At 43.5% G+C, this 245,465-nt stretch overlaps 2 protein-coding genes and 1 long non-coding RNA gene across 13 annotated transcripts; 2 read left to right on the top strand and 1 right to left on the bottom strand.

Annotated features, from left to right (window-relative positions):
• The first annotated feature begins 59,527 nt into the window (after positions 1 to 59,527).
• Positions 59,528 to 224,396, top strand: ZNF827 (zinc finger protein 827). 10 transcript variants are annotated; one of them, XM_053252226.1, is made up of 15 exons: positions 59,528 to 60,103; positions 97,818 to 98,828; positions 110,960 to 111,132; positions 114,236 to 114,704; positions 121,597 to 121,830; positions 159,126 to 159,365; positions 160,335 to 160,392; positions 164,168 to 164,271; positions 203,660 to 203,797; positions 208,575 to 208,746; positions 213,518 to 213,684; positions 215,695 to 215,886; positions 215,985 to 216,162; positions 219,055 to 219,107; positions 219,635 to 219,838. In XM_053252226.1, the coding sequence occupies exons 1-15, from the start codon at positions 60,061 to 60,063 to the stop codon at positions 219,688 to 219,690; spliced, it is 3,288 nt and encodes a 1,095-aa protein (XP_053108201.1). In that variant the 5' UTR covers positions 59,528 to 60,060; the 3' UTR covers positions 219,691 to 219,838. The 10 variants fall into 10 exon arrangements, with proteins under 10 accessions (XP_053108201.1, XP_053108202.1, XP_053108203.1 ...); XM_053252223.1 differs by lacking the exon at positions 219,055 to 219,107 and adding an exon at positions 218,955 to 218,993 and having other exon boundaries at positions 59,533 to 60,103; positions 219,635 to 224,396; XM_053252227.1 differs by lacking the exon at positions 219,055 to 219,107 and having other exon boundaries at positions 219,536 to 219,768.
• LOC128326099 (uncharacterized) lies at positions 80,418 to 85,682 on the top strand. Its single transcript, XR_008307849.1, has 4 exons — positions 80,418 to 80,433; positions 84,446 to 84,652; positions 85,092 to 85,185; positions 85,300 to 85,682. It is a non-coding gene; the product is annotated as an uncharacterized LOC128326099 (long non-coding RNA).
• Positions 221,624 to 241,992, bottom strand: C5H4orf51 (chromosome 5 C4orf51 homolog). 2 transcript variants are annotated; one of them, XM_053252235.1, is made up of 6 exons: positions 241,114 to 241,992; positions 235,498 to 235,571; positions 231,401 to 231,480; positions 227,729 to 227,813; positions 227,532 to 227,635; positions 221,624 to 226,966 (listed from the first exon to the last, which is right to left on the bottom strand). In XM_053252235.1, the coding sequence occupies exons 1-6, from the start codon at positions 241,350 to 241,352 to the stop codon at positions 226,925 to 226,927; spliced, it is 624 nt and encodes a 207-aa protein (XP_053108210.1). In that variant the 5' UTR covers positions 241,353 to 241,992; the 3' UTR covers positions 221,624 to 226,924. The 2 variants fall into 2 exon arrangements, with proteins under 2 accessions (XP_053108210.1, XP_053108209.1); XM_053252234.1 differs by having other exon boundaries at positions 221,624 to 226,969; positions 241,114 to 241,980.
• Positions 241,993 to 245,465: the final 3,473 nt, after the last annotated feature.

Genomic DNA, 245,465 nt, shown 5'->3' with positions numbered 1-245,465 from the left:
GAGCAAGTGGTGGTGTAGTGCACACAGGGTGCCAAACACCCCCATGGGTTACTAACCCATGGGGTGCTGGGTTATGTTGTTTCTGAGGTGTTCTGAGTATAGATTCTCTGGTAGCATATGAGATTTTCAATGACAAACCATGAATCCACTCTCATATGCTACCATAGAATCTGAATCTACACTCAAACATCTCAGAAACAACAGAACCCAGTACTCCATGGGTTAGCAACCCATGGGGGTGGTTGGCACCCTATGTGCTCTACATCACCACTCACTCTGGGCCACCCTGGTGCCCCCCAAGTGCAGTTATGGGGCAGGAATTATGGAGGTCCATCATTCCCTATGGGGAAGAACTTTACAGACGCGCAAACTCCATTACATCTTTAAAAATCAGCCCTCTGCCCAATTCCTTTGAAATAATTCTGGCAGCTTCCTTGCCCCCACTGGGCACTACCACCCACCCTACTCTGCTTTGGGCCACCCCCCCCCCCCCAACATGAAACTATGCTTTTGCTGAAACCTCCATTCTTCCCTATGGGAAAAATCCTATACTTCAAAAATTCACCAAAAATCAGCCCTTTGCCCAATTCCTCTGAAATTTGGGTGGTAGTTTCCACCAATTGGGCACTACCACCCCCACCCACTAGTTTCCCCCCGGGGCCATTTATCAAAATCCAAAACGTTTTGGATTCGGATTTTGCAATTTCGAACAAAGAACAAAATTGGGGTGTTTCAGATTGGCTGATTTCGAACAAAGAACAAAACGGGGGTGTTTCGGATTCGGGCCAAAAACAAAACAGAAAAACAAACAAAATGCACAACCATAATACATACTTGTGATCATGTATAGAGTGGTTTGTGCATATGTAGCTACAGCTGCATTTTTGTGATCTAAGTGGAGTGTCTATTACTGCCGCCCCCCCCCCCCCACATATACTGTATAAACACCCAGGAAACAGAAAAAATAAAAGTTGCATGTGAAGTAAGACCCATGTTAGAGCAGGCACTCTGGTCTCTGTTGCGAAGGTTTGTTTTTTCACCATGCTCAGCCGCAGGCTCAAGTAACACCTGCATGCCAGGGCTGCAGTGCAACATTTTGTTGCAGATCTATTCTTGTGCCTTTAAATACCAGTTGCAGGGGAGGGGACATGCCTTCCCCTCGCGGGCGTCCCAGAGGCATTTGGTGGGCCACTGTGCAAAGCAGAATGCAGAATGTTGGATACCTTTCTTGAACTATATTGACAAGTCTAAAATAACACACAATAAACCAGAACATCTGAAATCCATCCTCATTTATTAAAAAGCCAAACAAATAGACTCACTGATATACAAAGATAACATGCATCAGTTGACATAGTGATGCCTGTTCTTGTTTGACCACTTTGTTCTTTTGTATTGTGAAAATACCAAAATGCAAAGTATTAGAAAGGCCTTGAGCCTGATCTAAGAAGGCTCTTCTTATATTCTTAGGAATTAAAATGATATATTTCTGGACTATGCATTCTTCACTTGGCCTTCCCTAAAGGCACTTCTAGGGTACACCACTAGGATGCTGATAACGAAGTGATAGAAGCAGCTAGCCTGTCACATCTCCTTCTGGGCATCTACAATTGATTTCAAATGATGAATAAATGTCTTCTGTAATGCTAGTACTGCTTCTACTCTATGGAACTATTAAGAAGATTGTTTAGGAGGGCAGCGAAGAGAAGGCTGTGAAACCTTAACTTCCCTGTCCACAGACAATCATAAGAACATAAGAACAGCTCTGCTGGATCAGGCCCAAGCCCCATCTAGTCCAGCATCCTGTTTCACACAGTGGCCCACCAGATGCCTCTGGAAGGCTACAGGCAGGAGTTGAGGGCATGCCCTCTCTCCTGCTGTTACTCCCCTGCAACTGGTACTCAGAGGCATCCTGCCTTTGAGGCTGGAGGTGGCCTATAGCCCTCCGACTAGTAGCCGTTGATAGACCTCTCCTCCATGATCCCTCGAACGTTGCTGGGAGCACGGACTGCTCTCCCAGATGAGCAGTGGTGCTCCTGGCAGCACGAAGCTCTGGAGGCTGGGTCGATGCATCCTGGTCTCTGAGTATCTCACAATGCATTGTGCGCTGAGAGTGTTGCGTTAGGGTATTCCCCCGTCAGACAGGCGTTCTAGATGCCCATCTCTCTGTCTTCCCAGGTTGCTCACAGCCCAAGAAGACACATGATCCCGGCAGCCGGATTAAGGGAGCCCTTGCTCCCTTAACTTCGGTTAAATGCCAGGCTTAAAAGTAAGGCTTGGCGGGCCGGGGCGGCAGGATCCATGTGGATCCTGGCTCTCCACACAAGCAGCTTAGTCTTGGTCAGGCTACTTGTGAGAACAGCCTCTATTAGAGTTCTGTTGCAAAGCATTACTTAGAATCCCCTCACACTGCCCCGGTGTGAAATCTACTGCCCCAGTAGTGTTGGCTGAATTTCAGATCTCCTTCTTAATCACATCTTAATCAGGAGAAAAAAGTGTTTTGAACTTGCCTGTAAGGGACAGTGTGATTGGCAGAAAGTACAGCGTAAGCCTGTCTTCCGCTTAATCTTTGTTGTTGAATTCAGCAAAAATCTAGACTGATCAATGCCACCCAAACATAACTATCAATAGGAGGAATGCATGACAGAAAAGAAGTACTCTTTTATATCACAAAGTGGGCCTTGTTAACACACACACTTTGTTTTTGGATGCTGGGCAAACAGGCCAATGCACAAAGCAATAGCCATTTTTAAATGTCTGTTTTTAATGTAATTGCTTGGAGTATTAAGCCCTGTTTAGTGTATATTTGGTTAATTTAAAACATTGACTTGAATATTTGCTTGCATAGCACTGTTCTGTAATTCAGCAAACTATACGTCTAAATAGGCTGTTTTGGCCTGAGACCTTCCTTCATTTCCCTCTGAGAGACGTGCTTTGTTCTGATCCATATCAATACCCAATTTCCAGTGGCATGCATGATGGCAATAATACATTGCTTCTTTTATACAAGGCAATAAATGACCTTCATCATGGAATGTTTGCTTAAAAGGCAGCATGGCTGACTGTAATAGGCAAAGAGCTAAGTTCTAGAAACATCCTCAGATACAAAGCTGCTGGTATCATTCAGTGCCCCATGACCCACATTCATAGACATCTGAAATACATAGAAATCTAATGGTCCTCCTGTGTTACCTCCACAACTTTCTGGATTAAAATGTCCAAAGCTTAGTTGTGTGTCACAGTTTTGGCTCTGAGTACCTTGCCAAGCAGTCCCAATACTATTTTCTTTCATCAAAACATGTTTCAGTAACCCATTTATCTAACTAGCTAGGGAAACATTTAAAAATATTTGCCTAATAGCTAGACATTTGGATGTCAGAAAAAGTTAAATTGGTATAGAGGCTGCATATGAGAAATAAACCTTGATCACCAAGGCAAATAAAGGAGGCGATCCTATAGTACTTTGAATTGAAAGTCTTGGCTGAGGTCTTTCCAAATTATAGTATGCACTTGGGGAAAGGGGGAAATTTGATTTTTCTGCTTCCAATTTCATCACCTGTAAAATGAAGTTGATCATGCGTTTATTTTACTCTTTTTACAGATGGAAAAGCTGGAAACTAAGAAGTCGTGCTGGGTTTTCAAAGGTGAGCCTCAGACATCTCTTTGCTGGAAATGTAATCTACTTAACTTTGCCTCACCCAACTGCTTCCTTTATTTTCAGGGCAATTAGGTAAGACAGCAGCAAACGAATATGCACCTATAGAAAATCCACTTTATTTTGTACTAAACATCACCGCTTAATGGAGAACCCTGCATTGTTTGAACACAACAGCCATTTTAAGCAACAGTAAAGGGTACAATAAAAGATGACCTGCCAGGACTCCCAAGTTCTGTGGGTGGATGTGCTCCTGTGGTGCTAGTGTCTTCCGTGTCAGGAATGTCTTGTGTGTGTGTCCCCAATGAGTTAAATTGTGCATGGTAGTGGAGCTCTCACGGGGTACTAGGATTGCACCAATTTCTTTACGGTTCCTAGGATTTTAATTCTAAGATTCTAACCATTTTTGTTATTTTTTAATAACAGCTAGTGTTTATTGAAATAGCCTAATGTTGAAAAGAACATACAGTATAATCAATAATTGCAGAAAACAACTTAAGCTGAAAAAATGCAGCCACCTTCTTCTTCTAATCTGGATAATGAAGAAGAAAGGAACAAAGACAGGCTTGGTTTTTGAGTAATTAGAGCTCTGCAAAAACTATTTGACTCAGCCCTCAAACACAATGGCAAGTAAACTGTCCTGGTTCAAGTTCACTTAGTGCTGTTGAATCAGCAGTAGGATTTCCTTTGATATGTTTTATTGCCATGAACTTTTCATCAATTATGGATGTGAACTTTTTCACTCTGCCTGGTTGTTTGTAAATATTCTGAAGCTGATGCTCTCTTGTTCATATAAAGCTTGAGCCTTGCTCAGTAAGGATGAAAAAATGGAACAAGTTGCAGGAAATTCTCTCATCCACCAGCCAGGATTGACTTGTTACCCCATGCTGCTTTTAATCACTCATTTTCATCATTCTGATGACTCTTATTCGTAGGCCAACATTTTGCTCCACCTGAGCCAGATCCATCCTCAAGACATCAACTTTCCCACATCTCTGCTTATCTAATCACTTTGCCATTAAAATTTGCCCACTATTTTTCCCCCGGGGGGTGGGGGGTGGGGAGGAAGCAAAAAGGGAGGTAGGAGAATTTTAAGAGGAAAAGAATAGTAGGATTTGTGTTAACATCAGAGTTGAATTGGACCTTCAAAAATGGGGGGGGGAGGATGTAAGGGATTAAATATTGATTTGATTGATTGATTGATTGATTGATTGATAAAATATTTAACAAAACAATGTAAAGGGTCAAATATTTATTTATAAATAGACAGATTGAAATGTGACAATAAATTCGGGAAGGGGTGGTATTAGAAGAGGGAAAGATAAGTGTAAACATGCCACAGTCTATTTGCAAGAGATTTAAAGTTAGATTATATTACAACAAATTACATTAGAATAAATACATATCACAAGAACGTTCTACTCATGGCTGACATCCTCACTGAGCATGCACAGAGTGGGTAGAAGTGTGGAAAGCTTCCTGAGCAATGTGGAGCATTGTGGAGAGCTTCCTGAGCAATGTGATTTTGCAAGGGGAAGCCATTTTTGCCAACTACTCCTCCCCCCCCAGTATTATATTATTATTATTATTATTATTACATTTATATCCCACTCTTCCTCCAAGGAGCCCAGAGCGATGTACTACATACTTGAGTTTCTCTTTCACAACAACCCTGTGAAGTAGGTTAGGCTGAGAGAGAAGTGACTGGCCCAGAGTCACCCAGCAACTATCATGGCTGAATGGGGATTTGAACTCGGGTCTCCCCGGTTCTAGTCCAGCACTGTAACCACTACACCACGCTGGCTCTCCCTACCCTACACCAACCAAAAATATGTCCCTTAGGGTCACACAACCCATCAGGCATATATCTTTGGGTGGCACAGGGCATTCCTGAGGTAAGGCAAGATCAGTGAAAATAGCCCCCCCCCCGCTTGAGGGACACTTCTACCCATTCTGTGCATGTGCGGTTAATGAGGATGTCAGCCAATGATAAAAATGAGGTCAAGGAAACCCACTGAGCTGCAGTTTCAAAGAGTCATAGAGCTGGAGGGGTCTTGCAGGCCCAACTCCCTGTTTGGTGCAAGAAATCCATAGCTAGAGTATTCCCAAGAGATGGCTGACCAGGCTCTGCTTGAACACTTCCAGCAAAGGAGAGCCTACTGCCCCCTAGGTAATGGATTCCATTATTGAACAGCTCTTGCTATCCCATTAAGCTTTTATCACCATGAGTTCATGTTATTTACAAGTAGCAACTCAGTACTTAAGAAATTATTTCACTGTTACTACTCATCATAATCACTCATATACAGTTTTCAACCATTTAAAGCATTTCACAAACATTACCTCAGTCCAACCTTTCTGCCTTTGTATGCTACAATCCTTTCCAAAATAGGATTTTCTTTTCCTTTGCAATAACTCGATTAAACTAAATGTCATGCACAATTTTTTTTTAAAAAAAATTAAGAGCAAATGTCTCTGGTCTTCTTCAGCAAGCAGCTCCTTATGCCTCCACTCAGCAATTTCTTCAATATAGGCTTTGCAAAAAAAAAGATATTCTTCAGGTTCAGCAACCAGCTCTGGAGGGAAAAAGCTTAGTCAGAACCAGTAGTCATGCAGACACTGCAACTCGCAGAAAATGGGACAAAAGGGCGGCGGCGGGTGTTGTGTTGCCATCATTTAAAGTTAAACTGGAAGCATTGTGTATAGGCAAAGAGCTTGGGGCAGGGGGAATGGCAAGAGGACTACTTCAGTCACAATTCTCACGTGTCTCTTAAGGTGAGAGGCAAAGCCCTGCCTCATGGTGTGAAGATATGAACGTATGAAGCTGCCTTATATGGAACCCATCTAGCTCAGTATTGTCTACAACAGGCTCTCCGGGGTTTGAAATGGGTCTTTCCCCACCCTCCCTTCCTAGAGATGCCAAGGACTGAATCTGGGACCTTCTGCATGCAGAGAATCAGGGCTGGCCCAAGACACCCATCAGCCTGAGGTGGCATGGTAAGGTGTCACCCCCACCCCCTTGCACAGCGCCTTGTCATTCCAAATTAGCCTCCAACCCAATAGCACACATGCACCCCCTCACCCAGCAGCACTGGCAGCTCAAGGCCTCTGGTTGTCTGAGGTCCCCCCATGTGCACCCCTTTCCTCTCCTTTTTAAAAGCAGAGGATGCCCCAATAATCTGCTGCCTGGTCATAGGCGTAACTATAGGGGGGCAGGGGGGGCACGTGCCCCGGGCGCCATCTTTTCTGGTCACATGGGGGGCGCCGGCATGACAAAAAAATTTTTTAAAAATTTTTTTTAATTTTTTTTTGTTAATACAAATGTTTCCTGCTCAGTGCAGCAGTGCTACAGCAGTCAAGGGAGTGTGTCGGCGCCCCCTCCCCCACGATCGGTCCCTTCCGCGCCGCCCGCGCCCCCCCCATTGCTTTGCTGGCACCTGGCGGCCAGTCAGTGGCCTGGCTTGGCGGCGGCAGCGGGCGCTTGTGAGGAAAAACCTAAGTATAATGTAGTATGTTGGGGGGGGGCGCGGGGGCGCCATTTCAGTGCTTGCCCCAGGCACCGTTTTCCCTAGTTACGCCTCTGTGCCTGGTGCCCCAATAATCTGATGCCTGAGGCAACTGCCTTACTTCACCTCAAAGAAGGGCCTCCCCTGCCCAGCAGCACACCAGCCATATCAACACCGCTCCTCCTCCATACTCTCTTTCTTACCCAGCAATGCACGTGCTGCCACCTCACCGTCTTCCTTCTGCTCCCACTGTTTTTACAAGAGGGAAGGGAGCAGAAGAGGACACTCTAGCCTACACACTCTTCCACACGTCCTCTTTTAAAAATAGAACGAGGAGGTTGTGCAGTGCCACTGACAGTATGCCACTGGGGAAGGGAAAACACTGGGGAGAGGTCAGTCACAGGTCAGTGGGTGTGGGATGCCTGCCGCTCATCCACCACTTGAGCCAACCACTCCACCTCCATTGGTCTCATGGGTGGGCCAGCTGTGCAAAGCATTCCCGCTTCCTCTGATCTGCAGCCCATCTCTAGAATGTAGGAGTTTGAGAGAGATGATGAAAAAAGAACAAAATGAAAGGTTTAGCTAAGGCTACTGCAGTTCAGCAGTCTGGCACATGAGGCAGCTGTATAAAGCATCTATGACTCACAGCTTCAATCCAGGCAGTTCCTGACATAAGCCACCTTGAAAATATTTAATTGGAAAATATTTTCTATTTGGGAAATATTCTTTAAGGAACTCAAAAAATGTCTGATGTTTGTGTTTTTTAAACACCTTATCTCCGCAGAAGGGATATTAGCTTAATGTATTTTTGCTGTATGAAATTTCTTAATTATAATAACTAGATTGATAGAAAGGGATCTCATTCAGTGGATCCCTCTGCTAGAATTTTACATAGCTTCCAGGTTTCCTCCATAATTAGCACAATGAACTTGTTCTTTATATTAAAAAAATAAAACCAGTGTGTTTTTTAATGGCAATATTCTGTATAACATATTTTAACCACTCATTTCTAAATGATATGGTCTTGATCTGCCTCTCTGGATTAGGTAGAAGGGGAAGAAAAGATTATTTATTATCAATTCATGAAATAATTTCTTCAGTTTATTAATAGCTGTATTCATTACTTTCTGGTGAAAATTTCCTAAGTAATAATGATATTGGCATTATTGCTTGTTAAAGAGCAGCCTTGAAAGTATGGCAGTTTTCCTGCTATCATTAAATCTAGTGAGCTCACCTTTAAAATGTCTATATTTCTGGCTTCATTTCCCCCTTTGGGTATTCTTCCAGTAACGTTTTACTCCTTTTATCTTTTTTTAAAAGCTGCTTAAGTACCAAAATAGGACATGCACTAGTCAAAGTAAGTGATTTCAAAAAGCAGGAACAGAAGTAGAAGAATCAAGGAAACACAGAGACAAATGAGACGTTCTTCATGAAAAAGCTGAAGCCCCACACTCAAAAGTCCACAATATACTGGCAACACTTTAAATTCCACTGAAATCAATAGGATTGACTTGATTCAAAGCATATTTCAGATTTGGGGCCTGAATTGTTAACCCACTGCAACAAACAATAGAAAGATTCATTTGAAAGCATTGCACATATTAATATCCACCCTATTTCTCATGAATTGTTGACGACTTTCGTTACAGTTTTTGCAGCTAAAATATGTGATCAAACAGAACATCTACTGTATACTGAGACCAGAAAGTCTGTGCACCTAATATCTTGCACTTGTTCCAACCTAGAGCCTAAAACAGAGATACTAGGGAATTAAACACATGATAGTTTCACTAGATTTTCCTGTGGGGCCAAGTTGAAATTATTTTTACTATAGAAATTGTCCAGAGAGTATGCTATTCTGCCTTTTTAATTCTTTAAAACAATGGCTTCTTTAAACAATGGAGGCCTTTTAAAATAATTAATTCAAGCTGCAGAGCCATAATATTTGATAACTGTATTGTCTGACACTTTGCTATAAAGTTCCAGTCTGACGGATAGGGGAACAGGACATATTTTGAGGGGAGAACCCTTGGAGTCATCCCTGTCTATTGAGAGACAGAGACTTTGTCTGTGAAGTAATCGGGATTATGTTAAGGCAGGGAAAGAACCATGAATGTTATCTGGGCTGAGCATGGATGCCTTTAAAAGGCAGGTATCCCTAATGAGCACTGATAGTAAACTACCAGTACCATGTAACCCATGTAACCACTGGTGGACATTGCCCTTTCGTTTCATAATGGAATCCCCATTTCAAAAACCCTTTCATTTAAAAAAACAGAACCCCCATGTTTTTCTCAAATGTCTTTCCGGGAGTGTTAGCACCACACATGTGTTAAATAGCAGCAGTCGTTCATAGCAGGATTTCATCACTATATCATTATTAAAGCCATCATTACAGCAGCAATAGTTCTTAGTTATGCTTGTAGCCACGCTTGTATATTGACAAATTTTATTTCTGCCTGGCTTATATAAATATACAGAAGCACTGGAGAGCTGCTTGGACTGCAGATGTAATAGATGTATTTAACTGGCCCATCAATGGGACAGGTTTTATTTATTTTCGTTTTCCTATTGTAATGAAGATATAAATCAGGAGCAAGCTGGAGCAACCCAGATGGGGTGTAGGCCCCTCAGTGGGGTGGGGGGCAAGAGCTGAAGGTGCTCTAGTGCTAGCAATGTCTATACTGAGCCTGGTGGGTTCCAGCAATCGCATGGACACATGGCTAACAAACAACAGGTGATTTAATAGGGTAGATACAATAGCGGAAGGTTGCAGCCACCTAGGGAGTGGCACATAATAATGGGTTTCAAAATGCAATGAGCACAGCTGACCTTGTACAGAGAGGGAAGGATGGAGCATCGTGTCCAAATACTTAGTCCATCGGATAGACAAGACCGGGGTTTTTTTGTCTATAATGCACCTACAATTTTCTAGTTGCTGCATGTAGATGAAAGCCTGCAGGCTGACAATCTAATAGACACAATTCAAAAGGGAAAAAGGATGAGATGGGAGAACTGGTCTTGTGGTAGCAAGCATGAAATGTTAGCTCGGCTAAGCAAGGTCTGCCCTGGTTTGCATTTGGATGGGTGATGACTCAATGTGAACGCTGTCTACTGTTAGATAGTTCCCTTAGGGGATGGGGTCATAGCTCAGTGGTGGAGCAGCTGCTTGCATTCAGAAGGTCCCAGGTTTATCCCCGGTAACTCCAGGTAGGACTAGGAGAGACTCCTGCCTGAAACCTTGGAGAGCTGCTGACAGTCTGTGTAGACAATACTGAGAGAGATGGACCAATGGTTGACTCAGTATAAGGCAGCTTCCTGTGAGAACTAGCCAATTCATGTACCCAAGCACTGAAGCTACATAGTGAACAAGTGAAATGACCACTGTGGGCATAATTCTGGGATGGGAGGAGCAGGCCCAGAGACAGCATCAGTGGTCGTCACCATCAGGCAGCTGCCACAGCCAGAAAGGCACTGATATCCACTGGTACCTGTTCTTGCCGCCCCTACCCACCAACCAGGAGGATTGCACCCAGCTACCATTTTGCTGATGGGCATCATTTTCCACCACAATTTCATTTCATGTATATACCATCCATCCCAGATTGGCACAGGATGGTTCACATCCATTAAAGTTTACCATAAAAGAGCCAGCGTGGTGTGGTGGTTAGAGTGCTGGACTAGGACCAGGGAGACCCAAGTTCAAATCCCCATTCAGCCATAAAACTAGCTGGGTGACTCTGGGCCAGTCACTTCTCTCTCAGCCTAACCTACTTCACAGGGTTGTTGTGAAAGAGAAACTCAAGTATGTAGTACACCGCTCTGGGCTCCTTGGAGGAAGAGCGGGATATAAATGTAATAATAATAATAATAATAACAACAACAACCCCCAGTGAGGCACTACCTTGATGTGGTTGTGGGGCTTGTGTGCTCTGAGGAAGGTGAGAGCTATGCCAGAGGTCCAACCATACTGGACAGGTCTCACCAGAGGAGCCAGACAAAGAGTGCCTCTCCCATCAACAATATGGTGAGACGTAACTTTAATAAATCTATACCGGATCGGTCGTCACCCGGGTCAACAAGGAACGCGCCAGGTGCTATAGTCCCTGGACATCTGGTGGCAAGTGGGCTACAGGACTCAGGATCTTCAGTTGAGCAACCAGGGCTGGAGACAGCAAAGCTACTGGAAGAAACGTCACTTAACCGAAAAAAATATACAAAAAATGCCAACAAGGAAATAATGATCTGCTATTACAAGTCTAGTCAGAAGAGGTTATTTAAAAAGAATGTACCAAATTTGGAAAGAGAAGCATCCAGATACAGAAATAACAGAACAAAGGCTAGCAGACCAGAGAAGATTCATAATAAGAAATAAAGTATTCACAGGAGTTCAGCTGGAAGAACTGCAAAGAGCAACACAGGCTCAAGATATGGAAGAAGAATTACCACCAACTGAAGCAGTTGCTCAGGCGCAGGTGGAGGAGGTGTTGGAAATAGAGGATACCACCGTTGCTGAACTGTTTCAAAATCAAAACCAGGCAACCTCCCCTTTGCCTTCACCTCAAAAACCCAAATGCCATTTAACAGAAAAGCAACAAGAACTAAAGCAAAAAATAACTGAGCACATGAACCAAACATCCACCAGGGTTTGACTTGTCGCTCTAAAAACAGTTGCCAAAAAACAACTTGCTCAGGCATTAAAAGATGTCAATGCTGCACTTGCAGAAATAACAACCAATAATTTGCAAGAAACAAACCAACTAGTGTACAGTGCAGCAACAATAACAACACAAGAGCTCGGATATAAGATCAGTGGACCTGTCAAAAAAGAAAGCAGTACATCATCTAAATGGAAGATTAGATTAGAAAAAAAAATCTCCAGGCTTAGATCAGATGCTAGTAAATTGAAAGATATGAAAGACAAGAAGCTGAAGAATGAAAACACCAAACAGTATCTGATCCAAAAATACCACCTAGATTCAAGGAAAATTAGAGAAGTCCTGGAAATAATAAAGCAGCAAATAACAGCAGTGTCAAAGAAGATTAGCAGATATGAAGCCAGAATTACACAACACAGGCAGAATCTCCAATTCCAGTCGAATCAGAAACGTTTCTACCAAAGCATAGAAGGAGAAACTGCAAAAAACGTAGAAACACCAAATAAAGAAGAAACAGTGCAATTCTGGCGGAAATTATGGGACAATCCAATAGATTATAATTTTAAAAGCAGGCTGGATGAAAGAGGTCAAAAAATGTAACCAACAAATGCAAGATCTAATAATAACACCAGAATTAATAAGTGAAAGAGCAAAGAAAATTAAAAATTGGACTGTGCCAGGCGACGATGAACTGCATGGCTTCTGGCTTAAACACCTAACAAGCCTTCATAAACAACTATCAAAACAGTTCAATCACATTATGAAAGGCAGTGATATTGAACAATGGCTAACAACTGGGAAAACTCATCTCATTATGAAAGACCCAGCAAAAGGTGCAGTTCCAAGTAATTATAGACCGATAACCTGCCTGCCAACCATGTTCAAATTATTAACTGGAATAATAGCCGATGAAGTGATGCAACACTTATTAACTAACAAACAGCTTCCAGTTGAACAGAAAGGAAATTGCCCGAACACCAAAGGCACAAAAGACCAGCTGCTGATTGACAAAATGACTTTAGAAAACTGCAAGAGAAGAAAAACAAATCTAAGTGTTGCATGGATTGACTACAAGAAAGCCTTCGATTCATTGCCTCACACATGGATACTAAAATGTTTAGAAACAACTGGTGTCAGCAAAAACATTCAGATGTTTATTAAAAAAGCAATGAGCATGTGGAGTACACAGTTAACAATCAATGGCAAGGCACTTGGACAGGTTAGCATTAGAAGAGGCATTTTCCAAGGGGACTCACTATCCCCTCTATTGTTTGTAATCGCCATGACCCCACTTTCACAAATATTAAACAAAACAAGCCTCAGATACCAAACATCTAAAACATCCAGTAAAATCAACCATCTGCTGTACATGGATGATCTGAAGTTGTATGGAAAGTCCCAGTCAGAAATCGAATCACTGCTAAACACTGTCCGTATATTCAGTAGCGATATAGCAATGGAGTTTGGACTAGACAAGTGTGCTGCATTAATAATGAACAGAGGGAAAATAACAAAAACAGAAGGAATAGAACTGCCCAATGGAAGCAACATCAAGAACCTGGAAGAGAAAGAACCTTACAAATACTTGGGCATTCTCCAGACTGATAACATCTCACACACTGAAGTTAAAAGAAAAATTGGAAGTGAATACATCAGGAGAGTCAGAAAAATCCTCAAGTCCAAACTCAATGGTGGGAACACCATACAAGCCATAAACACCTGGGCTATACCGGTTATCAGATATACTGCAGGAATAATAGACTGGACCCAGGCAGAGCTAGAGACGCTAGATCGTAAGACCAGGAAAATCATGACCATCAATCATGCTCTGCACCCCCGCAGTGATGTAGATAGGCTCTACCTCCCTCGCAGCTCAGGTGGAAGAGGAATGCTGCAAGTCCATCAAACAGTAGAGAAAAGAGGCCTTGAAGAATATATAAGGGACAGTGAAGAAGATGCACTTCAAATGGTCAAGAACGCGAAACTATTCAACACCAATGAAACAAAACAGGCCTACAAGAAAGAACAAGTCAAGAACCGAGCAGAAAAATGGAGAAATAAGCCCCTGCATGGTCAATATTTGCACAATATAAGTGGAAAATCAGACATCACCAAGACCTGGCAATGGCTTAAGAATGGCAACTTGAAGAAAGAAACAGAGGGTTTAATACTGGCTGCACAAGAACAGGCACTAAGAACAAATGCAATAAGAGCAAAAGTCAAAAAATCCACAACAAACAGCAAGTGCCGCCTTTGTAAAGAAGCAGATGAAACAGTGGACCACCTAATCAGCTGTTGTAAAAAGATCGCACAGACTGACTACAAACAAAGGCATCACAAGGTAGCAGGGATGATACACTGGAACATCTGCAAAAAATACAAGCTACCTGTAGCCAAGAATTGGTGGGACCATCACATCGAAAAAGTTGAAGAAAATGAAGATGTAAAAATATTATGGGACTTCCGACTACAAACAGACAAACATCTGCCACACAATACACCAGATATCACTGTAGTCGAGAAGAAAGAAAAACAAGTCAAAATAATCGACATAGCAATACCAGGGGATAGCAGAATAGAAGAAAAAGAAATAGAAAAATTCACCAAATACAAAGATCTACAAATTGAAATTGAAAGGCTGTGGCAGAAGAAGACCAAAATAATCCCAGTGGTAATTGGCGCCCTGGGTGCAGTTCCAAAAGACCTTGAAGAGCACCTCAACACCATAGGGGCCACAGAAATCACCATCAGCCAATTACAAAAAGCAAATTTACTGGGAACAGCCTATATTCTGCAACGATATCTATAACCATTGACAATAAAATTCTGGCCTCCCAGGTCCTTGGGAAGGACTTGATGTCTCGATAAAACAAACCAGTCAATAACACCTGTCTGACTGTGTAAATAAGAAATAATAATAAAAATAAAAATAAAACAAAAAATAAGAACAGTTAAAATGTTAGAATAAAACTCATTTTTAAAACCATTTAAAAACCACCAAATATGATTAAAATGGGGTTTTTTTTTACATCAGTGTCCTTGATGAAGCGCTCTTCTGGGATGCTGTAGGATGAAAATATGCCTGCCAGTGGTGGTGGGGCACAATTTCCCCCACAATGTCCTGCAACAGAGTAGCATTTAGGTGGAAATGGAGGCTGATAAAGGCAGAGCTGTTGCTATTGCCTGTAGTTGTGGCAAACAGCTACCTAAGCAAGCCCTTTACAAACCTAGGATCCTGGGATGGCTGAATTTTATTATTATAGAGATCATCGCAAAATATAGGCTGTTCCCAGTAAAGTCGCTTTTTGTAATTGGCTGGTGGTGATTTCTGTGGCCCCTGTGGTGTTGAGGTTCTCTTCAAGGTGTTTTGGGATTGCACCTAGTGCGCCAATTACTACTGGGATTATTTATTTATTATTTTCTTATTATTTCTTGTTTACACAGTCAGACAGGTGTTATTGACTGGTTTGTTTTATCCAGACATCGAGTCCTTCCCAAGGACCTGGGATGGCTGAATTTTATTGTCAGTTGTTATAGATATCGTAGCAGAATATAGGCTGTTCCCAGTAAAGCTGCTTTTTGTAATTGGCTGATGGTGATTTCTGTATTATTATTATTATTATTATTTCTTGTTTACACAGTCAGACAGGTGTTATTGACTGGTTTGTTTTATCGAGACATCGAGTCCTTCCCAAGGACCTGGGATGGCTGAATTTTGTTGTCAGTTGTTATAGATATCGTCGCAGAATATAGGCTGTTCCCAGTAAAGCTGCTTTTTGTAATTGGCTGATGGTGATTTCTGTGGCCCCTATGGTGTTGAGGTGCTCTTCAAGGTCTTTTGGAACTGCATCCAGGGCGCCAATTACCACTGGGATTATTTTGGTCTTCTTCTGCCACAGCCTTTCAATTTCAATTTGTAGATCTTTGTATTTGGTGAATTTTTCTATTTCTTTTTCTTCTATTCTGCTATCCCCTGGTATTGCTATGTCGATTATTTTGACTTGTTTTTCTTTCTTCTCGACTACAGTGATATCTGGTGTATTGTGTGGCAGATGTTTGTCTGTTTGTAGTCGGAAGTCCCATAATATTTTTACATCTTCATTTTCTTCAACTTTTTCGATGTGATGGTCCCACCAATTCTTGGCTACAGGTAGCTTGTATTTTTTGCAGATGTTCCAGTGTATCATCCCTGCTACTTTGTCATGCCTTTGTTTGTAGTCAGTCTGTGCGATCTTTTTACAACAGCTGATTAGGTGGTCCACTGTTTCATCTGCTTCTTTACAGAGGCGGCACTTGCTGTTTGTTGTTGACTTTTCGACTTTTGCTCTTATTGCATTTGTTCTTAGTGCCTGTTATTATTATTATTATACAGCTTGGGACACTCACTTTCCTGTACTGGGGTATGACAAGTATCCTCAGCAGAAGAGTGAACTTATTGGTAGGACCTCTAGAACTATTTGTGTTATTAACCCATAGAGAAATGGTCAGACACAATTATTCAGTTAATGATACATAAACTTACTTTGTTATGCTTATCACTGACCAAGATTAATGCAGTTGCTTTCAGCTAGCTGAGGTGACCACAAGGTCCTTGGAGAATTAGCATAGAGCTCCCTCCACAGAACTGACAGCCCTCCCACTCTTTCTTCACCATTCTTATACCCATTTTCTCACATGGAAAGCCTTAGAACACATTACCCTTGACCTTTACTTGTTTACTGGAATATTGATTGGCTAGAACCCTTATTCCTTAACCTTTAGTATCACCTGATATGTTTTTGCCTGCTAAACGTATCAGTTGTGGGGTTTTGCTTTCTGTACCCATGCAGAGAACATCTTTTGATGTAGGTGAGCATAGCTTATGTGGTGAGCTTAATATTTCCTGAGCACCTGACTTGTTTCCATCAATGGAACAACTTTAGCTGAAAGATGCCTGCCTAACCTTTTTTACTGAAAGTAAAAAGGGTGAACTCATGGAAATTGACCTTTTTCAGTGGAACCAAGAAATATTTTATAGAAAGCTGAAATCATAGGTCAGAGGTTATGCTGCCCTTCTTGTAGCCTAATTGCTTTGCTCAAGCCAAGCCAAGCCAATATCTCACCCATACTCTGCCAATACCCATCCAAAAATTTACCCCTACCAACAAGTTGTACACAAGCCAAGAACTGGAATAGTTCTTCCAAAATTTGAGAATTCATTGAATTCTGAGGCCTAATCTGCAGTTTAAAATAATTTTCTCTTTATAACACCTCAGCCACTAGTACTAAATAATACCATATCTAGTAGAAATAAATTAGCATTAAATGTAAAAAAAACCCTCACTGGCATTCCTTTAACTGCAAGTTTTTTTAAAAAATACAGTGATACTCCATTAGCATTCAATTTGTTGATAGAATCGCAATGACTCTGAAGTTAAAAGAATGCCAATTCATTCATTATTTCAAAGTAATTTTTATCACTTTACACTATAATATGCAGATTGCTCTCACCCAGGGCCAGAGAGTTCATTTAAGCCATACATCTGACTATAGGTTAGATCTGTGTATCGGTTTTTTACAACAGCAGTTCCTGCAGGGACAAGTGATTATCACATATGCAATATCCACAAACACAGTAATGACAGAAAGCATTTGGCATGCATATTCTGTCCCTGTATTATTCTCCTTGATACCTACACTTGTGTAGGTTCGCTCTTTCATATCCTTTCTCTATTATATAATAGACCAGAGATCACATACATGTTTCTCTGCTTTGAATAATGCATCTCTATGAAGTCTTAGTATATTAACTGTTGGAAAATTTGTTTCTGTCATTTTAATATTTTATCAGTTTTGTCCTAAGCAGATGACCTTAACTGGTTGCAGTTCATTTCATTTCTTTTCAGCTTAAATATTTTAAAAGTTCCAAAGTACAAATTTCAATCATACAGTGTGTAAGAAAAATGCCCAACTTGAGCTTTCGGTTATTTAATTGCAATTGTCAAGCTGTGTTTAAATTACTTCTTTTCTTTTTTCTTCCCCCCACACAATTTTTATTCTTTTGCCACATACTTTTCAGCCATATTGCTCATTCTCTAGAATCTCGCTAATGTATTCACTTAACTAACATTAGTGGCATTCCTTGACACAGAGGAAATCCCAACAGGGGTTACTAGGAGCCCAGGGGTACTGGAAGGGCCTTTCTAACTCCCCACATCTCAGCCATGGTACACTATTTGTTCCCCACTGGAGGATCACTGGCTTGAAGCTGACTCATCCTTAGCAATGTGTCTGCTGCAGAAGGAGGCTGATGACCCTCCCCCTTTACTTCTGATTTGCAGGTTACATGCTGAAGCTCAGCATATCCTGCTGCTCAGCCTGACAGGTTTCAGAAAATTAGCACTGCATACTCCTGTTGAAATTAATAGGACAAGGAAATTTGTGAGTAACTTGGTCTGGATGTAAGCCAGTGTCTGGAGTAGCCTGTCTCATAACTATAACATTTAAATTTGTGTGTGTGCACGCACACACAGATTGAAGCCCATTTCAGGAACAAATGGGTTGCAATCTTTATTTAGATTGTGTGATACATACTACCTATTAGGAACAGTTAGAGTTAAATAGACCATTAATTATGCAAGAACAGAACAGTCACCTAAACTAGTACACTTAGGAAGAACAAAGGCATTCAACAGTTCATTGGATGGCTGATGGTATCGAGGGATCCTACATAATCAGGGCCATGGACCCCACCACCCACAGCCAAAATTTCTTCCAGAGTCTTGAAGAGATTTTCCCACATTCAACATTTGCCTAAGCTTTAATACAATTACAAATAAATTTAACAGTTAGAACACATGGTTGTTCCTTTTTAGTTCAAAATTTCCTCCTCCCCAGGAGCCAATGGGCACTGAAGGATGTGGTGACAGGCATGTTTGCTTCATTTACACCAAGAACTCCCTAAAAGGAACATGTAAAGGACAGAGAAGAGACAACATAACCAAACACTTGGGAACACGAGCTGTGGTGTCACAAGGGCAGGAAGCAAAGACTTATTTGTACTGGTATTTAGAAAAGGTTTCCATATAAAAACATTTTCACCTACCATCTTCTTCATGGAACTCTATGGGCAGGGGATTCTACTATGAAACTTCTGCCGGTGGGTGAAAATCTTTTTATACAGTAAAGCTTTCCCAGCTACTGATAATGGATAGGAACTGATGTTATTTAAGTCTAGAACTGCTGCTGCTTTAGTTGTATTGATAGTATGTGTTATAAGTTTCCTAATGTAATTCAGTTACATGGTCAGACTATAGAGGGAGAGTGCAGAGGAGGAGTGCAACAAGATAACACGGTCATTAAAAATTGGGTTGTATTTATTGCTTTTTTTGAAATGACAAATATGGGGAATGATGCAAATTCATATAGCTTGTTTTCTATACTATGTGTACAGCTATATTAAAAAAAATTAAATCATTGGAAACTCTTCCAGTCTGCTGCCTGATGCTTTGACTATTTTGCTTGGCTTTATGCAGAGAAATAGCATAATCTGTTCTTTCCCTATGCAACCAGCACTATTTCTTAAACCAGTATTTTTAGTATGTCCTCCCTTATTCACCTACTTTGCAAAGTAAACCATTCCATAACCATTTCAGTCTCAGAATAAATATTTGTGCTATCAGTGTTTTCAAATATGGTTGAAATAATCCTTTTGGTGTTTGCACACTGCTCAGAAATGATGCTCAACAGTACCTGGAAATATCTCTTGTGATTTGGGAATAGAGACTACTTTGCTCTGTGTCTCCCTTCATTTAATTACTTGATTGTTTTATAGTCTTCCCCTCCCTAATGCTTAGGATATGTAACAATGTTGGAATAAAAAAAACCTATTTGAATAATGAAAATTAAATGAACCTTCACCCCTCCCTCCCAAAATTCCCGATTTCCAAAAGCCAACTGAAATAACCTCCTGCAGAGGTTTGGAAGACAATGGGGCTATTCTCATGATCAGCAAAAATCGGGCTAGGAGAGCCTGGTGGCTTACAAGCAGCTAGCCCACTTTTGAAGCCCTCCCCAAAGCCCGGGTTTGCGGAGCAAGTGCTCCACAAACCCGGGTTTCTAGATTGTGAGTAGCTGTGGCACGGCTCCACACTGTGGCTATTCATGAGGAGACCCCCGGGGGGAGGCGAAAAGCCGCCTCCTGGCTCAGGGGGTTTTGCCAGCATGCCCTGCGTGCTCACGCCCCTGCTCCCCCCAGCCCCCGCTGGCTCCGTCACGGAGCTGGTAATCATGTGGGCGGCCGATCCGGCCGCCCAGGGCTCCCTCTGCAATCGTCTGTGGAGAGAGTGGGCTTAGCCTGCTCAGCCTGCTCTCCCCACTCACCCCACCAAACCAGGTATCACTGATTGTGAGACCCGGCTCAATGATTGTCCAGAAGACGTATATTCCACAGCTGAGCGGCAAACATTGTGCAGCTTTACATGATCCACCAAAAGTCAGTAAGATGTCTGGCAGCAAATGCGCTCCTGTGCAGCGTGTTGTCCAAACCCACCCAAGTCCAGTTGGCAAGTGGCCAACCCAGCTTAGACTTCAATCCAAGTTTCTTAACAAAAGGCTGAAGTTCACTTGACAAGGTCAGTAACAGGCTGGCCAGTTGCCAACTGAACTTGGGTGGGTTTGGTGACATGCTGCGTGGGAGTGCATGCCCCACTTCTCCTAGACTTCTTACCAACTTTCAGTGGGTCACGTGAAGCTGCCCATGGTCTGAGATCTCTCAGCATACCTGTTTAATTTCAACAAAAGAATTGCACAAGGTGTCTGGACCTAAGCAACAGTTTTAGTTTTTATTCAAGTCTGACCTCAACCATGAGTACACTGTATGTTCTTGAGCAAGCTGTTATCTTAGTCTCAGTTTTCTGTTTCTAACATGGAGAACAGTGAAATACTTGATAGGGTTGCTAAGAGCATTATAAAATATATGGGCCTTTCCAGTGAAAAATTGTGTGTTGTCATAATAGATGATGATGTGGTGCTCATTATCAGCCTTCATTCACCCACACTGAGACCTGGTGTAGTGAAGTGGCCAAAGTAGCAACAGTGTGCTGGAAGCCTCCAGTTCAAACTCACCAGATAACTTTAGGCAAGTTGCTACCAGACTGTTGTAAAGATTAGTGTGCATTAATCTGTCAACAAATTAAGAAGTCTTAGCCAATGAATTGCATGAGTTTTAATCAGTGAATATTCAATTTGATATAAATAAAATAATTATGAAGAAAAGGGGCAACCTCCCTTTGCTTCATTTGCTCTTTATCATCATCTTAGAAGAGGCATTCTCTCCTGTGTGAGAAAATAAGAATACTTCTTCTAAGGCAGCACCTACCATCCACAATGTTCGTTAACATTAAAAATACAAGAATTGTCCCACTAATTGGGGGTACCTTTATGATTGATTCAAAGGTAAACTGCCTAGAGCTACTTAGACGGGGCAATATAAAAATATATTAAGTAAAGGTTTGTAATGGGAATAATATAACCAACTAATCAACTAATTGTTGCAGCCCTAGTGAGAACTTAACATAACATATGTGAAGTGCTTTAAATGCTTTTAAAGTACTATAGAAATGTTAGGTATTATCATTAGCAGACGGTTATCATAATCATTACCAGGCAGTTTTGGATTATGTAGATTATCTAGACCCATTTCACACTGGCTTTCGTGTGGGTTATGGGGTCGAGACTGCCTTGGTCGGTCTGATGGATGATCTCCAACTGGCTATTGATGGAGTGTGACTCTGCTGGTCTGTTTGGATCTCTCTGTGGTATTTGATACCATCGACTATGGTATCCTTCTGGACTGCCTGGGGGAGGTGGAATTGGGTGGAGCTGTCTTACAGTGGTTCCACTCTTACCTCTCTGGCAGATTCCAGATGGTGTGACTTGGAGACTGTTGTTCCTCTAAGCGAGAACTGAAGTGTGGAGTCCCCCAAGGCTCCATACTGTCTCCAGTGCTTTTTAACATCTACATGAAACCACTGGGAGAGATCGTCAGGAGGCTTGGTGCTGGGTGTTACCAATATGCTGATGACACCCAGATATACATATCCTTTTCCATGCCAACCTCATGAGGAAATGGCATATCTTCCCTAAATGCCTGCCTGGAGGCAGTAATGGGCTGGATGAGGGATAACAAACTGAAGTTGAATCCAAATAAGGCTGACTGTGGGGGGACAGGACCCAAGAGATGGTTTAGATATGCCTGTTCTGGATGGGGTTACACTCCCCCTGAAAGATCAGATACATAACTTGGGAGTGCTCCTGGACCTAAAGTTCTCCCTGGTTTCTCAGGTGGAGGTGGTGGCCAGGAGTGCTTTTCATCAGCTTTGGTTCATACGTCAGCTACATCCATTTCTAGAGGTGAATTACCTTAAAACAGTGGTACATTTGCTGGTAACCTCCAGGCTTGACTACTGTAATGCACTCTATGTGGGGCTGCCTTTGTATATAGTCTGGAAGCTACAATTGGTACAGAAAGCAGCAGCCAGATTGGTCTCTGAACAAAACGAAGGGATCACATAACACTAGTTCTAAAAGAACTGCACTGGATGCCAATATGTTTCTGGATGAAATACAAAGTTCTTGTTATTTCTTATAAAGCCCTTAATGGTTTGGGTCCAGGCTATTTGAGAGAGTGCCTCTTTTGTCATAACCCCCACTGCCTGTTACGATCTTCTGGAGAGGTCCGGTTATGGTTGCCACTGGCTCGTTTGGTGGCACCCCAGTACCGGGCTTTTACTGTGGCTGCCCCAGGGCTTTGGAATAAGCTTCCTGCTGAAATAAGAGTATCTCCTTCTTGGTTTTCATGAGGAACCTCAATACCTTCTGTTCTCTTAGGCTTTTAATTAGAATTATTTTTAATAATTTTATTAATTTTAAAAAAACTTGTTTTAATAATTGTATTCTATTGTTTTTATTGTCATGTATTTTAATTCGTGACTTTGAAATATTTTAAATTTTGTACACTGCCTAGAGATATACATATCAGGCAGTATGAAAATTAGATAGATAGACAAATAAACAAAGGAGTATTGCAAGAGGATACTGAGGAGGCAAAAGTTTACTTCCCCATCCTGCTTTGGAGTACCTAGCCAATAATTTATTTATTTATTAAACCCAAGGATAAAGCACTTTTTCTGGGTCTGGTGTGTGGGATTTTTCAGATATCTGTTCTACCCTTGACCTTAAATTGTCTCAAGAGTTATCTTTCCACACGCCTTAGTGCATAAAGTCATGATTGCTCTGGACACCTGCTAGCCATTGATTAATAGAGCTGGAAAAGAATTTTATTCAGGCAGGCCTGAAATGACTTTGGACTTCAGGGAGAAGAAAGATTGCCTTCTCAGAGCAGCCCTGCTGCTGGGCAAACAGGCACCTTTCAAGCTACTCAGCATAGCTTCCTCCAGTGGCTGTTGCTGGTGTCTTCTTTACCTTTCCTTTTAGATAGTTACCTCTTAGTCTTTGACCATTGCCTTGTTCCTTCTGCTGTGTGAACCACTTTGACCAAAAAATTGTTGAAAAATAGGCTATAAAAAATAAGAGTAATAACAGCCACCATCTACAGACCTTTAGATTTTCTCCAGTAGTGGGAAGTCTTTTTCTAATATTAAATATCTCTGGAACTGGTCCCAACACAGCAGGTAGTAAAATGGGGCACTCCAGGCCCAAGATTGCTTTCTATAAGAATCAGGTTAGGGATATGCCAACAAACTTGTGAGGTCTCTCATGGTAGACTGATGGCGGTGATGAAGGGGACCATTGCGAGCCCTGAGAAACTATTTACCCATAGGTCAGCACATGTACAGGCATTATACATTTAGAATTATCATTGCTGCTTCATGAACTATACCCAAAACACATATCTTGGGATTTTAATAAATAGTATAGCTAGTCTCCTTTGGTGGTTCATGTGGACAAAGAGAGAGCGCTGATGGTTATCAATTCAAATCCCAGCCTTCAGCTGGAAGTCCATGTACACAGCACAGTTAACTGGGAACAATGGCATCTGTGTATACACAGCCATGGATCATTACAGCAGGACAAGTCAATTAGCCTTCTGTGACACTCCCTCCTGAGTCTGTGAAGTAATTTTTGAATACTTTAGGGACTATTGTCAAAAGGACAGCACAGGGAGAACAACAACAGGCAACAATAACCAATTTATAAACACTTGCGTGTTCACAGATATTTGAATTTTCTAAATCTATGTGGTGTCTTGCTGAGGGAAACAGGGCTTTACAAAAAGTATAACAATTAACCTTTACTGATCACACGCCATGAAAAAGCAATTGAAGGTAGTCCAAGGCTGCATGTCTCATTTGGTCTGTCCGCTGATGCCTGCAGCAGGACACATTATGTACAAGTGCAGAGGGCAAGTGCATGGAGGCCTGTGGGGAAAGCCCTGTTACTGAAAAGGTCTTGATCTTTCCAAAGTGTGACAAATAAGTTGTTTCGAATTAGTATGTGGAGCACTGCAATTAGTCAGATACTAAGAAAACATCACCCTTTCATTTCATGGTAACCTTATTTTTACTTACAACGTATGATAAAACGTTTAAAAAGCAACACACTTTTTGGAAGAGGTTTTAACTATCAAAAGTTGCATTGTTGTTCTATATACCTATATTGTGCCCATAATAATATTGCTTATGCTATTATGGGTAGCAGGGGCGTAGCTAGGGGAGAGGGGGGCCCGTTTGCTCCTCTCCCTGGCGTCTCCTCAGAGTGAGGGAGATAATGAAGGAAACAGGGAGGGGTGGAGCTGGGGGACCCTCAGGAGCTGGAGGGCCTGGGTTCTTTGAATCCATCTGCTCCATTATAGCTACACCCTGATGGGTAGCTGTTTATCAGGGGCATATCCATAATTGGGTGGATGTGTTCAAAGAACATGAGCTGCTCACCGATGGCCCCTCACCTGTCTGCCGCCCCTCACCCCAATTACCTGCTGCTGCCGCCAGTAGCCTCCTGTGTACCCCAACACTACCAGTCACCCACCCATGTTGCTGCCTCCCTCCTCCCTCCCTGTGCCAGCAAAGAGCTTGCAAGCATGGTACCAGGGAAGCCCTTCACTTACTTGCTTGCTCACCCCCCCTTGTTGTCACAAAGCCTGACATGGTTCCAGGGCCAGGTGAGCCCTTCACCCACTCTCCCTCCATCCTTCCCTTGTCGACATAAAGTTTACAAATTTTGGTGGTGCCTGTTGTGCTACAGAAGGAGGAGGAGGGATCACTGTTCATTTATGGAGCACAGGACCCGCCAGAGACCTTATTATGCCACTGTTGTTTCTGCTGGGCCAAAAATAAGTTTTTTTTAAAAAGGAAAGGAAAGGTTGTGCTGTCGAGTCGGTGGGAGGAAATCCTGACCTGAAGGTGCTGAATGAACTGATTCAGTCTGAGCCAGCATGGTGTAGTGGTTAGAGTGCTGGACTAGGACCGGGGAAACCCGAATTCAAATCCCCATTCAGCCATGATACTAGCTGGTGACTCTGGGCCAGTCACTTCTCTCTCAGTCCAGCCTACTTCACAGGGTTGTTGTGAAGACTCAACAACCCTGTGTTGTATGTAGTACACCACTCTGGGCTCCTTGGAGGAAGAGTGGGATACAAATGAAATAAATAAATAAATAAATAAATAAATAAATAAATAAATAAATAAATAAATAAATATTCAATATTGCCCGACATGTTTTGAGCAGTAAATTCACTTCTTCAGATGCAATTAAAAACATTTTGTAACATATTATGTAATCATTTCTTATGAATACACATACGCATATATAAATTAAAACTTCCACAATTTAAAAAAAAACCCTACATATATGTATATGAAAACTAAGTTATAAGTAATATGACATAATGGGGTAATTCACGTGACTGATATTTTTGGGCTGTGGAGGGCAGGGAGGCAGGAGCTTACCTGTCTTCCCCCTCCGCAGTCTGGTACCTGACCAGGACTCTGCTGCTCATGCACCCACAAGAGCAGCAAGTGATGTGGCAAAGGAGAAGTGGAGAGAAGGATGCTTGGCCTTGAGGAAGCCCACAATGCACAGCATGAGCAGCGCAGTTCATTGAGGAACTTCCTCCTGCTGGGCTGCTCTTTCCAACGCGCTCTATGGATGTTTGGGCTGCCAACAGTCCATGCATCCACACAACTGGGCAGTGAGGGAGGAGGGTGCATGTGCGCTGTCCTCCCTCCCTCAGCCGTCCTACCCAGCTGAGGATTGCTGGGATTGGGACTGATCCTAACAATTCTCACAACTAGCTCTTCCCAGGTAGGGCTGTGCTAACCCAAGTAGAGCTGATTATGAGAACAACTTCAGTGTGTTGCTTAAAACAATAATACAAAGTAATAAATAGTCCATACCCTTTGTCTATAAAAAGTAATAACAGTTTTGGTAGCTAAAACCATTCTTCAAAATCCCACAAAACAAACATTTTTTTCAAATATTAAACAGTGAGGTGAGTCTCATGATCAGGGAATGGGTTTGCGGGGAGAGTGGGCTTAGCCCGCTCTCCCCGCAGACGAGGAGGAAAGCAGCCCTGGGTGGCTGGATTGGCCGCTCACACAACTGCCAGCTCCATCATGGAGCTGGTGGGGGCTGCGGGGATTTGGGGGTGCACAGTCCCAAGAAGTTTCAGGATGCCCCGCACAAGTGCACAAGGCATCCTGGAGAGACCCCCCCAAGGCCAGAACGCCTGTTTCAGCCTCCTGGCAGGGGTCTCCTTGTGTGTTGCCGTGGCACGGAGCCGCACCGCAGCAACACACGATAGAAAAGATGGGGTTAGCGGAGCGCTCGCTAACCTTGTCTAAGGGGAGGGGGAATTAGGAGGGTTTGCTGCCAGGAGCCGCAGGGCTCCCGTGGCAGCAGACGATCGGGCAAAAGTGGGCTAGGCTCCCTTCGCCCGCTTTTGCCCGATCGTGAGAATCCCCTCCATATGTTACTAAATCTAAAATATTATTTGAAGTCAATATATCCTAGAACAGGATAAGCATTTCACATGAATTATCTACTTGCAGTCCTTACAACAATCCTGCAAGGTGGGTTAGCACTACTTTTAGATGAGGGAGATAAGGCATTACTATCAGACAAGGGGGATAAGGATGAGAGGGGGTGGCTTGCCTAAGGCTACCTGGTGAGTTCATGGTAGAGTGAGATGTGAACCTACAACTTGGACCAAAGGAGAGCTGCTCTTGTGGTAACAAGCCTGACTTGTCCCATTAGCTAAGCAGGGTCTTCCCTGGTTGCATTAGAATGGGAGACCACATGTGAGCACTGTAGCCACAATGTATGTAGATGTGGATGTAGCCACAGTGGCTGTAGATGTGGATGTAGCCGCTCTGGGAAGAGCAGAAGGTTTCAAGTTCCCTCCCTGGCTTCTCCAAGATAGGGCTGAGAGAGATTCCAGCCTGCAACCTTGGAGAAGCCGCTGCCAGTCTGTGTAGACAATACTGATCTAGATGGACCAACGGTCTGATTCAGTATATGGCAGCTTCCTGTGTTCCTAACTTCCTGATTTGTAGCTCAGTTTCAGCTACTACGCAATACCAGCTCTATATTTACATTCCTTCCATTGCATATACCAGTCTAGCTCTTTGGGGCTTGGATTCTTTCAGTGCTACAGCCTTGATACTGTCTCAGTACACCTTTATATGCATGTGTTTCACACAGTTCAGTATCTTCACTGGAATTCTGAAAGAAACCATATTCTAGGGGGAAAGATGCCTCGTTTCATAGAGAATTTATGGCACCTGATACAATTGAGCTGAAATCTAGTAAAGTCCTGTTTCATTCCTCACATGGGCTATGATACAGTTTGAATCTAGCCCAATTAAATATGCAGCCATGGCCACCGAACTATAGAACAACAATCTGACAAGGGAGGTATTGAATCACAATCTTGGGGTTAAAGGCTATATCCAATGCTTAACTATCAATGCTGGCTTTGGAATAATTATATTGAACTCATGTGTTGCAGGGCAGCAGAGACAACACCTCCACCCTTGAGGGTCTGCCCTACAGTAATGATTTTATGACTACATCTTAGATGCTATAGAGTTGTTGTGGCCTGTAAGTTCATCAAACGACCATGGCAGCAGGCCCCTGAACACTTATTTGCTTTGTGCATCGTGCATTTAAAAATTCTTCAAGTATACATTTACATATGCTTTGCCCTCTAGCACAAACTTCAGTTAAGAGAAAACCTATTTCAGTAATGGCTCGGGGGAAACCACTACAGTCGTAGTTTCAACCAAGGATTGAAAGGACTCCATATGATCAGGAAGACAACCCAGATTAAAAGCTATTCCTAAAGAGGAATCAAATAAATGATCTCTTTGGGCCAGGCTAAGGTCGCTTTATATGGTAACCAAAAATTATTATTTCAAAATGATCTATTGTCCCACTTCGAATGTATATTTTTAAATGGAATGGTCATGAAAACAAGTTATATTTGAATCACTTCGTAAAATCAAGCAACTTGAACAAGTGTGGATAAATTCTAGTTCAACTGGGTTTTAGAACCGCATTATTAAGCCTGGAAGTTCCTGAAGATCATGCTAAGACTGACATGCCTGCACTAGCTTTCTTACCACATTTCATTTTTCTCCCACTGTGCATCCATACATACCTGCTGGCATGAAATATTATTTGTGTGTTTCCCAAGATTTCCTTCCCCAAACTTCAGACCTTGATTTTTCCTTTAATAAATGAATTGCACCTATAGATCTATCAGGGGTGTAGCAAGGTTGGAATGGGTCCTGGGACAAAAAATAAATATGGGCCCCTGCCCCGCTCCCCACCTGCCTGCTGTCTTCTTTGGAGAGGCAAGAGGGGGAAACAAAGAGCAAGTTGTTGCTCAGCTGGAGACAGCTTGCTCTTGTCCCTCTCCTTCAGGAGCCCAGGGATGTTTCTCCCCTTCCTGTTCAGTCCGTTTGTTTGTTTGTTTAGATTTATATGCCACCCTACTCCTATAGGACAGGGCAGATTACAAGCAGAAACATACACAGCAACACAATTCCATAAAATATATCTTACATAACCTCATAAACCACAACCCCATACAGTACTCATTCCACATAACATAACAACCATGGATTACAAGGTCACTCTTCGACCAGCTATCTCAGCGACCAAACACCCAGCGGAACATTTCAGTCTTACATGCCTTACAGAAAGCCAACAGTTATAGCTATGCCCCAGTCCCTGGCATGGGATCCACACTTTCCAACTGGTTTTATGCAGTGTGCTGAAAATGGGGAGTAGGGAAATGCTGACAGAGTGTCCGAAGTAACTTAATCCTTCATTAGGGAAGGGGAAAGGGTGCAGCTTAGGACAAAGGAAGCTTAGAGGTCGTTCACACAATCAAAAGCTGCATTCTACCCAGGTTTGGGAGCTCTGTGTGTGCTCCCAAATTCCGGTTGTGTGGAAGCAAGGTAGAAAGAAAACCTGGGTAACTTTTCCTCCTACTAGCCAACCCCGCACAGAGCATCTGTGCGCTCTTTGGGGCCGGCGGTTACCTCTTCTGAGGGGTATACTCGTGGGTCAAATGGGCCGTAACCCAGAATTTGGCTTTTAAAAAGCCAAATCTGGCAACAGGCCCAGCCACCTCTCCTCCCCACAGCCACTTCTGCCCCTCCCACTTTCTCCCCCGCCCAGGGCCTTGCCTCTGCAGCTGGGCTGGGCCTGCTGCTGCCTCTGGCCTCTGCGGCCAGGCCTGCCGCTGCTGCAGCGACCAATCCTCCTGGGTGCGCCTCAGCCAATTAGACCCATCCACTGCCCAGCCAATCAGCTGGGTGCTGGGACGCACATTCCAAGGCACACCCAGGAGAATTAATAGAATAGATTATGCTTCCACACAATCACTTCTACCCAGATTTTCACAACCAGAAATTGGGAGCACACACAGCTCCCAAACCCGGGTAGAACACAGTTTTTGATTGTGTGAATGACCTCTTAGTCTTCTTTAATGATGCATGATTTGGGACTGGAGGAAAAAGAGTTGGAGTTCACAACTTGCAGCAAGGACAGTGCATAGGATGGATAATTGTAGGTGCAAACACAGCCTAATCCAACCCCATAGATGAAAGCAGGTTCCTTGAGAAACAAAAAATACTATCAGATCTGTCCTTAAAATAGATTATATGATTCCCTTATAATTTGTTTTGAAACACAGTTACAAAATAATAAGCAACTCCTCTTATATATTACTTGCTCCCAGTGGGTGAAGTTAAAATAAATATTATCTGGGTCTTGAATCTGAATGATGCTGTTCAAGAAAAGCGACTGCAGTGAGCAAAGAAAGAAGAAAACCATGGATTTGCTTAAATATACATTCATTATACAGTCAATCATTCTGGGTTACCTTCATCATCATCATGACTTAATAATGGATTCAATCAACACTGAATACAACCAATATGGGGGGTACAGACATGAGGCATATGATTTCATGATTCATCTCTTCAATCATGTTTTTCAGTTAATATACTTAGTATGTAAGAACTTTTTTTAAAAAATGAAGTCTTTCATTTTGTATTCAGAAAGCTCAAGAAAGATACTGACTAAGTCTGAGACCCTAAGGTTGTTTCTTTCCATGGACCTGCAGAACCCTAACTTCCAAATAAAGCTGATACACATTAAAGGACTCCTGGTTTAAATAATAAAAATAAAGACAGAGAGAAAACACTGTGTGTGTATAATAAGATTGATATCAGCAGAATTATATATGCCATTTTGTACCACCAGAATGTGTCTGGAAGCAGGAAGGGAGATAAATATTTGGGTGTCTCATCGCAATTGAAGGAGATTTGGAAGATCTGTCTCATCCTTTAATTTTATGCACACATCTACTCATACACATGTGTGATTAATTAGTTATGGAAAGACTTCAATCATCCAGTTATATTAGGTTGCAGTCCTCATTCGTTGTTACTTGTACATTAAGAAATAAATAAATCTGAGCCATGATCAGATTGTATGACCTCCAGAGCCGCAACCGAAATGGAAATTTATACTAGAACAGCATGATTGCACCTTTGTGCCAAGCAGTTGTGTGTATTTGTGTCTATTTGTATCTGGTCTTGGCTTCCTCCAGAGAATGCCATATTCTTAGAGACATCCAGCCAGTTCACAAGATCATTAATGGAGTAGGACAATCACCCTAACCAGCTTTTGGAGCTGGAGCTGTATGTGCTCCCGATATTTGCTCGTGTGCTAGCAAAATCATGGGTAGGAGGAGAGGGGAGTGATAGTCTGTGAGACAAGAGCTAGGCAGGACAGCGCCATCCTGTTCTACCCAGCACCTCTATGCAGTACTTTAACAAGGTAGGACGAAAAGCCATCCTAACCTGCTCCTGTCTCACAGATGATTACTGCTTTCTCCTCCTATCTAGGTTTTTGCTAACACACAGTACTTGTCCTACCCCATTAACAGTCATGTGAACTGGCTTACCTTCCTACTACTCTGTTCTGATAATGCAGTACACTACACCGTAGTGGGTCTAATACACCAGAATAGGTCTCATCTGTGGGTCTCCAGATGGGACTACAAATCCCATCATCATCATCAGCCACAATGGCCTTTAGTAATCACTAATATATCTGTTGCTGAAATACTATACTGGAGCTTTCGCAGATGGCAACTTTACTTTGCTTCACCTCCCCAGCGTGGGTGTGCATTCACATATCAGCCAGATTTACTCCAAAGTCCTTCTGATCTATCAGAGAGCACTCCATACACGATTCAGGTTTTCCCAGTGTATTGGAGCTTAGCCCGATTTATGTCCGGGATTTTAAGAAATCTACTTTTTGTGTCGGTTTTGGGGGGTTGGCTAAGATTTGTTCTAGGATGCTCTTCATCCACGTTCAAGCCCTCTATCTGGAAATGCTCCTGGTGTCATCCATTCTCAGAGCAAAAAACTGGCAAATGACAAACTGCTCAAGAGGCGGTACCATTCTGTAAAGAAAGTCTCCATGGAAGTAGGCAGTGCTGCAACTGAATAAAGGCAAGCACAGCATACCTGAAACTACAAAAATACCTAGATTACATTAGTCTTCTTAGTGCTATAGTTCTAGCCTTGAAAACCTCTACTTTGTACAGCTCTTAAAAACCTTTATAAACATACTAAGAGCAACTACCATTAACCTCAGGGTCACTGTGAAACTGACTGTATACCATTGCATTATTTTTACTTTATAGCAGGACAATTCTTACTTACTTGCAACCATTTGGAATCAAGTAACATTGACCTCTTTATGGTCTGAAGAGCACATTGTATCTCATTATAATAATCTCAGCTCTATTCTTTACTCAACATTAATTATTTTACATTCTCAGACATTTTGTATTGCATGACAGCAGAACTCTAGCCTGTTATTATATGTGGGTCATTTTACCCCTAACCTTCTTATTCTCTACTATGAGGCATTTCTTTTTTATCATTCAGAACAAAGTCAGTCTAGTTTACATGCTCCCGGCCCCGCCCCATGAAGGATACTAATTAAAGATTTCTAAACTCCTTCAAGTCATCGTCATAGCACAGTAAACTGATGACATGTGTTTTGATTGTCTCAGTTCTAAGCATCATACCTGAAGGAAAGATTCTGATTAGGAAGATTCAGAGTTCAAGTTCAAAATCATCTTTGCTCAGTCCTAACTAGATTTGCTACCAAATGTAAACAAAAGCAGGATTTGAAGTATCCTATTCCAGCAAACCATTTGTGGAAGTTTCAAGAGAAGTTAGAAGAATTCCAATTAGCAACATTATATCTGGGCAGTTTTGCGTATCTCTAATCCTAACGATCTGTCTTTCACGCCCACATTCTAAGGATGCTCTATCATATATGGTAACAAATCATGGCAAAATAACTAGGGGCGTAGCTAGGAGAGAGGGGGCCATGTTCACCCCTCTCTCTGGCACCCCCACCCCAGAGTGAGAGAAATAATGAAGAAAATAGAGAGTGGTGGAGCTGGGGCCCTGGGTTCTTTGAACCCTTTCGCTCAGTTATAGCTACACCCCTGACAACAACACCGGCCACTAAAAAAAACAAAAACAAAAAACCTTTATATGTCCCTTCCTTCCTGTCCCAGAGCTTTCCATCCAAGCCAGCATTTCCATACTGCAAGTATGATCAAGGGCATATCTACTGCTAATCAAGGGCATATCTACAACTGAACAAGGGGAGGACAAATGCCTCTGGGCTCCTGAGGGAGGGCCCTCTGCCAGCAGTGACAGCTTGCTCTCCACTGTCCCCTTTGTGCTTCTCAGAGGGCAGGGATCCATCCTCACTTTTTGTCCCAGAGGCTGAGCCCACTCCACCCTTCCCTTGCTGCTGAAGAGCTGCTGATTTATTTATTGTTCAATTTTATACGGCCTTTCATAAAGCATCTCAAGGGGGTTTACAAAAGTTAAAGTACAATAAAATACTGTAAAAGTTGCATCTAAAATCTTAAAATCAATTAAACATTAAAACCATAAAACACCAAGGAACAATTAAAAAAAACAACACAAGAAAGCTGAGAAACCTGGGAAGTAAAAGCCTGAGTAAATAAAAAAGTATTTTGTTATTTTTTAAAAGCAGGCACAGCTGTCACAGAGTGAATGTTCACTGAGAGAGCATTCCAGCATCTGGGGGTAACGACAGAGAAGGCCCTGTCCCATGTGCACGACAATCTAGCCTCTCTCAATGTTTGCACACAGAGCAAAGGCCTCCCCTGACCATCTTGTTGGGCAAGCAGAAACCCTTAAAAACAGGTGGTCCTTCAGGTATCTAGGGCCCAAACCGTGATCTTGAGCAGAGGTTTTGACAGACCCTGTACCTTATCAGAGCCAGCCCTATCAAACTATCTCCACATTTGTGCAACAACAGCAACAAAAAGAGGGGCAGAGCCAAAGATCTCTTTCTTTTTTAAAACTGAAAGAGAAGTGAAATTTCATTTTTGGGGCTCACAAAATGAAAATAGATTATAATGCCTACTTATTTTGACATTAGTCTTCCTCAGAGACAAAAGAGTCTCGCATTATCTTGTTCCAATGACAACAATGGTCCATCTATCTGACAGAACGTTCCCTAACTGAATGGCTGTGGCTGTTATCATTAGAATAAGGCAGTTCAAGACTTCTTTGCCCCTGAGAAAGACTAATGTTGAAACAAGTTGGGCATATTGTACAGCTTAACAACATTTCATTTTCTGAGCACTGATCTGAGGATTTGCTTCTCTTTGGGGTCTTTTCACATTTGTACCACCTACAAGTGACATGGAGAGAAGCAGTTTAGCTTTGGGCATTCTCTCTCTCTCTCTCATACACACACACACACACACACTCCTCCCTGCAGACCGCTTGCAGGAGCATGGGCCCCAGATGGCAATAAACTGTGCTATGTAAGAAGTATATGTGTCTAAGTGAGAACTTACTCACCCTCTATGCACTTCTACAAGCTTTCATCATCTTTCCCAGTGGGACATCACAGTGTGCTCAGACACCAAACACAGACCTCACACAATTTTCACAGCTCCACCTGCTGGTCAGCTTTTGCTTTCTGAGAATAATATTACCCTTTTCAATAATACTTTTCCGGTGAATGGGGGGAAAGATTTTTGCGGAGGGAAGGGACATATTCTGGTAGTGCAGCTTACTAATGAGGTTTGTTGGTGGCAAGACTAATGTTCAAAATAAAATGTATGCAGGGCTACTAGGACTAGTAATGATCAAAATAGTCAAAATAAGACAGCAGAATAATTACTAGATTACATCTTTGGTTTGTTTGACGTTAATGCAACTTGTGATTGGCTGCTGACTTCTCTTTCTAAGACGGCAAACATAAGAAGAACATAGGAAGCTGCCTTATACTGATTCAGACCATTGGTCCATCTAGCTCTCTATTATGTACACTGACTTTCTCAGTTTTTCTCAGACCTACCTAGAGATGCCAGGGATTGAACCTAGGACATTTTGCATGCAAGTCAGATACTCTACCACTGAGGTACAGCCCCATCCCCCCAAATGGTAGAGCAAGGATTTGTTAGTGTTTCACCTCTCTTGTATTTCACTGCCCCCAGCCTATTAACCTATTCACAAGCTTCTTGCACCCCATTGGGAATAGCTGAATTAAGGATCCTTCATATAAATTATGGTATAAACTATCATTTTTTCAGAATTCTAGGGCAGGTTCAGAATTTAGTGTAAATGGGGAGTCGTGGGTATAATAATACTTATTCATTCATTCAAAATATTTATACCACACACCTCCAGTACACTACTGCTCGGGGTGGCTCACAACAATAAAATAGATACAACAGACAATAAAAGTAATATAATTAACCAAATTAAAGAAACAAGTTAAAAATCAGGTTAAAAACCACAACTAGAAGTTTCAAATTAAAAGTTATTTTAAAAGCTAAAAACTGAAAATTATAAAAACTAAAAACTAAAGAACCTACCAGATATAGCCAAAGATGGAGCATTAAAAAGCCTCTTTAAAAAGATGTTTTAAAAGGTTTTTTTTAAAAAACAAAAAACACTGAGGGAGGGAGCATGGCGAAGCTCTTCAGGGAGGGTTTCCAAAGCTGAGGGGCCACAACCGAAAGGCCCTGTCTCTAGTCCCCATCAACCGGATCTCTGTTAGTGGCGGGGCCATGAGCAGGGCCTGAGACAATGAACAGAAGGCCTTGGCAGGTTCATATGGGTTAATGCAGTCCGACAGGTACCCCAGCCATAAGCCGTGTAGAGCTTTAAAGGTCAAGACCAGCACCTTGAATCTAGCCTGGAAGTGGAACATATGAACATAGGAAGCTGCCATATACTGAATTAGACCATTGGTCTATATAGCTCAGTATTGTCTTCACAGACTGGCAGCGGCTTCTCCAAGGTTGCAGGTAGGAATCTCTCTCAGCCCTATCTTGGAGAAGCCAGGGAGGGAACTTGAAACCTTCTGCTCTTCCCAGAGCGGCTCCATCCCCCGAGGGGAATATCTTATGGTGCTCACACTTCTAGTCTCCCTTTCATATGCAACCAGGGTGGACCCTGCTTAGCTAAGGGACAAGTCATGCTTGCTACCACAAGACCAGCTCTCCGGTAACCAATGAAGCTGTCGCAGGATCAGTGTGATACTCATGAAGTGACTTGCCCCACGAGCATCCTTGCAGCAGCATTCTGGACCAGCTAAAGCTTCTGAACAGTCTTCAAGGGCAGCCCCCCGTAGAGCACATCGCGGTAGCCCAGTCTGGATGTTACCAAAGCATGAGTGACTGAGGTCAGGTCCGAATTCTCCAAGTTGGGTCGCATCTGGTGTACCACCTGTAGCTGGTAAAAGGTGCTTCTGCACACCAACACCACCTGCGCCTCCAAGGACAACATCGGGTCCAAAAGCACCCCCAAGCTGCGGACTTTGTCTTTCAGAGGGAGTGTGACCCCATCCAAGACCAGATTTACCTCATCACTCAAATGATCAATTCTACCAACCCAGAGCACTTTGATATTATCTGGATTAAGTTTCAGCTTGTTTGCCTCCATCCAGTCGAGAACAGCCTCCAAGCCCTGGTTCAGGGCATCCACTGCCTACCTGGTGTCTGCTGACTTAAATGATAGGTAGAGCTAGGTATCATCAGCATATTGATAGCACCGCAGCCCACATCCATGGATAACCTCTCCCAGTGGTTTCATGTAAATGTTAAACAGCATGGGGGACAGAATAGATCCCTGTGGCACCACCCAGCACTACCTTTTGAGTACGATCCTCCAGGTAGGAGCAGAACCACTGTATAACTGTGCCCCCAAGTCCCAGCCCAGAGAGACGTCCCAGAAAGATACCATGGCTGATGGTATTGAAAGCTGCTGAGAGGTCCAGGAGGATCAACAGAGTCACGCTCCCTCTGTCTAACTCCCGGCATAAGTCATCACCAGGGCGACCAAGGCAGTTTCCATCCCATATCCAGGTCAGAAGCCAGACTGGAAAGGATCTAAGTAATCAGATTCATCCAGGACTTCCTGGAGAAATACTAGGCAGTTGGCCATTTCTAGGCTCAGCTCGCCAGCCGCAAGTATGTTTTTTCCTGTCTATGTGCCAGTTTTTGAACACAGTGGTCCTCAAAATGGCTTCCAATCAAAACAAAAATATCAAAAACCATTAAAAACGATTGAAGTAAATAATAATAAAAAAGCAAACTACAATGAACTAGTAGGAGATAATATAAACTCAGAAGCATAGCGTTCAAACGGACAGGTGAAATTCAAAGAAAGAAAAAGACTGCCAATAAGATAGGTTTGATGAGGTTCCTTCAAGATGGGAATTCCCCAGGAGAGGGGCCATCCAGGGCCAATGTCACAGGCCGGCATCATTGAACAGCTGCTGCAGCCTAGCCACCCATGGCTTTCACAAATGCCCACTGCTGATCCCCAATACAACCTTTGTGCCCCTAGGCTTCATGTGGTGGTGGTGGAACAAGAGTGCTTGGTACTCTCACCCCAAGTATGGGAGTACCCATGGAGGGCAGTGTACTGAAGGCCCTCTGAAACTGGTGATACCCATGGCTCATGACAGAGAAAACATATTTTCCCTAGCAGATGGAAATCTAATCTGTACTTCTGGCGGAGCCTCTGATTTCAACTCTTGGGGAGGTGGGGGTTGTATGGAAGAAGGCATTCCCTCATATATGCTAGACCCAGGCCATCAAATACACCTTGGTCTATCTAGACTATATGGCATCTGTGGCAGACCGATGTGATTAAGCAAGTGCAGTACTGGCTCACTTCCCTTGGCAACGTACTACATCTGTACTTCGGAAGACTGATGGCCAAACTACAGGTGACGTTTAAAATATAATTACCCTTAACAGGTTTAGTTTTTCTTTAGTCACTAGCAGCTGGATTGGCACCTCCAGGGGTCAGGACTATGGCAGGGAGCAGGGACTTTAATCCAGCCTCCTACCATGATCCCAGTCTGCAGGGCCCCTGACTCAGCTGCTATTTGCTGGGGGAGGGAGCTCTCCCTGGTGCAGAAGGAGCCTTTCCCCCTGTGGCAAATAGCAGCCAAATCAGAATCACCGTGGGGAGTTGAGTTACTGCACACACCATTACAGCCTCAGGCCATGGGGTCCCAATCCAGCTGAGGTGATTGGGGTGCTTGAAACATCACATATAGTTTGTGAGGTGGCCCTACTTGTTTGGTTTTATACTCTGTTTTTGAAGACAAATTTCCCCTTTCATATAGAACAAAATGAAGGGGCAGGGAGTGGGGTTCTTGTTATATATTTAGATTCAGTCAACAAATAAAAGTTCCACCCAGGACATGGCAATGAACATGGCCACATGGCATGACTGTTTCATTCGACTAACCAAAGAAAACTTATTTTTATAGCATTCAGGGCTTTATCTGGGCCAGGGCTCAGCTATGGAACCTGTTTTTAATGCCAGGAGTTGGCTCTGGAACATGTGAAGCAATTACAAACAAGGACTGCCCTGAGGATGTACAGAATGCGTTCCCCGCCCTACTGAGGAAGTAACCACAATAAGCCCACGTATCTAGAAAATTAGATATTTCCAGGCAGGCTCACATCCCAGCATCTCTCCACTTTAGAAATTAAACATTGATTGTCTAGTTTGTTGCTTATAATTAATCATACTCTGTTATGGATCTGCGCAATAATTAGTTTTTAAAAAAAAAAGTCCAGTGCTTTCTGGAGGGTTGATGTTCTGAGAAATGCAAGTTTTAAGGGAGAATTCTTTTCTTGAGACTACCCTACCAGAAGCCTCAGTCTAGGAAAATGTGTGAGCTGCTTCATCTTGGCTGCATTGCCAAGGTCTGATTTGGGAGCCATGAGTTTTTCCACACAGCTCAGACTCAGCACTTTAGCGAGACGACTCTCTGGATTAAAGACATAAACCCATGCAAGGCACCCTCCGCCCCCTCAGAACCAGCCACAGACCATTCTAAACTTGATACACTGACTTGAAGAAGCATGCCAAGGAGAGAATAGTGACACAGACGCATGGCCAGAACTGTCCGAGGAACACTGCCAACACCCCCTCAGCTGACCACTCTTAAAGGGAAAACACATGCGTCTTACTCATGCCTGCCAGCACTCTGCTAACAGTCATTTATGGGCTTTGGCTCCTGATGGGAGAAAAGCTAAAGAAATCTTACCTAACGAGCAAGCAAAAGGCATGCTGTACAAGAAAGAAAGAAAGAAAGAAAAAGAAAGAAAGAATCTCTATCCTCGATGAACAAGAGTAGACTAAAGAACCACCTTTCAGAACTGAATTCATAATCCATGAACTACTTTGTAAATTCGAGCCCAGTTGGGTTCAGTAGTCAGAAAGTAAAATTGTGGCAGGGCGGGGCAGGGAGAAAGACAGTAAATATATTCTGGCTTTCTTAAACCAAAATATGAATCTCTCCAGACTCTGTGTAAGAGATACAGTGCTGTATTTGTACATTTTCCACTTAAATGTACTTAACTTAAACCACCAGCTTTAGTAATATATGGTAAATATTTTGTTGCTGTTTTGCCTAATGAGGCACACTTACTTAGAAGTAAGTCTCATTGGATAAAATGGGACTTGTATCTGACTCAGCATACATAGGAGCAGGGTGTTGCTGGCATTTGCTAGTCACAAACAAGAAAACCAGCCCGAAAATAACAAAAATATGTTGTGATAGACATTTATACTTCTCTCCATCCATCAGCGTCCTCCATCGCCCTGCCCACTCCCTTAGAAAGGATATATGGAGAGTGTGGTGGTATGTTGTGGGGGGGAAAGTTAGCCTCAGCCAGCCTGCTTAATTGGCTCCAGGTGGCTGATGAGGCAAACCAGGAAAGTTAGGCAGCTGGGCAAGAATGTGCCACAAATAAGAATTGGCTGTAGTGGTGCAGCAAAAGGGAAGTGAAGTCTATTTCCAGTTTTTCTTAGGAGAAAGATGGAAACAACCGTCTATTGGTTTCCTGCTTTGGGTATTGTGGGATATGATGCAATTGTTGCAGGCTAATGGTGACAGTGTTGCCAACCTTTCAACCAGCCACTGTAGCTATGCCTTTAACAGCAGCCTGTTGTATAGTCAGATAACGCTGATCTCGGAGCTTCTGCTTAAGAAGCTGCTGTTAAAGGCACAGGCCAGGCTGTTATTTTTAATCAGCTGATGCCACAAATTATGATAAAGTTGGATTTTATAACAAAGGTGGCCAATTGCCTGGCCTCCATCTGTGCTTTTATCAGAGGTCTGATATACAGAAATAAGCAGACAATGTTTTTCATGGCTTGGAGCTAAGCAGGATCACCTGTTAATTGCTACAGAGCATACAGGTGAAACTCGGAAAATTAGAATATCATGCAAAAGTCCATTAATTTCAGTAATGCAAATTAAAAGGTGAAACTGATATATGAGACAGACGCATTACATGCAAAGCGAGATAAGTCAAGCCTTAATTTGTTATAATTGTGATGATCATGGCGTACAGCTCATGAAACCCCCAAATCCACAATCTCAGAAAATTAGAATATTACATGGAACCAAGAAGACAAGGATTGAAGAATAGAACAATATCAGACCTCTGCAAAGTATAAGCATGCATATGTATTCAGTACTTGGTTTGGGCCCCTTTTGCAGCAATTACTGCCTCAATGCGGCGTGGCATGGATGCTATCAGCCTGTGGCACTGATGAGGTATTATGGAAGACCAGGATGCTTCATTAGCGGCCTTCAGCAATTCTGCATTGTTTGGTCTCATGTCTCTCATCCTTCTCTTGGCAATGCCCCATAGATTCTCTATGGGGTCAGGTCAGGCGAGTTTGCTGGCCAATCAAGCACAGTACACTGTATACTTTTCAGAGGTCCGATATTGTTCTATTCTTCAATCCTTGTCTTCTTGGTTCCATGTAATATTCTAATTTTCTGAGATTGTGGATTTGGGGTTTTCATGAGCTGTACGCCATGATCATCACAATTATAACAAATTAAGGCTTGACTTATCTCGCTTTGCATGTAATGCGTCTGTCTCATATATCAGTTTCACCTTTTAATTTGCATTACTGAAATTAATGGACTTTTGCACGATATTCTAATTTTCCAAGTTTCACCTGTAGAAGGAGAGCTACAGGTGCCGAGTTAAAAATGGGTAACTCCATATAACTCAAGCTTTATTTTTATCTATAATTGTAGATTTTTACCTGAAGCTTATTACTGGAAGTGCCCCATACTGTGTTAAAGTCTAGTTCAGTTAGTTTACCTATGTGTAAGTACTGTTCAGAAGTTCAAAAAACTGCAGGTACTGTACCCAAGACACCCAGTGTTCTTAATCACATGGAGGATATTTCCCTAAGGACAGCACTTGTTTCTGCAGAAGAGTCCAGGGTGTGGTTTAAGAGCACACAGGGCAGGGCTTGCCAGCAAGTTCCTACGGACATTGTCCCTAGGTATGATGCCCATGTTTTAATCCCTGAACAGGGCTATTCTGTAAGTTTTTTTCTGTTCCTTCTCTTATGAAGGAATGGATAAGATGGCTCCCTCATCCCTCACCCTTTCTTCCTTCTCACAATGTCTTTCATGTGCCAAGAATTATGACAACCACCAGTGAATCTTGTGAATGTTGGTGGGGGAAAAAAAAAAGATAAACCAAATTAATCTGCCCAGGACTCAAGCAAAAAAATATTTTTTAAAAAACAACACCCTCAACTGTACACAGTGGCTTTGTCCCAGACTCTGGAGCCTCATGGTCAGGGCTCCATAGCATATGGCTGGACTAGCCATGCCCCTACCTCTGCCACTCCTTGTGACTGGCTGGCTTGGCACTGAGGCTCAGCCCACCTCCCCCTCAGCCTGACTGATAGGATCAGCAGCCAGCAAACAGCTGTTGCTGAGCATCAGCCAGTATTTCCCTGGCAGCTGAGCCTGTCAGTCAGGCTGAGAGAGGGGTGGGCTGAGCTCAAGCACATAGTCAGGCACTAATAAGGAGAAGAGAAGGAAGGATGCTGCCTGATACTCTTCCCTTCCTCACCTGGAGAAGATTAGTCTCACTTGAAACCAAGACGAGTTGTGCAATCCGAAGTCTAGAGTGCTAGTGAGTTGGGGAGGTGGGAGGAGCAGAGCAAAGAGCAAATTGTTGCTCAGTTCATTGCCTCTCTCCCTTGGCGGCCCAGGGACAAATATCCCATCATGTCCCATTGAAGCTACACCCCTGAATACCATGAGCTGAGGCATTGAGTAATGACCAATATTTCTAGTTACCTTTTTTCCCCAGCCAGTCCCTGAAGCAGTAGCTTTAGCAGTGTCTTGATATGTCTATGAAGTAATAATGTTTATCTCCATGCCATACAAAATTCATTAGCTAATGCAACTATGGAGGCTTGTTGGAAAAATGACAACCTTATGCACACTTCATTCTATATTTCCAGTGACAGTAAACTTTAAGGCAAGAACTTTGAACTGAATGGTGTCAAAAATTCATGATTACCAATCCTAGGTCTTATCAGCAACCAGATGATAAAATAGATCTCTTGCTTTTTGTTTTCTGGAAAATGTTATGAACATGTTTAAATGAGTAGAGCCCAAGATTCTGATCATCTCAGAAGCTGGGTTTTTAATCATACAATATATGATGAACATGTTTCTTGGATTTGCAGCTCTGTCTTGCCCAGATGTTTTGTCAGCCTACTTCTGAAAGAATAGAACTTTGCATTTTCTTTTGTTTTTTGTTTTAAGGTTCCTGCCTTTTAACCAGTTTCTGGCCCATAACAGCAGTATACTTTGCACTGTATGACTACTTATATTTTTAATAGCCTCTGGTGAGGAACTTGTCATAGACATTTTGAAAGTCCCAATAAATTACGTTCAGTTCTCTTTCTATTGACCACTTTGGTCATATTTTCAATTTGTAGCAGAGTGAATTTCCCTTTACAGAAACTTTCCCAGTTTTCTGTTTTATCTTCCTGGACACACATGTGCTTTATTTTCTTCTCTTTTCTCTGCTATCTATTGTGCAATATAAAGTAGACACAAAGACACCACTGCGGAACTAGGAAGATCTGGTCCCTGCTCTAGGACGTCTATGAAAGGCAGAGTACAGAGGATTAAGGGATGAAAAATTGGTTGAAATCAACAAATGAAAGCTAGACCTACTCTCACCAAAATGTAGACCCTGACCCAACCATGATAAACCTGGTTCAACTGATTACATTTAGATAGATTCTATGCTATTGTTTATACCCTGTTGACCATCACTAACATATAGAGCCCAAGCTTTGGTGAGAGTAGGAATTTAACACAGGATCTCCCTATCCATCTTAAGTCCTTTTCATGTGCCATCTCTACCATAATGTCACACAGAGTTGACCAGAGGATTTATGGGGCCTGGGGCAAGTGTGATGTTGGGGGAGCCCCTCTAAAAGGATTCATTCATGTGTGTACAAAGTTGGAGGGCCATATTGAGAATTCTTGAATAGAATGTCCATACAGGTTAGAATGCTCACATGTAGCTCTCTTCTTGTGGATGCAATTCAGTTGCTACTTCTGCTATGCTTTCTTTTAAACTCAGAAAGAAATTTATATTTCTAAAATGTAGCATTGGTTTTAGTTCAACCTAACTGATATAACTTCTTGGTATGTTGTATTTCTTCTTTTATGTTATGACCTGTGATCACAACAATCAACTTATTACTTACCTACTCACACATGTAGCTCCTCCTTGCCAGGTTTATCATGGTTGGGTCAGGGTCTACATTTTGCAGTTCAATGTCATCTTACACTCTGATAAATCATTTCCTTTTTTAAAAATGGAAACTTTAAACAAAATACCAAGAATTCTGTTGAATAATGTGATGGGGTGGAGCAGAGTTTAATGATATGTACAGGAACTGAGGCAGAGAGTCCTTAATTTGCAGGGGCCTGGGTCAGATTCCTCTCACCCCACCCCTGGGCAGCCATGATGACACATGGAATGGGGGTTAGGGTAGACAAGGGAGATCTGGGTTTAAATCTCAACTAACACATAAAGCTTGGGTTTAACACATAAAGCTTGACTAACTTATCCCACAAGATTCTTATTGTGGTAAGAAAAGGCTGTGTTATGAGATGGAAGGCATAGCTGCTTTTTAAAAGGAAATGACCACCACCAGTGGTAACCTCTCATTTCTGTTAGTTTCTCCTCAGCTTTCTGTTAGGCATTATGCTGTAGTCTCCATACACTTAAACTTGGGTATTTGAATCCACAGCAGGGGTGTCCATAAAATCACATGCTCAGGCTGTGATAACCACTTTGGCCTTAGTAACATAACACAACACCATTCCAGCCACATTTCTGTGTGAATCAAAATGCTACATGTATAGTTCTGTTTGCTCAAAAGGCTGCTTTTTTAAGCCTACTTTCCTTAAGGAAAATAAGCTTATGAGATCACCTGGCATTCTCTGTGTGTGCCTGCATGTGTATCCCCTGCTATCAACTTTGCAATACCTGGACCAATATGAACCAAATTTTGTACAGCTGTAGGGACACCTCAGTGGTGCAGTTTGTAATGATGTCATCCACCCCAATTCAAGATTTTGGACATGTGGTGCAAGTGGGTTAACTTGTGAATTGCCTAACCGATTTGAACCAAATTTGCTACAGGTGTAAGGACACATAGGGACGCCTCAATGGTATAGTTTGTGATGATGTAATCCTCCCCAATTCAATATGGCAGACGTGTGAACATTTAAGGCTGAAGTGGGCTAACTTATGAGGATGGTAATTATCAGTTAAGATAATAGTGAAAGCAAAGTAGGCAGATTAGATCTTAACATAACAACTTGTGTTTGTTTTTGGTTTTTTTAAATCACAATCCAGGTCTATGTTTGCATACCAGAACTCCAGACTCTGCAACAATGGAAAAAAACCTCAGCATTGATGGATTGAGTTATCTCATTGACACCTTAAGGCTGTTCACGTGAGCATCCCTATCCAAGCCTGTGCAGCCCTACATGGGCAGGGCTGCTTGAAATGAGATTTTTATCTGACCTTTTACCTGGGTACAGGGTTGTGTGAATGCTCGGACAGCACAGGTGTTTCCACGGGCTTTTACCCAAGTGAGAGAGCACGAGTGCATCCTTCTCCCTGGGTTCTCAGCTGCGTGTCTGCAGTCAGCCCAAGCAGACACAGAGCCAGCGTCTAGAGAAATCCGGGTGCCTGGGAAATCCCCACAATGCACTGCGCTCCTTGAGAGATATCTGGAGGCCAGGGTGTGTTCACCCAGCCTCCAGAATGCCACGCTACCGAAGGAAGCTCATCTGGGGGGGGGGGGCGGGGGTAGGTTTGAGCCTGCCTTCTCCCTGCCCCATGTAAAGGTTGTGTGAATGACCTTATTATGTTCAATGTACATAGAATCTGGGGTGGTTCACACAAGACCCTTGCGGGCACACCTGATAAAGACAGGGTCATGCCGAGAGGTAATGCCGAGAGGTCTCATGACAGATAAAAATGTATCTTTAAATAGGAATTGGGAGCACAAGTTGAGGGGTGATTCAGATGAGCAGCCCCCTCATGCAATAAAGGAATGTGCAGTGAATGTGTTGGTATTGAGAGGAGAGCTGGTCTTGTGGTAGCAAGCATGACTTGCCCCCATAGCTAAGCAGGGTCTGCTCTGGTTGCATCTGAATGGGAGACTAGAAGTGTGAGCACTGCAAGATATTCCCCTCAGGGGATGAAGCCGCTCTGGGAAGAGCAGAAGGTTTCAAGTTCCCTCCCTGGCTTCTTCAAGATAGGGCTGAGAGAGATTCCTGCCTGCAACTTTGGAGACACCACTGCCAGTTTTGGGGAAAGGAGAGCTGGTCTTGTGGTAGCAAGCATGACTTGTCCCCTTAGCTAAGCAGGGTCTGCCCTGGTTGCATATGAAAGAGAGACTAGAAGTGTGAGCACTGTAAGATATCCCCCTCAGGGGATGGAGCCGCTCTGGGAAGAACAGAAGGTTTCAAGTTCCCTCCCTGGCTTCTCCAAGATAGGGCTGAGAGAGATTCCCTATGTTCCTAAGTCCTCTCCTGACACCACAGCAAGTGCTCTCTCAATGCAACTTCATCCTCATTGTGGGCGCTGCTTGTCCGAATTGGCCCTCTGTGTACAGTGTATATACGTATGCATGTGTGGTTTCTCATGTGTTACGTTCAACACATGTACTGTAATACATTTCCTATCTGCATCCTGCATTTGAGGGGGCCTGCAGCCAGCTTCACTTTTAAAGTGAACATGGGTGCAGTCATTCACACAAAAACGTGCATGTGTAGAGACATCTGTATGCACCTACAACATCATGTCTGAATAGGGGTATTTGTTCTTTACAACATTATTTATTTATTTATTTATTTATTCGATTTCTATACCGCCCTTCCAAAATGGCTTTATTTACAAATAAAACAAAAGCAGTTAAAATCAATCAATAATTAAAACAGAAATTGTAAAATATCATAAAACAACAGTTACACAATAAAAACAGTTAAAAACCCTGAAAAACCTTCACAACAATTTAAAAGCCCTGGAAGGCCAGGCCAAACAGATAGGTTTTAAGAGCTCTCCTAAAAGCCAATAAAGAGTTCAAATTATGGATTTTTGCAGAGAGTGCAATCCACGGTCCAGGAGCGGCAACAGAGAAGGACCGCCTCTGAGTCACCACCAGATGTGCCGGTGGTAACTGGCAGGAACGTAGCGAGGCTAGCAACAGCCCGTGTGTGGCCACTGCCGCTGCCCCCTGGCCCAGCTAGCCACGCCCCCACATCAGATGCGGGGGGCATGGTCTCCCTCCCAAATGGGGCCGCACGGCCCCGTTTGGAAGGGAGACTGGCCTGCACTGTGTTGGACAGCATGGGCTGGAGCAACACTCCCTGCCTTAAAGGCAGGGAAAGTCACTCTGGCTGCGCTGCCAATGCAGCACAGGTCAATTCCGGCTCAAAATGGGGCTGTACGGCCCTGTTTGGGACCAAAATAACGTCCCCCACATCTGACGTCAGATGCAGGGGGCATGTCTGAGGCCATGCTCGCGGCCCCTAATTGGTGGCGGCACGGGTTCTTTGAACCCGTTCGCCCAATGGTGGCTCCACCCCTGGTAACTGGAGACGGATCACCTCAGATGACCTTAATGTGCGGTGGGGATCATACAGAAGAAGGTGCTCTCTAAGGTCACCTGAACCTAAGCCATTCAGGGCTTTAAAGGTAATAACCAGCGCTTTGTGTTTTGCCTGGAAACATATCGGCAAATGAAGGGATTGAGAGAGAGTGATTTGCTCAGAGCCTCCCCAGGCCAGGTCCTGTGTGCTAGCCACTCCACCACTGCTCTGAACACTTAACAAGGGGAGGAATCAGCATCCTTAGAAAAAGATAGATCACCAACTGAGGACAACACTTCATGCGCCTGACAAAGTGCACTCTGGTGTTCACGTAAGCATGTGCCACAATAAATCTGTTAGTCTTTAAGGTGCTACAGAGCACTTTCTTGTGAATCTTCGTTTTTAAAAAAAAGCCTTTGCTGGATTCAGCAGGGCAGGAAAATAATAATGGGCCAGAGATAAGCAGCTACTTTGTTTACAGAAAGGTTTGCAAGCTATGGGAGATGGTGACAAGGGGCAAACCAACCATAGGGAAAGCAAAGAGATGCTGATGTGACGAACTGAGTATTTTAGATTCTTGTCTACAAATGCAAGAAGTCAAAACAGTGATAAGAGGACCTGAATGTCTTGGCACACTGTCATAAATATGACCTAATCAGGGTGAAAAGATTGATTAAACATGGAGATGGGGGAGGGGCAGACAGAGGAAGGGGAAAAAACTGTCCCTCATTGTGCCTGATTTCTTCCTTCCCATCTTAGTCAGAAGGAGGCTATCACCTTGCCTTTCTCTGGGACAGAACAGGTGGGGAAGGGGCAGAGGGATGGAAGTAGATTTTTTCTCCTCTCCGTCTCCCTTCTGCACTAAAATGTTTCACAGGCCCCCACTTGTTAGGTCATAATTTCAAAAGTGTGTCAAGATCAGCAACCCCTCCAATTTATTTCCCCTTTAAAAGCAGGGCGGGGGCAGACAGAAAAAGTGTACCTGCAGGAGCACCTTCCCCTGTGTTAGCACCATATATAGGAAAGTGGTATATAAATGCTGCTGCTATTATTATTATTTTATTATGTATTTATGTATTTGTTTATTTTCATCCCCATGTTCTTAGATCAGCTGGAAGAAAAACCTTGCAGCACCAGGGCAGGGCCTTCTCTGGAGTTGGTCCTTCCATAAACTACATTTATGGAAGGCTCTTCTTTAGGAATCCAACAAACCACATCTTTGGCCAGAAAGTGAAAATGTAGTTGTTCATTGTTTTTTACGTATTTCACCTCACCCCCACGCCACCCAATATTGCTGATTGCTCTTGGGGACAGCGAAGGATGAAAAACCCAGAAAGAACAAATGCTTGCGTTTTGGTCTTTGTCAGCATTTGTTACTCTTGCTCTGATGTAGTGAATTGTTTATCCATTGGTTTAAAATGATTTTAAATGTGCTTTTCTTTATGTTTCACAATTGTATTTTTACATAAACTATGTCTACCAGGAAGGCAGTCAATAAGATAAAAAAATAATATCCCATAAAGAATTGAGATAGAACTTGCTAGGAATGTTATGCACACACCTTTGGAAAACCCGATGGGACAATTGTTGAAGGCATTAGCTCTTTTCACATGCTGTGTTCAACACTGTATAATCTGTGTACAATGTACAAAGGTAGGAGGTATTCACACATTATGTTGAAGGTGGATACTGCAGGTACTTTCTATCCGAACCATGCACTTGAGGAGCTGTATCCAGGTTCACTTTTTAAATGAATTCAGGTATAGAACACAGAAAACATGTATGTGTGAACAGATATCTGAACGCAGGTACAACATAATGTCTGAATGCAATGCAAAATCCAACATCTATAGATATAATTGTCTAAGATTTACTCATTGCTAATCCCATGAGTGGCAGCTCTCGCAAAAGTTCGTGGGCGAGCTGCCGGAAGGGAGAGAGGAAAGCAGCGGCAGACAGAGAAAACGGCAGTGGCTGGGGGTGGGAAGAAGACAGCAGTTGCCGGGCGGGGGAGAAAATGGTGGGGGGGGGAGAGCAGCAGTGGCAGGGAGAGAAAACGGGGCAGCAGGAGAGAAAGTGGTGGCAGTCAGCGGGGCTGAGAATGGGAGAGATCCAAGGGGAGGGGGGAGAAGGAGTGGGGAGAACTAGAGGTGCAGATGCTCTGTCCCCTGGCCAGCTAGTATATAAGAAATAGACGATTGCAAAGTACAGAGAGTGGATTGGTAGTGGATAGGCAACATCTGCTGAAATGTCTGAAGTCAAAGTGGGATGGGGTGGGAGCTGGGATGGATTGTCAGCTGTTGCGCTTCAATTCTCTGCCTAGTTACATGTCCTTAGAATCAGAAGAATAAAATATACAAAGTGACCACATTTGAATACTGACTGATCCTGCATTTTTTATACAGACTTTGGCTCTACTTTGGACAGAATGTAGATTGCATTCATAGATAAGTTTGATTTTTTTTTTAAGTACACAGTACATACAAGTCTGCGCATGTTAGCTCTGAGTCCACAAACTTCAATAAGAATGTTCCTCGTGTGTGTGTGTGTGTACACACATACACAATTTTAACCTCCCTTTCTATTTTTTAAAGTCAAGGTGGCTTACAATCAATAATAAAAATAAACAGTGGCTGACAAAACTACCCACAAGTAATTCCACTGAAATTAATAGTACAAGTAAGTCATTACTAACTTGTTCCATTAGTCTCAACTGGACTACTTAGGGATTAGTCAGCCACCTAATGGCACAGTGGGGAAATGACTTGACTAGCAAGTCAGAGGTTGCTGGTCCGAATACCCGCGGGTATGTTTCCCAGACTATGGGAAACACCTATATCAGGCAGCAGCGATAAAGGAAAATGCTGAAAGGCATCATCTCATACTGTGCAGGAGATGGCAACGGTAAGCCCCTCCTATATTCTACCAAAGACAACCACAGGGCTCTGTGGTCACCAGGAGTCGATACCAACTCGACAGCACGCTTTACTTAGGAATAACTTTAATCTGGATGTCAGCCAGTTCAGTATACTATAGGCTACAGTATAAGCTTTACACATTGGTTGGGAAAAGGCATATAACTTAGCAATCTTTTTTTATCGACTGCTTTTGAAATACAGAATAAAGACATATGGCTAAACCTCTATGTGAGTTATCTGAGAGTGGAGAAGTTTGCTATTATAGTACTCCATTGTCATAGACAGATCACTATTTGGAGCTTCTCCCAATGTTTAAGGTCTAACTCTGCTTCCATATGAAATGGGACCAAATTGATAAAAGCAGATTGTTTAAGTTCCTTAAGAATAAATAGCCCAAGATAGGCCATACTTCAGTGGTGGAGCATCTGCTTTGCATGCAGAAGGTCCTAGGTTCAATCTCTGGCATGTCCAGGTAGCGCTGAGAAAGACTCCTGCCTGAAACCTTGGAGAACCAGCTGTCAGTCAGTGTAGACAACACAGAGCTAGATGGACCGTCTGATTCTGTACAAGGCAGCTTCTTACGTTCCTAGCTACACTAAGATGCAAGACCACTGATTTTTGGTAATTCATGGTATAACCATGACAAATCACCAAATTTAGTAATCAAAGTGGACAGGAGGGAAAAGTCACTGTGGGATTAAACATAATTCTCTCCACTGACGTGTATGCCAGATATCATTTGGTTTTGCCTGATAGCAATAGCTAAGGGTTCAGAAGAGACACATTAAAAAGTAATGGAGAGTGGGGATATCTTTGCCTAATACACCTAGTTAGATTAAAACCATGAGATAAGATACCATTAATTAATACAGACTGGATGATAATTTAGCAGTCCTTGGTTGCAGTCCTCTATGACAGTAAATGACAATACTTTTCACAACTGTTCTTTTCAGAAGACAGAATATATATAATCTGGACTGATGTAAGAATTAGGACTGTCACCCAATCATAAATTGATTAAATCTGCATGTAAGGAAAATGCATCTTTTTTAAAAAGCATGTTTTCTTTGTGCACACATGCTTCAGAGCAAGTGTGATCTTAGAAGAGGCATTCCTGGTCTATGTGATAACAGGGAATGCCTCTTTTATGATGTGCATGTCACCTACAGTAGTTTTTAGAAGTAGTTGTTGTAATCAAGATCTCCCCCTGCATTTCCCCAAATGTGATTTTTAGAAGTCATTGGGGTGTGTGTGTGTAAATAATTTTTTTTAACTGATTAATCAGGGAAAACTTTAGAAACCACTGGACAATGGACACTTGACAAAATTACCTGACTTAGTGACAGACATTGTGGTAAGGGAGGGTAAATGGGCTTCTCTTTATCCCTTTTACAAATAACAAAGCAGGGCTGCCTGGGTCAAATAAAGATTTTATCAAATAACTCTACCTCTGAATATCCTAGTCTAAGCACCACAGTTAAATTTCTAGGCATATGGCTTCCTGGCACCTGGAATTTGTCAAGCCCTGATTTAATCTATTAATGTATCTGATTTGACTAAATATTGGAGCCCTAGTACAGACCAAAGGGCAGGTTTAATACGCTTATTCTTGGGTGTGTGTGTGTGTGTGTGTGTGTGTGTGTGTTTTAAAGCCCATCTACTGGGGCAGACCACTTCACAGAGATACCCCGTGTACTGTGCACCACTAATTTTCATCATATCCTTCCATAGTCCCACCGTTATTCAAGGAACAATGACTTCTATGGTGTGTTTGATGGTTGCTACCACCTAAACTCCCTGAAGGAGGTTTCAGATAGTGGAGAGGAAACCAGTGTACTGTAAATGAGTACCGACAGTGTCAGCATTAATTTATTATAGAGGTCTGTGGGGAGTTGAAGGGAGAATGATGTTACAGAAAGCAGAAGTCCTTTTGCCCAGACTTCTCTGGAACCACACAAAGGCCTTTTTTGTGTGGCTACCTCAGGACCTAGTAGTGTACGGGTGCCAATTCTGCATCCCTGCCTGAACCCATTACTCTAAAATTGTCTTTGTTGGGGAAAAGGTGGCAAGATTTTGGCCAAATGGCAGAATGAACTTTAAAAATGTGTGTATCTCACTTTAAACCATGCAGTACAGTTTGCTAAAGATGTATAATGGTTTGATGGTGGACATAGCATGATATTTATTTGAAAGCTGCTTTGATCTTCCAAATGTGGATGGAAAAACAAAGTATAAATGTGAGAAATACATAAATAAGATTGTATAGGAATAAAGTATTATCTAGACCCGAGAACCTTATTAACTAAAAGTCAGTTCTATATATAATTGTTAATTCTTGCTAATCCTTATCCTGTATTGTAATGACTGTTGTTATAAGCAATAAAGCATTTTTCTCCATGGCCCACTTTTCTCTGTATCCCACCAATCTCTGAATTGTGTTTCACCAGGACATGGGAGAGGGTCTTCTCATGATCACATTCTGACTTTAGAATTCCATACCTAGAGAAACCCACTATACTTCCTTTTTATTAGCCTTCTGCACTGAGAGATAGGCCTTTGCCCTACAGGCTGTAATCCTATGTGCACTCATATGGCATTAAATCCCACTGAATTCAGAGGGACTTACTTTTAAGTCAATGTACATAGACCTAGTCTCTCCGGTTGTTAGAAATTAATTGATCTTACTGGTTTGTTTTATATGTGCACTCTCTCTCCTGTTCAGTAATAGTTGTTTTAATGATTGGTCTATTGTTATTGATTGTTGGGAGCTGTCTTAAGCATTTTAATAGAAAGGCAGAGTATAATCTTTTAAAATACATTTGCACTTGGGGTTTATTTCTAGGTTTTTCTTTTTCTTTTTCTTTTTTAAGGAGGCTGATATGTTATATAACAAATACTGGTGAAACTTCACTAACCTTAAGATGTTTTTATGGGTCCATACTTGTATGAATAGTTTAGCTATAGCCAAACATTCGAAAAATCAAACCTAGTTGATGAACATCTGGCGCAAGAACTTATGGCATATTGCAATCTCAGAAAAGCTAACCCATATTATTCGGTCCTGTGCAAACCGGACTACAAATACTTTTTATGTAATTTGGTCAGATTTTATTCTTTACACCAATTGTGACAATTATAGTTGTTTCCTTACCACAGACAATATTAGAGTGTGGATGGACTGATGAATTGTGGTTTGTTATATTATGCTTTGCTGTTTGTGTTTGGATCAATGTTGTTCAGCATTGTAAGTTTGCTTTAATAAAGATTAATATCATGTTTTAAAAACAAAAGGGATCCTCAGTCCTTAATACAGGATGCAGCTCCTGCAACAGAAGAATGTGATATCAGCATTGCACACAGGGATTGATATCAAGAGGCTATCTGCAAAATTTCATATTTTGGCATGCACATATGGGCACTGGTCTAACCCCACTCATTCTAAACACATGCACTCAGAAGTAAGTCCTATTGATGTCAAAGGAGTTTATTCCCAAGAAAGCAGTCACAGAAATGAAACCAAATAAATTCAAAATGCCTTTTTGTTGTTGGTTCAACTTTTGTTTATCTCACCACCCACTCCTCAGCTGTACATCCATGAAGCTTTCCACTTGCTTTTGTTATAGATTGGGCTTGGATTATATGAGTTTTCCGAACTGAGATGTACTCACTTACTCTGGGTCCTTTCTCACAACCAGGGACCCGGGCAGGAGGGCACGCGGCAAGGAAGGCTACAGGAGCTTATTTCCCCCGCAGACGACTGAGTCCCAGTTTGTTTATTTATTTTATTATTAAAAATTTCATACTGCCCTTCCAAAAGGCTCAGGGCCCTTCCAAAAGGCTCAGTTGCTGGGTGCACAGATCATGCCCAGATGATCCGCTGGTGCCTCAGACACTGTGGAGTTTCAGGGGCCAGAACACATCATCCCAGTCCCTGGAAATCCCACAATGCACCACGTGGGTATCCCCCCTCCCGGTGAAGGGCGGGCACCCTCGGTGACTCAGCATCGGCTGAAAGCAGCCGGTGCTGACACACGGCCAGTTAAACAGGGTTAAGGGAGTATTCGCTCCCTTAATCTCATTTAACAGCCGGGCTTCATAGCTGGGTTTGCTGCCAAGGTGCCACCAGGACCCGCTCGGCTCCCAGTGGCTCTCACAGTCACCCAAGCCCAAGCTTGGCTGCCTTAGCTCTGTCTTGGCTATTCGTGAGAACAGCCTCTCTGAGTATTTTACTGCACAGCATCAAATGAATTGCTACTATACTGAATTCATCCTGGGGAAAAAGCGGTTTCTAAGTCTTTAATTAATGCAGTATTGGTGAATTCAATTTCTGAAAAATTCCCTAAGGCACAGGGCTTTGTGTGTTTGCCACTGTTTGACCAAAGGAAACTGAAGCAGAGTTGATAAAAGCCTCTGCTAAGGGAAGTCTACAGGCCACTGAAAGAGGCTAGGATCAGCACAACAGTTTCTAGTAGGCTTGCTTGTTCTGATTTCAAGAAACAGATGGGTTTGGAAAGAGGAGCCATGAGAGCACGAAGCATGATTGACCAAAGGGGCCATGGTAGCACTAATACTGCATTGCTGCTATTGACATCAAATATATGTGTTCCAAAGAGCCAGTGTGGTGTAGTGGTTAGAGTGCTGGACTGGGACCGGGGAGACCCGAGTTCAAATCCCCATTCAGCCATGAAAACTAGCTGGGTGACTCTGGGCCAGTCACGTCTCTCTCAGCCTAACCTACTTCACAGGGTTGTTGTGAAAGAGAAACTCAAGTATGTAGTACACCGCTCTGGGCTCCTTGGAGGAAGAGCGGGATATAAATGTAATAATAACAACAACAACAACAACAACAAGTCACACTACCAAAACCTTTTCACCCCAACTGTGTGTTGACCTTTGCAGATTCCACATAATGGAGACTCAAAGAAATTAGTTTCCTCAAAGGCATCCTGCATGCAATAGACTAGTGATCTTCACTGTTTTTCCAGTGGAGGGCACTTTGACAAAAAAAAACCTTCAACCTGAGAGTCATTTCCCACCCTGCTGGCCTCGGCACATTGCTGTGCTTTGCCCAGTGCTGATAGGACCCTTTTAAGAGAACCTGAGCCCTCTGAGCCCCAGCACCCATTTGAAAAGCATGCACAGAATACTGAGTCCTCCTGCCCACTGCTGTCCCCATTGAGCTGTATGGGGAAAGTGCTGAAAAGGAAGCACTGGGCATAAACACAGCATTGTGTGGTAGGAACAGTCACCTCTGAGTGGTGCCAGGGATGTTACCATGGAAGCCTGTGGGGGGGCTCCCCCAAGAGCACCCCTCTATATTTGGAACTACAAGCCTGTGGTTACCACTGCTTGGATTTCACAGGACCATGAGATCTCCACTTTGTTTTGGTTGTAGCTAACTCAAAGGGCATGTCACCTTGGCAAGCAGCCTGGGGGAAGGAACTCTTAGGTCCAAGCACAGGACTGCAGGAGGGCCTTCCCCCATGGGGCCGCCCCCTGATTACTAAACAGTGGGAAGCTGAAGTAGATGTGATTTAGTCAAGAGCAATTCTTTAAAGAATAAGCCAAGTATTCTCCCTGTGTTGGAACAGAGAATTAAGTCAAGATAGCACCTCCTCAGGAAGGAGTGATAAGAAAGCAACAGGTCATCTCCTTTGCTAATGAGCCTGTGAGGCGGGTCTCACAGTCCGTGAGACCTGCTCTGCAGACGATCAGGCAGGGAGCCCTGGGCGGCCGGATCGGCCACTCACACGATTGCTGGCTCCGTCACAGAGCTGGCGGGGGCTGGGGACCTCGGGGGCCACGCGGCCCCTGGAAGCCCCAGTATGCCCTGTGCGAGCACGCAGGGCATACTGGGGAGATCCCCGGAGCCAGGAGGCGGCTTTTCGCCTCCCCTCCGAGGGTCTACTTGTGAGTAGCCGCGGCATGGAGCTGCACCGCAGCTACTAATGGCCAGAGAGCCTGGTTTTGCGGAGCGCTTGCTCCGCAGACCCAGGCTAAGGGCAGGGGTACGTGAGCAGGTTAACCGCTCAAGAACCACCGGGCTCGCAGCCAAGCCCAGTGGTTCTCACGATCAGGAAAAATTGGGCTAGGCTTTCCTAGCACCATTTTCCCCGATTGTCAGAATAGCCTCTCTGAGTGGCTAGCTCAAGGCACTGGAAGTTTGCTTGTTTACATTTTAGTTACTCACAGATATTCTGACAGACACAAGAGATAAACTTTGATATGGTAATTTGACCTCTCCCCACACGCGTCTTTTCAGACCTTCCCAAGCCATTGTCCTAGAAGAAACTCACTTTTGTCCAAGAAGTTTACTCTTCACTCTTGAACAGCATAATGGCATGTCCTGTGCTTTATTTCTATTGTCTGCCTTTGCAAAGTGTGTTTAGCATAATACCCTGCCCTCAGGCAAAAATTTGCTTATAATTGGTGAAGACACCATAAGTGTGCCTTCTGGGTTACCAGTGCATTCTGCATGCCTGGGAGCCACCATTCTTTCCCCCACATCTTAGCACTGGCGCCTCCATTTTGCCCTGCCTTGACCCACACCTACATACTGGCTTTTCCTAACCTGGTCTGCCCAGCATTCATAGCTGTAAGGACCTGTTCATTTTTAGATTTGTTCGTGGTTCCTGGACTTCTGCCTGATCTTTGGATCCCTGTTACTGCCTTCCTGCCCCGGAGAAGAGAAGCTTCTCAATAAAGACTGAGATGCATAATTTTGACACATTTCCCTTGGAAGGAGTGAGGTAGTATATAACCCCTACCCTTGAAACTCTACTTATCTTTTTTCTCACTTCTCCTAAAATCCAAATCTGTTCATGTCATGTTTCTTCACTTCTCCTAAAATCCAAATCTCTCTAGCCAGCCTTGAGTGAACCTAATTCAATAATTCAAGCCAAATTAATGCCTTGTGAGCCATAACTTAGTCTTTGTAACTTGTTGGTTTATTGCTAGTCCATATCCGCCAAATATTATTGCTCAATAACCATTATTTTTCTCTTCCTGTGCCCCTAAAAACCCTCAAATAAAAGCATACTTTGTTTTGGAACTTTAAGGTCTCCATTCAGTTATTTCTGAGACCAAAGCTTTGAACAAATTTATTATGAAGGTGGACTGCTCCATTTAAAATATCTGATTCCCCCCCACACACCTAAAACGTAGCTCAGGGTCCCATCAAGTCCCCAGGAGTAGTTCCACTAACAGGGGGACTATGCAGTGTATTCAGCTTTGGCTGAAGTGTCACTCGGGCCTATAAATAATTGGTGACGGTAAAGAAGATTGGAAACCATTTTTGGTGTATCTAAAAAACTATTTTCCTACTATGGACCTTACAGCTGGATTTGAAATTTAGAGAGAAAAGAAAGAAAAAAAATGCAGGTTGGGTAGACTAATTGTGTTTGTAAGGGTTTAAATTTATGTTTTGAATTATTATTATAGCAAGGGTAAATTTTATAGCTGATGTTTTACGAAGAGAGATCTGTGGGAAGTCCACTTCTGTTTATTATGTTTGTTATGAATGAATATTATTATTGTTAAAATCAATAAAAATTCAATTTGAAAATAAATAAATAAATAATTGGTGACAGCGCTATGTTAGGGTCAATGGGAGTTGCCAGTGACTCATGGGCCTTACAGTGAAGAACTCCAATTATTATTATTTTAAATCCCCAAACACATTTTTGTTTGAATCCACACAAGTGCTCAATGTTCAGATCTTAAGCAATACATGGTGTAGCTTTTCAGTACATATTCAGGAGGATCAGTGAACTTTCTTTTGGAAGTTCCATGCAAGCTATCTTGTTATATGCACATGCAGGGCCCCCCCCAGCTGCCGCACCCCCCCCAAGGCCACTACTGCCCTCGTCAGGTGGTAAGTCATTTTTTTAAAGCTGAAAATGGAACACACACACCCCACCCTCAAACCAAGTTCAAACCAGCCTGAGAGGTTCGGTCCGACCTGTAGGTTTGAACCACTCAAGCCAAGCTGGTTCGAGTGTGATCCCTACCCCATGGTGACCCCAGTAATTGAGGACTGAACGTTCTCCTATTTACAGAGTCCAATTCTGAGTACTGTTGATGGAATGTTGAACTTTTTAAAATCTATACAGATACATAAAAACCTTGATGTAGGGTTTAAATCTATTGCTGTATATATCAACTATACTGCATGTATCTATTATACTTTAAATAAACAGGTGCCTGCACTTCGTCTGTTCATGCTTCATTTAACTGAACATTGATCTCCTTCACAAAAGATGAACTTTCTACACAGGGGGCATTTCTGAGTAGGAATAAATTGCAAGTAATCTGCATTTAGAGGATTATGTTTGATCATAATACACACATAGTGGTAAACCAGGACTAGTCAGGGCCTTTCAGCACATGTACACCATACGTACATATAGCACAACACACGTGAGGCAATCCAGTTGTGTCCTATTTGAAGCAGTTCTAAATACAGCTACTAAGGTGTATCTGCCAGTCTCTATAGAATTAATGTCATAAACGGAATCCTTATTGTCCTCTCTTTACACCTTTGTATAGAAACTAAAGTGAGTGTTTTAAAGTTAGGAAGAATAAATATAAAATAGTAAAATGATGAGTAAGATTGCCAGAAGCAGGAACACAAAAAAGGAATGCACAGCAGACTCATACATTAAAAATATACTTCCTTTACTTCTGAGTCATAATTCACGTTATGTCTTCTATGTTCAACGTCTCCCCCCTCTTTCTTTTTTGCACACAGCAAGAGCTCTGTGAAACAACTGTGCTTCAAATCATTTCACTTCAATTGTACTAACTGGTTTTTGAGTTTAAATCACTAACAACCTCAGAGTGAACCTTTATCCAAATGACTGCAAGTCACAAAAAAATAGCACTTCTCTTTCACGGAGTACCTTTTGTGCTTCAGTGAGCCCTAGTCCCTCTTCCATCCCCCCCCCTTCCCTTCATGTTTGACTTTGAAGAAAGATGTGTGCTTTATGCAGGAATGAAAGCAGGTATCACTTAATGACAACTGCAATCCTGGGTTCATCATGTACATTGGAAAGGCTCAGGATAAAGCTCCCCATACCTGCATTTATGCAGGAATACATTTAATAAAATAATAATTAATAATTAATATTTTTTAAAACCCAGAAGTCAGGATGACTGTGAGCCCTGTAGGGGCATCGTGTAGCAGTTAAAGCCAACTATTAGGGGTGACCTAATCTTGCTTCCCTGTTCCGTTCCTTATATCAAAGAGTTATGATTTCCATGCTGATTCTCCCCCGTTTTTAACTCCACTAAAGAGTTCCATATGTTCATGCCATACTTCACCTAATTCAACTCAGCTATTTACCGTTACGCGTATCTATCTATCTTTTATTATATACAGGAATATATATATATATATTTCCTCCGCAAAACACACACACACCAAAAAATAAAAAATAAAACACCCACCGAATTTATTTTTAATGATTAAAAAAAAAGCCCACCCTCTTTGATCTTACAATCCATGTGGCTAGTGGCGAGGTCTCCAAACTTTTCCTCCCCTTTCCTTTGGTTTTGAGAAGAAAAGGTGCCGGGCTGCCCCATTGCCTTTGTCCCCCCTTGAACCTTGCTTCGAGGAGCGCTCGCAATTCGGTGTGTAAAGTACAGCCTGCCTAGGAGCCTGGGGGCACCTTCCTCTTTGCTCTCTGCCTGTGTGTGCGTGTGTGTGTGTGTCTCGTCTCCTCTCTCCCCCCGCTCTCTCTCCCTCTCCCTCTCCAGCCTGTGTGTGAGCTGTGAGCACTGCTGCCGCCGCCGCCGCTGCCCTTTGATCCCTGCATTAGTGTTAGTTAGGGGCTTGGAGACACACAGGGAGCAGCCATAGACACCGCCGCACCACCAGCCTTCCTTATTGACACCGCATATGAGCCCACACTCTCCCTCGCCCATTAGATCCATTTCTATTGAAGAATATTGCGACCGGGGACAAGCCAGGTGCACGACCGAAGGGGGGGGGCGGCGAGAGAGAGAGAGAAAGAAAAAGGGGGGAGGAAGGGCAAGAAAAAGGGAGGAAAGAAAAAAAACACCCTCTTCTTCTTGGCTCCGGGAAAAGCAGCCTCAACCCCCCCATAGCCCAGGAGAAGAACACCAGCCTCTGCTGGCCGGCCACCCTTTGCCCCTGCTTGGTGCCTGCCTCTGCCCCTCTTTGGTTATTTGATCTCCCATTAAACCCAAGGAGGAGAATGTGAAAAGGGGGGAAAATGCCCAGGAGGAAGCAGGAGCAACCCAAGCGCCTCTCTTCACGTAAGTGCTCCTTTTTTTTTTTTTTTTTTTTGCTATTTTGCCCCCCTCCCGGCCCCCCGCCCCTGCCTGCCTCCTTCCCCTCTGCAGCCTCCTCCGTTGTCTTGTGCATGAGTTTAGGGTTACAGAGGTGAAACTGACAAAGACACAGCCTGGGTTATTCCTCTTTTAGGTCTGAGCTAAGGCAGCCATGTTGGTGATGAACAGCCTTCTGCCCTTTTAATTTTTTTCCCTCTCTCCCTCTGTGGGTGAGTGTGTGTGAGAGAGCGAGCGAGCGAGTGTGTGTGCATGTCTCCCTCCCTCTCTTTCTTCGCTCTTCTCTCTCTCCCCTCCCCTTTCATGCGATTGTGCATTTGTGTGTGTGTGCGCGCGCGTGTGAATGGATTTCTTTTTTTAAGGCTAAGCGTGGGGGGCTGTTTTATTGGGGTGGGGAGTTGCAATTGGAGGGGAAGCGGTTTGCTGGCGTCTTGTGTGGAATCAATCGCGAGGTCCGTCTCCGGCTAAAGGTTGCGGCTGGGCTCGTCGGCCCCGGAGCCGGGGAGGAGGAGGAGGGAAAGAGCGGCGGGGGAGGGCGAGGTAGGGAGCGGCGCGGGGACACACAGAGACACAAGAGTCCGGGGCTGCTGCTTTGCCGCCGCCGCCGCGAAGCTGGGAGGGGGGGGGGCGACAGGACGCAGATCGTGGCATGCGAGGTCCCTGCAGAGCAGAGGGGGAGGCGGAGGAGGCGGCGGCGGCAGGCGAGCTCGGGCTTTCTCCAGGCTGCAATAAAATGAAGGGTCAGATGAGCCAGGGCGAGTCTCGGGCTCCAGCGCCGCTGCCCCAGACCAGAGCAGCAGAGCACAGGAAGGACTCAAAGTGCATCTTAGTCCTCCTCCCACCACAGCCTGCAGGCAACACACACACACACAGCACATTGACAGAGCCTCTCACCCCCGCTTCTTTCTCCCACCCCCTCTTCCTTCCCACCCCAGCCCTCCAACTCTCCCCCCCTGCCGATTCTTTGCAAAGCAGTTAACTTTTTTCCTCCCCTCTTTTTCTCATCTCCTGGTATGAAGCGATGGTCGGACGCCTTTTTTTTTTTTTAAGGAGACAATAATGTTTCAGAAAGAGGAGGGAGGGAGAGATCCTGCAAAAGCTTCCCTTGGCCCCTGTTGCGTGGTCTAAAGAAAGAAAGCAGGCAGGCAGGCAGGCAGTGGAGGGGAAGAGAGGGCGGCGGATTTAGGGGTCATTCTCCCTGGTTTCTTTTCTCGCTGCCTCCAGCGCATATGTTCCGTGCATGCTCGCGCAGCCCCTCCCTGGCTGTGCCCCAGGGTTCAGCGTCGGCGAGCTGAACTGCTTATGTGTCAAAGCCATGGTCGGTCACCTGAAGTTCACCAGGGAGGGAGAGCGAGAGGAAGGGCGGGCGACGGTTGTAGCGGATGGTGTGCCTTGTGGCGTGTGTGATTTGTTTTCCCCTGCTGGAGAGGGCGCGATCGATTACTCCCCCCTCCATATAGATAATATTTCGATAGTTTATGGAGGGGAGGGGGCTTGAGGTACCGATCTCCCCTCTTGCTTCCCGCCCACACACACACACTCAGCCTGGTACGCATGAACCACAGCAGAGGTGAGGAAAGAAATGGCACTTGGAGATCACACAGTTATTGCTCTCCTCTTTCTTGTCGCCCAAAGCGCAAGGAGCTGCTGGATTGTGGCTTCCTATTTGCCCCCTCCCTATCCACCCAGCCCCCGCCCCCTCCTCACGACACGCCAGATACGATTTTGGAATATACACAGAGCGAGGATTTCCTATATTAAAACAAAAACAAAACAACAACAGCCTTGTTCAGGAAGCTTGCACAAGTGAGTTCCTGAAAGTGGAGGGGGGCTTCGTTTGCCCCATTGCTTCTGCTCTGCTCTAGGTCATTGATCTCTTAAAAGAAGCATGGGCGGGTGTGGGCAAGGACAGCAATCTTTTCTTTGGTCTGGGTGTCTTAGTCTGTTGATATGTGTGAATCTAGGAGGAGGTTTCTTGTGTGAGAATGCACCTAAGTCCTAAAATAAGGTGTAGATCAATATCGGAGCAAATGGGATTTTAAATATAAACACTGTGCAAGTTTTTGTGTGGGGGTTTTTTGGGGGTATGTGTGTGTCAGTGTGTGTTGAAAGTCTAGATTGAGAGCTTGGAAGGCGCGTCGTGCATGCAGTTGAAGATAGCTAGCTTTGGAGGCAGCTGCAGACTGCCCTGCTGGTGACCTTGACCTAGACCTGGTGCTGTTGCCCTTTCTGTCTGTTTCTCTAGGGCAAAGATGAAATTCTGTCTCCATTTTAGCTCACTCGGGGAAGGATCTCTCTTGCACACAAGCTGCTTCTGCCTATGCTACGGAATTTTTCTGCCTCCCACCCCCCCTCACCCCAATTGCAAGTTTTATTATTCATTCTGCCCCAAACGGTTTAGTTGGGGGGAAGCAACGTTTATTAAAGGACAAGGTGCAGTGGCCTTTGTGTGGAAGCACACTGTGAAAGCCAGTTTTTTTTAAACAGAGTGCCCTATTCCTTGTGCTTTTGGTGTTTAGTTCTAAAATGTTTTAAAGATGTTTTGCTATATGTTTTGCTCAGTGTGTCTGTTACAACGGTATAAGTAGTATAGATTAGGTTCTCGTGTACTTTTAACAGATGCAACACACACATACACAAACACACTAAACAAGATCAAGCAAGGTCCTAAGGCTGCAGTCTTATGCATGCTTATGTGGGAGTAGCTTCAATTGAACTTAATGGGACGTATTTCTGAGTAGAAATGCACCAGATTGCACTATGAATCCTATCTGAAATCTTAGAATAAAATATGTATTTTTCTTCAAGCATTTTGATATCATTTGTTGAATTGCCTTCAGTGCAAACTACATGGGTATAAGGTATTGTATTACCTTCTAGAGAACATTATGATTCCACATAGTTCAAAATGCAAAGTGCAGAAAATTAAAGTATTAGGGTGATATTCACAGTGTCAACATTAACTCTGCCCTCCCATGCAGTTATATAGGGAAGTCCCTACATGATCTCTTAATAATTATTAAGTAATGCTTTTATAATAAAATGCAAATATAGTTTGGAGCAGTCAACATGGGTACATTACATCCTGCTGCACTATCATGCTAGAACTGGTATACCATATAAGCCAAATCTGTTGTTTGAAAAGTGCTTCCTGTGTATTCTGACATTCTTTCATAACAAGCAACATCATAACTTCAGTGAATATGGTGTGAATGCAGTTGCTACCCTAGTTCTGAACTTTTGAAATGAAAGTTGAAATCCTAAGCATACTTAAATCCCATTGAATTTGGCAAAGCTTGTTACTTCCAAGGCAATATATTTAGGATTGGGCTGAAAGTCCCAACCTTCTCCATGGCAAGACTTTCATCACATTGCTTTTATCTAAGCATGAACCATTGACAGATGTGACTAAAGTTAAGCACTCATCTGTGTCTGGAAAAGTGTGATAGTTGTATGACTTCATTCATGAGTAGGCCCGTGGGTGGCACAATAATCCCAAGGATTTGGGCTTTTGTTAGTTTCTCAGGTAAATGATTTTTCTACAACAGTGTATCTTAAAAGTGTTGTGATGCTGACTGAAATAAAATAGTGAGAAGAAAAGTTCTCTGTCAGGTTACCTGCCTTACCGATGGTACTTACCACCTGTGGATAATGACAAAAGTTAGTTTCAGTGGGCTCACTGATGTTGGGATAAGTATGGGATAAAGCAACCAGAGTCTGATTTAAATACATGCCTTGAAAGAGTAGTTATATACAAGATAAACTTGACAATTATGATAATTAAAATTGTCTAAGTATAAGAGTGGAGAAGATTGTGGTGTGCTTTTAAGTTGTACGAAGAAAAAACAACAACTTGATAAAGATCCTTACTGCAAAAATAACTTTGAGAATGTGGTACAGGTGGAGCCAGAGGTCCACCTAGATAATTTTAGAGCCTGGACCTAGAGGCCTTTTGCGCGCGCGCACACACACACCTGCCCCTCCCCCCATTGCAAGGTAAGCATAATCCCCCTACACATGCATATGCGCTCACACACACCATGTCACATTCATTATTTTATATACCACAATTCTAAATACAATATTTTTACACCACCTCAAGGAAAGAAATATGCTCAACTCACTGATCTGCAGATACTACATTTTGCATTGAAAGTCCTGCCAATTCTGGCCTCACACAGTGGATGTGAGATTGGGCGGGCTGCTGTTGGCCGCAGCACTTAGATGCCACCCTTCCCACGGGGTCACGCTCGGCTGCCTGGCTGGTGGTCCAGCGGAGCCACCACCCCACCCAGGGCAGACTAAAGAAGATTGAGGGGCCCCAGGGAGTATGGAGGCCCTGGACGTCTACCCAGAAGTCTAGGGGGGAGAGTGCCTCTGGACAGAGCTTAGGATCATAAGAACCCGTTACGCATGAGTATGTGCTTCCCCTTGCACACGAGGGTTGCCCTGTCCATTCTCTAAATCTTTTGTTTCCCCATAGTTTCCCTGAGTGTTGTGTTTGGCTTGTTGAGCAGCAGGGAAGGCAGCTTTCAGAAAATAAGCCTCTAAAGATTTCTCAACATGCACATGTTGTGTCCTCTGCATCCCAACCTAGGTCTGGTGTTATTTACTTATTTATATGCTGCTTTTCTTCCATCATGGAACTGAAAGTGGCATACATAGGGTTCCCAGGCAGGTGGTCTGGTCTTGTATCCAGGTGCTAACGTTGCATCATGTGCCTGCAAACCATGACCTGGGATAGACACATAAGCGGGTGGAGGTGACATTAAGATTGCATATGCTGCTAAAGCTGTAATTCATCAGGAGTGTGGACTGTGCAGTCCTACAAAAGAAGTATTGCCTTATTTTACATGTTTTAAAGAAAGAAGGCATTTGATAATTTTGCATTATTTCTGTGCTCGTGTTGCAGTGTCTCAAAAATGCTCTGGCCAAATAAGTTAGTTGATGGCAGATTTGGAAAGTATTTATTTATTTATTTGATTGATTGATTGATATACCACCCTTCCAAAAATGTCTCAGTTAAATTTGAACCTGGCACTTGCTACTTTACAGCTACAGTACTAGTTAGTCCCTGCTAATGGGGCAAAGAGGCACCTTTTAAGTGGCCCTTCTTTTTATATTTAGTAAGTGGAGAGCAACTGGTCCTTTTCAGTCCAGTATAATATCCCTCCAGTGGCTGGCTGTTGCTGGTGTGTCTCTTGTGCAAAAAAAATGGGGGGGGGGGTCATATTATGAGCCCTTTTGGGACAGAGAAACATTTTATCATATCTCAACTGCTTTGAGAACTTCTTTTGTTGAGAATCTGTGTACAAATATTTTAACAAAAAACAACACAATAGCTTACAAAATTTCATAAGATTTGTGAGCATCATTGCTTTTCACCAAATCCTCCTAAGAGACAGTTTGAATTCTTCTGTCAGAACCCCACTAGAAGAATGTATTACTTTTGGACATAACTTTTGTCCTAAGTTCTTCCATAGAGAGCATATTCATTGGGGGGAGAAGGATTTCTGATCTCCCTGTTCCTCTGTCATTGTCTTCTTCTTCTTCTGATGATGATGAATATAGTCCTGTGTGTCCTGAAAATCAGCTCCTGGGGGCTGCTGGACCGTCTGGAGCTGGGTGGCATATGGAGAGCTGTCATAGGACTTGAGGATTGGTGGTGAAAGCTGCCCCTTCCTTGTACAAACAGAAGTGCCCTCTGTTTGTGGAAGAACTTGGGATGCAACCCAATGTTTGGATGCCTTTATAACTTTACAGGAGCCCCTTCGTACAAGGTGGATAGTGAATTGAAGCAATGCAATAGAAACATGTTAAAGTGGACAGGGGATGTTTATTCTTGGTATGTTTTATTTTAAAAGCAGCTTAATCACAGGCCTTGGCAAATGTTCTTTGGATCTAGGAGCCAACCCCAAGATGTAGGAGCCAGGCAGTGGACACTCAACAAAATTACTGAGCTTAGTGATGAACATTGTAGGGGTGGATAAATAGGCTGCTCTTTATCCGCATTACAAGTAACATACTGAGGACAGAAAGAGGACTGCCTGGGACAAAGAAAGATTCTACAAGGCTGTAGAAAGATTCTATAGCCTTTCAATATCCCAGGCTAGGCACCATGAGTAAATTTCCAAGTACCAGGGCTCCCTGGGATTTTTCAAACCTTGCTTGGTCATTTCTCACTTCTCACCTTAACTTCTCAAACTTGTGTTAGGCCTCAAGGGAAAAATATTTGTTTGTTTGTTTGTTTGTTTGTTTGTTTGTTTATTTGATTTGATTTCATTTCATTTGATTTCATTTCATTTCTATACCGCCCTTCCAAAAATGGCTCAAGGCGGTTTACACAGAGAAATAATAAATAAATAAGATGGATCCCTGTCCCCAAAGGACTCACAACCTAAAAAGAAACATAAGATAGACACCAGCAACAGTCACTGGAGGTACTGGGGGTGGATAGGGCCAGTTACTCTCCCCCTGCTAAATAAAGATAAATGCTAAAATATGAGACATCAGTGACAGTTGAGAATGCAAATAATTTTGTATACCTTATTGATAAGAGGCCAGTTGGCAGTCAAGGCTTATGTTTTCCCCAGGTGAATTGTTCCTGCTAGAATTGTTGCAAGGAGGTGGTGAGTGTAATCTGTCCCTGACTCTTGTGGATGCAGTTACCTCAGGCTGGAGATGAGGTCGTTGCAGGAGTGTGTAGGATCCATGGATGGAAGTAGAAGCTGGTGTGTGTGTGTTTGAAAGTATATGTGAGGAGGATATAATAGCCAGGCAAGCGGGGAATAAGTGGTGCAGAGGGCACAGGAGGTAGGAGATTGTTCCCAATGAAGCTTTAAAGTTGCGGGATTTGGATAATATAATAACACTAGAAAGAGGGGAAGCATTTTCCAAATGTTTAAGAAAAACATTACTAGTCATGCAGCGTGCAAACATTTCTACACTAAATTGAGAATAAAAATTTACATATGTGTGCCCTCATGCCTGACAGATGGTGGTGGAAGTGGAGACAAGGAGATCTACAAACCACATGGCTTAATTTCATGGAAGTAGGACATCTTAAGAGATGTTTTTATTGCAGCATCAATTTTTAATAGAGGCAAACAACGTTTCTTTCGAGCATCTCTAGTTCAGACTTATCATGGATCCTACATAGATCTGTTAAGGAAGAAGTCCCAGTGAGGTCAATGGATCAGCCCCTGAGCAGAGCATAGGTTTGCAGGTTTCAACTTATGTGCTCTAGTAAAGGATATCTGTACAGCAGTCTAAATGTTTAAAAACTTGGAAATCTTTCCGAAAAGACTGCCACTGCTCACCTTACAATTCGGAAGTGCTCCTAGTGGATAAAGTGCTTCTTGTGGATAAAATTCACTCATGGATAGTGAGGGTTATGTCAGCATAAAAGTTTCTAGAGGTTTTATGTGGCTGAATACGAGTGTTCAAAAGGAAATCTACAATAAATGGTCACTACTGTTCAAGTCAGGAGTTTATTCCAAAGTGTTTATGAGAAGGGAAAGAAACAAACACTGACATACTTTATACAACATTTTCATAAATTACACAGCATAAGGTAAGCTGTGCTTCAAATAAGAAAAGAAATACAACTGTAATATTACTATTTCAACTGCTTAAAACATTGCAAATAGAATTACCAAAACAAACATTTCTACAAAATGTTGTCTAAAGTCCTTACTATCTATCTATCTATCTATCTATCTATCTATCTATCTATCTATCTATCTATCTATCTATTTCCATACTGCCCAAAACTTGCATCTCTGGGCAGTTTACAATTAAAATTATTTCTTTAGAACAGGGGTAGGCAATCTTGGCTCTCCAAATGTAGTTGAACTACAACTCCCATAATCCCCAGCAACAATAAATTGTGGCTGGGACCAGTGAGAGTCGTAGTTCAACCGCATCTGGAGAGCTAAGTTTGCCTACCTGCTTTAGAGTCTAGTTCTGGACTCTGGGCGATTTCACATGTCATTCCAAACTGGAGGTTTGTGCAAGCAGCTGCCACCCTAAGGCTGCTTACAAGCCCTACTTCAGTGTCTGTTCTGACAAGCCAAGATTGGGCATGATGTACAAATGCACCAGTCTCTGCATGTTCCACCCTACTTGTGGCAGGGAAATCTGTAATTAACAGATGTCAGTTCCCTGCCGCAAGTGAGATGGAACTTGCAGAGGTTGGTGCATTCGTATGACACCCTAAACCTTGGCATATTGGAACCAACACCGGAAGTAGAGCTCGCACACAGATCTGGGCCAGCAGCTGTTTGTGTGAAACTCAGGTTTGGTGTGATTTGTGAAACAAACCTTTGTGTTGAATCGATGTCGACTCCTGGCGACCACAGAGTCCTGTGGTTGTCTTTGGTAGAATATAGGAGGGGTTTACCCTTTGTGTACACACTTCCCATTATTCTGTATCACTGTATCATTACTTTCACATATAGAAAATCTGTACCATATTATTCTATCAGCCGCCCTCCTTCCAATGAGTTCAGGTGGGAAATATGAGCCTCTTTTAACACCACCTCTTTTATCATCACAACAACCCTATGAGGTAGGTTAGATTGAGAGAGAATGATGAGCATTATTATTTGATGCTATAATGATCACTAAACATTGGAGCCCTGCTGAACCCCATTTAGACCTCTTAAAAACAAGACAGTGTTCTCAAGCCCGCCATCCAAAGTGGGAATGGAATGATTGCAGGCACTTCCGTGGTTGGGAGTCTTGGGCACCCAAGTCTCCTGATCATGGAAGTGCGGAAGTGCCTGTCATCACATTTACAGCCTTCACCACTTCAGATGAAGGCTGTAAACATGAATGGGGCAGGAGAGGGAGTGAAGAGAATGAGGGATGTGTCAGCAGAGCATGACTTACATTCCCGTTTTGGACAGTGTACTTGAGTATACCGTTCTGTTTTTAAAAGATCCGAATAAGGCTACAGATTACCAACACGACTTGCATTATGGGTGGCTGGCTGGGATTTCTAAGAATTCCCCATCCCAGCTAAGTCTTTGAACAATTCTGCAGAGTTACCTGTAGAACTCAGAGCAAACCAAAATATCAGTGCTTAACAGTGCTTAGTAACTTGCTAAAAGATATTAAGATGTACAAAGGGTACATTTAGCACAGTTCCTATTTTATTTTTAACCTTTCATAGCTGTAGGGGGTCATCATATAGCTCACTGCTGACAAGAGGATCCATGTAGAGAAAATTATTATTGTTAGTCTGAACAAACTAATAATTTCATTACTATTATCACAACAGTCAAAATCTGTGGATCCCCCACCCCCCCTTACTTGTACAAAGGGTACGTTCTCTGCACTACTTTACCTAAAACTATGGATCCTAATTCGACTCTGCTTCCTTTGAATATTGAAGCTGGCATAAATACGCCACATAGAAGTTCAAACTATGTCCTCCACCCCCAGGCTTATTTATTTTTTAAACTGTGAAATTTTTTCATTGTATTTGCAAGTATGTCCAAAGTCATATAATAGTTTCTGACTAATCAGAGTCTGATAGTATAAAATGCCAGTTGATTCTGTACAGCCATTTATACTCCTAGTTTCCATTAAATGACATTTGGGACACGGTAGAGATGCAAATTGAGGTAAAGTTCAAGTGCAGGCTCTATAAACAGCCCCAATAAGAGGAACAACTGTGTCCAGGGAAACAGAGAACAGAACGTATTCTTTTAATGAATGACAAAATCATCACCCAATTTGTAAAAGTGATTCCCTCCCCAACATGTCAAAGACAGGAGTGGGAGGAGGGATTAAGGAAAGATATAAAACAGAACAGTTAGGAAGAGCTGGTTGGTTTGGAATGAACTATTAGTAATTTTCTATAATTGAATCAAAGCAGATCCCAGAACTAGATAATGAGAGCATGACCTACAAATGAGGACTTTTTGGAAGGCAAAAGGGCTTCTAGCATGAGGCTTCATAAAGCCATGTGATGTCAAAGTCTTCACTTATTTTGTAAATAATGATGCTGTCTCTGGTTTCCAGTGTGCCTACTCTCTGCTGCCTAGCTTGTTGAGCATAATACTGTAAATCAAACCATTTAGCTATAATTTTACACAATATGTCATGATTATAGAGAGACAGAATTGTAATATATTATGATAAAATAGTATTCAGAAAACTCCAGATTTCTATGACGGATGCCAGTTTCAGGCATATTTTCTTCGGGTTTTTTGGGTGGGGGGGAGGAAGGTAGACTTGTAGTTTCATTCTAAGATTATAAAATAGTTTTTTATGGTGCCAAAGTACAGTAGATGACTGAAATCTAAATGAAAGGTCCTAGGCAGGTGGAAGTAGGTGTTCTTGAAATGTACTTTAAGTACATTTCTGCTGCCTCATTACAGTTTTATAAAATAGAAATAAAACTTTGGGCTTCGTGCTTTTCAGAAGTAATCATGGCTATCTAAGAGGCTGCTTGCTTCATGCTTTGGGCAGATACTTAGCCATAATGGGGAGCCACAGTTAAATCTTGGTCCTGCATCTTGTCTCCTTGCCTTGGCAGCACGCATTCCCCCTCTTCCCTGCCTGTGTGTGAGTCAGGAGAATTCTACTTCTGACTGGGTTAGAACAGAAACAAACCAAGATGGGTCTTAATGTCTGAACTGACTGGTCTTGGTTTATTCTAACAAACGTTTTTAAATAAACTGAGATCTGAACCCAAGGTTTAAAATGAGTTTCAGATCTCTATTTAGTTGGAACACTTTGGTTAGGAAAAATCAGGATTAGCCGTCACGACCAATCTTAGTTTGTTTTCTAAACATAGTCAATAGAATTCTTCTAACATACGTACGGGCAGTATGGGGAGGACATGCTCCTGAGGCTTGGAGTTGAAGACATCACCTGGAATCAGTATTTAATCTTGGTTCTGCATGGTGTCTGAACCCACTCTTTGAGCCCTTTCTCACAATTGGTGAGAAGGGCTTGTTGGCGGGAGGCGAGGAAGGCAACTCAAACCTACTTTTCTCGTAGATGAATCCTCTGTCCTTCTGGGCCAGAGGATCGCCTGGCCAGACAACTGCTGGGTGCTCCTGGAAGCCCGGAGAGTCGGGGACTGGGCGTGTCATCCTGGCCCCTGGAAATCCCTCCGTGCACGAGAGTGTGTGGTTTATTTTGGGGACACACCCAGTGCTGGGCGGGAGCCCCACAGTTTCTCCACACCAGCTGCAAGCAGCTGGCTCTGACTGATGGTCACAAAAACAGGGCTAAGGGATCACTTGCTCCCTTAACCCCGGAGGCAGGCTCCACAGGCAGATTTGCCACTGCAGCACCACTGGTAGCCACTTGCCTCCCATTGCTCCTCACACACAGCCAAGACTGGGCTTGGCTGCCTTAGCTCAGGCTTGGCTGCGTGAGAAAACAGCCTCTTTCTGTTGTTTATCACTAGTGAAGACCAATTGAAGAATCATCTATGTTTGCTCTGTTAGGATCCAATGATAGAGCACCCTAAAGGATGCTATGCACTAAGATAATCTTCCCATTTAAAAACCTAGATAAATAACCTAGACATGATCAGGAAAATCACCTGTTTTGCTCTTTGACCTCCATATGCATGAACCAGGTATCCATGCCTTGCTGGGGGGCCTGTGTTGCCATCCCTAAACCCAGTCCTGGGATGGGTGGTTTCCAACCCACGGTCCTTGCTGTCCCTTGCTAGAACTGGAGCAGGGAGTCAGTGCCACAGGGCATCCAGCAGAATGTGCTACTTGGTTGACCAGGTAACGGCAGAAGCCTTATTTGTACCAGTTCTGGCCAATCCACAGCCTCTATACTAAAAGCCAGTCACAGGGGCATATGCTGCCTGTACATCCTTATTTCCTTCAATGCCTGAAGACAGCTCCTAGTACATATCATCTTAGGTGACTTCTAAAACAAAGTCCTAGCCTCAGTCCATGAGGTTTGAACCCTGAAGTCTCTGACAGTACATTCAGTGCCATTGCCTGTATAATAGGGGGTGAAGTGGGGGGCAGAAGGGGCCCAGCCTCCTTACTTTTGTGGCCCCTTCCTCCCTGCTACTCTCTAGGTTACTACAGTAGTAACATGATTTGGCTAAAACTGATGAGTGCAATGTCAGCCCAAGGATTGGTGGTGCCCCAAGCGAAGCCTGGCTTTGGAGCCCCCTTCACCTGTGCGGGCAGATGCCCCCTGGCAGGCAGGCAAAACCTGTTACTGGCCTGACCACCCACTTGAGTTTGAGTTATGCATGGTTATGGTCAGTGCTGAAAAAATGCCAAATTCTAGTAAGAGCAGCAGGGAGAATTTCCATGCACAGAGGAAAAGGCTGGAAGAAGGAGTGCCATCTGTTCCTAATCCCTTAACCATGGTTAAGGACTAGAGGAAATAATGTCTGTACTCATTAATGTTCAAACTATTAAAAAAGATGGGGATGGTGCTCTCCTCGCTGCCTCTGCCTGCTGCTGCCCACTGGTTCTGGGCAGCCAGCCTGCCACAGCACATTATAATGACATTGTCACATGATGTGGCAACATGATTATAATGCACCATGGTAGGCTGGCTGCTCAGAAGCAGCCGGCAGCAGCGGGAAGAGTGGGCAGAGGCAGAAAGGAGAGTAAGTGGGCAGCTGGACAGGTGACAGGGATGGGAAGTGCCTGTTCAGTTGCCTGCCCATCTGCTCACTCACTCCAATGAGGTGTGGCCCATGGGGGCAGGAGGTGCTTGGTGACCTGTCAGTGCCCCTCCCTGCTTGGTGCCATAGGTAATTGCCTAGTTCACTTAGTGGATGGGCTAGTCCTGGAAGTGGAGCTTGTGGATTTCATTAAGACATACCATCCCCAACTTTTTTTCATAGTTTGAACATTAATGAGTACAGACATTGAGGTCATTCACACAATCGAAAACTGTGTTCTACCTGGGTTTGGGAACTGTGTGTACTCCCAATTTTTGATTGTGTGGAAGCAAGGTTAGAGGAAAACCTGAGTAGAAGTGATTGAGCCGGGTCTCACGATCCGTGAGACCCGGTTTCTTTGGGTGAGCGGGGAGAGTGGGCTAAGCCCACTCTCCCCGCTCACCAGTGGAGAGGGATCAGCCGCCCACACGATTGCCGGCTCCGAGACGGAGCCAGTGGGGGCTGGGGAGCTCGGGGGCTACGCAGCCCCCACAAGCCCCAGTATGCCCTGTGCGAGCACGCAGGGCATACTGGGGAGACCCCCGAGCTGGGAGGCGGCTTTTCGCCTCCTGGCCGGGGGTCTACTCATAAGTAGGTGCAGCGTGAAGGCAAACCCGCAAACCTGCTTTTTACCAGGGGTTCCAGAGTGGGTTACCTGCTCTAGAACCACCAGGCTCGCAGCCAAGCCCGGTGGTTCTGACGATTAACAAAAATCGGGCTAGGTTCTCCTAGCCCGATTTTTGTTAATCGTGAGAACAGCCCCATTGTGTGGAAGCAAGGTTAGAGAAAAAGCTACACAGGTTTTCCTTTAACCTTGCTTCCACACAATCACTTCTACCCAGGTTTTCCTCTAACCTTGCTTTCACACAATCAAAAATTGGGAGTACACACAGTTCCCAAACCCAGGTAGAAAACAGCTTTCAATTGTGTGAATGACCTCATTATTTTCCCTAGTCCTTAACCATGGTTAAGGGATTGGGAACAGATGACACGCCTTCTTCCAGCCTTTTCCTCTGTGCATGGAAGTTTCCCCTGCTGGTCTTACTAGAATTTGGCATTTTTTTCCAGCACTGATCTTAACCTTGCATAATTCAAACTCAAGTGCACTCGTAAACCAATTTGCATACTCAGGAGTGTCCTTAACTGAATATGTCAAACCAGGTGGAACATGTTGTCTCCAGACCCCAGGTACACCTGGACTTTGCTAGGACTCCCTAGTATGACATCAGAACAGGTTTGTGGGGCACATTCTAGGAGGCCTACTTTTTTGATATACTAGTTTTATGAGTTTTATGACTTTTAAACAAAATTTCTCAAAGGCAGAGTTTAATTTTTATGTTTAAGATCTAATTGATCACCATCTGCTCATCTGGTGACTACTTAGTTTGCTTTCTCTCTGGGGATCTCTAGCCTGGTACCCCTTGCCATTTACTTGTGACTCCCTAAAGGACTTTATGCTCTTTTCAGACTTTAGGTACTGTGAAATTGCTTCACCCCATTAGCAAAAATCATTTTTTGTATTATCCTTTACATAAACTTACTTGACAGGAGTCTTTAGAAAGTGTGATCCATAATGTTGGAATTCATCTACAGACTTGAATAGCTGGGGACTCACCAAGCAGAATGGGGCCAAGAAGACTTCTGCTTTTCCTGCATGTTGAAGACTGCAAAGACAGGAATTATAAAGTGCCTGGCAGACTGATAGGTTAGGTTCAGATTCATGGCTCTCAACAAGTTATGCAGGCTTGACCTACTACAAAATATGTATTTTCCCCCAGGTAGATAATCATGTTAGTCTGATACAGAACACACTACACGAAATCTTGTGATACTTTGAAGACTAACAGATTTTTAGTTAGTAGGTTTTATTATTATTATTTACATTTATATCCCGCTCTTCCTCCATGGAGCCCAGAGCGGTGTACTACATACTTAAGTTTCTCATCACAACAACCCTGTGAAGTAGGTTAGGCTGAGAGAGAAGTGACTGGCCCAGAGTCACCCAGCAAGTCTCATGGCTGAATGGGGATTTGAACTCGGGTCTCCCCGGTCCTAGTCCAGCACTCTAACCACTACATCATTCTGGCAGGTACTAACTTATAATAGATTTTTGTGATATTATTATTGTTATTGTTATTATTATTATTAATTCGATTTCTATACCACCCTTCCAAAAATGGCTCCGGGCGGTTTACAAAGAGAGATAACAAACAAATAAGATGGAACCCTGTCCCCAAAGGGCTCATATTCTAAAAAGAAACACAAGACACACACCAGCAACAGTCACTGGAAGTACTATGCTGGGGGTGGATAGGGCCAGTTACTCTCCCCCTGCTAAATAAAGAGAATCACCACGATAAAAGGTGCCCCTTTGCCCAGTTAGCAGGGGTATAAGCAGGTTAGCAGGATATAAGTTTTCATGGACAAAAGTAGACTCTAGTAGGTTTTGTCGATGAAATAGGTTCTAGTCCACAAAAACGTAAGCCACAATATATCAATTAGGATGCAGTCCTATGCAAAGCACACTTACTTGTGAGTCACCCCCACTGAACTTTATGGACTTACTTTTGAGCATAGTGCATAGGATTGTGCTGTCAGGGCACCATCCAGCTTAGCTATGGCTAAACAGCATCTGAAATCAATAAGAGAACTTAGTCATTTCTAACTGAAGTCTGATTAATTTCAGTGGAACTTAGGCATGACTACCTTAGACTGAGTGCTGTTCTCAATCTTTAAATTGTCATGACACTTCTTTTTAAGTCTTCTTTTTGTTTCTCATTATTCTGCAGAGAAGCTGAACTCTAAAGTGTGGGCTCTTCCAAATTAAGTTTTAGATACACAGCTAGGAAATACTCCCAACATCTCATTTTCCCCTATCCTTCTCTCGCTTTCAAGAAGAAGGGGTCTGTGGAAGGCCTTTAATTCAACCCTAGTACATTGATTATATGACCTTTGACTCTGTCATGGGTCATAAGCTGGGGCAGTTCCTTGAAAGGACATGTTGAAGAGTGAGCAATGCCTATTCCACATGGAGTGTTCTGTTTTAGTGCATTAGCCTAGAAGTACCAGTAGCTTCCTAATCCTCTCTTGTTTGACTCTGCTTGTTAACCCCAAGCAATCCTCTCAGGGGCCGAGAAAGCAGCTGTCTTTGGTGAAGAAAACACAGCACAGCGAAAACAAATATCTTTTGAAGCTTCCCTTTTGACGTTGGATCTTGTAATGTCTTTGTGGGAAGTATTGCTAATGCAGAGAAATATAATTTGTGATAGGAGCTGGAGAATTATTAAGAGCTAGAATCCCATGACATTTATAGGTTGGGAGTATGCTTGCAATCTAAAGGCAGAAAGACAACTGAAAACCTTTTCCCTGAACCCCTGGGAACACTGCCATATTTAAAGTACATGGAGTGAGCAGGAGAGAGAGCTCACATAAGCAATGTAAATGGTCAATCAGGTGCACAATGCTTACTAAATATAGCAGTGAACATTACAGTTCGGAAAACGAGGCACCAACCAATTAAAAGCAACAATAAATCACCTTTGTTAGATCTGCTGTGGCCCTGCTCTGATGTCACCTGTTATGCTTGGGTTCTGCCAACACACATGATATGTGACGTCACCTTTTTCTGTCTGACCCCTGACGTAAGTGTAGTAAAGCATCATTAAGGGATTGCAGAGCAGTTTGGATTGAGGTTTTTCCTTATGGTGGAAACACACACACACACACCCATTCGCTACCTAATAGTTGTATTAGGTAAACCATTCAAACTCTGTGGAATGGAGCAGGTTATAAATCAAATGAATGTATGGCCATAAACTTAATTTAGACTTGGTTTTTAGTTACTTGACCAGCTGTAATTTTTGTAATGGGCAGAAGTCCTTGCAACATTTTCAACATGAAGATTCATCAATGGAATGTTAGGTACAGAGAAAGCTGCCATCTACTGAGTCAGACCATTAGTTCGCCTAGCTTAGTTTGGAGTGGGCCCTGGGACAAGAAGTGATGGACCTCTGCCCAGTCAGGAAGGCAGGAAGGGACTAGCCAGTGGGGAGGGGGGCTCTCTCGGGCCCAGGGACATTTGTTCCACCTTCTTCAGTTATAGCTACATTCCCGGACCTTTTGAGTGCCAAGTTGATTCTCTACCACTGAGCATCTATCCATTGATAGAAAGATCCTGGCAATCTTTATTATGGTCATAGTCCAGTATAAAATGCAGGGGGTGATTACAAAGTACAAAATATAATGCATAATGATATGTTAAAAGGCCTAAAGAAATATTAAAAAGCATTTAAACGCATAAATGGGCATGAAATAACAAAGCTGATGCTTCTATTGTTGAAAATGTCCCTACCAAATGCATTTCCTGATGCAGAAACTGCACCACTCTTTAACCTCTTGAGACACAATAGCCCTGTTCAGACATTACAATAAAGGCCTATTTATTGTCAAGAGTTATGTCACCCATGTACACACCAAGTTTAATGAATGTGTGAGCAGGATTGTACCTGCTCATCAGAAACCCACCCACCCCCCAATGATGGTGCACACATTGGCCATGCCCCTTCCCCACTGGCTGTGTATTTGGTGTTAATGTGAAAGGAGTCTTATGCACATACACTGCTGTCCTCTCTCAAATTCAGTGAACATGGAGGGGAGTGTTGTATAATACCAGAAAAAGAAGGGGTGCCCAAAAGCAATGAAAGATTTTTATTGTAAAATACTCAAAGAAAATTCACACCAGATGAATTTTGAATGACCACCTTTAAAGGGTACTAGAAAATAAATTAAAATAATCCTGATTTTACAGCCATAGTTTAAAAATATGAAATCTCAGTCAGAGTAGCAGAGAATATTCATTGTCTTCAAGATTAAGATATAATTCAATATATGTATTTGACCTGTGGAGTCAGACAGGCCTGACATGCATATCAGACCAATAGTAGCAATATCATTACTATTGGTAGTAATTCCACAGCCGATAGGAGAGGACCCCAGTCTCAGAATACCGATTGCCCTGCCTTCTATCAGTTTGGAAGTACATATTTCCAGTATGCCTATCAGAAATCCTCCTCCTGCGCTTAGGCCCTTTAAAATCCCACCACCACTGCTCCAGGTCACTACTAGCCCCAGGAAGCCTCAGCTGCTGGTCCTGCCTCTGCTGCCAATCATCTTCCACTCCTCAGGGTTACGTTGCCTCCCCAGCATTGGCACCATTGCCACCGTGTCCTGATGGTCACTTTTCCATTGTAGGCCTCCAGTGCAGACCCCTGCTGCTGCTTCAGCAGCCCAGGAGAAGCAAGGCATTGTGGGAAAGCAAGTTCATTAAAAATCAACAGGTAGACTGATCTCCTTGAACATCCACACATTTAATGCTATCATCATCTAAGAACTCCATGTGACATTTCAGGGCTTTCTGCCCAGTTTTTCAAGAAGTGTTCATATTTTTGAGTTTCCCAGTGATCTCTTTGGGGAAATGATCAAGTGGGCCCATGTTCAGTTTCTTGCACACAGGCCTTTTCAGAGCTTGCTATGCCACTGCCGTTACGATATATAGCTTATATTGGTGCAGGTCTTGTTCCCCCACTCCTCTTTTTTTCTTCTGGGGCTTTGTGATACCCCTTCTTTGTGCAGCATAAACATATTTCTGTACTTCTAGGTGCATTGGGTGAGTCTCACTGTTAAGTGTGCCTGTTTTCATTTGATTTATTCCTGTGTAATGCCCATCTAATTATGTGTGTTGATGCCAACAAGTTTATCTCAAAACGTGTATACTGTCTTTCTACTAAAAAGGGGTGGGGGTGGCTCCTCAATGCAGCTAACAATATCAAAATACAAATACAGTTCAGATTTTTTTAAAAATACCTCCCAGTTTCCCAGATCATGTTCCAGTCAATATCACAGTGGGAATGATGTAGCAAATAGGTATGTAAGAAACATTTATGTCAGCAACATATGCAGACTAGACAAATCATAGGGGTGTGTCCGAACCGGTCTGGAAGCCATTGTAAAGGCCTCCGGACTTTCCAGACCGGTTCGGATCTGGCTGGTCCGGGTCCGGGTGGGGGGGTTCCTTTAAGGGCGGGGAGGGTTTACTTACCCCCCCGCCACTTGCCCCCGTCCAGCGCGCGTATTTAATGTAATAATTGGGGCAGCAGGATACTTCCCTGCTGCCCCTTGTCCCTCTGCAATGCCGCCAGCTTTGACTCACAGTTTTGAAAATAAATTACTGCTGCCCAGTGCCAATAATGAAGTTGAAGAAGAAGCCGGCCTCCACTTCGGCGCCTCTCCGCCCGGCGGCTCCCCCAGGAGCCGCCGCCGCCTCCCAGCAGCCACTGAGAGCGGCTCTGCCATGGAGGACGCGCCGCGGCAACCCTCACTTCCGGCTACCATGCGACTTTCCCCCCCATACAGAGTGGCTGCATACAGAGTGGCTCCGCCGGGCGGAGAGGCGCCGAAGTGGAGGCCGGCTTCTTCTTCAACTTCATTATTGGCACTGGGCAGCAGTAATTTATTTTCAAAACTGTGAGTCAAAGCTGGCGGCATTGCAGAGGGACAAGGGGCAGCAGGGAAGTATCCTGCTGCCCCAATTATTACATTAAATACGCGCGCTGGATGGGGGGCAAGTGGCGGGGGGGTAAGTAAACCCTCCCCGCCCTTAAAGGAACCCACCCCACAGTGCCGGACCGCAGCTCTGCGGTTCCGTGCACACCCCTAACAAATCATACTACTCAACATTACTATTTCTGTGGTTTGATGACAACTTTGTACATGAATATGCAGTTAGAAGACATTCCAACAGTTCACATAACCGGGTGTGCATACAAAAGAATGTACAATCATCAGCTCAATTTAATTTGAATTTCCCCACATTCGTTCATTCATTCATTCCTTCGATTTCTATAGCACCCTTCCAAAAATGGCTCAGGGCGGTTTACACAAAGAAATAACAAACAAATAAGATGGACATATGTACACTTTGGGTAAAAATGCACAAACATTTATTCTTACAATCTCTTGCACATGCATACACACAACATGAGTGCAATACCAATTACCAAATAATGCCTGCATAGGGCTAATGTCTTCTACATCTGTCTATATTGGGCGGGATGAGACTAATTAGTCATAACTAAGTCCCATTGAAATGCATGGACTTTAGTCATGACTAGCTTGTCTCATTTATTAGGGAACCACTGATTTGTAGCTGTGCTTGGGGTGGCAGGAAGTGATCCACAGGCTCATGCGTGCCAGTTGTGCGCCTGCAATAGACATATTTCCTCTAGCTATTCCTTGTTCTTCAGATCCTTTGCCAAAACCCTAAATCCATTTTTACATTTTGCAGTGTTTAAAAATTGCCCTGAGGTTTGCTGTTAGTGAACTGCACAAAAGGAAATGGCCCAAAAACCTTTTGCTTGTTTACACTCCATGCCTCACTTAATCATGCCCAATTGTTTTAGAATTGTGACCTAAAGAAAATTAATTCTGAAATATGAAGAAAATTTGCAATGTATGCATATGTGCAGGTGCTTAATAGAAATGCTCTATTGCATTACAGTATGTGAACATCCTTTCGGAACTGTGTTTCTTTTCTTCAGGAATTGGAGAAGTAACGCTGAAATTAATTGAACTGGTAGGTAGGACAGGAGATTGTGGGAGCAGCAAGACAACAGCAAGGCTGGGAATTATACTGAATGCAGGCAGAGGTTATACCTTATCTTGCTAAAAAAGTCCTTTCTAGAAACTTGCTAGAAATTCCCTTGCTAGAACCTTCCAATTATACTTTGACTTTCTAGAAACTCTGCATCTATCTGATGTCTAAGTACTGTCAACAATTTTCTGCATTGTTGAAATTGCCGGTTATGGGTGCTTTAAATGGCATTTAATATACTAAGTGTTATTTCTGTGGCAACCATAGAGGTTCGATGCTTGCTCTTTTAAATACGCAAGTGGGAAAGAGGGAAGTTGATGGCTGCAATAAATGGAAGCCTACAAATTTAGCCTACAGATTTAGGCAGCATGATAGTCATATGATGCATGTTATTTTTGTGAACTTTAAAAATCAACTAAGAGCACCACTTGATTCCTTGACTCAGAAGAGTGCTGAGTTGGTACCACTCAGCATTGCTTATTTAACAAAACTTTCTTTCCAGCAGAAATAAAAATTTGAGCTTCACTATTTTCTTCCCACAGCATGGTAAAGCTGAGGAGGAGGAGAAGGAGAGAGAAATGACAAGAACTAGCTGACCTGGGACAGAACATTAGGGATGTGCACGGACCGGTTCGGAGGCCATTCTAAAGGCCTCCGGACTGGTCCAGACACGGGGTGGTTCGGTTCGGGAAGATGGGGTGGGGGGTTCCAATAAGGACGGGGGGGCTTTACTTACCTCTCCCAACAACTACACTGTATTTCCTAGAGCTATCGGGCAGCAGGATACCTCCCTGCCGCCCGCTTTAATCCCCGCTTGTGGCTCCTCTGTCCTGAAGTATTCAGAATCGGGCGGCAGGATACCTTCCTGCCGCCCCCTTCAAAACTCTGCTCGGCTGGCGGCCGCCCCCTTCAAGCCCCCTGCCGCCCTCAAGACCCCTGCCGCCCCCTTCTCCCCAGTGCCCCATTGCAAAGGGGCGGCAGGAGAACTCCCTGCCGCCCCTTGGCAAAGATGGAGCACGCCCCTGACATTGTGTGCCTGTAGATAAAATAGACCTCTCTATCTATGTGAAGGAAATGTTGGCAAAGGGGCGGCAGGGAGTTCTCCTGCCGCCCGATTTCTAAAAGGAGGTCCTTTTAGAAATCAGGTGGCAGGAGAACTCCCTGCCGCCCCTTTGCAATGGGGCACTGGGGAGAAGGGGCGGCAGGGGTCTTGGGGGCGGCAGGGGTCTTGGGGGCGGCCGGGGGATTGAAGGGGGCGGCCGGGGGCTTGAAGGGGGCGGCCACCAGCCGAGCAGAGTTTTGAAGGGGGCAGCAGGAAAGTATTCTGCCGCCCGATTCTGAATACTTCAGGACGGAGGAGCCACAAGCGGGGATTAAAGTGGGCAGCAGGGAGGTATCCTGCCGCCCGATAGCTCTAGGAAATACGGCGCGGTTGTTGGGAGGGGTAAGTAAAGCCCCCCCCCATCCTTATTGGAACCCCCCACCCCAGTGCCGGACCGCAGCTCCGCGGTTCCGTGCACACCCCTACAGAGCATCTGTGCCTCTAGTTCTCCCTGTCTCTCTCCCCCATCCCTTCAGCCATTCTTCTCCCTTCCCTTCAGCCCCAGTTTGTTCTCCCCCCTCCCTTCAGCCCCAGTTTGTACTCCTCCCTTCAGCCCCGGTTCATCCCCCCTTCATCTCCAGGTCACCCCCCTCTTCAGCCCCAGTCATTTTTCCTTCAGCCTCAGTTCGTTCTCACCAGGCCAGATGCCACTTCCTCTCGCCTCCTGGCAGCCAGGCTGGCCACCACTTCCTCTTCCCACCCAGCGGCTGGGCCATCCTCCACTTCCTGTTGCTGCCTGGCGGCCAGGATAGCTGCCGCTTTTTCTTGCCATCCAGCGGCCAGGCCAGCCACCGCTTCCTCTTGCCACCTGGTGACTAGGCTGGCCACAGCTTCCTCTCACTGGCTGCTCACCTTCCTCTCCCCCTCCCCTTGCTTGTGAACTCTCACGAGAGCTGCCACACATGGGATTAGCCATGGGTACATCTTAGCGAATTATATACATAGATGTTTCTATGTTAGCAGGTGAACATTCGCAGACTGTGCCACCAAGCCAGGCAACACGGGTGTTTGTAGTTTGTATCAGGCAGAGGAGAAGGGGGGAAAGGGAGTGCTTTAGCAGGGGGAGGAGAAGAAATGAACAGCCTGACCAGTGGGATGAGGAAGGGCAGTGAAAATAGGCAGCAGAGAGGCCCATGGGGGTGGTGCCTGTGGTGGCACTTGCCACCCCCTGTGCCCCTTCTCATGGTTGCACCTGAAGTGACCTCCTCACACTGCCTTATGGAAGAGCTGCCCCTGTTTCGATCAAATGTCAGGAAGCCATGAAGAGTTCCCTAGCAGCCTTTGCCTTGCATCCTGTTTAAAACTGGTAGCAACGTTAGTTCTGTAAATTTTGTCCTCAAGTATATAAATTTTAGGGGTGGTGTGATTTTTTATAAGAGGCCCTCTGAGGAAACCTAGTACAGTGATGGAGGCCATAAAGAAATGGTTTGCTTAAAGTCTGGAAGATGAAGCTTGAAATAACTACTGTTTTTACCATTTCTGGGGTGGCGAGAAATACCCTCTGAGAATTTTGTCTGCTTCATAACAACAGGAAGCTAGCCTACATTTCATCTGACAAAAGTCTAAGAACGTCTGTTTCTTTAGAGTCTATTCCTTTAGTGGAAGATCAATATTTTAGTTCAGATTGTCAAGTCATCAAATCCAGATACAGGATGTTCCGATTTTACTGTCCATCCATGAAGCAAATATAAACTTTAAAGGATGGATTCTTGGAGCTAAAACTAAAAACATAACGATTCCATACAGAGCAACTAGAATTCACCCAGAGAGAAAAAAATCTCATTTGCTTTGTAGTTTCCTGTAGCCAACCAGTGTTGATGGAAGCAAGATCATACATCTCTGTCAGGGTTCACCTAGACTTTGGCCTGAAGCTATCCTTTTGGAGGAGGAGAGAGAGACTGCCCCAGCCTGCCCGCATGACAGCTTTCTAGATTCCTCAGACCCAGAGCAGCTAGAGCCAGTCATTCTCTTGGAGCAACCCCAGAGCGCTGGGGACTCAGTGTCCCCCAGTGAGGCTCATCCCCCATCCTTAGAAACCCTTCCATCACGCTTGAGTCCCCAGGAGTTGAGGTGATACTGCACCAGGCTGAGCTCCACTGTTGCTGGCCATATAACACCGTCAGTTGGCACCAGCCTTTTGCTGATTCTACAGCTCTGTTTGTGAGCCCGTTCTTTCCTGGACCTGAGTGCAGACAATCTCAGAGCAATTGTATCCCTAGGTCATGTTGGGTGGGCAGGATAAGGTTGCTCCCAAATCAACTGTGGCTGGTGGAGCACAACACAATGATGCCTTTACACCAGTGGGAAGCAACCACCAACATAGTCATTAGGCTTCCTGGACTCTGACAGTGCAAGAAGTAAAACGGGATGAAGGTGGGGGCATATCTGGAATATAATGGATACTATTGATTCAAATCCTATTCTTCTTTAGTACTGCTCCCAGGCTCCTCCCTCTCTGCTTCTGCAGCCTCCGTAGACGATAAGATTTTGATTAAAACCCTATTCAGACATTATTTTGCACATGCATGCAGGTATCTGTACATAAGCACATGTTTTTGTGTGAATGACATACATGCATTTACTGTATTTTAAAAGTGAACCTGAGTACAGACTTTTCAAATACAAGTACAGGTACAGATAGGAACTGTACACGCCTACATATTTGTATGTGCACACACTGTACAGAAACTGTGTGCACGTGGGACATAACGTGAATTGGGCTTAACTCTGCAGCCAATCACAGCCCACCACTAGGTGTATATATGTCTCAGCAAGGGGGGGGCGTGTCTTGCACACTGGAAGCACACAAGTGGGCATTTCGAACAAACAGTTCCCCCCTTGTTCTAAAACATTCAATTGTATTTTTAATGTGTGGTGTGTTAATTGTTGCAGTCTTGTAATCCAACTTGGAAAGAATTGTATTGATAAGGCAGGACAGCCAGGGAGGACAAAAAGACATCAAGGACAGTTGAATGTCTACTTAGAACCCTTGCAAGAGTGCTGCCTCAAGACATTAAACACAAACCATCAGAAACCCACCCATGAGAAACTTCAACCACTGCAGCAATGGGGACTACAAAGACAAGGCACCCCTCACAGGTATGCCAGGGAGGGAAATTTCCCTTGGGATGGAGAAACTGTCCCTCAAAGTGACTTGTGAATATCTTCCTCACTCCTCCTTAAGAAGATGGTAAACTGGTTTGAACAGAACAATACTGGCACCATTGTGTGAGGAAGGACATGTATCAGCAAATTTTCCCTACACACATTGTTAATGCCTTACATTGGAAGGTGGAATGCTCGAACCTCCCCTAAATGCATGATTAAAGGGTACATTTAAGGGCGGTTCAGATATTCCCCTCCCCAGTTTACTATCCAGGGAGGGAGTGTGTCACGTGTTCTGGGAAGAGATGCACACACATGCTTCTCCTCATGTGATGGGTGCTGGTACCATCCAAACCAGCACAGACTTACAGTGCATCGCCCTACACTTCAGTTGTGAATACTGTTATAATGACTAAATTATCTGCCTCAACAGGTGAAGCGCCATACCATAGGCATCGGTGGGACTGCCAATGGGCCAGGGAAGAGCTAGGCTGAGGCATGTGGAATGGACAAGCACCTTTGTGATGGTACACTTTTTCACTTCACACTATCCCATAATGAGACCTACTCAGCAGAACTCTCAGTTGCAGCTGCTACCCATTCTTCATCACCATCCTCATATTTCTTTTGTCTTCCCACAGGCAAACAGGTAGCCACTGAACATACAAAAAGGCAAGAATGTACCTAACTCTTCGTGGCAAAGTGGGGCCTTCCCCAGCAGCAACCAGTAGAAAAGCAGCTGTTCCTCTGTGGGGCTGCCACTTTTTCTTTCTTTTTTCTTTTACAGCAGAGCTCCTATGCCCTTCTAGAGTACATGGGATAGCAAGGTAACAGGAACAGGAGTTCTACTCATCATGGACACCATGCTGGGGAAAGCTACAATCTGTCACTTCTCTTTTTGTCATTTAGTTTCCAGGCACAGGGACCCTGTTAGAACAGAAGTCTGGCAACCCTTTTCCACTTTGATGTTTTTAGAACTCATTCCACTGTTGATACTGTTCAATAAAAGTTGTGACTATTTCAACTGTGTCTCATTTGTCATGATGGTTAGCAAAAAAGGAACCGCCACACCTCCAACCGTTGCATACAGCAATGAGTGGAAGGATTGGCCAAGTTAGTTGGGCCCTGGTGAAGGGTCCTGCCTGAGGGCCCTCAGCTGGCTCCAAGGTCATATGAAGGGTGCTGGTGGGAGGATGCAGTGGTGCCATGAGTCTCTTGTCCTGCTACTGCCTTCTACCACATGCCTGCCCAAACACAAATGGGAACATCATCAGGGATGTTATTTGTGGATGGGGAACAAGTGGGAAGATAGGTGACTTATTTCCTCCTGCCCTCTCCTTTGCCCAAAGGGCTTCCTCCTAGAGCCTCCTCCAATGATACAAGGACTCTGAGAGAAAGGCCTTTTGCCAAGCGGAAGGAGGAGGAGGAGCCCCCAGATCTACTACTACTACTACTTCTACTGCTACTACCCCAAATCTTCTCTTCTTCTCCTCCTTGCACCTTTACAATTCAGCAAATGGGACAGGAGAACACAGCAGCTCTTGGGCCTTTTCCCAGGCTCCCAGGGTAAGGAGGAAGAAAATCCGCAGCCACAGCAATGTTCACTGAGTTCCCTGCCGAATTCACCGAGGAGAAGGGTAAGAGGAGCCACCCAATGCCCATTGCCGCTCACCCCTGCCCTCACCACCCAGTCCCCTTCCCTTTTCTTCTGGTAACCCGGAGGGCAGAGCAGTGGCAGACAAGGCAGAAGTATGATGGGGCTGGGGGCTCCAGTGCAGAGGTTTTCCCTAAGCCCGCCCCCCGCAACTTGGCACTATCCTTGTACCTCAGATGTGGTCGTGATGAGGCATAGATACTGAGGCAGGAGAATTTTTGAATACCACACTCCGCTGGGGTTGAGGTTCTGTGTCTTGTTCATGACCTTGCCACTGGAGTGAAGATTGTAGTCACTGGGATGAAGGAGTTAGTGCAAGGAACTCAGTGTCCTCTTTTCGTCTTCCTCTGTTTCTGCTGGTGTGATGATAAATGCAGGGTTGTTGATGATAATTAGGTGTGCTGTGGCACTAACCAAAGGCAATCATTCCAACGATTGTAACCAAAGGAGAAGATTCCAAAGTGTATGGGGGTAGGACATGACTGGATGGAATGAAGGGGGCTTAGCAAAAATCAAAAGTGTCCTAGGACCTGAATGAGTCAGTTATATGAGTGACACTGTTGGTCTGTGTGCCAGTTGCTCTGATGGCTTATCCAGATTGATGTATTTCTGAGGGTGTGTCTTCCTAGTCCTAGTCCTTTTCCTTGGGAGACTGTAGCTTCAAACCAGAGACCTCTTGTCAAACCATGGAAAGGACAAGCTAAGCCTGTACTTTCTCACTGAAGTTCAGGTGAACATATGGCTCCTTCTCTATTGGAGCTCTTCCATGCATGATGCAGTAAGATTAAGGTGGACTTCTCATGGGCTTAACCCTGGGAGATTACAAAGGCCCCATTATGGGTGATTTTGTGGCGGTATGCTTTGCGTGTTGTTGATTTCTAGTCCTGCAGCGTCTTCCTTTTCCCACCTGAACTCTGTGGTTAGTAGGATCCCAGAAGGATAAGCTGTGCTTTGTGGGGTCTGAAAATCACTTGTTCCCAGGGTAAGACTCAAACGGACATATTCTGTTTCCTCATTAGATTGCCCTTTCCCAGTGAGACACTAGACAGCTTCCATTCTTCCTTGTGCATGTGACTCCTTCACAAAATGCTGGTTTTTCTCACAGACAGCAGTTCCAATGTTTTGCATAGTGTTGTGAAAATTGTCTGTATGGAGACATTATTCAGCAGCAGGATGCAAACCCTTCTCCCGAGATATTTCAGGATTCTCCATGTAGAAGCACTGTCTTTAGGGTTGTTTGTTTGCATTGTGTGTGGAGGGGGTGTCACTCATTTGGTTAACTGACATCATGGTTATTCTTTGGCTATCACCATACTTTGGGCCAGTTCTCATGATATGGCTATGTTAATTGTGCCACTGAAAGTTGGAAAGCAGTGGGAGGAAGAGGCACATGTGTTAAGCAACTACAGGCCTGTCTCCAACCTTCAATGGCTGTGCAAGGTGACTGAGAAGGTGGTGGCCTCCCAGTTCCATGCGGTCTTGAAAGAAACTGATTATCTAGACCAGTGGTTCCCAAACTGGGAGCCTCCAGATGTTGCTAAACTACAACTCCCATCAGCCCTGGCCACAATAAATTGTAGCTAGGACTGATGGGAGTTGTAGTTCAGCAAAATCTGGAGGTTCCCAGTTTAGGAACCGCTGATCTAGACCCATTTCAAACTGACTTTCGGGTGGGCCATGGGGTGGAGACTGCCTTGGTCAGCCTGATGCACAATCTCCAATTGGGACTTGACAGAGGGAGTGTGACTCTGTTGGTGCTTTTGGATCTCTCAGCGGCCTTCAATACTATTGACCATAGTACCCTTCTGGAAGGTATGAGGGAATTGGGGGTGGGGGCACTGCTTTGCAGTCGTTCCACTTCTACCTCACGGGCAGATTCCAGGTGGTGTCTCTTGGAGACTGTTGTTTTTCAAAATCTGAACTTCCGTATGGTGTCCCTCAGGGCTCCATATTGTCTCAGATGTTGTTTAACATCTACATGAAACCATTGGGAGAGATCATCAGAAGATTTGATGCAGGGTATTATCAATATGCTGATGACACCCAAATCTATTTCTCCATGTCAACATCATCAGGAGAAGGCATAACCTCCCTAAATACCTGCCTGGAGGTGATGATGGGCTGGATGAGGGATAACAAACTGAGGTTGGATCCAGATAAGACGGAGGTTCTTATTGTGCAGGGGCAGAACTCGGGAGACTATTTTGATCTGCTGGTTCTAGATGGGGTCATGTTCCCCCAGAAAGAACAGGTACGCATTCTAAGGGTGCTTCTGGATCCAAACCTCTCCCTGGTGTCCCAGGCTGAGGCTGTGGCCAGAGGTGTCTTATATGAGCTTCGGCTGATACACCAGCTACATCTGTTCCTTGAGATGAATGACCTCAGAACGGTGAAACATGCTGGTAACCTCCAGACTGGATTATTGTAGTGCCCTCTATGTGGGGCTGCCTTTGTACGTAGTCTGGAAGCTGCAGTTGGTATAGAATGCGGCAGCCAGGTTGGTCTCTGGGAGAGACCATATTACTCCTGTGTAAGAGCTACACTGGCTGCCTATAAGTTGCCAGACAAAATACAAGGTGCTGGTTATTACCTATAAAGCCCTAAATGGCTTAGGCCCTGGGTATTTAAGAGACCATCTTCTTCACCATGAGGCCCACTGCCTGTTAAGATCATCTGGAGAGGTTTGCCTGCAGTTGCTGCCAACTCGTTTGGCAGCTACTCGGGAATGGGCCTTCTCTGTTGCTGCCCCTGGCCTTTGGAATGCGCTCCCTGTTGAAATAAGAGCTTCCCCATCTCTGGCAGGATTTTAATCTATATGTATATAATTTGCTAAGATGTACCTATGGCTAATCCCATGTGTGGCGGCTCTCGTGAATACTTATAATGTTGGGTTTTAACTGATTTTAATGTTTAAAGGATTTTAATTATTTAATTGGTTTTCATGTTTAAACGATTTTAATTGTAAACTGCCCGGAGATGCAAGTTTTGGGTGGTATAGAAATATGATAAATTAAAAAAAAGATAAATAGATCATGATTTTTTGCACAGTGAAAAGGACCTGGTAGTGACTGTGTGGGAAGGATCCATCGTGGTTGCTTGGCATGGGCAGCTGACATTGGCCACCCTACTTCATATCCGAGGTCATTGATGTCAGTTGCCCACAATTGACCTTTCACACATGATCACTTCCCAGTCCTTTTCACCACACAGACAACCAGCAATCAGGAGCATATGCACCTCCTCCTTCCTCTGCCGCCCAACATTCGGCAGCATAACTAACATAGTTGAATCATGAGAACCAGCCCTTTTATAGGTGCGTTATGTGCATGGCTTTCTGGCACCAGAGTTTCCAGGGATGCTGTGGAAGTGTCATTTGGTTTTTATGATAATATTTGTTATACAGCTATTGTGTTGTTGATTCGGCTTCTGGTTGAATATAGGATTGTGACTGCATTATGCCCATATTAATCCATTGAGAGTAGCTGCCCAATGCACCATTGTAATCACCCTATTAGTCACTCAAGTTAGTATGAGACAGCAGTATTATTTTGGAAATGGAGAAGAAATTTCTTATGCGTAACTTTTCTAATGCAATGATCCAGATTTATTTTTATAATCAATTTCTTCATAAGCCAATTGTAATTGTGTTGAGGCTGTCCTGGTAATTTCAGACCGGCTTGATAATTTAAAAGAATTCTTTTGGCAATGTCTTCTTGTAATAGGTATTGATAATGTAAAGATAAAAACGATCTTCATAACACAAATACAATTCTGGGAAGCAAGTAAGTAACTGATCTATCTGCCTTAGCGAAGGCTTTCTTTCCTTCTTTGTCAAACCCTGCTAATGTGGCAAAGAGGCATCTTTTAACGTTAGATTCTCTTTATTTAGCAGGGGGAGAGTAAACTGGCCCTCTCCACCCGCAGCACAGTACTTCCAGTGACTGTTGCTGGTGTCTGTCTTATGTTTCTTTTTAGACTGTGAGCCCTTTGGGGACAGGGGTCCATCTTATTTATTTGTTGTTTCTCTGTATAAACTGCCCTGAGCCATTTTTGGAAAGGTGGTATAGAAATCAAATAAATAAGTAAATAAGTAAGTAAGTAAGTAAGTAAGTAAATAAAATGATGCCTGTGTAAAATTTAGTTTGGATTGCTTAAGGAGATAGTGGTATATACCACACAGAAAGTTATCCCTTTCAGATGAATAAGTGAGGAAACTGGTAGTTGGCCAGTGCCCTTGAGTAATGTTTGGCTCATCCTATGAGGTATGTTTGGAATTGATTTACTATTTATAGAATAATAGAGTTGGAAGTGGCACTCTCTTCTCACAGGGTAGGACTGTCCACTCACCAGTTAATCACAGTTGGCCTTGTGTGGGGAGCACAGTTCAGTGGTAGAACTCTTGAATGCACAAGGCCCCAGGCTTAATCCCTTAATCCACAAACAGTCAGGTAGCAGATGATGGGAAAGACCCCTGCCATGGATGTTGGGGAGTTGCTGCCAATCAGTAGACAATACTGAGCTAGATGGGCCAATAGCCTGTCTCAGTAGCAGGCAGCTTCATATGTTCATTGGTGCAAACTAGACCATGTACCATAAGTAGAAAACAGGCATGTAGAAAGGTGCTCACAGAACAAATTACTCTGGGTGGCTCAAGCTAGTAAGCCAACCTACTCTTTGATTATTCCCCTCAACCCCGCTGGTCCCCATTGTGTCTTTAAAACAAACTATAGGGTTTGTTGTTGCTGTCATCTTAAAAAAAAACTGGATATGGGTTTTGTATTTCATGGATGTTGCACAAGAGCTCTTCAACTTTGTCAAGAATTGCTTTTGTGTGAAGAAACATGCTTATGCACTCTTCTAACAAGTCAGACCTCTCTGCACCCTCTTTCTCCCCTGGAAGAGAGACTGCAAGCTGGTTGCCTTGGCGACCTTGGCAGGTTTAAATGAGTAGCTGCACTAAAAATTGTTGCTTGCATCAAAGTGCATTGAAGTTTTAATCTGTGTGGCTTCAAAAAAAATAAAAAATAATATATATATATATATAGAGAGAGAGAGAGAGAGAGAGAGAGAGTCTTCATGGCTCAAAATTATTAGCAGGTTGACATACTCTTGCACCCACTCTGAGGACCCACCAAGGTTTTTCAGTGCAATTCTGATTATGACGACGAGGCTCTTTGTTTCCCTTGGGAGCTGAGGCGGGTGTTGGAGAAGCTGATTACAGGATGTAAGGGCAGGTTAGGTTCAGGCTGTAAAACTGATTAGAGGCCGCTGAATGGATTAAACCAGAGAACTACTAGTTTTTGATTGCTATAGGTATGAAGTTAAAAGAGACTTTCAGCTCAAAGTTCAGCAATCTATTTTTGTTGCTTTTGCCTTTTGTATTATAACCACTGAAAAACAAGTTTTCCTAAAGAAGCATATCGTCATTATGCTACTCTCTGTTGCTCGATCTGTAGGTTCTCAAGATAGGATATGTGGACAATTGGAGGAGGAAGTAAACATATGAAAGTATCTTGGACTGAGTGCGATTATTGGTCAATCTAGATCAGAACTGTCTTCACTAACGACAGCAGCTTTTGAGGTTTTTAGGCAGGAACCTTTGCCAGTCCCACTTAGAAATGCTTAACCAGTCCCCACTTAGAAATGACCAGGGCTTCCTCCCCAGGCAATCCCACGAGCTTCCCAAAAAGCCCTTGCCGAGAGTCTAGTGAAAGCACCATGCACTGTGGTATGGGCAGTCACGGGGCGGGGGGAGAAGACCAGATGAAGACACCTTCTTCATAGGAACATAGGAAGCTGCCATATACTGAGTCAGACCATTGGTCTATCGAGCTCAGTATTGTCTTCACAGACTGGCAGCGGCTTCTCCAAGGTTGCAGGCAGGAATCTCTCTCAGCCCTTTCTTGGAGATGCCAGGGAGGGAACTTTAAACCTTTTGTTTTTCCCAGAGCAGCTCCATCCCCTAAGGGGAATATCTTACAGTGCTCACACTTCTAGTCTCCCTTTCATATGCAACTAGGGTGGACCCTGCTTACCTAAGGGGAGAAGTCATGCTTGCTACCACAAGACCAGTTCTCCTCTCTTCACTAGTGCAAGCCTTGACAAATATTCTTTGGAACTAGGAGCAAGTCCAAAAATTCAGGAGCCAGACAGTGGACACTTGACAAAATTACTGGGCTTAGTGAGGAACATTATGGAGGGTGAGGGCAAATGGGCCTCTCTTTATTCCCTTTACAAGTAACATAAGGTAAGGTAAAATGGGCCATCGAGTCGGTATCAGTTCCTGGAGACCACAGAGCCCTGTGGCTTTCTTGGTTGAATATAGGAGGGGTTTACCATTGCCATCTCCTGTGCAGTTTGAGATGATGCCTTTCAGCATCTTCCTATATCGCTGCTGCCTGATATAGGTGTTTCCCATAGTCTGGGAAACATACCCACGGGGATTTGAACCAGCAACCTCTGGCTTGCTAGTCAAGTCATTTTTCCTGCTGCGCCATTAGGTGGCTACAAGTGACATACTTAGAACAGAAACAGGTCTACCTGGGTCAAATGAAGATTTTATTGAAGAATTCTGCTTCTGAATATCATAGTTTAGGTGCCACCGTTAAATTTCTAGGCGCCATGGCTCCCTGATGCCTGGGATTTGCCAAGCCCTGCACTTATGGAGCTCTGCTCTGTTCTCTCCCCACTCCCCTTGTGACTGCCCATGCCTCGTGAATGCCCATGAAGTGCCCATAGGCACTTCAACTTGCAGCAAAGACTTTTCTGGTAGATCAGTGAGCTGCCCAGAGAAGAGGCAATAGTTGCACAGATTCTGAGTTCTGCTAGTGTTGGTCTGTGTGTGAGGAACTGGATTTGAGTGAGCTAAACTGCATATGAGCGAGCCAAAAGTCTTGTTCTTCTTATCTGTTATAAATCATCACATTTTCCATTATAAGACATTAATGTTGTATTATTAAGATTTCTTTTTTTAATGAAGACAACAACCAAAATGCCAAATTGATGAGTGTTGTATGTAATTAGCATGTGCCATAGTACTAGAGATTGTTCTGAATGAAGCATATGCTTGTTCCTTGAACAGCTCTGGAAGGTTTTCAAATGCACACAAGTGAAAGCTGACTTACCAGCTTTCATCCTGGCACTCATTCAGAGTAACACCCACCACTTCATCCATTTATTTAAAATCAGACAGAAACAGGGCTGATCTGAAATCTCAGCCTTAATTTTTGCAGCAAATTTAGCATTTTTTTTGCAGAGCTGAAACTCCCCTGCCCAGGTACCCCTAGGTTTGTGTTAATTCACGAGATTTCTCATACAAATTGTAGTTGCATACCCTCAGCCTTCAGCTTCAATACCCCTCCTTTCTTCCTGTTGTTTTTACATCCAGTCAGGGATCATGATGTGAATGCAATGATATCAGCCAAGGCAAATAAGCCAGTTGCTTTGCCCTCACTCAGATTGGCTGATGAGGACCGCCTAGAGATGCACATATCAGGTGGTACAAAATATGATAAATCAATCAATAAAATAAATAAATGAAGCAAAGCTATCCTCATTTCCGAGGCAACTACATTTCCCATAGTGCTCCCAAGTGTCTCCTGTTCGCACATTCCAAAGTAGCCAAGGTAGCTGATTAAGTAGCATGTTGTCCGTCTTTATGTTTTTATGTGGTGATGTCACTCTGATCCAGGAAGAAAAACTTGGAAGTAAGCAAAACCTGAAGTATGGCAAAAGTTTTATCGTTTGTTTGTTTGTTTGATGTATATACTGCCTTTCTGTCAGTATGCTTAAGGCAGTTTACAATTTAAAATAAAAGTATGCGATCTGATAGACATGATACAAAAGGAAAAAGGGATGGGGTAGGGAAGAGAAAAACCAAGCAAATTCAGGTGTGAATCCTTACATAAAGTTACATAATTATTGTGATAGTGGCCAGGTGAATGGCAGCTTCCTTGCACCCCGTCCCATTAAGAGTACCATAGAAGTTGTTCACTGAATTCAACAGGATTCAGTCCCGAGTAGATGTACATAGAATTGCAGCCTGATTTACTCTTGCCGTTTCGGGATGCAGTCCTCTACAAAATGAGGACCATAGACGTCCATTTGAATTCTATGGTTTACGCAAGCTGCATATGTCTGAAATAAAAAGTAACATGGCTGACATACAGAGCAAGGATGCTCCAGTGCAGCAAGTCAGGAGCCTAACAGAACATCCTAACTAATTGCACCAGTACAGAGAGAAAGAGACTGTTTTTACACCCTTCCCTTCCCTCTGTGCCTCCCTCAGGGGTATATTTTTGGGTGGCAGAGAAGACTTCCTGGGTAAGGGGAGATTGTAAAAAATCGCCCCTTCGCTGGTACACTGGTGCGGTTAGTTGGGAAGTTCTGTTAGGCTGCCCCCTTGCTGTACCAGTGCATCCTTTTCATCCTCTGTATGTCAGCCACATGCTTCTAAGTGATCTCTGTAGATATTAGAGCTTTGAGGAACTTAGTGCAAAAGAAAAACATACATTCATTTAACAAAAGTAAAATAATGGGTTGGTTCAGATGAGCCTCAGCCTGCCCCCTCTCCTACACGTGATAAGGCTGGAGCCTGGTTGTGAACGTGTCCTCCATTCTGTCACACACGGATGTGCCGATGCATTCTCAGCATACCCTTTACTCATGTGTAAAAGGTGATCATCTGAATTACCCCTCTACACACGCTGCAAAACCCTGTTTTGGTTCACCTGTTTGGGCAATTTGGACAATCACATGTAAAGTATGTGCCAAGAATGTATCGGCACATTTGTGAGTGACAGAGGGGTGGGTGTGTTTCATGACAAGGCTCCAGCCTTATTGCATGTAGGCAGGGGTGTAGTGGAGGGGGACATGCAGGGACAGGGCACCAGTCTGTCCAGTGCATTCTCCCCTGCTATCTAGACAAAGAGGCACCTTTTTAACATGGTGATTCTCTTTATTTAGCAGGGGGAGGGTAACTGGCCCTATCTACCCCCAGCACAGTACCTCCCGTAACTGTTGCTGGTGTCTATCTTATGGTTCTGTTTAGATTATGAGCCGTTTGGGGACAGGGAGCCATCTTATTTATTTATGTTTTCTCTATGTAAACCGCTTTGGAAACTTTTGTTGAAAAGCGGTATATAAATTAATATTTGTTGTTGTTGGTACTTCTTGGCTTCTCTGGCTGTTGGGGTGGGCATGGCCATGGGGGCTGTCATGGAGTGCGCCTGTACTTCTGAATTTGCAACTACATCACTGCATGTAGGAGAGGTGGCCCTCAGGTTCATCAGGCCCCAAAATTATTTAGGATACATTATAGGCACTCCCTGATTTACAAACACCTGACTTACAAACGACCCCAAACAAAGCTCTATAACAAAATTAATGAAGTCTGCAACTTACAAATGCCAACCCGCACATGCGAACAAGTATTTCTTTCATAGAAATATGTGTTCCGAACCTTTGGAATACAGCCTTTTTGTAAGTTGGGGACTCCCTGTATTTAATAATTGCAAAAATCCATAGAAATTACCAGATCATACTTCTTGAAAGCAAAATCCTCCCCTGCCCCACAACATTTCACTGAATTCGTGATATTACAGTTAAAGGGGCACGTCTTATTTTGTTTTGTTTTTTCACTCAAATTAAAAGTGAAACCCTGACTGATGGAATTAGATATGAGCTCAAGGAATAATTTCTATTTGTTTATACCTCTCTCCAACCAATTGGAAGTTCAACCATTACAAATATCACTAGAGTCATTTTCTTTGCCCCAGAGTTTACTTTATAATTCCAGCATCCACGTGATTAGATTTTGTTCTGCCTAAATGCTTCTCAAGATCTGCTGTAGTGTGGTATTTCTATGACTCCTTGTTTTATAGCTGCTTCCTTCACCAACACAAAGTAATCTTATATAGATTTAACTAAGAGTTTATTCAGAAACAACTCAAATTTCTCCTTCTCCTTTCCCTCCCTTTTCCTTTCTGACCCCAATCCCCACACAACCCGAATCCCCTGAGACAAACTTCTAAACAACAAAATGTGAAGGATACTGGATAGAATGCAATACTCCTTTTGCACTATGAGGCATTCACTTCTGAAAGCCGTCATGCCAAGGAAGATGTCTGAAAAGAGACAGTGTCTATTTAATTTTAATGTGACTCTTGTTCTTTATTACATTCTGATTGGCCAGGCTGATGTACAAAAAAATGCTTTGGTCACATCTGTATCTCTGAATGCCTATTGTAAGCAAGAGCAATCCAGGGTCACTGCCCTTTAAACACTGCCAGTCAGATCTCAGGAGAGAGAAGATATGTTAGAACCGCCAGTGATGAGAAAATGTGGTTAAGGAAGCAAACAGTTTTCAATTGAAAAACTACAATTCTATTGGAACTGCTCTTCACTTTTTCCTGTTGAGTACAATCTTATGAAAAAGTGATTCCATTTCTATTCCAAGGAGGAACTGGTTGGTGTGTATATTGGTTTTTTGTTTTTGGAAGAAGGGTAGAGATTAATCCATTTTCTTACAACCTATGCACACCTTAGCCATTTTTAAATATGCCTCAAATAGCCATAAATATTAGTATTTTGCAGACGTGGTACATAATAGGATCAGTCTATTTAAAATTACTGGGTGAGATCCAAAGAGGCTTATCTGTGAGCACTTCCATGCATGCATGGGTATGCAAGACCTTGTACAACACCAAATGTTTCCAACTTCCCAGATAAGCTCTTGAAGGAGTGCAAAGGAGTGTGGTAGAAAAGGGGGCCTGGGAAGTCCCTGAGAAGCACCCACAGAACACAGTTTATGCCTCTTTGAATCTTGACCAAGGAACCTATTCTAATACAAGTGGTTTTACTTCTACCAATGTTTACTCATAGATATTTCATTGTATAATAAAGTACACTATACTTTAAATATCTCAATCCCCTTTGCTTACCTGGTTTAAATAACACCTCCAAGTAAATGGCCAGCTGTGGTAGTCATATATTTTGCAAATGCATTTGTTGTCTTTGCACATCAGTCTACATAATGGTAACATCAAAGCCCTATCATTCTCTATATATGCATATTTCATGTTACAATTTTCCTGTCTGAGAATCCTTATCTTAGCTCTTTCTGAAATTATATCAAGCTAATATGTATTGGGAATCTGCTTATAAACTACCTAACATGGTATGGTGGTGCTTACAATGAGTCCATTGTCCCTGACTTTTACTTATTCACTGGGGAGGGAGAAAGTACCTGAAATTTTAGAAAAATTATTTAGCCCTGAAAATATATTACCCTTCATACACTAACCTTTGTCCATCATGGACTATATGCACTACCCTTTGTCCATCATGGCGCTCAAGATGGCATATATGAGGGCCTAGGTGGTCTCCCATCCAGGCACTAACCAGACCTCCTGTAACTTCAGCAACTGCTTCATATGCCTTCAGATCTATATATGCAGAACTTGTATATCATCTGAAATAAAAGTGATTTCCCTTCTTTTTCTACAGATGGTACAAGACAAGAAGAAGCAGAAGGCGAGCTTAGTGAGGAAGAGCACTGGTATGGAAATTCTTCAGAAACACCATCAGAAGCATCCTATGGAGAAGTTCAAGAGAACTTCAAATTGTCCTTTGAGGATAGGATCCAAGAACAATCAACATCTCCAGACACTTCTTTGGGGAGTGCGACTCCTAGCAGCAACACACTGGAGCTGGCAGCTGTTGAAAATGAGGCTCTAAGGGACGTATTACAGAATAAAGAACACCTTTCCCCTGGGGTGTCTTCCATATGTGAAGATGACACTCCTGGCCCAAATAAGCCACTGAGTAGTAACCTGAGACGTCTGCTGGAGGCTGGTTCTCTCAAGCTAGACACTAGTATCACTGTTAACGGCAGGGTTGAGTCCCCTGTAAATCTTGGCTCAAATCTCTCCTTTTCTCCACCTACGCATCATGCTCAGCAGCTAAGTGTCCTTGCTAGAAAGCTTGCTGAAAAACAGGAACAAAGTGACCAATATGGTGCAAACAGCCGGTTCATATGGAATCAAGGCAAGTGGTTGCCCAACTCAACATCACCTTGCAGTTTGTCTCCGGATTCGGCGATCCTAAAACTGAAAGCAGCAGCCAATGCAGTTCTTCAGGACAAGTCGCTTTCTCGAACTGAAGATCCTATAAGGTTTGAAACCTTTTCTTCTCCATTTAGTTCACAGTCTGCAAGCTCTACCTTAGCAGCATTATCAAAGAAAGTCAGTGAAAGAAGCATGACTCCTGGGCAGGACCACCCACCGCCAGCCAGTTCTTTCCTTTCTCTCGCCTCAATGACTTCTTCGGCAGCCCTACTCAAGGAGGTTGCTGCAAGAGCTGCAGGCAGCCTTTTGGCTGAGAAGAAAAAGTCTCTGGCTGCGGAGGATCCCCTGCAGCTTTCAGACATGAAGCAAGAGAAAGTAACTCCACCACAGTCTTTGGAATTATTGTTACTCCCAGCCCCTAAAGGACGAGCTTCTAAAACCACTAATCCAGGTATGACCTGTCATTTTGCTATCAATCCTGATCATCTTCAGTACTGGATTGTTTCTTCTTATTAAGAAATAAATAACCAAGCAGAAGGCACTCTTTAAAGTATTGTTAGGGGATTGACCAAACCTTGAATGCTTGAAAGCAAATGTGTGTTTAGTATTTTGTGTTCTTTGAACAACTTTCCCGCATCAAGTTCGCAGTAGGTCCATATAGGATTTTTAAATGAGCGAGATCAAAGAATCCTTGCTGAACAGTACATATATTAGAGAATGTGTGAGGTGTTGGTGTTTTTAAAACATTGAACTGGATACATCATATTTTTGTTTCTGTTGTCACAAATACACCTTTTGTAAGGTCAGACTAGATGAGATGTTAAAATATATCATTTTCTCCTGGGTGTAGGATTTTCTGATTTGATTAGCACCACATGGCTATTTGGGGGTAAATAGTTGCTTTATGGAGTGCATTTTTGTAGGGAAATGGCGTGGGAGTAAAGGTTTAAAGCAGAGCGTGACAAATCCCAGGCATCAGGGAGCCGTGGTGCTTAAAAAGTTTAACTGTGGTGCCTAGACTAGGATATTCACTGCAATAAAATATGTATTTGTCCCAGGCAGCCCTGTTAAGTACATTACTTGTAAGGGTATACAGATGAGCCCATTCACACTCCCTCGCAACATTGTTTGTCACTATGTCCAGGTATTTTGTCAAGTGATTGGCTTCTAAATTTTTACGCTGGCGCCTAGATCCAAAGAAGATTGGTCAAGGTCTGGGTTGAAATTCCCCCTCCCGCCCACAGTCCCAACCCAGACCAGACTGACAGTTGTATTACTGCTTCGCTATGCTGTACATGTGTTCTCTATGTACAACTGAGAACTGCAAAAAACTGGGTCCTTCATAGCATGGAGATAGTCTTCATGCATAAGGTTTGTACATGTTCAGGCTCTGCTGAAAGTTTCAATAAAAGTATGATGGTTGGGGGCAAGGACAGAATATGCTGTCATCTTCCCCTATCCTTTGAGGAAAGGCCATAGCTCAGTGATAGCGCATATGCTTTTTATGCAGAATGCATGTATGCAATACATGCTTTGAATGTTATTGATTTATTTGTTTTATTTAATTTATATACAGCCTGACTCCAGAGGCTCCAGGTGGTTTACACAAAAAACATTATGCATTGTATGCACGTGCTTTGTATGCAGAAGGCCCCATGTTCAATCCCTGACATCTCTGAGAAAGAGTCCTGTTTGAAACCTTTCAGAGCTGCTGCCAGTCAGTGTAGACAGTGTTAACCTAAATGGAGCAATGGTCTGACTCAGTAGGCTTGTTCATACAATTATGAATATGGTAGGAGAAGCCTCCTATCCAAGTTTGGGAGCTGTGGGCGCTCCTGTTTTCTGCTCATGTGTGAGTTAAAAATGCCGTCAGTGATCGTGTGCAGCGGCTGGGTAAGAGGAATCTGTCTTACCCAGCAGCTGTACCCAGGTCTTTAACAAGGTAGGAGGAAAAGCCCTCTGACCCAGTCGCTGCTTAGCACACGATCACTGCCAGTGCCTCCAACCTTGTTTTTAACTCATACCTGAGCAGAAAACGGGAGCGTGTGCAGTTCCTAAACTAGGAGCTTCTCCCATCCAATTAATGGTCATGAGAGCAGCCCTAGTATAAGGAAGCTTTCAGTGGTCACATGTGTTGACTATACACAGATTCCAAGTGACTGAACAGAGCAAAAGTATACTGGTAGAACTTGGGATTTGGCTCTTGTATATGTGGTTGCCTTCTTACCTCTGAGGATGGAATGTTTGCACGTCCCTCTCCAAGAATGGGGATCAGTGATATAGTCAAGAACATTCACAACATTTGGCTGTTGTGAAAGTTCTTGACTATATCACGAAGTATAAAATGAACATAATTTTTCTAATAATCTTCCACAGAGACTATATTATCCTTATTCTTGTCATTTTGTTCCTTCAGTTTGAATGCCTAGTCTTTTGTCAAAAAGCATTCCTGCTAGGGGATAATAGATAAAAATTGAAAATCAGGAGATGAGAAAAGTATAGAAACATATATGAATTCTAATTTCTTCCAAAGAAGGAATTCATAGTCCCATCTTTTTGTTTCCACAGAGTTATCATTGGAATTCAAAGACCTCTTTACAGCTGTCAGCTGTTTTTCAATCCTACCTTGATTATCATCATTAATTTAATTTTTTACACATTCCAAGAAATTTGAGTTATGGGCTAACAGCATAATATATAAAATAAGACTAAACCTGTCACCATCATCATTATTATCATGACATTTAAAAAAACAACACCACATTATTGACACTGAAGAGCCAATGTGGGTGGGTAAATAAACATTAAAAAATTGTCATACACGCTTAGTTCCTGAATGCTTTGATATTATAAATTGTAGACTCTACAGTTTAGAAAAGAGGAATGCACTCTGAGCAAATGCAGTACTGGCAGCTTATATGTTGGCTCGGATACAATGAACTTTCCAGTAACCATAACACTTTTTTGAGACTAGCAAGCAGCAGTGCTCAAAGGCAGCAGTGATGGTAGACTGCCACAGATGGTCCGGTCCTGTGTAAATCTCACAGAGAATATCCATGAAAGTAATAGAGTCCAGTGCCCGGCAAAGAGGTCTGAATTCCACACTATATTTTCACTGTTCTCACTGTGCGTTTCTCAGTGCTGGGTGGGTGCTTTAAGAGACAGAGTCCTCTTGTAAGAACTCTATGGGGAAAGCACCGGGAAGGGCTGCACTAATATATGTAGCCTTCCAAGATGATGCAGGGTCTCCAAAGGGCTCCATTTCTCTGCCCTGCCGGTGCTTCTAGGCAAAGCTCTGCAGGTGCTAGGTGAAGTGCAGCCCTGAATGGTGGGAATGGTCGCCTCCACATGGTGCCAGGAGGACTGTGCAGAGTACTCAGCTTCAATCAGCTTCTCACAGGCCCAGTAAATAACTAGAGAGCTGCACTGAGGATTGACGGGCACCACCACTGGCTCCTGGACCTTACTGTGAAGAACACTGCTCTACGCCATGTCCAGGCCATCCACAGTACAGTGTGTCATAAGCAAAAAGGAGGAGGAAACAAAATATGTGAAGCAAGAAGTGCTGATCAATCACAGAATCCATTAGTAAGCATTTATTGATATATGAAGTGAGAGAGCAAACTCCTATCTCTATCACACCATGATGACTTGCCAGAGGAGAGGTCCTTCCTGACTCACTGATGTGGCTTTTGGAGTCAGAGCATCTTCTCTTAGCCTTTCAGGAGTGTAGCTATAATTTAACGGATGGGTTCAAAGAACCTGCCACCACCACCCCAGCTCCACCCCTCCCTATTTTCTCCATTATTTCCCTCTCTCCAAGGGACCACCAGGAAGAGTAGCAAACACGGGCCCCTTCTCCCTATGCCCCTGGAGTGTTTCCTAGATAAATTGACCCTTTCCCCTTTTCCCCATGTCTGTGTCTTATCCAGCAGCTGCTTTATACCAAGTCAAACCAATTGTCTAGCTAGCTCAGCACTGGCAGTGGCTCTGCAGGTATTTCAGTCAGGGATATTTTCCAGATAAAATAATAAAGCAGGTTGAGAACCCCTGCTTTAGCACAGGGATGGGGTGGTGGTGATGGGGAATCTTTCTAGTCCTTAACAGACCACTCATGAAGAACCAGGTTAAAATGAAATACAGTGCACATAATTGGTACTTCTTTGGAACTATTCCACGGAGCTTGGAACTTCATCAGACACCTTTGTTTTTCTTTTGGGCTTCAGAATAATTGTTCGGATGATAATGAGATGTAAAATAGCCCTTGAGCATGTGGGGCGGGGAGGAGAGGCTTAGGTTTGAAGTAGATGGTGCTACTGCAGTGTTTGTCTCTGCTGCAAAAATGTACTACTTGCAGAAAGAGGTCACTGTTATACATCTTTTGTGCAGTGGAAGGTGGAAAGAAACTGAGCTGAATATGGAGGCTGATGCATATTTGCTATGAAAATAAATCTTGCACATTCCTTTGATTCTTCTCATAACCACAATTTTATGGCACTGCAAGCATAATATATTTCACGTTATAAAGTTCTGTATGTTATTTCTGTGGGCCTCCTGCTCCTATAGACATGAGTTCTGTCCAGTTGCCAATAAGACTGATGTGATTTCCCTCGAGCAATATATTGGCAGCACTTCTTATATACTGTATGGGTGGTTAAAGAGTGGTTACTCTGTCCTCCATTATGTTAGTAATTAGCTTATTCCACTATTAGCGCTATGCGTATAGTCTGAGAGCTGTTGTGCACATCCCAGAGAAGCAGCAAGCGGAAGCATGAGTGGCTCTGACTCATGCTTACTCTGCCTCTGCTTCCCGGTCTATGAATAGTGAGCCACATGCAGAAGTGCAGGTTGACTAGTGTACTAACAGCAGCAAACTTTGCCAGATATGCACACTCAGTTCCCTGAGCTGAGACTCTGTTTACCACTACCCCTTAGGGTGACTTGCTGCACTACAGCAGCTTTTGAGTCTCCGGGTACTATGCTAGCTTGCTCTGTGCGGCCCATTGGCTTCTCTGAAAACAGAAAGAGTATAAAAGGCACCAGAGCAGTGATGTCAATGGCTGCTCAAGTCTAGATTTTTTGGCAGCGTGCTGTAGCCCCACAACTGGCCCCTGTGATGGCTCACTACTCTATTGCCTGCCCCCTGCAGGCACCACTGCCACCAGTCTGCCTCCCGTTATACCACTACAACACAGTATATTGATGTCGCTACCCTGGTGCCCATCCCAGTGATAATAGGCACCAGAGCGATGACATCATAATAATGCATCATAAGTAGAGGTACTCTAGCCCCCGGACCTTGGGGCCTCAGTCCGTGGCCTCCAAGGTTCGGGGGGGCCTACAAATGTCTGGGAGGCCTCCAGCAGCCACCCCGCACCCAAAGCGCTAAACCTTCATGTTTGTTTGTTTTTAACAGTCGCCGCGTGGCCAAGGGGTGGCTGCTGGGGGTGAGCGAAATAGTCCCTCTCTCCCTCCCCCCCACCCTCAGCAGCGGCCAGAGTGACACTGGGCCTGTCTGTTTGGCCCAGTGTCTCTTGTTAACTGCAAGGCGCGCCTGCGCAGTTGAGAGAGATCGTCGCAAGCCCATGACATCATGGGCTTGCGACAATCTCTCTCAACTGCGCAGGCATGCCTCGCAGTTAGCAAGAGGTGCTGGGCTAAACAGACAGGCCCAGTGTTGCTCCGGCCACCTCCAGGAAGGGGAGAAGGATTGCTCTGCTCACCCACCGGCAGCCACCCCTAGGCCGCGAGGCGGCTGTAATTAAAACAACACAGAGGTTTGGCACGGCAGGGTGGGCGTGGGGTGGCTGCTGGAGGCCCCATGGCCATTTGGCGGCTGTAATTAAAAAACAAACAAACTTGGAGGTTCAGTGATGTCAGGGGCCCCCAAAAGTTGGTTTTGGGGGGCCTCTCTGCAGGGGCAGTCCAGGCGCCAAAATTACCTAGGTGTGCCCCTGGTCATGGTGGTATAATGGGGTGGGAGCAGAGAATGGAGGCCACTGCCGAAGCCAGCTGCGGAGGGTGGGGGACAATGGTGGTGTGAGGAGGGCTGTTGCAGAGACCAGTGGCAGGTGAGTGTGGTGGTTCCCCCCCTGTGTGCGGAGCACACGGACATTCAATTATAGATTTACCCTGATGAGAGCCTCCCTGTCTGGAGCAGACTTTTCTTCCGTTGCAAGGTCTCCATGCTGCTGCTACATTTGTCCTTGCTTACTTCCTTGATCTCTCTGCTTGGCTCGACCTCTGGCACGTTTCTGACCTTAGGCTGCTGGTTTTGATTCCTGTGCCAGTCGGCTGATTTTGATTTCTGAGCTTTGTTGCCTCGCTCTCTCGGGCTTGGCTTCTAGACTTGTGCCACCTAGTGGCCACTGACCACAGCTCAGCTCTGACACACAGTGGCAGCACAGAGTGGGGTGACCGGGCATGAATCGTAGTAGAATAGCTGAGACGGCTGGAGATGACACATCTACATGGAAATCTAAAGGTGTCTCAGTTGTGTCAAAGCAAGCTGCATCAGTACAACCCTGCATAACTGATACATGGTTATAAGCAGGTATGATGAGAGTATAACTGACAGCCGGCCAACCAGAATGGTTCTATCCCACTTGCTTCAGTGCCACTGTGTCAGCTGTGTCAGCATAAGGTTTTCTTGTGGCTTTCACAACTAAGCACATTTATAGAGTTGGGTTGTTAGTTGTAGTTCCGGTGGTAGTTCCAGTGGTAAACGTAAACCTGGACTGGCAAGAATGGAAACAGAGAAAGTCAAACTCACAGAATCTTCCATGAGAGCCAGTGTGGTATAATGGCTGGCCTAGGACTAGGGACACCCAAGTTCAAATCCCCATTCAGCAAGAAGAGTCACTGGGTGACTCTGGGCCAGCCACTTATCCGTCAGCCTAATCTACCTCACAGGTAGATGACTGTTGTGAGGATAAACATAAGCATGCACACTGCTTTTGGCTCCTTGGAAGAAGAACAGGATATAAATGTAAATAAATACAATAAAATAAACATCAAAGGAGTAGACTGCTGATTAGTCCCTCTTGTTGAAACATCAGGTAAATAAATCTAGTGCCATTTTATTTATTAATTTATTTATTTATTTACTTACTTATTTATTTATTTCCTATTTTTATACCTCCCAAAACAGACGTCTCTAGGTGGTTTACAACAAAATAAAAACAGAAAAAGTAAAAGATTAGTTAAAACAAAAACAAAACATTTAAAACATCACAACCATTTAAAATTTTCAAAACAATATTTTAAAACCTATCCACCTCCAGCACAGTACCTCCAGTGACTGTTGCTAGTGTCTGTCTTATGTTTCTTTTTAGATTGTGAGCCCTTTGGGGACAGGGAGCCATCTTATTTATATGTTATTTCTCTGTGTAAACCACCCTGAGCCATTTTTGGAAGGATGGTATAGAAATCGAATGAATGAATGAATGAATGAATGAGTGAATAATAAAACAGCATTAAAACAATATTAATTAAAAGCCTGGGTGAACAGATTTATCTTTAAAGACTTTTAAAAGGCTGTCAGGGGAGGCTCTTATTTCACTAGGGAGCACATTCCAAAGCCTTGGGGCAGCAACGGAGAAGGCCCGTCCCTGAGTAGCCACCAGACAGACCTCACCTGATGATCTCAATGAGCAGTGGGGTTCATGACAAAGAAGATGTTCTCTTAAATACCCAGGGCCCAAGCTGTTTAGGGCCTTATAGGGCCTTATAGGTTTTTAAAAGATAGCATATAAAGCTGCCTAGTTAAGTCTCACACATTCCTGGGCAGGCTTCATTACTAAACTGATGGGAGGATTAAAAAGAAACCTCACCTTTTCGGGTGTGGTCAGAGATGGGTTCAAACCTTTCCCAGAATGGTCTTATGAACTCTTTTAAAGATGGAAATGCCTCTTGTGTGAACAGAACAAATAAGGAACATGAAATAAGAAGACTTTCTTCTCTGTTCTGACTGAAAACGTTCTGGTTGAACTTTGGTTTGGAAAATAGCATTTCTTCTTACACCATATTCCTCAGGCAGGATCCTAAGTTAGTTATGCCTAGGTTCCATTGAAATTAATGGGACTGAAGTTAGTCACGGCTAATTTGTCTCATTAGCTTTAGTGGTGCTTTGTCATGACTGACTTAGTCTGCAGCCTGCCCTTCCTTTTTAAACTTTTAGTCAGACAAGTAAGTCTGATTTTGTTTCACTAAGACCATGTTTACAGAATCATGGATCTGATTAATTTAATGGGCTTGCTTCTGCATATATACAAGCATAAATTTTGTGTGCTCTTTCTGAAAAGTGAAGTAACATCTTTGGATTTAACATTTTCATATATTGGAGCTGAAATATGAGGTGGAATTTATCTTGTAGGCCACTTTCTCTCTAGCTATTAATTGGCTAGAACCTCCCATTGGCAAGCACACTACATTTCTTTGGCATTTACAGTGTTTGGTTCTGGGGAAAGCAGTGTTTTAATCACATTTAGAAGCTGGAAATGATGAAGAGAAGGGGGTGCTTGCTTCTGTATTATCAGTTATCCTCCTGTCATCTAAAAACCACTGGTGCATTTACTTTCTGAAGTGTATGGTTGGAATAAAATACCCAAAAGTGTTAACTCTGCTTCTTAAAAGGCAAATTGTGATGATACAACCTAATCTAGTGTATGTTTACTTACACTGAACTAATGACTTCAACAGGACTTACTGCCGAATAAGTGTATGCAGGATTATCATTTTAATTTCTTTGGCCCCTTGAATTGGGAGGAATGAAAAAATTACTCAGCAGGTGGACTTTACGTATAGTATTTCTATTACGGATGTGCTCAAAACATGATTCAGTGTCCCGAACAAGTTTTGGGCAGTATAGTAATATTTTAAATAAATAAATAGATCGTGGGTACATCCCTTTAAAACTGAGGGCTTACACAGCCCCTTAAACATGAAGGAGAGTAGGTCCATACCTGCTCCTCCTCCGTTTGCCGCCACTTCTGTAATGGCGGCGCTCCCCCCATTATAACCGTGTGCTGGCAGGGGATTTCCCACCTGCCCCTCCATGCTGGCATCATGCAGAAGCAGCTAGGAAACGCCCCACCAGCACACAGTCATAGCTGAGGGAAGCGCCACCATTATGGAAGTGGTGGCAAACAGAGGAGGAGCAGGTATGGACCTGCTCTCCTCCGTGTTAAAGGGACTGTGTAAGCCCTCAGTTTTAAAGGGATGTGTCTGCGGTTCGGATGCTGAATCGCGCTTCAAGCACACCCCTAATTTTTATCACTCCTCCGGGGTACAACTTTATTTGCGTCTGTGCTATCAGAAGGGTTAGAATTCTGCACGAATCCAGCTGAAAGTGCAACTAGAAAGTTCACTGTTGTGATTACTGCTGCTACTATTGCTTAAGATTTATTTAGCACCCCGAGGGACAAACATCCAGACTAGTTAATTATGACAGAGCGCCACTAAAATCAATTAAACAAGTTAATCATGACGAATTTAAGTCTGATTAATTTTAGTGGCACTTGGTTATGACTAAAGTAGTCTGAATGTCCCAGTATTACACACTATATGGAAATTTGTAATACTTGGCCAAATAGCTTACAATCAACATTAAATGGGCTAGAAAGGAATGAAGGAATAGGGCCTAGATTGACAGATGAATAGTGTGAATGTGGAGAGGGCAGTCAGATAGGAGTGAAGATGGTGATAGGGGAGGATAGCATGGTACAAATGGTGGTAGATTCTGAGGAAAGACAAGAAGGAAGGTGTTCTCAGCATTTGGAGAGTATGGCAGGAGAAGAGCTTCCTTTATTTTATGAAGAAATCTTAAGTGAGCCACAAATCTGGCACTGATTTCTCATGATTATTCCTAGTGTAGTGATCCAGGGATTCTGTCAGACTTGGAACGTGACAAAACTTTGAATCTTTGAAAAGGCTAAGCTGATACTTAAAATGAATTTTCTCCTCAGTCTTATTTATTATGGCGGTGGTTCCCAACCTGTGGTACTCCAGAGGTTACTGAACCACAGCTCCCATCATTCCCAGCCACAATAAATTGTAGCCGGCGGTGATGGGAGTTGTAGTTCAGCAACATCTGGAGTACCACAGGTTGGGAACCCCTGTTATGGCAACACACAGGACTGTGTACTGGAACTGCACTAGTGTGTAGTATATTTGGTGCTGAACGTCAGCCAATGTCAGACATTACAAAAAAAGAAAAGAAATGCTGTATTCGCATATAGTGTCCCGGGAGTGTGCTGAGAAGACTGGTTCACCTCAGACTTCACTGATGTGCTGAAAAGCCTCACGCTGCCACCCTCCCCTCTCTTTCAGTGTTTATCTGAGGAGGCAAGTGCCATAAGCGTGATGCCGGTTATTCCCATGTTTGGAAGGCTGAGACACGCCAGACTTACATTCATGGAAGCAATCACCATTGCACTTAAGACACTTGCCTCATCAGACAAACGGCGAGCACGGCAGTGTGAGGTTTCTCTGCATGTCAGTAGTCTCAGCATGTCTCACACTCTTGGGATGCTATACATGAGTACTGTGTCCCTTTTTTGGAACATCTGAAGACAGCTACAGCATTCAGCACACAGTGTTCTTTTTTTAAAAAAAAAATCAGGTTTCTAGTCCTTCAGATTGTGAAGATTTGCTTGGAACTGTGTAGGCAACATCAGTTGAAATCTCAGAAACCAGACAGTGGGATGAACAGGACTGGGGATAGCGCTTCAGTAGGGCAACAGCTTGCCCACTCTAATAGTAGAATAAATTAAACAAGTAAATATATGTAAATATTATTTAATTCGTATAACTGATGCAGGCTGCTAAATTCATCTGTTTTGGTATAGAACACTTTTTGGTACTGAATTTATCTCTTTGTTCAAACATAGTTAGAAAACATGTAACCTTTCCAGGAAGGCTTGTGCAATGTCAGGAAAATTATATCCATGTCCTTTGCAAAGTATCATTCACTTGGAAATTGTACGATCATGCAAATTTTATCACTTCATACCCAGTCAGAGAGAGTATTGACATTTGAATTCTTAAGCACAGAAAATAGCTGATGAATACATTAGGCAGTGAACTGTAATATTCTTGGAAGTAATTCCCAAGAATCACAAGAAATATGCCACCAATTTTTGCAGTTTTGAAAATGATCAGATACCCTTTCAGAAGTCACCGAAATATCTCCTGTTTCCACGGCAACACTGTAAACTTTCTCCTAACAGGTGTAGGAATTTGCAGTGTAATGTCAGATGGCTGATTGTGTCAACTCAGCGGGCAGAATCCTCTCTTCCGCTTAGCAGCTAAGACTTAACCTGATGATTATCCCATAAAATGAGGCATTCTCAACAAGCTCCAAAATCTCTACCTGAACTTGATAGCATTCACTACCAAGCCACATATCTAAAGGCAGGACTTAATCTGTGAGGTGTTAGGGCACCATCTGGTTAGAAATCACATATTTTGACTTACCCTCAAGTCTGTATTAGAAGTGGTGTTGAGGATAATTTGCTCTGTGCATATTCAGAGGCGCTTTCCTCCATAGCTAGCACAATATTCACAGACAATTCATGATACTTAAAACTGATTCCAGGGATTTCATGTGGATAAACCCCAGGTGAAATGGAGTGATGATGCCATTTTGTTTCAGAAGCCAACTCTTTTGTGAATGTCTTATGACCATAAAAACTTCACTGAAGGAGTTTTGGTGCTCCCTTGGGTACAGACCAACCTGCTGGATAAGTAGATTCCATTCTATGTAGAATTCTATTGTAGGGGAAGTGTCAACACTGGTGTTCTGCTTTAGCAAGAAGTGCTAAATCCAGCCTGTGAATGTTGTGCAGAAATCAGTGCTTTTTAAGTGAACTTGATCTGATTGCTCACATTGAAAGCAGATTTTAGGGCACTGTCATGATGCCTTTGGTTCATTCAAATTAAGCCCTGTGTTAAATGCATTAAGTGTATTAGTATGTTAATGCATATGGTACTAACAAAGCGGGAACAAGTGATGCCTCCCCATCTAAAGTGGCATCAGTGGTCTTCTTGAGCTCATACTAAGAAAACCCAACCACAGGGACTCTGAAGTCCCTCAGTTCTGGGAACAGGGTGTTTCATGTTCAGAATTCCAGCATGGCTTTTTGTCAAGAGCAGTGAATTGCTTTATACTTTATCACTTTCCTTTTCCTGGCATATTTTATATATTACCGTGAAAGAAAGCAAATGCTGAGCACTTACGTAGGTTAAGAGCAGCAACATTAGCTGCAGGATTATATTTATGAGGCTAGGCGAAGCACAGTAGCATTCTCTGCTGGTTGTCCAAATTATGACTGGGACGCTGTCCTGTAGCTTCAGCATTATTCAGTTAGGACTGTAGGTTACCCATTCTGAGAAAATGTGGGTGTAATATACTATAAGTTCTATACTGAAAGAGGCGCACAGAAACATTAAAGGAAAATCTCAGGAGGGTGTCCCTACAAAAGAAAAGCTAGAGTTGAAATATCATAGTTTTGTATATAGAGAAGGAGAAGCTTTCCATGATTTAATGATGTATTCTTTTTTTAATTGCTCCTTAATTCTAAGCCTCAGAAGAAGAAGGTGGTAAACCTTTCCAGTGTCCAATCTGTGGCTTGGTTATAAAAAGGAAGAGCTATTGGAAGCGACACATGGTGATTCACACAGGCTTAAAAAGTCACCAGTGCCCTTTGTGTCCATTTCGCTGTGCACGCAAGGACAATCTCAAATCACACATGAAGGTAAGGCCAGTGGATACTGGCAACAGATACATCTAGTCCATAAGCCAGTTGATGAAGGTTTAAAATCTACCCCTAATAAAATCCAGAGAATTGTTTTCTTTATTACTAGTACCATTGTTGTGAAATTACTTTGTCCAGCAGAGGGTCTGGGCAGCAAAAACAGTAGCCTCATGCTGTCTATAACAAATGCTTGCCAACTTTTGGCCACAATCCAGCGAACCCATTTGTTTGCATGCAAAGGATTGTGCACATGCAGCTAAGCTTTGTATTCTACCCCTCGCCCAGCACCACAGTCCTTTTAGGGTCAGGGGCTTCTGTGCCCAAATATGTTTTTAAAAGCCTGACCGTGCATAGCTTTTCTTGATCACAGCCATTGTCTAGTACACACAGCTGTCCATCTATTCTTTAAAAGGAGGAAAATGTAATTATCCATAATATTGTGCACTTACAAGCAGGGGGCAGACAAAAATGAAGATACACCACTCCAGATGTGCCTGCAATCTGTCTAAAAAACGCCCCCAGATATATGTATGCAAGGCACTCCCTGCCAAGGAAGGCAAAACCATCCCGTATCACAATGCAGTGGCCTACATGTTGTGCAGCCTAACTTGGGCTGTGGGCTTCTAGCAGAGGTACACTTAGGTAATTTTGGAGCCTGGAGCCTGGATCTAAAGGCCTTTGGAGGCTCCCCCTGCCTACCTGGCTGCAAATTAAGCATCATCCCCCTACGCACACAGACACACACACACACAGACACACAGTATTTTTAACATGTGGGCTCTTGATGGCATAAACAGCAACTGAACTCACAAGAATGTAAGAATATAAAGCAGCTATATTGTTGCAAATATGTATTAGCAGAAGCATTCCGACATGCAACTTAACATATTCCCATCCCATTTATTTCTTTCCCCACGCCCCCCTCTGTCTCCAAAGCAGAGGTCATGCTCGGCCACCCGGCACAGGTCACTGTCACGCTCGGCCACCAGATGCAGTGTGGGCCAATGGCGTGGCTCAACAACCACACCACCCATGACAGACTAAAGAGGATTTGGGGGCCCCCAGGGGGTATGGAGGCCCTGGACTTTGGACTGAAGGTCTAGGGGTAAGAGCACCTCTGGCTCCTAGCAACATACTGGTGCTCTTGTGCTTTCGCGCTAGAGAGCAAATACTTCAAGTAGCTTGCCTGCACTATGGGAGCACAACTTACAGGTGAAACTTGGAAAATTAGAATATCGTGCAAAAGTCCATTAATTTCAGTAATGCAAATTAAAAGGTGAAACTGATATATGAGACAGACGCATTACATGCAAAGCGAGATAAGTCAAGCCTTAATTTGTTATAATTGTGATGATCATGGCGTACAGCTCATGAAAACCCCAAATCCACAATCTCAGAAAATTAGAATATTACATGGAACCAAGAAGACAAGGATTGAAGAATAGAACAATATCGGACCTCTGAAAAGTATACAGTATACTGTGCTTGATTGGCCAGCAAACGCACCTGACCTGACCCCATAGAGAATCTATGGGGCATTGCCAAGAGAAGGATGAGAGACATGAGACCAAACAATGCAGAATTGCTGAAGGCCGCTAATGAAGCATCCTGGTCTTCCATAATACCTCATCAGTGCCACAGGCTGATAGCATCCATGCCACGCCGCATTGAGGCAGTAATTGCTGCAAAAGGGGCCCAAACCAAGTACTGAATACATATGCATGCTTATACTTTTCAGAGGTCCGATATTGTTCTATTCTTCAATCCTTGTCTTCTTGGTTCCATGTAATATTCTAATTTTCTGGGATTGTGGATTTGGGGTTTTCATGAGCTGTACGCCATGATCATCACAATTATAACAAATTAAGGCTTGACTTATCTCGCTTTGCATGTAATGCGTCTGTCTCATATATCAGTTTCACCTTTTAATTTGCATTACTGAAATTAATGCACTTTTGCACGATATTCTAATTTTCCGAGTTTCACCTGTAGATCAGAAACACATCGCTGACAGTCAAGTGTTGTGTTTCCAATCAAAGAGGCACTTCTGGAATGTGGGCGTGCTACTTTAAGTATTTGCTTTCTGGCCCAAAAGCGCAAGACCACTCCGGCACTTTGCTAGGAGCCTGCAGCAGCGTGGGCAGATCAGCATTGCCTGTGTTAGGCTGCACAACATGTGGACCAGTCTCCCTTAGGAGAAAATGGCATGATGTTTTCAGTCGTGTTTTTGCTTTAGACCTGTGCAAGCAAGCAATTTATAGTGATGGAATGTACGTACCATTTCATACATGTTTTGTTACCCAAAAGCCAGAGTAGGTTAATGCTAGCATGTGGCATTCTCTACCTATCCATGCAAGCCGTAACATTTAGATTGACTTATTGTGTCTGTGACTGCCATCAGGTAGAAAGTCCCTAGCTAGCAGCAATCGGGAAAACAAACTTAGAAACAAGAGGTCAGTTCAGATGTAACATGGAGCTAGGATTACATACTGGCTTCATGAAATATCCCCTAGCCACGGGAGTGCTCCCTTTCACACATGAAAGTCGTAAGAATTCTATTCAGGTTTAGAACAACCCCAGATCACTTGTTACATCCAGCCTGGATTATATTCCATCTTCAAATCCTTCTAATTTTAAAATTCTGACTAGAATAAGGTTCAGACTTGAGAGATCCTAGGTTGTCCTAAACCCAGAATGGGAAGTAGAATTATTCTGACCCTCATGCTAAAAGAGCAAAGAGACGTTGCACAAAGCCAGAATTTAATACTGGGCTTGTGATTGGAATTAGAATTCTTTTGTTTTATTCTTTGATAGGTATTAAGATTAGGTTGTAAAGGACTGATTCACTGGTATAAAACACATTTCCCCAAAAATTCTTAATTTTGTTTGACTTTTTACTGGTGACTGTAATAAAGTGACTGTCATTAATTGTCATGTAAATAGAGAGAGCCATTTTGAGCTGATGATGCTAATCTCCTTTGTTAAGGTCTTTGAAATGGAAAGGAGTCCATAAGGACTAAGGAGATAGGAAGGAAGTCTATAAAACAGATATATAGCATGTCTAAAAGTTGTCCTTTTTTAAAATTATTGACCACTAAATCAGGTTCACCAACACCAGGACCGTGGAGAGACATTTCAGTGCCAGCTATGCCCATTTACCTCCTCTCGCCACTTCAGCCTGAAACTCCACATGCGTTGCCATCAACACTTCCTGAGGACAGAAGCCAAGGTGAAGGAAGAGATTTCAGAAATGGATATTAAGGTGTCACCGCAGCTAAATGACGACTCCAGAATGGGCCAGCAAATTGATGCGGGAGCTGAGCAGGCAGGAACTGCTGCTACATCTCGAACTCCTGAGGTAGCTGGACAGGCAGGTGCTGCTGTTCCACCTCTGCTAGTCAAAGAAGAGCCCAAAGATGAGACCAGCACCTCTACCCCATCCTTTGCCCTCAGCGTTGCCAACAATGCAAAGCTAAAAGACTCCATTGACTTTGTGACCAATACAGCGTCAGCACTTTTCAGCCAGGACATCTCTGTCAAGATGGCTTCAGATTTTCTCATGAAGCTCTCAGGTAATTGGGAAGTGGGGCAATTTCTCCTCTTCCTCCTAACATCACAAGTGTTGCCTCTCTTTTGTGCTCTTCCTAATGTCCCTTAACTTGGCTACTGAAATAGGTGCAAGAAGAAAGTCCAGGCAAGTAGGGAGGAAGTTTGACACCTGCTTTGGGCACGTGAGGATGGCAGCTAGAAGCATTTTGGCAGGAAAAGGTGATCAGAGCCATTAGGGTTGGCCGTTTTCAGACTGAAACTGCTGCAGTATTCTTGGCTCTCCCTTCAAAAGATGAGGAGGAAGAGCTGGCAAACAGCTGAAGGGACCAAGAGCAGCTAGACACTGGAGTTGAGAAATATAGTACTTGAATTCCCTTTAAACAAATCAGAGATTTTAGGTAGTTCTCCTGTGCATTTTCTGAGTGCAGATTTAGGGGCATAATCTTTAGTAGTACAGTATGTAGGTCTGGTTATGTTTATCCTCACAACAACCCTATAAGGTAGGTTAGGCTGAAAGATAAGTGACTGGCCAAGAGTCACCCGGTGAGTTTCATGGCTGAATGGGGACTTGAACTCAGGTCTCCCCTGTACTAGTCCATTCTAACCACTAGACTACACTGGCTATGGAGAACTGAAACATATTTATACATGTGGTGGATATGCTAAGTTGTCCAGTTTTGGGGGGTACAAGTCTATCAGAGCAATAAAGGTATAGCAGAGGTTATATTGATGATTAAGAGGTTATACTAATTATTAAGAAGTTTGGTATATATCTTCAGAAAGTGATTCAACTTATCTTCTGTGTGTGTGTCTGTGTGTCTCTGTATGCTTCATATTTCAATCGCTCAGCACTGGAAATACAAAAAACATCTTCGTATTGCACATTGGATACATAAAATAAGCTTTGAGTCTCTTTAATAATGGACAAACTCTCACAACAAATATGAATCAAATATTGAAGACCAGAAAACATATGTTATGCAAAATATCAAATAGATTTTATGCATATTGAATTTTTTCTGATGTATTTGTTAACAATATTTGAACTGGAATAAGCAGGTGGTGGGAAGAAGATGGTTGTTTTTATTTTGCATTATTCTACAATCTTTTCTTAATAAAAGGTATTTAGAAATCAGAAATGTAATCATCATCATTTATAAAACGAATAATTATTTTTGCACCAACCAAAATCCCCAGTTCAGTTTATGGATTGGTTCCCCATCAGTCCACAATTGACCTGTGTGATAGTCGTTACTTTACAGATTAATCTGATCCAGACAGTATTTTCAGTGCATGGATTTGGAATAAGCAAAAGGCATTCTGAATCCCAGCATTTAAAAGTAGCATTCAGAGAGAGAAGACCTGTGTGCTCTGAAGTTCTCTTGAGCTCCTTGGTCTCAGCTGTCTCTCACCACTTTGCATTTACATTGAGCATGTGAGTGATTGAGCCTACTGAATCTGAGCCTTTGAAAGAACATCGGAATTTGCACTCAATTGTTATGCATTAGCTTTGTGACTGCACTGATGTGCATTGTCTTTGGGGAGCAAAGAGCAGACAGGAAAGTTGCTGGTGTGATCACACAACTGCAGTGAGTGCCCATTTTGGCATGGTGACAGCACTGGGACATCCCATCTCAAGCTGTTCCTGCTTAGTTAATCTTGCAACACTAGCTCTGGCCATGATGAAGACAAAAGTATGTCATTTCACGTATAGGTTTGTAGCTAAATAGGGATGTAAAAGAATCTGAACATTTTCATTTTCGAATGTTTAAGTTCCCCCCATTCTGACTCAGAATACAGTACCTAGGGAACACTGAGTATCCATGCTCCATTTTTTGTGTTTTATTATTGCTATAATTGAATCAATATTGCAGTTATGCCATTGATAGCATTGTTATCAGACTTTTTGAGAAGTTTCAAACTTTATCAAGAGAGGGTAGTTTAGTATCAAATCTGGTCTATCCCATTGTTAGTCTTGGGGTAATTGACAAAGGCACTTCAGCACTCTGGAGATTGACAATGCCCTTTTGAATGGTGATTAATTGGTTACCAACTTTGAATGAAATGTGAGTTGCATTTCAGTAAATGTTGTCATTGGCAGGTGAGCCGGTTAGGGATCAACAGAGCGCTAATATCTCTTTGCTTGCCTATACTTCAGCAATGCCTTTTGGAGTGCTTCATTGTCTTCATCTGCCCCAAACCCTTGTACTTCTGGGGTTGCACAAACTGTAATCAAAATACAGGATGGAAAGAAATTTTGTAGAGACCAACTGGCAATAAGAGAAGTTGAATGATACAGTTCTAAGAAGCTTAAAGGGACAGAGATAGCAAATTATTTCAACTAAATTTCTGAATACGTAAATCAGAAATCAGTTAGAAAACCTGGTAGAGTTTTATAATTAGGAACACATGGACCCCACCCTAGCATCCGTAATTACTAATCTGGGGTGGGATTGTTTTTCTAAGACAGGTCTACAGATGTAACCCATTTGTGTTGCTGTTCTGACATTTTGGATTAGTGTTCCTTAAATAGATGCTATGTATTCAGCAGCTTTGGACCTTCAACTGATAACCGCAGAGCCTGTGGTGGCTGAATCAGAGGCAAAAACAAGTGAGGGCCTGAACACTACATACAACCTCACTCTTTATGTCTGTTTTTATTCAGCAATTGACAAGTAGCTCTTTAGGGTTTAGCAGATAGGAATGCTAAAGACATAAATGTGTATTCTTCATGCAAAAAAGGCCTGTGTGCTTATTTTATAGTGTCTTAACGAAAGGTCCTGAAACCTGACTTGTGTGCACTGTTACCTAGCAACATGTTATAAAGTCACTGAAGGAGTGAGATATCTCTCTAAAATGAAAATGTAAACTGGATAGATATGTCAATGCCACACAAGGGGAAAGATGTTACATTTAGGGGGGAAATTAAACCCATTGATCAGAGTGATGTGTATTCAAAATAGCGTGTGGAATTGAACATTTGACCAGCACCGCAACACTTACTGAGTTCTGGCCCATAAAGCAGTAGGCGATGATGTTTTATTTAGTGGCTCAGTAAATTTACTAGTAACATTTTAAGAATGCATTTCCATGGATTATAATACGGACAAAAGCTGAGTAGGAGCCTGAGGAGAATTCTCTATCAGCCCTTTTCTGGAAAATTGAACTTCCCCCCCTGTGCTAGCTTTGGCTCAGATAGATGCACAGCAGGCACCTCTGCAAATGAGCAAGATAGAAGGAGTAATTAAAGAAATGAAAAAAGGAAAGGTGCCTGGGCGAAACCATTATATGTCAGATTGGTACAATCTGTTTATACTGCCTCTGCAGTCATCACTTGAGAAATCCATTAGTGGGCCAGTTTCCTCCATTATTCTGTGAGGCACTTGTCTTGATTGTCCCAAAGCATCACAGAGTTGTAACACAATGTGTGCGCTAGAGACCCATTTCACTGATAAACTGGGACTGCAAGAACAGCTTCAGGCATTACTATCCAGAGAGGACCATAACATTTTGCAATTCAGCATAGCAGTCATAGGGGCAAATAGTCCTTCTTCTATAAGAATGTGCTTTTAAAAAAACACTATATTCTAGGAGGGGCAGCCAAGAGGAATCAAATATCTGAGGTGATCCCTCCCCTATCCATGGACATGATGGTAAGACTAACATGAATAGGTATAAACTGCAGAGAGGAATGGGACTTGTGAGAGGAACGCTCCTCCTTTTTAATTCATGAGACATACGTTGTTAAAATGAATATACTATCTTAAGTCATTAAGATAGGGAAGATAGGGAAATCCCTTCAGGGACTGGACTGGAGGGGTTTCCAGCAGCAATCCCCCCAAAATATTTTATTGTCACCAACAAACAAATTTATATTTACAAGACAATATGGTTGTTTTCCTGAATGAATGAGAACTCGCTTGAAATGTTCTTCATTTTGTTTTGTAAATGTAATGCAGAGATGGCTGTTGGATTTTGCTTTGTAGATATAGAGGCGCTTCACACAATCGGTATGAAGTGCCAAAGGGGGTTCTGCGGGGAGAGCGGGCTTAGCCTGCTCTTTCTGCAGATGAGCAGCCACTCATAGCTGGGCGGCTGGATTGGCTGCCCACGTGACTGCCTGCTCCATCACGGAGCCGACAGGGGTGGCGGGGATTGGGGACCACATGGCCCCCGGAAGTTCAAGGATGCCCCACACGAGTGCACAGGGCATCCTGGAGGGACCACCGAACCTGGAAGGCTGCTTGCAGCCTCCCAGTGGGTGTCTCCTTGTGTGCCGCCCGGGTGTGGCGCCGTGCCGTGGTGGCACATGATCAGAAAACCCAGGTTAGCAGAGCGCTCACTCCGCTAACCTGGGCTACTTTGGTGGGCTAGCTGCCAGAGAACCACCGGGCTCGCCCGTGAGCCCGCTGGTTCTCACAATGGGGAAAAACTGGGCTGGGCTTCTTTAGCCCGGTTTTCCCCCATCGTGAGAATAGCCTCATAATGTAGAAAATAATTACTGGAAGAACATAAAAGTCTGATACAGGAAAAAAAATTAAACAGTGAATTGTTTCACAGCACCTCCATGTGAATGCTCATGGACTCACACAACCAACTCTCCTCTTTGTTTTCTCTATAATATTATTTTCCTGTTAAGTTCCCCACCATCCTCTAACACAGGGCTGCTCAACTTCGGCCCTGCTGCTGCTTTTTGGACTGCAACCCATAATCTCCAGTCACAGCAGTCAATAGTCAGGGACTGTAGGAACTGTAGGCCAACATCTGCAAGAGGGCCCAAGTTGAGCAACCCTGCTCTAACAAAACCCACTCTTCTGACCTCTTTTCTTTGCTATTCCCTCCTTATGGTTTGTCCTTTCCATCACAGTTTGTCATTGGTTATGTGAACTGTAAATGAAAGAAAACATGCAACAAAATGTTGTTAAAAATAATGGGCAGAATCCAGACTAATGAATTATGACTAAATACTGTTGAAATTAGTTAGACAGGACATATCTAAGTCCTATTAATTTCAGTGGCCTACATGATTACTCAAAGTAATTCCACTGAAATTAAATCAATGGGACTACTTTGTGTAATTTTCCTCATTAAGTCAGTCAAAGGGATTCAATCATGACTTAGTCTGGACTCTGATCAATGCTGTTAAAGTATTTCTATATGTGTTCTCTCTTATTGTCTTGAACTTTGACTCTTATGACTGGTTGGTCATCTATAATGATAACAGCTTACTCTGCCAAAGCATTTGCATCACCAGAAGTTCAAAAGGCTCAGGTGAGACAAATTTAAGGTCATTTTGGACATGAATTATATTTTGGGGCACAATAAATGGACAGTTATTACTCGGTTGTTTTGGAAAATCTGGATATCTTCCATCAAGGAAGTGGTTCTGCTGTGGAGAAACTGTACTTTCTTTTCAGTCCGAATATAATATTTTTCTCCATGTAAAAATGTGATTCCCTCTTCTTGGTTGCTGTGATAGTTTCTGCAGTTTGGACAATGACTTCCTGTCATGAACAGAACATATTTGGTTAGTGCCCATGACACCGCTGGAGCTGAGCAACACAATTCCACCCATGTCTGCCTCACTGAGACCTATTTTTGAATGTTATAATCATTTTAGAGGCTATGGGTTCCCTCATTGTACCATAGTGTTTGGAGCTGTGGGCACTAGAGCTGGGTATTCACAGCTCTGAGAGCAACTACTTTTAGGGATGTGCACGGAACTGGCTCCCTTCGAGCCGATGGTAGGGCGGGGGTGGCTCTAAGGATAGGGGAGGGTGCATGTGTGCACATGGTCAGGCAAGTGTACACATCGCACTTCCATTCAGGGAAACAACAGGGCGGCAGGTACACTGCCTCCATGTTGGACTATTTATACACAGAGCGTTGGAAGGAAAAGCATGGTGGGCAGGGGGAGTGCAACCTTCCCCGTCCTTAAAGCCACCCCCACGTTGGAATGCGGGATTTCCAAACCTGTTCAGTATTCTAAAAATAGAATGCCAAACAGGGTTGTGCACATCCCTAACTGCTTTCTCTGACAAGCCACCAAAGTCAGAGGTTGGAACATCTTTCAGTAAAAAGTTCCCAGGTGCCGCTAGAGTGACTTTGCCCACCCAGGCTGACCACTGGCTCTTCTCAAAAAGAAAAGCTATGGAACTTTCCTGTACAGGCTGGAACTTTGCCTCTTGGCTCTGATTTGATAGTTGAGTTCTAATTCAGGAAAGCACAGGAGCACTCAGGAACCTTTTTAAAATGAAAGCAAAATACTGCTGTGAAAGTATGATATTCATTAGTCTCTGAATGATAAAAGTTGAGTTAATTGTTCCTTGTTGCAGCTGTTATGTTGTTCTCCATTTTCTTTTCCCTGAGTTTCTTGTTGCAGCTGAGTTAATTGTTTTTTGTTGCAGCTGTTACATTGTCCTTTTCTCTTCTTACTTCGTGAGAAAGGAATTTAGGAAGTACTGAGACATTTGGTTTGTGTAAGCAACTGAGGATGATGTATTGACATTGAAACTGGTTTTGTTTTTAACCTGTAACATCATTTATTTTATTTATGTATTTTATCTTTTCATAATAAAGATGTCTTGGTGGAAGAAGTGTTTAGAGTTAATATGTGCATAGCTTTGCCAGCTTATCAATTTATCTAAAGCAAAATAAGTACCATAACACACAATCCTCAGTCTCGGGGGGTATTCCACCATTCATTTCATTTCTTTTCTTTTCCTTTCCTTTTTTTCTAATCTCTTTTCCTGTTTGCAATTGTTTTGCTATATTTACACCTTTTCCCATACTCACCCTTGTCATGATGCACCTTCATCCTTAATTATCTCCTGTTGCCCATATAGGTGAAGTTGCTGCCCTCTGATTATAAATTGCACTCTTAATTAAATTCCTTTCTCCCCCTTCTCTTAACAGCTGCAAATCAAAAAGAACCCTTGACTCCTAGATTTAAAGTGAAAGATGAACCGAAAGATGAAGAAAATGCAAGTTCCACTTTGCCTAAATCCAGTTATGTTTTCAGCCATGAACCTGAAACTTCTGTCCCAGGCATTCCCGAAGAGAATCTCAAACCACAGGAAGTGCCAGCAAATGTATTACAGCAGGACATGTCCGTCAAAGCAGCATCTGAACTTCTCATGAAGCTGTCAGGTAGTAGATTAATGTTAAAATACTCATTTTTTTAGCATGTGCATTCACTTCTGTTCTAGCATTGATAGCTGTGTAAATGCCCATTTCTTCATCTAATATACTACTGCTCCCACTAAGTTACCACTTAACCATAACATTAATTACTACAGTTGCAAAGTAGCACAGATTTGTCTTCCTAACGACCACCAGTATGGTTAAACATATCAGAGGGTAAAACCATATACCCGCTCTGGATTTGAGCTTCTCGGATTTAGAGGCTGAAGAACTGGGCTAATTTGAGGTGACAAGGGAAAGTGTTCTAAACTGTCTTGAAAAATGAAAAACTAACAAATCACCAGGGCCAGATGGCATCCACCCAAGAATTCTGAAGGAACTCAAATATGAAATTGCTGATCTCCTAGCAGAAATATGTAACTTGTCCCTACAATCAGGCTCTTTATCAGAGGACTGGAATGTAGCCAATGTAACTCTGTTCTTCAAAAAAGGATCCAGGGGGATCTGGGAAATCAGGTCGATTAGCTTAACTTTGGTGCCAGGTAAACTGATGGAAAGCATACTTAAGGACAAAAATGGTTAAACATAGAAGAACAGACCTTGTTGAAGCAGCATGGCTTCTGCAAGGACAAGTCTTGCTTCACTAACCTTTTAGAGTTATTTGAGACAAAGTTCCTCAGAAAAGGCTCTCGAGTAAACTTAGCAGTCATGGGATAAAGGGACAAGTTCAACTGTGGATCGGTAACTGGTTGAAGGACAGGAAATAGAGGGTAGGGATAAATGGACAGTTTTCATAATGGAGGGAAGTAGGAAGTGAGGTCCCTCAGGGACCAGTACTGGGAGCAGTGTTCATAAATGATCTAGAAGTTGGGGTAAGCAGTGAATGGACATATTTGCAGATGACACTAAACTATTTAGGGTAGTGAAATCCACAACAGATTGTGAGGAGTTCCAAAAGTACCTCTCTAAACTGGGGGAGTGGGCAACAAAATGGCAAGTGCAGTTCCATGTAAGCAAGTGTAAAGTGATGCACATTGGGGCAAAAACCCCTACATATATGCTGATGGTCTCTGAGCTGTCAGTGACTGACCAGAAGAGAAATCTTAGGGTCGTGGTGGACAGCTCATTGAAAGTGTCTACTCAGTGTGGGGCAGCTATGAAAAAGGCCAATTCCATGCCAGGGACCATTAGGAAGGGGACTGCAAATAAAAATGCTAATATTATCATGCCCTTATACAAATCTATGATGCGGCCACATCTGGAGTACCACCGTGTACAGTTTTGGTCACCGTATCTTAAGAAGGTTATGGTAGAACAGGAAAAGGTGCAGAAGAGGGCAACCAAGATTATCAGTGGCCTGGAGTACCTTCCTTATGAGGCTAGGCTACAGCATCTTGGGCTCTTAACTTTGGAAAAGAGGCGACTAAGGGGAGACATGATCAAGGTGTATAAAATTATGCATGGAGTGGACAGAGAAATCTTTCTCCCTCCCTTACAACATTAGAACCAGGGGTCATCCCATGAAACTGAAGGTCAGGAAATTTAGGACTGACAAGAGGAAGTACCTTTTCACACAGTGCATAATCAGTCAATGGAATTCTTTGCCATGGGAAGTGGTGATGGCCACCAGTTTGGATGCCTTTAAGAGAGGCTTAGAAAAATTCATGGAGAACAGGTCCATCAATGGCTACTAGTCTGGTGGCTGTGGGCCACCTCCAGCTTCAGAGGTATGATGCCTCTCAATACCAGGAAAGAGGGCATGCCCTCATCTCTTGCCTGTGGGCTCCCCAGAGGCATCTGGTGGGCCACTGTGTGGAACAGGATGCTGGACTAGAGAGTCCTTGGGCCTGATCCAGCAGGTCTGTTCTTATGTTCTTCTACATGGCCTTTGTGCATCCCTTCATTTGGGATTGCATATACCCATGCTACAGCTTGGGATCATTTAGAAAATCTAAGACAGGGCTGGTCCAGGTTTTAGGATGCCCTTTGCAAACTGACTTCCAGGGTGACTGCTGGGACCTCCCACACCAGGAGAATCGGGAGAACCCGAGCCAGCACCCCCACCACAACCCAAGGACTCAGTCCCGTCTTCATCCACTGACTCAGAGGAGTCCTTGGATGACCTGCCAGCCCTAGTAGAGGTCTCCTAGCATCACATGTTTTTTATGTCTGTTTAGTTATTTTTAGATCCCGCTCAGGTTGAATCAGGAAGGCCCCACTCTGAATGCAGGTGCGCACACACTGCCTTGATACTACCACCCAGAACAAAACTTATTCCGCACATAGATTTAAAAAATTAGAGATAACACTGCCCCCAACCTAAACATGTTTTGCTACTCATATCACTTTGGCTTATTTTATTTAATTCAGACATTTATATTTCATTTTTCAATTTATCAAAATTCACAAAGTAGCTTTCATATTAAGAACAAAAGTACACAATATTAAAACATCAACATTTATAAATACCAAAAATAAAAGTATAAAAAGCAGACAGGCAGCATAAGTTCAAAAACATTTAAACACCATGGTGGAACCCAAGAAAAAGTTTGAAAATCAGAGCTTTGGTACAGTATAGGCAGATAAAGTTGTTTTAACCTGGTGCCTAAGATGTGAAAGAGTCAGAGTTAGACCAAGTGAACAGTTCTGGGAAAGGAGTTCCATTACTGAGGGGTCATCACAAAGAAGTCATGATTACTACTTGCCTAATTTTCAAACCTTGGATTCACATCTCAGTTTATTTTAAATAAGTGAGTTAGAATAAACCAAGACTGGTTGGTTCTGGTGTCACGGCGAGTTCTAGTTTGTTCCTAACTTTAACCAGAAGGAAAATTAATCTAATTCACGCTCAGGCAGCGCTAAAAAAAAGAAAGGGTCAAGGCCAGGAGGGAGCACATAGTATAATATCTTTCTTTGAAGTGTCTACTCACCACTATTATGACCTCTTGGGATTCATTTAAATGAAAATGTGGAGAAGCCCCATATTAAATCTTCATTACTTTTTGAGATTGGAACGCACTGCATTGAAATAATGTATGTTGGAAATGTATTAGCAAACCTGTGTGTGTGTGTGTGTGTGTGATGTAATTCATTAAACAATGTACTGATGGTGGTGTTCCTACCTCATCAATAAGATAAGCAAAGAATTCATTAAAAATCACTTACAGGAACCACAGTTGATCTTTCTACACTGTCCAGCTGTGGGATTATATTAACTTTGTTCTTTCGTTCTATTTATATTTTTTATGGTTATATATTTTCAACTCCAGAACTCTTGAACTTGTTTGAAATAGCATAGCACATAAGGATGATGTAACAAATTTTGAATGAAGCTTGACAACTTCTGAATGAAAAGGTCTTCCTTAGCCTCCCAGCCCCCATAATATTCCCAGAAATTCTGAAGTAAATGTCACTAGATAGCTCTTTTAAATAAACACAAGTGTTCTGTTCATTTTTAACAAAATCACTATGGACTTTGTTTACAGATACTTACAGAATTATACTTTGTCTGTCTGTTTGTCTGTTAATGGTTTTATCAGATTTGTAGACCTCTCCCAACTTCTGTCTCTGTTTGGTTTACAACAATATAAAACAAATTAAAACAAAAATGAAAACCTTAATACAATTTAAAACCAGAGTCAAGTTAAAAAGCTTGGGTGAAAAAAAAAGTTTTTAAGGAGTTTTTAAAAGTTGTCAGAGATGGGGGGACTCTCATTTCAGCAGGGGCCCATTCCATAGTCTCTTTCTCTGTCTTTCATCGTTTGCTATACAATTGCCTTAGTGGAGTAAATGTTCATGCTTAAAATTTCTTGGTAGTAACAGTTTGTACGACTGTGAAGATTCAGGTTGGTTTCCCACCTAACTCCAATCAAACAGTGCCCCAGTTTTTGGATTTCTTCTGGCTGTCTGCAAATGCTTGTCAGGTCTCAGTCGCTGTCTTTTAACTCCAGATATCTTCTGTGTGTCAGGAAGTCTTTCCTTTCTCATCTCCTTTCATCTTTCTCTTGCTGATCTGAAACTGACTGTTAGGACAATCTGGATCTGCCATTTATTTCTAAGGCAGTGTCTTTGCCTAGTATTTTGTCCAGAACTTACTACTTAACAGCTTCAGTTTATTGGTATTGCCATCTTTGATGCCTCCTTTCTATCTTTTGTCTCACCCCACACTATAATTTTGTTTCCAGTTAAGTTGCCCTTGCTAGGAGTCTCCAAGTAAAACTTTGCTGGCAGTTCTGGACAAATTATCCAAGTTTGAATTGTAAGAGTCAAATCTCAGTATTTGGCAAGTTGAGTTTCCCTTCTTACACTCTCTCTCTGCTGCGTTCTGCCCAAACTCACAATAGGACCAAGTCCTGACCCTGCACACACATCTGATCCTGGTTCTTCCTTGCTTCCTCATTTACATGATGACATTGTTCTTCCACTCCAGATTCTATTTAAAGAACTGTTTCCCAGGTTTCATTAAGAGGTTATTCATGAGTTTCTGTGATGATATAATCCTCATGTAGGCACTGTACTATCTAAATTTCACAGAGAGACATTTGTCTGAAGTTGACTTCATATTAAAAAAATGGAACACACCAAGGAAGACTCTAAAACTAGCTTTCTGTCTGTTGTGGAAAGTGCTGCCATTTACATAGGGATGTAGGATTACTAGATCCTGCAAACTCTTAAAATCTTGTAGTTTTAAGAATTCAAACAAATGAGAATTTCACGACATGGCTTTTCCCCGTCAGAGAGCAGCAGTGATAGTAGAAGTCACAGCTAGTGGAATTTACCCTTCTGTGCAATCGTAAAGCCTCTGTGAGTCTGGATCCGGCATCTCAGATGTCTCTCTGTGAGTCTATAGTCCCTATGTGAGAATTTTAATCCATAGGAACTGCCAGCAAATCTGTTAAAGCAGGACATGTCAGTCAAAACAGTCTTTGAGCTTCTCATGAAGTTGTCAAAGAGTTGATTAATATGTGATGATTTTACCACCTCAGAGACTCAAATATCAATCATTCTTCAGACTAAAATAAAAGCAAACACATTGCTCATGTCTGCTCTGCATTTGAATGTTCACCAATCAAATTAAGAAAATGAAAAGGAGGTAAACATGACTAAGTGATCCAGTACTTAGATGTTGGATCCTAGTGGGGGGGGATGGGGGCTCATACCTGATACCCCGAAAGGGTTGTCATCCTAAGAGCATCCTACACTGCTGCAGTTCAAACGATACCAGCCCCAGCACATGAGAAGAAAGAGGGGAAGCACCAAGAGCACACCAATCAGGGTGTCCTCCTCAGATGTCCCACACCTTCCTGGCACCTCCCTTGATCACGTGTGGAGGCTGTTCACCTGAATGATCCCTAATCGTGTACAAATACTGGTTTAAACAAGTATTTGTTGCGTGTGTTTAGGGGCCCTTCCGATGAACAGCCCCCACATGTGATCAAGGGATGCACGGGGAGCATACTGCTATGTGCATGAGGGCATCCCGATGCACGTTCTCTCAGCACCCCCATCTTTCTTCACATGTGCTGGGGCTGGTGTCATTTGAACCAGTGAAATATCACAAAAGGGGATATTGGACCTATATAGGCACTCGCATTGCAGTTAATGGAGGGATGGAGCTTGGCACCGCACCTCCCCAATCAATCAGGTCACACACAGGATGAGCTCACCTCTTCCTGAATCCACTTCATACCGGTAATAGTGTGGTGTAGTGAGTAGGAAACCTACATGCAATTGTAGACTCCTCTTATACCACTGGTTATACGAACATGACATATTGCATCTAATATCAGTGTGCTTTCTATTTTCCTGGGAGGGAAAAAAATGAAGCTAACAATATGTACCTGTCCATTTTTGTAAGGCATTTGGAATCTAATAATACATTATGATAAATTCTGTTTATTATTTCAGTCTCAAAGTCTACCAGTGAAAAGCAGTTTGAATCATTTTACAGTTGGTATTTTCATAGAGAGTTGCTTGTGACTGGATGAGATCATCTTTTGGAGAGAGAACACATACATTCTAAAAATAAAAAATGTTGGCTTTTTTGCTAAGAATTTAATTGGTTAAAAACTAGCTCCCAACGTTTTGGCACATACCTGACTGTGCTGAGAAATACTGCAGAGCAATAGAAGGACGGGCTGATCCGATAAATTAAGAATATTGCTTTGCTCATCACAAGAATATTGCACTGGGTAGCTAAGATATTTAACTCAGCTTCATTGATCCCAGATAGACCAAGACTAAGATATGGAGGATCTTGAGAACTGTTATGCTATGTGCTTTTATAGCATAAGGCAGCCTGGACCAGCCTCTCCTACCCAGTGTGCCATGGGGTCAGACCTGCCCAAAGCAGAAGGGAGCAAAGCCAGCTACAAAGGCGGGGAGAACTCCAGCATTTGGTGCTGATATTGCTCCCTCTTGCACCTGGTGTGACTGGCATTTCCCAGGGCATAAACGGAAGAACAGCTTAGAGCTGCCTGATGGAGAGCTGCTTGATGCCGGGGGAAATAAGAGGGTTTCCTTTATTAAGATGGTGGGGTAGGGTGGGGAAGGAAAGAAAAAAGTGGTTTGCCTCTATAAAAACTAATTTTTAGGGCGGGGTGTGGAGGATCACTATTGGTGCCCACAGCATAGCATGCTGGGCTGGAGGAAGAAGGAAGCATAGATAGATAGATAGATAGATAGATAGATAGAACTATGGTAATACTATGAATATTTATATACCACTTTTCAACAAAAGTTCTCAAAGCAGTTAAACAAACAAATACACAGGATTTCTTGTTCCCAAAAGAGCTCAGAAAGAGAAAAAAGGCAGATGCCAGCAATAACCACCAGAGGGATGCTATGCAGAAATGAGTAGGGACAATTGCTAAATTCCCCCTGCTAAAAATAAGGGAATTGCCACTTTAAAAGATGCCTCTTTGCTCAGTGAGTAGGAGTCAAGTACAAGACAGACAGACAGGAGAGAGCAATGGCATTTCCACCGCAAAAAAAATAAAAGGCTGTTTTGCAGGCGATGTGCCTCAGTGTTTTGTTGTTGTTGTTGTTTTAGTGAAAGTGTGCCTCAGGATGAAAAGGGTTGGGAAACGTTGGCCTAGATTAATCTGGTGTTCATGGTTACTAATCCATTTGGGCATGATTAGCACATGCTTAACTGTCCCACTGAACTTGTGGATTTTAAAATGTTAACTTTGGCTAGATCATGCCCAATGAGTTTGTGTTTCAGTCCTCTCAGGGGTGTGCCGGCAATAAGACAAAGGGAGACACATGTCTCCTGGCCCAGCCTCCTCTGAGGGCCCCCAAGGCCAGTCCCCCCAACAGCACCCAAGAAGTCTGGTGGTCTGCCCCCCCCCCTGATTTGCACTTGGCCCAGCAAGCAGTGCAATTTCATATCTCCCTACCATGCGTTCTTCCCACCCTCTCCCCCACTTGCAGGGAAGATGGTATCTCCCAGAATGCTGCCTTTGTTTGTGGAAGAGAGTCTCTTGCTGCTGGATTCCACTGGGTGGAGAGAGTGGTGGTGGCTCTGTGGAGGCTGCTGTTGCTGGCGGGGAGGTTGGGGAGGGACAAAGAAAGCAGCATGGGTGGGAAAGAGCCACTGCTGAGCACCCTGAAAGGTGAGAGAATGGCAGTGTGTGGGGACTGAGCTGCAGGTTTGTGGGAGGTAGGAGAGAGGTGCAAAGAGGTGCGGGATCCTGTCTGACCTCCTTCAGTCAGAACAGGTGTCTTGTATAACATAGGAACTGGGAATCAGGCAGAGCGATCCTAATTTTGTAGCTAGCTGGTCGCCATGGGGAGCAAATATATCATGGAGCTGTGAAATGGAAGGGCTCAGTGCTCTGGCAAACAAATTAATACCCCAGCCCAATCCTAAATATGCTTACTCAGAAGTCCAAATGATTTCCAGCAGAATTTGCGTTATAGTTTAGTTGGTTGGCTATTTGCTTAAATTCATGGGGAAGCCATTCCAAAGTGGGCTGGGCTGGGAGTTCTCTGGATTCAACAGTGCATGGATACCAGGGACAGGCCCCTGGATTGAGTAATGAGTTTTGCTCCTCGTTCATGCACAGTGGAAATATTTGTCCCCCTTCCTCTTTATCACAACATTTCAGGTACTTTACAAGACTGGTGTCATATTAGTCTTTGACCTTCCTCCCACCCACCCTGTCCCTCTTAAGCTAAGTATGCCCACTTGCTTCAATTTTCTTGGTATTACGTATGCTCCAAACCCATTATCAACTTCCTTCTCTTGGGCCTTTTCCAGTTTTTAGTATCCTTGAAATGTGATGGTTAAAACAACACAACATTTCAAAGGAAGTTTCATTAGTGCCGAGTAGAGTGATGCTGTTAAGGTTCATTTGAATTACATTTATTGATACGGGTATCACTTTTGTGTGTGATAATTCATGATAATTCATTATTCATTCATCTTTTCAGAACCATACCAGAGGAGGTAAAACTAGTTTTAAGGAAACAGCTATTGAGGCTGTTCACAAGACCACTTGGGCATGGGTTGAGGAGGGCTGGGAGTAAGGCAGGATCCCACCTACCTTCCCCCACATGACCCCTTCCTTTCCCGGGCTCTGCCGCGGCACACATCCACATAATCGGTGCAGTGGCGAGTGGTGCAGTGATCCAGAGGCAGGGGGAAGGGTGCCTGCTGGCTGCCAAGAATCCCACAATACACCATGCGAGCAGCACAGTGCATCGGGATATTTCCCACTGCTAGGCGCTCCTTCCCCCTGGCTTTATGGAAGCTATGGCTGCTGGCATTCTGGGAGGAGCTGCCGGCAGCCCAAGCTTCCACATGACTGGGCGGTGGGGTGGGAGGTGCACATGCGTCCTACCTCACTTTTAGCCAGGTTTAAAACCCGGGCTACCTGGTGGAGGAGCACCAGGATTGGGAGCAATCCCGGTGGTTCTCACGACCAGCCCTACCTGGGCTAGCACTGCAATACCCAGGTTGTGAAAACGACCTCATTCTCTGAGTGATTATAGTGTAGAATTTGCTGTAGACAAAAACTCTGAACTCCTAGATTCTTTTTTCCTACCTCTTTTAATTCACTTTGATATGTTAAGATGAAAGGAAAAAAGGTTTAACACACAAAGTAGTTTTTCCTTTTTATTGTTCCACCTTGTAAGGAAATTAACTTGGACACATTTGAAGACCTGTAGCAGTTGGTGACAATAAATGCTAGCTAACCGTTTATTAATAGCCCAGTCAAAAAAGACCTGTGAATTACACTGAAGATACTTGTCAAAAATGTGTTTGCTAGCTTAGCTCAACTGACTGGTAGGCTATAACTGCTATTCCTTGTTGTACTGTGTTTCTTCTGGAAGGTGTGAGTTGTGTCTGGAAGCATTTGGCTTTTATAATAGGACAACTGTACTTGGGGAAAGTATGTTAGTTCAGTGCAAATTTAGCATGGACTTACCTTTAGAGTATGCTTTAAGGCTGCAATTCAATACTGGATTAATGTATTGCAGATATTCTGACTTTTACCACATAAATCTATATCTGCAGGCCAGCTTGACTTCTTTTTGGTGTGCTGTTGATTCACCATATTTGATTTACTTTTTCTTGGCACAGCAGTACATTGTAGAGTTCTGCTGAAATGCACAGAATTATACTGACTGTGTCATGCCAGTACAGGTAAGGTGAGGAGTGTTGTCAACATTCTGCCATTATAATCCCTCAACATTCTATTGCCTTATAAAGTATCCACCCAATATTTTATTCCCTCTGAAACACACAAACAAGGGGACAAGTGACACCACTAGGGATGGGCCTGGACCTGGGCAGTCCGGTTCGGGTGGGGGGGTACCTTTAAGAGCGGCGGGAGGGTTTACTTACCCCTCCCGCCGCTTCCCGCTCTGTCCCCGTAATCCTAAGAGTAATTGGGGCGGCAGGATACCTCCTTGCCGCCCCTTCCCCGACGTTGCTGGGAAAACTCCTAGCAGTCCTTTGCACGCGTGCACCCCTAGACACCACCCCTCCAAATTTGGTGCAGATCCATTGCAAAGTGGCCGAGATACAGCAGTTTAAGTTTTTAACTTCTAAAAAGAGGTTTCAAAGTTTTTGCAACCATTTTATACCACATATTAAGGCTTTTCTCATGATAGGGGGAAACCAGGCTAAGGGAGCCCAGCCCAGTTTCCTCCCCTTTGTGAGAACCACCGGGCTCGCAGGCAAGCCCAGTGGTTCAACGGCAGCTAGCCCGCCTAAATACCCCTCCCCAGCACTCTGCTAACCCCATTTGCAAGATCATGAGGTTCGCTGTGGTGCAGCTCTGCGGCACGGCGACTTGTGAGTAGACCCCTTGCCGGGAGGCTACAATAAGCCTCCTGGCCTTGGGAATTTCCCCAGAATGCCCCACGCACTTGCTCAGGGCATCCTGGGACTTATGGGGGCCGATGGCCCCCAATCCCCCCCGCCCTTACCAGCTTCATGACAGAGCCGGTAATCATGTGGGCAGTTGATCCTGCCACACAGGGCTGAGTGCCTGCTCAACCTGCTCATGTGCGGGGAGAGTGGGCTAAGCCCACTCTCTCCACAGAGCCCGGTTAGGCTCTACACACAAATTGTGTGTAGAGCCTCATCATGTATGCTTTAAGATGTTTCATGCCTTTTTTTTTTTTTTTTAGCATTCCCACAAAATTCAGGTCCATTAGGGACTAGAGCCTTTTGCTGGTTTGAAAAACATGAGTCTAGTGTTTTTTGACTAATTACTGTTCAAAATCTCCATGATAACAGGGAAAATAACTAGGGGGAAGTTAGCTAAGAACATAACTGAGTCTGCCCGCTGAAAATTCTGAAGCCAAAGTAGGGAGGGGCAAGTTCTGGCAATTTCTAGTGAGTGACTTCCTGGTTCTGAACATAGGTGCCCAATAGGACAGTCTGTGAGCACTCTGGGACTTGTATAGTTAAATAACCATTCATCTCCTCCCTTTCCTTGACATTCATTTTTCCCCTCTGCCACCTTTCCGACCAAATGGGGGAAGCAGAGGCCCTTAGCAAAGTTGGAGGAAGAAACATCAATAACCTGCGCTATGCTGATTACACCACTCTGATAGCTGAGAATGCAGATGATCTGCAAGCTCTAGTAATGAAAGTCAAGGAGCACAGTGAAAAAATGGGACTACAACAAAATGTAAAGAAGACTAAACTGATGACAACGGGTACAGCAACCAGCCTCAGAATTGACAATGAAGACATTGAAGTGTTGGATAGCTTCTGTCTTGTAGGATCAACCATCAACAGTAAAGGATCCAGCAATCGAGAAATACGCCGCAGACTAGCACTTGGTAGGGTTGCAATGAAGGCCTTGGAAAGGATATTTAGATACCGTGACTTTTCTACACCTACAAAGATTAGAATAGTTCAGGCAATGGTTTTTCCTGTGACACTCTATTGATGTGAAAGCTGGACTTTGAAGAAGCAAGATAGAAAAAGCATTGATGCTTTTGAACTTTGGTGCTGGAGAATACTTCTGAGCATACCATAGACGGCCAGAAGAATAAACAAATGGATGATAGAACAAATCAATCCAGAATTTTCACTTGAGGTACAAATGATCAGGCTCAAACTATCATACAGGTGAAACTCGAAAAATTAGAATATCGTGCAAAAGTTCATTAATTTCAGTAATGCAAATTAAAAGGTGAAACTGATATATGAGATAGTCGCATTACATGCAAAGCGAGATAAGTCAAGCCTTAATTTGTTATAATTGTGATGATCATGGCGTACGGCTCATGAGAACCCCAAATCCACAATCCCAGAAAATTAGAATATTACATGAAACCGATAAAACAAGGATTGTAAATAGAACAATATCGGACCTCTGAAAAGTATAAGCATGCATAAGTATTCAGTACTTGGTTTGGGCCCCTTTTGCAGCAATTACTGCCTCAGTGCGGCGTGGCATGGATGCTATCAGCCTGTGGCACTGCTGAGGTCTTATGGAAGACCAGGATGCTTCAATAGCGGCCTTCAGCTCTTCTGCATTGTTTGGTCTCATGTCTCTCATCCTTCTCTTGGCAATGCCCCATAGATTCTCTATGGGGTTCAGGTCAGGCGAGTTTGCTGGCCAATCAAGCACAGTAATCCCATGGTCATTGAACCAGGTTTTGGTACTTTTGGCAGTGTGGGCAGGTGCCAAGTCCTGCTGGAAAATGAAGTCAGCATCCCCATACAGCTCGTCTGCGGAAGGAAGCATGAAGTGCTCCAAAATCTCCTGATAGACGGCTGCGTTGACCCTGGACTTAATGAAGCACAGTGGACCAACACCAGCAGATGACATGGCTCCCCAAATCAACACAGACTGTGGAAACTTCACACTGGACTTCAAGCATCTTGCATTGTGTGCCTCTCCATTCTTCCTCCAGACTCTGGGTCCTTGGTTTCCAAATGAGATGCAAAAGTTGCTCTCATCAGAAAAGAGGACTTTGGACCACTGAGCAACAGACCAGTTCTTTTTTTCTTGAGCCCAGCTAAGACGCTTCTGACGTTGTTTGTCGTTCAGGAGCGGCTTGACAAGAGGAATACGACATTTGAAGCCCATGTCCAGGATCCGTCTGTGCGTGGTGGCTCTTGATGCACTAACTCCAGCCTCAGTCCACTCCTTGTGAAAGTCTCCAACACTTTTGAATGGCCTTTTCCTGACAATCCTCTCCAGGCTGCGGTCATCCCTGCTGCTTGTGCACCTTTTTCTTCCACACTTTTCTCTTCCACATAACTTTCTATTAATGTGCTTTGATACAGCACTTTGGGAACATCCAACTTCTTTTGCAATTACCTTTTGAGGCTTTCCCTCCTTATGGAGGGTGTCAATGATGGTTTTCTGCACAACTGTCAAGTCAGCAGTCTTTCCCATGATTGTGATTCCTAATGAACCAGACTGAGAGACCATTTAAAGGCTCAGGAACCCTTTGCAGGTGTTACGGATTGATTAGCTGATTGGAGTGGGACACCTGGAGCCTAGACTGTTGAACCTTTTCACAATATTCTAATTTTCTGGGATTGTGGATTTGGGGTTCTCATGAGCTGTACGCCATGATCATCACAATTATAACAAATTAAGGCTTGACTTATCTCGCTTTGCATGTAATGCGTCTATCTCATATCAGTTTCACCTTTTAATTTGCATTACTGAAATTAATGAACTTTTGCACGATATTCTAATTTTTCGAGTTTCACCTGTACTTCGGATACATTATGCAAAGATCCATCTCCCTTGAGAAGTCTATAATGCTGGGAAAACTTGAAGGAAAGAGAAGAAGAGGACGACCAGCAGCAAGGTGGATGGACTTGATTACGACAGCAATAAATGCACCACTGAAAGACATTAAAGGCCATGTTGAAGACAGATTAGAGTAGACACTGACTTGACAGCACTTAATCAATCATTCATTTAATCAAGTCAATTGATTCCACTGGTGCTTACTTCTGAGTAAACACACATGGGAGTCAGGACCAGCAGAGATCCTAGGCAAGAATGTGGATTCTCTCCACCCCCCTTCCTCCCAGCCCCTCAGCAAATAGGAGGGGGGAACCCCATTTATTTATTTATTTATTTCTCTGGGGCTTACTTCTGAGTAAAAGGATTGGGACCAAGGAGCCCATACTAGGAAGTTCCAAAGGAGGAACCTCAAGAAAGTCCTAAAAACCATTCCCACCCAGCAGCAGAGGTGCTCTTACCCCTGGACTTCGGGGCCAAAGTCCAGGGCCTCCACACTCTCTGGAGCCCCCCAAATCCTTTATAGTCTATTCCGGGTGGAAATAGCATTAAAAATGTGTTTAAAATACTGGGGGGGGGGTGGATCCAAAAGTCTTTAGGTCCAGGCTCCAAAATGCACCTTTGCCCACCAGCAAGAAACCATTATTCTAGTATAGACTGTTCTATACCAGTCTATACCAGACTCGTGTAGACTACTCTTGAACATGGAGATTCTACATCAGAGCAAAAATTCAGTGAATATGGAAGTTTCACTTTGCCATACTTAAGAAATGAAGCCTCCATATTCACAGGTGGGTTGGCTTTCATGCAGAACTTCCATGTTCAAGGGCAGTCTACACCACAATATTAGTTTGTTGGCACTGGATGGGAATGGTTGCTGGGATTTCCTTGCGACACTTCTTTGGAGCATTCTAGAAGCTTTTAGCTGAGCACTGTGAGAAAGAGGATGCTAAGCCTCTTTCTCTCACAGGTACACAAAGGCACACAAGCCTTTTCCAGCAGCATTTTCTTAACTGAACCTGCAGTTCTATGTGCATACCTAGAAAGAAGTAAACTCCAATAAAATCCGTGGGATTTGCTTTCATATAATGAGGGAACAGATAAACAATCTCTGAAAAATGGTCTTGGGAGTGGGGAGAATAATGGAAACATTCTTTCTTCAACGTGGTCTCTGTCTTCTACACATATGGGCTATGCACCTGCACAGAGACTTCGTTGGAATTGGCCAGGGAGCCAATTTTGAAGTGGGTCTGGAGGGACGCTTAGGAGCAATCATGTCTTCTGCTCTGGCAAGTTCCCTATTCCAGGTTCCCACCACGGCATCGACAGAATCACCGGCAGCACCAACTCTGAAACCCTCCAAGGCCTTTTGGAACCCTACTGGGTCCAGCAACCTTTTTGGGCGGACCATCCTAATTGGTCCATCACCCCTGCAGGAGTGGCCGCTATACCAGCCTTCACCAGGTAGTGGTCCGTCCATGACAATGGGGAAACCACCAGATCCCCCACCCACGGAACACGCCCCTGATCCGAACAGAAGACCAAATCAAGCATGTGGCCGACAACATGAGTTGGTTTAGAAACTAGTTGGAATAGGCCCATAGTTGTCATGGCCACTATGAACAGGGGCGTATCTAGGGTAGGGCAGGCAGGGCACGTGCCCCGGGCGCCACTTGAAGAGGGGCGCCATTTCCTAAAATTAAAGAATGTTTAAAAATTGCCACCAAAAACAAAATGGCTACTGCGCATGCTCAAATGGCCTCTGTGAGGCCCTAGGCCATGCCAGGCCTCACAGAGGGCATTTGAGCATGTGTGGTGGCCATTTTGTTTTCAGTGGCCTTTTTTTAAAAAAAGTATTTTTAAAAATGGCCACCACACATGCTCAAATGGTCCCTGTGAAGCCCTAGAGGCCAGCGGGGGGAGGGGGAACCTTTGCAGACCCCCCATGGCCTTTAGTCACTGTACACATTTTCAGATTGGCACTATGCAGTGGTGTAGCAAAGTTGGAGTGGGCCCAGAGACAAGATCTGAAAATGCCCCCCCACACACACTGAAGCTCAGCTCATGAAGTAAAGAAATCTTAAATGAGACTGAATAGTGGTAACAAAAAGCATAGTAAAATTTGTGTGTGTGTGTGTATCTCCTATGTGCCACAATAGAATATCATTCTAAATTATTTTTTTAAAGGTTTTGTAAATTGTGAACGATGCAAGTCATTTAATGTTACTAGAGAAAGACATGCTGTTCTGGTAGCTCCAGGTCTTAACACTTACATCAGTTTCGGAGGATGAATACAACTGAAGGAAGCCCGGGCGGGTGAGTGGCTGGGGGAGTCAGTCATGTGACTTGCCTCTGCGGGGCCCACAAGGCAGTGGGCCCCCAGACAACTGTCTCCCCTTGCCCTATTATAGTTTCGCCCCTGGCACTATGTACAAAGAATCAGGGCTTGTGAATTCTGAGCTGAAGCTTATGAGCTAGGATTGTATTCATTTGCTCTTACTTTGCTTCTTGTGATAAGTGAGTTAAATGTGATGTCTTAATAATGTGGCTTTTAATGGTGAGTTTGTCTTTGTATCAGTGTGAAATCCTTACTATTAAGGCCCACTGGGAGTTTCTTGCTTTCTTTCTCTCATTTTAACTGTCTTTCTGAAATACTAGAATATATTCCAAGCAGTGACACAGTTTACTCTGCATATCCTTTAATTATTTTCAGAGTATCTGGGAAAAGTCAAATTCTCCATTTATTTTTACAACTTATGTAATAGTGATGCTACAATGCATAGAGAATTAGACAGGCACTTCTGTTTAGTTTTCCAAGTATACCTCCACATAGTATTTGGGTATTTCATGAGCCCCAGCATCCTGAAATTTGTAGTTTTCCAGCATTTTTTGTCCACTGCTAAATAGTTTTTGAAAGATTAAAAGATTAACGAGCTTGACTTGTATTTTTCAGCTGATATTATGGTAAAGTTATCTTAAAGATGGGTGTCAGATGTTTGGACAGGAGGCGCAATTTCAGTGCTTGCCCTAGGTGCTATTTCCCCTAGATACACCTCTGACTATGAACTCCTGAGCCACACCAGACAAACCAGCCCCAAAGTGGATATTGAAGTCCTCCAGCACCAAAAGCCTGGGAAACTCCAACACCAACTCCGCGACCAGCTCAGACAGCTCAGTTAAGGAGTCAGTTGGGCAGCGGGGTGATCGGTACACCAATAGAATCCCCAATCTATCCCTGGTTCTCAGCTTCAAAAATACACACTCGATATAAGTCTGCTGTCTCACAGGGGCCCTGGTAAGGGAAATGGTGTTCTTATGGACTACAGCCACTACACACACACACACACACACACACACACACACACACACACCGCCCACTTCCCCTAACCTGCTCTACAACAGTATAACCTGGAGGGAGAAACTGAGCGTACACTGGTCCACTCACATTCTCCAACCAGGTCTCAGTTATACATGCCAGGTCAGCTCCCTCGTCCATGATCAAGTCATGGACAATTTTGTTTTTATTCTGAACTGACCTGGCATTAAAGAGGAGCAAGGCCAGGCTCTGTGGGGAATTCTATTTATCATATTTTTACACCGCCCAAAACTTACATTGGGTGGTTTACAAGAAGATTAAAAGTAAAACATTAATTAAAAACAAAAAAGTTAAAAGCAAGACATTTAAAATTTTAAAACAATATAGGAGCTGCTTCCCGAGGCTTGAGAGTTGACAGAGCAGCTGGAAATGGAAACAGTTACTAAATTACTAGTTTCCCTTTCCCTGTAACAGCCAGCTGCTCTGCCTACACCAATTCTTCTATTCCCCACCACTACGGCAATAGCTGGCCCAGAACTATCGGACGTACTCCCCGCAGCATCCCACTCAAGAGAGCCTATAGCTGCACACATGCTTGGCACAACTCAGTACAATAAAAACAATCCGCCAACCCCAAAACCTCCACCACCAACAAAACCTCCCCTCAACACCCACCCTGAAGACCCATCTCCAAAGGTGAGCCCCTTGTGTAAAACAGGCCAGAAATTCTGGCCTTGCTGCTCCCCCAAAGTGGCTCCCCCAGAGGGACAACCCCCTTTGGTGGTGGCCCTGCCAGTGGTGGGCTTGCTGCCACTGGCAGCTTCCTTATGAAGTCCTGGGCAGGAACCCCAGGAGGTGGAACCAGGAAAAAACTGCCAAGTCACTCTGGGCTTGGCCTTGATCCTGCAAGGCACCACAACACCTCAACCAGTCCAGGGTTGTGAGAGGCAGATGGAATCAGGAGGGGGCAAAGGAGAAGGGGGCAGCCAGGCAAGAACCCCAGACTCTCACTCTGAGGGCTGCCCGGCTAGATGGTAGTCCCTCCTCCCCAGAGGGAATCCCCCTCCTCTCTTCTCCAGCAAGCTTCTAATAAAATATGTTTAAAAAATTTTAATTGCTGTTTTTTAAATAGTTTTTCTTGCGTTTTGTGAACCGCCTAGAGTCTTTGGAGTCAGGCGGTATCTTAAGTAAGTAAGTATATAGTAAATAGCATGTTGTTTGGTGCCTAGAGAGTAAAAAGGCCATTTTGCTATCGCTTGGCAAGGATAGTTGAGCCTAGGTTGCATCGATGAAATAGTCAAACCAAGCTCCTTGCTTATCAAGGGAAGAAGAATTCCACTACAGGTGGAGTGGCCTCCTCAGGGAGGAAGCCATCTCAAGGCTGTTCTGAAGTCCTCATTAACAATTGGAAGTTTACATATTTTGCAAACCCTGAGGTTGTTGTCGGAAGGGAAAACCACATTTTAAGACTCTTATTAGCATAATTAGACAATGTCGCCATGATTTACTAACACGGTTGTGACTGAGGAAAAAGTTCAGACTGGGTTCAAAGAAAAGATAAAGAAAATGTCAGGTCTTTTCCAGTTTATAATCAGGTCAGGATCAAAGGGTAACTTTCTGGAAGGCTACAACCTTTTACCTTATGCAGGTTTTTCAATGAAGATGGATATGAAAGTATATCTTATACAGATCCTGTCATATGTATGTGACACTCATACAAAGCATGCCCCCTATCAACCTTTTCTTACATGTACCAATGAATACTTGTTAGTCTGTTAGCATTTACAGTTGGTTTTTTTAAAAAAGTCCTATTAAAAATAGAAATGCAACAATGCAGTAGAATATAAAAATGAAATACAGGTTTGATTAGTTATCTTGTTATATTGCAGCTGACATCTGGTGACAATTAGGGGATGCTGTATGACATATCTTGTTTTCCCAGTTACTTACAGAGATTTAATTAACCTGTTAGTGAGTTACATCTACTAAAGAGTATGCCAATTTAGAATGCTTTCTGTGATTTATTCCTGGCAAAGGCACACATCAGAAAGTTTATTTCAGGCCTTTAATTTAATGGAACAGCTCTTTCCATAGCAGTCACAGAAATATGGTGCTCCAAAAGAACATGAAAATGAATTCCGGGGAAAGCCAGTGTGTTGTGGACAGACTAGTGTTGGAATATGGAAACTCCAAGTTAAACTTGGAGTATAGAAACCTAGGCGTTTTCCAGATGGCAATTTACTCCTGCTTTACTACTGTTAGGGTTGGGGGGAGTTCAGACAATGAATGATTTATAGCACCTTCCATATGGGAAATGGGCCAACTCTCTGTGGGACACCTCAATACCTCAACACGGCCCACTCATTGCAGGGACAACTCAATGTGAATCTCCTACAAACACTTCAAAGCAGTTCCCAGCTCTCTCTTCGCAAACAAACAGCCCGCCCCACACTTCAAAACAGTTCCCTGCTCTCTCTATAGGGATGGGAAGTGGGTGAAGGAGGGGAAGGAGCCCGCTCCTGCCAGCAATCAGCGGACACGCAATTATTACTTTATTTGTATTTGAGTCGCAACCAGCAAACCCAATAGTGCCCCTCACTTCAAAACAGTTCCTTGCACTCTCTATAGGGATGGGAAGTTCGCTCCTGTCCATATATGCTGGTACTCATGCAGCTGAGCTTGGCTCTAAGCCTCCTTGATTTGAATTTCTGCATTAAGAGATTTTCAATGACAAACCATGAATCCACTCTCATTTGCTACCAGAGAATCTATATTCAGAACACCTCAGAAACAACAAAACCCAGTACCCCATAGGTTAGCAACCCATGGAGTGGTTGGCACCCTCTGTGCACTATACCACCACTTGCACTGGGCCACCCCAGTGCCCCCAAGTGCAATTATGGGGCTGCTGAAACCTCCATTCTTCCCTATGGAGAAAAGCCTTAAAGACACGTAAACTTCAAAAATCACTTAAAAATCAGCCCTTTCCCCAATTCCTTTGAAATAATTGTGGTAGCTTCCTTGCCCCCCTTGGGCACTATCACCCACCACAGTCTACTCTAGGCCACCCCTTTCCCCCCAACATGAAGCTATACATTTGCTGGAATCCTCATTCCCTATGGGGGATTCAAAAATAATTTAAAAATCCACCAGTAATTGGAGGAGTGTCTGATTGCCTTTGGGTTTTCCCCACTTTTGTGCCCCACTTTTGTGCCCCTAGGTGCTCCACCCCACTTTTGTGCCCCTAGGTGCTCCACAATAGGGTATAATGGGCTGGTTCAAGTCCCATTATACCCTATGAGAAAAATAATTAAAAATATTTCAAAATTTCATTTAAAAAATCGTAGGAGTGTCTGATTGCTTCGGGGTTTGGGTGGTAGTTGGCACCCATGGGTGCTACACAATAGGGAATAATGGTCTGCTTCGAGACCCATTATACCCTTTGAGAAAAAAATAAAAGGAATTTTTTTTAAATTGAAAAAAGTCATATGAGTGGTCGATGGCCACCGCAAGCTGGGAGAGGGCAGGAAAGGCCCCAAAATGGGCAAAATGGGTTCAGAAAAGTCCGGGAGAAGGCCAGCAGGTGGAGGGGGAAGCTTCAGAGACCACCCCATGTAACTGCGGAAGCAACCCCTGGAGGCAGCAGAATGACCCTGGGGGGGCGTTCAGGGGTGCACAAAACCAAACATGCCCAGTCTTTTTTTAGTCCGGTCCGGACTCAAAGTGAACCAGGCAACCAGTTTTGTGCACACATCTAGCCACTGGAGGGATGCTATGCTGGGGATGGTTAGGGCCATTTGCTCTCCCCTTGCTAAATAAAGAGAATCATCACTTTAAAACGTGCGTCTTTGCTCAGTTAGCAGGGATAATCTTAATTTTTCCTAACCTAGAAAGGAAGTAGATGTTCACACAGGGAGGACAGAGGAGAGTGTATACTGCCGAGGCTGAGGGGCATTGGTGTTAACAGAGGTTCTGAAGCCACTCTGTGAAATAGCCCTAGTACAGTACTGTACATCAGGAGTGCTCAGAGAAGGGTATCTGCCTCATCCTAAGGGCTGCCAAGAGTTCTGCTGTCCTCCGACGGCCAGTACTAGAGTTACTAACCCTTGAAAGATCCATTCTGCTGCCTGTGCAGGCCCTGGGAGGTGGAACTAGCAGGACTGGCAGGGAGCCCACAGAAAACATTCTCTTCATCTAAGGGGTACAGCTATTGCATATGTTTACAACTCTTCTTCCACAAGCAATATTATATATGCATGATAGCATTCCTCCACAGATCAGCCTAGCACAATTCAGACAACTATGTTAGAAGCACAAAACAAGAACTAAAAGTGCATGCAGAGCAGATAACTGGTGAATCCAGCTGCAGTCTACACACTGTCACATGTATAGCATACACATATGCAGCATATCATTAAGGATCTGTGCACATGCTGCTACAAAGTGAGCAAATTAAATAAACTAGCTTAACCTGCACAGAGCATCTGCACACTAGTACTTGATTGCTCCCCTCACCCCCTGCCACAGCCCCCTCACCTCAGATCTCTCCATCCTCACCTGAGCTGCACTCCTGCTCCTGCTCCATCATCCCATTGCTTCCATCCCCCTCTTGGTCACTCCTCCATCCCTTCACTCCATCCCCCTCACCCCTCTTGGTCACGGCTGCAGTGTTGCTCGTACCTATTGACCAACTTCAGCCCCCTATCCCAGAGACCTCCTCACCTGAGCCCCACTCTTGCCCACAGGAACAGCAGCAGCAGTGGTTGACCAGGCCATTCCTTGCTGTTGCTACCTCCATGGCAGCTAGTTCCCCTCTGGCCACTGACAGGCCCAGACCCGTCTCGTGCCTCAGTAGCCCCAAACAGCAGCAGTGGTTGACCAGGCCGTTCCTTGCTGCCAGTAGGTGCTGCCATGGCCGCTCATTCCCCTAGGCTGCTGACAGGCTCAGGCCCATCCCTCACTCTTCTTTCTTTCTCTCTTCCCGTCCCTTCTTTTTCTCTCTCCTCCACTCACTCTTCCCCCCACCTCTCTCTCCCCCTTCCTGAGTTAACAGATCTTGTTCATCTTGTTTCCTCATCTAATTAACACAATGGCAGCTTCCTTCTCCTGAAGGGCTCTTTCCTCCCTCATGACTCCTCTTTTTGAAGACCACTGCCCTCTATCCTTTTATATAGAGATAGATTCCTCTCCTCTACAATCAAGAACATCTTCTGACCAGTAACAGTTGCATTCCAACTGACCTTAACTATCACAGGCTCCTCCTCCCTATATGCATATGGAATCCCCACTGCCCAATCACCACGGTGCTTCTGCTCTCACAGGCTCCTCCTCCCTATCTCCATATGGAATCTTCACTGCCCAATCACCACGGTGCTTCTGCTTGTGAACTCTCACGAGATCTGCCATGCATGGGATTAACCTCAGGTATACCTTAGAAAATTATAGAGAGAGATAAAAAAGGCAGCCGGCCACACCTTAGTTCCTCCATGCTATAGCACTATTCCAGTGGGAGGCCTGAAGAGAAGATGACCAAGCACAGTTTGGCAGCTGTTTGTACAGTGCCATCTGCCATGACTACTTCTGGGCCTCCTAGTCTTCCCTTGTCTAGGTATTGCACATGAGAGCACAATGCACACATGCGCAAAATAAACAATTATTTTGGAAACCACTTAAAGGGAAAACCACTTTTCTCCTCTTTTCAGCATTGGGGGCAGCAGAGGCAGATGCCCATAACCCACTCAGGTTGGATTATTCTTGTCTGTGTCAACTAGGCCTGTGCAAAGCAGCCCTGCTTTGCTTCGGGGAGCAGTTCAGAGGTTCTGAAGGGTCTCCTATTCATCTTACCTTTGGTCTTTCTTTCACTTTGCTTCAAGTGAAACCTTTCAGCCCCTCAAAGCTTCCAGTGTCCTTTCCTAAGGTAAGGATTGGGGGCGGAGGGCAGGACTTGGGAAGGGAATGAGTGCAGCTAAATTGGGCTGTGTGGATGTTGGACTGGAACACTCAAACAGTTCAGTTGCTTTTCAGGGCAGGAAGGAGAGACCTGGCCCCATCTCTACACATGCTGGGAAATGGGAATGAGGTAGCTTAAGGTTTGATTGCCGTTGATATCTGTTTCCTAACATAATCTGCTAATAAAGTCCTTCACTTTTGGATGGTCTCACAGTGAGAAGATGAGTCTTTTACTTAGTGTAAAACAGCAGCTGCTAATCTATTTGGCAAAGGGGCATTTTTCCAATGCCTTCTTGAAATCTGTGAAAGTCTGCATTTCTTCCCACTATATCCTGAAAGTCAGTAGTCGGTGTTGGGGGGGGGGATGTTCATATCCATACAGAGGTAGCATATTAATCACAATGCAATGTACTTTAAAGTTTATTAGATTCTAGTGGATAATCTGCCTTCAAATAGCTTTGAGATTACATCAAATATTCCAAATGACCTTCTTTCTTTTTATGTATGTGTATCTAATGAAAAACATGTTAATTTGAAAGATGAGATCATTTGAAATAATGTTAAAGGGCAACCATTTAAAATGTATTCAGCAAACTTTCAATGAGAAGTTTAAAAGCAATGACCCAGTGCACTGCTTTGCTGTTATAGCTCTTTACTTACTCGGCTGTCAGTGCTTACAAAGCTGTGGAAATGTCTGGACTGCAGTCTTTCTGGTACATAAGGGATTATTTTATACCTGTCAGGTTCCTGGAAAAAGGTTCCTGTATTTTGGCAGTTGTTTTGCCATGATGCCTTGTCTTAGACATGTTGGTTTCTTAGGTGAAATTGTGCACATTGGATTCTAAAACCTGTGTACCTGCAGACTTCTTCTCAGCCATCCCACTAAGTTCTGTAAATTACTGAAATCTTTTCCACACTCAGCTTTTCTCAGTTCTGCCAACTATCCAGCATACCACCTCCCCTCTCTGCCAAATAAAGCTGTCTGGTCCACATATCCTGCTAACTGCTCCTGCCCCATCATGCCACACACCAACCTTGAACAATCTATCTTGCTGAGATTCTGGGTCCGCAACCCAGCCTTGGATTTTTCCTTAGGCTGTGTTCTCACAATAAGAATGATTGTCTTTAAAGAGTTCACCATGATTGGTGAGCCCTGTTCACTCCCATGGAGTGTGACATGAAAACCTGGATCTTCTGGGCTATCCCAGTTAAATCATTGTGGTTAATCAGCATTTAACCAGGATAGAGAACCAGGATCAGATCCTGGTTGTCTATTCTAGTTAATCACAGCTATTTAACTGAGATAGCCTGGAAATTCCAGGTTCTCGCATCAAGCTCCGTAGGACCACATTAAATCTAACTGTGATTGTTCTTATCACGAGAACACGGCCATAGAAAATCAGGTTCTATCCTTCCTTCAACTCTTTTTCTTCCTGAGCACAGCTTAAGAACACAGGAAGCTACCTTATACTAAGCTTATACAGGCCATTGGTCCAACTAGAAGGGGCAGAGCTACCAGTGTTCCAAGATGTCCTTGGAACACTAGCTGCTCCACCCCTGGGAGCCGCCTTGCTCCTCTTGCCCCGCCCCCTCTGGCTGGCCAGTGGCTCCTTCTCCTGCTGCTTGTGCTCACCATTACTGAGAGTGCTGCTTGCTGCCACCATCATCACCATTGCCCTCGTTCACACTCCTCTTCCTCCTCTCCTTGCCTGCCTGCTCCTCCACTACTGTGGCTTGCCAGACCTTACTGCAAGTAGGAAGGTTGGCAAGCTGCAGAGGTGGCAACTGAAGGCGGCAGGCAGCCAGAGCATTGGCTGCCTCCAGGAGTGCTGTGCACCATCAGGGACGAGAAGCTGAACACAGCTTCTCCCTAGCTATGCCACTGCCATCTAGCTCAGTATATTATCTATCTACTGTTTGCTGACTAGTAGCAGCTCTCCAGAGTTTCAGGTAGGGGCCTTCCTTCCCACCTGGAGATTGAACCTGAGGCATCTTGTGTACAAAGCCTAGTTCTTTCCATCTGCTTTTGCAACAGATCTGCTGCCTCAAGCAACATCTACAGTCCCCAAACTATAAGGCAAATCTTGTGCTTCAGGGCATTTTAAGAGAGTTTAACACAAGCCAAGGAGTACGCAATTAGATAACAGTGTCATTTGCCCATGATCAGGTTGTTTCTGAAATGCGTATCCTTATTGGTGGTCATAGAAGTTGACTGGTGTTGGTGTATCTTGGTGCATGTCTTCTACTTTTGCATGTAAAGGTAGTTCTATACCCTAAATGTATTTTCCAAAGCTGTGTCATACACAAGATTTTTCTCTACACAGATGCATACATTTCCCCCCTCCACCCAGGTGAGAAAGTCATCATGCATGAAGTGACTGTTGGAACAGATAACCAGGGCTAAATTGTTTGTCAAGCTATAGAATGTGTTTTTAAGCAACAGATGTAGTATATTACTTGAAATGGATATATAGATATGTGTAGCTAAAGTGGCTTACATGCTACACAGTCCACTGTCGTTCTAACTAAGCAAGATGCACACATGCTGCTGCATTCTGTTTCAAAAGCACGGGGGCTCTGGTTGCAGAGGGCACCTCCCTACCTACTAAGCACGGTGTCCTTGCTGTTCCGATGCTGTTGCCCTCATTCCCTATGAGACGCTGTGCTTAGTAGGCAGAGAGGTGCCCCGCCCCTGCAACCAGCGCCCATGTGCTTTTGAGTAGAATGCTGCAACATGTGTGCACCTCACTTAGAACGACGGTGGACTACACAGTATGTTAGCCACTCTATTTACCAACGTAGTGCACACTGTCTGTATAGATATGGAACCTGTATTTCATGAAAGGCCAGGAGCAGTTACTCCTCCAGACAGAATCTCATGTCTGCTCTTCTGCATTTTAAGCTGTAATTGTTACTGAGTTGGTCAAAGTGGAAATACAGAACCTTCATGATGGCGGGGAAAGAATCCAGAAGAACAAGATACAACGGAGCCCTGGGGGACATCAGATATTTTGTTTGTGTTCATAAAGCTACTTCCTACCTTTTAAAGGTTTTATTTAAGCTGTCTAAGTATGCTTATGTCTCTGCCATGTACAGAGAACAGTTAACATGATAAATACCTGTTTCTGCCTGCTGAGGGTTTTTGAAGAGGCAATACAGCATGACCTCCTACTATCTTCTATCTGGTTGATAGTGAAAGAGCAAATTCAATTTATTACACCGCAAAGGGAGAATTCCACCACCACCATCCAAAAAAGTTGAGAAACCCAATGGGTTTAATCCTTTCTTTTTCTTATGAGATATGAAAGTTAATTGCTGAAACAAATGTAAAACCTTTATCCTTCTGCATTTCATTTTTCTTTTCATCATTTGCTCTTATTTCAGCATTGGAGAGTTATCAGTTTTTTATAGGATTAGTTACAGCAATACAAAATATGTTATCAACAATGTAAAAATTTTTTACTGCTGACTGAAGTGGAGAAGTTAGGCTTGTGTGAAACTTAAGCAAGATGGAGCTTTGCTGCCTGTGCTTCTAAGCTTATCAGGGCTTAGAAGGGCTGTAACTGATGTAATTACATGTTACAATCAGATTCCATTTTCAAATACTGGAAGATCCTGCACATTTTCTTACCTTCACAGTCAAAACAGCAGTGTGAATGTTTCTCAGCATATCCTTTTGTCTGCCTACAGAGGAAATCCCTACAGGAAGCCCAAGACAAGCCAGAAATGGAGCAAAAGGGAGAACCTGGGGCAAAATAGGAAGGAAATAATACAATTCTATTTTTGTATGCAAGAGCTTCAGAGGCAGAGCAAATTACTTAGGAGTCAAAATATAAAAGAATGTCAGGAGGAAACGAGAATATGTGTGAGCAGAACCATGTTGTAAAGAAAACTTTGGTCACATCTCAGTAGTAACATTCTTCTGCTAATATTCTTTCATATACTTATGTGAGGACTAGACAGTATTTGCATGGAACATTATTGGTTGGTAATGATGAACGGATCACCCACTGTCCCTATGGGTAAGGCTACATAAGACTGCATTAGTGGTAGGAGGTGGGGGAGCTGCGGGCTGTAAAGGATACATGAGAATGAGGACAATGTGGGCCTGCTTTGGCTTATCAGCCTGTCAGCACAAGATTGGAACCTGAGAAGAGACAGCAGAAGAGTAGAGTCTGGTGCACATGAGGATGGGCTGCATAGGCATAAAATGAAAAATCATTCTAGGCTTCCAAAATCTACTGATAATAATTAAGTGTCGTCAAGTCGGTGTTGACTGTAAGCAAGAACATAGATAGATTCTCTCCAGGATGATCTGTCTTCAACTTGGCCTTTAAGGTCTCTCAGTGGTACATTCATTGCTATCGTAGTTGAGTCCATCCACCGTCCTCTTCTCTTTCTTTCAACTTTTCCCAGCATTATGGACTTCTCAAGGAAGCTGGATCTTCGCATAATGTGTCTGAAGTATGATAGTTTGAGCCTGGTCATTTGTGTTTTGAGTAAAAATTCTGGATTGATTTGTTCTATCATCCATTTGTGTGTTTTCCTGGCTGTCCATGGTATCCTCAAAAGTCTTCTCCAGCGCCAAAGTTCAAAAGCGTAAATACTTTTTCTATCTTGCTTCTTCAGTCCAGCTTTTGCATCCATAGAATGCCATGGGGAGAACCATTATCTGAACTATTCTAATCTTTGTAGGTGTAGACACGTCACGGCATCTAAATATCCTTTCCAAGGCCTTCATTGCAACCCTACCAAGTGCTAGTCTGCAGCATATTTCTTGACTGCTGGATCCTTTACTGTTGACGGTTGATCCTAAAAGGCAGAAGCTATCCAGCACTTCAGTGTCTTCAGTGTCAATTCTGAGGCTGGTTGCTGTACCCATTGTCATTAGTTTAGTCTTCTTTACATTTGGTTATAATCCAATTTGTTCACTGTGTTCCTGACTTTCATTACTAGAGCTTGCAGATCATCCACATTCTCAGCGTTCAGAGTGGTGTCAACAGCGTAGTGCAGGTTATTGATGTTTCTTCCTCCAACTTTAAAACCACACTCATCTTCTTCCAATCCAGCTTCTCTCTGTATCTGTTCAGCATATAAATTCAATAAAGAGCATATAAATTGAATAATCTATGAAGCATTGTAAATAACCAAATAAGTAAATATGTTTATAGTGGATATTTTATAGATAAAAATTGAATGGATGGAATTTTGGTGTTATAAAAATGGTGCCATTGGTACTCCCTACCTCTAGTTTGGCTTGGTGACCAGTGTCCACAAAGGTAAACTTTATCTTACCTCTCTTACTCTGTGATGGGGAGGGGGCAGCAGCCTTTTGGGACATGATGTAGTCACTGCAGTTAGCTTTTTCTCAGCCACTGTGACATCCACCTGCTAAGCCTGTATATCATTGCCTGTTTCCCATGCCCCTAAGCACAGCCTGTCAAGCTGACAAGCACTTTGCTAGTGAGTATTATTATAGAGGTCAAGATCAAGATGGAATCGGCATTCCTTCATGATTAACTGTTTAATGCCTTAATGGTGAAAGCAAAAATCTGTTGCCATTTACAGAGAATGTGTTGTATAACTGTCGACACTTTTCTTTGGCATTCCCAAAGTCTATTTGTCATGGCAGAAGTTAAAGAATGACACAAACTGGCTTTTCTTACCAAGACATATATGGCAAATTGTCAAAACAGAGATGGAAGAGAATTACTCTTGGGCCTGGTCACATGCAATAGAATGATAGAGATCTGGGATTTAAACAGGGAATTCTAAAATGTGATTTTCCAGTCCATTCTGCCATCCCATTTCCAACTCGTTTTGCTGCATGTGCTGATCAGGGCTTTAGATGTATAGAAGTGTCTCAGGTTATAAAAATCTCAACTAGCTACAAGAAAAAGAGTGTTCGGAGTTATTACAGATTTGGTCAGGTCCGTGTGTGCTGGCCAGAAGTATTAGCAGAGCAGAGGATTAAACTGTGCATGGAGCAGAAACAGAAATAGAAAGAATGTTTTGAAAGAAAGGCTGAGCAGCAAAGGTCATCTTGACTCTTGCACCTAAATTTGGAGTCCAGTGCCGGAACTCTAGAGGTCAAACATCTGAGGAACACATTTGTTCTCTGTGTTATTTGAGATTTTCATAGATAAAGATACTCAGTGCATGCCTCAGAAGAGCCAAGTTCATTCTTAATGCATAGCATTTGGGGGGTTTGCCCTTCACCCTCGGTACTCCTGAGAGAGAATCACAGGCAAGCAAAGGGGGAAAATGATATGGTTAAAAAAAATGCATTACACTCTTTTGAATCTAAGAACTCAAAATAAACGTCTGCTTAAATTTTAAGTAAGTAAAACAGTCATAAATAGTGGTGATTTTATCAATATTTGTACATTGTTTTAAGGTCAAAGATTGTCATAATAAAGGGCAGATAGAATCCCAGGTTTCTTTTAATAGTAGCTGCTGTTCAGCATTTTCCTTTTATTCACATGTATGCCTAATCCTACAATTTGTAAAATTACAAAAATATTCAAGTGAATAAGGCTGCAATTGTGTGCATATTTGCATGGGAGTAAGCAGGAATTCAATAACACTTATTTCAGAGTAAACAAGAATAGAATCAAGCTCCACATCATTCAAAGTTGTTATTTCCATGATTAGCCTTATGATATTTCTCTTATGAACTTAATTCCCTTAGGTGTAAAAATGTAAGACCTTTATTTTAAAACCACAAACAAAGGTTATGGAGTTTGGTAAAAGCTGTGCCATTTATCACAAGACATCTTAAAAATTACATCTTTCATAGCAAAATGTATACCTTGGCTTGACATTTAGCAGATGGGTGAGAATAAAAATAGAAAAGAATGGAAGTGGTATGTTAGTATGTTTGCATTCAATTTGAGACAGAGATAAAATGATGGCGAGCTGAAGTTAAAACAGAGAACACAGCAGGATTCCAAAACTTTACAAATCTTTTATCATTTCAAAGGCATGTTTAACAGCTATGTAACATACAACTATTTTCTCCATCAAATATATCTTCTGTACAGGATATCCATATGTACACTGTATACTTATCACATACGATGAGTGCACATGTATCCATTTAGCTGCATGTACATGCAGTGTGCTTGGAAGACCATAGCATCTCCCAAGATGTACACAATAAACTAGACATGTCTGTGTGTGCATGTCATCTGTAAGATCGTACATGAAATCTGCACATGTATTTCCTGCATGGAAGTAATATCTGTGTAGGAAATTAGTACATATGATGCATCCCTAAGTTAAACTTGCTTCGGAGCGCTACTTTCCTCATCCAGGAACTAGTGAATTTATAATACTTTAATCAGTAACCACTGTTTACACTGATTAATATAGTGTCCCCCAAACTACACTTGTCCCAGAAGTCCTTTGCTTCATACATTTGGCTGTTTGATGAGCTCAGACAATTGAACACATACAATTAAGACCCCAGTGCTGAAAGGCATACTTAGATTTTCGCTGATTGACATTTAATTCAAATAATTTACACACACCAATGCTGCTTGGTGACTGAAGCAAAAAACCTCTTCCTTTTTGAACTGTCAATATTATGACTGAAGATTGGGCTGTGTGTGTGTGTCTGTGTGTGTGCGTGCACACCATCTAACTGATTTTCTTGCTTAGAAAATTTAGATTCCCCTGCAGTTAATTTTACCCTATGCTATGCCTCCTGTCACAACAAATAGCATGCACTGCAGACCTGCTTTGTTTTCTGCCTGGACTTCATGTCTTTTCAGGAGGAGAAAAGAAGGTCTCTTGGGCTGTTGGTGACACAAATAGTGACTGCGTCTACTGCTTGAAGCCAGTGAGATTAATTGGCTGCCTCACAGCCTATCACCTGTTATCAAGCAAGAGAACAGCAGCAAACTGATCTGTTAGCATTTGACCTCTTCCAGTCAGCCTTGAAACCAGGTCACAACATTGTAAAGTGTTGGCAACATGGATGGACAACTTCATGGCACACAGCAACAGTAAAACAAATGAAGGTGTTATTTCATCTGTCAACTGCTTTTGACATAATAAAGAACAAGCGGCTCCCCAGGCTGAAGTAATTATTTGTTTCCCTCCATTTAAAAAAAAAAAGATACCATGACAGACAGTTCCTCCTCCTTTAAACCTCTGCCATTTAAATTTCTGCAAGGCAAATGCCCAAAACCACTGTTGCTTCACAACGCTGTAGGATGATACAAAGTTTGTAGGATTATTGACTGATAAGCCGAATCTGAACCCTAACCCAAAAATCACTTTAGAGGGGTTTTCAGGAACTGGAGCTGAAACCAAACTTTCAAAACTTCTTCCCCCAGAAGCACTCTCTGCAATACGAAAGTATTCCATTCAGGGACATAGTTCTACTAGTTACAGGGCAATCTGAGGGGGAGGTAGGAACCTTGGAATTCCCCCTCCTTACTGTGCAATGGTTGTGGCACAACTAGTTCTAGTCCTCTGTAGTAGACATGCAGCTCATGTTATAAGCCCACTTCTCAGGGGCACACCTAGGCAATTTTGGTGCCTGGCCCTGAAGGGCTTTTAAAACTAAAGGGTTTTTTTAAGTTTAAAAAAAGGAACCTGCATTTTTTCGAGGGCCTCCCCAGAAGCATGCCTCTGCTCCCCACAGTGTTGAACCGTGGCGCCGAAACATCAATAATTCTAGCCGCCATGTGCGCAGCTGGGGTGTGGGGGATGAGCCGAGCAGGCCTCCCCCACCCTCTTGGTGGGGGCGGAGCAGGAGTGACACTAGGCCCGACTGTTCGGCCCAGTGGCCCTTGAGAACTGCGAGGCACTCCAGTGCGTCTGAGCAGTTGGAATAGTGTGTCACAAGCTCCGAGGGCATGGGCTTGCGACACTCTAGTCTAAGTGCACAGGTGTGCTGGAGTGCCGAATGGTCAGGCGCAGAGGGCTGCTGGGCTGAATGGTCAGGCGCAGAGGCCACTCCCACTCCACCCGCCAACACCACCACGAGGATGGAAGAGGCCTGCTCGGCTCACTCCTCACACACCCCCACACACCCCAGCTGCATACATGGCGGCTAGAATTATTGAAGTTTTCAGTGCCACAAGACAGGCATTGGGTAGGGTGGCAGCAGGAGGCCCCCCTGGCCCTTTAGAGGCTCCACTGGACCTTGGAAGCTGTGGACCGGGACCCCAAGGTCCGGGGGTTAAGAGCGCCTCTGCCACTTCTATAGACCAGATCTCAGCCATTCTTCTCAAGTTAAGTAGTTATCACTGTATTCATTTTATATAGCCACTTTGCAAGCAAAAAAGTTTAATATTATTTTTCATGGAATGTATCTAAATGGTTCAGAACTGGTTTACCAAATCACTTTTTAAAGTTAGTGACTAAACTAGAACTGAAGCAGAGAGCAAAAAAATATTGATGACCCCAAACCAGAATTGAACCAAAACATTTTAACAGTTTGACTCCTTAATCGTGATGTAGCGCAGGTTGTTCTGTCTTTGCATCTTATGGGCCTTTCCTAGACGGTGGGCTTAACCGCAGAATTAAGTGGGGTAAAGTCGAATGAGTTATGAGGCAATATATTAGCTGCATATAAGCGCAATAAAGATAATTCAAAGAAACCTGGGGGCCAGTCACATGGCTGCTTTAATAGGGTCCCTGTCAGTTCCTTGCAAATTTTTTCTATGTACCATTCATACTATGTATCATTCAAATCCATGTAGGGTGCACCACTCCCAGAGTGGTACACTGGGAGTGTAACCAATGGTACTTCATAGTGGACATAAGTAGGCTTTTCTTAAAGCCGCACTTTTTGCTATTTATTTTTTAACATTTGCTCAGAGATCGTGAGGAACATCGTATGCACCAGCCCCGTATGAGTGCATACGATGTTCTGCAAGATCACCAAGCAAGTGTGTGTGTGTGTGTACACACATACACACTTTGTGGTACTTTGAAGTATCCCAAAAAGCCGCTGTAAAAATTGAACTTTTTAGCACGGGCATAATTTGGACTAAGCTCCAATGCGTAGGGGCAAACCCAAATCGTGTATGGAATGCACCCTGATATCCTGCAGGAACTTTGAGGTAGATCCCTCCAATGTGCAAACACACACCTAGCATTCCCTTGGTGAGGCAAAGTAAATTTGCCATCTGGGAATGGCCCTGCTGAGCATAAGCAGGCTGGACCCATAGGTATTTCAGCTGTTGTAAGAAGTTAGTGGCTTAATTTTAAAACAAATACAAGAAGGTTTACAAGAAGTGGATGGAATGCTAACTGAGCTTCTGGTGAATTCCATTTGTTCACCACCCGACCTTTGGCAATTAAAATATTCCACATGTCCAATTAAATGTTAGAATCGCTATTTATATTGCACATTGGAATAGGTCATTTTGGTGTTAGGTTTAATTGTGCCTTTTGGTTGTTTTAATTGGCTGACATCCTGACTAACAAAGCAAGGACACAGCAGGAGACTGTACTTAATGTGGCTGGAGGCTTTACCATTACTGCAGCATGCACAGGTGGGGGGACATGATATTTATCTTCCCTGCCTCTGCAAGTGCTCTGTGTCTTCCAAAAATATGTCCCTGAGGGCTGCACAACTGACTCTCAGAGACATAATTTTGAAAGAAACAAAGAACTTCCACAGGCAAGAAGATCAACAAAAATCTCCCCAGCCGCAGTGTGTGCTGCAGTTATGGGAAGCCTCCCGCTGTGTCTTTGCTTCGTTAGTCAGGATGTCAGCTGACATATTTTAAACTGTTTTAAGTGCTGTGAGGACCTTTTGAGGGTTGAAAGGTAGGAATTAAATGTTAATTTTAATATACTTAGCTGTTCAACTCAGTGTTTGCTCAGAAGGAGGTTCTACTTCAGGACCAAACTACACGTTATTTTAAGCAAGTCATTAGAGCTGATACGCTTTTTCCCTTTTCTCTTAATAGGAACCACAGAGGGCAATCCATATCTGGACCATGGCCTGAGGGAAGAAGACTTCTACCCCTTGCCCCCCACAATCCCAATCCAGACACCCCCGCAGCTGCTGTTTGCTTCAGGAGGGAAGCTTTCGAACAATGCCAGCGAACCTCCTCCTGGTACACAGAGGGCCTCAGTTTGGATTTGGACTGTGACAGGAGCAATGTGTTAAAGCCCTCTCCCTCAGTGCTGCAGTCCTGATCTAGATCTGCCCCCTGTCATGGCTCCTGTTTAAGAAGAAGAAAAAGCATATCAGCTCTGTGAAGTGCTTAACGTAACATATAGTTTGACCCTAAGTTCAGTGGAGCTTATTCCCAAGAAAAAGTGCATAGGATTGTGGCCTAAGCCACATCAAAAGTGATCAACTACTTACTTAAGCTTCATTGGTTTCATGTGGTTTTAAGTTTACTCTGCTTTCTTTGGACAGGATCCTATATTGATAATTGTGCTATCTTAAGAAGGAATAATAGAGATAAACATACACCGGTTTGTTTGTGTTGTCAGATCCACTTTAGACTTTTTCTGCTGAGTAATAAACTCTGTAATAGGACAGGGCTGAGCTGTCTTATGGAACGGTTTGCTCTTCAGAACCAGTCATGGCAGTGAAAATTGACAAAGCTCACATATATGCCCAAATACACTAATGAGAATCATTATCGGCAGTAGTCCCAGAGCTCTGGAATCACTTGGTAGAGATAATCAGGCGCAAGCTTAAGACCCTGGGTCACCTCTCCCCTTTCAGTGACGCATTTGCATTGCTCCTAGAACAACAGAGATTTTCAGTCCAAACACTGCTGCAATATAAACACTGCAATACAAAACTAATAATACATATTCATCCCATCGCACTCTAAGAGACTAACATTCCCTCCTGAAGTGTACTTACTGATATAGAGCCTGCTATAGTTCAGAAATGAAAGAGTATTCAGAAGGAGCTGCTGAACCTATTTGGAAGGCTACAGAAGCTCTGTGAGCACTTCTCTCTTGCCGTACCATCCTTTCCGCTTACTCTTTAGTTCCTCTATACTCCTCCAGGGTACTTTCCAGATTAAGCCCTACAACAGGGTCACTATGGCTCTCCTAAGTGTGCTTCTGTACTTCCTGTGTTGTGACACCACAGTCCCTGCGCTGACGGTGCCGTTCACATTTCCGATGCCTGACTTCAGATTTTATCTTTGCGTTATAGTGCTGCAATGTTGCAAGCTTGTTGCAGAAAAATAGCTGTATTTTCCCGTTGTAGGAGTTTGAGATTCTGGAGATCGTTTTCAATACAATCCTGCCAAGCCGAAGCATTTTACCCCATTGCAGCATATAATCTGGAAAGCACCCAGGCTGTTAAATGCTGATGGTTTTTTAAATTGACAATGTACATAGGAAACTTGAACCTGATCCTAGTTGAGGTTTATAAAGCAAAGCTACATTTTGGAGCAGGCCACCTGCCTTAACGATCTGTCTCTGTGTGTGTGTGTGTTGGTCAAGTTTCCTTGAAGCACAACCTTTGACATCTCTTTGAAGGTTGTCAGGGAGATTTTTGTGAGGACCATGGCACAAAGGGATAGCTAATGCTTCAAAAAGAAATGGCATTTCACCTGCACTCCAAACCACAGCCATTTTCAGCCACATAGAACAGTCCAAGAAGCGCAATGGAAGTCTAGAATCTGCTTTTTAAAGCCTCTTAAGTCTTTTTTATATGAAGGACAAGGTTTTTAAATGCTATAGGGCAGCACAATAGGGAGAAGGGGAGCAATTTCTGATGTGAATCAAGTAAGAATTTTGCAAGATGATTACAAGTGTGTGTGTGTGTGTGTGTGTGTGTGTGTGTGTGTGTGTGTGTGTATCCCCCCAGTTGTTCAGACTTCCAACTGGTAAAGGTGCTTTCTGAAAATGTTGCCTGGCTTTATCTTCCTGTTTGCTGATGTATTTGTTGCTGCTGCTGGTATTATGCTTATTTTATGAAGCTGCTTTTTTTAAAAAAGGTTTCATGAAGGTGTATGCTTTTTATGAGTGGTGTTAGTGCTTTGGGAATCCTGTTGTGGTACAGAAAGGATAGAATATTTCAGCCAATTAATTAATTAATTAATAGCTGCCTAACAAATGCACTTCTAGGTTAATGTATTTTTAAAAAAGAAATAATCCATACGGTTTTCAGTTTCTGTAAAGAAGAATGACTTAGCATTTGTCTAGCATTTTTAAAGTGTTCCAAGCGCTTCCCATATATCTTAATGTAATCCTGATAACATCATAAGATAAGTTAGTATTGTTATCCCCATATTACAGCTATGGAGCTAAAGACAGGCTCTTCCAGATGACACAACAGCACTTTGAAAGGAGCTTGTGAGTAAGTTGAAGGCGAGAGTGTATTCAGCATCTGCACAGCCTTGCAGACTTCTGTCATCTTTTCCAGCAGGATCTCATGCAGGTCACAAAAGCCAGCAGGGACCTCATGCAATTTCTGCAGCATCACTTGCCAGACCTTGCTTTCTGTGATTAACCTACCCTTTCCTCTATTTGTCAGAAAAGTGAAATGGTGGGTTAATCACAGAAAGCAAGACCTGGCCATCAGGTGGAACTGTGGAAATTGTGTGAGGTCCTAATGGGTCATGTGAATGTGACGTGTATGTAAGATCTCTCTGGAAAAGCCAATGGAAGTCTGAGAGTGTATAACTGCTGGGTAAGCCCTCACTTTCTGTTTACTTGCAAGCTCTTTTCAAAGCAATGTTTATTACCTCATGGAAGAGCCCAGTAGGAGGGAGAGGTAATTTGACTGATTGATTGATTGATTATTAGATTTCTATACTGCCTTTCATTAAAACAATCTCAAGGCAGTTTACATAAAACTTAAAACAAGACTACAAATATTACACAAGTAAAATATTAGCTAGAATATAAAAATACAGATCTAACTAAAAAACTTTTTAAAAAGCACAATATAACCATAAAAGATACAAAGCAGCAGCAATAGAAACAATAATATAAAAGCTTGGGGTAAAAAGCCAAGATTTCACATGCTTTCTGTGATGGGGACTGAGGGAACGGATGGCCCCCACTCCTTAGGGATAAGGCCTAAGATCACCAAATGAGATCTTGGTAGAGGAGGGGAATCTTGAGCTGCAGCACAGTGTCTTAGCCAGTATGCGGCACCAACTATGATTCATTCACAGCTTCCAAGTATTCCTTCTCTCAAAGCTTTCATTTTCATCACTTTTACCCCACCCCCACCCCACCCCACAAAAAGCAGGTTTTATTCAAGATAGTTAGGTGTATTCCCCCCCCGCCGCCATGTAGTTTTCCAGTTTAAAAAAATAGGGATATTGAAGTTGTTTAGTTATTGCTTTTCATGGGATTTGCAATAATATATATTGTCATCATTGTATGTTATATTGCACGCAGGGGCGTAACTACCATTAGGCAAGGGGAGGCAGTCGTCTTGGGGCCCCACTGCCTCGAGGGGCCCCCCAGAGGCACATCACATGACTCCCCACCCGCCCATGTTGCACCCCCTATGAATTATGTTGAGTCTCTTGGAGATCGGCAGGAGCAGAGAGTAAAAAAACTAGATTCAATGTGAACTGGATATTCACCGTATTCATAATGTGGATGTGAGTGTGAGTGCACTATATATTGTGAAGTGTGTTTGTGTGTGTATCAGCGAGGGGCCCATTTTAAAATCTTGTCTCTGGGCCCCCTCCAACCTTGCTACGCCCCGATTGCACGTATGTAAAAATATGTAAACCAGATATGTGCCACTCATATTTAAATTAACAGTATAAATAGATGAAGCATTAAGGAGTCTTATGGTGGGTGTGTTTTCTTTGTCAACTGCATATTTTCAGCTGAAAGTTACAAGGAATCCCAGACGGTAAAGATTAAAGAAGAGCCAATGGAAGTTGATATTCATGACTCCCAAGCCTCAGTGTCGCCCAGCCAAAACATCAGTTATAGCACTTTACTCAGGCAAGAGATTACTGAACACATACAAAAGATACCAGAAGGCCGAGTGCTCCCTGAGAGAAACCTCTTCAGCCAAGATATATCAGTGAAGATGGCTTCAGAGCTACTTTTTCAATTGTCAGGTAAATGAGGTAGCTGAAAGCTCACTTTTCTGGTTTGTATCATTCTGAATTTGTGTATGTTAAGCTAAGGTTGCAATCTTCACACCACAATTATGAAAGTGTGTTGTCCTGTCAAATGAAGTGGAGCATATCCAAGTATGCATAGACCCATGCTGTAAGTCTAGAAAAGTAGTCTTCGTAGGATATAGTAGTAAGAACTCAAACATCCTGTAGCCCTTAAATATTAGCTAACACTTAGGGTGAAATTCTACGCATTAATTTAGGTATAAGCCCTATTGTGATCAAGTTGTAAGTCATGTCAGAATTGCAACCTTTGAACTCAAAGGGGAAAGCTAAAGTTTGGCCCTTGTGTTCTAGAAGCATAATACAGTATTTTATGCCACCTTATATGTACATTTCAAGACAACATTCCATTCCTAACATTTTCCCCAGTAAGCAGTGAATTACTTGAGTAAGAGGCTATTCATTCATTACTAAGAAACAGGAAAGATAAAGCATGCATGTCTTATTCTTCTGCTTTCCCCACTTCTGCTGTCATGTACAAAGTGGGACTTGTGGAATTAACCACAGTGAGTCATAAGCCTTGGGCTTATGTCATAAGCTCTTGGGCTGCCCCTTTTCATAACTTTAGGTAATATATGAATGGACTGTTAATTTTTTTCTAACACCGAGATATCTTGCCTGACTCTTCTCAATTTCTCTGCTTCTAGTTTAATACAAAAAATCCCATAATATCACACTGAGGTTGCCATTCTAGACAAAATGCATTGAAAATATAAACAGAGAGATCTTTAGCAAGACTTATTCTAGTATATGTTTTATAATTTAAATTGGAGGGAACTTTTGAATATTGAGTTGATAAATCTTTACAAGTGAGATTTTCCCTGCTTTAGACCTAGCTAAAGCTTTAAAAGGGAGAATTTTGGTTGTTTTTTCATGTTTTTAAAACAATGATTTATTTTTCTACAGAAAAGGTTAGCAAAGAGCACAATCACTCTAAAGATAACACCATCACAGCTACATCTAGGTAAGTAGTACCCATGGCAGTGCATGATGTAGCAAACTGTAAACATAAAAAGTGCTATAACTCTGCAGCATTGGTGTACTGTGCATTTTGTTTCAAAATTTAAAATGCTTCTGCATTTCAAATGAAAAATCATATCCATCATGATGCAGCCAAAGATAAGCCTATTGATCTGAATGAGAGAGTTAAGTACATGCTTAAATCTTTCCCATTGGAATCAATTGATACCTTAAAAGGACTTAACTTTGGCTGAATCATACCCACTGTGTTTGTATGATCAGTAGTATATTTCAGTTTGACATGTGATTAAAAATTAATTTGATCGATAAGCTCATAGTATCAGCAAGCTAAGGGAACAAATCAGAAGCACTGAAACTTTCATGATGTGCCTCTGTGTTATAGGGTTGTAATTGTAAAAGGGTGGGGGGCAAGGGGGAGATACCTTCTGCTGTAGCAGAATCTGTGACAGGGAGTCACAGTGGTCATGCATACTCACAGTTTCACCCTCTAAGTCTAATCCATTGTTCACCACTATGCAGTGATTGGTAGTCATTGAGTGGTATGGCAATTTCTATGGCCTCATTCCTCTGATATCTCAGTCTAGTTCAGGGGTGGCCAACCTGAGGCCCTGTAGCTGTTGTTGGACTACAACTTCCATCATCCCTAGCCACCATGACTATTGAGACTGGGGATGATGGGGATTGAAGTCCAACAGCAGCTGGACAGCTTCAGGTTAGCCACTATGGTTTAGTTCATTGGTGCTTCCCCCAGACTCAGCAGAAGCTTAAAAGGGAAAGAACAGGGGGCTATGCCACTGCCTCTACTCCTTAGTTCCTGAAAGCGTTTTTAGCAGAATATGTCAGGGCTACAGTCTCCTCCAGACTATTTTGGGAAGGCTAGTTGCTACAAGCCAAGAATGAACATCTCCATGCATTCACAGTAACAATGGTGACTAGGAAAGTTCTCCAGGCAGCTTTACACACAGGGCTTCTGCCCGGAATCTCCTTCGGGAGAGAGTGTGTGCATTCACACACCAGCCAAACTTACCCCGAAGTCCTGTCAAGATTCTTGGGCCCACTCCACACATGTCGGGCTTTGTCTTGCAAATTCTAGCTTATCTCAAGGTATTTCCGGATTTTTAAAATGCTGGTTTTAAGCTACTTTTTCTGAAAATGCAGTAGCAAACAGGGAGAGGCACTGACGTAGAATCGTTAGCATAAGAGGCATGCTCTCTTCAGAAATGCGAATCTATCTCTGTAGGAAGCTCTCCCCACCCCTCATTGGCTGCATGTGGACTTGTTTCAAAAGAAAACCAAGAGCAGAGGGGATGGGCTGCTTCCCTCAGTGCCAGGAGTGTAGTTCGAAATGGCTTTGCTCAACATTTACCCCAAAGCCTGAAGCCAAGTGCGAATAACTCTCAGGCAGCAGGACAGAGGGAAGCCAAAGTAGCTCCACACTGGCCCCGTGGGAGGTACCCATTAAGGTACCTTTTGCTGTAGTCTTCCTTTTCTAGGAACAGGACTCAGTCTTTTCTAGCATCAGTGAGTTTGATAACAAACTAGCACACAGTTCTTAGCTGGCTTGTCTGCAAGTAGGATATATGTAATTAATTAGCTCACATAATGTGTAGATAGCAGAAGCAATCAAAGCGGCAAAGATCCCTTACATCCCTCACAAAGATGCCTCACACTTTTCAAGCAAACAATGCCACATAGTAACAAAAAATAACAATATCAGCTTCTGGTCAATAGGATGGAGTCAGATCCCCCCACTAGCTTTAAAAATATCCAACAAATTTGGATAGATTGGGATCATCAAAGCAAATCCATCTGCAGATGGCAGGAGCAATCAAAATGGCATTATGCTATGGTATAACCATGGCCCTAGATTTCCGAGGGCCCACAGCATACACCCCCAAGTGCTGTATGCAGTGCACCTGGAATAAGAATCCTTTATTTCTGGGTCAGTTAAGTTCAGTTTTCATTGTGGAAATCTGCTCTTAACTTATTCCTATCAGTCTGCCTTATCATTCAATGACATCATTCACAAGACCGTGGCAGCGGGGAGGGCAGGGGGAAGGCAGGGTTGGGCATACCTTCCTCCCAAACGATTCACAGAGTAACTGAGCCATGTGGCTCGCATGCCCACATGATGGGTGCTGCCACAAGTCTTGTGGCGTCCTGGAGGCTGGGAAAATGAGTCCCGGCCTCCAGGTATCCCACAATGCATTGCGCGATGAGCATGGTGCACCCATGAGTCAGGTGATCTAGGTGCCTGAATCTGTGTGCATTCAGGCTGCATACAGCCCAAGCATACACACAACCCGGGCCCCAGGATTGAGGCCATGCTTGTGCCCTCTATCCCTGGTTAAGAGCCGGGGCTAAAAGTTGGGCTTGCAGCGGAGGCAGTGCCACAATCGGCCTCAATCCCGGTGCTGCACATGAGCAGCCCAACCCAGGTTGGACTGCTTTAGCCTGGGTTGGGCTGCTCATGCACACAGCCTCAATATGTCACAGCCAACTCACTCAGAAGTTCATGTGGGGGTCATGTGAAGTGAACGTCGCACTTCAACAAGCAGGTGTCATAAGAACATAAGAACAGTCCTGCCGGATCAGGCCCAAGGCCCATCTAGTCCAGCATTCTGTTTCGCACAGTGGCCCACCAGATGCCACTGGAAGCCACAGGCAGGAGTTGAGGGCATGCCCTCTCTCCTGCTGTCACTCCCCTGCAACTGGTACTCAGAGGCATCCTGCCTTTCAGGCTGGAGGTAGCCCACAGCTCTCTGACTACATTTTGTCTGTTGGGCTCACTATGAACTCAAACTTTCTATCTATGTATGGTAGAAATTAGCTTGATAGGCTGCAAAAAACGGCATGCAAGCTTCTCAGTTTTGTACTATTAGAGTTCTCAGTACTCCCTGTCACTGCCTGAAATGACTTTCTTGAATAACAAGTCAAATGTTTTGTCTTAACCAAAGATGGGGGCGGGGGGGACTGCAGCAAGAACTCTTAGCATTAAAAGGCTCCTCAAGGATAAATGCATTTCCACCTCTTACTAAGGGCCATGTTGGCAAAAAAAATTGTCCTCCATATAGAAAAATATTTGGACAGGATGTGTCAGGTCTTTATACTGACATTTACTGTATCTACACCAGCTGAATTAACTTGGCTTAGACCTGCTGTTGGCACACATGTTTGAAGTGTGAGCTCTTTGCAATGTGGCACTCCATAAAACCTGATATACTGTGCCTTGTCCTGAAATTCCTCTGCATATACTCTACTGGACTTCATGAGCATGTATGTCTCTTTAAAATGTCCCTCCTAATATTGCTTTTCTAGAGCTAGTCATAGCCAGCAGAAGAAAATGTTTATTCATAAGTGATGGCAAGGAAAATGTTTATGTTTTGCAACAGAATTGTAAGGTTAAGGGTTACATTTACCTTACATTTTACCCCAAATTATTGGTACAAAAGTCCTGAGTTTGGGGATTTTGGTGTTCAGCTTGATGCACAGACACCAATCTACAATTCAGTAATGGTACTGCTAACATCACATTGCAAAATATATGTATTGGCTTTCACGCTGATAGAAGATTTAATCCAAATGATGCTCTAGAAATGAGTTTTGATTCTAGTTACTAAATCACTCTATCTTTTATAGACTGTATACTCTGAGCAATAAATTCCTAATCAGAAACATCAAACATATTTAACTGTGCACTAGCTCCATATTTCCTAGTTAGTGTTTTGTGCTTTAAAAAATTCATTTTTTTCCCTCAGCCCCTTTTTTTCTGATGATACATTTAGACAATCACCATTCACTTCCAACTCAAAAGACCTCTTGTCTAGTGAGACTGCTGTTCATGGAAGGACAACAGTACCAGGTATGACACATTATTTCTTTGGTAACAATAAGATCAAAATACTGCAATAAAAAGTCTCTATCCTGATACATCAAGTGGAAATAGTACACATCCTAGGATAATAATATAATCCTGAATTTACTTTCCAAGTGAAATATATCTAAGTCAGAATTCATAAGCCTGGAAAGAATGTTTGGCTAAATAAATTTGATTTAAATTAGCATGAATTAATGTTACTTTTGAATTATCATGCATTGGATACTTCAAATAAGAAAAACAGTAATAAACCATTTCCACAGACTGCAGAAAATTGCACTGCAATTTAATGCAGTCTTTTCTGGACAACAAGGCATTGAGCCCAAAAAAATACTGTGAAAAGGAATTTTTCAGCACATAATATTCTGAGGAGAATATTTGTTTATAACATTTACTTTCTCCCACAGAATGATTGGGTTGCTTTTCCACCTGCACATATCAAGTTGCAGTGTTGTCACGCTGAGGTCAAGACTACCTTTATTTTGGTAGCTAAACTTCTATAAGGGTTCTCTTCTATTTTTTGTTTGATTTTAGAATTTATAATTTACCTCCACACTTATCCAAACACCCAAGTTCATATGTGAAAGCATTTTCTATTTTCAGCTTTGCCTTTAAAGTTCCAGTTTTGTAAATAGCCTTTAAAAGTGTTTTTGTGGACCCGTTCACTGTCTATCCAAAAATATTTTCAAAAGTATCTAACAGATTGAAAAGAGCTGGAAATGATTGTTCTGGTTTTGAGACTATTAACACTTATCATGTATATAGATAAGTACTTTGCTATTGCTATTGGCATGTACAGATGTGCACCTAGGTAATTTTTGATCTTGGACCTAAAGGCCTTTGGAGGTTCCCCTCCCCTGCAAATTAAGCATCATTGTGGCACACTTTACCTTTTATGCTCTACTGGGCGACCACACTACCCGGGACAGACTAAAGAGGATGGGGGGAGGGGCTGTGGAGGCCCTTGACTTTGGCCCGGAAGTCCAGGGGTAAGAGCACCTTTGTACACATACACTTGAAATCCTTGTATGTCTTTGTAAGCCTGGATGGCTGTGGCCATCAGCACTAAAATTAAATCAAATAAGGGGCAGGAGATTCAAGTGAAAGCACCTAACAGGTGAAATGTTTAGTAATTACTTCTTCATTTAAGGGTGACCTGCTATAGGCTGTGTAGAATCTCTTGTGGCTATTAAAAATATATATTTTATTGTCATATCCTTGCCTGATCTTCCTAAAGACACATAATGTGACCACCATCTTTAACTTAACTGGCAAAAAATATTATTAAATGCCTGCCATGTTGCCTAAGATGCTGCTATAGTCTGTCATTAATTCCAGTTAGGGCAAATTCTAGATTTGTTCATACATTGTGGTATTGTCCAGAGGTCTTGCTTGGGATCAAAGTAAGAGGTATTCGGGAGGGGGGAGGGATGGTGCTTTGTTTTGGTCCCTTCAGTATTGTCACTACTACTACTACTACTTACTACTACTACTACTACTACTACAAAACAGTGACGTATTTCTTCTGCAATGCAGAAAAAAGATGAAAGCAAAGCTCTGGCAGTGCACATAGTTATATACACCCTTCCAATATCCTTGCTTTGGATCCAAGCTCTTGGATCCAGGAAGGAATTCACATAAAAGTTAAGACAATTGTGAATTCAGACCTCCATCTGTCCAAACAGCATTATAAAAGCCCTACTCACACATGGTATTTATAATGCACAGACACTCTGCGTACAGCGTAGGCACACACAGTCATTCATGCCCTGAACATAATGTATGTGCAGTAGTCCACTTCCTAACTGTATCCTGCATTTCACAGGGCCTGCGCTCAGCTTCACATTTAAAATGAAGTCATTCATTCAAACTTCTGAATAGGGCTATACTTAATGACAGTTCCAAGGGCTGTGATACTAGGGAGGTATCAGAAAAACGTGTTTCAACAAAGATGCACAAGTGTTGTAAAGGCTGGTACCAGTAAGTCCAGCATGTACATTTGGGGTGGCAGAAATATATATATTAGCTGTATCACAAAGGACAGTAGATTCTGTGGCAGGTTTCCAAATGTCAAATGAGAATATGATCTGAGGACAGTATGTCAAGGTATTTTTGTAAAGAAAGTAACACAATATAAATAATGACATGGCTCTAAACCAGGGCTGCTCAACTTCGGCCCTCCTGCAGATGCTCGCCTACAACTCCCATAATCCCTGGCTATTGGCCAATGTGACTGGGGATTATGGGAGTTGTAGTCCAAAAACAGTTGGGGGGCCTAAGTTGAGCAGGCCTGCTCTAAACTAAGGCTCCAGGCCCCAACCCTTTCCTATCTTCATTGTATATGTTTAGCATTAATGTGCTTTAGAAATTTAATATGCTCCTTTGTAAATTCCTTTATATATAAATTGCATATTCATGTTCTGTAGAGGTGAATATACTCCTTTTAATTCATATTATTTGCAAAAGTCAAAGCTTAAGGTATGATATGTGAGCCCATCTAAAGATTCTCGCAAAACATTATCATAGGAAGATCAAATTATAGTCATAGGGCAAGGTCATAGCTCAATTTTAAAAGAACTGCAACTGCTTAGGGCTTTATATATTTCTCATACATGTTCTTGTTCTTTGAATTTTATAAGCCTGAAAACTTTCACTAAAATCTTCAAATTGAGAAAGAAAAATCAGCTTTGAATAAAAGGAATCCCACCATAACTCTGAAATGTGTTGCCAAGTTACAAAAGCAGCTGTCTCCGGCTACATGCCACACTTTGAATACACCACACACATCTTGTCATGTCACACAAGATTATTTTTGCCCAGAGGGAAAGAATGGTAAATTCCCACACTCTCAAAAAAGTTACAGTAAAGAGGAACTACTAGTGGGGGAGAGGGGCAAGCAGGAAAGTGAGGAGAAGACTGTATTTGATAACACCAGAAAGACAAGCTACTTTCTAAACTAAATAGCAGAACTACTTAGACTTATGATTTATGCAAAAGGGCATACAAATGTACAACTAAAAAGAGAGCAATAAGAGAAAGGTTCACTAGAAGGGCATGACACATGATTCATGGTATCTAGTTAGATGGAGTCATACATTTTCTGAAAACTTAGGTTTAGTTCTTGGAAATCATGGCTAACAGGTATTGGGCCGGATTGGATGATACTTCTCCCCCAGTCTAACTCATTGTGTAGAGGTGAATGAGTGCTCATCTGCCCTCCCTGGCACCAGCTCCACCAGTCTTGCATGTCCATGAGTGGATTCAATGTCTGAATACAGCCTACTTATGTAAAATCTAATATAATTGGTCAAAATTGCACAGTTGATCTGGGGGAAATCCAGTAACTGACTTGCCCATTTTGTGTGCGGGCTTTCATGCACTTGGGCCATATTTGGATGGTCTGTCCCCATGCTGGAGTGTGAAGCCAGCAAAAGCAAGGTTGGGGAGGCAGTGAGAGGGAAGACAAAGATTCTCTCCCCTCCATGTGATGGACTAGATCAGAGAAAAAGTATCATCTGTTCCTTCCCACTGATTGTGCTTTGCCCCATATTTGTCCATCCCTGTGGCAACAAGTTCCATAGGTAGATTATGATGATGAAGTGCTGCTTCCATTTGTTTGTTTTAAAGCTGCTGCTTATCAGTATCAGTCAATGATAATTTGCTGCTGTTGTGGTTTTTAATTTTGAAGGCATAAATATAATACCTTCCAGTTCCAACTTTGCAAGCCACTCATGATTATGTGAACATATTAGGACTGTGCGCTGGATGCTTCTATCCCAGTGAATTTGCGGCATCTCCCCTACAGTGCCATGCAAAGGTGGCAACTCCCAGCATGGCCATCTCCATGCAGATCCTAACATTTCTGGCAATGAAGGTGGTGGTGGTCCTACAGGAACTGGAGTCTGCAGAGTCATCCAGGAAGGCACATCTATCTATCTATCTATCTATCTATCTATCTATCTATCTATCTATCTATCTGCCAGTCAATCAGTCCATCATATATAAATGATAAACATGTAACATGGGGATACCAGGAAGAAAAGCAGGGTCATCTGGGAAGTATAGTTCCCCATAGAGAAGGCGCTGGGCTAAACTACACTTCCTCAATATCCAGGGGTATAGGTAGGGGAGAGGGCGCCCATGTTCGCCCCTCTCCTCGGCAGCCCTTGGAGTGAGGGAGACAATGAAGAAAATGGGGAGGGGTGGAGCTAGGGGGACCTTAGGAGCTGGGGGATCTTTGAACCCATCTGCTCAATTATAGCAACACCAATGTCCTTGCAGGCCTTCCTTGCACACCTTCCACAGGCTTGAGTTCCGGCAGAAAAGCCCCCCCCCCACCAGCTCAGGAAATGTTAGGAACTTTGTGGAGATGGCTATACTGGGAGTAGCTGCTTCCAAATGGCACCAGAAAAGTGCTACAAATTCATTGGAATTGGAGCATCCAAGCACAACCCTAGAACATACCGTGTCCTTATTGGAGTAATCTTTTTCTGCTAAAAAGCCTGAACTGTTCAAGGCCTTTCTCAGAAGGAAGGTAATCTGTCCCCATGATAATTTTGAACTTTTCCATTGCCCCATTCCAGCTTCCTCCAACTTTCTTGAACTGGGACAATGAAAAACTGCATAGAGTATCCTACATGCAGATGCATTATGGATATGTTTGCTGTTCTAAATTGATCCCTTTTAATTCCAAAGATTCAATCAATCATCTTTATTACGGTCCAAGACCAGCATCAGATAGTACAGTAGAGCATGATTAAAAGCAATTATGAAACGGTAAATTCCAAAGATTGACTATTAGTTCTTAGAGATGTCCCCAAACCTCAAGAGCACATGTTCCTTGCACGCCTGCCTGTGCAATCCTTGAAAGAATTCTACTTTCTATAGCAGTCAAAAACAGACCAAGATTGGTTGTGATATCCAAACCAACGGATCTTCACTTATTCTAACCTACTAGCTTGGTTAAACTGAGAACTTTGTTAAACTGAGACCTCCCAGAGACAAAAGTTTGCAGTGGCCTACAACTTTGAAAAACAAACAAATAAAACTGAACCCAACTTCAAACTGTGAATTCATATTTCAGTTTCTTTCAAGCAAGTTGATAAGTTGATAAGCCAAGATTGGTTGGTTTGGCCCTCACAACTGAACTTGGTTCTTTTTTAACCTCAGCTGGAAGTATCTGTGGGTCACGGGGGCAGGAGAGGGGGAGCACACAATCCAGATGCTCGGGGACATCATGGAGAACCAAGATTTAACCATGATTCCATGTGATTTCTGAACCAGCCTGTTGAGTTTGTCTTTTTTATGTTGTCCCACACTGAGTTGATATTTTCAGTGAGCTCTCTAGTAGAACTGGACCCTTTGTGGGTGGGGGGTGGGGAGAGAATAACAGTAGAACTTGAGACTAATATCAAGAGTCCGAAGCATCTCAGAAAACATTCCACACATAGAGGAGTGTAGCTCACAACTTGAAAACCTATACAGCAGTCAGTATGAAATACAGCTGATCTCATCCCAGTGATAGATCTGCTACTGACAGCACCACAGCAGCTGGCTCTTACTTGTCAGTCTGAAAAGAAAAGTCAGTAACTGCATGCAAACAGGGACTGAAGTACCCTTTCACTCCATGAGACATCATCCTGAGGACAGCATTGAGGAAGCTGTCAGTGCCAATAGACATATAATGCCTAACATCCTGTGAGTGATAGCATACGTGCTTCTTTACGCTTTAGACAGCTGCTGATCTGTGTAGATGAGAGTCCTGCCAGAATTTCCTGCTTGGGTTAGCTCAAGTGTAGATTGGCTGAGGTGCACCAATAGAGCTAAGAATAGTACGCTGGGAAGAGGCAGGTTCACCTAATCAGAACTTGCTTAGGTAGGACTTAAGAACTGGCCAAGGTAGGGTATATGCCAGAGTTCAGTGCCATTCCAACAGTGTGTTGTGACCTCCAGAGGTAATGAAGGAGAATGAGCTTCTTAGAATCCTAATCATTTCAACCTTCATTTTCCAAATATTTCTAGTCTTTACTGTGGCAGAGCACACCTTTTAATCTGACTTCACTGTGTGCCTTTCTCTTGTTGTAATCTTTCCCTGGCCACCAAAACCTTATGCTGTATCCCTGCCCCTTTGTAACCTTTGGCTCGGTTCAGACATCATACCAAACCAGAAGTTTTACTTCTTATAGGAACTCACCCCAGGGTTTGAGATTTCAAACATACAACAGGCAAATGATTATTTAGAGTTCTTGGTCTGCTTTTGTTTTCCATCTGTTCAGCATGGCGCTTCACAAGTTTACTCCCATTTCCATCATATAGCATCCTTTTGAGGTAGAGCAGCAGCCAGAACTGTGGGTTGCCAATGTAATAGACAACCATAATTAGCAAAAAATGTGGTCTGCAAATTAGCTTCAAAACATAGTTTTATATCCTGGTTTGGCATTCTCTTGCAAATCATGATTTGTGAGCCGACACAAAGGCTCAATGTAAAAATAAACCATGCTTTGTGTGATTTTTGGAATACAACCTATGGGCCAGTTTGGACAATGTCTCTTCCGGCCCGTCGTTATCTCATGGGAGGAGGTCATGCGTATTCATGTTTCTTCCCCATCGAGCATCCTGTCCTGCTGCCACCTAATCATGGTCAGGGGGGCAATTCAGATGAATTATTCCTACACACTATTAGGGGATGCTACATCAGGGGGACTAGTATGCACCCATCCTCCTCCCCCATGTGATTAGGCTGGGCCAGTCAGAGTAATGTCTGAACCATCCTATGACTCTTTTTATAGTCTCTGTGGGTCGTCATACACTTATCTGTTTGCCATGTATGAATCTGTCTCACTAAATACATGCTCTTCTGTCTGTGTCCCAGGGCTACTGCAGACTTCTAAAGCAGCTCTGACGCTATTCAGAAGCAGTGGTTGCAGAAGCCGCGTTTCTGCAGCTTTCCCCATTCGCAGCAATGGGGAGACCATTGAGCAGAAGTGTTGCTTCTTCAAACCACTGCTTCTGAACAGCATCAGGGCTGCCTTAGAAGTCCGCACAGCCCCGGGGTACAGCATAACAGAGTCATAATGCTGCATGTTGTGTTAGCCGATGAGAATCTGTCCATATAGCAGCCTTCTTTTGAGGTATTAAACGTGGGTCATATCAAAGCCTCATGGCTGGAGAATTTTAGGGTTGAGATCTCTTGGTTCAAAATCTTGGGTATAAGCAGAATCCATGTGTTACATTTAAAATGATTGATCATGAAAAAGCTAGATACAGCTTTTGGCCATGGATACAGCTTGGGCCCTGGGTATTTAAGAGAACGTCTTCTTCGCTATGAACCACACACCACCCATTGAGATCATCAGGAGAGGTTCGTCTACAGTTGCCACTGGCTCGTCTGGTGGCTACTCAGGGACGGGCCTTCTCCATTGCTGCCTCGAGGCTTTGGAACATACTTCCGGTTGAAATAAGAGCCTCCCCATCTCTTACAGGTTTTTAAAAGGCAGTCAAGACACATTTGTTCACCCAGACTTTTAATTAGATACTGTTTTGTTTGTTTTTTAATAGTATTAACCTTTTAAATTTTATATTGTTGTAATGTTTCAACCTTTTTATTTGCTATTGTTTTGTTGTAAACTGCCCAGAGACTTGTGTTTTGGGCGGTAAACAAATATGTTAAATAAATAAACAAACAAATAAATTGTTTTCAAGTGTTTCCATACAATCACAACAGCTTAGTTTGAAAATGCTACCGCAGATCTGTTGTCCTGAATAGCCTTATCCTGATAGCTACAATGCTAAATCAAGTACTTATCAATTGCAGGCATATTGCAATATGATTATTATATGCTAATTACCATGTGAGTGGTTGTTTAATTTTGTTCTATAGTTTAGCCTCCAGTTCCTTTCAAGATATGGTTCATAGTGTACAGTCCTCAATTCTTTGGTGAAAACATTAAATTTGTCTTATGATCCTAAGCCACTGGAAACATCTCAGCATGGGCTCATAGGCGGGGTGGGGGTGGACTGGGAAGCACAAAAGAACACAAAGCAGCCTGTAATGAAAAACATAAAAGAATTAGAGAGCAAAGAGCCCGAGTCAGGAGATATTTTAACAGAAATGGAATAAGAAAGAAAATGTTAAAAGAATTACTTTGAAAAACAAAGGTCAGCAGTAACATCACAACAATCCTATATTGGCCAGGAAACCCATGAAATAAGATTGAATTTTTAACAGCTGCCTGAAATGAATCTGTAGATTTGGAAGTCAGAAGGATGATGATCGGTCTCTGGATACTGCAACCCAAGCATATTGATAATTTGTGCTGAGTTCTATATTAAGCTGAAGGAGACAGGGACTATAAGTTAGTGTCAAACACACTGGGCCACCACACAAGTACTCAGGATGGGGCATATCCCCAAGTATAGCACAACAGCAGCACAAAGTGTGATGTTATGACAGTACTTCAGTTTACAGCAAAGCAAGTATTTGGGGTTGTAGTTCATGTTTCTTGCATGAACGTCTGTGTGAACAGATAAGAGTTTTAAAATGTACTCCAGCAGAACGGTGTCTCAGGAAAATCCAAAATAGGATATCTCCTATGAGATATATCCAAATTAAATCTTGGGCCAGTGGCATACTTCATCTGCCCTCTTGACTTCACAGGACAAGGATGTGTGCATGCCATGAACGCATATGTCCTTTCCCCCTCCCAGTGCTGAGGGGTGCCATTAGTTAATTGAAGGGGAGTGTTTCATTTGAGCCACTCTATATGCAGCTCAAATACTATCTTTAACTAGTAGAGGAGTGATTCAGATAAATCTTTCTGCCCCCCTGCCATAATTGGGGCAAGGTGTCAGTGTGTAGAGGGAAAGGATACGTGCATCCTTATCCCATGGAGTCTGCTTGGTGGACAAAGAATTGCCTGAACTGACCCCTTTATGGGGGCGGGGTGTGTGTGCTGAAAACATGTGGTCAAAATGAGTGAGGAGGAGGAGGTGGAGGAGGAGGTATCCGCAGTGATTAGATGATGTGCTTAGGAAATTTCTGATGTGGCTCATTCTTCTAGGCAAAAAAATCACATCAGGAAATGTATCCCATTGCAGATTTTCACAGATAAATCCTTATTATCCAAAGAAGAAAGCATTTCTGGATGCCTGGATATAGCCAAAAGGAAGGGGGATATATGGACTTATTTATACATTTTTGTCCCACTTGTTCTGTAAACTCTAGGCAGCGCACCATAAAGTATTATGTACACTTGCAGAGAATAAAACTACATGCTGTATGTTGTTCTGTGATTCTTTTTACAGACCTTTTGTTGCTCTATCCCGTATAGTTTCTGAGGCTGACTTGAAGGGGGAGAGAGGGGCTTTTTATTTCCTCTTGCACTATTTTCCCAGCAAAGATCATCCACACAAGTTACTTCTACCCCATACCTGCATCTTTTCTCCAGTGGGAGTAAAAGCAGCTGGGTGGGGGTGTGATTTGGGGTGGGAAGACATCACATGGAAAAGGTTTAAGTCCCTCTGCACCAGTCTCCTCCTTCAAGCTGCAGCCTCAGCAGCTGCATTTTCTAACACAAAGTCTGTAAAATCTTGGAACTCCACATAATGTAGTCTGCCTTTCAAATGTCTGAATAGAAGAAACATAACTCGATTTTACCAGAAAAGCCCAGAAATAAATTTCATTTAGAAAAGAACTCACCGAGGCTGTTCTCATGCACAGGCAAAACTGGGCTAAGAAAGCCCAGCCTGGTTTCGCCTACACGTGAGAACTGTTGGGAGCCACTTGACTCCCAGCGGCTGCAAAACCTCTTGGGAAACCTGCTTTCGAAATGAGGGGAAGGGAGCAAGTGCTCCCTTCACCTTGGTTTTTTTTATCGACTGCCAGCCCCAGCTGCTTGCAGGGAGACTGCAGGGCTCCCTGCTGTGCAGGGGGAATTCCCGTAATGCACCATGCACTTGCACGGTGCATTATGGGAGTTCTGAGGGCCTCCCGGCTCCCAAACCTCCCTGCTGTCGGCAACGGCGGAGGATCATCTGGGTGCACAATCCGTGCACCCAGCAAAGAGTAACAGATTGTCTGCAGTGGAGGTAAGCTTTTGAAGGTTTCCTCGCCTCGCCTCGCCTCGCCTCTTTGAGCCCTTTCTCATGATCATCAGAAAGGGATCATAGTGGTATTTTAATGTTTGCATAAGTACATCATTCACGTAGGGCCAGAAAGAACTTGCAGAAAGCCAGTCTTGCACTTCCACAGCTTCTGTATACTAATAGTTCAAATGGAATCTTCTCCTACAAATTAGTCTTCACCATGGAAATATGTTACATTTTTTGTCTTTTCCTTTTTTTAATTTAAGGTTTTTTGACATTTTGTATTTGTATTTTACAAACATATTTCCCAGTTTCCGCCCCAAGCCCAGTTTCTTCCTCCCCAGGCCAGCCTTTGCATTCTGCGCTGGCTGAGGGGAGGTGAGAAAACAAAGGAGGGCGGGGAGAGAAAGAGAGCAGAAGGGGAGGGGAGGAAGAAGAAAAGGAATACACACCATTGCATCAATAGATGTGGGTAAATCAAAAGGATTTTTGTTCTAAGAATAATTCAAGGAAGTTGTCCCAGATTACTGACCATTTATCCAATTTATTTACTATTATGAGGGCCCGTTTTTCATGTGCCGCTAACTCAAGCAGGTCATGCACCCAATTCTCACTTCTAGGGGGAGTGGGAGATTGCCATTGCCATAATATTAATCTCTTGGCTACCAGTAAGCCTCTCCATAGCCATTGTTTAGAACTTGATTTTAGTCCCCAGGGGGTTGGGATATACCCCAATATTGTGTTCAGGGCCTTCAGTGCAAGAGATGAATCCATCACTAAATTAATTCGTGTAATAATCTCCCTCCAGAAGCCTTGCACTATGGGACAGTCCCAGAACATATGTGTTAAGTTGGAGTGAGGGATATTGCATCTGTACCAGTTACTATTTGAAGCCATGTTTAATTGTTTAAGATATAGATGGGTCCAATAGGCCATGAAAATAATCTCTGTTGTGCACAATGTTATTTAACTATCAGGAATACATTTGTTTAGAATGAATATTAATTCTAAAGGGGTTTCATTTTAATGTGCAAGAGAAGAGAATAATAGGTATTAAACCCTCCTATTCTGCTATTTTATGGTTATTGAGGCCTGACTAATTTAGAATCAGTAGCCAGAAACAATTGGCTTATTAACAAATATAGAAATCTGCTAGGGAAAAAGACAGTTGCTCCCATCCAGGTAGTGGTTAAATGAAAATGGGAACTGAGGTTGTGTATAGTTTAGTAAGAAGTTGGATGCCACTAATCAGTGGGGCACTAGATTCTGGCAGCTACTATATATTGGATCAGGGTCAAAATCTAAAATTCATTGTGAACATACTAGCTGAAGACCCATCAAAAATATCTGGTGGAATGATGGGGAGCAGTTGTTGGTTTTATGTGTCACCTTTATCCTTTTTCACTTACGTTGATCTCCTTTCCCTTGCTCCTTTAAAAGAATATGTGTGTAAACCACTTCTATGTAAACCACTCTGGAAACTTTGTTGAAAAGCGGTATATAAGTAGTAGTAGTAGTATTTCTCTTTCTTCATTTGTGCTTGGAGAACTCCTCTTCCACACTTGTTTTTCTAGCCCTCCCCCTCTCCTTTTTCTTTTCTTTTCGTCTCTATCTTTCCCACCATTTCTTCCTTCTCAGCATTCCCTTTGGCTGTTGGTGACAGTCGTTGGTTTTATGGGTCATGGTTTGTTGTTTCTCCCGTTGTGAGCAGCTGCATTATTAACTGTGATTTGGAGATGGGGCATGCAGCATGGTTCACAGTCGGAACATTGTGACTGTGAACTGGGCCATTTCGAGTGTTCTGAGCTCAGAACAGAACACCCTTCAAATGAAAGGCCTGTTCTGAACATAGAACAGAATTACCCCATTGTGAGTCAGAACACTCAAAATGTTCCAAGCGACTCTCAAATTGTGTTCTTCTGGCCTCTGTGCATGCGCGGCAGCCATTTGTGTGGTCAGCATGTTTTAGCAATAGCACTTACATTTATATACCGCTCTATAGCCGGAGCTCGATTGGTTGTTCCATTGGAATGATCTGGACATTTGCATTCCATTCTGAGCTCAGAAAATGCAAATGCTGTTCCGTGCACATCCCTAGTTTGGAGCAGTAATGATGACGTTTCTTAGATGGTCAGCAGATGTTATTGGTAAACATGAACATTGTGAAAAGGAAAGTAGGCAGCAATGTAGAAAACAGAAAAGTAGAACACAGAAAAGTAGAACATTGCAGTCTGTTTGTCTTCCCAGAGGCTCGGGCCTCTTCTGAAAACAATAGCACTTATTTTAAATGTAATTAAAAGTACTTAAGCTTCTGAGGTAACCATTTTCGGTAGGAGGATGGCGTGTATATCAAGCCTTAATTTTCTAAACCCTGCAGTGTTGTAGAAAAGTGATGGGAAGTATAGTTTTTGGAGCATTAACAACCAACACATTGCACACACTTGGAAATTATATATATTAATTTGACTGGGCTTGGAAAAAAGAGTGTTATTTTTACATATAGATACTAAATGCACCTTTTGTATTTCCCACATTGGCTAGACTGTACATTTGATTTAAGTTTACATAATCCAGATATACACCAACTTAGCATGACAAAGGCACCTTTAGTATCGTGTGAAAATGCCTTGAATCTTGCTGCTGCTCCCCCTACTCCCAAACACACAGGTGATCAGTTCTGATTACCTTGAGAATGGGATGCCTCATAAGCAACAGCCCTCAACTAGAATTTATATCAATTGTGCAAATATACTTTGTGAGACTGATTCGTTTTTTTAATCCAAACAAGTTGTCACATTAGGACTAGAATGCCCATAGAACTCTACTAAGAAAAAAATCCAGCATTCTATAACTAGCAAACTGAAATTCCGTGACTAAAACCTATTGTTACCTACCGTAATTGTCAGGGTTGAGGGATAAATCCAAATAAATAACCAAGGCTGCTATCTTATGTACACTTACTTGGGAGCAAGCTCCACTGAACGTCTGAGGCTTGCTTTTGATTATGCAAGGTAGGGTCATGATGCATTCTTGTGCACACTTGCATGGGATTAAGTCCCATTGAACTGAGTGGGACTCACTTCTGAGTAAAGATGCAACCAGCCAGACTGTACATCTCTGATCTGCAAAATACAGACTAATGGAAGGGAAAGCAATGTGGGCACGACTGTAACATTGGTAAGAAATAGTTTAGTAGAGACAGAAAGTGAAGTTAATGGTGGTAGGACCAGGAAGAATCTTGAGTGAATTGTGCCATTTTGGCACAAAAAGCCCCGGCCAGAGTGATTTGGGCTTCCTAAGCCAAATTAACTCATTTTCTTGTGTGTGTAATAATCATTCCTGACCATTTGCTGCATTTTTTAAAGGTCAAGATCTGGGATTCTCAGGAATCCAATAGGCATAGCAGCAGATGTTTGTGATTCATGGCATCATCCTAATCAGATAGGTTTCCAGACAATGAAGTAATGTTTTGGTTTTAGCTACAGCTATAATGAAGCACCTTAAATGGAGCAGCAGGGAAATGCTTGACTAACAAGCAGAAAGTTGCCGGTTCGAATCCCCGCTGGTACTATATTGGGCAGCAGCAATATAGGAAGATGCTGAAAGGCATCATCTCATACTGCGCGGAAGGAAGCAATGGTAAACTCCTCCAGTATTCTACCAAAGAAAACCACAGAGCTCTGTGGGCGCCAGGAGTCAATCAACTTGATGGCACACTTTACCTTTACAGCTATAATGATAGTTATTTAATTCAGTTTATATACATCCTTCCTAAAGTGGCTCAGGACAGTTTATATTAAAATAAAAAATGCATAATAATTTAATAATTTAATTTATTATCCCTCATCCAGCCCATTACTGCTGTAGGCAGGCATTTAAGGGGCTAATGACATTTCCTAATATTGATGACAATAAATCTGGATGTCATCAGCATATTGATAACACCCAGCACCAAATCCCTGATCACTTCACCCAGCAATTTCATGTAGGTGTTAAACTAGTGACAGAATGGAACCCTGGGGGACTCCATCCAGTAGCTCCCATTTTGAAGAGCAACTGTCACCAAGTGCCACTATCTGAAATCTACCCGAGACACAGGAGACTGGAATGCTTTCCCAGTGGCTATTCGCTCCACTGTCTCCTTCACAGTTTTTAGAAAGCATGTGAAATCTTGGCTTTTTACCCAGGTTTTGATATGATTGTCTCTGCTGCTGCTGCTGCTGCTGCTTCTTTGTATTTTGTATGGTTATATTGTGCTTGCATTTTAAATCTTTTCAGTCAGATCTACGTTTTTATATTCTAACTTAATATTTTAATTGTGTGATTTTTATAGTCTTGTTTTGATTTTTCTGTGTGAACCACCTTGAGATTGTTTTAATGAAAGGTGGTATAAAATGATACTATGGTCATTGGTATCAAAAGCCACTGAGAGATCCAAAAGAACTAGCAGAGTCACACTCCCTCTGTCAGTTCCCTGGTGAAGGTTATCTGTCAGGCCAACCAAGGTCGTCTCAACCCCATAGCCTGCCCTAAAGCCAGTTTGAAATGGGTCTAGATAATCAGTTTCCTTCAAGACCGCTTGGAGTTGGTCAGCCACCACCTTCTCAATCATCTTAGCCAATCATGGGAGGTTATTAAAACCAAATGATTGCTCCATTTAGTAATGAAGTTTGAAAACCGAGGAATGAATGTATTCAAACTGCAAACAAGGAGAGCAAACGCCTGCCACTGACTGCTTTGTGTTCTCCTTTGTCAAGAGGTACAGTAGAGTTATGAGCATAGTACATTGTTCTTAGTCTAGATCTGTCAGTGAATTAAACATTTGCCCCTCTGTTGGTTTCCTTGGCCCTGTGCCAATTTATAATCCTTTTTAAAAGTTCTCTACTACCTTGCTGTCACATCTTGTAACTCAAACTGAGCTCCTGATACCTAGATAAGTGATTTCCTTTGTTTCAACTTTCTTTCCACTTCAACAATGTGCCCAGATAATTTCAACTATTGTCAGGCTGAACCTTCCTTTATCTCTGTGAATTCTATTTCACAGTGCAATGAAATATACATTATTTTCTAACCCATTCATCACAGCTCAAGCATAACATCTTGGCTTTTCCCTCCACTTGAACCACTGTGCCTCACATCCTCATGTTGCCTTTCCTATATCATAGAAGAAAGAGGGTTTGCTGTACAGAGCAGGCTTATTCTTGACAGTGCTGGTTACCAGAAACTAGGACTAAACAACAGGAGATGGAACACTTCTTTCCTGCTTTATGACTGCCTCTGAAGCACCTAATACTGATGGCCACTTTCAGGGACTGAATCTTGATCTGAGATGAGCTGCAGATCAAACTCAGTTGTAGCAGTTTTCAGAGGAGAAGATCTGGGGATTTTTGAGATCTGGGTTTTTGCTATATGTATTAGCAATAAGCTATATGCATAGCAATAAGCAATGCCAGCATGGGTATTTAGCAATACCTGTGCTGGCATTACTTATGGTGGCCCTCGTTATTCGCGGGGATTCCATTCCAGCCTACAACTGCAAATAATGAAACCATGAATAATGAGACCTTGAGTGTATGGGAACTGGGGGGGCTAGGTTCTGGAGCCCCAGAAATTGATGGAAAACTCACAAAAAATCGGGGGGGGGGGCAGAAATAAGGATGGAGCACAGCACTGTACCTTCGCCACTTCAGCTCTCCAGGTTCTCTAGCAGTGATCCCCAGCTCCTCCAGTAATGCACAATAGTGAAGTTTCCCCACTCCACAGTTGAAGCCCAACACTTAGCAGCAGAAACCCCTGGCCTGACTGGTTGGGTGGTTGGCCAGAGAGGCAGCACAGAATTCAGTCCACTTCAAAGTCCACCACAAATTGGCTGTAGAGTTGCAGCACTTTTTTTCAAATTGAATGGCCCATTTATTTATTTATTTATTTATTTATTTATTTACATTTATATCCCACTCTTCCTCCAAGGAGCCCAGAGCACTGTACTACATACTTGAGTTTCTCGTCACAACAACCCTGTGAAGTAGGTTAGGCTGAGAGAGAAGTGACTGGCCCAGAGTCACCCAGCTAGTATCATGGCTGAATGGGGATTTGAACTCGGGTCTTCCCAGTCCTAGTCCAGCACTCTAACCACTACACCACACTGGCTCTCTCGTGTCACTTAGTGACACGTTCCTCTGGGCTTGGTCCTCAGTTCACAAACTGAAGGCCTTCAATTCCACCACATTCAGACCCTGAGATGTGCCAGACGCCACACTCACATGGACACTGGTTTTACTTTTCTTGATGGAGCAGACAGTGGACTCATTGATGTTGTAATTGTGTGCAATGCCTGCCACACTGTCCCCACTAGCCAACATGTCCAGCAGCTTCACCTTTTCGCTCAAGGGCAACACTTTGCAAGACCTTTTGCCACATCCCTTAGCAAAGCTCTCTACTAGCCACTTGCTTATTTTGACTGTGGAGGAAGGCAACACTTGTATAATGATGTACATTACAGTACAGTAATTGTGTAAGACACCCTTCCCACACAAAATTGATAAAGTACGACAGGACAACGCAGTGACTGATAATTAAAATCAATTTTCAATGGATACTTAAAATCAGTTTTTAATGGGTACTGTACAGTATAGTACTTAAAAATGAATTTCAATGGGTGATGCAATTTCTAACTGCAATTTAAATTAACTACAGTTATATGGCACAGTACAGTCCTATAATTAATTATCTGGATTAAAATTACATTTTTGCTTTGAATATTTTAATTTAAAAATATAATTTCATTAAAATTGTAATTAAATTTATTAAAGTGATAATTAGCATCATACCAGGGCTGCACAATGCTGAAAGAGGCTACTCCAAGAAGCTGTCCAGGAATGGCTGAAGAAAGGCTCCCAAGGGCTCCCACAGGCTTGCAAAGACTCCACAGAAATATGTCCAAAAAGATTCTAAAAACTCTAGAGCAGGCCTCTCAATTTAGGCCCCCAGCTGTTTTTGGATTACAACTCCCATAATCCCCAGCCACAGTAGCCAATAGTCAGGGATTATGGGAATTGTAGGCCAACATTTTCAGGAGGGCTGAAGTTGTGCAGCCATGCGCTAGAGCAATGGCTCCTAAAGGCTCTCAGTGGCTTCATAAGGACACCAAAGGCTATCCAAGGCTGCCAAATGCTCTTTAAAATTTCTTTTTAAAATAAAAACCACAAAAGTCACAGACTAAAGCACTCCTCCACCCTCCTCAAAACTCTTCTCACTATCCACAAGCACATGCAGGAAGGGATCAATCAATCTTTATTACGGTCTATGACCAGCATATGGTAGATTACATTAGAGCTGCATTAAAAAGGGCTATGCCCGGAACTGTGAGTACAAAAGCTAAAAGCTTTACACTGTCATACAGCTACTGTTAGACTATAGTGAGCTATCTTAAAGTACGGTTAAAATGGGTAACGTTTGTATTAAAAGGGTAAAATGAGTAATACTATGCATTGTTTGATGAGTGTTTTGGCCAGTTCTTAGCCCATGGAAAGTAAGAGGGGAGTGGAAAGTCCCAGGGATGACGTTTTTGTCAGAAGTGTCTGTTTCCAGGTGGACTGGTAGTTGTCCTGTAGGGTTAGCGGGGCTAGACCCAGTGGGATGAGGGATAATCTTAACCAGTAGTTGAGTATGGTCATCCACACTCTGGCCTCCACTTTCACCAGACCTGCCTCGAGACATAGGCTAGTGTTAGAAACACACGTTGAAACTAGGAGAATTGATCTTGGGAATTTGGACTGGGCAAGCTCCAATGGGGTGAAATTGGAGAAGGGGCCCAGTTGGGCGCCATAGAAGAGTTGAGCCAGTGGCTTGGTTTCAAACAATTTAAGGGCCGCAGGTATGTAGTGGCCTCCTCTTGATCAGAAGAATTTTAGGATGGCAGTGGCACTCCTCTGTGCATTTTGGGCGACGTGAGAGCTGTGAGCTTTTCTGGTCCAAGACGCATTTGAAACATGAGATCTGCTTGATTTTGTGCCTGTTTATATGCCAGAAATGTGTCTTGGGTCTCTTAGCCAAGGCCATGATTTTGGTTGTGATAGTTGATTTCCAGCTGGTCTTCCTTACAGTATTAGGCATGGGCCCTCAGAACTCTTTGGAGACCTATCAGTCCTAGAAAGAATTGTTGCATTGTCTGCATAGAGCAGAGTAGAGATGTCTCTCTCTGCAAGCTTGGTTTATTGAGGTGACCCACCATGGCATTAATGTAGAAGTTAAACAGGAGCAGAGCAAGGAGCAGGGCTTGTTTGATGCCCTTATGGGTTGGAACAACGCTTGATAGATGACCTTCGGAGTTGCACCTTACTTTGAGTGGCATATCATCATGTAGGGTACGGATGAGGTATATTTATTTTATTATTTATTATTAAAACCTTTATACCGCCCTTCCAAAAGGCTCAGGGCGGTTTACATTAAAACACCATTAAAATCAATTAATAATTAAACAAAAATGATAAAGCATAAAACAATAACTAACAATTAAAAACATCATAAAACAACAATTAAATAATCAAAACAATTTAAAAACAAGTTTTAAAAAGCTGAGAAAGCCTGGTTGAAGAGATGTGTTTTCAGGTGTTTTCTGAAAATTGCCAGAGATGGGGAGGATCGTATCTCAGCAGGGAGCGCATTCCACAATCTTGGGGCAGCAGCCGAGAAGGCCCGTCTCTATTTAGCCACCAAACGAGTTGGTGGCAACTGGAGACGGACCTCCTCAAGTGACCTCAGCGGCCGGTGGGGCTCATAGCGAAGAAGACACTTTCTTAAATACCCAGGGCCTAAGCCGTTTAGGGCTTTATAAGTTATAACTAGCACTTTGTATTTTGCCCGGAAACCTATTGGCAGCCAGTGTAACTCCATCAACAAAGGAGTAATGTGGTCTCTCCGAGATGACCCAGAGACCAATCTGGCTGCCACATTCTGGACCAACTGAAGTCTCCAGACTACGTACAAAGGCAGCCCCACATAGAGCGCATTACAGAAGTCCAGTCTGGAGGTTACCAACAAATGTACCACTGTTTTGAGGTCATTGATCTCGAGAAACAGGCGCAGCTGGCGTATCAGCCGGAGCTGATAGAAAGCACCCCTGGCCACCGCCTCAACCTGAGAAACCAAGGAGAGACGTTGATCCAGAAGTACTCCCAGACTGCGAACCTGTTCCTTTTGGGGAAGTGTGACCCCGTCTAGAACAGGCAGATCAAAATCGTCTCTAGAGTTCTGACCCCGCACAATAAGTACCTCCGTGTTATCTGGATTCAGCTTCAGTTTATTCTCCCTCATCCAGCCCATTACTGCTTCCAGGCAGGCATTTAGGGAGAATATGCCAACTCCTGAAGAAGTTGACATGGAGAAGTAGATCTGGGTGTCATCAGCATACTGGTAACACCCAGCTCCAAATCCCCTGATGATCTCTCCCAGCGGTTTCATGTAGATGTTAAAAAGCATTGGAGAGAGTATGGAGCCTTGAGGAACACCATACTTAAGCTCAGATTTTGAAGAGCAACAATCTCCAATCGACACCATCTGGAATCTGTCTGAGAGGTAGGAGTGGAACCACTGTAAAACAGTGCCTCCCACCCCCAACCCCTTCAGACGTTCCAGAAAGATACTATGGTCGATAGTATTGAAAGCCGCCGAGAGATCCAAGAGGACCAACAGAGTCATACTTCCTCTGTCCATTGCCAATTGGAGATCATCCATCAGGCCGACCAAGGCAGTCTCCACCCCATAGCCCGCCCGAAAACCAGTTTAGGATTATCTAGAAATGGATCTAGATAATCAGTTTCCTCCAAGACCGCCTGGAGCTGAGAGGCCACCACCCTCTCAATTACCTTGCCCAGCCATGGGAGATTGGAAACTGGCCTATAATTGCTCAACTCTGAGGGATCTAACGCAGGCTTCTTTAGAAGAGGTCTAATAATTGCCTCCTTAAGACAAGGAGGCATCCTGCCCCCCCCCTCAGAGAAGCATTTATGATTTCTGCCAGGCCGCCTACAACAGCCTCCCTGCTAGATAGAACAAGCCATTAGGGGTGTGCAATTCGGATTTTCGGGTGATTCGGCTCGGACCCGAGCCGAATCACCCCCGTTCTGTTTTGTGCCCGAATCTGGGTCACCCGAATCACCCTTGATTCGGTTCGGATTCGGATTTAATCCGAATCCGAATCGATTTGGGGGGGTAAAAAGGGGCCCAGGGGCAAAATTTTGGGGTGGGGTGGTAGTGCCCAATGGGTAGAGTCTACCACCCCAATTTCAGGGGGATTGGGCAAAGTCCTGATTTTTTGTGAATTTTTAAAGTTTTAGTGACTTTGGGGCAGTTCGGGGGCATAGCATGGGATTTGGGCAAAAGGAGTGGGGTGGGGTGGTAGTGCCTAATGGGTGCAGGCTACCACCCCAATTTCAGGGGGATTGGGCAAAGGGCTGATTTTTGGTAAATTTCTGAAAATTTCATGTCTTTGGGGCAGATTGGGGCATATTGGGGCAGAAAGTGGGGGCTGGGGCAGAATAGTGGTGTGGGGTGGTAGTGCCTAATGGGTGCAGGCTACCACCCCAATTTCAGGGGGTTTGGACAAAGGGGTGATTTTTTGAGAATTTTTGAAGTTTTGGTGACTTTGGGGCAGTTTGGGGGCAGAAAGTGGATCTGCCCCAAAATAGTGGGGTGGGGTGGTAGTGCCTCATGGGTGGAGGCTACCACACCAATTTCAGGGGGATTGGGCAGAGGGCTGATTTTTTGAGAATTTTTGAAGTTTGGGTGTCTTTGGGGCAGATTGGGGGCAGAAAGTGGATCTGCCCCAAAGGAGTGGGGTGGGCTGGTAGATAGTGCCTGATGGCTGGAGGCTACCACCCATCCCCAATTTAAGAGTGATTGGGCAGAGGGGTGAATTATGGTGAATTTATTTGTATGAGGTTTGTCTTCATAAGGTGAAGTGTGCTAAATTGATTACTTCCTCATATTATTCATAGTAAAGGAAAGTGTGTAAAAGTGAAAGTGGGGTCATGAGAGTTGTTTAATTGAAAAAAATCTCATTTGCTATGATAGAATGAGAATTCACACCTCAGAAGTTTTTTCTGAGGTGTGAATTCTCATTCTATCATAGCAAATGAGATTTTTTTCAATTAAACAACTCTCATGACCCCACTTTCACTTTTTCACACTTTCCCTTACTATGAATAATATGAGGAAGTAATCAATTTAGCACACTTCACCTTATGAAGACAAACCTCATACAAATAAATTCACCATAATTCACCCCTCTGCCCAATCACTCTTAAATTGGGGATGGGTGGTAGCCTCCAGCCATCAGGCACTATCTACCAGCCCACCCCACTCCTTTGGGGCAGATCCACTTTCTGCCCCCAATCTGCCCCAAAGACACCCAAACTTCAAAAATTCTCAAAAAATCAGCCCTCTGCCCAATCCCCCTGAAATTGGTGTGGTAGCCTCCACCCATGAGGCACTACCACCCCACCCCACTATTTTGGGGCAGATCCACTTTCTGCCCCCAAACTGCCCCAAAGTCACCAAAACTTCAAAAATTCTCAAAAAATCACCCCTTTGTCCAAACCCCCTGAAATTGGGGTGGTAGCCTGCACCCATGAGGCACTACCACCCCACCCCACTATTCTGCCCCAGCCCCCACTTTCTGCCCCAATATGCCCCAATCTGCCCCAAAGACATGAAATTTTCAGAAATTTACCAAAAATCAGCCCTTTGCCCAATCCCCCTGAAATTGGGGTGGTAGCCTGCACCCATTAGGCACTACCACCCCACCCCACTCCTTTTGCCCAAATCCCATGCTATGCCCCCGAACTGCCCCAAAGTCACTAAAACTTTAAAAAATCGCCAAAAATCAACCATGAACCGAATCACCCGAATTTTTTGTGCCCGAAATTCGGGTGATTCGGCTCGTGCCCGAAAAAATTCGGGGGGCATCAGGGGTGATTCGGTTCGGCCCCGAATCACCCGAAATTGTTCGTTTCGGGCACAGATCGTTCTGTGCCCGAAATTTTTTGCACATCCCTACAAGCCATGTTGGACAAGGATCAAGAGAACAAGTGGTAGGCCTCACCGCTCCAAGCAGCTTGTCCACATCATCAGGAGTCACAAACTGAAATTGATCCAGTCGAATCGTATAAGAGGAGTTGTCAGACACCTCCAGTTCAGACATCAAATTAATTGTGGAGTCTCCATCTAGGTCAACCCGAATCTGAGAGATTTTGTCTGTGAAAAATTTATTAAACACACCACAGCGGGTAACTGATGCCTCCAAATTCTGGTTCAAGGGAGAGGGAGCAGATACTAGTCCCCTCACAACCCCGAACAACTCCACCGGACGTAAACTTGCAGAGGCAATACGGGCAGAAAAGAACCGCTTCTTTGCCGCACGTATTGCTTGAGCATAGATCTTTAAATGTGCTCCATGTCGTAATCTGTCGGATTCGAGTCAGGTTTTTCTCCACTTGCGCTCCAGTTGCCTACCTTGCCGCTTCAGCCCCCATAGATCTTCCGTATACCAAGGGGCCAATTTTGAAGCAGGTCGGAGGGGACACTTAGGAGCAATCGTGTCTACTGCCCTGGTGAGCAAGTTGTTCCAGTTCTCAACCAGGGCATCAACAGGATCACCAGCAGAGCCAACATTAAATCCCTCTAAGGCTTCTTGGAATCCTACCGGATCCAGTAACCTCTTCGGGTGGACCATTCTAATAGGCCCCTCGCCCCTGAGAAAGTGGAAAGCGGTTTTAAGTCCAACCTTAACCAGATGGTGGTCTGTCCATGACAATGGGGAGATCGTAGGAGTCCCCACCCACGGAACACCACCCTGATCAGAATAAAAGACCAAATCAAGCATGTGACCTGCAATATACGTCGATCCAGAGACCGCTTGGGATAGGCCCATAGTAGTAATGGCCGCTATGAACTCCTGAGCTGCCCTGGACAAATTGGTCCCAAAATGAACATTGAAGTCCCCCAGCACCAAAAGTCTGGGAGACTCCAATGCAAGTTCCGCAACCAAGTCCGTGAGCTCAGTAAGGGATTCCGTTGGGCAGCGGGGCGATCGGTACACCAACAGAAGTCCCAATCTATCCCTGGTCCCCAAACTCAAGTACACACATTCGATATGGTCCGATACCCTAACAGGGACCCTGGTAAGGGAGATGTTATCCTTATAGACCACAGCCACTCCACCTCCCCGCCCACGTCACCTCACCTGCTCCTCTACAGAATATCCTGGCGGGAGAAGCTGGGACCAGACTGGACCACTAGCCTCCCCCAACCAAGTCTCAGTAATACACATCAGATCGGCCCCTTCATCCATGATCAAATCATGGATGAGTTTTGATTTATTCTGGACCAACCTGGCATTGCAGAGGAGGAAGGTAAGGTTATGTGGGATGTTGGCAGTGCTCCCCGAGGTCAAAGAGCTGGCAGGACAGCCAGAAAGGGGGACAGCTATTAGATTTCTGACCACCCTTCCCCTGAAACAGCTTGCTGACCTGCCAGCGTTTCTTCTTCTATTCCCCAACACCACCGGAATAGCTGCCCCACCTTCAACGAAGGCACTCCCTGACTCCCCATCTCCAGACAAACCCACACACATTAAAACTTCAACCCAACCTCAGCACAACTTAAAACTGATTAAACAGAAGCCCCACTATTGAATGCCTCCCTCTATACAAATGGTTGGACAAAGTGTCCAGCCCTCGCCCTCGTTTCTCCCCCAAAGTGGCTCCCCCAAAGGGGCAACCCCCTTTGGTGTCGCCCCTTTGGTGGCGACCCCGCTGCCACTGGCAGTCTTCCTATATAGGCTGAGCAGTAAGCTCAGCAGGTGGAACCAGGAAAAACTGCCCAGTCACCCTTACAGCCCCAGTCCTACAAAGCCTCTCCGCAAGCAGTCCTGGGGGGAGGCAGATGGCAACCAGGGAGGGCAGAAGAGAAGAGGCAGGCTCCCCAGTCTCACACCCTGGGGGAGATGGTATCCTCTTCTCCTCTTCTCCAGCAGGCTTCTCTGGTCCATTGAGGAGGCAGGTGCTGGTCCATTGAGGAGGCTTCCAGTTTTCCCCACAGTTTGACTCATGAAATGGAATCAAATGCAGCCTTGAGGTCTATAAAAGCTGAATATAAGGAGGTTGTTGTATGGGTGGAATATTTCTCAATTAGATGTTATAGAATTAGAAACTGGTCAATGGTGGATTGTCCCTCCCTAAAGCCAGCTTGTTCCTCCATGAGGAGGCTTTCTTGGTCCAGCTGGGACCAAGAAAAAGATTCCTGTATAGATATCTGGTGTAGAGCTTACTGACCATGCTAAGCAGGCTGATGAGTCAATAGTTTTTCTGGGTCATCCTTTCTGCCTTTTTTTGAAGATGGAGACAATGACCGCTATTCCCCAGTCCATAGGAATATGGCTATGTATATCGATAAATGTCAATAATGAGACCAGGATAGGGGTTCACCATGCTGAGTTGTTTTTAATTGGCTCAGGGGAAATTAGGTCCTCTCCAAGGGACTTCTGAGGTCTTAGTTGGGAGATGAGGCTCTTAATCTCAGATGTCGTCACCGGTGGCCACGTGGGCAGGTCCTCTGTATCATGCTGGGGGAGCATGACCATATAAGGTCGGAACCATACACCCCAAACTGCAGATATGCAAAACCCTTTAACATGGATGACAAGGTTGGATCAATACATTCCTTTATTACGGTCACAGACCAGTACAATTTACAAACAGAAGCCCAACAACAAAAAACCTACATAACCTACAGGTTTGTGATACAGTAGTTAAGCACATAGTCAAAGATCAATTAATAATGATTTTTAATGAACTCCTGACGGATTTTACTGGTTATTAAACCAAACTTAGCCAAGGTTGGGTCTGTATTTCCCAACTGCAGATACGCAAAACCGTGGGTAATGGAACTGTGGATAATGAGGACTACCTGTATATCTAATGAGACTTTTCAACTTTATGGAAGTTATTTCATGTTTATTGGGCTGCTGTTTAGGACCCTGTGAACACAAAAAGCTACAAATTCTGTTATATTTGGTGTTCATTAAATGATTTTTAAAGTGGCAATCTGTTTATTATCCATGACCCTGAAAGCCACCAGAGTATCTATTCCAGGCAGAAGTCAATGACCAAGCCAGGGCCTCTGCCAAGGCAGTGTCTGGGAGAGACAAAACCTCTGATAACTCCAAGAGAAGTGCAAGTCAGATAAAGGGTTCAGGACCTTGGACAGGCCCAAGCTGCAGCAAGAGAGCTGGGTACAGTACAGTAGCTCAAATGTTGCTTCAGCAATGTCTGGAGCTGAATGCTGGTTTTTATAGCTGCTTGCCAGGTAGAGTAGTTTGGCTTCACCCCGTCAGGCTCTATAGTTTAAAGAGCCTTGTCTAATTTTGAAGGCACTGACCCTGATGACACAGATGGTCACGGTACTCCTTTGGATCAGAGAATGAATGCAGCGCTATATTCTCAGTTCATGACAGTGATGCTTGGCCTGGTCCCTGTGGTGCAGAGAGTTCTGATGGAACAAGGTCTCCTAGGGTCTGGACCAAGTGGTCTTCTCATCTTGTCTCACCCCCTAAGCTATCTGCCTCACCTCCTGTTGGGGAGGATTCCAGGTCTAGATTCATGACAAAGACCTTGGATGTGCATGACCTTGGATCATGGACGCATGACCTTGGATGCACAACATGGGTACAGCCTTGTACCCCTTTTTGGGGAAATATAAGTTTCTCTTAGAAGGATATCATAGAAGATGTTTGTAGCAATCAGAGGATAGTGTTATAGCTACAACTCCACAAAACTATTTGTCTGACTACAGCTAAAGCAGTCCCTTAAGTTAGATTGCCTCTATAACAATATTTTTTCATTTTTGTTGATATATCATATTCCATTTGTTTTGTTCTTCCAAATGTTGTTAATTGCACTGTGGCAAGAGGGAGCACACGCAGAGGTTTTGAGTATTGGGCAGCTCTTGCATTTAGGGAAGATTTGGCAAGCTTTGGGGATTTGTGAAACATATCAGTATATTACTTCTGTGAAACGATGAACAGTAAATAGTCAGTAGCATTGCAATTCAGTTTTCTATTCCTCTGGCTCCAGAGCTATCATCCCATTGAGATGAGAACAATTAACACTGTGCTTACCCATTGTCTGCTCAAAGCTGCCAAAAAGCTTCAAATATAACTGCATTAGCTTCTGTTCACTTTATGAATATTTCTTTAGTGACTATGGAGAGCTATAATTTTTCCGAAGATAATGTAACAATCTTTAGAAAGGGGGGAAATGCAAGAGTGGGGAAACTATAGACCACCTGTTTTTATATATATATATATAGAGAGAGAGAGAGAGAGAGAGAGTGTGTTACTAGTTTAGTAGATCATGGCAATGCTGTGGACATGTGTATCTTGATTTCAGCAAAGCGTTTGATAAAGTCTCCTGCAATATCCTTGTTGACAGGTTGGTAAAATGTGGGCTAGATGATGCTACTGTTCAGTGGATTCCCAGCTGATTGAACAACAGTACTCAGTGAGTACTCATTAATTGATCCATGCTGTGCTAAAGGGAAGTATTGTGTGGAGTTCCACATGGCTCATAAATGACTGGAAGTAGAGAATATGCTTATCAGTGGCATAACACGGGCAGAATGGCCCCATGTTCACACCCCAGTGCGAGATGCTCCTCCAGCAGTGCCCCCTGCTCACCATCAGCAGCGTCTTGCTGCCAATGGAGGATGCATATATGCCCTGTGTCTGCATCAGGGCACAAGCACGCCCTCCATTTCCAGCCGGCTCACGGGCTGCTGAGAAGCTGGAAGCTGGAATGGGGAAGGCCTCATTCATCTCTGAAGAGAGAGTTGGTCTGCAAGGCAGCTGGCAAGCGGTGGCAGGCAGCAGAAGCGGCAGGAAGGTGGCAGGAATAGCAGTAGCAGCAAGGTGCTACAAGAGATGGTGGTTGGAGAACAGCAGAAGGAAGAGGAGGGTGGCTTGGTGAGCAAGGTGGTGGTTTTTAAACACCCACGTCCCAGGGGACTCATGTTCCTAGAACTCTTTCCAATACTTATAGCTCTGCCCCTGATGCTTATCAGATTTGCAGGTGACACAAAGCTGTGGGGAAATAGCTTGGCATCTTACAAGTCAGAATAAAGATTTGGACAATCTGATTTGGACAGACTCAAATATTGGGCCAAAACCAATAAGATGAATTTCGAGACAAATGTAAAGCCCTACATTTGGGTGAGAAAATTCAAATTCACAAGCATAGAATGAAACCTGGCTTGGCAGCAGTGCATGTAAAAGGGACTTGCGTGTCTTTGTGGGCAGTAAGTTGAATATGAGCCAGCAGTGTGATGCAGCTGCTAAAAAGGTCAATGCAACCCTAGGCTGCATTAACAGAGGCACAGTGTCTAGATCACAAGTAGTAATCATTTCATTCTATTCTGCACTGGTCAGACCTCACATGAAATACTTTGTCCAGTTCGTTGCACTGGATTTTAAGAAAGATATTAATGAACTAGAACTTCAGAGGACAGCAACAAAGATGGTGAGGGGTCTGGAAACCAAGGTTTACAAGAAATTGTTGAAGGAGCTGGGTACGTTTAGCTTGAGAAAGAGAAGACAAAGGGGGCAGGGAATAATCACCATCTTCAAATATCTAAAGGGTTTGTCACATGAAAGAAGGATCATATTTGTTCTCTGTTGCTCCTGAGGGCAGGACCTGAACTAATGGGTTGAAATTGAAATTTGGGCTATACTTTAGGAAGAATTTCCTAACTGTAAGTGTGGTTTGACGGTGAAATAGACTGCCTTGTGCAGTGATGGGTTCTGTTTCGCTGGAAGTTTTCCAACAGATCCGTCAGGGATGCTACAGCTGTTTCTTGCACTGATCTGGATTGCACCAGAAGACCTCTGTAAAATTCTACCCCAAGCAATGGCTGTCTTTTCATTATATGACATTAGCCATAAATGCTTAGGACTTTTCTGAAACCTCAAGAGGTTCTTATGCATTGCATGTGTACCTTGTTTAGATTGGATATTTGTGGTATTTTCATGGTAAAATTGGCTTGCAATTTACCCTTCAATAAGATACCTGTGGTTAACGTTGAAATATGTACAATGAACCAAGTCTGGGCAAGGTGATATGGCTGGATTTACTGTGGAAAAATCAAGGAAGAGCTTGGTTACCTACCCACCAATTGCTATGTTGCCTGATGTGTGTGTGGGTTTTTTTTCCCTGGCAGAAAACACATCACAGAGGAAGCTGCCATTTACTGAGTCAGACCATAGGTCCATCTAGCTCTGTATCATCTACACAGACTGGCAGCGGCTTCTCCAAGGTTGCAGGCAGGAATCTCTCTCAGCACCTATCTTGGAGGTGCTGCCAGGGAGGGGAACTTGGAACCTTCTGCTCTTCCCAGAGCGGCTTCATCCCCTGAAGGGAATATCTTGCAGTGCTCACACATCAAGTCTCCCATTCAAATGCAACCAGGGCAGACCCTGCTTAGCTAAGGGGACAAGTCATGCTTGCTACCACAAGACCGGCTCTCTTCTAACAGGCTTCGCTCACTGGATTAGTTGAGGGTTCAGTGTTTGATATCTGCGGGCGGGGGGTGGGGGAGAGATGTACACAGTTGAATTGGGGATTGGAATGCGTTCAGGATGAAGCACAGAAAATGATAGAAGCAATTAGATTCATGAATCAAAATTGGACTGAGAAAAAAATCAATACCTTTTTCTAAATTATTCTTTTCAAAAGCAAACGATTGCTTTATTAATGATTACTTTCTTGGCCATAGTCTTAGTTCCAACTCGTCATGGATATTAAGAAGCATTCAGAAGAATAAAGTTAGGGCAGGCCATATTGGGTGTTAATGGTAGATAAGAAATGACTGCAAGGCCATTTTCAATTAGGGCAACATATTCTTGATTTTTGCTTTTAAGGTACAGGCAGTAGCAAATAGTTCCAGTTGACATCAGTACTGTTCACTTGTCATTGGTCTCCACCGCTGTGGACTCAGGCTGTGGCAGCTCAGAAGAAAAATTGAGGGGTGGCACAGAAGAAGCAAAGTACATTTATGAGTGGATGAGCTGAGTGGATTTCTGAAACAGAAATGGGGAGCAGGTGGGGGGCAGACTACTTGTCTAAGGGAGCACTTGCTCCACCACCCCCATCCCCCGCAGGAGCCATCCTAGACTTCAGGAAGCCCATGAGAGGGAAGCAGGACCCCATGTGCTGGCCATCATCTCTGTGTCAGGACACATGCTGACCACCTTCATTGGCATCCATGTGTTGGACGTTCATGTGAAGAGACTCTACACATGCACAGCTCCTCCGCATGTTCAGGAACTCCAGAATAAGCAGAGTTCCCGAATGTGTGGAAGAGCCTTACACATGGACGGAATAAGTGAATGTCCCTAGTATTGAAAACACCTTTCCTGATACCAGTGGTAGCTCTGGCTAATGCTACCACTTCATGAGGCTCTCCACACGAGCACTGTGGAGAACCTGAAGGAGGTTTGCGGGGAGAGCGGGCTTGATATGAGCAGTCAGTTCACCCTGGGCGGCCAGATCAGCCACCCACACGATTACCGGCTCCGTCACAGAGCCAGTTGGGGCGGCAGGGATCGAGGGCTTCCCGGCCCCCACACACTTATGTGGGGCATTTTGGGGAGCCCCCCCCCATGCCAGGAGGCTTGTTGTAGCCTCCTGGTTGGGGCATCTCCTCGTGAGTTGCCGCACCACGGCAACACACGACCTAAACAGGGTTAACAGAGCACGCACTCTGCTAACCTTGTTTAAGGGGAGGGGGAATTAAGCAGGCCTGCCACCGGGAGCCGCACAGCTCCCTTAGCCTGGTTTCCACCATGCATGAGAATAGCCTCGATGACTGACATACGCAGACCACAGCATGGCTACTGCTGTGCTCATATGCAACCGCCCCTAACCTGCAGTCTTACATACTGAGGAATTTTCATGCAGCAGCCTTTATAGATCAATTTGGGTTATTTGGGTTGTTTCTTACTGTTCTCTTGGAGGCAATTATCATGATTCCCATAAGCAGAGGACATTTTTTAATACTGCATATTTTTTCTAAACTTACACCCTTTAGAAAAGAGACATTTTGTGAGCTGGTTTTATTGCCCTTTAGGTTCTCATTATCGGAGAAATAAGACTCATTACAGATTGAAGAAAGCTGGTCCTGGAAAATCAGTTTGCTTGATATGTGATGGAAACAAATATGCTCACAATAATACTTATTTTGGAGACATTGATTAACGGTATTGTTGTTGTGTTCCAGCTTGATATTGCACTGCGCAATGCTGTCTGTGCTGGCTTTTACTCATTTTCTCCTGCTACATCGGATCTTGAAAATCCCACTATTTTATGTCCAGCCTATATACAGCATAGTGTTTCTATTGCTCCATATTGGTGTGGACAGATGTTTAACTGGTACATAGTGCCTTAAATGAACAATATTCCTGGGCTCTCTTAATAGAGTCATAATAAAATCTCAGTTGCAACTGGTTACAAATCATTCTTTGCATCACCATCTCTTCTCATACCAAATTTGCCTGAATAGAAGGCGACTCTGAATTTAAGACGATGCTTTAAAACAGGGGATCCCAACCTGCCATGCTCCGATGTTGCTGAACTACAGCTCCCATAATCCCCAGCTACAATTTATATTGGCTGGGGATGAAGGGAGTTTTAGTTCAGCAACATCTGGAGTACCACAGGTTGGGAAACCCTGCCTTAAAAGACAGAGGTCAAATACAGGTTTATTTACCCAAAGGTGTATTTGGGTAAATACAGGTGTATTCACCCAAAAGGAAGATGACTTTGAATTCAAGATGACCACCCCCACCCCCCTTATATTTAACAGGAAAGAACTGGGGAGGGGACCTCATCTTGGATTTGTGTAAATACAGTACGTTAATGCACATTCCATGCACTTTTTCCAGTCCCGTTACCAAACCAGTTAGGCTTTAATCATATAGATGAGTACCATTATAGGGGTGTCCTTTAGAGGTGCGCTTGCAGAGCACACATGACTGAGCCTTCTCCATCACTGCACCCAGGCTCTGAAACTCCCTTCTTCCCTTGGGACACTTGTGAAACTCCATCCACTCTGCTCTTCCAGCAACTAGCAAAGATCTGGTTCCTCTAATCTGCATTTGGGGCTGGTTGATGTAGTGAGGCCTCTTGATCTCTAGTTGTGGTCACTGTTGATTATCACTGTGGCCTAGAAATGGAAATAAATCAATAAATCTCTTCATGCATATGGCCTTGCCTTTTCACTTAGTAAATAATAGCTGTGAGGTGGGCCCGATCCAGATTTGGACACTGACATGCAAAGGTGCACCTAGGTAGTTTTGGAGCCTGGACCTAAAAGCCTATGGAGCCTGCCCCCACAAGTTAAGCATCATTTTTTAACACATTCTTAAGGGCACAAACCTCACCACCCAGAACAGACAAAAGAGGATTTGGGCGGGGGGGGCAGGGGTTTGGAGGCCCTGGACTTTGGCCCCGAAGTCCAGGAGTAAGAGCACCTCTGCTGACATGGAGTAGTGGGCTTTAAGCTGCTGCCCCTGTCATGGTCCTGCTCTGGATCGCTCTGTGAGTCCCTAGGGGAGGTTCCACCCCCTTGCACTACAGTAGGATTTGCCCTCTCTGGCAGCCTCAGAGTACTGGGGTGAGAGTTTGGGCTACAGGGAACTTTTGCCCCCTCTCCCCTAGCTGCTTGCTTTGTTTACCATCCACCTGGGAGCTCCAGACAGGCTAGCCTAACCACCTCCGTCTTTGGGCTTTCCAACCCTCTGGATACCCTGCTCATCACTGGCTGGGACTTTAAACCTCCCGACCTCTGGTGCATGTCTCACAAGAGGTTGAGCCCTGGAATGCAGGGAGCCCCGCCTCCCACAAGACCACTTCACCTTCTGCAACCCACCCCGTCCTTCCCTCCCACCCCTTCCTGGGGCTCAGTGCCCAGGTATGTGCCGTGTGTGACTGAGTGACCATGTCTGTTGTTCTCTGTTTCTGTCCCAGCAGAGATGTTGCTAGGGCCATACTCATTCATGTCCCTGCCCAGGCTTGGCTGTGTCCCCACCCTTTCTCCACCACCAACCCCACAGCCTATATGCTCAAGGATGAAAATTCCCATTGGTGCCAATAGGTGCTACATTCCCAGGGGAAATAGCAGCCATGGGGAGGGTGCCAATCCAGAGAAGAGCTAATGCAGTACAAAAAATTAAAGGCCTTTACCCAATACCAAGGCCCCAATTCAGATTGGAGCCCCTAAAGGTGCTAGTTTCTAAGGGGGGGGGGAACAAGTCCATTCAACCTAAGAACAAACTTAGCATAACTTGTAGTTCAGTCCCTTATCTCTGAAGTGATAGCAGTGGCAGCCACCTGGTTGGCTATTGTAATAATTATACAACAGTGTTGCAGGGTTCTCAGTTGCATATGGGGAGCCCACTGCATGGACACCTCTATGTGCAGGGGCAAACTGGTTCCAAATTTCAAGGGGTCCTTGCCTCCACGGGCCCCTCCTGCCTGGAGGAGCCCAAGAGTTAGTTATTCCACCATTGCCACACAAAGGCTATGGGCAGAGAGGTGGTCTCGGGGATCAGCAGTAGGCCCTTCTGAAGACCTTGGGCCTCAGCAGCTGCTTAACAATTCCAAGCCCTGATGTCAGCCCAGCAGGGGGTCCTATCCAGGCATACGGATGAATGCTTGTAGTTCAGGGAGACAGAGGCTGCTCTCCTGATCTAGGTGTGTTCTATGTAATCTACACAGTCTGAATTCCTGAACAGAACTACTGTATAGGTATTGCCCTGATTCACATAAACCCTGGGCAGGTGGCAGCTGTGAGAAAATAAGTGTGAACTCCTCCACATATCATCTCTTCTCTGGTGATCAGCAAGTTATAGACATCCACTGCTGCACTCAGGATTGGACACAGCATGGGAGAAAGAGTGTGTGGCTGTCTCCAGTGATGTCACAGGACCCAGAAAATAGTCCGAGTGATCCTTAACACTTTTTACAATATGTAATCAAATGTCAGATCTTTGACATACTAAACTATATCATGCTTTCCTGATACATTTGGTAGAGGGAAGTAAGTTTCTCTGTTTTTCATTCATCAGAATCTAGATATAGGAATCTTCTCACACAGAATGGAGAATGGCTTGCAAGGAATGCCCCTTACTTTGGAAAAAACAGAACAATCTTTTTTTACCATTTCTAGTTTTATGCAGGTATACATTTGTACCAGTTGAGTCAGCTGTTTAGTTGGGCTGTAGGGCAAAAGGCAGCAAAGCTGGTGAAAACAACCAAAGCGATCAACCCGTATTTATGTTCTTTTGATGATTTCTACACAAGCAGGTTCTTGTGTGCTTCACAGTATACATGGAGCTCTGGATCAGAACATAGACGTTACCATTTCTCAGATGGGATGAACTTAGAGCTAGTGGTGACATGATATGCAGTGGTACGGAGCTTCTTCATACTGCATTGGGAGAGGCGCTCTTTCCCACAGACCTTGGGGATCTGGTTCATGGCCTCCTGTCTCTGGGAAGGCCTCCAAATGTTCTGAGGGGCCTCCCCAGAGGCCTGCCCCCTCCCCTTCCTCTGGGACGCTGCTGGCCTGCTGCTGCTGCCACAGGTTGCCTCCCTGAAAGGCCCCGACCTGGCAGCTCCTCGCAGGGCTTGTGGCTGCTGCTGCTTCCCAGGCCTCTCCCGCATTAGGACAGCAAACAAGCAAGGTGCACCTCCAAGATGGCGCCCCCACCTGCCTGTCCCAAGAGCAAGGCCAGCCACTTAGGAGCCTCCTCCGGCCCTGCCACTTCCCAGCAGCTCCCCAGCCAGGGCTCACTGGGGCAGCCAAGCCCAGCCAGGTGCCTCTCTGAGGTCCCACCGGGGAAGGGGGCAGAGCAACACCCACCCACTTGCTCCGCCTCCGGGAATTAGCGGGTGGGTGGCGAGGAGGAAAGGAGGTAATTAATGAATGGAGCCTATCATGTTACCATGGCAAATGCACGCGCTTCCAATACACACACCCCACCTGCAGGTGGGAGAGGGAGCCTTCCTCCCAAGACCAACCTCTTTCCCACCAACCACAGCCTCCAGGGGCACCTTCAGTTAGGCAGGTTTTTATTGAAAATAATAATAATAATGAGGGGAGGCATCGTGGCAGTGGGGAACCACTTAAGCCCTTCAGTTCTGGGCTCCAAAATGACCTAGGTACGCCACTGTGCACTGGGGCTGCTGCAGATTTGTAAGACCACTCCGACACTGTAGAGCAGGACTGCTCAATTTCGGCCTTCCTGCTGATGTTGGCCTACAACTCCCATAATCCCTGGCTATTGGCCACAGTGGCTGGGAATTATGGGAGTTTTAGTCCAAAAACAGCTGGAGGGCCAAAGTTGAGCAGGCCTGCTGTAGAGAATGGGCAGTTGCAAACACAGCACTACCAGAGGTTCTCCCATTTATGACAATGAGAGAAACTGCAGTAGGGCCACTTGTGCGAATGCCCATGGGCTGCCTTACGAGTCCACAGCAGCTCCATCACGGTGCATAGCAGCTCTTTACGGCTGTGCATCATGTCAGCCCCTGCTACTGCCATCCACCCCTTACTGTGGACAAAATGAGTAGGCCAAAAAGATGGCTGCCATAAGAAAAGTAAATCAAATATTTTGGGAATTCACTGGCAGTATTCTAGAGTAGCTATTGAGAGACTTTCAGGGAACAGTTTGTAAGCACTCGGGACACTCCATTTCTCCTGGGAGTCAAGACCCTCTGCCTGCTACACAGAAAGTGCATAGGGAGATGGAGACAGGGGCGTAACTACCATTAGGCAAGGGGAGGCGGCTGCCTGGGGGCCCCCACACCCCGAGGGGCCCCCCAGAGGCAAGTCACATGTGAAGTGAGTGTGTATGTATCAGCGAGGGGCCCATTTTAAAATTGTCTCTGGGCCCACTCCAGCCTCGTTACGCCCCTGGATGGAGACACACTGTGACAAATAGGTTACAGCAAAAGTGGACAGGAAAGCAAATTTAAAATGTTGGAAAATGAATTTCCAGAAGATTACACCTGAGTAGCTGGCATTCAGAGGAAAATCAAAGCAAGAAATGTGCTGTGTTCTAGATGGATGCAAAGTAAGCTTTTATAAAAGTTTAGTTTCAGCACTTCTAGGAAAGAACCTGAAAATTGATATTTTTACACTTTCCTATGGGATTTCCTCTATTTCACAGGATATATGGTTTCTGATTTCAGATACTTTTTAGATACTTTAACACTGAGAGGATTTATTAAGAGATATATTGACTTCTATTTAAGTCTGCTTGTTTGCTTTGTGTCCAAATTAATTCAGTTTTGTAGTGACCATGCTTTAGGAACCAGCATACACTTCACATTTCCTCAAAAGCATTACCATATACCTCCTTTGAAGTACTGTTTTGATTAAGTACTCAGAAAGCTCTGCTAAAATAGCTATCGTTGCTGCAGAGTCAAATGCCTGTTGCCTTGAACTCAAGACTAATAATTGTAAGAATGGTTCACAATTGATTTCAAGGAAGTTAAAAGTATAATACATGCTTCAGCTGATTCCCCTCCTTCTGCCTTTTAAACTTTACAGAAGGGCTAATTTAGCAGAAGCGTGAGTGATCACATATTAAGGATAATTTATATTATTATAAGACAAATAGCAGATAATGGTGGCACTCAGAGGGCATCCCTCGAGTGTCAAGCTTTTGTTGTTCCAGGTGCTGTATGAACTGTGACTTTTCTGGGAGGTGTGTCCTATGATAAATAGCCTGTTGTGATGGTTACATAGATCCTTGCTGCTCAGCTGAGCCGGCTTTCAGGTCTGCCTTGAATTAATTACAATAATTCACATGGAAACTCACTGACTGACAATCTCTCCAGATAGTTGTACCCTTATATAAATGGAAGAGTTGTTCCTGATTGTACTTATACACTTACAGCTGAATGCTAAGATGGGTTCAGTGGGTGAATTCTGGTTCATAAAAGGATTACTAGTTTCTTCTGTGACATGTGCTGCTTGTAGTCCAGTAATATGGGGAACATGCTGGTCAGTGCAGATATAGTTCTACTGAACTGTAGCATGTGCAAGAGACCTGCATAGCTTTGGATCTACCAAACTGACACAAATCACTAGCTCTACTTTGGGCGGTTGTCAATGCCTGTTTTTGCAATCTTAGGCAGGCAGCAAAACAGGAGATGAATGGAGCCATTGGTGGGAGATAGCTAGATAGATAGATAGATAGATAGATTTTCCCTAAGTACACACCACATGTACAGCCCTATATTTATTGACTGGCATAATGAACAAGGATGCACAGGGCTGGTGCCAGACTATTTTGCGCCCTAGACAAGGATAAGTACTTGCACCCCCCGCAAAAAAATCTCAGCTTTGATTTTAAAAAACAGATGTTTTGTAGAAAACATGAAAAGCACAAAACTTGAAACTGCTAAATTTATTTTAAATTGCAATCTATATATTTAATTCTCCTGGGTGTGCCAGGGAAAAATGCGTCCCAGCAGCCCAGCTGATTGGCTGGGCTGCGGGGCGCCTGATTGGCTGGTGCACCCAGGAGAACAGCAGCGGCGGCGGCCATGGCCAGGGAGCCAGGTGGGCCCGGCCGCGGAGGCGAGGCGGCAGGCCAGGCAGCGGCGCGGGCCAGGCGGCGGGCCCCAGCCCGGCCGCAGATGTGAGGTGGCAGGGGCGGCCCGGCCCACCCGACAGCGCGGTAGTGGTGGTGCGGCAGGGCGGGGGCGGCCCAGCCCAGCTGCGGCGGCGGCAGCGGCACTCAGGTCAGCTTGTAATAGGTAATACATCAATTTTTTAATTATTTTTCTCAAATACTCCACTTTTGACTGACTGACTGATTGATTAAGTGCCATCAAGTTGGTGTCGATTCTTAGCAACCACATAGATAGATTCTCTCCAGGATGATCTGTCTTCAACTTGGCCTTTAAAGCCTACCCTATGTGGCTGCCAAACAGATCTCAGATAGAGACAGCACATGCAGGAGGCCCTACCTGCAAGTCCTTACGGGACAGGCAGAAACCATTGGGAGAAGTCTGTCCTTCAGCTGCCTTGGCCCATAATGAAAATCCTGAACTGTAAGGTCATCACCAACACTTTGAATCACACCCAGAAACAAACCAATAACTAGTGCTGTTCGTTAAGAACTGGTCTAATATGGTCCTTGGGTCTTAATGCAATCAGGACTCTTGTGGCTTCCTTCTATAGTAGCTGAAACTTTCAAAAGGACTTCAAAGGCAGCCTCATGTACAGCATGTTACAGTAATCCAATCCAGATGTAAGGTGGGCATGGCTCACCTTGGCCAGGTCTGACTGAGACAATTCAGCTGGAGTACCAGCTGAAACAGGATGAAAGCCCCCCAGGCCACAGCCAATACCTGGACATCCAGGTATAATGCTGAGTCCAGAACAACTCCCAAGCTGTGAACCTATTCTTTCAAGGGGTATATAGCTATATCAAGGATAGATAGATGAACCTTAATCAGCAGTTTCCTGACAAGTAGAGCCTCCATTTTTGCCTGGGTTTAATTTCAGCTTGTTAGTCCATATCTACCCCTTCACTGCCTCCAAGCATCAGCCAAAGTGTAAATCCAGACAAGTGGTGTTTATAGTCACTGTGCATGATTTAGGTTCCTCGAATGGATCTAGCACACAGTAGTAGATTGCAGAGTCACTAGACTTTGGGGTAGTCCAGATTTTTTATAAAGCCCAAAGGTCAGGTAGCTGCCGATTTCATTGCACATAGGTCCTGCCCCCCAATGGGCAAATTCAGACCCAAAGTGCTACCACTGTAAAAGTCACTACGGAATGTGAAGTATGGTTAACTGAAGTCAACTGGAAAAACAAAGATGTCATTCAGCATCATTTTAGAAATAGATATTTGGGGGAATACTGAGGGGAGAAAAAAAGAGTAAACATTCTGTGGTATGTTAAAGATGCTACACATCTTTAAATCAAATCCATTTCTTCTCCACAAGATATGCTGCAACTGAACCAGAACTCATGGTGTGGATACAGTAATTGCTAGGTGAATTTTTATAGCAGTTTTTAAGCAGGTTGTCAGGTTTGATTACCATAATGGTTACCTTCTTGTCTTAAAAATATTCAGGTCTGTAAATGATTACCTTACAAAAGCAGATTCACAGATCTGTAATTTAACCTGTTCTCCTTTGCCTTCCTCTTTTATTTATGACTTAAACCTCTCAGTATTGCATATTTTGGGCTATAAACTGAGATACAGATGCTACACAAATGCACGGGCATAGCTATAGCTGTGTTGATTTCATGAGAGAGAACTCCTTTCATAGATGTTAAAGGCACAATAATAACAACAGTGATAGGCTGAATTCATGCTAGCACTATCACTGATTTATTGAGAGAACTAACTAAAAAGGTAAATCTTCCACTATAGGGTTTGCACTTCACCAATGGCATTGCAATGCTAAATCTGATTCAGTTAGTGTTTGAACATCCTGCAGCAGCTCCAAATGTCCCCTTATTAAAGAAACATTGCAGATAGTTATGGAATTGACTTTCCATCCCGCTGAAGCATCCTATTTCAGCTGGCCTGTCAATCATATTCCCTTACTCATTGCAAGGAAGTATATATTGGATAGCTGCAACATGTCTCACAATATGAGGTTACATTGGGGAATAAGCTAGGGGACAACTGGAATCTCAGTGGAACTATCTAATATGGATGTTTCCATGGGAGTAAAATTCAGAGTAAAATATAGTAGTACATGCAAATGCAATCAGAGACTCTTCTTTTTCTTTGAAATGGTCAGGAAAAGAGGCTATACCTGGAAGATTTGAGCATACAAGAAGGCCCCTGTGATAGTGCTTTCAGTCTTGCTTGCAGATATGAGGTTAATGCAGACTACCCTACTTCCATGCTACTTTCCTGAGTTGCTTGTAACTTTGCTTTTAAAATGATTGTAACCTGGTCTCGGAGGAGGTTCCTGTCTAAGCAGAAATTTTATATGAGTGTGATTTGTGCAATAAAGGAACACTAACAACCAAGACTGCCAGTAAACTGGGTTGGTACCTCACAGGAATCACACCTCTATGCCATGAACAACAGTATGGGACAGCAACATTGTTTTGTTCAGGACATATCCAGTAACACATAGCTTGGAATCCATTTTTGAGTCGTTAATATTAGAATTGTGTTTTCTCCTCTTTTGGGGAATAGAAACAGAGAAGATAGGGCTGGAGGCTGGAAATGGGTTGCCATCTTGGAAATTTAATGACCAGCTCTTTCCCTGTGATGTGTGTGGAAAAGTGTTTGGCCGACAGCAGACGTTGTCCCGACATCTCTCCCTGCACACAGGTAACACTTTTTAAAATAGTGTTGGGCAGTTTCAACACTCTCTCTCTCGCTTTCTTCCCCCCCCCCTTTTTTTTGTGGTGACAAGGAACATTTCTTTGCATGCTAATAATGGTGGGTTGATCCATCCTCTGTGTACTGTACAACACTAGTAGACAACAGAACTCTAAAATCTATAGCTAAAGTGCATTTGTGTCCCACTTCCAATGATGGTGCAGAAAGGCCCTAAACTAGGCAACTGGAGTTCCATGGACCAAATCCAACCCCAGGGAATACTCCCTATCTCCCCCAACTCATCCCAGTTGCCAACATAGGATGAAAAGAGGTGAAAAAAATATTTTCCTTAAAAATATGCTCACAGTGAGTAAGTTCACTGTAGCTTTAGACTGGATTTGTTAACAAAATTATTGCAGTCAGCAAGATGTGCAAAAAGCAGTTTAAAAAAAAGATTAGGGGCAAGATCCACTTACCCAGCTGTAGCCCCATTAAAGTATAACAAAGATCAATATTAATTTGCATTTTTAAAGAAAATGAGCAGATTTCCCACTGAGATCAGCTGATAAAATTGTCCTCCTTTCTCTTGCATAAAATCTGAGACAAAATCTCAGATCAAAACACAAAATGTGGAGGACTACATCTTATCGTATTCCATTTTATTTTGATTTGATTGGGGCATCTATGTCTAATAAAAGATCCTAAAGAATTTGTTCTCTAGAGTAATGCTTCACACATATTGTTTAGTAGAACTAACATTATGGTTTTTTAAATTTCTGCATTCTTTTAAAAATTAGGCAAATCACCCTTGCAGATTGTAGTACACTTATGATGTATTTTTTTAAAGTAGCAAAGGATTTTAAGATTAATCTACTAACCAATGAAACCTGAAGGATTATAGTTGAGACTGATTTAGTTCCAACTGATGTTAAGGCTTTACTGCTAACTGCCACAAGGGAGCCACGATGAGGTTCAAACATATCGACTAAAGTCCAAATTGAGTTCACTGGTTTGCAGAATGCAGCCTCCAGAAGTAATGCCAGGCCGTTCTACCTGTGTGTCGACAGTTTGGATGCCAAAAATTAATTCAGACCTGTTTTAAATAGTAGAAGTGTGTGATTAGTTTAGCCTGAACTCCTTAACATCATAGAAAGGGAGGCTTTTATGTTCTTAGGGAGACAACAGCCATAATGGCTGACATACAGACTAACAAAGCACTGGTGTTCTGTGAGAAGCAGTGGTGCTGCTACACTACAGGATAACACAGCTCCATAGTTTGTGCAAACGAGGGCAATTCTCACATATCTCCCTTTGACCCAGATGCGCTCCATGCATTGTGGATGTAGGTCCCTGAGGGCTGTGTGACCCTCAGGGACTTACCTCCGGGTTTCAAAGACCACTTCTGGAGGAAGACGAGATCAGCAAACATCACCCTGCCCCTTGTGAGCACACACTGCATTACTTTGAATAAAATGCAGCAGTGCTCATGCAGCACCAGCACTTCTCATGAAGCGCTGGTGCTTCAGAGCCAGCGTGGTATAGTGGTTAGAGTGCTGGACTAGGACTGGGAAGACCCGAGTTCAAATCCCCATTCAGCCATGATACTAGCTAGATGACTCTGGGCCAGTCACTTCTCTCTCAGCCTAACCTACTTCACAGGGTTGTTGTGAGGAGAAACTCAAGTGTAGTACAGCGCTCTGGGCTCCTTGGAGGAAGAGCGGGATATAAATGTAAAATAAAATAATAATAATAATAATAATAATAATAATAATAATAATAATGTAAAATAATAATAAATAATCTATAATCCCAGTGGTAATTGGCACCCTGTGTGCAGTTCCAAAAGACCTTGAAGAGCACCTCAACACCATAGGGGCCACAGAAATCACCATCAGCCAATTACAAAAAGCAGCTTTACTAGGAACAGCCTATATTCTGCGATGATATCTATAACAATTGACAATAAAATTCAGCCATCCCAGGTCTTTGGGAAGGACTCGATGTCTGGATAAAACAAACCAGTCAATAACACCTGTCTGACTGTATAAACAAGAAATAATCTACAAATTGAAATTGAAAGGCTGTGGCAGAAAAAGACCAAAATAATCCCAGTGGTAATTGGCGCCCTGGATGCAGTTCCAAAAGACCTTGAAGAGCACCTCAACACCATAGGGGCCACAGAAATCACCATCAGCCAATTACAAAAAGCAGCTTTACTGGGAACAGCCTATATTCTGCGACGATATCTATAACAACTGACAACAAAATTCAGCCATCCCAGGTCCTTGGGAAGGACTCGATGTCTGGATAAAACAAACCAGTCAATAACACCTGTCTGACTGTGTAAACAAGAAATAATAATAATAATAGTCTGGATGTTAGCCAACATATAGAGTGCAGGATGACTGATCTGCAAGCATCCTCACTGCTATCTTTCTAAACATACCTTTCTTTTCCAGGATTGAGCTCTGGCAGAAAAAGTGTTTTTGGGAATTCGCAAAAGAAGTCATGTGTGCACAAGTGCAGATTGGCTGCCCTCTCATGATATCACCAGAAACTCTTTGTCCCCAGTTCTGGTGTTATTTCCTTTTTTAAAAAAATTAACAATAAAATGAGCAAGTTTCCTTTTTTAATTACTGATCAAACTAACTTTATTTGATTAATAATCAAATGAATAATAAAAAAAGAATGATAAATGCATGAATCTTCATGTAGCTTTTAAGGGCAAACAGCTCAATAGAAAGGTAGGGGAAAGGACAATACTGACACTGAAGCAGCATTTGATTTGCTCCTTCACCTGTCTATCATTTCAGTGGTCAAACCAGACTCACTCTGCAGCTGAGGGATGCACTGTGAGCTTTCCCCCCTACTGTCTGTCTTCAGAAGGATTTGACTCGTTTATTTGCCTAAAGCTTCTGCTTTTTATCTCCAGGTTTTGCTGCACAACGATTAAACATTATGCTCTCATAGCATCTTAGATTATTATGAGCACCATTAAGCATCGCAAGTGAACTGGTATTCAAGCACAAATCTTATTGCGGGCACCTGGAGTGGATTGTACTTACTGAGTCACTAGGGACTCTTCTGAGATGCAGCTAAGCTACTTCTGCAGATTATAGGGGGTAGCATCCAGAGTGGTGCAAGCAGAAGAAAGAAGCATTAGCTGAAGCAGTTCTCCCATTTCCACTTTCCTCCCCACAGCTGGAAAAAGCCATTCCTGAGGGACAAGGGACCTCTGACAATGGCCTGGAATGCCACACTGGTGGCTGCAAGGGGAGGTGGGAGATGATAGCTCTACTACCAGAAGGTGTCTCTCTGTGCTTCTTCACATACTCTCTACAGCAGAGATTCTCAATGTTGGGTCTTCAGCTGTTATTGGACTTGAACTCCCATAATCCCCAGCCCTAGTGGCCTTTAGTTGGAGATTATGGGAGTTGAAGTCCAATAACATCTGGGGACCCAACATTGAGAAACCCTGCTCTACAGCACACACCCTGAAGACAGGCACAGGATCCCACATCAGTGTTGCCTCTAGCAGGGATTCCCAGATGTTATTGACTACAACTCCCAGAATCCCCAGCTGCAATGACTTTTGCTTGGGGATTATAGGAGCTATAGTCAATGACTACAGCTGAGTTGTAGTCAATGACTTTTGCTTGGGAATCATGGGAGTTGTAGTCAACTCCTATAATCCCCAAGCAGAAGTCATTGCAGCTGGGGATTCTGGGAGCTGTAGTCAATAACATCTGGGAATCCCTGCTAGAGGCAACACTGCCCCACACCATTGCCAAGGATCCCTCAGCCCTCAGAGGTGTGTTTTCCAGCAGTTCTGGGGGCTGCAGGGAGGAGAGTGGGAAGAAGAAAGAGGGGCTGCTATTCACTCTTCATTCTACACGCACTTCTGGGCACGTCACCCATGCTCTTTTATCTTATCCTGCTGTTGTTTTTAAGATCAAGGAATCTGGGGTCTCACAAAATGAAAAGCTGGATAGGTGAAATGGTATCTTTTGCTGGGCCATGAATTGTATTTGAAAGAGTTGCAAGCTGTCATGCCCAAAGGGATATAATTAAACTAGTTAATCTGATAAAAGGTACCATTGCATCAGTGCTCATTTTTACTGTACAATATGTGGTCTAAATAGTTCCATGAGTGTGTTGATAATTAATTCAACATCAAGAGCTTTTCAGAGCATTTTGAACATTTAAATAATGGGCATGACCCAGCCTAAGTTAAGAACTTTTAAGCCCCATTGATTTCAGTGGGAGAGATTTGAGCAAGTACTTAACTCTCCCATTGAAACCAGTGGGGCTCTCATGTACTTAACCTGGGTTAGATTTTGTCCAGTGTTCTTGCGATGAATCAGAATGATTAAGCTGGTGTTTTTATCTGAAGTATGTGTTTTTGTATTAAAAAGGACATTTTAAGCATGTCTCAAAGCAGCTTTGCAAGTGTACTTACCTTATTTTCTGATTATGTGGTGATCCACGCCATGCAGAGAGGTGTATGTGCCAAGAGAGATACCATGCCCTCTTTTAGTTATATGACTCTACATTCTACACTAGTGGAAACTGCAGGTTGCTGAAGACCGGGGAAGTATCTCCTTTTGCTTGTGTTCCTCCCAGCATTGTAAAGAGCTCGGCGTGTAAGTGTGAATCTGCTCTTCAGTGATTGCTGAAGAACCCCATGCACACTGCCTGAACTTTTTAGTGGCAGGAGTGGAATGCAAATAGGATAAATCAAATGTGTTTGAAACTCGCACTCAAGGCTCTCCATGTTTCTTTCCAGAAGAGAGAAAATACAAATGCCATTTGTGCCCCTATGCTGCTAAGTGCCGTGCTAACCTGAATCAGCACCTGACTGTCCATTCCGTGAAGCTGGTGAGTACAGACACTGAGGACATTGTCAGCGCTGTCACTTCCGAAGGCAGTGATGGAAAGAAGCACCCTTATTACTACAGGTGAGGACCCAGTTGAAAGCCAAGCCCAGAGACCAGCCTCCAGCTGCCTTTTCTGCCTGTCTGTTTATTAAGAACAAGGAACAAGCACGGCTGTGTTTGCTTCTGAGGTAGAATCTGACCGGTGTTTTTGGCTTGTCTGCCTTTGACTTCAGTAATGACATCCAAGTGGCTGTGGCAAGCCTCAGCATCTTGCTGCGCAAACTTCTTAAAGGCCATGCTTCATAAAAGGCATCCAGAGTTACATGGGCCTGTCATAAGCATTAGCTGCAGCTATATCTCATGGGGCCAGTTTAAACAAACAGTGGTCCCTACACACACTAATGTCCTGGCCGCAGAGTGACATGCCCAGCCCAAGGACATGCCAAAAGGAGTCGCCCCAAATGAGCCCGTTTCGGTATTTGTCCTTGGCAAGGGGAAACTGTGCCAACCGGGCACGTGACGAAGCGGATGTCTGAGTCAAGTTCATACCCTGTTGGAATCCAACCGGGGAATAAAGAAGCACCCTGCCGAATCCTGGAGTGGGAGAGCTTGGGCTCCTCTCCAGCACTCCTCACCTCCAATCTCAGCATGCCCTATAATTTCATGTGAGGGGTATTCTTCGGAATCACCCCTCTCTCTACACGTGTATGCCGAGATCATGTCAGCACGTCACTGAGGTACATCAGGCTGGGCATGCTCTCACCTCAGCCAGGACATTAATAGGTGTGGTGCCATTGTTCATTTGAACCGGCCCATGGTCAATATGTAGCGCATTCTGTTAGGCTGTACTTTTGGCAAAGATGTTGAAGCCAATGCCCAGCTTCACTAGTGCCTCTCATCACTGCCCCATGAAGGCATCCTTGCCCTACAAAGCCTTCATCGGCAGCCTGCAATATGCTCATACCATTTTGCATAGCTCTTGGCTTCCTAGTAGAGCTGCAATTCCGCTACTGAGAAGAGCTCTCAGACATTATACAAAACATTATACAAAGCTCTCAGACATTATACAAAAGGTGCTCTGCACAAGTAGAGCATCTCAAACGAGGCTAGAAGCACCCACCATCACGGCTGCTCTAACCATGAGCAGGGCACTGACAGGGATGACTGAAAGGGCTGGGGTTTCCAGCCCCCTTTTAGATGCTCTGCTTGTGTAGACTGCCTCTTGTATGTCTGAAGAGGGCTCTGGTCTCTGTAGGTAACCAACTCCATCAATGCCTAAGCAGTTCATCATGTCTCTGCTCTTGTAGAAGCCTTCTCCCAAGACACTGCTCATCCTTGACAGGGGCGATCACCCTCCATTTGTCCCACAAGTGCTCCAGGGGAACTGTCTCCCTTCCCCACGCATTTTCCCACAGTGGAGTGAGGTACAGAGATGAGCTGAGACCGAGAGAAGACAAACTCCCCCAAAGACACACTCAGTGAATGACCTGGGACTTGAATCTCTTAAGCCCAAGTCCAAATATTTCCATAGCACAGTGGGGAAGAGCCATAGCACAGGGGAAGAGCTCATGCATGCTGTGCATTCAGAAAGTCAGTCACCAACATCTCCAGTTAAGACAGGTCTCAAGTAGCAAAGCTGAGATAGAGCTCAGTTTGAGATGTCTTGGAGGGCTGCTCCCATGTGGCCTTATCCCAAGTCATACCATTGGCTCAACTAGTCCACTCTGAATAGCAGCAATGAAATAAAGCTAACAGCAGTGCTATTGTCTTATCACCAGTGGGAATGAGTTTAAATATGGGGCCTGAATGATAGGGCCTTCTCATAGACAACTAAGAGGCAACTAAGATCTCTTCATACCCCAATCTCACCCTATTACCAGTGCAGAATGCACAATCTCCAGAACACAGAGCAACCCCATGCATCTAAAGAGCCTGCCAGGCATTCATTCAGGTAATTAGATGTTTTGAGAACAGGAAGTGTAATTAAAATTGAGCCTGTTGAATTCATGAAAGTGGATAACCAAAGTCAAAGAAATGCAGATTCTCAGTAAAACCAAGTTATATGTACCTTAGTAACAGAAATAATGTATAACTCTTAATTATTCTTCCCATTATTTTCCCTGACTCCTGATTCATAAATTCCATGGCCACCTGCAGCTTGTGCCTGAATCCGCTCCAGCCACTGGCTAACCTGATGTGCAGCATTAAGGAAATGTAATGCTTGCCCCCTGGGGCCACTGCCAAGTCAGGCCTGATGCTCTTAAGAATAGGTGGTTGCACTAGCAGCGCTTCTGCAGATTTCCCCATTCATGACACTGGGGGAAAGTGCAGAAGCTCTGCAAGTGCAACTGCCCGTTTTGAACGATGTCAGGGCCGCCCTCCAACTGTGCAGCAGCCCCAGGGCACAGCATGATGTCTCCATGACTCTGCACATCATGTGACACCAGCGTTCTTCATTGTCCGGCCTGTGGGCAAGTGTCGGCCCTATCAACCCTAAGTGCGGCTCCCTGAGTAATTGCTCATTGGCCCTATCAACCCTAAGGGCTATTGGGCCTGTCTGAAGCTTCAGCCAAAGCTGAATCCTCTGCAGAGTCCCCCTGGCACCATGCGGAGGCAACCGTTCCCACTGTGCAGGGCTACGCTTTCCCCAGCACCAAGCAAGGGGCACCTTTAAGGGAAACGGAGCCTCTTCAGCTCCTACACCATCTTGGAAGGCATCCACAGAGTGCTGGGAAGTACAACCATTCCCAGCTTTCCCTACAGAGCTCTGAAGAAAGGGCTCCGTCTCTCTTAAAGGGCCCTCCCAGCACTGAGAAAAGCACAGTACTGTGTGGAGGTCAGCACATTGAGGCTCTCACATTGAAGGGTTTTTGTTTTTTTTGCCAAAGTGGCAATGAAGATCACCATGTTAGGCAGTATTTCCATGGAGGCCTCTGCACCACACAGTACCCATCCACTCCACCTTCCCTCTCAAGGGCTAGCATGACTAGAATGGCCCATCATTGAACCAGGGGCTAATCTAGCAGGAATTATGGCCGTTGCTATGAGCAGGTGGATTGAGTCAAACATCATTATCGTATCTACATGGTGACACATCATCTATCTATCTATCTATCTATCTATCTATCTATCTATCTATCTATCTATCTATCTAACTATTGGATTTATATCCCAGCTTTTCTAATACATGTCACTCCAGGGGGTTAATGAGTCAATCAAGCCAGCTCCCCTTTGCCTCTCCTGAAAGCCTTTGAAAAGGACGTGGTGAGCTGTGATCTTGCCGCTGGCCTGCAATATGCCAGAGTAGTCCCACAGGCATTTGCCACTCACTGGCTTCACTACCTCATCTGTTTGTCTGGATCCCACTCTGTGAGAGGCCAGTGCAGCTGTGTAGAGATGTGCACAAACACGAAGGTTCACGCTCTGGTTCAGCACCGCGGGGAGAGGAGCGGTGAGCAGGATCTTCTAAAAAGAGGAGAACGGGTCCTTACCTGCTCTCTGCCGCCACATGCAGCTTCCTGCTGTGGCAGCACATGTACCGGGAATCCGGATGTGGCGCTGGCACACACATGGCATCCATGCGTATGCGGGCACCGTTTGCATGGTCAGCATGGTGTTGCTGACCACACCAATGGTGCCCGCACATGCACGGATACCATGTGTGTGCCAGCGCCACCTGTGGGTTCTTGGGATGTGTGCTGCTGCAACAAGAAGCAATATGCAGCAGTGGAGAGCAGGTAAGGACCTGCTCTCCTCTTTTGAAAAGATCCTGCTCTCCGCTTCCCTCCCTGCAGCACTGAACCAGAGCATGAACCTTGGTTTGTGCTCATCCCTACAGCTGTGTAATGCGTGACCGTGGAATGACCACCTGACATCCAAACTGTGTGCATGCAGCATGCCCCGTGCAGGTGTCCTCCATGTGTAACTGCCATGGTCATCCTCCATTGGCTTTGCAGTGGCACTTCATGCTGGCCCCAGACGGTTAGCAAGGGCCTGGTTAGCAACTTGTGGATTTGTATAGCAAGGAGCTCTGCACAAATAGCTTGTTACCTTCTTCAAGTGCCCCCCCCTCCCCGAGCGGATTGTGTGAACTAGGCACTAGCTGACTAGCCCATTACATCTCATAGGCACATTTTGGTAAACATCACCCGAAGGGACGTGCATTATTTTCATTGTTTCGCTGTATTTAAACTCTTGCTGCCTTAAACCAGCTGAGAGACCCTGCAAGTCAGCCAGCCACAGGATCCAGTTTATTTGTTGCCAGGGCAAGCAGGACTAGGGGCTGTTTGCAGAATGTCTCTCAGTGCCACTTGTGTTTGCATAGCTGATGAGTGCTTTTGCCCGGTCCAGCAGCAGGAGCCTCCAAGCCCATTTTGGCTGCCTTGCGCTGAGAATGCCAGGCATTTCTGCACAAGAGTCTCGCCTGACATGGGACTGTTTCCAAAGCTTGGGAGCCACTGGTGGCGCGTGCAGTGAGCTCTCCATTGGTCCACAGAGCAGCCTGACTAAACATCTTGGCAAGGCTGCAGCACATCTTCTGGCCCTAAGGAATCGGCTAGGTGATGTGCAGCATCTGGAACCTGTAGTTTTTAATTAACTTTATGATTATTTAGCATCATTATGGCATGTTTGGGATTGTTGCCTTGTGCCTGCCCTTAATCAGCTTGGCATGGCTGTCAGTTCAGTAGTAGTTCAGCAGGCAAAAGAATACCCCAGTGCAATTCGAGCAGCACAGAGAAGTCAAAGTTGGTAAAATGTAGGAGTTTGTCAGGTTGAATGAAGAGTAGTGATGTCACAAAGAGGCTCTGTAAATGCACCCTCCTTAATGTTTCTAACTCTCTCCTGCCTCCAGTTGTCATGTGTGTGGATTTGAAACTGAGATGAATGTCCAGTTTGTCAGTCATATGTCGCTTCATGTGGATAAAGAACAGTGGATGTTTTCTATTTGCTGCACAGCCTGCGATTTTGTTACCATGGAAGAGTCGGAAATGAAGGTCCATGTCACCACCAAGCACGCAGGTGATCACCTGTCTCTGTGTCCGGATTTTTCTCCTGATGCTTCCCAACTTGTCCACTGGAATGGTGGCCGATACCATCCCAGTTGGACACCACCCTTGACAAATGTGACCGGTACAAAACTCTCATGGATGGTTACAGCCAAATTGGTTTTTAACATTCCTAGCCACGTCATATGTGAAAACTGCTTAGTTTGTCATTTAGAACTTTATTGTTCCGTTTCCTTTCTTGTATACTGATTCTTAAATAGCTGAGGCTGCTGTGTGAAGAGCTTTTGAGTGTTAATTGCTTCCATTAGATTAGAGAATGCAAGGCCTCAGTGGACACCTCTTTACGCTTCATACGTGTGACTGCATTTACAGATGCTTTGTGTGGTGTAATGTAAGAATCTTCCCAGATATCTTTGCAAGTAGAAGAAGTGACCTTGTATCCTTCTGTAGTAATAACTTGGTAAACTTTGTACATTCTCATACACTGAAATAATGATGAGCTGCAGGGTCCTTTTAAAAATCCCAGACCTATGTTTCCTTCTCCCCACTCTTTGGAGTGCTTGAAAAAGATGTGCAGCAGCTAGGCAGGGCCATTGGAAACCTTGGCAAGAGTGAAACATAAGGAGGAAAAGCTTCACTCCAGGCAACTGGAGCTTTCTCTTGGAGGTTTTCTAAATAACAGGAGAGCAGAGTTGGTCGTGTGGTAGCAAACATGACTTGGTTGCATATGAATGGGAGACTAGAAGTGTGAGCACTGTAAGATCGTCCCCTCAGGGGATGGAGCTGCTCTGGGAAGAGCAAAAGGTTCCAAATTCCCTCCCTGGCATCTCCAAGATAGGGCTGAGATAGATGCCTGCCTGCAACCTTGGAGAAGCTGCTGCCAGTCTGTGTAGACAATTCTGAGCTAGATAGCTCAATGGTCTGACTCAGTATGTGGCAGCTTCCTATGTTCCTAACTATAAAAGAAACTATAAACAGCTTGCCAATAAATATAAGCTGAGAGCTGCTTAATCATCCAGACCCTCCCACGAATCCCCACTGTCTTTTCTTCTGGGATCTGACGGTGAGGTCACATTGGGAAAAGGCACCTGGTGCACTTTACGTTTTGCCCCCTGCTAGCCCACTCTTGCTTTTCATGGTTTGCCCACCCCGTTTCAAACTTATTTTCTGGTGAATTGAGTTAGTCACGAAAAGCAAGAACTTGCCATCAGAGGGCGCAGTGTAAATTGTGCCAAGAGTCTTCTTCCCAAGTGACCTCCACATCAGATCCCAGAGGAAAAGACAGTGGGAATCGGTGGAAGGGCCTGGATTGCCTATAAGCTCTTGGCTTCTATTTCTTTCTTTGCAAACTCTGTTTATAGTGTCTCTTCATGCCATATAGATAACCTCTCTGTTTGATCAGTGAAAGAATGGAGCCCCCATGTCTGCCTCAAGTGAAGCTCTTGGCAGAACCTCCATTCCTTGGTCTTGCCTCTGAATTAAAGGATAGTCCCACAATTCAGAGTGGAAAGAGAAGGTCTAGTCACTACAAATGCAAAAGGCTACATGTGGAAAATCCTTTCATAACACTTTTTCCGAACAGCACAGAAAATGCAGAGTTAAGTAGCACAAAGCTACCTAAAGTTGCAGTCTTTAGGCACCTTAATTGATCATGCCTATGCAGCATCTGTAAAGATTCTGCCAGGAAAAACTACTACCTCCGATATTAAGAACCGGAGTTCAAGAGTACTGTAAGAGACAACCTGATAAAACGTCTGAGGCCCTGATCTAGCTCTCGCCATGGGAAACTAGTCACATATAACACCTGTTGGCTCTCCAGATGAGAATGAGCATCTACATATGCAACAAAAATTCATCCAGCCACTTCTAGGACCATCACAACCTGGATGGAGATGTACATGCAGATTTGTGAGGCTGCTTCAGCACACAGATTTCTCTGGCTGGATTGGGGCATGAGTTTTTAGGACCCTGGTACTAAAAAGCAAGTTAGTGTTTGGGGTTGATTGGTTTGTTTTCTCTGTAGGTGAAGAGAGAAAAACACCCAGTGACTCAAACAGCCCTTCTTCGTCATCCCTGTCAACACTTAGTGATTCCGCCAACAGCAAAGAAGATGTAGAGATCAGCCCCAAACCCAAGGGTTCAAACAACCTGCTGGTAATTTCCGTAGTGCCTGGTAGCCAGACCTTACTAAACGCGGAAGAGAAGTCAGAGAAAGGTAAAACTTCGGTGATGTGGATGTGCAATTCCTTCCTCCGCTCACTCAGGGCTGTGGTGTGTAGCTTAGGTAATAGTGTCTGTGATTTCCTTTTGCAGGTTTTGAATGTGTTTTCTGTAACTTTGTCTGCAAAACAAAAAACATGTTTGAGCGCCATTTGCAAATCCACCTGATTACACGGATGTTTGAATGTGATGTGTGCCACAAGTTCATGAAGACTCCTGAGCAATTACTGGAACACAAGAAATGCCACACTGTCCCCACCGGTGGGCTCAAGTAAGGAAAGCAAGTACACAAACTTTTCCTGTGTTAAGTTCTTCAAATATGGTGGGATAAAACAGAGAAGCCATTTTCAGTGGGATTCATTTCTATCTGGGGAGGTAGAGCCAAGGATATTTACTCTGAAGAGCATTTATACTCTTTATACACTACTGAGCAAAGTATCAGTCCCCTCCAACAGAGTAAAAACAGGATTGAACACTACAAGGCAACACAGGTGCTCCTTATGCACTATGTCTACCATATACGCAAATCTTGCAAGAACATAAATGCCAAGGATGACTGATTAAAACAAAATAAAGTAATAATTATGATTTGCAAAACATGAATAATATAACCCAAAGCCCACATTGACCAAAACAGCATAAAAGACCTCACCCCAAAGCCCTTTGAGGATGCACTAGAGCAATGAACCTGTTTAGGCAGTGGGGGCTGCCAGCATGTGCCCCCTGCCACAGGTGCCCCCTGTGTACCTAGTGTACCCCCACCCCAGTAGCACACACCCCAGTGGCAAGGGGGCAAGGTGTGTATGGGAGGTGGTGGCCAAGTACTTTCCTTTCCTTCCTGCCTCCTCCTGCTGCTCAAAAGATGCGGCAGAAGGAGCAGGGGGGGCCTGGGGGTGGGGAGAGACAACTCAGGGGCTGCCAGTGGAATCTGCATGGGCTGCGCAATGAAGACCACTGCCTTAGAGTATGTCCAATTATGGTCCAAAGCGTCAGAGGAGGAGTGGGCAATCTTGACCCTCCACAGTTGTGGCTGTGGTGATGGAAGTTGTAGTTCAACAAAAGCTGGAGGGACAAGATTTCCCATCCCTCCATTAGACAATGATCCAGTGACAGAAAATGAAAAAGACGGGGTTCAGGAACCATCCCAGATGAGAACCTTCAGCAATCACTCTTCCAGAGACCTGCACAAAAGGCAAGCTCCAGGGGCCAGTGATGTCTTTTTTTGTGTGCCTGGGGTGGTAGCCCATCCTCTTGATTCTGAGAACTTTGAACTCATTCCTGGAGTCATCTGCAGCACAGAAGTGCACCCCACTATTGCCACATGATGCCCAGAGGCAGCAGGAGGTTCTCCAGCTCTGCCAGAGTCAATGTTTGTGGAACAGGGCATCCACTCTGCGCATCGGTTGGTCTTGTAACCAGCCCCACAGTGAGCTGTCTGTGGTCCTGACCACTGTAACCGCACCTTCTTGTGCTTAGCCAGTGCACTGCTGTGGGTTCCAGCCTGGAGCAGGACACCAGTGCATTCTAGTGTATGCACAAAATCCCTGCTTATAGGAGCTGTCTACTTCAGTCCAGTGGAAGGGCAGTGCCATGCACAGAGGGATGCACATATGGTTCTGCCTTTGAAATAGATGGGGTAGTCCTTGCAGATGGGGATGCTCTGGGTGAGCATTGGAGCCCCTCACCTGCAGCAGATCACTGGGTCAGAGTTCTAATGTGTTTAGGACGTTTGTGGTTCTTCAGACTTCAGAACTAAATATTTGCAGCAGTTGCTTCCACCCTGCCGCTACCATTTTTCTCTCGGCCCTCTTCATTTTCTCAAATATGTCTGTTGGTGATGAGACAATGTTTTCTGGGCTGAAATTTTTCACAATACACAACTAATCCTGCTTCTGTTTTCACTTTTCTATCTCATTTATGTTTTGATTAAGGGGTCCGAAACTTTGTTATTGACCATGTACTTGATGCTTAATCTAAAACAAAATGTGCACCTTACCAGCAGTTAGAGATGCCAACACTTCTGCACTGAATTTGTGACTCAGTGCTGAGAATGTGCATGTGTTGCTTAACGGAAAGATACATGTAAATGTAATAAAGCTGAATTCACAACAGGATTTGGATTTAAGCCAGTTCAATCTTATTGATTATCTCAAGTTGATTTAGTCAGTTGGTTCCAAGTACATATGCCTACCTGGAGTTTGCCTAAACATTAAAATTCTGAACCAGTGATCTACTATAGATGATTGGGTTGTGGGTTGGACTGTAAATCCATTGCAATAGGGCACAATCCAGCTAAAAGGAAGCACTTTGAAGTCCCAATGATTTCAGTAGTGGAGAATTAAACATATGCTTAACTCTTCCATTGGAAAGAAATATTGTGCAAATTGCTTCAATTTAGCTGGACTGTGCCCATAGTTACTTACAGATGCTTAAATATGCTTGGGCCTCATTCACAGGCTCACTCACAAGGATACTAAAATTGTCTGGGTACTTCCCAATGAGATTGATACCAACATCTCTCAAAACACACTGATTAGTACAAGAGACCGGCAATGGGACATTTCTGCACGTAAGACTTGAACTGTGGTCATAGTGCATTTCAGAGAGCAACCTCCCAGCAGAGAGCAAGCCAAGTGAGAATATGTTGTGAGATACTAACTGTGGGGTTGCCATTGCCTCTTCAGGCTTGGATTTGGGAAAGGGTACACTTCCAGTAGCAGTCAGAAGCATAGATCTATGCTTATAGAAATGTAGGCTTCATTTACTGGTGTATATATACCTCACAAGCTTAAAAAGTGGCAGTAATTCTCCATGAGCCAGAAATCTGAAATTTGGTACACATTAGTGACAGGCAAACAATCCTCAATTAGATCCACGTAAGATCTCAACTGCAATTAATTTTAAAGAAATCTTGGAAGAAGAAAAAACTCAGAATGTTGGTTGCACTATATAATATGGAGACTGATATGGAGATTAGTATCCCCTTTACATGAACAGTTATATCTACCAGGATCAATGAAGCCTGGATGAGCATTGCAATCTGGATTCATACTTATATTGCAGATCTTCCTTACTGGATCAGGGTACCTTTTCCTATGAACTGTAAGTAGCCAAACAGGCCACATTCCACCTCTAAACATTCTTCATCTGTATATTTTTTTAGTAACAGGAGTAGCTGCCCACTCTCATTTCAAGACTCAGAAAGTTTGAAACTAGGTTAGTAGTTCTGTACCAAGTGTGCTGTAGTCTATACACACTATATACTTGTGTTTTTAACAGGGAAAGGTGAGATATAAATCATTAAAATGCGACAACTATGAATATTTATATACCGCTTTTCAACAAAAGTTCTCAAAGCAGTTTACATCGAAAAGGAAATCATAAATAAGATGGTCCCCTGCCCTCAAAGGGCTCCCAATTCAATTTCTAAAAGAAACATAAGGGAGACAGTAACAGCCACTGAGGGTTGGATAGGGACAGTTGCTCTCCCCTTGCTAAATATAAGAGAACCACCTCTTTAAAAGGTGCCGCTTTGTTCAGTTAGCAGGAGAAATAATCATAAACTTCTTACATTTTGATGTTGTATCAAGAGAAAAGATTTTAACATTTTAATTAAAGCGTTTTGGTTTTTCCCTGTATCATAGATTAAATAAGATTGCTTGAAATGAAATTCAAGGGATGGAAAACGTTTAGAAGAATGATTGCTTCGACCCAAATCTCAATATATCTTTGGTTTCTGGTAGGTGCCCGTTCTGCATTTACTCCACGAACCGTCCCGCCGCAATGGAATGCCATTTGAAGACTCACTACAAAATGGAGTACAAATGCCGGATCTGCCAGGCAGTGAAAGCCAATCAGCTGGAGCTGGAAATGCACATCCGGGAGCATCGCCTTGGCAACCATTACAAGTGTGACCAGTGTGGCTATCTTTCAAAGACGGCCAACAAGCTGATAGAGCATGTGCGCGTCCACACTGGGGAGCGCCCTTTTCACTGTGACCAGTGCAGCTACAGCTGCAAACGCAAAGACAATCTCAACCTGCACAAGAAGCTCAAGCATGCTCCACGCCAGACTTTCAGCTGCGAAGAGTGCCTCTTCAAGACCACCCACCCTTTTGTCTTCAGCCGCCATGTGAAGAAACACCAAAATGGGGACTGCTCCGAAGAGGAGAAAAAGGGACAGGGGGCAACCTCCAAGGAAGCCAGCCCTCTCCTTTCCGCCAACAGTTCCCGAAGCCTCTTGTCCCCGCTCTCACTGATGTCTGCCTCCCAGGCCCTGCAGACAGTGGCCATGTCGGCAGCTCACAGTGGCGGGGCGGAGCCAAACCTGGCACTTAAGGCCTTGGCCATCAACGGCACTGCGCTGTGCTTTGACAAGTATCAGAACTCCGAGTTTGCCCACCTCATTCCCTTAACCATGTTTTTCCCTAAGAACCACTTTGATATAACATTCCATCCGCCCAGACTAGAGACTGTACGCCTGGGCAACACTTCGCCGAAACACTCCTTCCTCGCCTATCTTGGATTAACAGAAAGGGCAGAAACTGTCTGAGGGCAGCCACATTCTGTACCAAAAATACCCCTCTCCCCAAACACCCAGCAGGTATATGCATCGCTGCAAACCATACATCCAAGAGGTATGGCTGGCTGAACATTTGTACTATAGATCATTAGTAGTAAGCTATAGGAAAAACAAAAACAAATGGCTCTGTGTGTGTCCTTAATGCATTGACATGAAGGCTGCTTTATTAACTCTTCAGAGAGGTGACCTCCTGCATACTTCTACCTTCAGAGGCATGTTCCCAGTACTCTTATCTAAGAAACTATTTTGTCTTGTTTTAAGCAGAACAAGAGTGTCCTTAATGGCAATCAGCACTTGCTAAGATTACATATGGATGCATTTTACTTTGGGTGCGTGAGTGTGTGTCTGAAAGAGAGTCAGTGTGCCATGACATTGCTTTTGCACATCCTTTTTTACTGGCTTGTTTAACATGAATACATATTACTGCCTTACACCGAGTCAGACCATGGGTCCATCTAGCCCAGCTTGGTCTACTCTGACTGGCAGCGGCTTTCCAGAATTTCAGGTAGGGGTCTTTCCCAGGACCTGCTGCCAGAGATCCTTCAACGGGAGATGCCAGAGATTGAACCTGGGACCTTACACATGCAAAGCATGTGCTCTGCCACTGAGCTATGGCCCTCCCCTTGCGGTCATTATCACAGTTCTCCATCCTCTATTCCTGGCTTCCTTCTCTTTATTTTACAGACACTGGAATGTGGAAACAGCAATGCTCGGCTGAAGGGGAAAAATGGTGTACCAGTCAGTACTGTTTGGAATTTGCTGTAACAGAGTTGTTGCCTTGGCCTCAGCTTTGAGAATCTGTGGGTCGAGGCAGCATTGGGAGAGAAGGAAATAGTTTAGTCATTTGCAAGGGGGAGGGTGTTTCATGTATTATGTTTTTGCTACATGGAGATAATCTGCTGTAGACACATGCATGTGCACTGTAGTGTTTGACATGCCCTGTGAGTGGTTTTTTGCTGTGTAGCCACTGCACATATATGCTGCCCAGTGGAAATATTCATGTCAAAAAGTAACACTCCTGCCCCTCTAAAAATATTACAGTGAGCCACACACTTTCTAATTTGAAGATTATCTCTATGAAGGAAAACTGTAATCTTTGAAGCTGCCCTGGCCAAACAGTAGAGACATACATGAGGATGTAGACAGACCTGTTAAATCAAAGCGCATTTAATACATGTGCAAGATCAGATTATTCTGCTATGCCCATGAAACACAGGGCCAGTTCTTACAATATCTGTTGTACTTAACTACAGATATGAGAGTACAGAGTACGCACACCAAGCGTCAGTTTTAAATGACAGACATACCATTTAAATCACTACTTTTCTTGGTGAAATACTTTGAGGCAGTTGCCTGATCGTTTCCCCCTTTGTGCTTCTGCCTATTTTGTCAAGAAAAGAGGTGATATAAACATATTTGCATCATTCACAACTGACGCAGGGTCAACTACAAAATAATATTGTACAAAGTGGCTCTAAAATCAGTCCTAGATCAGCATAGCATATTTCAGTCATACACATTCTCAGACTCTATTCATGCAGTGTTTACCTTTGGTTTGCAAAGACAAGAGTGTGTGAGTAAAATTCTACAGTGATTCAATCCAGAAAAGGGGAATTTAAAAAGGTGGTGGTAAATTCTGGGTTTAAATGCTCAGACTAAATAAAGGCAGGTTTTGCACAGTGCTTGAGTCTTGCACTAGTATATTTCTCACTTGCAAAAAAAAAAGGAAAGAAAGAAAGAGAAAGTGTAGAAGATGAAAATGTTTCTTCTGTGGACTGAAGAAATATCAGATTGTATATTTGAAAAGTTAATGGGGCGTTCTTTTACATGTAAAGATTAAAAGGTGCTGTTTAATCATATGGTTCTCTTTTATATGCCCAACTTTTCAGCTATATTTGCAAAGTTTGTGTCCCTATAAACATTATTTTTCATGTTATTTGTAATCCTTAATATCATTTTGTTAATGCCTACTCAAGTATACTCTTCTAGGAAGCTATCTTTATATTTTCTTAAAGCTCTTACTTTGTGGTCATTAAAATGACATAAATATTGCACTTTATTGCAGTAAGCAGCAGATTTTGCATTCCTAACAGAATATCTAAGTAAATTGTGCGCTTTCCCCAACATTTGATTTTTTTTCTTGCCCATGCACTGAAGTTTATCGCATTATCACATCCAGCTTCCTCCATTAAATATAGGAAGAAATCCAGATCTGTGTATGGATCAGAGTGAAAGAAACTGTTTACAATGGAAGACAAGAAGAAAGAATACCTAAATATTAACAAGTTAAAATCATAATTACAGTCATGGTAATTAGAGTCCACACTATAGTTTAACTAATATGTGGACTCACTTAGCTAAGCTAGTGCAGTAAAATAAGTCATTTAGTTGTTCTTCACACATACATCTTGGGGCCCTTGTTCATTGCACTTGACTCAGTTAAAACTACTCTTTGGGACATGTTCTATGAGCTACTCTGCTGGCAAACAGATGTTTAAAGTAAGGTCAGTACAGTGTCATGAACGGTGGCATTATAATGGTATCCCTTCCCAAGCTGTGATGGTATCGCATTGCCTAGCAATAACCATCACCTGGAGTGCCATAGCATCATCTCAGAAATCGTGCAGCCTGGCACAGGAATGTGAGAAGAGGCTATGGTGGGGGTGGACTACTGATGCCTCCGCTACCTCGGATCGCATTCTAAGAGAATATCATCAATGGCAGAGCCACTGCAACTGCACACGAGAGGTGTCACAGAAAACTCTCAATGCAAAAAGATGGTATCCTGCAGAACATGGAAGACCTGGCCCCTGGCCCCATGCGCGCTCTCTCGCTCTCTCTCTCACACACACACCTCTTAATTATCTATCAGCTATTTCTGTAGGTTTCAGGATACCTATCTGATGTAACCTTGATCCATTTAGTTAACTGCAGACTGGCCATTGACCAGAATGGGCATCCTCTACTAGGAATGTTAAAAGAAGAGAGAATACGGAATAAGGATTTCCTTACTAGGAAATGTATTCAGAATGGTAAAAATGAGTTCCTTTTTATAGGGAATCATGGAACTTCATTTTTATAAGCAATTGCTGGTGCAGTTAACAAAATATATTCAAGCTGTTTCTGGCTGAATCTCCAAACATGCAGAAACACTAAAAACAAAAAACTAAGTTGTGTGTCAGCAGGTAAGCTACACATGCATAAGAATGTTAAAGGAATATTTTCTGTAAACCAAATGGTGCAATATGCATAGGAACTTCAAGGAATGAGAATATTATGATGCTGTGAGCAACGGAATGCCTTGGGTTTAACCATTTTCCTTTGTATTTGTCTGTCATAGCAAAGCTTAATGTAATTGGGCAGCTTTATTTAGCACTTTGGGCATTGAATTATTTCTGGAAAGGACATGATTTCTGAGTGAGAAAAAATGCATCTGGAAGTGTTTTTATTTTTTTAAGAAAAAATATACAGTATTTATCAAAGCCCTTGCATATACAGTACAATAATTGGTTTGCTGTTTGAAGCTAAAGAAAGGAATGCTCCCTATAGATAATCCTTTGCTTGTTAACAGATTAACATTTCTACCAACATGCTCACTTTGTATCTGCTTTTTTCACTATGCATTCTCTATGATAGGTTGGTTTCTCTTTTTCCATCCAGTAATTTGGTTACATTCTCAGCACTTTTCTTGTTTCCCCCATCCTTTTTAACTTTCTGTATCATATTCAAATATCACACTGTCAAGGTTTGTGTACATTAATGGAAATTTGTATTGTATAAAGCTTTTTTGCATTATAAGGCTGTACAGGGTCATTTTGACAGTAACTGGTATATTTCTTTGCATCTTACGTTGCATTGCCAATTTCTAGTGTATCCGGTTTGGAAGTATATATATACTCTAATTAAAAACAAAGTTGGCTATAATCTGGCTTTTTTTTTCCCCACTGCTTTGTCATTTAATATATTGGAATTAAGGCATTTATGTAAGATGCTGGTACTGATTTATGTAAAACTTGACTGGAGTAAATTACCTGTGTGTGGAGTAAAATCACTTGTTTTGAACTAGGAAAACAAAAATGAAAAGGTAAGTAATGACACTTACTGTAAAGTCCTGATAAACTGCTGTTTATATTTCCAGAGGGTGAAGCAACTGACAGTGGATACCAACTTACTATTTTATTTATATACTTATTTTCTATTAATAGTGTTTGACAATAAACATTCCTCACAAGATGACAAAAAAGTAACATAATAGTTTAAACACAATAACAGAGTATGTTGCTGGTACATCACATGTATTCTAGAGGGGCTTCTGAATTTTTTCTTTATATCAGTCTCATGACTTATAAACTGTATGTTTCTAAGCGAACACATTCTCTAAGTTTCACCATCTTCATTTTATCTGAAGTCTGCCATCCATGTGCCAAGAAAGCCAGTGTGATGTAGCGGCTGGAGTGGTGGATTTGGATCTGGGGAATCTAGGTTCAAATCCCTCCTTAAGTATGAAACTTACTGGGTGGTCCCCACCTTTGTGGATGTCACTATCCCTCAGCTTAGAAGCCACAGGGCTGCTGTAAAACTAAATTGGTATTGTAAGCTCCTTGGAAGAAGGCAGTACACAAAAACAACAAAGAAATGTCTGTATGATGAGTGGTGTATTAAATGGAAGTAGCTTTTTCATAATTTTATTATACACTCTGAAGATTCTGTTCATTATAAAATGAAAGTGATTTGACCTAGAGAATCTGTCTGTTGAGTAGAATCTGCCAAAACTTTAGAGAAATCTTCTGAAAAATGGCTAAGTAGTTCTAAACGTTTGCTTTAAGTTAGGAACTTGACTGTTTGGAACCCTGCCAACTCAGAACATCCTTTCACTTTTTTCTATTATGATTTTCTCATAATAAATCCTATTATGCTATTCCTATTATTAAATAAATCCTATTACAGAAGTCTGTCCTTCCATGGTTTAATAAACATTTGTTATGTATTTTTAGAGTTAAAGAGTTTCACAGTCCTAGTTTTAAATTGCAAATGGTGGCATAGTGCACCATCTGTCTTGAAAATTCTGACGTACTAGAGGATTAGGAGGAAATTTTCTGGTAAATCAAAATTCTAGTCTTATCCCAGCAGTAAAATGGCCATCAGCTCAAGCGCTCTTACAGAAAACAACAGCAATATGATGGGACAAAGGTGTATTTGATTGTGAGTAGGTTTAGGAAGAGGGAAAGGACAGGTGCTTATGTGAGTGAACAAAAGGTGGGGAAGAAGAACGAAAAGATGTGCTGCTGTGAGAAAAAGAAAGGGGGTGGGTGGGTGAATAAGAGAAAATTCGCAACCATCTCATTCTGTAAAATGCATATATGTTTTCTATCTGATTCTTTGACCATAGAAAGCATTTTGAGAGTTCACTCGCATTGTGTGTAGTCACCATTGCAGTAATTCTGGCACTCCCCACCAGCTATGCCAGCGGGGTGTCTCCCAGAAGCCCCTGCACAACGCTGGCACACACACGGCCACCGTGCATGGCTGCTGGGGGAGAATGCCACCAGTGCATGGGTACAGCTGGGGGAAGCACCTGGATTACTGTAATGGCAGCAATCAGAGGAGGAGCAGGGATGGACCAGCTCTCCTCCACGTTAAAGGAGCTGAGTAAGCCCTTGATTTTAAAAGGGGTTGTGCCATGATTTGGAAGCCAAATCACATTTTGAACACTTCCCTAACATAGAGATTAAAGCAGGTGTGCTAATTAATCATTTCCATGCTTTTTGGTGCATGATTTGAATTTGAATTTTGGTGCATGACTGAAAGAGCCTTAAATCTGCTCTTAAACCAAAGGATTTTTCATCTCAGAATATAGACTGGTGTTTTTGGTAGCTGATAGACAATTTTGGAGATACCATAGGGGAGGCAATAGTCCAAAGCACTACCTCCCCACATTTGTGCCCTTCCTTTTCTTCAAAAGCATTGTGGAGGGGCTGGGAAATACACCCCTTCTATTTGATGCAACAATATAACCTTACAGTTTGGCTGCTGCATTGTTTTTGGCTGACCTTTTTTTATTAATTTGATTTTGATTCTATATTGTGTACCACTTAAGCTCAGGAAAGGTGGTTTATAATAAGATTGTTTGTGGACACTTTGTAGCTATGGTTAAACTGAGACCTCACTCCCCCTACCACCCATGACTTTTAGTGGTGGTATTTGCATTTTACATCTTTGCTATCTCTAGAAACCTGCTCACAGTATTCTTGTGATCATTCCCCCCACCCCAACTAAATATATGTCTCCTTGCACACAAATTCAGCACTTTTGCATAAATATCAAAATATTTTATAGGCTTTGGGCACCCATCCACCCTGCAACCACACTGAATCCTGATTTTTCAAGAGTTGGTAACTGGTTCTGAATAACTACGAGGGTTTCATCCATTTCTGGCAACGCTGTGGCTTCCATTACGGTTGAGAAGATGATATTGTTTCACTGTCCCATATTTGCTGCTGAAACAGAAACAGAAGAAAAGGAAAATTCTGTTTGGCTTACAACTTTGTGTTGTGTGTGTCAAATTTTATATACTATATTATTTAGTGCAGTGTCTCTTAACCTTGGGCCCCCAGATGTTGTTGGACTACAACTCCCAGAATCCCCAGCCACAAAGGCCATGTCGGGATTCTGGGAGTTGTAGTCCAACAACATCTGGGGGCCCAAGGTTAAGAAACCCTGAGAGAGAGAAAGAGAGAGAGTGAGTGTGTGTGATTGTGTATAAAATATCCCCATATCAATAGGTGCTCAGCAGAGCTCATAACAAGGCAGACATGGCAAAGCCAGACAAACCCTTTGTAATCTAGAAATCAGTATTCTTCATTGATGTATTAAAAGTTTTACACAGCTGTAGCAGACTATCCTACAAATTGTACCACAACTATTGCAACAAGGACACTTGAACTTGCACACACAGGTCAAAACAGTAGTATAGGTGTGGGAACCCATTGTAATTACTATGAATACATGACCAAGAGAATGCTGTGCTAAGAGTCATAACCTGGAAATTTCTGTACTTACAGAAGAATCATAGCTTGTTGTCCCTGTGGGGACAACCACAAAATCCTGACTAGAAATTGACGGAGTTTCTGTTCTCTGTCCAGTTTGACTCCCTATAATTAAAGCTTTAGAAAACAAAAATCAAACATTGTAAATATTGTTCCAGGAAAAAAATTTTTAAAGACATCTCAATCCAAGTAATTTGGACTTAAGCTTACCACTGAGATAGTCTTGTTTTATGCACTGCTGGATTGCACGAAAAGATGTTACTGGTGATGGAACACTGACTGCATTATGGTTAATCTGTTTTTAAAACAGGAAAGAAATAGGTGGTGACAAGATTATACAAGTTAAATATGACAGAGTGAATTACTTCAAAGTAACATGTATGGATATTTAGCTGGTGGTACTACTTGCTGTTTCCTTTTTGTTTAGACTGAATGGTCTCACAAACAGGGCTGAGTTCACCCATTTGGATGGGTGACTACATGTGACCACTGTCTGCTGCAAGATATTCCCCTTAGGGGATGGGGCCATAACTCAGTGGCAGAACTTCTGCATTGCAGGCAGAAGTTCCCAGGTTCACTCCCTGCCATTTCCAGGTAGGGCTGGGAAAGACTCCTGCCTGAAACCTTGGAGATCTGCTGCCAGTCAGTGTAGACAGTACTTAGCTAGATGGACCAATGGTCTGACTCAGTATACGACAGCTTCCTATGTCCCTAAGTTTCTAGAAAGAGAAGCTCTAGACCCCGAGCCCAGCTGGAAGCCCCAGCTTCTGACTTTGAAGCCCTGCCACGGACTCACTGTGGTAAGGTAAAAGGCTGTGCTTCCTCATGGTTGAGGGGTAAGCACCCAGCACATGTCAAGAGGTACTCTAGTCTCCTTTGTTACTAACCAGTTTCCAGGACTGAGCCCTGACTGAAGAAGCCCTGCAAATCTCATTCTCTAAAATGAACCACAAACCCAACAGTTGAACTTGAAATGCTATGAACACTGAGCACAAATATATTCCATTGTTTCCATGCTTGGCTTCTTCCTCACATATTGAAAACAGTAATTATTCTCCTAGTAGAAACACCCTCTCTGTTAGAGCTTAATTTGAGACATGGCTCATTAGAACTCAGCCCTAGAACCTGTTTGCTGTGCCAGGATTCCTATGCCTTCAAACATGTGAAGTGGAATGTTAATACAATTGCATGGATACATCCTGCTAAAGGACATTTTCTAGCCCATTGGTATCCTTTCTAGGCACGGCTTCATACTAGTGCTGGTAGAGAGAAACTCCCCTCCACCCCCACTTCAGAACAGCAAGATCTACTCTCTTCCCCACCTGCCACAATAGTACAACAGCAGCAGTGTCATCACTGTACCACAGAACTGGAGTGAATGGGCCAGCTTTGCAGCAAAAGGGAAAGCCTACTTGCTTTTTCAAAAGGGTGGGGTGGGGTGAGTGTTGTAACTGTTGTAAATGAGAAGTATACATCCTATAAGACTTTTAAAAAAATATTATTTAAATGGCGAGTAAGGAGCAGCTCTGTGCTATTTTCCCCCTTTTGTAATGTACTACATTTTTATTCTTAAAACGTAATAAAAGCATAATATTTTCTTTTAGATTGTGAGCCCTTTGGGGACAGGGTTCCATCTTATTTTTATTTATTATTTCTCTGTGTAAAACGCTCTGAGCCATTTTTGGAAGGGTGGTATAGAAATCGAACTACTCTAACTAATAAATATAATTAAAAACATAGGAACATAGGAAACTGCCATATACTGAGTCAGACCATTGGTCTATCTAGCTCAGTATTGTCTTCATAGACTGGCAGCGGCATCTCCAAGGTTGGAGGCAGGAATCTCTCTCAGCCCTATCTTGGAGAAGCCAGGGAGGGAACTTGAAACCTTCTGCTCTTCCCAGAGCAGCTTCATCCCCTGAGGGGAATATCTTGCAGTGCTCAAACATCAAGTCTCCCATTCATATGCAACCAGGGCAGACCCTGCTTAGCTATGGGGACAAGTCATGCTTGCTACCACAAGACCAGCTCTCTACAAAAATCATGTTCATGGGATAAAGTGGCTCTATAAGCACTTTTATCATTAATGTGTCAGAGTTGCACAGCAGTCAAAGGTCCTCAGGAGAGCCTACTGCTAATACCCAAGATCACCTCTGTGCCCATAGCCTTCATATAGTGGCAGCAGAGCCACTCTCTCAAAGCCCATCCTAGCAGGAGAGGGCCCATGGATTATAATTTTCAGAGGGCTCCCTGAACCCAGCCCTGAATGATGTCACAGGTACTATCCAATAGGTACCAATGACAATTCGTCAACACATGCACACATCTGTCAGAAAAACTGTGATGGCACTTCTGGCAAAGAGATTTCACTAGGAAATTCCTGAGGCACTACAAAACCCTGGAAAACTCAGTTTGCCAGTGATGGACAAGCAACAGGGGGAAAGAAGTGTTTGCACATCTCAGAAGATGTATTATCTGCAGAGCCCAGTGGAGGTGGCCGGCTATAGCAGGAAGCCAGTGGGAGTAGACTCACTACCCATCTACCACCTCAGGCAACTGCCTTGGTTGGTCTTATGGGCAGCCATGCCACCTAGCCTCCTCTATTGCAACCTTTCACCCGATTTCACCGGGTCTGGGGTCTCCTATAATAGTTGCTCAAGGCAGAATTCCTGTTTTATTTTTTGTTACATTTCATTGCTGTTTTTAAATTAGCTGTTGTTTTGTTTTGTGGTTTTACTGATAATTTTTGTTGGAGTTATTTCCTTTTTAACTGCCCTGAGGGCCTATATAGATGAAATGGTGGTATACAATATATTTTTTACTAAATACATTCATACATATATACTGTATGTTAAAATGAAACTTTTATGGCATGTATTTCATTTAGGGACAACCCATTTCCAAACTTTGAAGACAATGCATTGAGCTTCTGCTGTAGCCTCATAAGGTAAAGTGTGCCGTCAAGTCAGTTTTCACTCCTGGTGCCCACAGAGCCCTGTGATTTTCTTTGCTAGAGTACAGGAAGGGTTTCCCATTGCCTCCTCCCACGCAGTAGGAGATGATGTCTTTCACCATCTTCCTGTATCATTGCTGCCCAATATAGGTGTTTCCCATAGTCTGGGAAATATACCAGTGGGGATTCGAACTGGCAACCTCTTGTTTGTTAGTCAAGCATTTCCCCGCTGCACCACTTAAGGTGGTCACAGCCTCTTAAGACTCTTCTCTAAATATCCATGTTTGCAAGATGCAAGAAGAAACACACCTTATCTTCTTCACTAAATATGCCGAGTTCTTGTACCTCTTTACTTTGGTTTTTATTTCTAGTGGCCACAGTCAGTTAACAACTTATTTCAAGGTAATCCTGTTGGAGTCAATAGGATTAATTCTGGGATACATGGCTGGAAGATTGCGGGCTAAATCTTCTGTCTTTTTGCAGTTCTTTTCACTAGCTTATCTGCTTCAACATTAGCTGCCCTTAAGTGAGCACACTTTCCTATTTGAAACCAACCAGTGCTGAAGAGAGACAAATAATTGCTTTATTTTCACTGCTGGATGACATAATATACATAGTATACAAATGTGCATAAGAAAACCCTGCCACTCTTCGCTGTTAGGGAAAAATAGCTTCAGAAGTGGCTGTTTGGAACAGAGACGCATTGTGGGTGGAGGGGAAAGGGACCTTAATCCTCCCTCCTAGAATTTCTGCCACTAAGTGTAATTTTTTGTAGAAAAGTGGGACATTAATTTGACATAATAAAATAAGAAATGTTTTTCCTTGCAAACATGAGTATGGAACCCTGGAGAGTGGAAGAGATTTCAAGTGACACACATGCATGGGCAGGCAGGCAGGCAGGCACACACACACACCCATACTGCACTTACTTTGGATTGATGAATTTGAAGTTTCCCTAAATCACCTGGAGCCTTTAAGTCACTTGGAAATGCAGGATGAGGACGAAAGCCTAGGGGGAGAAACAAGAAAAGGAAGGTTTGCCTTAGGAAAGAAGTGTTGGAAGTTAAGGACTTTGCGCTGTCTCTTGTCTCAGTGACATAGGAGGACAGACTAGTGAGTCAGGGCTAGAGGGTCAAGACATTGGTCATCCCTTCTCTACTGCTCTGACACTATCCCTTTGGAATGTAGATTGCTACTCTCAGGGGACTTCCTTCCTTCCAGCCACTTCCTTCCTCTCTTCTCTTCCTGTTCCTTCTACCTTGCAACATGGCAAGCCTCTCTCCCTGCACCATGTGTGCAGAGAAGATGCAGAATCCATCTGCATCCAGCTAGCTAGATAGATTAGAGATCCTAACTCCTCACTTTCCTATCTAGAATGGAGTTCTCTAATGCCATATATATTGATTTGAAACTATGAACTGGCTCCAAGTTACTTTCCTCTCAGCATACACACATGCCTAACTAAATCCACTGTGTTGTCCCTCTGTGCACACTCTGCTATAATGAAAAAGGGTTTCTCTACCAGAGAGAATTCCCAACATGAAGTTCAATCAAACTCTTTAGAAACCAACACAAGACATGGCACACTTTCTCCATAAGTAAAACATGCATTCCATTAGATAAGATGCAGGTACACCCAAATAAAAAAATTAAGCACTAGTAACTAGGGCTCTTAATTCTCTTATCTAGACACCTGCTCTTGCCAACCACATTGTTGGATGAAACCCAGCAGAAACACATCTCTATGAAGTTTCATGTGACACTGCTTTGGTACCTTTCAATGGTTAAGGGCTTGGTGCTCAGAAAATCTATAAAAACTTGATCCAGCAAGGCTTCAGTAACAATCGTGGAGAAGTGGAGTCCATGCGAGCTATGGGAGGGGAAAGGGCTGCTGTTGCCTTTGGTGATGGGTGCTGATTTGTAATTAGCAGGACCTGCTTACTTACCATCTGCTCTGCTCCGCCCATATATTTGTACTTAAACATATACCAGAAAAACTACCACATCCCCAGTATTTTCTCCTTATAAGGACTGGACAGTGACCCGGTAAAGCTACCCTGCTCCTGAATATCTGCAAGATGCATTTACAATATCTGCAGATTCTAGGAACCCTTCACAACAGTGAGTGTGCATGTGATGTGGAATTATTTACAGTCTGTTGCATCCACACAGCCATTGCACTGCACCAAGTAGTAATTCGGGAGTCCTTTCTCTTTATGAGGTACAAAGTTGGAGGATTGTAAAAGCCAAAAGGAGGCTGAGGACTAATAGTTCTGAGGTAAAATGAAAAATAGATGCAGTAACTCTATCATTACTAAGCAGTTTAGACCTACTTGAAAATAAAAGGCCCAATCTGCCTCTGACACGAGTTAAACCACTCAAATTTAATAGTGGCTGCCCTTTATTTTCAAGAGATGTCTTCCCTTGGAGGAGAGGAGCAGATTTCACCAGACCTGACAGAAATTAATCTCAGCTGTTTCTAGGGCAAAAAGACAAAAAGAAGTAGGAAACAGGCACTGGTTACACCGCTTTCTCCACACAGGCCCCCCCCCCTCATTTTTTAAAGGCAGAGGGGAAAAAATTAAAACTATTTCCTCTTTATATTGGTGTGCCATACAAGAGGTCAATATTTGGAAGGGGGGAGATTTTTTGAGTTCTAGAGCCAACTCTAATACTTCTGTTGCCTGTAGTCCCCTCATTCACTCCTATGAGACTGTTCACTTCCCTCCCTTCGCCACACAGTTGCTCCCGTGTCAGCGTCGACTCCTGGTGACCACAGAGCCATGTGGTTTTCCCTGGTAGAATACAGAAGGGGTTTACCATTGCCTCATCCCACGCAGTATGAGAGGATGCCTTTCAGCATCTTCCTATATCGCTGCTGCCCGATATAGGTGTTTCCCATCGTCTGGGGAACATACCAGCGGAGATTCGAACCGGCAACCTCTGGCTTGCTAATCAAGTCATTTCCCCACTGCTTTATGTTACTTCTTTAAGTACATGCGCAAAATGTTTTTCCAGTGTGCTTTCTGTTGTGCTCTTGTACTGTGGTGCTGTACCACTTGTACCTTCTGGATTTTTCAAAACCACCCTTTTTAAAAAATCAGATTATTACTGGAAACTTCACTCTCTATTCTCAGTATGACCAGGACTCAAAGAAATACACAAACTATGATGTCCTAGCACAGCAAACATAACTGCTGCCTGTTCTGGGGGCTGTGGAGTGGCCAAGTAGGAATGTCAAGCCTTGATTTCAGTTGCATAAGAGCAGATTCCGATGGGGGGAGGAAGAACTAATGACTTGTAATCACTTTGTGGTAAGAACGGAGCAATCTTTTTTTCCTTCTTCAATGAGACATCCCCGTTAAGGGAAAACCAGCTGCAGATGAAACTGTATACAGCATTTCATCAGAAGTGCTTGTGGTAGCATTGACTATCCAGAGAACTATGAGGAGGCTCTCACCCCTTGAGTGGTAAAACTTTCACAACTAGAAAATCTCCCAAGAGGCATTTTGTGGCAGTCTTGTGCAGTGAAGTCTTCTGAATTATCATTTTCTATGGGGTTGTGATGTGTTGAAATATAACAAAGCCATTGCAAGGGAAGATATAGCGGCAGCCTCCGTCCTGTTAGAACCCCCATTTCACCCACTTCCCAGGTGCTGTTCCATTGTCAGCAGAACTATTTGTGACCCAACCAAGAAGCACCATTCTTTTCACAATGAAGCGATTGGGGGAGAAAGCCACTTTCTCCGAGTGTAGGAAAAAGCTGGTTCATCCATACCAATTTACCTACTCCGATGTAGGAAATGAAACTCATGTACATAGTCATGTGTCAGTGTGAAACAAATGCCTGTTTTGCCACAAGTATGCGTTTCAGAAACATGCTGCCAATTATAGCTTCCAAACAGGCATACACATGCTAAGACAGAGAAAGAGACACATTTCACACATGATAATGTAGGTTGCAAAAGGGCCCCATGATGCCTACATCCATTGTGACTAAAAACAAAAACAAAAAAAGTTCAACCTTAGCTAGAATGGATATCAAAACCATTCTTTCACTGACTATCCCACACACATCAATAAAACATCCAGCGCAGCAGGGAAATGGTTTGACTACCAAGCCAGAGGTTGCCGGTTCAAATCCCCGCTGGTACCTATATTGGGCAGCAGCGATATAGGAAGATGCTGAAAGGCATCATCTCATACTGCACAGGAGGCGGCAATGGTAAACCACTCCTGTATTCTACCAAAGACAACCACAGGGCTCTGTGGCTGCCAGGAGTCGACACCGACTTGACGGCACACTTTACCTTTACAGTAAGTGACATATTCCACCCTGATTGGTGCTGTCGGTGTCATTTGCAAGCATCCTTAAATGCAGTTGTGTGCTAGTGTGCTGTAGTGGGCAGAGAATTTTACGTACAGCAGAGGCCTGAGTCTATTCAGCCCTGAATCTCACTGTACAGACTATGGCACGGTTGCCCAACCTTGGGTCCCCAGATGTTGTTGTGCAACTCTCATCAATAACCAGCCATTGTAGCTGGGGGTGGTGCGAGCTGTAGTCCAACATTTGGAAAACCCTGCCCTGGGGCAAATGATACACTGTCAATCTAACCTTCCTCACAAGATAGTTTTGAGGATAACATGGAACCACCTCTGTTATATCAGTTTGAACTCCTTGGAGAAAGTAGTGTGAGAGATACAGGAACACAGTTTTCAAAGCTTTTTAGCTGAATCACATTCTGGCTTGTTTGGGAATGAGCATTACTCTATGGCACCATCTAGGGTTGCCTACAAACACTGCACATCAGACAAACACAAGCCTGCAGTTGTGACCAGCTGTGCACACCATTATTCAATGTCCTTATGTCTTCCTTCACATTTCTGTTATGATGCCACAATAACTTCTCTTCCAAGCGTTTTTGCCTTGCCTTTTACTGTTCCATCATCAATGGATGTTTTACAATCATAACTACACAGTCACATAGTTTGCTATAGAAGAACATGAGTTGTTTCTTTTCCCTACCGTCAGTTGCCTTTCTTTGTTTAGCATTGCCATAATGTCCAGGCAGATGGTGAAGCCGGTTTACCAAAAACACTCTAGAGAAAACACAAAAGGAGAGAAAGAATGCCATTTAGATGTAACTAGAAGAAAGTTAATTCTGCACTAAAATTATGCGTTATAATAGATTTATAATAGTTACTTTAAATAAATGAAATTTGTCTTCAGCCAGTATTTATTTAAGTATTTATACCTCACTCCTCCAGTACACTACTACATGCCTTACAAATATGTGTAAGCAGAGAAAGAGAAGACTAAGGGATAAATAAGATCCTTATATCTTACTCTTTTTGTGAGTGTATCTACTCCTGAATTGTCAACAGGCATGACAACCTGTTCCAAAGTAGAGAAGACAGTAAATTGTCCATGTGACAGAAGACCCATGTTAGAGTCTAAATGGCAGAAGAGAATTCCTAGAAAGCGCATGGTATCCAAAGGGGCTAGGAAAAACATAGAACAATAAATACCGAACACATAATAGGTTGGACAACATGTATTCTAGTGAGCTTCCAGATCAGCATTTAAAAAATAAGGAATACCCAAACCAAATTACAGATCTGAAAAGGCCCAGAGCACACTACTGCTTAAGTCTTTCTCCTCCTGCATCCCTAAAATACACAGTGAATATAATTCCTGCTGCTTGGAGATTCCCAGACCGATGGCAGGATGAGATTTGCCTGGCAGTCAAAAATACATTAATACAGGACTTCTAGCAGGTGAAACAGGGAAGCAAAGAGGAGGGTCCATAGAAGAGTAGTGCACTCACTTCACTGTATCTACAAATAGGCCCCTCAGCTTTGGAAGGCCCTCCCTCAAGAGCTTCGCCACGCTCCCTCCCTCTGTGTTTTTAAAAAACGTCTTAAAACACACCTTTTTAAGGAGGCTTTTTAATATCATTATTATTTTGTTATATCTGGTTGGTTCTTTAGCCGTTGATAATTTTTAGTTTGAGTTTGGAACTAATTGTTTTTAATCTGACTTTTTATTAATTATTATTATTATTATTATTATTAATAAATTATTATTATTATTTTACACAGTCAGACAGGTGTTATTGACTGGTTTGTTTTATTCAGACATCGAGTCCTTCCCAAGGACCTGGGATGCCAGAATTTTATTGTCAATGTTGTTGCTGTTATAGATATCGTCGCAGAATATAGGCTGTTCCCAGTAAAGCTGCTTTTTGTAATTGGCTGATGGTGATTTCTGTGGCCCCTATGGTGTTGAGGTGCTCTTCAAGGTCTTTTGGACTGCACCCAGGGCGCCAATTACCACTGGGATTATTTGGGTTTTTTTCTGCCACAGCCTTTCAATTTCAATCTGTCAATCTTTGTATTTTGTGATTTTTTTCTATTTCTTTATTATTATTATTATTATTATTATTATTATTATTAATTATTAATTATTATTTTATTACTTGTATCTGTGTCTATCTTATTGTTGTAAGCCGCCCCCAAACAGTATTGCACTGGAGGGGCGGGGTATAAATATTTCAAATAAATAGACAGATAAACAAACAAACAAACAAACAATTACAAGGCTTAATTGGCGCAAGACTACATGGTGATGCAAGTCTACAGTTCCAAAAGTGTAATAATTTCTTCCTTGCTGCTTTATGGAACCAGTTTCTAGTGCGGATGTAATTTCGGTGTACTCTCTTCCCTTCCTTCTGGCCACCCACCGTCCCAATGCAGGGAGGGCTTCAAGTCGGTAAATCTGGAGGAGTAGTTGAATTGTAGTCAAGTATTATTGCAGTGTCAGAGAGGACTATGGAGCTACAGTGCTGAAAAAAAGGGAACTTAATAGCTCAGGTTCAATGGGAACACCATGTACTGGAATAAGTGACATTTGGCAGACGTGTCCATGGCCAAATACATTACCAGTGTAGCATGAAATCATGGGGAGTGGGCGAATATTCAGGAGAATTCCAGTTTCACTGTGCCCAAGGAGCCCAGTACTATTATGGGAGCTTTCCATATGAACTGCCCATCCCACATGATTCCATATTTTTTGAGAGATATGGGATCTAGCTACTGGGAAGAAGCAGTTTGGATGCCATACTGGTATCGTATGAATCAGACCTAAGTTTCCCCACTGCATAAGCTATTAGGACAGTTGTGATGACCAGTATGGTACAGAACCAGAGATTCAGAAAGCGGTCCCTAATCTAAGCTTAGCTCACTAGCCAGCTATTATTTGTGGTTGTCACCAATCTGCTCTCTTCCATCAGATCCTTTTGTGCCACACAAGCAGAGGGCTTAGGAGAGAAGTGGGTCTTCTGTCATTCACACTGGGATATGTAGATAGTGAGAAACATTGGGAGCCCTCTCCTGCTGCTCAGAAAGTATTCCTCCAGTTCACCTTCTCAAAAATGGCAGTAGAAATAAGAACTCTGGTGAGATCATATGTGGGATGCTGGGTGTCCTGCTCATTAGAGGGCTAGGGGACACTCACCACTGGCAAGCTGGCCAGTAGATTTGTAGGTACTTGTGCAGAACCTTAGATGGCAAGAATTGGAACTTCATAGGGGTACCAAAGCTTAATGATTATGACTCAAGATTGTCAGAATCATTGTCTATTTAAAAAAAAATCTGTATTTTGACTTATGAGTGTGACTCCTGTTTTCCAATCTGTTGTGCACCAAAACTGGCAGCTGTTTTTCATCAAGATGCATTTTGGGATAAACAATGAGATCATTTTCTCCTCAGCGACAGCATGGAAATGAAAAAAGTGGGGGTGGGGGGATTAATTGTATTCTTACTTGCAAGGAATATCTACTCATAAGAGGCCCATCTTCTGACCACTCAGGATATTCCAAGATCTGTGGTTTGTGTTATCACTTGCTAGATTTTTAACAATTTTACAATCGCCTTTTTTAAAAAAATAAGTGTAAGATGCACTGCAAGTGTTTGTACCAGCTATCATTAACTAGAAATTATTTACACCAGTTTCTTAAGGCCTTCTGCTGTACAGTCAGTCCTATCTCACATCTTGCCATACCCCTTGTCTACAATTACATCAAACATGTGATTACAAGTGCAGGTAAGAATACTTTCATGTGGATTGTAAGCATTTCATTAAGACTATTTATGTGGGCATGTGTGAATAGAGGGGAGGGTGAGAGGGAAGGCACGATCCAGCTTACCTTCCCCCCAGACTATCGTAGATGTCTGCGGCACACTGCCACACACCCACGATTCACACTGCACGGAGCAGCATGGATCAACAGAGGCCAAGACTCATTTCCCCAGCCTCTGGATATCCCACAAGACACTGCACAATGAGCATGGTGCCTTGGGGGATTCACCCATCAGATGGGCACTCTAGCCATCTGGCTCTGTCTGGTTAGGCTGAAAGCAGCCCAAGCACACACACAATCCTGGTCGTTGGGTTAAGGTCATGCTTGCGCCCTTAACCTTAGCTAAAGGCTGGGCTTCCAAGTGGGGTTAGGCAGGCAGTACTGGGATCCGTGCAGATCCCAGCGCTGCACACGAGTAGCCTAACCCAGGCTTGGCTGCCCTAGCCTGGGTTAGGCTGCTCGTCGTGAGAACAGCCTTATAGTATATCTCTAGGTTTGTAGTTAAAGCAGTTGTAGGTGGATTAGAGGCTTCTTTACCCTTGACTTAGTGTTTTCATAACAGGGCCAGAATCGATCAGTAGTTCTAGGTGGCCGGCATAAGGAAGCATTTTAGAGATACCACAATAGGATAACAAACTGTCAATTATCAATAGTGCAATCCTATGCATGTTTACCCAAAAATAAATTTTAATCATATTTTAAAAGTGAAACCGGGGGCTGTTCCCAAGGAACATAGGAAGCTGCCATATACTGAATCAGACCATTGGTCTATCTAGCTCAGTATTGTCTTCACAGACTGGCAGTGGCTTCTCCAAGACTGCAGGCAGGAATCTCTCTCAGCTCTATCTTGGAGATGCCAGGGAAGGGACTTGGAACCTTCTGATGCTCTTCCCAGAGTGGCTCTATCCCCTGAGGGGAATATCTTACAATGCTCATACTTCTAGTTTCCCATTCATCTGTAACCAGGGTGGACCCTGCTTAGCTAAGGGGACAAGTCATGCTTGCTACGACAAGACCAGCTCTCCTCCCCTCGGATGTAGAGTTCCAGTTGTGCATACTCCAGTAAACACATACTGAACAATGTGCGCACACTATACACAATGTATGTGTGTACACTGTATACAGATTGTACATGTGTACAACATAACCTGTGAGCAGCCCTAGAATCTTTCAAATATTATCACCGCCAACCTGATCTTTCTAGAGACATTATTAGGGTCTGAAAACAGAGGAAAGGGGGAGAAAATGCAGGATTATTTATTGGAGTTTTAATGTAACATTTTAATTTAGTTTGAGCCATACTGAAGCTATAAAGCATAGGCAGTTAATCTTGGCTTTCTAGTATCCGAGAAACAACAAGTCAACGAAGAACAGAGGTGAGAGATTCTAATAGCATCATAAAGCACAGGAATTCTAGAAGACCTGGCTGTCTTACCAAAGCCTAGCCTCACCATTTTCTTGGAAATCATTATCTAGTCTTGCATCCTTTCAGCCTGATTTACCCTTAAATTCTTCAACAGTGTCAACTTTTTTTAAAATTGAGATAGCTGTCAAGTTAGCTCAGTTGGTTAGATTAATGCCAAGGTTTGGGGTTCAAACCCCATACAGGCCATAGTATTTGGGGTATTGGGCATTGATCAGTGGTGGCACATCTGATTTGCATGCTGAAGGACCCAGATTCAATCCCTGGCATCTCTAGGTGGGGGTGGGAAAGATTCCTGCCTAAAATGTTGGAGAAGCCGCAGCCAGTCAGTGTAGACAATACTGAGTTGATGGACCAATGATCTGACATGGTATAAGGCAGCTTCCTATGTTCCTATGGAAATAGTATTGTTAGATCAGTTTTGCATCTGGTAAAGCAAGGAAATTGGTAAATCAAAAACCTGTATCAAAGCGATGCTCTCACCTTTCCCAAACTCCTACTATTTCAACTGTAGTCTCAAATGCAGTTTTCCCTATTATACAAATCAAAGCAAAGCTATTTGTACCGTAGAGAGAAGCTTAGGGCCAAACTAAACGTAACATAAATCAGTTCACTGGGCCTGCTTCTTTGTGGATAAATGATGCATGTGCAATTGCAATTCAGACTGCCTGACCCTCCATACAAAGCCCCATTACTTCTATAATACTAATCTCTATTAATCTAATTAATGCCAAATCATTCTATGTCAGATAACGTACTTTGTATGCCCATTATTAAAAAACCAGTCATATTCAACATGTTCAAAAGTAAGTGACCTTGTTCACTTTCATACAGCACGAACTGGATCCAGCATTGTAAGGAGCAAACATTTAGGGGAAAGAGAAAAGTCAAACCAAAGGAGGTTTGGCTGTCCATTAACCCCATCATTTAATTGGATTTAGCTACCTGGCTGAGGACTTTGTTTACACAGAATCAGAGGGGCCGTTTAGTGGCTGAGTTCATGATCCTCAACTACCCAGGGTCTTGTGAAAAAGTTTCTTTTACTCAAGAAAAAGATCTATTGTAAGAAAATCCTTACTCTGGTGGATGAGGCCTGTGCATCCTGGTCGGAGAGGAGGGTGCAACACGGCAACGTGTGACAGCATCCAGTTCCTTATTTCCATAAGCACCAGAATAGGTCGTGGAACAGTCCTTATTGCTGACAGAGTGCTCTTTCCAAGCTTTGCCAGAATGATGTTTGATCTCTTCAAAAGCTTCAGGAGAAAGTGGGCTGAAGGGCAAAGGCGACCCAGGAGCCAAGAACAGATACTTGGCCATGAGAGCAGCTAATTCAAAGCCAAAACAGTAGTTTTACATAAAATTCGGAAATTGCTTTCCCCCACTGTTGTTGTCGGCACCTTAACTTGCTGTGACCCAGCCTAACTCCTGCAAAGAGGAAGGGAAAGGGAAGGCCTTGCACTTGTTCATAAACGTTGCTAAGCAACAAGTCATGAGATCAGCAGCATTGTAAACAGTACGAAAAGGGACAACTAAGAGAGAAAGGGTCTGACTACAACCTACATTTCTAGCATGGGAATGCTGAGGCTTAATCTTCACATCTGTATAGAACATTATTTTATCACCATATCTCTCACACCCTTGTACTTCAAACAGATTAATCTGGAAACTCCACCACTTCCAAGTCCTGACTCACAAGAACCCACACGAACTCCTGAGCATGGGTTGGCCTGCATGGTGCCAGTCTGGCTTTCTAGGCAGGCACATTGGCCCCAGTCTCTCAGGTGCCATTTTCAACTCCAAACTGCAGCCAAGTCTCAAGGATGGCTGTTACAATTCATGCACCCCAAGTGGCCTTCATGCCGAGAAGTGCTCTGGACTTCTGGTCCCCCGATGGGAATAATCAAAGCTCTGTTAACTCGGTGGAGTAGACACTGCCTTAAGGATAGTCACTTACCCTTTTGAGATTCAAAGTCTTCTCAAACTCCTTTACAAACACCCAGAATCAACCTGAACCAATCAGTACAGATTGATCATTAGCTCAGGGTGTTAACTGTAAAGAGCTTTATTTTCTGTATGTAATTGTAAGCCATTATATCAATACTCCTTGGTGCAAAACTGTACTTAAGTTGTGCTTTAGTTCCTCTAAAGTTGGAAATCCTTTCTGTACTGCAAAGGGTCAAACAGACATTTCCCTGGTCAAGACACTGTTTTATCACAGATAATAAACAGATCTTGAGCTGAAATCACTGGCTGACACCCAAAGCACCAGTACTTCAGAAGAGTTCAATTAACTCCGCTCCACCATTGCAGTCACCTCTACAATTGTAAACCACCCAGAGACGTAAGTTTGGGGCAGTATAAAAGAATGTAAAACAAACAAACAAACAAACTCATAGCTCCCACACTCTTTTTCAAGCGAAAACACAAATCCCCCTCCCCTTAAACACACTTACCTTTTCTGTTGGTAAAATACTCAAGGAGCACTTAGGACATATTACCCTGCCTACATAGTGCAATCTCTTTATGAGGAGAGAGTGCACGCAGAGGCACAAGAGAGGTTAAAGAAAACAGTCTGAGACAATATTACTTAAGGGCCAACCTAGATGGGACTTTGAATATACCACTCAACCGCATGTGATTTTTGTAGAGGGGTGTTTTTTTTAGTAACTATCAGCTGTTGGGGGACCTGAATCAGATCAGGACTATGACATGGGGAAAGGAGGGATCTGAGCTGCAGTCCTGAGCTGGACTGCCCTCCTCCTCGCAGCTGTCATCGATTGAGGAGAAGAAGAAGAAAATCAAACACACAGAGCCAAATATGCTTGAAGTTACGTCTATTTTTGCCTTAACGAACTGAAAATGTAGTATCCAAAATGTAGTATCACAGTGGAATCAAGACAGCACATAACTTTGGTTTCACTTCCTCTTCCCCCTGCCAGATTTTGGACTCCATTGTAGCAAAACATGAGGCTCTGCACACGAGCAACCCAACCCAGGCTAGGGCAGCCCAATCTGGGTTGGGCTGTGTACAGTGCCAGGATTGAGGCCGATCTTGGCGCTGCCTCCACCGCAAGTCCAACTTTTAACCTCGGCCTTTAACTGGGGTTAGATGGCACAAGCTCACCCTCAACCCCAGGGCCGGGGGGGGGGGGGGTGTTTGTGTGTACGCGCTCGGTCTGCACGCAGCCCAAGGGCACACAGTCGGGCGCCTAGAGCACCCAGCCCATGCGAGATTCCCCCAATGCACCATGCTCATCACACGGTGCATTGTGGGATACCCGGAGGCTGGGACTCATTTTCCCATCCTCCAGGACACAGTGTGGCTCATGGCAGTGCCCACCATGCTCAGTTACTCCATGGATCTTCCAAGGGGGGTAGGGGTAGGTCCAAACCTGCCACCTGCCCCGGCTTTCCTCCATGCTGCTGCCATAATAATGTGAATGGCCTCATTATCTGGTACATTTAAACAAAGTATTCTGCAGTACCACTTTTATTTTTAAAAGAAGAAGAAGAAGAACACACAGAAGCCAATAAGGAGTCTTACAATTATTTTCTTCAAAACAAGCAAAAAAAGACAAAAACTGAGAACTAAGCTTTTAAGAGTGGCCTTATTTCCTTTAGCACAACATTGAAAAATAGCCAAAGATAAGTGTGCAAAGCAAGACAAGAGAGGAGAAATAACTGTATTTACTTCATGAGCAATTAGAAAGGGAAAGCAAGTGTATATGGCAGCTCTACAGAACGAAGGAAGCAATTCACAGAAGGGCTAGACGTATTAAAAGCTACCCAAGCTTGTATTACAGGAAGTAATGGACTTGCAAAGGACCAGTGTAGATTAGATATAGAGGGGAGAAAGCTTCCTAATAAGAGAAACATTGACAATAAAGCAGCCAGAGCATGGCAGAGCACTGATGCTGCCATATTTGGCAGAGAGAGAGAAAACAGGTTTTATATGGACAGCCCTCTCCAAAAAGTGACTAAACTTGAATGAACAGAATTTTATTGATTATAGTCTATTGACTAAACTTGTTAAATGAAGTGCAACAGCAGTGGTAAAATGTTATCACACTCGGGTGCTGTATTCTTGAAAGACCCAGTACTAGCTTGCATCATGCAAAGTTTTCTCCCTTTATTCTTTGTACTAGGTTTGCTTTTTGCAATTCAATAGAGTCACTGCCCCAAGGCTGCCCTGAAACATTTCTCAGCTTGTACTGGGCATTAAAACATATGTCAGCAGACACAATTCTAGTATGTATCTCAAGAATCAGGGCCAGCACCCATGGAACATTGCAGTCTGATCTCATCCATGCTAAATTAGATCCACTGTGTAGTTCTATGAGTCTTAATCCCAAGCACATATGCAAAGGATTGCAGTTGCAGAATGAACCAAGGCCTACACACTCACATTCAGATACAAGCAGACCCTGCTGTATAATCTGTAACAGAAGGAACTGAATGAGAGCTATTCACATACAAGTGGACTCAACGTCACTGTTTGTGACACCCTGATGAAGCAGTAGCCACACAGCGTCCTAAGCAACATCTTGTTGCGACACATCTTAGGATTAGGCTGTTGACAGTTGGAGTCAGTTGTACAGACAGCTGGCTACCCCAAACAATTTTCCCCCTATCGTGCAGACAAAGATTTGGACCACCATCTTTTGATTCAAACTACCGAGGTCCTCTGGATTAAAAGTCTTGTTTATATCTATCTCGTATATAAGCATACTTTCTATTCAGTATATAAGCAAGACTGAAGATTTCTGAATTATGGTAAAGACAAAACAATGCCCAATTCACTCTACAGGTTTACTGGTAAACTGTAATTCAAAGAGCTTGAGGGGTTGTCTAATGAAAATGGTGATGGATGCTCAACAATGTAACTTAATAGAGCCAGTTCACATGGGGTGGGGGAAGCTTAGATATGATAACGTACTAAATGACTGTCTAGTATAACCTGCAAGTTAACAATGAGTCAAAAATAGACAGTGCTATAGCTGTGCAAAGCACTATATAGCATGCCCTCACAGCACCATACTTCTAATCACATCCTATATAATAAAAGGCTAAGTGAGTGGCCGTGGCTTTGGAATGTTGGGGATCTGCATCCCTGCCTCCCTGGGCTGTTCTGGGCCTGCGCGAAGCGCAGGCCCAGAAGAGCCCAAGGGACACAGGACCTCAGACACCAGTGTCCCACAGCCATGGGCGGCCATTAGCCGGTGTGTGGCAGCGGGGGAAAGTGGCCGAGGCGGCGGCAGAGCCGCCGCCTTGGCCATGAGCTGCGGCACGGCGAGAGGAGGCCGAGGCAACCAGAAGCGGCCGCCCTGAAAAAGGCGAGGGCAATGGCGGTGGGGGAAGACCGAGACGGGGGACAGGGAAGCTGGGCGAGGTGGCGGCGAAGCCGCCAACGAGGCCCCCGCCCGCTCACAG

Source organism: Hemicordylus capensis, chromosome 5, assembly GCF_027244095.1.
Source record: "Hemicordylus capensis ecotype Gifberg chromosome 5, rHemCap1.1.pri, whole genome shotgun sequence".
NCBI lineage: Eukaryota > Metazoa > Chordata > Lepidosauria > Squamata > Cordylidae > Hemicordylus > Hemicordylus capensis.
The sequence above is the reverse complement of the archived record's forward strand: the minus strand, read 5'-3'. Positions and strand labels throughout refer to the sequence as shown.

Bases quoted from the DNA above. Each gene is read 5' to 3' on its own strand.
- C5H4orf51 (XM_053252234.1), bottom strand. From the start codon at position 241,352: ATGGCCAAGTATCTGTTCTTGGCTCCTGGGTCGCCTTTGCCCTTCAGC. The intron at 231,481-235,497 runs GTAGGGAAAAGA...TTCTCCCCCTAG, and splicing joins ACAAAGAAAGGCAACTGACG to GCTTTCGTCCTCATCCTGCA. The intron at 227,636-227,728 runs GTAAGCTTAAGT...TGTTTTCTAAAG, and splicing joins AAAACAAGACTATCTCAGTG to CTTTAATTATAGGGAGTCAA.
- ZNF827 (XM_053252223.1), top strand. From the start codon at position 60,061: ATGCCCAGGAGGAAGCAGGAGCAACCCAAGCGCCTCTCTTCAC. The intron at 213,685-215,694 runs GTGATCACCTGT...TTTTCTCTGTAG, and splicing joins TGTCACCACCAAGCACGCAG to GTGAAGAGAGAAAAACACCC. The intron at 218,994-219,634 runs GTAAGTAGCCAA...GGTTTCTGGTAG, and splicing joins GGTACCTTTTCCTATGAACT to GTGCCCGTTCTGCATTTACT.